This window comes from Panthera onca, chromosome A1, assembly GCF_046562875.1.
Source record: "Panthera onca isolate mPanOnc1 chromosome A1, mPanOnc1 haplotype 2, whole genome shotgun sequence".
In the NCBI taxonomy this organism is placed as follows: Eukaryota; Metazoa; Chordata; class Mammalia; order Carnivora; family Felidae; genus Panthera; species Panthera onca.
The window spans coordinates 156,801,635-157,089,992 of record NC_138339.1 but is presented as its reverse complement, the minus strand read 5'-3'; the positions used below and the strand labels follow the sequence as shown (position 1 = coordinate 157,089,992).

General features: G+C 42.0%; 5 protein-coding genes, 1 long non-coding RNA gene and 2 pseudogenes across 9 annotated transcripts in view; 3 read left to right on the top strand and 5 right to left on the bottom strand.

The window, feature by feature from the left end:
- Positions 1-17,132: 17,132 nt before the first annotated feature.
- On the bottom strand, positions 17,133-42,878 carry LOC132674218 (IQ motif and SEC7 domain-containing protein 1-like). The gene is given in 14 exon segments (XM_078435842.2): positions 17,133-18,372; positions 18,375-18,483; positions 19,766-19,815; positions 25,218-25,394; positions 26,230-26,391; positions 28,902-29,001; positions 30,222-30,347; positions 31,873-31,902; positions 32,393-32,532; positions 37,477-37,643; positions 38,786-38,855; positions 38,858-38,907; positions 41,700-41,861; positions 42,766-42,878. Coding segments are annotated over 14 exon segments (1,884 nt in total). The 3' UTR covers positions 17,133-17,944.
- A 7,981-nt stretch (positions 42,879-50,859) lies between these two features.
- LOC132675022 (uncharacterized) lies at positions 50,860-53,912 on the top strand. 2 transcript variants are annotated; one of them, XR_014135961.1, is made up of 3 exons: positions 50,860-51,240; positions 52,924-53,062; positions 53,504-53,912. It is a non-coding gene; the product is annotated as an uncharacterized LOC132675022 (long non-coding RNA). The 2 variants fall into 2 exon arrangements; XR_013557760.2 differs by having other exon boundaries at positions 51,238-51,341; positions 51,417-53,062.
- A 10,774-nt stretch (positions 53,913-64,686) lies between these two features.
- Positions 64,687-119,761, bottom strand: LOC132676182 (uncharacterized). 3 transcript variants are annotated; one of them, XR_013557748.2, is made up of 7 exons: positions 119,258-119,761; positions 118,559-118,631; positions 117,860-117,993; positions 85,397-85,509; positions 84,468-84,568; positions 70,470-70,506; positions 64,687-64,732 (listed from the first exon to the last, which is right to left on the bottom strand). XR_013557748.2 is itself a non-coding variant. In XM_081790882.1 (4 exons), exons 1-4 carry the CDS (start codon positions 119,384-119,386, stop codon positions 75,878-75,880), a joined length of 462 nt encoding a protein of 153 aa, XP_081647008.1. In that variant the 5' UTR covers positions 119,387-119,711; the 3' UTR covers positions 75,686-75,877. The 3 variants fall into 3 exon arrangements, 2 of the variants coding, with proteins under 2 accessions (XP_081647008.1, XP_078308740.1); XM_081790882.1 differs by lacking the exons at positions 64,687-64,732; positions 70,470-70,506; positions 84,468-84,568; positions 85,397-85,509 and adding an exon at positions 75,686-76,003 and having other exon boundaries at positions 119,258-119,711; XM_078452614.2 differs by lacking the exons at positions 64,687-64,732; positions 70,470-70,506; positions 84,468-84,568; positions 85,397-85,509 and adding an exon at positions 89,951-90,761.
- Positions 87,083-96,699, top strand: LOC144617348 (ankyrin repeat domain-containing protein 26-like). The gene is made up of 4 exons (XM_078452612.2): positions 87,083-87,296; positions 88,538-88,766; positions 95,066-95,111; positions 96,506-96,699. The coding sequence occupies exons 1-4, from the start codon at positions 87,148-87,150 to the stop codon at positions 96,523-96,525; spliced, it is 444 nt and encodes a 147-aa protein (XP_078308738.2). The 5' UTR covers positions 87,083-87,147; the 3' UTR covers positions 96,526-96,699.
- A 199-nt stretch (positions 119,762-119,960) lies between the features above and the next one.
- On the top strand, positions 119,961-260,396 carry LOC132676064 (ankyrin repeat domain-containing protein 26-like). Its single transcript, XM_081790863.1, has 33 exons — positions 119,961-120,226; positions 124,972-125,086; positions 125,248-125,421; positions 132,131-132,237; positions 136,242-136,312; positions 143,155-143,191; positions 146,934-147,006; positions 155,229-155,319; positions 159,202-159,238; positions 164,621-164,693; positions 167,625-167,685; positions 167,798-168,000; positions 181,935-182,101; positions 193,132-193,302; positions 195,404-195,437; positions 196,016-196,151; positions 215,229-215,442; positions 217,266-217,443; positions 217,671-217,808; positions 219,952-220,098; positions 224,048-224,118; positions 224,449-224,542; positions 228,670-228,740; positions 229,071-229,164; positions 233,288-233,340; positions 233,681-233,774; positions 236,025-236,077; positions 236,425-236,518; positions 250,113-250,403; positions 250,945-251,162; positions 252,408-252,636; positions 258,744-258,789; positions 260,155-260,396. The coding sequence occupies exons 1-33, from the start codon at positions 119,976-119,978 to the stop codon at positions 260,172-260,174; spliced, it is 3,906 nt and encodes a 1,301-aa protein (XP_081646989.1). The 5' UTR covers positions 119,961-119,975; the 3' UTR covers positions 260,175-260,396.
- On the bottom strand, positions 197,265-197,646 carry LOC132674883 (small ribosomal subunit protein uS8 pseudogene; annotated as a pseudogene).
- On the bottom strand, positions 208,204-211,087 carry LOC132675616 (endoplasmic reticulum disulfide reductase DNAJC10-like; annotated as a pseudogene).
- A 13,142-nt stretch (positions 260,397-273,538) lies between the features above and the next one.
- LOC145715479 (ankyrin repeat domain-containing protein 26-like) overlaps positions 273,539-288,358 on the bottom strand; it is an 89,115-nt gene continuing 74,295 nt past the window's right edge. The window contains exons 22-26 of the mRNA XM_081795673.1: positions 283,532-283,822; positions 282,773-282,990; positions 281,299-281,527; positions 275,146-275,191; positions 273,539-273,780 (exon numbers count right to left, since the gene is read on the bottom strand). Coding sequence (XP_081651799.1) covers positions 273,761-273,780; positions 275,146-275,191; positions 281,299-281,527; positions 282,773-282,990; positions 283,532-283,822 — 804 coding nt within the window. The 3' untranslated portion in view covers positions 273,539-273,760. The remainder of the gene's footprint in view (positions 273,781-275,145; positions 275,192-281,298; positions 281,528-282,772; positions 282,991-283,531; positions 283,823-288,358) is intronic.

Genomic DNA, 288,358 nt, shown 5'->3' with positions numbered 1-288,358 from the left:
TCCCAATTTGGCAACACAAGCCAAAAGGGACCGGTACGAAGGTTATTCAGATTCTTAGCGTTTTGCTACGTGACACCTAAAAAAGGGAATAAAATCATACCCCTTTGACCTTAATAAATATCATCAAATAACACCATTTGAAACCTACACTGAAGGAAGACAGGAAGCTGCACCGAAGGAAGCAGCTGAGCCACAGTCCATGTCTTTATTTTGTTCTTTCACTTTACCTGGGTTTTATTGTATTTGATTATTCTTTTTATCTGTTTATATTGGTTTAATCCATGCCCATTGTAGTTTACAAAGTGAAAAGACAAGTACCTTTGTATATAATATACAGACACAGCGTCACACAGTGGGGCCCAGGGGTGGGGCAGAGGAGACCACTTTCCCTGGGAACAGAAGTTCTAATGCCAGGAATGGATCTGGGTAGAAGGCTGGGCAGCCAGCCATGCCAGCCTCTGCTTAGGTCAATTCCCATTTCCTGGGTCTCCCCTCTCCCCCCAACTCCTAAAAAAGAGCCCCAGAGATAACACCAAGGACGGGATCCTGTCCCATTGGGCGAGTGCCCACGTCAAGAGAAGAAATATACACCCCTGAACACATAGCACGTGGGAAGGGATACCGTTTCAAAAAACTTAAATGAATATTTACTTAGAGAGGGACAGTGCGAGTGGGGGAGGGACAGAGGGAGAATCCCAAGTCTACTCTGTGCTATCAGCTCGGAGCCCGACGTGGGGCTCCAGCTCACAAAACTGAGATGGCGACCTGAGCAAGACCAAGAGTGGGACGCTTGAGCCACTGAGGCCCACCCAGGAGCCCCGTCCCTGCGTTTTAAGTGCAGGGAACGATGCTGAGCTCCAGGAAGCCCGGGGACATGGCACAGGAGATTGGCCAGGGCGACGGGTGGGACCAGATCCAGAACAGCTTCACAGGCTGGAGGAGTGTCGGTGGGATAGTGACCTGCTGGATGTGGAGTTGTAGGAAGCACAAGGTGGAGGGCCACACCATCATGGTGAGGCCCTTCCTTTTTGCTGACTCCATGAGCCACAGCCCTTCCCCAATCCAAGTTCCAGCCATCTGGGGTGGGGGGGGGGGGTTTCTGGGAGGCGCCAGGACAAATACCGAGCGGGGAATGCAACTATGTTCTAGTATTTGCGACCCTCAAATGAGAAAACCTTTGGAGGAAATTGATGAGCGTCCACCCAAGCAAGAGAGCAGAGTTCAAAGCCATTATGAAGGACCGATGGGAAAATATAGGGCAGGAGGAAGGACTCAGTCCTTATGTGGAGCCAGGCCATGACACCGAGGACCCCCCGGCTGCCTCAGGTAATGACAGAGCAGAAGGCAAAATGTCCAGGCAGTCTCCCTGCCAGCCCAGAGACCAGCCCTCTCCTGGAGCCTCATTCCAGCCTTCTGCAGCTCCAGCATATTCTCAAAGCAGAGCCTTTTGACTTCTGTAGGAACCAGCATCATGAGAACCATTAGCCCGGCCAGGTGTGACCCATTCACCACAGACTCAGACACGCACGGCGAACGCTGGGAGCCAGGGAGCACGTCCCTAGAGCCAGAAAACCGCTGTGTAGAAACTGCATACAGATTCAAAAAAAAGATTTTTCAAAACAATAAAATAAAACCCAAATGAGAGAGCCACGGCTCCATGCCTCCATTTTATTTTGTTTTGTTTTGTTTCATTTTCGAAGTTTAAAGCAACTTCAATAAATACTTGTTTTGAAAGAGAGGGACAGTGCGAGTGCTGGAGGGGCAGAGAGAGAACCCAAGCAGCCTCTGTGCTATCAGCTCAGAGCCCGATGTGGGGCTCCAACTCACAAAACTTTGAGATCACGACCTGAGCAAAACCACGTGTGGGATGCCGAGGGACTGAGGCCCACCCAGGTTCCCCGTCCCTGCATTTTAAGTGCAGCGAAAGATGCTGAGCTCCAGGAAGCCCCGGGACAGGTGCAGGACACTGGCCAGGAATTGGACCCAAACCCACGAGGATGTGTGTGATGCAACGTGGGTGCACCGTGTGGACACGGTGGCCCGGGCAAGCAGATACGGTCCCGTGGACAACGGGAATGTGCACACCCCTGAGTTCTCTGCAGTGGATTCCCATCAAGAGGGTATCTCGTGTCCGTGGCCTACAAGAGGAGAGGCCACCCTAGCTGCGGGTCTGTCCTTCTGTCCCCAGCTGGGTGAAGCTTTAGAGACTGGGCTGCTTTTCCTGAGGCATCTCTCTCCTCCCCTGCTCTTGTGTTTTTTTGGAGGAGGGAGGCCGTTATTCCAAATCTTGTAATGAAGTCGATGCCGCAGAAAGGTGTATCACAGATACTCTGTTTGCCTCCTCGCCGCACAGAATTGGGGCCGCGCATGTCCCAGTCGGAGGAGTGTGGAGTGATGTAGTCCTAGGGAATTCACCAGAACAACTAAATGGAAAAATCACCTAAGAGACTTGTGGGAGTATTGCAGGGCAGCAATGCAGACTGTGGAGGCGCCTGGGTGGCTCAGTCGGTGAGTGGCCGACTTCGGCTCAGGTCACGATCTTGCAGTTCCTGGGTCCGAGTTCCTCATCGGGCCCTGCGCTGACGGCTCGGAGCCCGGAGCCTGCTTCAGATCCTGTGTCTCCCTCTCTCTCTACCCCTCCCCAGCTCTCACTCTGTCTCTGTCTCTCTCAAAAATAAAGAAATGTTATAACAAATTTTTTTTTACAGAAATGTAGAGATTATGGGGAGCCTGGGTGGCTCAGTTGTTTAAGTGTCCCAATTTAGCTCAGGTCGTGACCTTGCAGTTTGTGGGTTCGAGCCACGCGTTGGGCTCTGTTCTGACAGCTCGGACCCTGGAGCCTGCTTCGGATTCTGACTCTCCCCCTCTCTCTGTCCCTCCCGTGCCCATGCTCTGTCTCTCTCTCTGTCTCTCAAAAATAAATAAACATTAAAAAAATTTTAAAAAAAAGAAAGCAATGTAGAGATTGTATCCTACCTTCCTACACTAACATTGCCCCACATTTTCAGAAAGGCCAAGGGGACCATTTAGGTCCTGTGGCCTGTGTTGCTTATGACCAAGAGTTCACAACAGGGTAACAAAGTCCCGAGAACCAGCCTGTGTGGGAGTGGAAATGGCGTGGGGGTTGGCCCCCAAAGTAGCTTAGGGGTCCCGAACGTTGCAGCTGAGTCTCCACTGTAATGCAGGAGTCGCAGGAGTCTAGCTTTTCTATGTCCCGCATGGGGAGGGATTCCCCCCCCCACCACAGGAACCAGGAGGGTTTTCACACCAAAGGAAGCTGTGCACATACAGGACAGAGGTGGGGGAGGCAGGCAGGGGTGGGCGTTTGGAGCAGCACCCCTTATTTCCAGGACCACGCCCACTAGTGCATTTTGCTCTGCATCCCCAAACTTGAATGTCCCCTAGCTCAGGGCCTGGGAAGCAGTCTGCTGGGAGCATGGGATGCTCCACCAATGAGACTTTCTCCTGTGAGCTCAGGGCCCCTGGCTGCCTCTGGTCTCCTTAGTCCAAGCGGGTTCTCGGGGACAGTCTTCATGTTCTAAAGAGTGGGGACCAACGTGACGACTTCCGCGACTCAAGACACCTTTGGCTGCAGGTGCACAGTGGGCTCTGGCTGGGGAGCTTCAGAGACAGTCATCACGTCCCTCAGCGATTTGACACCCCTGGTGGGTTCTCACCTGCTTCCTGAATTATGAAATTACTTCATGCAGCTTGTGTGATGAACAGTCTCTCGTAAAACATGAACTCAGGGTAGAGTGGTCAGTGCCGAGAAAGGACATTAAAGGGGATGTGGCAGACGTGTCCATGTGGCTCCCGGTGGCATTATCCACTACTCGGAGTAACCAGACACCGGACTTTGAACTGCGTGTGTGGCCGCCCAAGACCCTAGGGTTCCTGGCATCCTCTGCGGCAGGGCCGGTTGAGTGACCAGACTCTCCCCACTGGATGGGACGGGAAGCGATTTGTCCTTCTGGGGTGTCTCCTAGCAGAGAACCAGGCCCTTTCTGCTTCTCTCCCTGTCCTGCTGCTGGGAACGCAAACTCCCACCCTGGCCCCAGGGCGGCTCCTCTGGGATGACAGGGCTTTGGGGAGAGGAGCTTCCTGGGGCTGCCCTGCCAGGCCAGCCTTGGACCCTCTGCCTGTAGACCGAGCCGTAGAGAGATGCAAACTCATGCGGGGCACCTCCGTGACAGCAGCTGAACCTTGTCGTAACCAGGACAGCAGTCTTGGGGCAGACTTTTCCGTGTGCTTCCTTTGGGCCAGGCTGCTCCCAGAACCACAGTCCTCCGAAATTCTCAGCCCTTCCTTCCGTGGGGTGAACAGCCAAGCTCGGCTCTAGCCCTCCCCTCTCCAGGGGCTTCCCTGGAAATGCAAGAGGCTCCACGCTCCCAACATAAGGAGTCCACCTCATATCTTCAGGGACTTCATCTTTCCTCCCACACGGTGCATTCCCACCCTCCGCCAGAGAGGTAGCTGGCTTTGAAATAGGCTGTGCTGACTCTCGCCCCGCTAATAGCTGCGGATTCTAATTAAATAACTCCGGGAACAGGCCATCTCGCGCATGGTGTAACTTGATTATTGCTCGAAAGATGAGTTTGGAGCTGACAAGTTCCCTGCGAAGCTGACAAGCTTAAAAGCTGAATTTGACGAACCGACCAAACAGCAAGCACGGTAGGAAGGTGGAGCCCAGGACTTGGGGACGACTGGGACTGAGCTCTCAGTCTGGAGAGACAGATACCGAGGACTTCGCAGGTGCCTGGTCTGCTCAGGGTCATTTCCTATATGCCCTCCGCTCTTATGGAACCTGCCATTTTATGGGGGGGGGGAAGGACTTCTAATAACATTAACTTTGCTGAAGATGTCATGACAACGTATACAGTCCATTTGTTTGTTACTCTTAATTGTCTGCAAAGGGTCTGGTAGTGCTGCTTTAAAATAAAGTGTATCTAGAGAAAATCTGAGGTTCAGTAAGGCCTACAGATCAGGAGACGATGCCTTTGAGAAGAGTTTGTTACTCATGGTTCCCAGGAGGAAGGGGCACGCCACACCGTGCAGGGCCATGTGATGAAACCCCAGGAGGAGGGACAATTGTGACAGGCGCCTTACTTGTGGTTTCTGCAGGAGGAAACAAGCAAGGCAGGTGATACGCTTAGGATTGGCTAGTGTGGATAATTTCAGGACCCTGGGGCCTGGGTGGGGGCTGTCCCGAATGATCTGGTACCTGGCCCGGGGGTGATTACGCCAGGTAGACAGTGGCCTGGAGTCAGAGAGTCTGACAGCCTGAAAGGAGGTGGGGGGGTGTGGACTCTGTGTTGATCGTTTCTATTTGGCGAGTGGGCCCCTAGAAGGAGGATTCTTCCTGGGGGCGGGAGGGGGTGATGACAAGCCAGAGAGGTCAAGTCAAAGTGACTCAGCACGCGACCTGTCAGGCAGACAGACGCACGCACACCGGCCTCATCTTACGTGTCACCTTCTCGGAGGAACCATCCCTGCCTACCCAACCCCCAGTCACAGCGTCCCCCCCCCCCCCCAGTCTCCCTTGCCATTACCAACTTCATCCCTTCGGGGCATTCAGGGCTCCACCCCTGCTCAAGCACCCAGGCATGGCTCCCCCATCCGGAGGAAGAGTCTTCATGCACAAGGGCACCAGGTCCTGTACAATCTCTTCTCCCATGATTGCTCCCCCACGCCCCAGCCGTGGCTGGCCCCCAGCCTCCTCCAGCCCCACCCTGGCACTTCTGAGCCTCCTGACTCCTGCCTTTCCTCTGCTGTGCATGCCCCTTCTAACACAGTGTGCTCACTGTCTACCCTCCACAGTGTCTTTGCCTCAGGAGCAGGGCACAGAGGTATCTGGGGGTTGTTGTTTGTTTGTTTGTTTTGCCTCATTCATTGCTGTGTCTACTCCTAGGTCGGTGCCAGGCACACGTAGGGGGTCAATAAAGGGTGAATAAACAGCCCTCAGCACTACCCAGGACATTCTGGTTTGTGGTCTACAACATTCACTCATCCGGGGCACATTCACTGAGGCCCTCGCATGCCGGGCTGGTTCCAGACACCAGGGCACAGCGGTGGCTCAAGCCAGCAGGGGTCTCCATTCTCATGTAGCCAACGGTCTAGTGGGAGAGACAGAAAAAAAAGTGACGTGTACGCGAAGTCAGGTGGCAGCTTATAGAGTGGAGAAAAATAAAATCAGGAAGGATGTTGGACGCAGTTCCTAAAGGTGTTTTGGGAGCAAGTGATGCACTGGGCAGAGTTCCAGGTTGCGAGAAGAACAAGTGCAAAGGCCCTGAGGCTGCAGCGGGATGCCCGTGTCTTAATTATTAGTGTGGAATCTTAGCTTTGCCTCTAGTCTGTATTTTGTGCATTCGGTACTCCTTGGTTTCACCTTTCTAGCTAATTAACTTGAGTCTGCGTTATCAATCTGTTGAACTCAGCCATCCTGGGGGATGTTGCTAGGAATGATGAGCAGTGTCCCGGAGCAGAGGACAGAGCAGGGCTCCCATGCAGCCGGCTCAGCCTAGGTGTGGCAGTGAGAGGGCCATAAGGACAGGTGTGTGGCAGTTATCACACTACAGCCCTCCCACTCAGGGTGCCTCGCATTTCCACCCGGGCCTAGGCTGGCTGCTCCTCCTTGCTCTCTGTTGGATGGGCACCCATTTGTTCATTCATTCATTCATTCATTCATTCACTTACTCATTCATCATGTATTCCCATTGCTTCCCTGTGGCCAGATGATGGCTCATCCTGGGAGACCCTCCTCCCCGAAGCCCTTCTTGATTCCCACCGCCTTCCACAGCCCCCTCTGGCCTCACCAAGACCCCCTCTGGCGCAGGGCTGTGATCACCCTGGTTCCTCTCCAGTCCATGAGCTCTCTAAGGGCTCTGGGCCAGATGCAGAAATGGGCTGAGAAAAATGTGATGATAGATAGAATACTGAATAGACACAGGCCACCTGTGGGTCAAGCCCACCTCCTCCCTCTCTCTAGGACCAGAAGGGCTCCATCATTAATAGGAGCCGAGGGACCTTCTCTTACTCCCGTGCTCATTTACACCATTAACAGTCTGGATTTTTTTTCCAATTTTAATTTATTTTAAACTTTGAGGACATGTCAGGATGGTACCTCTCGGTAATGAAAAACTAATTATCACTTCAAGGGCGGGAATCTATCTGTTGTGTCTGAGCCAAGACAAGACAGTGTGGAAGCTCAAGACGCTGAGGAGACGGCTAGGGGGCCGGGCCTCGGGGCAGGAGACAGATGGAGATGTGGAGACAGGGCTACCAGGACATGGGTGGAGCCGGGAGGAGGGGGGAATCTGGGGGCTTCCACACGTGGGGGCGAGTGCACCCAGCGTCACCTTCTGTCCCACCCTGCTGCTCCTGCCTTAGCATGCGAGCCCTGTCACCCCCATTGCATCCCACCCCTGGGCCTTTGCACAAGCTGGGTCCTCAGCACCTAGCAAAGCCCCTCCCCCTTCAGGACTCTGCTCTTCCAACCCTGCCTGCTCACTGCCCACCCCCCACCCTGACACACTCACCCCAACTATACTCAAATCACCTGATTGTAACTGCCTGATGACCGGTCTCCTGGGGACATGGTCTGCTTTTTGAGGGGCAGCTTTATAGACTGGCAGACTGAGGTTCTAACCCTTATTAGTGTGCATGACCTCGGGCAAGCCCCTTGTCACCCTGCAAGTGGGCCTGGCCACAGCCACCTCACAGGATGCTGTGCTATACATGAGCACATGTGCCATACATGAGCTATACATGCCAGAACTGGAGCGTTGGGCCGGGTGTCTGCTGCTGTGTGCCCTCAGTGTTGACCTTGGGACCACAGACACCCGCTGGCTGGGGTCTGCAAATGCCTGATGGAGGGCCGTATGAGGGACTGTTAGGGTGGATCTTGGGAAGTCAGAAGCCATGGCATACCTTGGGGACACTTCCCAGAGCCCTTGTTCCAAACGCCTGGTCCACCTCCTCCCCTTCTCAGCTGCCTCTGCAGGGCCGGCCTTGAGGGCTATCTTCTCAGCCCATTGAGACCTCTGGCCAGGGACTGGGGCAGGCTGACATGGCTGTGGCTCATGCCCAGATGAGGAAGTGAAGCTCCATGAGGCAGTAGGGAGGACAGCAAACTCAGATGACTCCAGGGGCCGAGCCTGGAGAGGCAGGGGGAGCTTAGGGAGCAGTGGGGACTGTGGAGGTCTGGGGACACAAGCTCTGTCCACAGGATGGCTCCAGCTCAGCCCCAGAAGAGAGCAGCCCGGAGGGAACGTCCCCCAAGCGTCTGGATCTTCTTTTTTTGTTTCTACTTATTTTTTGGACTTTATATGCAAGTTAGTTAGCATATAGAGCAACAATATAGATTCCTTAATGCCCCTTACACATTTAGCCCATCCCCCCTCCCACAACCCTCCAGTAACCCTCTGTTTGTTCTCCAGGTGTAAGAGTCTCTTATGTTTTGTCTCTCTCCCTGTATTTATATTATTTTTGCTTCCCTTCCCTCTGTTTTGTATCTGAAAGTCCTCATAGGAGTGAAGTTATAGGAATTTGTCTTTCTCTGACTAACTTCACTTAGCATAATACCCTCTAGTTCCATCCACGTAGTTGCAAATGGCAAGGTTTCATTCTTTTTGATTGCTGAGTAATACTCCATTGTGTCTATATACCACATCTTTATCCATTCATCCAGAGATGGACATTTGGGCTCTTTCTGTACATTGATTATTGTCGACAGTGCTGCTGTAAACATTGGTGTGCATGTGTCCCTTCAGAGCAGCATACCTGTATCCCTTGGATAAATATCTAGTAGTGCAATGGCTGGGTCATAAGGTAGTTCTATTTTTAATTTTTTGAGGAACCTCCATACTGTTTTCCAGAGTGGCTGCACCCACTTGCATTGCCACCAACAATGCAAAAGAGATCCTCTTTCTCCGCATCCTCGCCAACATCTGTTGTTGCCTGAGTTGTTAAGGTTAGCCATTCTGACAGGTATGAGGTGTTCTCTCATTGTGGTTTTGATTTGTATTCCCCTGATGATGAGTGACGTTGAGCATTTTTTCATGTGTTGGTTGGCCATCTGGATGTCTTCTTTGGAGAAGTGTCTATTCATGTCTTTTGCCCATTTCTTCACTGGATTGTTTGATTTTGGGGTGTTGAGTTGGATAAGTTCTTTATAGGTTTTGGATCCTAACCCTTTATCTGATATGTCATTTGCAAATATCTTCTCCCATTCTGTTGGTTGCCTTTAAGTCTTGCTGATTGTTTCCTTCGCTGTGCAGAATTTTCCTTTTGGTGAGGCCCCAGTAGTTCATTTTTGCTTTTTGTTTCCTTGCCTCCAGAGACATGCTGAGTACGAAGTTGCTGTGGCCAAGATCAAAGAGATTTTTGCCTGCTTGCTCCTGGAGGATTTTGATGGCTTCCTGTCTTAAGTTTAGGTCTTTCATCCATTTTGAGTTTAGTTTTGTGTATGGTGTAAGAATGTGGGCCAGGTTCATTTTTCTGCATGTCACTGTCCAGTTTTCACAGCACCAATTGCTGAAGGGACCGTCTTTATTCCATTGGGTATTCTTTCCTGCTTTGTCAAAGATTAGTTGGCCATACATTTGTGGCTCCATTTCTGGGTTCTCTATTGTGTTCCATTGATCTGAGGGTCTGTTTTTGTGCCAGTACCATAATGTCTTGATGATTACAGCTTTGTAATAAAGTTTGAAGTCTGGGATTGTGATGCCTCCTGCTTTGGTTTTCTTTTTCAAGATTGCTTTGGCTCTTCGGGGTCTTTTGTGGTTCCATATAAATTTTAAGATTCTTTGTTCTAGCTCTAGGAAGAATGCTGGTGTTATTTTGATAGGGATTGCATTGAGTATGTAGATTGCTTTGGATAGCATTGACATTTTAGCAATATGTGTTCTTCCTATCCAGGACCATGGAATATTTTTCCATTTCTTTGTGTCTTCTTCAAATTATTTCATAAGCTTTCTATAGTTTTCAGTGTATAGATTTTTCACCTCTTTGGTTAGATTTATCCCTAGGTGTTTCATGGTTTTTGATGCAGTTGTAAATGGGATCGATTCCTTGATTTCTCTTTCTGTTGCTTCATTGTTGGTGTATAGGAATGCAACTGATTTCTGTGCATTCATTTTATATCCTGTGACTTTGCTGAACTCATGGGTCAGTTCTAGCAGTTTTTTGATGGAATCTTTTGGGTTTTCCATATAGAGTATCATGTCACCTGCAAAGAGTGAAAGTTTGACCTCCTGGCTGATTTGGATACCTTTTATTTCTTTGTGTGGTCTGATTGCTGAGTCTAAGACTCTCAATACTATGTTGAATAACAATGGTGAGAGTGCACATCCCTGCCGTGTTCCTGACCTTAGGGGGAAAGCTCTCAGTTTTTCCCCATTGAGGATGATATTAGCATTGGGTCTTTCATATATGGCTTTTATGATCTCAAGGTGTGATCCTTCTATCCCTACTCTCTTGACAGTTTTTATCAAGAAAGGATGCTGTCAAATGCTTTCTCTGCATCTATTGAGAGGATCATGTGGTTCTTGTCCTTTCTTTTATTGAGGTGATGAATCCTATCTATTGTTTGCAGATATTGAACCAGCCCTGCATCCCAGGTATAAATCCCACTTGATCGTGGCGAATAATTTTTTTAATGTATTGTTGGGTCCTGTTGGCTAATACCTTGTTGAGAACCTTTGCATCCATGTTCAGCAGGGAAATTGGTCTATAGTTCTCCTTTTTAGTGGGGTCTCTGTCTGATTTTGGAATCCAGGTAATGCTGGCCTCATAGAAAGGGTTTGGAAGTTTTCCTTCCACTCCTCTATTTTTTTGGAACAGCTTCAAGAGAATAAGTGTTAACTCTTCCTTAAATGTTTGGTAGAATTCCTCTGGAAAGCCATCTGGCCCTGGACTCTTGTTTTGGGGGAGATTTTTGATTACTATTTAGATTTCTTTACTGGTTATGGGTCTCTTCAAATTTTCTATTTCTTCATGTTTCAGATTTGGTATTTATATGTTTCTGGGAATTTGTCCGTTTCTTCGAGAGTGCCCATTTTATTGGCGTATAATTGTTCATAATTATCTCTTATTGTTTTTATTTCTGCTGTGTTGGTTGTGATCTCTCCTGTTTCATTCCTGATTTTATTTATTTGGGTCCTTTCCTTTTTCTTTTTGGTCAAACTGGCTAGTGGTTTATCAATTGTGTTAATGCTTTCAAAGAACCAGCTTCTGGTTTCATTGATCTGTTCTACAGGGTTTTTGTTTTGTTTTGTTTTGTTTTGTTTTGTTTTTTGGTTTCGATAGCATTGATTTCTGCTCTAATCTTTATTATTACCTGTCTTCTGCTGGTGTTGGGTTTTCCTTGCTGTCCTTTTTCCAGCTCTTCAAGGTGTAAGGCTAGGTTGTGTATCTGAGACCTTTCCTCCTTCTGTTAGAAGGCCTGGATTGCTATATCCTTCCCTCTTATGACCGCCTTTGCTGTGTCCCAGAGGTTTTGGGCTGTGGTGTTATTTTCATTGGCTTCCATGTACTTTTAAATTTCCTCTTCAACTTCTTGGTTAGCCCAATCATTCTTTAGTAGGATGTTCTTTAGTCTCCAAGTATTTGTTATCTTTCCACATTTTTTTCTTGTGGTTGATTTTGAGTTTCCCAGCATTGTGGTCTGAAACTATCCATGTTATGATCTCGATCTTTTTGTGTTTGTTGAGTATTTATTTGTTTCCCAGTACATGATCTATTCTGGAGCAAATTCTGAGCACACTGGAGACGAATGTATATTCCGTTGCTTTAGGATTTAAATTTTTTTTAACGTTTCTTTATTTTTGAGACAGAGAGAGACAGAGCATGAATGGGGGAGGATTAGAGAGAGAGGGAGACACAGAATCTGAAGCAGGCTCCAGGGTCTGAACTGTCAGCACAGAGCCCGACGTGGGGCTCGAACTCACGGACCACGAGATCATGACCTGAGCTGAAGTCGGACGCATAACTGACTGAGCCACCCAGGCACCCCATGTTGCTTTAGGATTTAATTTTCTGAATATATCTGTGAAGTCCATCTGGTCCAGTGTGTCATTCAAAGCCATTGTTTACTTCTTGATTTTCTGTTTAGATGATCTGTCCATTGTTGTAAGCGGGGTGTTGAAGGCCCCTGCTATGATGGTATTATTATCAATGAGTTTCTTTCTGTTTGTGATTAATTGACTTATATATTTGGGTCCTCCTACATTTGGAGCATAAATCTTTACAATTGTTAGGTCTTCTTGGTGGATAGACCCTTCATTATGATATAATGCTCTTCTTCATCTCTTGTTACCATCTTTTTTTTTTAATTTTTTTAACGCTTATTTATTTTTGAGACAGAGAGAGACAGAGCATGAACAGGGGAGGGGCAGAGAGAGAGGGAGACACAGAATCAGAAACAGGCTCCAGGCTCTGAGCTGTCAGCACAGAGCCCGACGCGGGGCTCGAACTCACGGACCATGAGATCATGACCTGAGCCGAAGTCGGACACTCAACCGACCGAGCCACCCAGGCGCCCCTCTTGTTACCATCTTTATTTTAAAGTCTAGATGGTCTGATATAAGTATGGCTACTCTGGCTTTCTTTTGTCAGCCATTAGCATGATAGATGGTACTCCATCCCCTTACTGTGAATCTGAAGATATCTTTAGTTCTAAAGTGGATCTCTTGTAAACAGCATATACATGGATCTTGTCTTCTTATCCATTCTGTTAACCTATGTCTTTTGGTTGGAGCATTTAGTCCATTGACATTTAGAGTGAGTACTGAAAGATATAAATTTATTGCCATTATGTTTCTTGTAGAGTTGGAGTTTCTGGTGGTGTTCTCTTGTCCTTTCTAGTCTTTGTTGCTTTTGGTCTCTCTCTCTCTCTCTCTCTCTCTCTCTCTCTCTTTCATCCTTTCTCCCCTCAGAGAGTCCCCCTTAAACTTCCTTGCAGGACTGGTTTAGCGGTCACAAACTCCTTTAATTTTTGTTTGTCTAAGAAACTTTTAATCTCTCCTTCTATTTTGAATGACAGCCTTGCTGGATAAAGAATTTGGGGCTGCATATTTTTCCAATTCAGCACATTGAATATATTCTGCCACTCCTTTCTGACCTGCCAAGTTTCTGGTGATAGGTCTGCTGAAAACCTGACCTGTCTTCCCTTATAGGTTAAGGACTTGTTTCCCTTGTTAAAAGTTTGTTGTTTGCCTAAGCTAGACAACTCGAGGTAAACTTTGTCACAGTAGCACAGGTATGGACAATCTTCTTGCTTGTTATTCTGCGGGAAAAATAACCCCATGGGTATATGATTTAAATGACTGGAAGATGGGATGGATTTAGCTATCAATAGACAAAGAGGCTAGTGGTTTATTAATCCTTCACTTGAGGCTGGGTTAATTCATAAATCTCTAAGCATGCAAACATGTCCCTCCTAAACCTGATCTGACAGTTACTAGAAACCTACCCCATAGAAACCCAAAAGACCTGGTTTATTCAAAGGATGGAAAGTCGAATACAACAGGGGATTTGACTCCAAAATAAAAGGGCTGCAGTCAAGTTACAGGGGCATTTTTCACGGGCTCCCGTATCTAAATGAAACCTGTACCCCCTTTCGCAGGAAATCCATGAGCACACGAATGTGCCTACTTCTTCCTGTGAACCTGTGGAACACTTGTTCACACCTCTTATGATGATGGCCACTTTCTTTTCCATTCTCTTTCCCCAAGTTCTACTAACAAGTCCTTCTTACAATGGGCCATTCAAAAGGACCACCACAGACATTTGAGGTACAAACCAGAAAGACCAACCTCATTCCTGCTGCCTCTTCCCACTCTCCTCTGAGGATGCTTCCCGCCCGACATCTAACATCTCACTGGCAGCACTGGGAAACACTAAGTTTGTAATTTGCTCTAACCAGTCCCCGCCATTTTTCTCGGTTCCAGAAGAGTACCTCTGATTAATTAGCTGGTTGCTTACTGAACCAAACAGAGTCTACAGGATGGCTGTACATACATCACTTGTTACACAGTTAAGGCCTTAAATGACTCTCAACATACCATTATAGTGTTAAATACGAACATAACTCGAATGCAGAAAACAGTTCTACAAAATAGAACGGCATATGTGCTAACTGCTGCACAAGGTGTAACTTATACTCTCATCAAAACAAAATGCTGTGTGTACATTCCAGATGACCACAGAAACATTTCTGTATTTCTCACTGACATGAGTACGACATGGGACGACAGTTCCCAAGAGGAGACGGGTCCTGTGTGGGACCTCGATGCGACCGCGGTTAGGCTAACGTGTGCCCCTTTGTGGGTAAGAAAGAGGCACACGCCCCTCCTCCCACCTGTCCCTTTCCACCACCCCCCACTTGGCACTGATCCGTCTCGAAATCTGTTTCCTGGATTATTGTTGTTATTGGAGATACTTTACAAAATTCCTCAGTTTTCAGGCAGGAAGAGTGATGGTATTTTACAACGAAACCGTAAGATGCATGCTTACCCGTAGAGACCCAGCTTTGCAGGGAGTGCTGAGTCAACACCTAGGGTCGTGTTTACATATCTGCTGTCTTTTCAGCTCATTTTAAAGACAAACAAGAGGCTTCTTCTGCATGCAGCGCGTAATGGAAACATCGCTGTACGCTGGGTGACTGAAGACATTTTTAAGCAAGATGTGCACATCATATTAGGATGAACTTTATTTTTACATTGTTGTACAATTCATTCGTAAACTTAAAAAAAAAATACAAACACATAATCTAATTGTTGTCCCAGAACAGATTTTTGTGGTGCTACCTGCCGCTTCCTCTACTCCTGCTCGTGTCGGAAATGACCGTTTCACTGGAACAATTTGCACGACTTGAGAGAAAGGTCCCAAGTGTGTCCTGACAGTGGGGAAGGAGGACACAAACGTCCTGCTCCGAGTCCTGCTGCCTATCCCCGGGGTGGGGGGTGGACGGCAGGCCCCCACAGCGCTGACCCTGTGGCAGGCTGGGGTCTAGAAAGAACAGTCCCACGAGAGCGCCACCCAGGGGGTGGGGGTGGGGCGCGGGAAAGCAATCTGTCAGCAGTTTTTGCTTCCCAAACGAGATTCCGGGCAGCGTGGCTCCAGCCTCCTTGGAAACACTCCCTGGAGACGCTTCCCACGGTAAGTGTGTAAATCAAACAAAGAATGATGAAGCCTCGCTGACCTGAGCCCAATACACTATACAAAGTTGGTTGGACACATGGGGAGAAAGGGAATTGGTTCGAGAAGCCCCCTTTCTCTAGATCCGGCCGTGTGGCCACCAGACCACGCTTCAGGACACACGGACGGCAGTTTGGGAAGTAAGGGTTCTGAGTGGCCTGTGGTGCATGAAGGACGGCGATGGAGACAGCACCCCCAACCCGACCCCATCGGCTTTGCTGTCCACCCTTTTTCATCAGTGGTCACCCCTTCAGAAAGGGCAACCTTGTACCAAACAGCCTGCATCTTCTCTGGAACAACCTCGAGTTTACAGGTAGACTCTACTATCGGTACAGAGGGTGAAGAAAGGCCGACATATTTAATATGTTATCACTTTACTTCAACTATTTGTCAACAGTAACACTGATATAGTTTGCAAATACACAATACATAGAGTGTGGCCTCACACGACTGACGCCAGATGGCATGCAGTACAATTCGACTTCTCCTGGTCAGAACAACAACCTTTAAACCACAAGACAGAGAACGCCTCGGGGAGCCTGATTCTGCAGGAAAACCAAGGAATCTAGGAGCCGGTGGAAGCGGGGAGCCTCCCACCAGCCTGGCCTGGAACATATGAGATGTACCCGTGCTTTGTACACGTTCCTCCTTCCGAGCAGGTGCCCGGGAGAGAAACACAACACGATGGGAAGATAAAGGTGGGCAGGTTAAAGTCACACTTCTTCCAAAAAAAAAAAAAAAAAGGCTAAACTCTAGATTGCTGTATTTGCTCTCTGTGGAGATTAACAAAGTGCTCGGTTTGCAGATTTGCTGGTATGGCGGCCTCGGTGATATGACAAAGGGGCGGGTGGGGAGGGAAACAGGCGGGCCCCCCCCCGGGCCGGCCCGCCAGGTGGGCTCCCCTCGGTCGTCCTGCCTTCTGGCCACGGCGCACCATGCCGTCCATGGCGTGCGGAGCCTGTGGCCCATGGAGTCCAGCACTAGCTTCTCCCTTTCTGAAAGGGCTCTCCGCCAGGGCAGGGGCCGCGGGGCAGTCCTCCGGTCCCACGGCTTAGGAGCACAGCACTGGCAGCTGCAGTGGCTCGAAAGGCTGAAACTACAAAGTATGGCCCGTGGGTGACTCAGTCACAGAACCGGATGCGTGCGGCGCCCGGCCCCGGGGGAGCTGATGGTGTCACCACAACACAGGAGCGACAAGAGCACAGCTGAGAGTCATGTGATGCCCTGGCAGCTAACTGGACCATGAGAAGGCAGCGGGGGCTTCTCTGGCGAGGGCCGGCACTCGTCGGCAGGGAGGTGGGGGTCAGAGGGGCCACGGGGAGGACACAGGGGTTGTGCTAGCACATGGCCACATGGAATCACGATGATCGCGGCTACCGGTCAGAAAACAAAATGGGAAACACACACACCGCCCTGGGTTGCTACATGCTAGAATCAGCCTTCTGGTTTGGAGCGGTTCCCGGCGGAAACTCACTGGGGTGGGGTGGGGGGTGGGGGTGGGGGTGGTGCCTGTGGCAGTTAGAGACAGGATGAGTTAGTTATGGTGTTGGAGAGGTGAGTATGGGAGCTGGCCGCCCTCATGTTGGAGATGAACACTTCTGCCGTGGATGGGTGCCCCCCTGAGAGGACTCTGAATGAGTGTGCATTAAATCATATGCATATAAAAGAAATATGGATTGTGGAAATTCACAGTTATCGCAGCCATTAAAGTGTCTAAGAATCTGTGGAACCAATATCCTCAGACAACCAGTTCCTAACCAGTTGTCCTGAGTTGCTACTGTAGAGTTTCCTGCATTTGTATCTATTTGCTTACCTGAAATATCAGAGCAGTTTATAATACTGATTACTTATGATAGTTTTCTGTTAATAAAATAAGGATTTATACAAAGCAATATTGGACTTTCTAAACAGTTAGATGCTATGTTACTTGGCACAGTTAGTAATGATTGTGTAAAGATTTTAGCCAGTCCCTGGAGGGACTTCTCCTCTTTTTTTATGAAACTATGGAAATATCTGAATTTGTTCCTAGCGTTTACGTTTTTGGTTTTCTCTCTCACATTCATGTAAGATACTGTCTTCCTAGCGGGTAAGTGGAGCTCCTTGGAAAGTCTATATTGCTAATTTTGTGGACCGAGACATTTCCTTTCACACACAAATACTACCTATACGGTATATATATATATATATATATATAGAGAGAGAGAGAGAGAGAGCGAGAGAGAGAGAGAGAGAGAGTTTACTTACGTATTTTCATCAACCATATCAGGTCTACTTAAATTTTTTGCCCATTGTCAATAAAAGAGCAATAAATGCAGCAAGTTTGGTTTGTTTTTGTTTTTGTTTTGTTTTGTTCTGTCTCTGGTTTTTGTGTCTCGTTTCTTCTTTTCCTAGGCTGGGTTTTCATATGCGTGTACAGTTGGGGAGCAGAGGTGAGGGCTGCTTTGGGGTGGGGAACAGCTCAACATCTACGTGGCCGGTGGCGCCGTTTTCAAGGCTGATGGTGGCCGAGGCCCACCCCTTGGGTCCAAGTGGATGGAACCCAGGACACCAACGCTAAGTGAGATCGTGAACTTTGTTCCCTGCAACACAAGCCCCGTGGGCTCAGAGGGCTGCATCCAGGCCGTTGGGAGCAGAGGGGAGAGGTGGAAACAGAGGTGCCCTGGGTCTGGTCTGAGGCCAGCCGCCCCCAGGCATGGCTCTGTGTGGTGTGCAGGTGTTCCGGAGAAGTCTGGGACCCCGCCCAGGCTGTCTACACAATTGTGCTGATGCCGCTGGGCGGTGGGGTGGGGGGCTGCCCATGGTGGTGCGCTGAGTGGCCGTGGCCCGTGTGGCCCGGGTGGCCGGCGTGGGCCGAGGGCAGCGGTGGGTGGCTGTGCACGTGGGCCCCATAGGGTGGGTGCCCCCCGTGGGGGCCGTGGTGGTACTGGTGTGCATGCTGGATGTGCTGGGGGGGGTGGTAGTGGTGGTGGTGGTGGTAGGGGGGCGGGTTCTGCTGCACGTGGCAGTACTGGGTGTGGTGCCCGTGCTCCTGGGCCTGGGGCGGGCCCTCAGCAGGCCCCTGGTGGTGGCTGTCCCCAGAGTGCTGCACGTGGGGCAGGCCCGGTGGGTGGGGGGGTGGCTGGGGAGGGGCTGAGGGCAGGTGGGCCTGGCAAGGGGGCTTCTCTCTCTTACTCCCAATAAGGAGCCCAGGAGGGAGGATGAGTTAGGCATAGTCTGGTGTGGGCGAGATGGACACTCTCGTGTTGATGTAGCTCTCCGGTGCATGTGAGGACTGCTAATGATGGACCCCTAAAAAGGAAATTCATAGAAATCAAAATTAAAAGACCTTACAGCACTTATGTCAGAATGATTTTTTTTTTTTTTTTGATGTAAAAAGTTCACCCACTGACTGCTAAGCCTTAGTTAACTCTCTGGCTGCAGAGGGCGGGGCTGGGTGAGGCTGGGTCAGTGCCACCTCCGCTCATGCTTCTGGGGGCCACAGGGACCCAGGGTGGCCTTCCACTGAGAGGAGTGGGGATGGGGTAGGGGATGAGGGACGCTCCTGTCTGGTCAAAGCAGCAGCAGCAGCAGCAGCACAAGTGTGACTTCTGCTCTTGTCCTGATACGGAAGGCGGCCTGAGCTTTCGGATCAGAATGACCGGTCCGGGGGTGCCTGTGAGCGCCATGTGCTGCGTGGAGTAGGCTGGGCTGATGTGCATGAAGAAGAACCCCGTTCCTGCTGAAACTGTGCCATCTGCTCTGCCTGTGTGGGCCCCGAGCTTTCTGGGAAGCTGGTGGTAGGGACCAGGCGGGGCTCAGGGAAACTTGTCCTTGTTGGAGGGGTGGGGGGGCTACCTAGGCATTTCACTGCAGCTACCTACTGCAAACCAAACAAGGAAAAAGAAGGAAACAAAAAGGTCTGCAAGCTGAGGTTACCATGTGAACAGTAATATAGAAATGGTTGGCAGATGAATGAAATCTCATGAAATCCACACGGAATTTTTACTTCCTCTCATGGCTTTCCTCCCACGAGCTAGCTAAGCAATTCCATGATGTCCTGACTGCAGACACACAGCAATCGGAACTCCAGGAAGGAAGCGATGGGGATGGCGGAGCATGGAAGTCAAGAGATGGACGAAACCCATCCTCCCGCCCCCGACAGTGTGGGTGGAGGGTGCACAGATGCCTGGCGGGCGGTGCTTCCTGCCCAGGAGCAGTGTCGGCAGGCAGGGGCCCCGGGGTGGGGGTGGGGGAGTGCCAGGAAGCCTGGATGTTAACCATGCTTGGGGGGCCACAGGGGACGGGGTTAAGCGGGAACTAAAACACGGAATCCAGAACCACCCCCACCTCCCATGGGTCCAGCCCAAACAAGCGGTGAGAGGCACGGGCGATTCTAGGAGGGGGGAAGCTGGCATGCACTGGGGCTGAGGCAGGCATGGGGGACGGGGCGTGTCTGCGCCTCTGTGCAGTAGGGGGAAGGAAGAGCAAAACGGAAAAAAGAACGAAAAAAAAAAAAAAGACAACAGATATAAACCAAGGATCAGGGAGGCAACACACGACAGCCAGCTGGACGTAGGCGCTTCCTACTTACTTCCACATTGCTCTCTAGCGATCCCGCACTGCTGCGATGCCCTCGCTTCCCTGCCCAGAACATGCAATACCAGAGGTTAGACAGGGACACGAGGCCTGGCCGCCGCCTGCCTGGCCCTGCGTCACCATTGCCGCAGGCCGGGGGGAGGGTCAGAGGACTGGCTCCGTAGGGAAGCCCGTGGGAGGGCAGTAATGAGTTTCAAAAGACAAAAAAAGGAGGGGGACTTCAAAGAAAAAAATTCATTTTCAACCAGCCCCAACTTGATACCCCTTCTCCTGGACTGGCAGTCTGTTGGTGGGGGGGTGGGGGGTTGGGGGGGATGCCTCCAAGTGGGCTGGGGCGCGTGCACAGCGGGGGCCAGATGCCCTGTGCTCCAGCCACCTGCCAACAGGGGATGGGACAGGGGCAGCTTCTCCAATGGCTCAAAACAAACAAGATGTGGTCCTGTGCGGCCCTGACTGCTTGGATTTCATATACATATGTATATGCATATTCACACATACATCTACATCTCCCCCCTTGCAGGCAGGGTGGGGTTGATGGTTAGGAGGAAACTAAACTTGGTGTCCTGTCTTTTCCTTCTGGGGAGCTCAAATGTGCTGGTGCCTCTGGAGCCAACTGTTTGGTTTGTGCAGTGCCCTGGCCAGGGGCAGGAGGCAGGGTCAGGGTCTGCTGGGAGAGCCCAGAGTCCTGCTTCCCTTCTGCGGGTACCGCCCTTCCGGATGCCACAAGTGCTCCCTCAGCTGTGAGCGCTGCCTGCCGATGGCTTTCTACTACACCCCGGCACATGGCATATAGTAGGCGCTCAATATATGTTGGCTGTGTTACAGGAAGGCTGTGTCTTCTTGGTTCTGGAGGCCTAAGGCTCAGCCTGGCCTCCAGGGTCCTTTTGGAGGCCCTCTCCATGGATTCCTGCAGGACACTGAGGCTGGCAAGAATGGTGGGTGCCCAAGCTTTGGGGTCCCATCTCTGTCCAGCCCTCAGGAAAGCAGATAGGAAGAGGGGACAGAGAAGGGGCTGCCCACTTGATGTTCTGGAGGCTTCCACCTGTGCAGCCCTGGCCACGAGCCGAAGACATTTGTTCTTGGTCAAGCCCCGCAGCAATGCAGTACAGGTGTGTCTTTGTGCCAAGGAGGAGGAGGAGGTGGAGGCTGAGGCTCATGGACCGACTGTCCAATTCCACAGTGAGCGAGCAGGACTCACACCCAGGTCTGCCTGTCCATCTCTGGGGCTGGGAAGCTTGGCCATGCTGCCTTCTGAGCAGAATGCAGGCTGAGTGAGCCCAGGAGCCTGAAAGATGGAAAGGCTGCCACGTGCCTCTCTGTGGCCAAGAAGCTGGCCCTGTGCGGGCTAGAGAGTGGGTCTGTGGGTCCTTCAGGCCTCACCGTGGCGTCTGAGTGTACTGGGACGGAGCCTTGATCTTGGGCATACAACAGTGGACTCGGGGGACATTCGGAACCTTTGCTTGGCCTGCCAACACCCAAACCTGAGTCCCAGCTGGGAACTTTGCTTGACTCTGGCATGTGTGAGAGGGCTTCAGAGCTCGCTCAGGACAGGGCCACACAGAAGATTAGGGCAAGAGTGTTTTCCACCAGTTGCTGAGGACCAGGGAGAACCACGTAGGACCTGGCCCTTATTCCCAGCTGGAAGAAAGATGAGGGTCGTCACATATCCTCATCTTTCAGCTCATATGAGAAGAGAGGCTGGCCATCTTCCTTTCCTGCTTTTTGTCCCAACACAGTGGTCCAGGGACATAGAGCAGAACGAGGCTCTTTGGCTGAAGAGGTAACCCCACCTGGCACTCCTTTGATTCTCTAGCACAGTTTCTGCATCTGTGAAATGGGTACGCGCCTTCCTCTGAGTAGGGTAGATGTGAGCATCAGATACTCGGGATCTTGTGGCACCATGCAGAAATGCTGAAGTCAGATCTCTGCTGTCTCTGCGGTTTTAAAATCAGCTCTCTGGCCCCTCGAAGCCTAGAGGGCTCCCCTAACTGAAAACCAGGGACACAGTAAGGCCAGCCCACCCCACCAGTGCCCAGCAATGTCTTCTGACTGATGTGCTTCTCTCAAGGGGACTTAGGCCAGGCCTGGAGCTAGGTTTGGGGGCTCTGTGTGGTATCTGACCTGAAGTACAACAAAACCCTCCTCCTCCTGCCCCCAAGTGGGCCAAGACTTAGGACAGCTTTAACTTGGATGTCTTTGAGTGATGCTAAGTTTCTCAGAATCCATCTTTTCAACTTCCCAAATAAGCATGAGATGTGAGGTATCCCTACCTCACTGCTGTCTGCAGTCCAGTCCCAGAGCCCCTAGTCATGGGCACACCCCACAGACACCTGCTCGCTATAGACCTGTGTCCGGGTGTGTGCACACAGGTGCACATCATGTGCTAATGGCGGTGAAGCATGCTGGGAAAGTGGCTCTCGCCCATGCACCCACACTATCCCTCACCTGCACTCTATCTCCTGCTACGCTCCCGCTCTCTTGGCGGGGGGGGGGGGGTCCTGCAACAGCCACAGGTGAGTCCTGCCCCGCCCAGTGCCTCTCCCAGAACCTGATCAGGCCCTGCCAGGCCAACCGTGGCCAGGATCAGTAACCACGTCTGGAAGGAGTTCCCAGCATGGCTCTTCACAGCCTTCTCCGGCTTCTTGGTATCAGCACAGAATGCAGCAAGGGCTCTCAACCCAGGGTCCTACCCTGTGGTCCTTAATAATGCTGGAGGCTGAGCAGGTGCTGCTTTGGACACTGGCCACCAGGAGCCACCAAATCTCCCCTGAGAGGGCTTCCTGGGTTCCCAGGGGCAGAACGTGGCAGGTCTCTGGCTAGGCCCCGGAGCAATGACAGGTGCAGGCAGGTCCCATGGCCTCTGGGAGACATCCTCTCTCTGGAGACTGATGTTGGGCACCTTGGCTGGGAGGGGCAGGAGGACTCTGGGGGCTTGGGTATAGTGTCCATCATGACTTGACTGATCTGGGCCAGGGGTTAAGGCTGCAGTCACACCTGTGTCCCCGGTCCACGCAGGCCCTTGATGGCAGGCCGACAGGGCTCTGGTGCCACTGAAATGAGCATGGATCCCAGACGAAGGAAGACCGTGTGGAGAGAATTGGTGGTGGGGGGTTGGGGGATCCACGTCTGAGGTGTGTCGTCACCCGGAATGACGTGTGATTGCAGGTCCAGGGCAGATGCCCCCAGAGCAGTGACGTGCCAACAACTGAGCGCTAGCTTTCCCGAAGGGAGATAGTATCCCTGAGGCCTTGCCTCTTCTCCAGCAGCCCTCTTAGTGAGGGCCATGGTGGGGAGAGTGACGTTGCCTCCGGAGAGCTTCACTCCGACCCAGTCCGGGGCACGTCTTCGGGTGCTGAGCCCAGCATCTTCCTGGATGGCTGCCGGCATTGGCCGGTCTACCTCTGGAGACTGCACGTGGAGGGTTCCCAGTCTGGGGCCTTGGCAGCTGCCAGGACTCAAACACACCCTCCAGGCTTCCTGGGGACAGGGGGCTGCCTTCCCGGGGGATTCTTCACATGGTCTCCTGGGAAGACTCAATCCCTAGAGTTTTTCTTAGTTCAGAATGTCCAAACGACAACGGCAATGGCGACGACAGAAGGAAAGCAGCTGAACCTCAGCGCTCTCTCCCTCACACAGGCCTGGGTGTGCAGCTCTATCTGACCCCCAGGAGCTGGAGTCCTAGGTGTGGCTGGCTACGCTGGGAGCCTCGGTTTCAACAGAGCCACTGTTACCTGAGGGACTGGACGGGACCCATCCGCCCTCCAGGTGCTGCATCAGGGAACAGAGAGGCCAGGCCTAACGCCACTGCACAAACCCAAACAGAGGTCCCGGCTACCAGCCTGCAGAGGCCCAGAGCTGTCTAATTACATTTAGCTGGGTTTAACAAGCCATAGGGAAAACCAGTGGTTCTCAACCCGTGGCACTTTGCCAACTAGGGGTGATTTTTGCCCCCCAGAGGACCCCTGGACGTTTCTGGAGACATTATTGTCTGTTATGACTGGGGGGGGATACTCTTGGCATCTCGTAAGTAGAGGCCCAGGATGCTGGTAAACATCCTGCAGTGCACAGGACAGCACCCTCCAACAGCACGGAATTATCTGGCACAAAACGTCAATGGTGCTGGGGTTGAGAAACCCTGGGTAAACCCTCATTCTGGCAATGGATTTCTGATTTTTACTATGAAAAAAAAAAATGACAGGACAAAATAAGGACAAAAAAATTCCAACTCAAAAAAAGAAAAAAAAAGAAAAAAAATTTCTGGGAAATGAGTAAGCTGGAGGGAGGCAGTGCGGCCGGTGGGGCAGGTGTGGGATGGAGTCATGAGCAGGCTCTTTTAGTAGCGGGGCCCAGGGCTGGCCACGAGGTAATGTCCGAGGCAGGGTGGGGCGGGTGAGGCCCCGAGAAGAGGAGGGGGCTGTCGGGCCCCTGGAGAGGAGGCGGCTCATGTTGGCCCGAGAGGGTCTTTTCCGACAACCCAGGGCCTGCAATCAGGCTCCTAGAGCCAGGACACCCGGAGCTGTGTGCCCTCTGTGGGACAACGTCCTGTAACCTCTGCTCCATTGTAGCAGGAGCCTCCTCCCAGAAGAAGCTGCTTGTTGAGACGTGACTGGGGGGCTTCAGGGGCTGTCCCTCCACAGCTTCTCTGATGGCACTGCAGGCAAAGCAGGCTAAACAACACTCACGGGCGGCTGGCCCAGGGGACCCGGCTGGGAGAGCTGCCCCCAAAAGCTCCCTGACGCTCTAGACACACCTCCTCCCCTGGGAAATCTGGGAGGCTCTAGGGGTGCTGCTTGCTTAGGGGTTAAGAGGCTGGCAGCAAATAAACACACACAGAAACAAAGAAACAGTAACAAAAACCACGGTTGTGCCAGGGCTCCCCCCCCTCCCCCCACCGCCCCGGCATCCAGGGGGCAGCTGTGGCCACTGCCTCTGGGCCGGATGGGGGCCCGGGTTTCCCAAGAAGGGAGACCTCCGTGAGGGAAATGAGACCAGGGACAGTGGGAGAGGGGGTTCTCCAAACACAGTTTCGAGGGCTTCACTCCATTTCATTCATCAGCATAAAACACAGGGACGCGGCAGCACAGAGGACAAGGGACACATCCATCAGTGGGGCCTGGCTCACTCTGTGTGAGAGCAGTTTCCGGAAAATAAATAAAAGAATAAATAAAACCCCTAGAAGAAGAAAGGGAGAATAGGGGTAACCTCCTGGCTGTTCTGCCTTGACAGCCGGATCCTGTTTCCTCTGGCCTTTTTGGGACACCCTCTCTGTGTGGTCAGATGCTACTAAGGTCTGGGGACAGTCACGGGAAACCCAACGGCACTCCGTCCGAGCCCTGCCGCCACCAGCCGCCACTGCGGTCCTTTCCCGGCATGCAACGCGTGCCCCAGTTGCCCGGTCTGAGTCCTGCGTGTGCTGGGCTAGGAAGGGGGTCCTGGCCCGCTCTTACCCGCTTCGGAGAGGTCCCGCAAGGAGCTGCTGAGGGCGCTGCGCTTGAGGCCCTCTCCACTGGCGTAGCTGTCATCCAGGCAGGCTCGGCTCAGCGTCCTGTTGCCGGACTCCTTTTTGAGGCTGGAGCACTGGGACATGCTGGGCCGCACGATGCCTTTCTGCTTCTAGAGCTCCACTGAAACAGGGGGCGAGGGACCAATGAGAAAACAAAGCCTTGAGGGGGAGGCCCTGGGCCCTCTGTGTAGGCTTGGCATCGCGCCCAGCTGCCATCTGTTTGGCCTGAGGAAAAGTCAGGGCCCACGGCTGTCTTGGGAAAGAAAGAGAAGGTGTGAACGCTGCCTTTGACAAAAGGGAGCCAGGAGGAAACTCTGAAAGGGAGGCTGGAGAGGCACGGGCCTTGGGGTCTGCAGGAAAGACCGACACTTTGCAGGCTTGAGGGCTGGCAAGGAGACTGGCTGGCCTGGGTCTGCGGATGAGCAAGGGGTAACCCGACCTTGCCGTGGGTGGGGCCCAAAGGTGGGGGTAGTTGTGTGTCTCCAGGGAGTGAGGCTTGGAGCCAGGAGAGAAAAGATGATAATCAGGTCCGATGAAACCCACAGGATGGGCTTGGTGGTGACTTCCCTGACATGGAAGACGAAAGAAGAATAAGCACACCAAGGTGCAACGAGATCAGCTCCGGATCTCCGGGAAATCTTGTCTCGTGGGGCGACGGGGGAACCAGGCTCTCTCAGGGCATGCCATGTGGTCCCACAGGCAGGATGGGCCTGGGCCGCGGAAGCCCTCACTCTCACGCGGAGGCCTCTGCTGCCCTCCCCACGCCACCTCCTCTGGCCCGGGTATGGGGGCTTCCCTGTCACAGGGCTGTGGGAAGGCCAGGTGAGACCAGGGCACCTCACTTTTGTGGGCCCCCAGAGTCCCTGGCACCAGATGGGAGCCAACGGCCGCGTCCAGCAAGTCCCATGAGATGCCGGGGCTGCTGGCTCTTCCTCTCCATGGGGCCTGGGACTTACACTCTATCCTGTGCTTCTCCATCTCCTGCACTTCCACGATGGACTCCCGCAGGTCGTCGGTGAACTTCTTCTGGTCTTGAGGATTGGGAGCGTTAAAGTTTATTAACACTTTGATGTCTGCTCCGGGGACAGCAGATGTGAGCCGGATGCCATTGGGGTAGTCTACAAAGGAGAAGGGGAGGAGAAGAACCCACGGATCCCTGGGTGCTCTCTGCACTCTTTCTGCTGGTCAAGAAAATGCTAAGTCTAAGGGTCCAGGCTCTCAGCAGACACGTCTAACCAGGGAGGAAAGGCATCCACAGGGCAGACCAGAGAGACTGCCAGGAAATCCCCATCTCCTGACTTGGGTCTGTGTTGTTCTATGCAGAAGTCTGGGGCAGATTTGGCCAATCTGAACAGAGGTCAGGGCCCCCATCCTTCCTCAACCTGAAGGTCGTGGAGCCTAGACCCTTCAAGTCAAGGTCCTTGGTCATTGCCTGAAGCTCGAGAATGGCCAGGGGTGGAGTCCGGGAGTCACAGTCAGTGTCCTGTGCTGGGGGGGAGTCTTATCTGGTCTCCCTGGGCAATTCTGAGTGCACACTGAGCTCTGTTCTCTCACAAATGGCCTCCAGACCCTCAGTTCCCTTGGGTGCTTCATGGGTGCCCCATACCCAATGCACTCTATGCTGAGTGCTTGGTCTTTCTGGCCTGTGACCTGCCTGGTGCCACCTCCAAGCTCACAGAGTCTCTGTGGCTTTGGTCCCCTGGTAGTGCCTCTCTCCTCAGCGGGAATCAAGCATCAGCTACTGGATGTTTGGAGGTTCTTGGTCCAAACACCAATCCCACTTTTGCTCAGACCTAAGTCAAGGCTGGGAACTCAAATGCCTAGTGTGTTCCCATAAATGTAGGAAGTAAACCACATGAGACTGAGCAACAGAGTGAGTGGGGGGCGGGGGGAGGGGCATGCAGCCCATGACAGCCACATGACGTGGGAATGTGGGCCTAGCAAAAACCTTCTCGGTTTTCAAGAAAACTCAAAAATATCTAAAATTTTTGTTATTTTATTTTTTAATTAAATTTTTTTTAATGTTTATTTTTGAGAGAGAGAGAGAGAGAGAGAGAGAGAGGCAGAGTGTGAGGGGGGAGGGGGCAAAGAGAGAGAGAGGGAGACAGAATCCAAAGCAGGTTCCAGGCTCTGAGCCATCACCACAGAGCCCGATGCAGGGCTCAAACTCACGAACTGTGAGATTATGACCAGAGATGAAGTTGGACGCTTAACAGACTGAGCCACCCAGGTGCCCCCGATTTTAGTAACTTTAGATATTAAGTATCAGGTCAACAAATTTTTTAAAATGTGTAAACCAAACACATAACTGGGCTGCGACTGACCCACAGCTACCACTTTGAGATCCCTGCTACGAAGGCATGTCCCACAGAAATGTCAGTGTTGACTCTTGGGCTTATGCCAGGACCTTGGGTTCAGGGCTGAGGGCTGAGCCCTGGGAATGTAAAAACGAGGAGGGCACAGCCTCTGCCTGCAGATTCAGTCTGGTCGGGCCCAATGCTGGGAGCATCGCAACCACCGCCACCCCTTCGGAGAGAGGGCCTTCTGGTCAGGACGATGTGGGTGGCACCATGCTCCCTGAGGCCACCTTCCACCCTGGTAGAAACCAAGGCAAGGCAGGGATGGCCCTGGCACAGGTCCCTGGTTCTTTTTCAACCTGCAGATTGAAAGCGGATCAGACGGTAGCTTGGCAACCTGTCTGAGAGGATGAGGGCTTCCCTGCTGCTGGAGATATCATGACACTCGACTGGAACGGTCCTCCCCTGGGGCCAGCACAAAATGGGCAGGGCAACAGGACCTCCCCCTCACTGCCCATCTCAGGAGGCCTGGCTCAGCCTACAGCTCAGGGACCTCCAACAGGGACGGGACAAAGAGGGAGAAAGGTAAAGGGAAGGGCTTGGGTATCAGAGAAAGACCAGGTCAACAGAAAAAAGTCAGTGGGGGTGTCAGCTCCTCCCCCAAGTCCTCAGGCCCCATGGCCCACTCATACCCAGAGAAGACTCCAATAACACCTAAGAATAAATCCTGCTCTAAGCACTTCGTGTATGGACTCACCTAAGTCCCTGAGGTAGGTGCTATCACCCCACTTTACAGACAAAGGGAATGCGGCCCGGGGACCGCTAGGTCCTGATGCATTTGCACCCAGGCTCTCCGCTCAGGACCGGGCTCCTGTCCTACAGCCCCCCAGGCCTTGCCTGCACCTGTTTGTTTGCCTGTGTTTGCACATCACCTGTGCCATTTACTTAGTGTCTTCTGGGCAACATTTTATTGGCATAAATCCACTCCACCCTGAATTAAAAAAACCTTAACCACACGGTAAGAAGACGTAGGAGCAAAAGCAAAGGCGATCACCACCATGTACAATGTTATCAAATTCTCCCCAGGTACTGTGGCTCGTCAGACCCCTGGCCTGCAACCTTCTCTCTGCTGGTGAAGCAGGAATACGGAACACACGTGGGAGAGCTGGGGGAGATCCCCAGGGGGAGATCCTTGGGGGCACAGCACTTCATGACTACAAGGTGGGAGTTGTGACACCGTTTCCACCACGTGGCACAAGGCCACGTGTGGACGAGTGCTCCAGCAAGCACACTCGCGGCCGGGCCGTGGCAGGCCCCCAGCACGGACTTACACTGGTTCTCGAAGAGCAGAACCTGCATGCCGTACAGGGAGAAGGACTGTCGGAAGCTGTACATCACCGAATTCTTCTTTTTCTGGAAGATCTTGGTCGCCTGGGGGCAGCCAGAGACAGAGGCTGAGTCGTATCGCCTGCACCGCTCAGGGGCAACTCTGGGCGCTCGGGATTCTGACCGAGACTAACGTCAAAACCCTCTTGGCAGTGCAGAGGTCGGGAGGCCTCTGGGGCAGGGCAGGCCTGTGTGTCTAGGCACATCCTGACATGGATGCTGGCTTCCGCTCCCTTGAATCCCAGATGTCGTCCTGGCTGGCGACCCTCAGCAGAGAGGTGGCAGGCGCCACACTGCACATGACCCCGAAGGCGCCAGGCTGGGCTTGGACACCCAGGACCCCACCTGAGCTCTGTGACTGCCTGAGAGATTTTGGAGGAGGAAACGGAGGCTCAGGAATTTGAAGTCACTTGCTTGAGGTCAGGGACTCTTGACAAAGACTTGAAACCCACAGGTCCAGATTCCAACCTCAGCAGTCAGAGAGAAGTGGCTGGTCCTCAGGCAGGTAGGGCCTCTAGCAAGGACAGGGACAAGGGCCTCTAGCAAGAAAGCCCAGGGCATGCAGGAGAGACAAAGAACCAAGGGACAGTTTCCCCCCGTTGTCTCCAGGGGCATCTTTATCCCCGGTGGCCAGCATCCAAGCCACCTTTTTTTTGGCAAGAGCTCCACAGTTTCCCTTTGGGGAACCCCCTCTCTGCCACCCGGCACTCCTGGGGGTGATCAGTGACCCGGGTTTAGCCAATGAGACAGCACTGCACCTGCCTGGCCCCTGTGAGCGGCTCAGGCATGGGCACGGGAACCAGTGAGACCTCTGCCCGGACTCTTCCCAAGAAAATCCCCCTGGTGGCCGGGGATGCAGGGAGGGGGCAGGATTAAGCCTGCAACTGCCAAGACTGACTTTCCCTTTGTGGACAGAGCTCCTGAGAAGGGAGCCCACGCAGCTGAGAGACAGAGAGCCTAATAAAGGAGTCCCGCTGACGCTGTGTAAGCTTCTAGAAATAGTTGGGGCTGAAGCCCCACACCCCCCTCCGGGCTTTAAATAAGCTGACGAAGTCCCGTTTTCGTCGGCTGCCCTGTGAGTTAGATTCTGCCTCTTGTAACCCGAGACCGTGGGGCTGACTCCATCCCCTTCACCTCCACCCCACGCACGTGGGTGCCTTTCCCCAAGCGCAGGCACACAAGGCCAGATGGGAGACCGGAGCTGCAGTTCAAGGCTGCCCCAAGCCACGGGTCCCAGCCATGACACGCTCTGGGGAACCACATACCACCAGGAGGTCATTAAACAGGAAGATTTCTCGCTGGTGCAGCCCGAGCTTCTGGGGCTTGTTTGGGTCTGGAACCTCGAAGAGCCGGCAGTAGCAGACCAGCCGCCGGTGGGGCAGAGAGAGCACCTGTATGGGGAGGAAGCGCTGCGTCAGCCCCCAGCCCCTCCGGTGCAGTCCCTGTGCGCTGGGAACCCAGCCTGTGGGCCTGGCCTTCGAAAACGCCTTCTCCCACCAACCGCACACAGCAGACGTGCCTGGACTCCTTGCAACTTTCCCTGCTCTTCCTCAGGAGCTCTCCTGAAGGGCCATGGAAAGTGTCCCTGCCTCTCGCGACACCTCCTTTCCTTTCCTTCAGGCAGGTCCCAGATGTCTTAGAGCATCACGTGTACACGGGAGCCCCCACAGTGAGGAATTCGTGATTTCTCAGTCCCCACAAAGTGCCCATCACACACATAAGCCTGTTAGTCCCGCAAAGATTTCTCCAGAGTGTCTACTTGAGATGAGGACACTGAGGCACAGAGAGGTTGAGCAACTTGCCTCAGCCACACAACTGGGAAGGTGCAGAGCCCAGAGAGGATTCCAGGCCCCTCCTAAAGAACCCCAACGCTTCTGATGGTTCCCTGCCCCAACTCCTGGGCCGGCAGCCACACCACCACGTGGGGCCTGGCCTGGGCCTCCACGCGGAGCACGCCTGCCATGGGTTCACGTGAGCCCCCACTCTGCTGAAGCCCGAGCCACTCTCAAGGCCAGGTACTACCTGTATGGTATCTAAGGGCTGCAGTGACAAGTCACTGGGGAGGCCCAGTGGTGGCTCTGAGAGCACCCAGGCTCACGCAGGAGACAGCAGGTTAGTAAAGGGATGTGTTGGCAGGGAGGGTTCACTCTGCAATGGGTGCCCTGGTGGTGGGAGGCCCGAGCTCAGCGCATCAGGAAGATGGGAGGAAGGGCTTGGCCCAGGCTGGTGTGCTCAGGGAGGGGCATCGTTTGGAATAAAAGCGTGAAGGGGAGAGGGTGGTGGGAGGCGGGGCCGGAGAGGTGGGTGAGGGCTGGCCACGGCAGCGTCTAGTGGTTTGTCTCTAGGCCAAGGTGGGAAGAGGGGGGAGCAGACCGGTTTGTGACACTGACTCTTGCAATGCAGGCTGCCCGGTGAAGGGTAAAGACGGACACATAAGGAAAGTGCCACGTGACTGCAAGGCTAGCCTTGCTGCTCCTGGGGTGAGCAGGCAGGCAGACCTGCTCAAGGTGGTGACAGTGGAGTGTGGGCGGCAGAGGGCGGGTTGGGTGAGCAGGCCTGCAATGGCCCATCAGCCTCATCTGTTTTGGGCACAGTGCCTCGGGTGGGAGGCAAGCCTTGGCCTCTGCGCTTAAACGGGCCTGGTGAGAGGGAGGGACACCATCTGCCCTGGCCTGACGGTACACAACCCTCCCCAGGTGGCTGCAGCCTGGGCCTGCAGAGGTTCGAGGCTGGGAGAATTATGAAAATCAAATTTCTTATCACTCTGGAAAGGAACTCAAGTAGCCAGAATTGTGGATCTGGGAACCAGGGGATGCAGGGAGGTGAACACAGAACATGGTGGACCTCCCTGCCCCCACCCCAACCCCAACCCGGGGCGGGATATCAGCCAGGATGTAAAAGCAGAGGGATACTCACACAGCCAAGCCTGTGATGCAGGGATCCAATCTATGTGGGAAACATTAAACAAACAAGAAAAGATATTAATGATCCAAAGCATGCACCTGGGACCCGAGAGAGCTAATGGGATGACATCCGAGTAGGTAAGCACCCCTCCAGAGGCACGTTCCCATAGCCTTTGTCCAGACATGCCACACACAGCTCAGGAGACCTCCTCGCTGCCAGAACTTGGAAAGGCCGATAAGGGCATTCCCAGGCCACCAAGGGACCACTGCGCAACTTGGGCTGGTTTCTTAAGAGCCTCAGGCTCTCTTTAAATATAACCCAGGGCCAATGGTTATTATTCCCCAATATCAGGCAGGAGCCACCCTAAAGCTAAAGGAACCGCCCCCCCCCCCCAACTATGCCCCGAAGAAGCCAGGTTCCAAATGGCATCAGGGCCCCTGTCCAAAGCTAATGCCAGTGGGGCAGGCCTGGGGTCGCATCAGGGAGGGGTGGGTGGGAGTGAGGGAGCCAGGGATGCAGGGCCACCACATACCGGCTTTTTCCCCACGATGAGCTTTTCCACCTTCTGCACCTGGGACACGTGGTCCTCGTTGGTTTTCAGTTCCCGCTTGCGAATGCGCTCCTAGATCCCAATTAGCATCTCCCGGGGAATGTCCTCACCATCGTCCACACCTGGGCAGGAGACAGTAGCCAGGCCTCAGGGCGGGCCAGGGTCTGGGTGGCTTTGGCACCGCTCAGCTTCAGGGCCCCAGGCTCACCCCTGATTTACCAAGTTTCTAAACCCAATCAGAATATCAATCCCTTTCATCAATCCTCAGCAGAACCAAAGACCTTCCAGACCCACAGCCACTGAACACCTTCAGTCAATTATGAAATGCCCTAGGATCCTTCCACCAGGACAAGACCAGCATAGCCACCCAGATCAGCACGCAGAGGGCTGTGCCAGCTTCCAGCCATGCTCCAAGGGCTTTATATAAACATCAGCTTGCTAATCCTGACCACGGCCCCGCTGGGTGGGTGTGACCGTCTCCATTCCGCAGCTGGGAAAGCAAGGCTCAGGGAAGGGCCCGGGGTTGGGGGTGGCTGTGAAGCTGGTGTTTGTGGCTTCAGGCTCCCACAGGCATGGGCCTAAGTTCTTGCTTTGCCCCTCACGAGCCGTGGGACCGAGTTTCTGCGCTGGGGGTCCTCTGTGAAGTGGGCCATCAAGCGCACGGGTGACTTCACGGAGGTCTCGTGAAGAAGACAGAGCAGCGGCGGTGCGTTCCCAGAAAGTGAGAACTCCGTGCACCTGAGCAGCGCCACCAGCTGTTGTCCCACGTCACGTGCGCAGAAGCTGGGGTCTGGCCTTGAAGCCAGGTTGTTCTGATGACAGGCATGCGCCCTTTCCACTATACCCTGAAAAGCTGCTGTGAGGAAAACTCGGCCCCACTCAAGAGGGAAACGCAACCCCACGCCAGTCCTCGGACCACAGACTGGCAGAGGTCCAGAGGTTTGGTAAACTGCGCAGTTGGCGAGGCTGTGGGAAGGGGCCTCCCAGCCACTGCTGGTGGGAGGGTCACAAATATACACTCAAAGCCCCTCTGGGCCACTGGTTGCATCCGGGGGAAATTTATCCCATGGGCCATGATGCACAGACCAGGGCACTCATGGCAGCATGGTTTCCAAAGAGCAGAAGACTGGGATTCACCCATTTACCCATTAATAGGGGACTGGTTAAGCCATCCCTGCACAGGTGCAATGGAATACCACACAGCTGCCAGGAAAATGAGGATGACCACAGGGAACCTACACGGAACTGTAAGGGGGAGGGTGTGGCCTTGGGCACACAGGTAGGGGTGGGAGGGGCTCTGCTACTGACCGTTCATACTTTTTTTTTTAATTTTACAGACAGAGTGTGAGAGTGGGGAGAGTGGCAGAGGGAAGAGGGGGGGACAGAGAGAGAGGGAGAGAATCCTAAGCAGAGCCCAACACAGGGCTCAATCCCATGACCCTGGGATGATGACCTGAGCTGAAATCAAGAGTTGGACGCTCAACTGACTGAGCCACCCAGGCACCCCACACATTTTTTAAAACCAGACTATTTTTTAGAACTGTGTTTTAGAGCAATTAAGTTCACAGCAAAATTCAGGGGAAAGCCCAGAGATTTCCCCGTAACACCGGCCCCCACCCACTACCAACTTCCCACACCAGAGTCATATATTTATTAGAACCAGTGAACCCACACTGACACACTATTATCACCCAAAATCCATAATTTACATTGGGATTCACTCTTGGTGTTGTGTGTTCGATAATAAACGTTTACCGACACGTCTCCACCACCACGGAGTCAGGTGGAATAGTGTCACTGCCCGAAAACTCCCCCGTGCTCTACCTCCTCCGCCCCTCCTCCCTCCAACCCCTGGTGACAACTGATCTCTTATGTCTCCATAGTTTTGCCTTTTCCAGAAGGTCATATGGCTGGCCTCCTATGGTATGCAACCATTTAAGACTGGCTTTCTTCACTTGGTGGTATGCATTTTTAAGGTTCCTCCCTGTTTTCTCATGGCTTCTTTTCTTTTTAGTGCTGAATAATATTCCATTGTCTGCATGGACTACCGTTTATGTATCCGTTCCCCCACCGAACGACATCTCTCGACTGCTGCCAAGTTTTGGCAACTATGAATAAAACTGCTATAAACATCCTGTGCAGGATTTTGTGTGGATGTACGGGGTTTTCAATTCCTTTGGGTAAATACCAAAGAATGTGATTGCTAGCTTGTCTTACTCTGTGTTTTTTTTTTTTTTTTTTGAAACTATGTGAGGATAATAGCCATTAAAAAGAAATCAATCTAGAAAACTTAAAAACAAACATCAATAAAAGAAAATCATTGCTCATCTGGCTGCCATGCTGGTGAGCGATTCCTCCCCCGCTTACCCTCCAACCCCCCAAAGGCACTCCTGCTGAGGGTCTCCCCGGGGGAACCAGAGTGAGGAATTCCAGAGAAAATGCGCCCAGTGTGTGCAGGGGGGGAAGGTCTCCTCTACAAACACCAAGCTGGACGTCTGCCTGGTGCGGAGCACCAGCCAGGCTGTGGGAGACCAGAGTCCTGCCCCCGTGGACGTGACCTTGGGCAGATCCCTTCCCTCTGCCTTGGCTACCCTTCTGAACACAAGGAAGACTGAACAGAACACTCCTGAGTTCCTGGCTTGAAAAGATGGGATTTGGAGGGAACGGTTCAGGCTTGGGAGACAGCCGACAGCTCGATCTCCTGAGAAGTGGGATGATAACTCCCCCAGACTGCTGGGATGGTCGGGTGCAAGGCCGGATACAAACGACAAAGCCACTGATGTGAGGGTGGCCGACTGGCAATCTGACTGAGCAACCCTTCCCTCCCCGAGCCTTCTCTCCTCTGGGCTAATCATTTCAGGCTGCTTCTGTTGTTCCCCATACAGGGGAGTCCCAATTATGTGGGTGAGGTCTAAAGGCAGGAAAAAAAAAAAAAAACCAGAGTCAAATCGCAAAGACCTTTAAACTGCAGCGCATGGGGTCACCAACAGCATGCAGCACACAGCCTGCTCTCTGGGCAGCGAGGGAGCACAGGCCTACATGCTAAGGGCACGGGGGACCCTGTGAAGACCAGAATCAGGCTCAGCCCTGTGAGGAGAGACAGCCCCTGTCCCATCAAAGCATCTGCTGGTTTCTCTCGCACGCTCTGGTGCTGAATTGCCATTAAGAAAATTCCCAGATTCCTTAGCTTCCTGGGAACTGTAGCTAAGACCTGAATTCCCTGGGGTCCACAGCACCCCTGAGATCTAGCAGAGGGCCACACACCATGAGTGCTCTGGGCAGGGGATGGCCATCTGGTTGGTCTGAACCAAGCCCTGCCCCTTGGCTTCCCTGACTGATCAGGTCCTGGAGCCCAGCTGGGAAAAGCGGGCAGCTTGGCACTCTTCTGGATGGGCACCCCATTAGCTGGCCTGTTGCAGGGTACCCACCACCAGGGGGCGCACCAGGACAGTTCAAACCCCGGTGCGGGGGGGGGGTGGGGGGGGGTGGGGGGTGGGGGGGGGGGTGGGAGGGGAGGGCCTTCCTGCCCCAGGAAAGGGGACGACAGAGCGGTGGTTTTATAGGAAATTTAAATGGCGCAACAAAGATCAAAAACTTAAAGTTTTGTCATCAGTTCAGAAGACTTAAAGAACTGGATAGGAAAAAAAAATAGCTCAACAAGCTGACAAAGTTGGACCTGATTCAGACCAACTTTTTTCCTTTTTTAAAAAAAATATGGCACCCTAAGGGGATCTCAGCCTGCTGCAGCTTGGTGTTTCCCAAGGAAAGGGACATAGTCCCTCCTCCTCCTTGCAGGGACTCCAGGTAAACGAGGACATGCTGTCAGCTAACATGGTGCCACTTGGGAGACAGCCGTCTCCTTTTCAATTCCTTTCCTCTGCAACAACACCAGGAAGGCCTTCCTTCCTGCTGCCCACTGTTAGCACCTGTCTAACATGGGCCACTCGCCCCGGCCTGGTGTTTTCGTCCACCAAATTCATTTTTACAATGGCTGCCCACGTGTGGCAAATGATACAGTCTTCCTGTTTACAGTGTGCTTATATAAGTTTCCTCTTAAAAATACACACAAGGGGTGCCTGGGTGGCTCAGTGGGTTAAGTGTCCGACTTCCGCTCAGGTCACGATCTCACGGTCCGTGAGTTCGAGCCCGGCGTCGGGCTCTGTGCTAACAGCTCAGAGCCTGGAGCCTGTTTCAGATTCTGTGTCTCCCTCTCTCTCTGACCCTCCCCCATTCATGCTCTGTCTCTCCCTGTCTCAAAAATAAATAAAAAACGTTAAAAAATTAAAAAAAAATACACACAAAAGGCAAGTCAGGGGATGCCTGGGTGGCTCAGTCAGTCATGTCCGACTTCGGCTCAGGTCATGATCTCACGTTTCGTGGGTTCGAGCCCCATGTCCGGCTCTGTGCTGACAGCTCGGGAGCCTGGAGCCTGCTTTAGATTCTCTGTGTGTGTGTGTGTGTGTCTCTCTCTCTCTCTCTCTCTCTCTGTCCCTCCCCCGCTCCCACTCTGTCTCTCTCTCAAAAATAAAATAAACATTAAAAAAAAGTCAAGTCAGTTTCATAAGGAACACGGAGTGTAGGAGAGGGCACAGCAGGGATGGTGGCACAGACACTCTGCCCGGCCCCTCCACTGCCTGGCTTCCCCCCTCCTGCCCTTTTCCCGACTGTGCTCCCTCACATCACCCCATCGGCCTCTGTGGACCATGTCTGGCCTGGCCCTCCCAAGCTGGGCTGAGCTTGCCCACCTGTCAAATCCCTGTGCATCTTTGCGAAACAAGCTAAAACCATCACAGCACAAGACCCGGGTATGGGTCACTCCGTCCATGCTCCCAGTGTGTGTCATGGAGCGTGACAGGAGTCTGCCCTCTTCAGGATGACTTGTGCCGTGTCTGTGGAGCCGGTACTCGCCCAAGGCCCCTGTGTGCGATGGCTGGGTGCGCTGGAGCCCAGCTCCCTTGCGCTGCCCTGAGCCCAGCGCACTCACGTCCTGGCCCCACGCCCAGCCGGGTGTGTGTGCAGAGTGTGGGACGGTTGTATGCCACAGTCCGGGTCCCGGGGCCGCTCACCTCGCAGATTCTTGACGAAGTCCTCCAGCTTCATCTTCCACTCAGGTTTGATGTTGGGGCTGTACATGTCTGTGTTGAGCAGGATGATGGCAAAGGCCAGGATGAAAATGGTGTCTGGGTTCCGGATCTGCCGAACCACCCCAGGGTTGCAGATGCAGTACCGCTGGCTGGGGGCTGGGAGAGGGAGCAGGGTCAGGACCACTTCAGTCAGGGCAGGGAGTGGGTCTAGCCCTCACGCATGGCAGCCACCCTCACTTGGGCCCTGGCGCCTAATGGCTGAGGCCGGGTGCTGCCTTACAAGCCTCAGTTTCTGCATCTGGTAAACGGGGGTAAATAACACCTGCCAGGCAGAGTGCCGCTCTCTCCACTCTCTCCTTCTCACACTGGTTACATCTCCTACCTGTATTTAGGCTGGCAATGCCTTCTTAGGACGAGGACTGCATGCCCCAGTCTCCCTCGGGATTGGATGCAGCCCAGAAGGTGATTAAGTTCTGGCCAATGGGATAAGAGCAGATGGGATGTGGGCATCTTCGAGGCTGTACCTTAAAAGGCAGAGCCCACTCCTCTCCCCTGTGGTGGTGGGTGTTGGCCCTGCTCCCTGGGACCCTGAGATGAAGGGAGCCCGGCTTGGGCCTCCTTCATGCCAGCTCAGAGGGAGATGCACTTCCATCTTGTTTCAGCCACGGCTGCTGGAGCATCTTTGTTACAGCAGCTGAAGCAACAGCCTCACTAATGTATTCTGCTTATTGTTCTCATTGCCTCAAATGTGCGCCCCTGCCCCAAACTCCAAGAGGCCCCCATCCACTGGGGACTTCAGGGGGAGCTGGGTGAGGGGGGCAGATCAGAGAAGAGGAACCATGGGGTGCCAGGACTAAGGCAGTGGCTATCACAGCTCAGATGACGTGGGCTTCAATCCTGCCTTTTCCATTAGTGCCGCCACCTCCAAGAAGCCCTCCTGGAAGGAAGTGCCTGAACAACCCCCCGCTCAGGGCCCCAGAGTTGTCCTCCTATTGTGTCCTCATTCCCCACCTTGGCCCCACCAGTGGTACTGAGCCTGGAAGGCTGGGTCAGTGGCTGACTCGTGTGTCCCATACCCAGCAAGGGCATAGAGAATCCCACCCAATCACTGTGCACACAGTCCCGGGATGAATGACTGTAGGGTCGTAGCTGCTCTTGACTGTGGGCTCTGTCATGCTAGGCATGGGCTAAGCGTGCCCACACGTCCAAAGGGGTTCAGTCCTTCCACTCTGGCCATGACCAGTAACCTTCCTCTTGCCCACACCCACCCACGCCTTGCCTCGCCCCCGACCTGAACGCCTCGATGAGCCACTCCACCTTCTGAGCCTCCCCTTGGGCCCGGATGTGTGCCTGGAACTTCGGAGAGCTTCGTCCAGCTCCATGGGGGAGAAATCCATCTCGTCTACCACGCAGCTGGAAAGAGACACCAAGGCCACGTCAGCACCTGCTGCCCGCAGGGCCTCTGCCGGCCTTCCTGCTGGGGGCAGAGCGCAAAGGGAGTCAGTGCAGGGGCAGGTGCTGAGCTGCCTGGAGCCGGGACGGCCGGCCGCCTCTTGCACAGGAGGGTCCTCCGCCCGGCTTCCTCCAATCAGCAAACACTTCAGATTATGTAGCCCAAAGACCCCCATGCTTCTGGGATGTCTACAGACCCCACTGAAACTATGGGAAGACATTAGTGCTTATATCTAGGTGTGTAATTTTTTCTTTTTTCTAAAAATTGTTTGAGAGAGACAGAGACAGTGTGAGTGGGGGAGGGGCAGAGAGCAACGGAGAGAGAGAATTGCAAGCAGGCTCCCTGCTGCCAGTGCAGAGCCCGACGTGGGGCTTGAACTCACACAACTGCAAGATCATGACCCGAGATGAAATCAAGGGTCAGACGCCACCCGGGCACCTCGTACGTGTGTGATTTTCTACAGAGGAGCCAGACAGAGCCTATGGCTGCTCCTGATAAAGGCCGCCGGGGCACAAACAATCGGCTCTCGGGGCGCGTGGTCCACAGGGCACAAAGCGAGACGTTACTGCTCCGGTCTGCTCGGGCTGTCCGCGAGGGATGCCAGGAGCACGCATCCATCTTCTCCAGGAGGAAGCGGAGGCCCAGGGTGCTAACTCGCCGGGCAGTGACTCTGCCCTGAGCCGGTCCTCCCACGTGGAGGGTTTGGGGCGAGGTGCCTGGGTTTTGCCGGGGATTTTCGAGAGGCATCTTGGAGAACCTCTGCCATCCTCATCTGCCAATCCGCCGAGTGGAGGCGGAGCTGATAGAAGGCGCTGGTAACCGGGTTTTGGTTCATTCCACTCATCCCAGCACTGCCCCCCAGCACAGCATGCTCCGTTTCCTGAACAGAGAAGGTGGGGTCTGCACCAGGGACCCACTCAGCAGGCTCTGGTGTCCAGTGTATCCATTTGCAACAAAGCCATGGCCACCTCGGGTGTGGCTGCAGAGGCCTCGGCCATGGGGGGCCTAGTCCTCGCTTCCAGGGCTGCCCTCCCTCTGTTGGGTGCCATGGGCTTGGGCATAAACTGTGCTGCCCCCAACTTCTCTGAGTGCTCACAGCTCTGGGGGCAGCATCCTTGGAGGCTGGGGCAGAGCAGGTGGGGGAGGGGGATGGGGCCACACGGAGTAATTTTGCTGACTAGCATCTGAGCTGGACACCTGGTGTGGGGGGTGGGGGGTGGGGGGTGGGGTTAGGATTGCTACTTCCTCAGGCTGCTGCTATTTTCTGATGGGGAAGAACAATGCCTGGATTTCCTACCACCGGCAGCCAGCTTGGGGTGTGTGGGGGGGAACGCAGGAACGGGGGCAGGGGATGGGGGGCTGGCCCAAGACAGCCTTAGGCCCAATTCTCTAAGGACCTCATCTGCTTTCCCCTGGATTGCTTCCTGTGGCTGGGTTAAAGGGAGAGAGGGGCACTAGCCACACTAACAATGCAGTAGGCTTTTCCTGATGGGGGAACACAAATGCCAAGCAGGGAGAAAGCAGCCCAGGTGGGCATGCCCGGTGCCAGGCACAGCCAGCTGCCACCAAAGGCCTGGCTCACTGCATCCTGTGTGCCTGCGCATCTACCTGTGTGTACAAGCGGGTGTCCGTGTGCCCAAATGAGGACAAACGTGTGTACGTGAGTCCGTGTGTGTGTGGGGGGAGCACCGAGGCCAGCCCCTCCCTGAGCCAAAAAAGAGGCCCCAGGCAGATGCCCGCCTCCTCCCAGGGAAGTGTAGAGATGGCGGGAACACGCATGGCCAGGCTCTTCCTTATTGCAGAGGCGTCTTGCCCCAGCAGGCCTGAGCCCGCCCCCCCTTGCTTTGTTCTTTCATCCCGTGGGGCAGAGCTGGACGGATGCAGGGCACTGCCCTTGTTACTAACAGTCCGCTCTTTACCCTGCTCTGATTTCTGCTCCTGGCCTACATCTCTGTGCAGCTGCCTGGTCAGGAAAATCCTCAATGGGCTGCAGGTGCTCCCCCAGGCCCTGAGCCACTCTGTGCCATGCTATTCTGCAGCTTTGGCTCCTCCTCTGAGAGAGGGAGTTAGCGAGACCCGGCATCCCCCGACCCCTGCGTGTGAGGGGAAGACACAGGGCTTGTGCACAGTAACTGCACTACAACAGACCCAAGGGTCCAAGCGCAGGGTGCCTGTCTACTCAGGGCAGTCTCAAGGAGGAATGGAGAGATTTGAGGTCCGAGCTTTTCAAACTGTCGGCAGTTTCCAGGGAGCTGGAAACCCAGCTTTCTGCAGAGTTCCAAGTAGCTGGGAGGGCTCTGGCCGTCAGCCATGGTTGGACTCTCACCCTGAGATCTCCCAGCCAGGAGAGGCAGGAAAGAGGCAGGGGAGGGAGGCACCGGGGGTCTCTCTGGGCTCCCCACCCCTCGCCTTGAGGGTGTGTTGGGACAGCTGGCAGCCAGGCTGGGGAAGGGAGCCCAGACCTCCAACCCCCCAGCCCTGCAGTGGCTCGGCTCTGCTGGTGAGGGATGGAGGTGCTGAGGGTGTGTGCCAGGGGGCCGGTGGGGTCCATGTGTGACATATGGTGCCCGAGGGTGCAAGCACGCACGTATGCGGCAGGGTGTGATGTATGAACCTGCGGGGGGCATCCGTTTGTGTCTCAGAGCAATAAAGAGATAAGGGGAGGATTGGATGTATGCTCCAGCAAGCAGGCGAATCTGACGCTGCGTGCGCCGCAGGTCCCTGCCCCCGCCCCCCCAGCCGGGGAACTCACTCCAGCACGTCTCGGTTGAACTGTTTCTGTCGGTTGCCCAGGAACTCGCCGATCATCTGCCTGCTGAGGCCCTTCTGCTGCAGCAGGAAGTGGGCCACCCCCACTGGCGTGTCAGGCACAAAGCCACGTTCGATGAGGTACTGGACGCCTTTCTCAGGCTTCCTGGGGATGGGACGAGAGAAAGGCTTAGCCCTGGCTGTCCCGGCCCCTCCTGGCTTGCCTCTCTCCTCCCTGGGTACCCTAAGTGCCCTATCCTGTTCCGCCCGGAGCCTGCAATATGGGGGAACCCGGGAGTGCCCAGACTGTGCACCGGGCGCGGGCTGGGACTGGGCCACTGGCAGGAGTGTGGGCACGGGTGCTGGAGCAGGGACCCTCCCCACCCCCCTACCACTCTGCACTGCCCTGTACTTCACAGCCAGGCAGACTGGAACCCCCTGCCCAGCATATGCTGGCCTGCCCTCCACCCACCGAGAGTAAACAGTCTCTAATAGGCGCTGAGCACTTACTCTGAGCACCAATGTCCAAGCACCTACACATATTAACTTACTTCTCACACTCCCCCTGCCGGTTGGTACTCTTGTAACCTGGGCTGTTTAGGAGCCTGACAGCCCCGTCACCTCACCAGGGGCCTCAACCACCCTTGTAAGGACTTCCTGAGTTTGAACAGAGTCAGGTGCCTGGAATGATCTGTGCGGTAAGCACCGTGGAAGGTTCTCGTGACTAGCTCCAACTTATGGGAGAGGAAGCAAAGGTGCAGCATTGACCCCTCCTGGGCAAAGGGAGTTTCCGGGAAGGGCTGGGCTGGCCCTGCAGGGCTGAGTGTGTCCACCTGCACTGGGAGCCATGGGGCCCTGGTGGGCTGTGGTGGAGGGAGCCCCCTCAGGGGCTGGGCAGGAGGCCCAGGACAGGCTTGGCTGACCTCACAGGGTAGTGTGACGGAGCCACATGTGTGACCCTAGGAAAGCAGGTGTCCTCTGACAACCCCCGAGCCTCAGACGGGCCCGAGGAGCTGTGGAACCGCTGTGGTGTACCTGCCACCGTGCAGGGGTGAGGTCAGCAGGGCTACCCTCTGACTGGGAGCCGCCCCCTCCCTTGCTCCAGCAGGTAGAGATCCATGTACTGCTGTCCCCCAGGAGCCTGGAAGGTGAGAGCCAGTGTCCACCTGTCCCCGTAAACCATGCAGCTCCTGGCTGACAGCAGCGTCCAGCAGGTACTGTATTTCCACCTGCCAGCGAAAGCAAACTTCCTGCTGCAAGGTGACCTTGCTATTTTTACCCCAGGATGACCACACACCCTAACATCACCTTCAGGAGTTTTGGCAGGGAGCAGCTGCTGGCCAGCTGGGCCCAGCACAGAAGTGGTGACAGAGTAGCATTGCTCCCCCACCCCTGGTGGGACCCCACCTCCACCCCCTGCCACATACCCCATTCCTCCCCATGACTCTGGTGTATCCAGCCTAGAACTGCTCCCGTCCCAGGCCTCCCCAGCCACTCAGCTGCTCATGCTGTGGTCAGGGCAGGCCATGCTCCCTCACAGCCCTGCTCCACGCCAGCCCCTACAGGACCCCAGCCCTGTGGCAAGGGGTCACCGCGGCAAGCCCACAGATGGGCTTTCTTTAGCTCATGCGATATTAGCGGAAAGAATTCTAGTTAGTCGCCAGCATTTAGAAATTGGGAGAGGTCAACACAGAATCCAGATTTCTGGCTTCTCTTGAAAAATCAGGCCGTCTGGCACTCTTGGGCCTGTGCTCCCGTGTGGCAATGACTGGAGATCTGGGCTGGACCTCCTCGCTCAGGCACCCTGCATCAGCCACCCATCCCGGAGCCTGCCTGGTCCCTCCCCTGAGTCCCCAATATGGGGCCCAGATCCAGGCCCAGCCTGCCAACATCACACAGCATATCAGACTTCCAAGATTTGAGGTCCTCTACCCGGGGAGGAGCAGAATGCAGAGGGAAAGTGGAATGCACTTTGGAAGGAGAGTCTTACAAGGGGCCAGGGGAATGCGGATTCTTCAAAGGTTAAGGACAGAGAGTCTACTTTTCACTAGGCCCAGCTCAGGATGATAGCAGTGAACAGGGCTGGTCATGAACGAATGCCTAGCACAAAGGCAGGCTCTAACCCTTGGTCTCAAGGACAAAGGGACAGAATGATGGCAGGAGGGTGTAGGGAAGGTCTCCTGTGGGTGAATCAGAGGACTTCTCTGAGCGGGTGACATTGGGCACCTAAGTTATTAAGGAGCTTCCTAGGTGGAGGCAATAGTGCATGCAAAGGCCCTGAGGCAGCCATGGGTTTTGCAGGATTGAGGACCAGGAAGCTGCTTGAGGGTGGCTGAGAGTGGGGGCGTGAGGGGAGGGGCAGAAGAGCAGCAGGGAGGGTGGGCCAGACCCCACAGCACTGTGGAGGCCACAGGGGGAATCTGGTTTTCTTCTGAGGGGGCCCTGAACCCAGAGTGGGCTTGATTTGTTGTTGGGTAAACCATGCATTAAATCCAAATGGATACGAGACTCAGGGCAGATGGAGCCTCAGGACAGAACTATGGTAGGGGGTGGGGAGTAAAGCCACAGCTCTGAAAGGCCCAGGACCACATATATGGGGCACATTTCAGACTCCGGGTTCCTCACACAGACATCAAGTAGGCACTGCCCATGGGCACCTACCAGCCCATGCTCCTTAGGGCAACAGGTGAGGTGTGGTGGTCACTGGTATCCTCGTGTCCCACTTTGGGCTCTGTGCCCAACCTTCAGCTTCTGCATCCTGATCGACTTCAGCCTTCTGTATGGACTGCTCTGCATAATGGCTCACTTAGGCCACTGGTTCAGGGGCAGAAGTGCTTGCCAGGTAGGTCACCCCCAGGGCACCCTGAACCTCTGTGTGGCTGGCCTTGGGGGATGCAGGAATTACTTCTGCCCAAAATTCTGCAGGAGCAGATGGTGACCATACAGGACACAACCTCTTTGCTTTGCAGGTGGATTTGGAGGCTGTAAGGGAAGTTCTTCCAGCCAGGATGGCTGTGAGAATACTGAAGACACAGCATGAGGTTGGAGAAGTCTCTGTCTCCAGACAAGACAGCCCAGGAGCAGGCATGTCCCCATGCCGCAGGCATTCAGCTTCCCTGAACACAAGCCACTGAGCATAAAAAGAGCTTGGGATAAAAGTGGGTGGAACGGTAGGTTAACTGGCTTCTCACCTTTTGAAATCAACAGGTACCTATTTTAACTACTCCAGTGCCTTTTTTTATACAAGTTGAATTTCCCCTCCCTGTCCCCATATCTGCTCCTACATCTCTTCAACCAAGTGATCATTTAAGAAATGTCTTGGATGCCCTGTGGGTCTGCAGCCTCAGTGGGGCTGAGACCAGGCAACTATGCAGCTGTAATTGAGGGGTTTCTGTGGCGGGGCAGCCTGCTCACATACTAAGATCTGCACTGTAGCCTCTGGCTCCTGCTGTCCTCTTCTAGAAGAAAGGGATTGTGGCAGCACTGAGCCAAAATAAGAGGCTCACATGCCTAGAACCAGGTTTGTCCTTTGCCCCTCATCACTACTCCACCTACAGCACCCCTTAATACACCCAGAACAGTCCTTGGGGAATTTACAGCACAGTCAGCATCAGCACCAGGACCTGGACTCCTTGCCCTCAGTGCAATCAGTGAAGGGGCCCAAGGAAATCTCAGGAAATAGGATTTGGAGATGGGGTATGGTGACAGCTCTCGACCTGTCCACCAGCATGGAGACTCCATTCTCAGGATGAAAGATATTTGGCTATGACCAGGGCTCCAGGGAACCCATGGCTTCCTCAGGGCTCTAACAGTTCTGAGATTTCAGAATCGTAATCCCACCACGGCCAAGCACACATGAGGAGAAGGATCATGGGGGAGCATTATGAATTTAGGACTTTAGCTTTAAGGCTTGTCTCTTCCTCACACTCAACCGTGCACTGCTGGCACAAGGCACAAGGTGTCCTCGGACTGAGGTCCCCAGAATTAACTGCTAAATGAAAACCCAGTCCCTTTCTCCTGACACCTTGAAGAGCAAACACGTCACCTGGGGTTATGGTGCAGGCACAGTGGGCAGAGGGAGCAGGTGGCTTGTTGCTGAGTCAGAATTAGCTTGATTTTTTCTTCCTGCTTTCCTTCCCCACTGTTGCCTCTGCAAATTACTGATTTTGTGTCTGTGGCTTCCATTGAGTTTTCCAGAAAAAAGGAGTTATTAATGTAAACAATCTTGGCCATAGCAACAGAATGTCCTGAAGTGTTGAATTGTCATTTTATCACCAGGGCCCAACCTTTGCTTTCAGTAAAAGAAAAGAAGATGCACTTTTTCTTGAGGAAAAAAGAAGTAATTGTATCCTAAAGTAACGTTGATTATTTAGTGAGAGAAAACTTAGGGTTGCCTGGGGCGCTCAGTCCATTGGGCATTGGACTTCACCTCAGATCATGATCTCATGGTTTATAGGTTTGAGCCTCGCATTGGGCTCTCTGCTGTCAGCACAGAGCCCACGTAGGGTCCTCTATCTTCCTCTCTCTCTGCCCCATCCCCACTGGTTCTCTCTCTCTCTCTCTCTCTCTTCATAATAAATAAAGAAAGTAAAAAAAGAAAGAAAGAAAGAAAAATGAGGAGGGAAAATTTAGGACAAGAGAGAACTCCAGACTCAAATTCTGTGACAGATCGTGACCCTGACATGACTAGAAGTCAACGTGATTAGAAGTGAACATGGCCAGAAGCTGACACAACTCAAGGACAGCAGAACTCTGCAGAATGACAAAAGATCTCTACAAAAAATGCATCAGACCTCAATCTTTCCCTGACGAGGGCAGAGAAAAGTGAAACTATATTAGGCTTTGCTGCCATGGGACTTTTGAGAGAATTTTTATGGGAGACTTCCTATCCCCAGAGTAGAAATAATAACATTCATATTTTACAATCTTTGGGATAGGTTCACCAATGTACTCAATCAGAAAGCACTCCTTAATTTATAAATGATTAACAAGCAACAATGCACTTGGTTCCCCAAACAAGGAACTTATGATCTGGATATCTGGGAACGAGTACAGAAAACATTAAAAGCTCAACATTCTGAGGGGGCTAATGCCCCCAACCCCGAGGTAATCCTCACTCAGTCCCTTGTCCATTCTGCCCTTGTCCCCTTGAGTTTAGACGATGTATATGAAGATGTAGAATTACCCAATGGAGAGGGGAAATAAACTAAGCTTTTATAGTCAGCCTGTGCCTTTGGTGCCTTTACAGCCAAAAGATACTCCTCCCCCGACCCAAAAGGGTTAGAAGATAGTGAGCGTCCAGAAACCTCACCGACTAGTTCTGATAAAGTCCTCACCCCAATGTAAAAGTACATTAAGGATGCCCATAAGGCAGGTGACTTCCAGCCATTTCACACTGTCAGGCAAAATGGGCAATATGTCCATGAAGTCCTGCTCTGCCAAATAGTAAAAGAATTGCAGAAGTCAGTTCAGTTGAATGGTCTCCACGGCCCTTTTGAAATCATCAGTTTAGAACCTATTTGTGGCACTTATTCCATGTCTGCCTGTGATGGGGGCTCTCTTATGAAAATGATTTTGACCCCAGCCGTCCATGCTGTGTATGCCCAAGAGTTTTAAAATGGTTGTGTGACTCATGCCATGCATAACTTTGATGCTGCTATCCTGGTGTCTTTTGAACAATTTTCTGGCCCAGGACACTATTGCCAACTAAGGCAGCTAGCCAGGCTTCGAATAATTGTCAAACAACAATGCACTAAAATAGTGTGTCATATTCTACACAGGCCATCCCTATTGAAGGGGACTCTAACTGTCTCTCCCCGTTTCTCCCAATATCTAACTTTATGTGGGAGCTTCTCTCTCGTTCATTTCCTGGGCCAATGACTATAATGAATAGAGCCAATTGTCTCTGATTAGTGTACCTCGGGATGGAGACTTTAAGGAATATTCCCTAGCAGCTGCTGAAACTCCTTTTGCTTTGGGGAATGTCCCTGTCTTCTCTGGCCTGACATGGACTGCCTAATCCACTAGTGCAAAACAAATAAAACAAAACAAAACAAAAATCTGTACCTGCTCATCTATCTGAGCTGACAGGCTTTGGGACCATGAAAACTCTTTCTCTACCCTCTGTGCCTTTGTCTGCCTCCAGGCTACTTGGTGGCACCTCACTTTTTCTGCCTTCCCTTCCCCCTCTTACAATTTCTGCACCACCTGGGGTGAGGTCTGCATATCTGGCTCTTCATTGTCTCAAGCAGCATTACCTACTACCTCCACATTGTCAAAGAGCAAAAAAATTCCCCCTTAGACTTTCACCACCCACTTCAGATTTCCTCACTGGTTCCACAGGAAAAAAAATGACAATGGTAAACTTGTAAGAGGACACAAATGAAATAAAATTAGGATAGACATGCATTTTATTTATTTTAATATAATTGATTGACAAATTGATTTGCAGACAACACCCAGGGCTCATTTCTTTTAAATGATCAGAATTGACTAATAAATATTCATTCATTCTACTAAGGTTTACTGAAGGTCAAATTAGCTCATGTCATCTGTGTTCCAATTTGTTAGCAAAAGGATAACTTAAAGCAATCGTTAACTTTGTCTATCTCTACTTTTCATGGGTAATTGTTTAAATGCCCTTCAGGGACTTTGGTATCCTTACACTTTAGTTTTTATTTAAATGATAAATTAAGTTAAATCCATTGGACATTGAGGTCTCTTCCACAACAAATAGAATGCTGAAGCATTGCTTAGTAAATATAGATTTGTGCTATGGGTTTCTATGGCAAAAAACAAACAAACAAACAAACAAACAAACAAAAACCAAAAACCTAAGGTTACTAAAATCTATTAAAAATATAACTTGTGCTTCATAAGTCTGCCACCTACAAAATTTCTGATATAGTAGAGTTCACAAATGTTACTACTAAGTTTTCACTAGAGACTAAGGTCTCTAAGCTTTAAAATTCTGCTAAATGTAATTAGGCTAATGTAAATAAAGAAAGTAATTCTGTGTATAAAAGAGTAAGAGATATGTAAAAGTAGATATGAAAATAAAAACATATTTTTGTTAAAGATATAAATAAATAAGTAAAAACACAATCTTAACAAATAGGGTTAAAAAAACAGAATAGCATGCCCTTTTGAGTTGTTTACTTAAGGCTTGGTCAGAATTATGCATTCCTTTTAATCTATAAGGCGAAGCAATTGTAAAATGAGCACATAATAAGCTCAAATATATGTCAAAAAGGGGGGGGGGGATACCTTGGCTGTCCGCATAACAACCTCAGCTCCTTTTTGTGCTGTGATTATTCTTCACTTCTAAAATCTTAATCCTCAAGGACTAACCACAGCTATGCCACATTCTTCAAAATCAGAGAAACCTTCTCATCCTATGGTGCTATACAAAACCCCTGGAGGGGGGCCCACACAGACTGGGCCCACTAAACTTCCACCTGGGTTGAGGATATGCTTGTGTTCTTTTAGGACTGTGTTCTTTCTTGGACTTCTGTGGGTTCCCTCTCAGTTGGTAAAGCTGTACCTTGGCATGGTGGAGACCACCATGATATCTTCCAAATGACCAGGACTTCCAGAGAATGAGTCTCGGAAGAATGGGAAACCACGCCCCCCTTTTTGGAAGAACCCTCTTCATTGACTCTTCACCCTGAAGCCACTTCGCAAATGCAAGTCTTTGTCCCTGATATAACATTGGGAAGCCTCAAATATCTGTCTAACCAGGCAAGCATCCTCTTACAACACAATGGTATTGCATATACTTCTGAAACGCATCTGATAGCCATGATCTCAATCACTGACAGGAATTCGATACAGGTAACCCTGATTCTTCTCCTTGCCTTCATTTGTCCAGGCCAAGCTCAATATTTAGATTATGCTCATCTACATAACACACCTATATGTGACAAGCTTAACACTCCCAGATGGGGATATACCTATTAGCAATAATGACATGGAGATCATGGGAGGAGCCAATCTTAACCCACCCTTCCAAGCTGAACAAGAGCATTGGCTTTATATGACCAGACCACAATGGTGGCTTACTTCAGAACCTCCTTAGGTGTTTTACTAAACTTAGTAACTTATGTGCTGGTCTCAAATGAGGAATCAACTGGTATTTACATGTACAGCCCAAAACCTCTACAAGGCCAGACAATTTAAAATTTTTCTCAGCCACAAATTTTGATATACCTCAAAAACAAACTTATCTCACACTCCTAATCTTCCAGCTTGTTCTAGTCTCAAGTATTCATACCACCGCTGGAATAATATTCGTTGGACAACCTGGTATGGAGAGACTGAGCATAATATTCGCTAGGTCACTTGGACTTTAATTGACTGGGTCCCAGAGGCCACCTTGAAACAAAATATTTGAATAAGACCATATCCTTTGACCAATCTAGTAAGAATAATATTTTTTTTTTGGAAAGACAGAGGTTGGTATGGCCCTATATTTCTACTCATAAAGGAAAATGTAAAATGGTTGTTAATTTTTGAGACCTAGGCCTTCCCTTCTTGACTCATAGTGTTAGCCATGATGGAATTTATATAAATAAACATATTAACAAAACATGGGACTCCCTGACCAATTTGCATGGCCTACTATTTCCATTCCTTCTCCTTACATTCTCTTTATTACCTCCACTTTACAAACCCAACCAATAGAAAATAAGTATAACATTTCTACCACCATGGGTGGGTTTATGTCCTGAGTAAATAAATATAACATCTACCAATTAAATTTCTCCTCTTTATTAGTTCTTAGTGTGTCTCAGCCTGGGTTCCTATTAATAGCTCTGAGCCCTATATGCATCCATCAGGATGAGGCTCACTTTCCAAGCTTGTTAAACACTGGTATTCAGCTGTAAGGCAAAATGATTTGTTGGCCGTTTAATCATGGGCACCTTAGCAGCAGTAAGCATTATACCCTCTGCCAGTGTCACTGGAATCGGCCTGCATCAAACAGCCCATGTCCTCGTTAATTTGTGGTCAATACTACCAAAAAATTAATAAACCAAATTTCTATCGATAGACAAGCTTTGGCCTGCCTTGAAGCTTTTGAAGCTGCAGTGGAATTTATTGGAAAAAGACCTTGTTCCTCCACTCTAAACTGCCCCGTGACCTTAACGACCAGCATATTTGCATAACTGCCATTCCTTATAGTCACTGCCAAGCCTGGGATGCTTTACAGACACACCTTTACAGTGTTTTTTTTTTTCCTTTCTATGCCTCTAACATTATAGGAAATTTGGTTGTGACATTGAGCCAACAGCTACAATATACAGAAGACCAAATTAGAAATGAATGGCCTGATTCGTGGGCAATGTGGCATGACTTAAATCTTTTCACTTACAGGCAGCACACATGTCAAATTCTGGATAACTCTGGGAAGCAGAATACTTATACCGTGTCTCTTTCTATATCTTTGCAGAGTCACCCGCCAAGCCACCCAAAAACAAAACAAGGACCAGGAACTTGTCATGACGGTCTGTGAACAAAAAACTAGAGAAAACCAAGAAAAAAAAAAGGTTGGGATCATGGGAATTCAGTATAGGAATCCCTGAGCTTGTACCAATGGGTTAACAAGGCTAAGGATGAAAGCATCCAAGTTTAGGTAAGCAGGGCAAAAGTGCCCTGGGCATGGAAAAAGAGGAATAGGAAGTCGCAGGATGAAAGCATCCAGAAGAGGTAAGCAGGGCGAAAGCACCCCCAGCATAGAACAAAGACACAGGAATAGGAAGACACAGAGTGAAAGCATCCAAGATTACGTAAACAGGGCGAAAGCACCCCCAGCATAGTACAAAAGCAGAAAGCTGCTTTCAGAAGATGGAAGCTCCAGAATAGGTATACAGGTAAAGAGGGATAAAGACAGCCTCAACAGGGTGAAATCACCTGGAGCAGAGCTAACCAGCAACAGAAACCTGCCTTCTTAACTCTGAGGTAGCATTCTCTGTCTTATCTGTAGGCAAATTAAGATAAACAGACAATGTGTCTCATGCCTGTCATGAACAGCCATCTGCTGGATGCCAGGATTTTTTTTTATATTGACCCAAACCCTAACACCACATAACATAAAAAGCTCCTTTCTCTCACACACATAGGTTAATAATCACCCTTTTATTCTTTCTATACATCCATCATGTTGGTAAGCCTTCTGATGCTAAAAATACAGAGCAAGGACCCTTACTCAGGGCTCTTTTCTCCTTCCTGACAGTAGCCACTCTTTTATTCAGTTCTGCATCCACTCTATTTCTAGACAAGAGAAACATTGAGAATCCAAGTCTGCACAAGGGCAGGATCTTCCATGTTCCTTGTTTATAATCTTATCACACAGAAGAAGGACCCCACCTTCCCAAGTCGGGACAGAACATGATCAAATGCAAAGAGAGCAGGCTGCAAGCAGGGAAACAGGATGGGGACTGTCACTTTGACAGCACAAGGGTGTATGGCAGGTGCTGTTAGGGTATTGGTCCTGGATTTGGGAAACTGAAGTTGGCAATGCACTAGGACAGCACTGCAGTCCTGCTGATGACACCTCATGCCCCCAGAGTCCACCTGCCCCTGCAGAAGAGTCACATCTGTGACCCTGAACTCTGCCAGAGGATTCGGTCCTTCACCACAGTCACAGGCACAGCCTCTCCTGGCAGCCTGGGAGCACAGATATCCTGAGGACCTTAAGCCCTGGGGACAGAGCTGGTCAGGGGGACACGGTCACACAGCAGACTTGAGCCTCGTCAAAGGAGGCAGAGCGTAGGAAGGCGCAGACTCTGCAAAGGAAGATGCCTCATGTGGTGACCCCTTGGGGTCATGCTCATGGATGGAGTCAGTGTGCTGGGCACATGGCAGGGACCAGAGATCACCTGTTGAATGAGGAAGAAGTGAGTGAATGAGGGAGTGAATGAGAGAGGGATTGAAGAAGTGAATGATGGAGGTCAAGTCCACACAGCAGGGGAATTTTTTTGGGCTGAGGTCAGAGGGTATAACAGCCTGGGTCCTAGAAGGTGGCACAGGGTGTGTCCCGCTCTCCTCCCATGGCTGGCCTTCCTTCGTGTAGCACCTGCTGACATCCGGGATCATCTCCATCTCCTCAGACAATGCTGAATGTTCCCAGGAGGTGGGAACCAGGCAGAGACCTGATCAGGGTCTTCCAGGAGTGCCCTGCCCTAGAGGATCATGTGGCAACCTGCCAGCTGGCTCTTTATGTCTTGTAGGCACCAGGCAATGATTCCACCTCATCTCTCAGAGAATCCAACAGACAACCCATCAAGAAGGCCAAGTTATGTCCTCCAGTCACAGATGTGGAAACTAAAGCTAACATCACAGCCTGGGTTCACTAGTAAAACAAGCTAGGTGAGCATCCCAGTACCCTTGAATTTTGATTGTCATAACGTCGGGCCTGTGTCTCAGCATTCTGGAACTCAGATCCCACCTCCTGGAGCACCCCACTCTCCTGCCATGAGGCCCCTCTGAACTCAGGGGAGCAGAGCTGAGCCATCAGCCTGGGACCAGACATGATGGCTGGGAAAGGGAGGACCCTGGGCTCTGTAGGCTTTCCCAGTACGGGACCACCAGGGCTCTGTGGTCTCTCTTGATACCAGATGAGTTGGGCTTCATGAACTCTCCTGGTACTGGACAGCTGCTCCCCTTCAGGTCAGGACTTTTCACTGTGAATCTCCTGGGGCTTGGTTTCCTTATGTTGTCAACGGACCTGCTGCTCCCCAGACCATAAACCACCATCTGAGGGTGATCAGCACTGCCCCATAGGGTTTAATTTGCCTGAATTCCTTCCAGGAACGTCCCACATCTCTGACAACTGCTCCCCATGGAGGTCGCCTCCCCTTGGACCTGCATGTGTTTGCTCTTCATCCAAGGAACACATGGACTTTGGAGTATTTTGGGAACAGAGGCTTGGGAAACGTTTCTCTGGAGTTGGGTTGTGAGTAACACTTTTCCCCTATGTGGTCCCACTGTCCAGCTTTTTGCATTTCCTTCTTTAAGTTTTCACCAAAGGGGCAACAACCATGTCTCCTCCGGCATCAGGCTATGGTGTCACAGAAGGAACAGGAGCCTCTGCCCCAAGGTTATGACAATTTTACCAAAGGGGTCTAATTTTTTTCACATCCAACTTTTAATCCTTTGGGGATTTCAATATAAAATGAGAAAAATTCTGTTTCAAATAAACACAAAATACAAAAATTAATCTGTCCCATCTTAGAATGTGTGGGCAGACACAAAGGCATCTATTGTGAGGTTCCAGTTATAGGAAAAGATACAAAGTAGCTGAGAACTTCCCTCATCTGGGGAAGGAAACAGGCATCCAAGTACTGGCAGCACAGAGAATTCCCTTCCAAATCAACAAAACCAGGTCAACACCACGACATGTCAAAACGAAACTGGAAAAATACAAAGATAAAGAGAGAATTCTGAAAGCAGCTAGGGACAAACAGGTCTTAATCGACAAGGGAAGACACAGAAGGGTAGCAGCAGCCCTATCCAATGAAACTTGGCAGGGCAGAAGGGAGGGGTAGGAAACACTCAATGTGATAAATGGGAACACATGCAGTGAAGAATCCTTTCCCCAGCAAGGCTGTCATTTAGAATAGAAAATGACAGAAAGGCTTTCCAAGACAAACAAAACCTAATGGAGTTCATGACCACGAAACCAGCCCTGCAGGAGACCCTAAGGGGAGACTCTGTGAGTGGAAAGCAGCAGAGACTACAAAGGACCAGAGGCCTCACCAAAAGCATGAAACCTTCAGATAATACAATGACACTAAATCCATATCTTTAACTCATCACTCTGAGTGTGAATAGACTCAATGCCCCAATCAAAAGACACAGGGAATCAGAATGGATAAAACACAAAACAAAACCAAAGAACAAGATCCATCTATATGCTGTCAACAAGACACTGATGTTAGACCCCAGGACACTTCCAGATTCAAAGTGAAGGTATGGGGAACCACCTATCATGCTACTAGAAGTCAAAAGAAAGCTGAAGTCGCCATACTTCCATCAGACAGACTAGATTTTAAACCAAAGACTGTAGTAACAGATTCAGAAGGGCATTGGATCATAATTAAGGGGTCTATCCATCAAGAGGAGCTAACAATTGCAAATGGTTATGTCCCCAAAGTGAAAGGCCCACATATATGAATCGATTAATCACAGACATGAATAAATGTATACATACAAATACCATGATTGTAGACGACTTTAAGACGCCACTCATGGCAATAGGCGCATCATCAAGGCAGAAAATCAGTAAGGAAACACAGATCCAATGTGTCATTGGACCAGATGTATTCAGATATACATAGATATATATTGGCCTTAATATATACATTTATATACATGGATATCAACACCGATATATTGAGATCTTTTCATCCAACAGCAGTAGAATGCACATTCTTCTTAAGTACACATAGAACATTCTCCAATATAGATCACATCCTGGGTCACAAAACAGCCCTCCACAAATATAAAAGGACTGAGATCATACCATGCATATTTTCAGATCACAACACTCAGACACTTGGAATCAACCACAAGAACAAAAATTGGAAAGCCTCCAAATGCATGGAGGTTACAGAACTTCCTACTCAAGAAAGAATGGGTCCACCAGGCGATTAAGGAAGAAATTAAAAACCATATGGAAGCAAATGAAAATGAAAACACGCAAACCAAACCCTTTGGGATGCAGCAAAGGCAGTCCTTAGAGGAAAATACATTGTAATCCAGGCCTATCTCCAGAAGCAAGGATGGTCCCAAATACAGAAACTAACTTCACTCCTAAACGAACTAGAAACACAGCAGCAAAGAAAGCCCTACGTCAGCAGAAGAAGGGAAACAAAAAAGAGTAGAGCAGAAATAAATCCTATAGAATCCAAAAACAAGGTTTCACACATCAGTGAATCTAAGAGATGTTTTTTTTTAAATAAACAAAATTGATAACACCCTTGCCACACTTCTCAAAAAGAAGAAAGAGAGGCCCAAAAAGATAAAATCACAAATGAAAGACGAGAGATCACAACCAACCCAACAGAAATACAATAAGAATCCGAGGATACTATGAAAAAGTATATGCCAACAACCTGGACAACCTGGAAGACATGGACAAATTCCTAGACACCCACACACTACCAAAAGCCAAACGGGAAGAAATAGAAAACGTGAAGAGACCCATAACCCATGAAGACATTCAATCAGTTATTAAAAATCTCCCAACAAATAAGAGTCCTGGGCAGGATGGCTTCCCAGGGTAATCCTACCAGACATTTAAAGCAGAGTTAATCCTTCTTCTTCTTCTCAACAAGATACTAGCAAACACAATGCAACGGTATATTAAGAGAATGATTCGCCAGGATCAAGTGTGATTCATTCCTGGGCGGCAGGGCTGGTTCAATATTCACAAATCAATGAACATGACACATCCCATGAAGAGAAGAAAGGATAAGAACCATATGATCCTGTCAATAGATGCAGAAAAAGCATTTGACAAAATACAGCACCCTTTCTTAATACAACCCTCAAGAAAGTCGGATAGAAGGAATAGACCTTCAAACCCTAAAAGCCACATATGAACGGCCCACAGCTAATAGCCTCCTCCATGGAGAAACACTGAGAGCTTTTCCCCTGAGATCAGGAACACGAAGGGATTTCTACTCTCACCACTGTTGTTTAATATGATGTTGGAGGTCCTAGCATTAGACATCACACAACAAAATGAAATAAAAGGCATCCAAGTTGGCAAAGAGGTCAAACTTTCACAGTTTACAGACGACACGATACTCTATGTGGACATCCTGAAAGCCTCCGCCAAAAACACTGCTAGAATGGATACATGCATTCAGCAAAGCTGCAGGATAAAAAATCAATGCACCCAAATCGTTTGCATGTCTATACACCAATCATGAAGCATTAGAAAGAGATATCAAGGAATCGATCCCATTTACCACTGCACCAAATCATAAAATACCTAGCATTAAACCTAACCAAAGAGGTAAAAGATCTGTACGCTGAAAACTATAGACAACTTATGAAAGAAACTGAAGAACACACAAAGAACCTGGAAAATATTCCATGCTCATGGGTTGTAAGAACAATCATTGTTAAAATGTCAATACTACCCAAAGCAATCTGTACATTCAATGCAATCCCAATCAAAATAACAGCAGCATTCTTCACAGAACTAGAACAAACAATCCTAAACTTTGAGAGAACCACAAAAGATCGAGAACAACCAAAGTAAGGTTGAAAAAGAAAACCAGAGTTGGGGAGGCATCACAATCCCGGACTTTAGCCTGTACTACAAAGCTGGACTCCTCAAACGCACGGTATTAGCTCCAAACAAGCACAGAGGCCAATCGAATAGAACAGAGAACCCAGAAATGGGCCCACAGATGTGTGGCCAACTAAGCTCCAACAAAGCAGGAAAGAGTAGCCAATGCAAAAAAGACAGTCTCTTTAGCTAATGGTGCTGGGAGAACTGGACAGCAACATGCACAAGAGTGAACCTGGACCATTTTCTTACACCTTACACAAACATAAACTCCAATGCATGAAAAAGCTAACCGTGAGACAGGAAACCATCAAAATCCTAGAGGAGAAAACAGGCAACCACCTCTCTGACCTCTGCTGCAGCAATTACTTACTTGAGCCAAAGGCTCAAATTACTTACTTACTTTCAGAGGCAAGGGAAATAAAAGCAAAAGTGAACTTTTGGGACCTCATCAAGATACTAAGCTGCCACACAGCAAAGGCAACAATCAACAAACCTTAAAGGCAACCGACGGAATGGGAGAAGATATGTATTTGCAAATGGCATATCACATAAAGGGTTAGGATAAAAAAGTCTATAAAGAACTTGCCAAACTCAACACCTGAAAACCAAGTAAGCGAAGAAAGGGGCAGAGGACGTGAATAGACACTTTTCCAAAGGAGACATCCAGATGACCAACGGACACATGCAAAGATGCTCAACATCACGCATCATCCAGAAAATACAAATCAAACCCCACTGGGATACCACCTCAATCGGTCAGAGTCTGGTGGTGACATTCACAACTCCGGAAATAACAGATGTTGGCGAGGATGTGGTGAAACGGGAACCCTCTTGCACTGTTGGTGGCAATGCAAACTGGTGCAGCCGCTCTGGAAAACAGTGTGGAGGTTCCTCAAAAAATTAAAAATAGAATTACCCTACAACCCAGCAACAGCACTATTAGGCATTTATCCAAAGGATACAGGAGTGCTGATTTGTAAGGGCACATGTACCCCAGAGTTGATAGCAGTTCTATCAACAATTGCCACATTATGGAAAGAGCCTAAATGTCCATCAACTCATGAATGGCTAAAGAAAAGGTGGTGGTCTATATACAATGGAATAATACGACTCAGCGATGAAAAAGAATGGAATCTTGCCATTTGCAACACTGTGGAAGCAACTGGAAGGTATGATGCTAAGTGAAATAAGTCGGTCAAGAGAAAGATATCGTATGTTTTCACTCATATGTGGAATTTGAAAACTTCACACAAGACCATAGGGGAAGGGAAAGAAAAAATAGTTACAAATACCTAGAGGGAGGCAAACCATATGACGCTGTTAAAAGAGAGAACAAGCTGAGGGTTGATGGGGATGGGGAGTTAAATGGGTGGAAAAAAGGGATGGTGGGCATTGAGAAGGGCACATGATGGAATGAGCCTTGGGGTTATCCAGAAGTGATGAATCACAGGAATCTACTCCCGAAGCCAAAACTACACTGTACACACTATATATTACATAACTGGACACTAAATTGTCAAATAATAAAAATAAAGAATAAATAAAGAATAATAATGAAAACAGGGGAGGGGTGCCTGGGTGGCTCAGTCAGTGAAGTCTCTGAATTTGGCTCACGTCATGAGCTCTTGGTTCATGAGTTCAAGCCCCCATTAGGCTCTCTGCTGTCAGCACAGAGCCTGCTTTGGATCCTCTGTCCCCCTCTCCCTACCCCTCCCCTTCTCCCTCACTTTCTCTCTCTCAAAAATAAACAAACACTAAAAACATTTTTAAAGAGTAAAAATAATACAATAACAAATGCAGGGGGAAAAAAACATGAGATTCAAGATTTCAACTCTATATTTCAACATTAGTTTTAAGGATGTAAAATATGCTTTTACTAATAGAGACAAATATTCATTTCTGTAATGAATGGCATTAAGAGTCATAAAATGTTTTAACTGTGAAACACTAATTCAGGATTTTATATGAATACTGCTTTTAAAAATTAATCTTGGGACACCTGGGTGTCTCAGTCAGTTGGGCGTCCAACTCTTAGTTTCAGCTCGAGTCATGATCCCAAGGCCGTGGGATCAACCCCTGCGTCAGGTCCACACGAAGCATGGAGTCGGCTTGCGATTCATATGCTCCCTCACTCTCTCTCAAGAATCAACATTAAAAAAAATAGTAAAACAAACAAAAATATTAATCTTAAGGCACAAGATTTAAAGTATAGAAGAGAAATACAGGATTACAGAATTTTGAGCCATTTTCCAGAACTACCATGAAGTCTAATAAAAATATAAAAACCGATTTAAAATTTCATATAGTTTTATTATTCCACTGGGAACAGCATATGAAGAGCTCTAATTTCCTATCTACACCATATTGGAAGGTAGTTAAGGACCCGAGAAGGAATCTAGCATAAGCAACTAATATGTTTATGATCATCCAATTTGAAGATTTTAAAGTCTTCAAATACATGTGTGATTATCAAGGAAGACTGAACATTCCCAGGAAGAAAGAAGAAAGGGACTAAAAAAAAAATCTACTCAGCAGTCTTTCTCAGTTTTAGACATGAAAGAATTTACATGCTAAATTGAAAAACTATGAATACTAAAGTTTCCCCTGAATAATATAAAATGTATCTTGCGGTGCCTGGGGGACTCAGTCAGCTAAGCATCTGACTTCAGCTCAGGTCTTGATCGCATGGTTCCTGAGCTCGAGCCCGCGTGTCAGGCTCTGTGCTGACAGCTCAGAGCCTGAAGCCTGCTTCAGATTCTGTGTCTCCCTCTCTATGTGCCCTTCCCCCGCTCATGCTCCATCTCTCTCAAAAATAAATAAATATTGTTTTAAAAATGTATCTATTGTCGGAAATCTTCAAAAAAGTAAAAATCATCTCCTACAAAGAATTTTGCATACTTTCTTGGAAACCTTTCCTGCCTTATGATTCTGTCATGACAAAGAGTTCATATTAGACAAAAATTTATACATGTTGAGTTCATTCATTTGGTATGTGTGCGTGTGTCTATTCTATGTAGATACTATTAAAAAAAGAGTGGCACCTGGGTGGCTCAGCTGGTTAAGCGTCCAACTTGATTTTGGCTCAGGTTATTCAAGCTCTGTGTCAGGTTTGACACTAGCAGCACAGAGCCTGCTTAGGATTCTCTCTCTCTCTCTCTCTCTCTCTCTCTGCCTCTGCTCACTCTCTCTCTCTGCCTCTGTCTCAATCTCTCTCTCTCTCTCTCAAAATAGATAAACAGTTGAAAACTTAAAATTAAAAAAAGATAATTCAGAATGCAGAAAACCTATTTTATATATATATTTTTTCAGAGTGTGTCAGCTTAAGTGGCACCTGGGTGGCTCAGGCAGTTAAGCATCTTGATTTGGGCTCAGGTCATCATCTCGCAAACCGGTTTGTGAGTCTGAGCTATGCGTCGAGCTCTGTGCTGACAATGAAGAGCCTGTTTGGGATTCTCTATGTCTCTACCCTCTCTTCCTGTCCCTACCCTGCTTGCTCTCTCTCTCAAAATAAATAAATAAGCTAAAAACAAACAAAAAAAAAACAAATTCAGTGTTGCAGCTTCAAATTTAGTTTTTCATTTCACGGATAAAGAACCTTATTTACATCACCAGAAATTTTACTTAATGAAAAGAATAAATGTTTATTTCCTCTCTTTCTACTCAAAAAGACCTAAAATATACCAAGATTATACCACACACTAAGTTACCTTAGAACCCCCAAAAAGACAATAGCCAAAAATTGAAAATTCACAATCAACCTGGTATGGCCTAAAACAGATTTCACTTTGCATTCCTTAGAAACACAGGTTTTGCTAAACTGAATCTAGGATATCACCTTTATTAAACTGAAACATAAGGGCAAAAATTTCTTCCAGTTCTTCACAGAAATCAGCTGTAAGTTATTCAGAACAGTCTAAGCATTTTTTTTTTTTTTGTTACCTGGCTTTTTTTTTTTCTTAATTTGCACTTAAAATATTTCCTCCCACATTTTATAATTTAAAGAGCATCTGCTCTGCCTTAATCCCACTATTGCTGCTGTGATTTTATGCTACTTTCTCTCAACTCTTCATACTTTAAGTTCCTCTCGCCCCTCTAAAATGAATTCTTCCCTTTCACCCCCCTCCCCATCTTCATATGCATTGAGCTATTCTTTCCAGCTGCCTTCTCCTTCTTTGCTTCCATAAAGGCATACCCGAGAATTGTCTACTCCCACCAAACTTTCTAAATGTCAATCCTGCACCTTCCTCTCTGTTGTCATTACACTGATTTCTATTATGATCTTGAGGACTTCCATTTATTCTTAAGATTCTTTTCATCATTATAAGGAGCAAGAGGATGGTATGGGGTGGGGGCAGTATAAAACAAAACAACTTACCTTTGCAAGACCAAGGACAGCTAACGTCTTGAAAGAAGGCTTCAGAAGAGATTTAGATGATGGTAAAACAGGAAGACGATCACCATAAACTCTGGCTGGTGTTTTGGAAAGAGTTTCAGCCATATCTTAATTTTCAGAATCAGGATTGTTGTCCACAGATAAAGTTCCACCTTCTGGTTTCACAGTGCCACGTTTTGCTCTCACTTAGTAGAAAACAAAGTAAAGAGGACATGAAAATATCTGTAACTTCAAATTAGTGAATAACACAAGAATGGACAAGAATTAGTGAATCATACAAGTCTTCCAATAGCTTACTGTTTTTAATGAATTGCCAAGAAGAATGCAGTAGCTTTGCTACACGTGGTTTCGGGACATTCTAGAATAGAATTAATAGCTTTAAGGATTATAAGAATCCAATTCAATAAAATCATTGTAATATTCACCATTACCAAATGAGCACCATTACACAAGGAACACAGGCTTTGGAATCATTCAAATGTAGATTCACATCTCAGTTATGCCATTTACTATTTATTACCAGTCTCCATTTTTTCATATGGTGAGGATTACAAGACATCTCATAGGTAGTCTCAAAATGTTACTCGCCGTACCTGTAACTGATTAATATCGGGTAAATGCTTTACCAAAGTAATCTCAGATAAACATTAAACCCTAGGTAATTGAAAGCATGTTGAAAAACTAACACTAAGAAATTTAAATATGTTATCTTGTGAAGTGTTTGCATGATTTAGACTGGTATGAAGTATCTCTTGTGAGAGTAAATATACAAACTTACTCTTCAGTGGTATCTTATGTTGGTAAGTTGGAACTGCAAACAGTTTAAGTGGCTTCTGTTTCTCAAAACACTAAAGAAAATATGACTGTTCAAATGTAGCTCCTTCTGGGATGCCTGGGTGGCTCAGTCAGTTAGGTGACCCACTTTTGATTTCAGCTGAGGTCATGAACTCACTGTTAGTTGGGTTCAAGCCACACAACAGACTCTGTGCTGACAGTGCAGTACCTGCTTGAGATTCCCTCCTTCCCTCTCTGCCCCTCCCTACTAGCACTTGCTCATTCTCTCTCTCTCTCCCTCCCTTTCCAGGAGAAAAACAAACATTACAAAAACATTTAGCTCAGCTCCTTCCAAGAAAGAGGAAAAAAGAGTAATAAACCTTGTGGGGCAATAAGTCATGGATGAAACCACACACAGACAGTAGAATTCCATAACCTATATGTCGACAACAGAGTTGACAGAAAGTGATGTACTAAAAGAACAGACACTAAAGAAATGTTTTCTGCAAGGAAATATTAGGGTAGGGGTAAACCATGAAAAAAAAAAAAGCATGGTGGGGGGAACACGTAGGTGGCTCAGTCAGTTCAGCGTCCAACTTCAGCTCATGAGTCATGATCTCACAGTTTGTGGGTTTGAGACCCATGTTGAGCTCTGTGTTGACAGCTGGGAGCCTGGAGCCTGCTTTGGATTCTGTGTCTCCCTCTGTCTCTGCCCCTAACCTGCTTGCACTCTGTCTCTCTCTCTCCCTCCAAAATAAATAAACTTTAAAAAACATCAAAAATAACTTAAAAACCATGGGGGGAGAAGAGGAAAAAGGAAAAAAAATAAAACATGAGCAATCAATCAAGCATGAGATTAACACAAGGGAGAAAAGGAGAAATGTGAGCAAAATAAGTTAAGTGGAAACAACATACACTTTTTAACGGGTACATAAGTAGGATTGGGAATATACTATGAACAATAGTCTTTTTTAAACCTTTTAAAGATATATATATATATATATATATATATATATATATATATATATATATACTATACATAAAACAGAGGCTTTGATTCACAGTATGTCTCTAATAATACTGACTTTTATCACTCTACAGTTATCTGCTTACAAATACTGTAATAAAGAATGTAAGTTTTTTCACTATAAAAAAATGTTCAATTCCTGGCATCTATCCCTTCCAAAAAGCTATGAATTATTACTAGACTAACAAAAGAACGGAAAAAGAAAGGTTCTTAACACATCAACTTTCACTATGGAAAAAGAATTGGGAATGAGAATTCTAGGAAGAAATGGGAACCTTCAAAGGATGTATGTAATGGGACACAGATGGGGTTACACAAACAAAGGCTGAGGATTTTTCTCTGCAATTCTAAGCTCACATTGGGAGGATACTAAGAATATACTGTAACCTTCTTCCGTATGTAACTCCTGATTTCCTCAATAGAATTCATTTGCGTTTTTACGTATTAAACACTAAAACGGAATATAAACTGAAGCCTGACTTTTTAAATTCACATATTTAATTGTGATATATCATGCGTATTTCATTGCTTTTCAAACTCCATTCTACGGAATTCCATTTCCCTACTCATTTATTCACATTCAAAAACTGACATTGCTTCTTCCAAGCAAGACTTTATTCTAGGAGCTCCAGAAGTCAAACAAGTATGTTCCTAACCTCCAGTAGCTTATAATGATTTAGGGGTTTTGAAATGAATATTTAAATAAATATCAGATGTCTGAAAGTTTAAATTTTAGAATCTGACACAAGAACTAGGAGGAGATATTTTTAAAAGCTAGAATAGGAAAGACTTCTGAAATTAGAAATTTGACAACTTGGCTATGAAGAGCCTCTGCTCATAGAGCTACTCTTTTCAGCAAAATACGTATCCTGCAGGGAGATGCACAATTTTAACTTACTCTTCGTGGAGTTATTTCAAAACTACAGGGAAACACCTTTGTGAGGTAAATGTTGAGAAATAATGTAAACATCTAACTTTCTACATTTTCTAATATTATTTTAGTCTAAATGTAGAACAAAGGATAGAGCCAAAGGAAAATCCTGTATCTCGCCAAAATAAAACTTGCCCGGGGTGGGGGCAACCTACAATAGATACTTGGACCCAATAAGATTTCATTTAGGCATGAGTATTATCAGTCATGTTACTATCACAGTAAGAATCCTTATCCTTAACCAAATGTCATATTTCCTCCATTATGGGAAAGCATTTCCCAATATAATTTGACGGTCATTATATATTTTCCAGCCCATTCTTTTATCAGCCTCCACCTGTAGGATTTACCAAGGTACAACAAAACAAAACAAAACATTCAACGCGTCATGTATCTGTAAAATGGTTTGTTCTTGCTAACTTTCCATGACACACATAAAATGATGATACACAGTCTCCTCTTAAATTTTCAGAGTAAATAAGGGAGAAAACTCAATTCAGAGCAGGAAAGTGAGTTTCACAGGAGGGTACTTTACCTTGGTACCAAAATCTAAGTCTTGGCTAGCTGATGTAGACCATGAATCATCAGGACCAGGTTTGTCTGAAAGCCTTTAGAGCAAAAATATACAGCAAAAACATGTTCATTTATTTAAAAACAAAATTTCAAAAATTAAGTGAAAGTTCAGCTATCTGTTTATTAAACAAAATTTCTTGGTATAATTAAAGGTGGCCTCTGGCTTTTTCATTAAGTTTTATTTTAATTCCAGTAATAGTAACATCCAGGGTTATTTTAGTTTATTAATATAGTGATTCACCAACTACATACTCACCCCGTGCTCATCATGACAAGTGAACTCCTTCATCCCCATCACCTCTTTCACCACTCCCACCACTCACCTCCTCTCTGGGAACCATCTGTTTGTTCTCTGCAGTTAAGAGCCTATTTCTTGGTTTGTCTCTCCCTTTTTTTTCTCCCTCTGATCAATTGTTGTTTCTTAAGTGCTACATGAGTAAAATCATATGGTATTTCTCTTTCCCTGAATTTGCTTACCATACTACTCTCGGGTTCCATCCAGGTGATTGCAAATGGCAAGATTTCATTGATTCATGGCTCAGGAATATTCCAGTGTGTGTGTGTGTGTGTGTGTGTGTGTGTGTGTGTATGGATTACGCATACACACACACATACATACATACAGGACAACTTTGTTCACTCATTTGTCAATGGACACTTGTGCTGGCTATTGGAAATAATGCTGCAGTAAACACAGGGGTGCGTGTGTCCCATGCAATTCGTGTTTTTGTATTCTTTTGGGTAGTATCCAGTAGTGCAATTACTGGATCATAGGAGAGTTCTGTTTTTAATTTTTTGAGGAACCTCCATACTGTTTTCCACAGGGGCTGCACGTATTTGCATTTCCACCAACAGTGCAAGAGGTTTCCTTTGTCTCCACATCCTCGCAAACACTTGCTTCTTGTGTCTTGGAGTGTAACCATTCTGACAGGTGTGACATGGTATCTCGTTGTAGTTTTGGGGAGCATCTTTTCATGTGTCTGTTGACCATCTGTATGTTGTCTTTGGAAAAATGTCTGGTTATGTCTTCTGCTCATTTTGAACTGGGCTTTTTTGGAGGGGGGGATGTTGACTTGTATCAATTTTTTATATATTGTGGATACTAACACTTTACTGGATTTGCAAAACATTTGCAAATATGTTCTCCTATCCCAGAGCTTGCCTTTTAATTTTGACGGTTTCCTTCACTGTGCAAAAGCTTTGTGGGTTCATGTAGTCCCCATAGTTTATTCTTGCTTTATTTTCCTTGGCTCAGGAGACATAACTAGTAAAAGTTATTGTTGCTACAGCCAAAGTCAGAGAAATGACGGCCTGTGCTCTCTTCAAGGATTTTTTATGGTTTCAGGTCTCACACTTAGGTATTTAATTCATTTTGAGTTTATTTGTGTGTATGGTACAGAAATTGGTCCAGGTTCATGCTTTGGCATGTGGCTTGTCCGGTTTTCCCAACACCATTTGGTGAAGAGACTGCCTTTTCCTCACTGGATAGTCTTTCCTGTTTGTGGTAGATGAGCTGACCATACAGTGGTGGATTTAATTCTGGCTTATTGGTTCTATTCCATTGAGCTATGTGGCTATTTTTTACACCAGTACCCACCATACTGTTTGGATTACTACAGCTTTGAAATAAAACTTGAAAGCTGAGATTGCGATACCTCCAGGTTTCCTCTTTTTCAAAATTCTTTGGCCATTCAAGGTCTTTTGTGGTTCTATACAACGTTTAGGATTGTTTGTCTACCTCTGTGGCAAATGCCGTTGTTATGTTGACAGGGCTTGCATGACACCTGTAGATAGCTTTGGGTAGTGTAGACACTTTAAAAATATGTATTTTTCCCATCTATGAGCATTGTATGTCTTTCTCTTTCCGTCACCTTCAATTTCTTTCATAAGTGTTTTATGGTTTTCAGAGTATAGGTCTTTAAACATTTGGACCCTGTTAAAGAAATTGTGCTTTATATACACAATGGAGTACTATGTGGAAATGAGAAAGAATGAAATATGGCCCTTTGTAGCAACATGGATGGAACTGGAGAGTGTTATGCTAAGTGAAATAACCATACAGAGAAAGACAGATAACATACGGTTTCACTCTTATGTGGATCCTGAGAAACTTAACAGAAACCCATGGGGAAGGGGAAGGAAAAAAAAAAGAGGTTAGAGTGGAAGATAGCCAACTCATAAGAGACTCTTAAAAACTGAGAACAAACTGAGCGTCGATGGGGGTGGAAGGGAAGGGAGGGTGGGTGGTGAGTATTGAGAAGTGTACCTTTTGGGATGAGCACTGCGTGTTGGATGGAAACCAATATGACAACAAACTTCATATATTGAAAAAAAAACTTTAACTTCTCTATTTTGCCTCCACCTCTCCTAACCTGTGAAATCTCCAGGAAAGACCCAGTCTGAGTTTCCATAACCAAGTGTGACAGGCAGGGAATTCTCTGAAATGGTTGAAAATTATATCTATAAACGTTACCAGAATGACTTCTCACCTCACATCTGTCACAATGGCTCTGTTTCAACACACAGGAAACAACAAGGGTTGCTCAGGATGTGGAAAAAAAAACCCATGTGCACCGGTCATGGGATGTAAATTGGTATCGCCACAATGAAAGCCAGTAAGGAAGGGCCTCAACAAATTAAAAATACAAATACCATAGGATCCAGTAATTCCAATACTGGGTATTTATTTACCCAAGGGAAATGGAAATACTAATTTGAAAAGATATATGCACCCCTATCTTTATTATAGCATTATTTACAATAGGCAAGATATGGAAGCAACCCAAGTGTCCACCAACACATGAACAGACCACACACACACACACACACACACACACACACACACACACAAACACACAATGGAATACTACGCCGCTATAAAACAGAATGAGATCGTGCCATCTGAAACATCATGGATATACCTAGACGGTAGGAGGCTAAGTGAAATAAGTCAGACAGAGAAAGACAAATCCTATATGGCTTCATTTCATGTATAATCTAAAAAGGGGAACAAACGAACTGAGCAAAAGCAGAAACAGACCCATAAATGCAGAGATTTGACTCTTGCCAGAAGGGAGGGGAGGTGGGGGGATGGACAAAATGGGTGAAGGGGAGAGGGAAGTTCATGGTTCGAGTTATAGAATGAATAAATCACAAGGCTCAAAGGTACAGCATAGGGAAGCTAGTCAGTGGTATCGTAATAGCATCATACATTAACAGATGGGAGCTACCCTTATGGCGAGCATGATGGAACATCCAGAGTTGTTGCATCACATATTACATTGTGTGTCAGGTAGACCTCCATTTAAGTAAATATATCCAAGTTAAGGTTTCTATGTTATGAGTGGTAGTACTAACTAGAGATTAAAAGATTAAAAGTTCCCAAGGACAACTTTGTTCCTACACTGGTCTTGCCTTATTTAGGTCCATAATAACTGGCAAGACCTTCCAAGCCTTCAGGGGCATTCAGCTACCCAAGGAGAGAGACTGCGATCCAAATGGTCCTGGTAGTTGTGCCTCTATTTCTTTATACGCTGCCTGAATATTTTCTTCCCTATGAGCTCCCACTCCTACATCACTCTTTGGCACGGTTCTGTGGCATTCCCCAACCTTTCAATCTTTAGTCTATGAAGGCACAGACTCCTACAACAAGGATGGGCTCAAATGACCGAGGGTAGGAGCCATGTCCTGCTCCTGGAGAACAAGATAATTGGGAGTGTCAGTCATCCACACAGTCACCTCAACATAGGCATGTTATCACCGATCCAGATGAAGCTCCCTTACTGATATGACAAGTCAGTCCTACCCCTGCCCAGCCCTACAGGTACATGGGAAGGGCATCATGGATTTAGGAAAAGAGGTGAGTGAGGAGAAAGCTTGCCTTGGGCCATAAATCTCTGTAGTTCAGAATCTCCACCCCCCACCCGCAATTCCTTCAGAGGATCTAAGCCATCCTCCCTCAGTTGGGGTGGAAGTAGGGGATATCATATTTCTATTTGCTGTAAACAGACTCTTCCCAGCAGCTTAAGTGATTTTTAATCTCTCTCATCAGAAAATCTGAGGTATACTCGCACCTTCAATGAAACCAACACACACAAAAGCAGAAACCTGGTGAGGACACTCTTGAACTCTCTATTTGAATATGCTATTCTAAACAACTCCCCTAATCCTAGGTCCTTCATTCCTGTCATTCACCTTTATCTCACTTGGCATAAACCCCCATATTCTGACATCTTTTCTAAAACTCTTAGTCCTATCCAACTCAGTGTTGTTCTTATTGAAACCCGGTCTCCTCTGCTAATTCGATTCTTACCCTCCGTCATTGTATTCATTAGACCCACTTCCCAGCTTTCTATTATTAAAACATTTGCCTGCAAGATGAAGACAAAAAACAAAGAAAGAAAGGAAGTAAAGAAAAAAAGAAAAGAACCCAAATTTAAATCTCATTTCTGTTCACTTATCATATCAAACTAGGTCACTTCAATCTCTTTTGAGTTTCAAATTCTCCATGGAAACAACCATTGGGCAAGGAGGTTAAACATATGTTGAAGTACCAGAGGGTATTGTGATGAATTAATCTCTGAGGTTCACTAAATCTTGAGATTCTAAGTGCTTTTGATTTGGCCTCTGGAAAAATAGAGAGTCCTTAGCTGGCACAATAGGAAAAATTAATGGAAAAAAATACCAAGAAAACCAGGGAAGAAAGTAAAAAGGCAAAAACACAGTATAGAAAAATCATGGGGGAAAAAATCTCCAAAAAAAGAAAAAGCTTCCTAGAACTGGTTAAGCGTACTAGCCCAAAGGGAAACCAGCCTGGGAACTTAGGCAACAGAGAATTATACAGCAATATCCTCGAAATAGAGGCTGAATTTAATTAACGTAACATGGTCTACAAGTAGATATCCTTCCCTTACAGAAAACTCATTTGTCTCAAGAAGAGGAGATATTACGACATCTAAGGATATGCCTGACTTGATCTTGCTTATTATGTAAAAGCCGTGACACCATGGCCATAGCTGACATCCACCCTAAAATCTCGGATGGTAAAAACAAGGGATTTGTTACCACTGCACTAATTACTTTTGTTAGCACTACTGGTCAAATATATAAGGCCAAATGCTTGGACTAACCTGGGTTCTTGAGAAAACCCTAAATTAGAGTTCCAACACCATTACCTTTGACATTCTGAGTTGATCTGCCCTAGGATCTGTATCTTCATCTCAGTGCTGCTGAGGAACCAGAGAATGGATGTGGAAGCTACACCAGCTGACGGGCAAACCCCTCAGTTACTCAGTAACTATGGAATCATGGGTTGAGTAATCAACCTCCCTGAACCACAGTTGCCAATGTAATAAAAAGTAGGCTACAATAACACAGATACTTTGCAAATCTATGCAATGACTGTATAACATAACAGATGTTATGCATAGGATATAGTGTGTAGTCCAGGGTAGAACACTCAACAACTGCTTTTTTTCTCTGCGTTCCCGTAGGAAACACGTAATTTTCAGTCCTTTCCTTTCCTTTCCTTTCCTTTCCTTTCCTTTCCTTTCCTTTCCTAATTTTCTGTTTCATTTCATTTCATTCCTTTATACTTTGAGAGTGAGTGCACACAGAAGGAGGGAATGATATCCCAAGTAGGCTGTCAGTGTAAAACCCGACGTGGGGCTTGAACTCACAAACCTGAGTTGAAATCAAGAGTCACACCCTTAACCGACTGAGCCCCCAGGTGCCCCAACAAATGTAATTTTTACAAATCCATAAAAATCCTACCTGGATATAGAGTCTTCCTCAGCATTCTTATCTGCTCCTAAAGAAGAAAGCAAAATACATGTTAAATCAACAATCGAAAAATAGAGGAAATTACAAGTGTACGGCTTATGATTTGTCAAAAAGTATTGCTTTGGGACCACACCTGGAAACCACACTACACTGAATGGTTATTTTACTATTGGTAGGCTTAAAGCACTAAGAAATCTTACTTTCTCCTGTATACTGACCAAAAGCAAGAATAAGTTTTATCGGAATTTGACACCTACAGGTGAACTGATGTTTACAATGACCATCACTGACCGACTCTATGACACTGGAGGCAAATGGTATCGTTAGGAGAATGATGATCATAAGCTGACAATGTCAAACTGACACTAGCATGATTTTTCTTGACCTCCACTATGAGAGGAGTTAAAAGAGAGTATGTTTACTTTGCAGTCACACGGCAAAACTTCCCCAGCGCTTCAGTAGAGACTGTTCAGATTTAGGATGAAACACCCCCTCACAAAGTGGGCTCTATAGAGCTAGAGCTCTATAGCTATTGTACCTTGCTGCATGGCAAAACCATAGCAAACAGACTCTCCCTGGCCTTATTTCCAATGGCAAGGTAAGTAAGAAGGATTTGGCATTCCAGTTTGATAAAGTTCTAACCTCTTGAGACTATCTCCTTCCATTTCTAGAGAGTCTAACTAGACCCACCGTACATCACAGAGGAGGATGATCCCAATGTAAGTGCTGTGTAGTGGTTCATGATGTCATTTTTCTCAACCCTCCCCATTAGGTGACACACATCTAGAGAAATCATGCTTTTTTCATGGAAAGCAGAGGTCATCAGATCCTCTACTGATCAACAACTAAACAAAACAAAGGGCAAAGAATATCTTGAATGCCTACATTCAATTACCGGGGAATTTTAATTTTCTAAACATTCAAAGATATCCGCTGTATGATTCTTACTATATGACACTCTGGAAAGAGCAAGACTATGGAGGTAAGGGTTGGGGTGAATGTAGGAATAAAGGGGCACAGCACAGAGGACTTTTAAGGCAGTGAAACTCTTTCACACGATACCACAAAGGTGGATTCACATCATTACACATTTGTGAAAACTCATAGAATGTATAACACCAAGGCTGAACACTAATGAAAATTAGAGACTTGGCCTGAAAATGATGAGTTAGTGTCATATAAAATGTATCACAGTTCGCAGGGTGCCTGGGTGGCTCAGTGGTTCAGCGTCCAAGTCTGGATGTGAGCTCAGGTGATGATGTCACAGTTCATTGGATCAAGTCCTGCATCAGGCTCTGTGCTGACAGCACAGGATTCTTTCTCCCTTCTCTCTCTGCCCCTTTGATGCTCACACACATGCATGCTCTCTCGCTCAAAATTAAACAAAGGAATGAAAAAATATACTACTAAAATGGACCACTGTCGTGCAAGATGTTGACAACAACAGGGGAGGATAGGCATGTACGGGAGCATGGTACGGTATATGGAGACTCTCTGTACTTTCTATTATATTTTGTTGTGAACTTAAAACTGCTGTGAAAAATAAGGCTTATTAAATGTATAAAACAACAACAACAACAACAAAACACGGTATCCATTGAAGCTACTCTTTGCATATATTAACACATGATACAGTCACCTTAAAAATTAAGGTAGAGATCAAAGTAACACAATATGGAGACTCTCTCCCATATGGAAGTATATGAAAATACATAAAGCAATACACAAAAATACAAAAGTTATTCATATACTTAGGCGAGAAAACAATTGGTGAATATGATCAAATATCTTATAACTATAAACAGGGATTGAGCACTATATGAATCAAACCTGGGTTTTCCATATAATTAAGAGATTTTATTCTAATTTTAAATCCAAAATCATTATGTTGATCGTATCTTAGAATCATAATGAAAACTTAATCACATGAAAAAAGATTATAACGACCTAATATTGCCTTAGTAATTTTTGTACAAATACCTACTTCATATGGATGATGAAACTGAAAGCAGTACCATGGTAACCATCATATTACTTGCTAGTAAAATAAAATTTGAAGACACCACCAAAAATGACGTCAGGGCTATAATTCCTATGCAGAACAGATTTCATCCAGCAGGCCAAAGATGGCTACCCTCAGAACATCCTACTTGAATGACTGGCCCTTGGTGGTTCCCTGGGATCTTGGATTTCAGGAGGGTTCCCACCATTCCCTAGCTGCTTAAGAGTGGCTCACTCTGCCTAAGTGCTGGTACAATCAATGTGCTTAAGGCCGTACACTTGATTTCCTTGGTGGAAACCTGGAATTTTGGGACATGCTAAGGAGAAGATGCCTATGTGATTAGCATTTGATGAAAACCTCAGGCACTGAGTATCCATAAGCCTCGTACTGGCAGACAATATTTTACTTGTGCTGTCCTAATTTGATGTTGGAGGAATTAAGCACATCCTGCTAACTCCATAGAGAAAGGATTCCTGGAAGCCTGTGCTTGGTCTCCTCTGGACTTCACCCCATGCACCTTTTCTCTGTGCTGAGTGGCCTTTCTAGCCTGTCCCCATACCAAACCACAGGCATGAGTACAACTATATGCTGAGGTCTGGGAGTTCTTCTGGTCAATAATCAAATCTGGGTGTCGTTGGGATGCCTCTAACACAACGGCGTTATATGAATCTTTTATTATTTGGGTTGATGTGTTACACATGGTTACAGTCAGAAGGCTATGTCACAGAATATCTTTCTTGGAAAATCTTTTTCTTGGTATTTGCCTTGAAAATTCCTACATTCCTTTATATCCATTTGAAGAAAGGTTTAAAAAGAATAGATGAAATCATGATGTCAGAATGTGTGAAACAAGCAACAATCCTATTTTACTCAGAAGGAAAAAAAAAAGAGAATCCTGGTGGTTGCCACTATGTTCTACCATATACAAGTTCCTCTCAAATATGAAAAATTAGTTAATTTTCTCCAACTAACTAGGACTTAGTTCACTTTTCTGGCAGACTGGAATCAAAAGAAGTAACAGGGACTGTTCTAGAAAAAACAGAACTATCAGACCCAGTATAAAAACATGCTACTGATTATAGTTTTTTGTTTGTTTCGTTTCCTTAATTTCTTAGAAAACAGAGACAGGCACAAGGTGGTATCGCAGTGTGGTTTTGATTTGTATGGCCATCTGGATGTCTTCTTTGGAGTAGTGTCTATTCATGTCTTTTGCCCATTACTTCACTGGATTACTTGTGTTCCGGGTGTTGAGTTTGAGAAGTTCTTTGTAGATTTTGGATACTAACCCTTTATCTGATATGTCATTTGCAAATACCTTCTCCCATTCTGTCGGTTGCCTTTTAGTTTTCCTGATTGTTTCCTTCGCTGTGTAGAAGCTTTTTATTTTGATGAGGTCCCCCTAGTTCATTTTTGCCTTTGTTTCCCTTGCCTCCGGAGACGTTTTGATTAAGAAGTTGCTGTAGGCAATATCAAAGAGGGTTTTGCCTGCTTTCTCCTCGAGGATTTTGATGGCTTCCTGTCTTCCATTGAGGTCTTTCATCCATTTTGAGGTTATTTTTTGTGTGATGAACACCTTTTTATGTGAACATGTTTTGATTTCTCTTGGGTATATACCTATAAATACAGTTGCTAGTTCATATGGTAACTCTGTTAAATAAACCTTTTTTGTTTGTTTGTTTTTGTTTTGTTTTTTCAACCTTTTGAGGAGGGGCAGGCACCTGGGTGGCTCAGCCGGTTAAGTGGCCGGCTCTTGATTTCAGCTCAGGTCATTATCTCAGGGTTGTGGAATCGAGCCCTACATTGGGCTCTGCTCTGAGCATGGAGCCTGCTTAGGATTCTCTCCCTCCCTCTCCTCTGTTCCTCTACCCCACTTGTGCACTCTCTCTCAAATAAGTTTAGAACAATTGTTTTTCTAGTTTAACCTTTTGAGGAACTGCCAGACTGTTTCCAAAGTGGCAGCAAAATTACATTTTCATCAGCAGTTTTTGAGAGTTCCCATTTTCCTGATTCTTGCCAATGTTTGTCATTATCTGTTGCTTTTATGATAGCAATTCTAGTGGCTATGAAATGGCATCTTGTGGTTTTTGGTTTGCATTTTCTTACAACTAATGATGTTGAACGTGTCTCTTTTACTTTTGAGAGAGACAGTGTGAGCAGGGGAGGGGCAGAGAGAGAGGGAGACACAGAATCTGAAACAGGCTAAAGGCTCCCAGCTGTCAGCACAGAGCTCGATGCGGGGCTCGAACCCACGAACCGTGAGATCGTAACCTGAGCCCAAGTCAGAAGCTTAACTGACTGAGGCACCCAGGCACCCCGAACATCTGCCTTTTAACGTGATTATTATCCATTTCTGTATCGTCTTTAAAGAACTAATCCATTCGTTTGCCCGTTTTTATACTGGATTGTCTTTTCATTATTGGAAGAGTTATTTAAATATCCTACATACAAATCCCTTAGCAGATACGGGATTTTCAGGTATTTTTCTCCTATTTAGTCACTTGCCTATTCAATTTCTTGATGGTGATATTTGAAGCATAGTAGTTTTTAATTTTGATGAAGTAAACTTAATCTGCTTTTGTCTTTTGGTGTCATGTCTAAGAAATCATTGTCAAATCCAGTCACAAACATATACACGTAAGCTTTTTTCTAAGAGTTTTATCATTTTAGCTCTTAGATTTTAAGTTAATTTTGTATATATGCTATGGGGTAGAGGTCTGATTTTATTACTTTGCATGTGGATATCCATTTGTCCCAGTACCGTTTGTTACAAGGACTAGTCTTATTCCATTTAATTGTCTGGCACCCTTGTAGAAAATCAGTTCACTATAATGTGAGAGTTTATGTTTAGATGCTCAATGTTAATACATTGATCTATATGTCTGTCCTTATGCCAGTACCATAACAAATTTTATGAAAACTTTTTCCTAGTTATCTTGCAAATTACCAGTCACTTATGTAATAATAAAAAGTCAATGTCGTAGAACTTAACTTTGCTCCTATAGAGATTTTTGTTTCTTGAAGGACCCTTTCGCCAGCCTATGCCTTGCTGACCCCATGACTCGATGTGAAGTCAGGCTCAAAAAGATAAAATGCTCTTTCTTTAGTGTGTTCAGACTTTTATTTATTTATTTATTTATTTATATTTATATATTTTTTAGTGCGTGCACAAGCAGGACGAGGGGGTGTGTAGGGAGAGATAGAGAGAGAGAGAGAGAGAGAGAGAGAGAGAGAGAGAGAAAGAGGAGAGAGGAGAGAGAATTTTTAGCAGGCTTCACAATTAGTGTGGAGGCTGACAGGGGTCTTGATCCCGTGACCCTGGGATCATGACCTGAGAGGTTGAGGCTCAACTGGCTGAGCCACCCAGGTTCCCTGCCTGTGCAAACTTTTAGTGTCTCAGTCAGTGCTGCCCACTTTCATTTCCATCAAATCTTGGCCATAGGATCTCTTGACTCAGTCTACCGTTTACTTCATTATGTTTTATTATCTCATTATAATGCATAGACTCATCCATAGTTTTCACCATCTAGGAAGGAAAAGATTAACTCTGGGCTATTCCTCTTTCCTCTTAAACAACCTTGCTAACCCATCATCTTGCAATTCACAATGAGATCCTCTTCTGACCTGGTTCTTGTGTGTAACACTAGTGTTAATCCTGTTCTTGGCACAGATCCTATATTCTTGGAAACCACAGTAGCCTGTTTCCCATTCTTTCACTTAAATAGAAAGATATGCATAGCTATATTTTATAGCTCAGCGTATAATTAATAGAATAAACATTACATCATTCAAAAGATACAGCTGTACAAAGTGAGGTAGTATTAAGTTGATTTATCAGAGACAAATACTAGATTGGTAATTTGAATGACAACAAACTTTTGAAGCCAACTTGTATGCTATGGAGAAGCATTGTGGGACAACACAAAGATGAAGTGATCTTACCTCCCCACACAAAGAAGGTTGGAGTAAGGTAAAGGAGAATGTGCAGTTAATTTAAGTAGTGCTAAAGGACAGTACATTTGTTTTGCTACTGAAAAGATGAAAAATGATTCCATGACATTCTCTTTATTTCCTCACTGAGGAAAGGAGAATGAAGATTGAGTATTCAATGGATTAAAAAATACTCAAAGCTGCCTATTTCCTTTAATTGAAATCAGACCAAAGGCCCAATTTTGGTTATCAAATTGACTCTTTCTAGTTTTTCAACTATCGTGCTTCAAATCGTATGTCTCTGTGCTTCCACCTTAACTTGAGGGGACATTCTAAAGAGGCATTCCTGCCTACTTGTAAGAATTGTTGGAATTGAAGGGAATCTTAGAAAAAGATCTTAGAGACAGGAAGAAGGCAGAGGAGTAGGAGGACTCTAGGCTTGCCTCATCCCACGAATACAACTAGATAACAATCAGCTAACCCTAAATACCCCAGAAATCGACCTGAAGACTGACAGAACAAACTCCACAACAAAAGGGAGAGAAGAGGCCACATCAAAGAAGGTCCTTGATGCAGAAATGTCGTCTAGAAGAGAAACAGATCCTGGCTTCTGCAGAGGGGAGGGAGTCGAGGATGTGGGTAAGGGTGAGAGAGAGGAACGCACAAGGGAACGCACAAACAGAACATTTCCCCATACCCACTGGCTTGGAAAACGAGGGGCTGCATTTCGTGAGTTCTTGCAACCAGTAGTGCATAAAGTCTGGAGTTTTAAAGGGCATCTGGTTTAGCTGGTTTAGAGCCGTGAGGTACTCCACTGCTCATGGACAGAGGGCAGGCAAACAACATGGGACCATATAGCATGGGTACAGTGGTCTAAAGAGTGCCTGGGGCACACAGTGGGGAGATTATTTGCTCTTCTCAGAGCACGTCCCTCAGAGGCAAAGTTCAGAAAGACCTGTCTGTAGGAACAAAGCTGCTGGCTGGCACCATCTCCTTCTCCTGCCCCTCACCACAAACATAAAGCCACCTGCAGGAAGCACTGCATTGCTAACACTGGTTACCTAATTTGCTTACACCAAACACCACCCCCTTGCACTCTGGTGGAACTACCTTTCTCAATCACTCTTGCTTGAGTTCCAGCACAGCAGACCCCTCCCCCAGAAGACCAGGACAAATGTCTGCCCACACCACATCTCCCAACCAGAGAGTTTCCCTTGGCCTCAGTTCCAGTAGAGGTGGTGACAGGTCTCATTTCATAAGCAGACCAGAGCACACCTAGTTAAAACTTGCTACGTTCAGGCCAGGGACCAAACACTCACCAGACCAGGCAAGGAGAGCCTCTGCAGACAACTGGCCTAAAGGATAGCATAGCCAGAACACAACAGCAGAACACATGCAGCACACACTGGTGACACTCCCTGAAGTGCTAGACCCTGGGCATTACATGACGTCTTTTTCCTAAGTCCATTACTTTCGGGAGCAGGTGACATAACTGGCTTCTCTAACACACAGAAGCTGGCAGATACTTAGACAAAATGAAAAGACAGAGTCATTTATCCCAAATGAAAGGACAGGATAAGGCCATGGCGAGAGACCTAAATGGGACAGATATAAATAACACGCCTAATGGAGAATTTAAAACCATGATCATAAGGATATTCACTATACTTGAGAAAAGAATGGAACATATCCGAGAGACCCTTACCACAGACATAAAAGAGTTCAAGAATCAGAGATGAAGAGTGAAGTAAAAATGAACAGCAAGCTGGAAGAAGCAGAGGAACAAATTAATGACCTAGAAGACAAAGTAATGGAAAGCAGTGAAGCTGAAGAAGACAAAGAAGAATTATCCAATGCAAGAATAGACTTAAGGCACTCGGTGACTCCGTCAAATGTAAAAACATTCATATGATAGGAGTCCCACAAGAAGAAGACAGAGAGAAGGGGACAGATAATTGATTTGAAGACACAATAACTGAAAAAATCTGTAATGTGGAGAAGGAAACAGACATCCAGATCCAGGAGGCACAGAGAACTTCCATCAAAATCAACACCCAAGACATGTTGTAATTAAATTTGCAAAATATACTGCTAACATCTTTTTTTTTTTAGTGTTTTGTCTTTTGCTTTTTTTTTTATTTCCGTGACAAAACGCAGACACAAGCAGGGGAGGGGCAGAGAGAGAGAGACAGAAAGAGAGAGAGAATGCCAAGCACTCTCTGTGCTGTCAGTGCAGAGCCCACTGGAGGGCTTAAACCCACGGACTTCGAGGTCACGACTTGAGCTAAGATCAAGTCATGCTTCACCGACGGAGCCACGCAGGCGCCCCACTGCTACAAATCCTAAAAGCAGCAAAACAAGTCACTTCCAAGGGAAAACCCACAAGGCTAGAAGGAGATTTTTCAACAGAAACTTTGCAAGGCAGAAGGAAATGGCATGATATATTCAAAGTGCTGAATGAGAAGAATCTGCAGCCAAATATACTCTATCCAGTAAGGCTATCATTCATAATAGAAGGAGAGATAAAGAATTGCTCAGACAAACAAAAATGGAAGGAGTTTGTGACCACTAAATCAGCCTGTAAGAAATATTATTGGGGACTCTGAGTGGAAAGGAGAGATCAAAAGTGACAGTATAAAGGCAGGAAATGTAAAAGCAGTAAAAATGTGTATTTCTGTAAAAAAATCGTCAAGGAATGCCCCAAAAAAGGATATACAATATAACAGCTTATCAAAACATGGGGAGGAGAAAAAAAAATGAGCTCTAACTTTAGTGACCATCAACTTAATATAGACTACTACACGCAGAAGAGGTGATATACAAATTAATGCTTATCATATACCAAAACCCACTAATAACCATGCAAAGAATAAAGAGAAAGAATTCCAAATATATCATTAAAGCAAATTAGAAAGACATCAAAGGGAGAAAAACAATAAAGGATTTGAGAAAATCTCCAGAAACAACCACAAAACAAGTAGTAAAATGACAATAAATACATACTTGTTAAAAATTACTTTGGATATTAATGGAATAAACACTCCAAGCAAAAGACCTAGGGTGACAGGATGGATTAACAAACAAGACCCATCTGTATGCTGCCTATAAAAACCTCATTTTAGACATAAAGACACCTGAACATTGAAAGTGAGGGGATGCTTGCACTGTTGGTGGTAATGCAAACTGGTGCAGCCCCTCTGGAAAACAGTGCGTACGTTCCTCAAAACAATTGAAAATCGAACTACCCTATGACCCCTCAATAACACTACTAGGAATATATGCAAAGGATACAGGAGTGCTGATTCATAGGGGCACATGCACTCCAATGTCTATAGCAGTGCTTTCAACAATAGCCAAATTGTGGAAAGAGCCTAAATGCTCATCAATGTATGAATGGATAAAGAGATGTGGTTTATATATACACTGGAATACTACCTGGCAAGGAGAAAGAGTGAAATCGTGCTATCTCTTGCAATGTGGATGGAACTGGAAGGTATTATGCTACATGAAATAAGTCACAGAAAGACAGATATCATATGTTTTTGCTCCTATGTGGAACGTGAGAAACTTAACAGAAGACCGTGGGGGAAGGGAAAGGGAAAAATAGTTACAAACAGAGAAGGCAAGGGGCAAACCATAGGAGATTCTTGAATGCAGAGAACAAATAGAGGGTTGATGGGGGGCGGTGGGTGAGAAGGGAAAGTGGGTGGTGGGCATTGAGGAGGGCACTTGTTGGGATGAGCCCTGGGTGTTGTCTACAAGTGATGAACCACGGGAATCTACTCCCAAAACCAAGAGCACACTATACACACTGTATGTTAGCCAAGTTGACAATAAATTCTATTAAAAAAATGAAAGCGAGGGGATGGAGAAAAATTTATCACGTTAAAAGAAAAAATAGCGATACTTTTGTTAGACAAAAGAGTCCTTAAAACAAAGACTGTGGGGCACCTGGGTGCCTCAGTCATTTGAGCGACCGACTAGGTCTTGGCTCAGGTCATGATCTTATGGCTGGTGGCTTTGAGCCCCATGTTGGGTTCCAGGCTGACAGCATGGAGGCTGCTTGAAATTTTCTCTCCCCCTTTCTATGTCCCTCCCCAACTCTGTCTCTCTCAAAATAAATAAACAACCAAAAATAAAGACTGTGGCAAGAGCCAAAGAATGCTACTATATCATAATAAAGGGTACAATCCAATAGGAAGATCTAACAACTGTAAATATTTATACACGCACCACGAGAGCACTCAAGTACATAAAACATTAACCAAATAAAGGAACTAATTGATAATAGACAGTAATAGGGTACTTTAACACCCCATTTACATCAATAGATTTAACAAAAAAATCACCAAAAAATACATCTTAACAGAAAATCACCAAAGAAACAGTGGCTTTGAGCCATACAGAGAAAGATATCATATGTGTTCACTCTTATGTGGATCCTGAGAAACTTAACAGGAATCCATGGGGGAGGGGAAGGAAAAAAAAAGAGGTTAGAGTGGGAGAGAGCCAAAGCATAAGACACTCTTAAAAACTGAGAACAAACTGAGGGCTGATGGGGGGTGGGAGGGAGTGGAGGATGGGTGATGGGTATTGAGGAGGGCACCTGTTGGGATGAGCACTGGGTGTTGTATGGAAACCAATTTGACAATAAATTTCATATATTTAATTAAAAAAAAGAAAAAGAAACAATGGCTTTGAATGACAGAGCGGACCAGATTGGACTTCAGAGATTTTTTTTTTTGAACGTCCCATCTTAAAACAGAATACACGTTGTTTTCAAGTGTACATGGAATATTGTCAAGAATGGATCACAAACAAAAAACAGGCCTTAATTATTAAAAACAATACATGCAGGTTAAATAACGTGCTACTGCACTGGAATGGGTTAAGCAAGAGATACAAGAAGAAACTTAAAAACGTGTATACAAATGGAAATGAAAAAAATAATGGTCTGAAACCTTTGAGATGCTGCAAAAGTGGTCCTAAGAGGGAAGTACACAGCAATATAAGCCTACTTCAAGAAGCAGGAAAAATTTCAAACAACCTAACCTTACACCTAAAGGAGCTAGAAAAAGAACAACAAATGAAGCCTGAAGCCAGCAGAAGAAAGCAAGTAATAATGATCAGAACAGGGGGCCCTTGGGTGGGTTAACTGGTTAAGTGTCTGACTCTTGATTTTGGCTCAGGTCATGATCTCACAGTTGTGAGATTGAGCCCCGTGTTAGGCTCTCTGATGGCAGCATGGAATCTGTCTGGGATTCTCTCTCTCTCTCTCTCTCTCTCTCTCTCTCTCTCTCTCTCTTTCTGCCCATCCCCCACTCATGTGTGGTCTCTTTCAAAATAAAATTTAAAAAAAAGAGATTAAAGCAGAAATTAATGATAGACAAACAAAAAACCGATAATACTAGAACAGATCAATGAAACCTAGAGCTGGTTCTTTGTAAAAATTAATAAAACTGATAAGGTGTTAGCCAGAGTAATCAACAAGAAAATAGAAAAGACCAAAATAAATAAAACCACAAATGTGAGAGTAGAAATAAGAACCAACACCACAGAAATACAATCATTTATGAGTGAATATTGTGAAAAAATGTATGCCAACAAGTTGTAGAACTTAGAAGAAATGAATAAATTCCTAGAAATATATAACTTTCCAAACTAAAACAAGAAGAAATAGAAAATTTGAAAAAAATCAATAACCAGCAAGGAAACTGAATCAGGAATCAAAAAACTCTCAACAAACACAAGTCTAGGACCAGATGACTTCAGACGTAAATTTTAACATGTAAAGAACAGGTAATACAAAAAAAAAAAAAAAAAAAGAAAGAAAGTTTAACCTGTCCTTTTCAAATTGTTCCAGAAAAACATAAAAGGAAGGGAAACTTCCAAATTCATTCTATGCCAGCTTTACCCTGATACCAAAACCAGATAAGACGCCACAAAGAGAATTATAGGCCAGCATCTCTGATGAACATGCAAAAATCTTCAACAAAATAAGCAAACTGAATCCAACAATACATTAAAAAATAATTCACGGGGGGCAAGGGCAGCTGGGTGGCTTAGCCGGGTAAGCATCCAACTTCAGCTCAGGTTATGATCTCATGGTCCGTCGGTTTGAGCCCAGTGTCAGGCTCTGTTGACAGCTTGAACCCTGGAGCCTATTTCAGATTCTGTGTTTCCGTCTCTCTCTGTCCCTCCCCTGCTTGTGTTCTTTTTCACATATAAATACACATTAAAAAAAATCATTCACTATAACCAAATGGGATTTATCCCTGGTTTGCAGGGGTAGTTCAATATTTGCAAATCAATGAATGTGATACCTCATATTAATTTTCAAAAAAAGAATAAAATCATATCATTGCAATAGACGCAGAAAAAGAATTTGACAAACTATAACATCCATTCATGATACAAACCTCAACAAAGTAGGCTTAGAGGAACCATACCTCAACATAATAAAGGCCATATATGGAAAATGAGCAGCTAATATGATCCTAACTGGGGAAAAACTGAGCGAAAAACTTCTTAGATCTTGCTTCTCGTTATCTGCTTCTTCTCATTAGCACCATTGGTTGTTAATAAATTAATCTTAACATTCATTACATCCTACTTTAATGGAGACCAATTTCTCCTATACAAGTTTATGTGTCTTATCTCTTTTTATTTTTCTTCCACTTTTCAATTTATCATTTTTGTTTTTTTCTTAACAAACTGCCCAAAGGTTAGATTTCTTTTGTTCACAAATCTGTTAGGAAAAGTGTGGCCAGGACAGCTAGTCTCTGCCCCGCTCAGCTTCAGGTGGGGCAACTGAAAGGTTTGGGGCTGGATTCACTTGAAGATTTGTTCACTAATGTCTGGTGGTTGATGCTGGCTGTTGCCTGGGACTTCAGTTCAGGAGGCAGCAGCAACACTTAAACTGACACACCTAGACCCTCTTTGTGGCCTAGGCTTCCTCACTAGATGGGGAGCTAGATTCCAAGTAAGCAGCCTGAGATACAGAGCAAGGAAGAAGCTGTATCGCCTTTTGTCACCTAGGCTTGGAATACACACAGGATCATAGTCACATATTCTGTTCATTAGGAGCACGTCACTAAGGTTGTTCCATGGCCTTTTTTTAAATGGAATTAATATTTAAAACCTATGTACACCTTTAAAAAGCAGTATACTTTACCCACTGGCCACAAATGTTTGTATTCCTCCCACCTGAAAAATACATTCACTCCCCTCCCCTTCCAATACCTCCTGCAAGTCTCAGTTATCATGCCATCAGGTTCAGGGCTTGCGTCCCAGATCTTACCATCTTAATCAGGTGCAGTGGGGATAAGTTGCCTGGGATATGGTATCTCAAGTATAGCCCTTTGAGTGCAAGGGTTCTCAATATGAGGACTTGAGAATGAAAGAGACAGTTATTTACCACTCACAAATGCAACATTCTAGTCAACTGCTGAAGACTCTCCCATTCAGAAAAAGAAGATGGGAACCACTCTAGTCCATAAGAGTTTTGAAATATAGCCTGATGCATGCTGTCAGTTCTTAAGTTGGGACTTAGTCCTAACCACGGGAACACTTTCTCCATGTCTCTTCCCTTTCTTACTCTTTGAGCTCTTGGTTCCTTCCTTTTCATAAGGAATGACATGTATTTGCAGCTGTTTTTTTCATCCTGCTTCCTCCCTGTGGGACTTCTAAGACCCAAAGACCTCTTTACATTTTGCACTATTTGGTCTCTTTTAGTCCAAGGTAGCAAATAGTATGTTTGCTACTATAAATCTCTTACCTTTTTTAGTTTTCTGTAAATATTACTGGATTTCATGCCGTGTTTTAGCAAAGCGACCCTCCCAAGTCCTTTTGAGATAAATTTTTCGCTTCAGGTTTCCTGTGAAGCTCTTATAGGAAAATGCCTTTAAAATTCGTCTACTCTTGGGGCTCCTGGCTGGCTCAGTTGGTAGAGCATGTGACACTCGATCTCTGGGTGCTGAGTTTAAGCCCCATGTCGGGTGTGGAACCTACTTTAAAAAAATCTTATACTCTTAAGATCCTTAAAGAAATTGGAGGCATACCTTAGATCTTTCTGTTTTCCTGGTAGCACCCTGGATTTTCTCTTAACCCAAAAGCCATTTCTTTATTTTAGCATTATTTGACAGTTCAACATGTAGAGAGGCTGTAAATGAGAAACAGATACTTGAACCCAGTAAGTCCTGGTTCCTTTCAGTTGCATAGTCTTTAGTTTCTCTTTCCTATCCGTTTTACTTTCAGGTGTTTTCTAGCATGACTTCCCTTTCCTCCAGTGTCATTTTCTTCACTTGCTTAGAAACCCTTGCTGTCACCCTCTTCACAGGCCATCAGGTTTCCACTAAGAGTCTTGTGGAGGCCCTTTTTGGGTCTCATTCTTACGCTTTTCTACATCTTTCCAGGTTCGACCTACCTCCTGGTTCAAAGGAAGTTTAGTTTTAGGTTTTTTTGAATAGCAGCACACCATTTTTAGTATCAGTATCTGTGGTAGTAATTTACTGCTGCATAATAAGCCACCTCAAAACCTAGTAGTTCAAAACAGCATTTCTCTTGTTCACCAATCTTTAGTTGCGGCAAAGCAGAGTAGGGCAACTCATTTCTTCTTCATTTGGCATCAGCTGGCATAACTGGAAGCTGGAGACTAGAATCATCTAAAGGCTTGTTCACGCACGTGTTTGGCTGTTGAGGCTGGCCTTTGGATAGGACGTTGGCTAGTCTCAGCTGGAGTATCTACATGAAGACTCACTAGGTAGCCTGGGATTCCTCACAACGTGGTGGCTGCGTTCTAAGGGTGAGCTTCCCTAGAGAAAGAAAGTCAGATGGAAGCTGTATCACATTTTCTAAGCTGGCCTTAAAAATCACAGCAGTTCTGCATATTCTGTTCACTAGAAACCAGTTACTGAAGCCAGCATATATTTAAGGGGAGGGATTTTCACAGAAGTATCAACGAATTTATAAAACCAGCACATCCACTCACCTTGTCTTACCAATCATATAGAATGGATGGAAGTCCTTCCCAACTCAGCATCACTGAAACTCCAGCCAGTTTTGTTGTTGTTGTTGTTTTTGTTTAATATGATCTCTTATTTTCTAGAAAGTAACAACGGATTACAAGATAACGGTATTGAATTAATTTTTTTTTTTAGCCTCAAAAAAGTATGTGGATCATCCAATTAAAGTTTTATACTGGGAGATGTGATTTCTTAACACATCCTGGAGAATCATTTCTCCTGGGAATGCACTTCAAATTAGCATAAAACATTTGCAGTTCAGAAACAGGCCGTGGCATTAGAAGCATTACTTATAGATTCATGAATTAGAGTCTTATTTCCAGAGTCTTACCTTGGGACGTATTTTTTGACATGGGCATACATAAGTCAATATGATATTGCTAAAACTTCTTTAAAAATTATGGAGTGTTAAGATGGGGGAAGGGCTAAAGACTTTCTCCTAAGAGGGGACTTATTTTATGAAAGAAAGATATGAAAAAATCATAGAAAAATAAAAGTATAGAATCAAGTGCAAATGTTGTGTAGTAAAGAGAATGATAGCAAAGATCTATTTCAGTAACACCTGATGGCTTTAACTTGGCCCTTGATTTTCTGAGTTGTTTAAGGTTCCACATTCTAAGACAGGTAACATTTCATTGCAAATGAGTTTATTTAAAAATTTGAGTGCCTGGCTGGCTCAGTTACTCTTGATCTTGAGATTGTGAGTTCAAGCCTCACACTGGGTGTAGAGATTACTTAAAATCTGAAAAAAAAAATTTTCATAGTAGTTTTGAGTTAGACTCTTTTCACTCCCTTCCAAACTATAGTGTTTTATTCATGCAGGCTGATGTCCTTACAACAGAACTGGAAACTACATCTTCAAAATGTCTACACCTGGATGCAAAAAATCAAGTTCTTCAACAAGAGTTATTATCAACGAAAGATTTCGAAGAAGAACGTGAAAAACTAGAGAGAAACAACAAGAAGTTACAGCAAGAAGTAGTAAAATTGAAACAATTTATGGAAATGAACATGGTAGAACACAGTCACGTGGAACAGTATAAACGGGAGATTGAAGAAAGAGCACGACTGGACATAGTAGAAAAATTACATGAAGTCAACCTGTTTTAACAGGTTAATTGATTGATCTGTAATGTGCTGTAATTCATTTCACTGCAAATTACATTTTGGATAGATGTATTGTAGGGGTTTCCTCTACTTGCTTTATGGTAATTTGTAGATTTCTGGAGGCATTTGTTCCTCCCTTTAAAGATTTCAGTTTTCATCACTATTCCTACAAAATCGAGAGGATAAGAAACAATGATGATTTAAACAACTAGTCTCACTATTAAGAGGAAAAGAAAAATTGTAATTTAAAAATTGCACTGTACTTGGATTATTCTTAAGTTTGTTGTTGACTTTTAAAATTTTCTCATTGATTCTATTATTTCAATTATCAGATTACGTGAATACTAATACAAGAATGATTGAACTTTAATTTTATAAATCATATTTAATTCAGTTGACGTTGGTGACAAATAGTTTACACTTGAGCTTTTTTTTCACTTAAAATTGCTCTCTGAAACATTGACTCAGAAGTAAAAGAAACAGGTATAATTAATTATTCAGGTTATACCTATTTTGAAACTATCCTGTTAATTTTCATTAGGCACAAGCAGCAGCTTGAGAAAACTTGGACCAGTTAAGAGAAAATGCTCATGCTTCAACGAGACGTCAAATGGAACTTAGAATTAAAGATCTGGAATCTCAGGTCTCTACAATGAAGACTTCTCAAGAAGATTCTACTAAAACAGAGTTGGAAACCTACAGGCAACTCTACCTAGAAGAATTAAAACTTAGAAAGTCCTTGAGAAATAAGCTGAACAGGTAAGTCAAAACAGAATCATAGACAAGAAATTTAGCTTATTAATTTGCCTCTAAAGCATAATTTCTGTGGAGCCAAGATCATGAGATGAGTAGGAAGTGAAAGCCAACTAAATCATGTCATTTTGGAAAATGAGGTTTCTAAGTGAACTTACTTTTGAAATGTTAGTCCAGGACAGTTTGCATCCCTCCTCTTTTTTTCGGGTTTACAGGACCTCTTCCCCCACCCCCTCCCCGCACCCCTCACCCTGTATATTTTCCATTGATTGGATCTGCTAGTCTTTAAGTGCATTGCTCAAAGCTTTCTCATTTAGAAGCTTATTATTATAAAATTGCTTGTCAGAATTACCCGAGATAGAAATGTCGATGAGTTTCTTTTTGGAAGATTACATCTTTAACCTAAAAGGTCAAGTACTACTACTACTCATCCTGGCAGCTTGGTACATTTATTCTCTTCATTGTGATCTTTGGTATGATTACTAGAGTGGGCCTTGAGGCAAACCATCCTTTATGCTTTTTCTACTTTACATAAAGGCATCCAGGTGAAATACAGAAAGACACAGGGCTGAAGGGTAGTATAATTCCCAAAGTGGCTAAAAAGAGCACCATGGTGGGAGGGAGGCATGTGGAAGACTGAAGACAGAAAGGGCAGATTCTGTCTCCAGTGCCTTGGTGACTGTTATAAGCTAATTGCCTCTGTAGCTGTTTTAGTTCTTTCTGATCACACCTCTGCCATCTACTATCTCCCCTAGAGATTGTTGGTCTCAATGATTCCTCAGTGTCAAATGCTCAGTTTCTTTGAGATAATAAGTGAAATGTACAAGAGTGGTGAAAGCAAACGCTTGAAAATGTCTTTGAGGGATGGTTTAGTTTTATATCTATAAACAGGTTTACTAAATATAAGTATGTATATATAATGGCATCCTGAAGCATCCTGTCAGTACAGCCATTCCAGAAGACAGCAAATATTATTTGTTAAGCCATGTACATCACTGATAGCCACTTCTCTCCCTTCCCTAATTTGAATTGTTAGTAAGGAATCCCCCTAGAAACATAAGTATTTCTTTAGAACAATTTTAAAAGTATAATTTTAGATAGTAGGTGTGCTCTGTCACATGTTCAGTGTTAAAACACTGTTCAATGGCAAATGCTATTTACTATTATAGAAATTTAAAAAAAATGTATGTCATTTAGGAATGATTTAGGGAAAAAGAAAATGTATTTGTGTTTTTTAATCTTCACAGTACTAATGAGAGACTGTCAGAGAGCAATACAAAACTTCTTGTGGAGAGACAGCAGCACCAAACTTTACTCAGGACCCTTACTATGAGCCCAGGCCTGGAACCACCTTATTGTGGACATTTTGAAAATAATTTAGTGCTCAATGGAAACCTTAATCCAAGAGGAAACTTAGTGATTCCTACCTTAAACCCACGGCCGTCATATGACGACAGGGAGACTTCCTTGTGGAAGGTTATTTACATTATCTGTTTTAGTTTGGGTTTCAGATATCTGATATAGTTGTTGCTTTTAATTTGGTGAAATTCTGAGTTGTTTAAGTAACTAACACATACGAAGTAAAAGTCAGCATTATATGTGCTAAGAAAGAACTGAGGTAAATTATATATATAATATATATATATATATATAATATAAATATATATATATATATAATATATTATGTATATAATATATATTATATATTATATATAATATTAATATAATTTTAATATAATACAATATAATATATAATATATTATAATATAACATAATATTTAATATAATATTAATATTAATATATATTAATATTAATTATATGACATTAAAATATTAATATTTATAATACACATTATATATATATTAGTCCCTTGATCTTTCGTTTCTAAGACATACTTATTTTTATTTTATTTTAGCGAGAGTATGAGTGAGTTCATGCAGGGGAGGGGCAAAAGGAGAGGGAGAAAGAGAATCCCAAGCAGGTTGCATGCTCAGCACAGAGCCGAATGTGGGGCTCAGTCTCAAAACCATGAGATCATGACCTGAGTCAAAATCAAGATTTGGACACTAAAAACAACTGAGCCACCCAGGTGTGCCACAAGAGACACCTAGCATTAACTGTATTCAGTAAATATAACTAAACTTACCCATGTTAAATTTCTTCAAAAGCTTTCATTTAAATTTGATTTTAGAAAGTAAATGTTATTGCCTGCTAACCACAGGTACACTTAGATGCTTGGACTTATTTTCAGTTGGCAGTGGTTCATAAAAATCTGAAAGTTTTGCTATAATCCAGTTTTTGCACCCCTGTATGTCAGTGAATGATCGTCCTCCAAACACTTAACGACATATGAATGTTTACTATTTGAAAGAATCCATGGGGGTGCCTGGGTGGCTCAGTCAGTTCAGCGTCTAACTCTTGATCTCAGCTCAGGTTTTGATCTCAGGGTCATGAATTCAAGTCCTGCATTGGGTTCTACGCTAAGCATGGAGGCTACTCTAACAAAAAAAAAAAAAAAAAAAAAAAAAAAGAATCCATGGTAAGTCCTTTTTATGAATTAAATCAACATGTAAAATTAAAAGGTTAATTTCTCTTTTAAGTTAAAAGTTTTGCTATTTTCTTACACGAGAATACATCTTTAATTGCTTTCTTATTTATGGCACTCTTTTTTCTTTTTCCTTTTTTTTTGACTTATACCACCTTTGTTTCTATTTTTATAAAATATCTTGATGAGTGATTGTAGAGCATTTTATAAATAGCTAAATCAAGCAAATATTTGAATTTTTTAAATGAAACTTTTATTTCTTCAAATGAGTTCTTTGCTCCTTTCTCTTCTCTTTTTCTGGAACCCCTTGAATGCAAGTATTATTACCCTGGATGTTGTCCCACAGGTCCCTTAACCTAGCCTCATTTTGAAAATTCTTTTTTCTTTTTGTTTTTCGGCTTGGATGATTTCTACTATCCTGTCTTGCAAATTGTTGATCTGTTCTTCTGCATCTTCTTATCTGCTGTTGATTCCCTCTAGTGTATTTGTCATTTCTGTTATTGTATCCTTCAGCTCTGATTGGTTCTTTTTTATATTTTCTATCTCTTTCTGATGTTATCACTGGATCCATTCATTCTTCTCCCAAGTTCACTGAGCATCTTTATGACCGTTACCTTGAACTCTTTATGAGGTACATTACTTATCTCTGTTTCACTTAGTTTTTTTTCTTAGGTTTTGTCATGTTCTTTCATTTGGAATGTACTCCTCTGTGTCCTCAGTTTGTCTGACTTTCTATGTTTGTTCCTAAAATGGTTCCTTTCAACTTTTTCTCTCTTTCGAGTGGGCGTTGCTTTTGAACAATGTACGTTAGTTATGAAGTCAAGGAAGAAGAGAATGTTTCTGTAAGTGTTGTCTAGTCATTTTTCTTGGTGGAGCCGTGACAGGTGACACTGGGTAGGCGGCAAGTAACCCTGCTCTTCTCTTTCTAAATTCAGAACACAGGAGACAGGGAGATGGAGAGAAACTTAGTAGCTTTATTACTAATACACACTAACAAATTGGAGGATATGATTTAGGTTATGTTAGCCACTTTGGGCTTCCTCCCAAATTGGGCACTTCTCCACACAGTTGTAAATCGAGGAAACAAATGCTTGACCCCCACCCCGGGGGCCGGGTGCTTACCACAGAGCTGAGAGCAGACCCAAATTCATGTTACTGTGGGCAGGCACATCTTTTCAAAGAGGAGATTCAGAAACGCATAAGCACTGCTTAGCTCCTTCTCCCAAATTCACCCGTTAGGTAAGTCTCCCTTCCTGTCGGGAGGGAGACAGAGATAAGTCCACATGTGAGAAGTGAAGGTTCACCTATAATTTCCGACTGGATTTAAATTATAAATAAAGTGAATTGTGTCTTTTGTACATACCAACGAATGATGAGAGGTTAGGCAGAAGCATGCTAGAAGGGAAAGAGAAATCTGTGTTGGGTTTTAAATTTTGCTATAAATAACCACACCATGGGTTCACTCATTTGTTGATTGATTTTGATAAAACAGATTTTCTTTGGAAGGAATAAATAATGCTTTCAGGAAGAATTTCCTCAGTTTCAGCTTGCTTGCTTCACCTAAAGATTTTCTCTTTCAAGTTCTCTGTCCTGTGGTTTACAAAAGTTGTGCTTGGGGTGCCTGGGTGGCTCAGTCGGTTAAGCGGCCGACTTCGGCTCAGGTCATGATCTCACGGTCCGTGAGCTTGAGCCCCGCATCGGGTTCTGTGCTGACAGCTGAGATCCTGGAGCGTGTTTCAGATTCTGTGTCTCCCTCTCTCTGACCCTCCCCCGTTCATGCTCTGTCTCTCTCTGTCTCAAAAATAAATAAACGTTAAAAAAAAGTTTTTTAAAAAAATAAAAAAGTTGTGCTTAAAAATTGACTGTTACCAAAAGGAGTTAACATAATTTCTGTTCCTTTATTTTCATTCATGACTTTAAAATTTGTAATTTAGTTAGAGAGTTACTATTGTGTGCCTCATACCTAAGCATTACTGAGCCACATGACAAAGTTTTATGTATTCATTTTCTCTGAGTTATATTTAAAATACCCGTATTTTTCCTGACTAGGAGGAAGTAACTGGCATAGAACTCTAGGCTTGGTAAGACCACAAGTGTAGTCCTGGTCTGCATCTAGTTGGATTCATGACCTCAGGCAAAGTACACTCTCTCTGAGCCCTTTCTTTCTATTATGCAAAATTCGGGATTTTGACTAAATTAGTGACTTTTATACCTTCAAAATATTTTTTTTCAAGAATAGAACGTAGTTTTTTTTTTTTTTTTTTTTGTATTAAACTGTATTGTGTAAAACAGAGAGAATTAGAGCTGTCTAACTAAAGGAGAGATGGAGACTACGGCTGTGACTTCCTTGTCCCTCAATCCTGCAGTGTCCCCAACCGAACCTTAGATTTCTATGGGCCATATTTGAATGCTAACAGTTAATGAGAAAATCCTTCTAATTAAAAATCCTTTAAAAATGTTCTTTGAATTAAAATTTGCTGATATATAGTTTATCTGTGTATAATTTTCTCACCCTCTTATATTTCTGATCAATGGAAAGGTATACACAAAAATACACATGTGTTCTTATTCATGGACTTGAAAGCTATTTTCACCATCGAAACACAGTTTTTACCTAGATATAAACATAAAAGTCACAGAGGTAAATATTTAGGAAAAGAGCTTTTGGGGAAAAGATGCAACATTACCTTGGTAGCTCCTTAAGTCATGTCATATAAAAAACATGGTTTATATTTTATATCGTATTTATTAATGGTAATATGAAATTGTTTGAATACAGCCTTCCCCCATCATCTGGTATTGAGTTATTAATTTTACAAGTCTGGTATAGTCATGTTGTCCCATTCATTTTATAAGGCCTGAATATAATGCTATTGTCAAAAAAGTGTTATGGTTCCTCAAAAACTTAAAAATAGATATTCATTAATTCCACTGCTGCGTATTTACCCAAAGAAAATGAAAACACTAATTTGAAAAGTTGTATGCATCCCTGTTTATGGAAACATTGTTTGCGATAACTAAAATAGGGAAGCAACCTAAGTGTCCATGGAGAGATGAATGGGTAAAGACAATGTGTAATATGTATACAATGAAATATAGCTCAGCTAACAAAAAGAATGAGATCTTGCCATTTGTGACAACATTGATAGACCTAGAGGGCATTATGCTAGGTGAAATAAGTCAGAGAAAGACAAATAAATACCATCTGATTTCACTTACATGTGGAATATAAAAAAACAAAACAAGTGAACAAACAGAATCATAACTACAGAAGACAAATTGGTGGTTGCTAGAGGGGAGGTGGGTAGAGAGGTATGGGCAAAATAGGTGAAGGGGAGTAAGAGGTACAAATTCCAGTTATAAAGTAAATAAGTCACAGGAATGAAGAATACAGCATATGGAATATCGTCAATAATATTGTATTAATGTTGTATGGTGACAGAGGGTAACTACACGTACGGTAGCAAGCATAGCATAGTGTACACAATTGTCCAATCTGAATTTGTATACTGAAAAACTAGTGTAACATTGTATGTCAACTATACTTCAATTAAAAAAAGGTATTAGGGAAAACAGTCTCTGAAAATATTGGGAAACATGTCAGCCAAAACATTTGTCCTCACACCCAAATTTGTAAAGACATTGGAATCCTTATCACCACAGTGTTGATTATGTCCTGTACACTATTTTGGAGCCCGTTTGGGGCATTCAGGGAGAGGCTACCTTGTCTAAGAAAGATCTAAATAAGAACATTCTAGACAGGAACAGTTGTAATATACAGTTGACCCTTGACCAACATGGTTTTGACCTGTGCGGGTCTACTTTACTTACACATGGATTAGTTTTGGATACTGTACAGTACTGTAAGTGTATTTCCTCTTCCTTCCGTTTTTCTCAATGTCATTTTTTGCCCTAGCTTATTCTACTGAATAAAACAAGTATGAATCGAATGTTTATGTTACCGGTAAGGCTTCCGGTCAACAGTAGGCTATTAGTAATAACTTTTGGGGGGATGAAAAATTATATACAGGTTTTTGACTGTACCCCACCCCTGTGTTATTCAAGGGTCACCTGTAGTTGGAAATATTTGTACACATTTCATAAGTGGATAACCATAACTTTAATAAATCAAGTGTTTCAAAACTTGGTCCTAATTTAGAGAAAGGAAACAAAGTTACAATTGAATATTGTATATTGTTTTCCTTATCTCTAATGGAGAAAGTTATAAATCAGAAGCTAAGTTTGAAAACTGTTGTAACCCTCTATTTTTCCTTTCTTCAAAGAGATTTTCTGAAATCTTTGTGTGCATATGAAAAGAAATAAGTGTTTTAGTCATAACACAGATAGCAAAATATTTTTACTCAATCAATTTTTTGCCAGTAGAATTTCCACATGACAGTAAGACAGTCCCACTTTCTTCATTTTATATGTATTTAAGAGTCGGTCCTGAAAAATTAATAGCAAAAAGCATTCCTTCAAATTTTGTTTTTCTAAGAGTGAAAAAATGGAAAGCCCATTTTAAGGAACAATTCATTAAGGTAAAAAACTGATTAAACTTTCACAAATGGCAGTTTTTCCTAATCATTTCCAAGTAATAATTCGGTATACAATATGATTCTTGTTTAAACTTTTTTGTACCAGTAAGATCAAACATCACGTTTCAGAGATTATACACATTCAATAAATCAATATTAATTGTGCTTTTTATCAGATTCACTTAAATAGCATTATATATTTAATATACACATATTTTTTTTTTTTGCAGTTTATTTATTTATTTATTTTTTATTTTATTTTATTTTTTAATATATGAAATTTACTGTCAAATTGGTTTCCATACAACACCCAGTGCTCATCCCAAAAGGTGCCCTCCTCATATTATATAAATATAATACACATAATATACTATATATATAATATACACATATTATATATACGTATACACACACACGTATATATGTATACATATACACGTGTTTGTGTGTGTGTGTGTGTGTGTGTGTGTGTGTGTGCGTGTATATATGTATCTGTTCTCCGTTATTTAAAACTAAAACTAAATAGGTAGGAATTTATTTTATTCATGTGATAGTTTTTCTGTTTAAGCTAACCCTATCTTTGGTTTAATCTCTACAAGTATTATTTCAAGACTACATGTCGTAAGCTATATATAATTCCTACCATGTCTTTTGTTTACCTTACACATTCTAAATAGTATTTGCCTTATTTCAGACGCAGCGGGAGTTAGAGAAAAGAATAACCAGAGCACTAGAAGAAGGTATGTTGCCAAAATGTATGAAGTTAGATATCATTGATATCTGAAATAAACTATAAATAGTAAATGGCATCCCTTTCCATTGTTTGGATAATAGATACTACATTCACATTTTTTGTACATATAGAATAAAAAATGTAAAAGCATGAGCATAATGAAGAACACACTTCTTCCTCACTTAGTCCTCAAGTTTCATAGCTCTTTTAAAATCTCCCACAAGTCTAGGGGCACGCAGGTGGCTCAGTAGGTTGGGCGACTGATTTCAGCTCAGGTGGGTTCAGGCCCCACAGAGGGCTCTGTGCTGAAAGCTCGGAGCCTGGAGCCTGCTTCAGATTCTGTGTCTCCCTCTCTCTGTGCCCCTGCCCGCTTGTGGTTTGTCTCTCTCTCAAAAATAGATAAACGTTAAAGAAGTTTTTTCAATCTCCCTAAGTCTATATATCTGTTATTATTTCTGGCGACAATCTTCCTTCACTGGTGCCATCCCTATGGAACTGTCAACCTGCACAAGTCTCAGAAAAGGTGTGCTTTATCAAATTGTTGTTTCTGCTAGTGATAGAAGACCCAAAAAGCCAAAGTCATCTTAGTAATGCTTGGTTAAGTAGAGGTCATATAACTGCCATTGACAGGTAAAGGGTTTCAATCTTCACTCATTGATTTTGTCATTGCTTTTGCCCTTGGGTAAAACTTCAACTTCCTTAGCATGGAATGAAAACACCCAAATCAGTTTGCTTCTTGCCAGATGATTCAGCCTTGTCTCTCACTCTTTGCCCTACTCTGCTGCTTTGCTCTAGCACCTTGTCAAACTAAACTACCCATAATTGCACAAGTGTTCTTCCTCACTTCTAGCTCTTTGTATGTGCTCCTTCCCTCTACCTAGCATACTTTTTCCTTGTCCTTCAGGTATCAGCTGACATATCACCTTCACCAAAGAGCAGACAATATTGACACAAAGCTGGGATGTCCCTTCCGTATGTTCCAGTAGTGCTGTGTTTTATACCTGTCACTTACATCTGTATACTTGGCTCTGTTTGGAAATGCCTGTTTGATTTTTCCGTTTATAGTTTATGATTGTTCAGGGTGGACTGTGTCCTCATCTTGTAATTTCACCTTGTAATGAAAAAACCAGAAACTGATATTTATCCACAATAGCAATTAATTTCAGTGTGCAACCCTGAGCAAAATATATTTAATACTAATCTTGGGTTTCATATTGCAGTTGTACGTAGGTATTTTTCATTTTTCTTAACACTCATAAAGGCCCCAACTTTCTTTTTTCTTTTCTTTTCTTTTCTTTTCTTTTCTTTTCTTTTCTTTTCTTTTCTTCTTCTTTTTTTTTTAATCACTTGTAGTGAAAAGTATTTTGGAGAAAGAAGATAATTCTTTCTTTTCCTTTTCAGCTGCTACCGAATTTGAATGAGGATCCTGTAGAACGCCTTTAGTATCTACTGATGATTCAATTCTAAATCAGGATCCAGTATGGAAAGTGTCACGAGAATATGTACAGATTTTGAACAAAAATTATATGATTTGAAAAATAAATAGAAAAAAATTACTGGATGCTCACAAAACATTTTCATTGTTTCCCAATTGAACACACTATATGGAAAAGTCTTGATTAAAGGAAAATGTTTTTGTATCATATGTGTGTAATGAAAATCTTTATAATATTTTAAACTATGCTTCTTGGCATCTCATTAACTTTTAAGCACATTTTGTATGTGGAAACCAGCACTAGAGGGTTTTACATACATCAGACTGCTCCACTACCGGCGGTTTGAACAGCACCCAAACAACCAAGTTGTCATTAACACTTCAGTAGTGTTCATGGATAGCTTTTTGTATTTTCCAATTTTTATGACTATATGTGGGCCTAAAGATTTAGACATTATTTTGATGTATTCCTGCTATGACTATTGCCAATGTTTGTACATATTACATTTTTTTTATAGTGCCATAAAACCTATCTACAATTTTAATTGTAAACACTGATTCGTAGCTCTTTCCACATGGAGAAATAAGATTTGCCTAAGGCTTTTCACCTTTTCTATTTATTTATTTATTTATTTATTTATTTATTTATTTATTTTGATTTGCCATTTAGAAACAAAGTTAGAAAAAAGAAAAATTAGAGAAAAAAAGAACCCCCCCCCCACCCCAGAGCCATTTGCAAGTAAATTGCTAATGGGATGCCTGATTCCTGTAGCATTTAAATCCTACAAGTCAGTACATTCCACATAACTACCATACAACATTCACAATCAGAACATTAACTCTAATACACTGGATGCTTGAACAATGGGGTTAAGGGCTCTGACCACGCCCTCCACAGTCAAAAGCCAGGAACAACTTTTGACCCCCAAAGACTTAACCACTACTACTACCAATAATCTTTTGTGTATGTATCATACTCTATTCTTAAAATAAAGTAAGCTACAGAGAAAAATACCATGAAGAAAATTATGAAAGAAAATACATTTCCAGTACTGAAAAAAAAAATCTGTGTGTAGTCAGTGCACCCATTAAAACTGTTTTGTTCAAGGTTTCAGTATAATTCTATCGTTTATTCCTCATAATTCTTTTTAAGTTTGGTCACTTATCTGTAGTATACGTTATACCAAGGAAGGTCCTGCTCAGAGCCATGTATTGAATTCAGTTGCATGTCTTAGTCTCTTTCACTCTAGAACAGTTCCTTTGTCTTTCCTTGACTTTCATGACTTTTAACCTTTTGACGAGTAAATTCCAGTAATGTGGAATGTCTTTCAACACGGATTTTTCTTAGGTTTCCTTATGGTAAAATTCAGATCATACATTTTTCGCAAAGGTATCACTACAACATACTCTTTTCATCCTATCATGTGACCTACAATTTTGATTTGTCCCCATACTGGTGATGTTAATGTTGGCCACTGGAGGTACTATCTGCCAGGTTTCCACTTTCCAATTATTTAGTATTTTATGGGGAAGTACTTTGAGACATGTAAATATCTCCTTTCTCAGACACCCTGTGCCAGGCCACCTCTTCTGCAGATGATTTGCCCCCCTGCAGGTTCTGTAAACCCCCGCAGGGCTATTCTTCCCCTGTGCAGATGCCTCCCTACCCTGTTCAGTCTGTGATACTTCATTATTCTATACCATTCACCTTTCAGGGATGCTCTCACTTGAGCTCCAACACTGTGCAGGGTGACTGTCCTACACGTAATGCCTTCACCATTCTAAGCTCCAACACCTCACTCTGGACCCCAACTCCATGCCTCTGTTTCTAGGACTGGGAACTAAAATGTTGGGGATGAGAAAGAAGAAAGGAAGGAAGGGCTCCACAGGTCTTTTATAATCAAATTGGCAAGCTCTCCAAAGCCGTTTCTCATTGGAATTGCATCGAATCGGCCAACAGTTTGTAAGGAAAGACATTTCTTATACTGATTTTTCCAAACAACTAGTCTTTTAATTGTCTAAGCTAATTCCCCACAATATATTGTTTCTTACTCGAGTGTTTTATCTGCAGATTCCTTTGCATTTGGTACATGCAGCGACATATAATATATAAATAGTGGCATTTTTGTTTCCAATTCCTAGAGCTTTCATTTTTTTTTCTTTCCTACTACAAGAATGACGTTGAGTAAATGTGAGGATAGTGAGTGTTCATGTCTTCTTGAAATTGCAACATGTAACAGTAGTTTTCTATAATTATGTAGATAGTGGGGTTTTAAAAAGTGTATGTCTTTTATCAGTCTCTTAGTTTGCTCTTGCCGTTTACATCAGATCACCATCAACACAGTGCCTTAAAGCCACACGCATTTATCTCACATTTTTATGGGCCAGAAGCTAAGCAATGGCTTAGCTGGGTCCTTTGTTCAGGTTCTCACAAGGCTGTAGCCAAGGTGTCCGCTGGAATGCGCTTCCCCATTTGGGTGCTTCAACAGGGAAGAATCTCCTTCCAAGCCCATTGAGTTTATTTTTAAGAGAATTTCCTTGTGACTGTATGACTGTACTCATTTCCACAGCTCTTTGCTAGTTGTCGGCTAGTTGGAGGCTTAGGTCCTAAGTGTTCCCAGACACTTGTCTTAGTCCTTGTGGGCTGCTCTTACAAAATACCATAGTCTTAAGAAAAAAAAAAGTTTTATTTTTCACAGCTCTGGAGGCTGGGAAGTCCAAAATGAAGGCACTGGCAGATTCAGTGTACAGCGACGGCCTGCTTCCTGGTTCATGGATGCTGGTCTTCCTGCTTGGTGCAGGGCCAAGGGAGCTCTCACAGCCCTCCTTTATAAGGGCATTAATCCCATTCATGAGGGCTCCACCTTCATGAATTCATCATTTCCCAAATCCCCCACTTCTAAATACTCTCACGTTGAACATTAAGAATTAACACATGAATTTGGGTGAGTGGGGACACAAATATTCAGCCTAGAGCAAGGCTGTTCCTTGTTCTTGGCCATGTAGACTTCCTCAATACAGCCGCTTAGTTTAGGAGGCCAGCAAGGAGAATGTCACTTCTGAGAAGGCTCAGTCCTCCTTGAAGGGTGTTCACGTGATTAGATCAAGTTTTCCTAGCATAATCCTCTTTTGACTGACTCTGAATTAACTGAATTATGTCTGCAACATTCCTTTACATTTGCCATATTGTAATAGCTAGAGTCACGTCACAGATCTTAAGAGAAAAGAATTATATAAAGAAAAGGTGACAACACTAAAGGGCAGATATTATGGGGTCACTTTGGGTCTTTCTGCTACAAGTATATTAAGGAAGTTCCCTTATAATACTAGTTTTCTAAGTTCTGTCATGAATGAATATTGAATGTTGAAAGATGTTTATTTCACATCTATTGAGATAATTTTTTTAACTGTTTATTTTTGAGAGAGACCAAGAAAGCCAGCAGGGGAGGGGCAGAGAGAGAGGGAGACAGGATCTGAAGCAAGCTCTGCGCTGACAGTGGTGAGCCCAATGCAAACCCCACGTGGGGCTTAAACTCACATACTGTGAGATCATGACCTGAGCCTAAGTTGGATGCTTAACCGACTGAGCTACCCAGGTACCCTGAGATAAGTTTTAAAAATATTTGTGAATGGGGGGAGGGGCCAAGATGGAGGAACAGCATGGAAGTTTTGTGTGTGTCTCCCATCCATGAAATACAGCCAGGCCAACACAAAACCATCCTACACACCTAGAACACTGATTGGAGGACTAACAGAACAATCTGCACAACCTGAACCACAGAATTCAGCAGGAATTTACCCCCAAAACAAAGCATGAAGAAACGACAGCCAGGGATTTAACCAACACAGATACAAGCAAGATGTCTCAACCAGAAGTTAAAATCATGATAATAACAATATTAGCTGGGGTCGAAAATAGATTAGAATCCCTTTCTGCAGAGATAAAAGAAGTAAAAAATAACCAGAATGAAATTAAACATACTGTAACTGAGCTGCAATCACGGATGGATGCAGGGGCGGCAAGGATGGACAAGGCAGAACAGAGAATCCACGATATAGAGGACAAACTTATAGAGAATAATGAAGGAGAAAAAAAGGAGGGAGATTAAGGCAAAAGAGCACGATTTAAGCATTAGAGAAACCAGTGACTCATTAAAAAGGAACAACATCAGAATCATAGGGGTCCCAGAAGTGGAAGAGAGAGAAACAGGGGTATTAGGGTTATGTGAGCAAATCATAGCGGAAAACATTTACGAAAACTGGGGAAAGACACAGACATCAAAATCCAGGAAGCACAGAGGACCCCCATTAGATTCAACAAAAACCGACCATCAACAAGGCATATCATAGTCAAATTCACAAAATATTCAGGCAAGGAGAGAATCATGAAAGCAGCAAGGGAAAAAAAAGTTCCCTGACCTAAAAGGGAAGACAGATCAGGTTTGCAGCAGACCTATCCACAGAAACTTGGCAGGCCATAAAGCAGTGGTGGGATATATGCAGGGTGCTGAATCAGAAAAATATGCAGGGGCGCCTGGGTGGCTCAGTCAGTTAGGCGTCCAATTTCAGCTCTGGTCATGATCTCACGGTCTGTGATTTCGAGCCCTGCGGCGGGCTCTGTGCTGACAGCTCAGAGCCTGGAGCCTGCTTCAGATTCTGTGTCTCCCTATCTCTCTGTTCCTCTTCTGCTCATGCTCTGTCTCTCTCTCTCTCTCTCTCTCTCTCTCAAAAATAAATAAACATTAAACAAATAAAATAAAAAAAAAATAAATGCAGCCAAGAATTCTTTATCCAGCAAGGCTGTCACTCAAAATAGGAGAGAGAAAAAGTTTCCCAGACAAACAAAAATTAAGGAATTTGTGACCACTAAACAAGCCCTGCAAGAAATTTTAAGGGGGACTTTCTGAGGGAAGAAAAGTTGAAAAAAAATATGTATCTACATACCTCCATATATATACACATATATATGCATATATATGTGTGTGTGTGTGTATATATACACACACACACACATATATATGCATATATATATCATATATATATATATATATATATATATATATATATATATATATCAATCAAAAGCAACAAAGATTAGAAAGGAGCAGAGAACACCACCAGAAACTCCAAGTGTATAAGCATCATAATGGCAATAAATTCATATCTTTCAGTACTCACTCTAAATGTCAGTGGCCTCAATGCTCCAATCAAAAGGCATAGGGTAACAGAATGGATAAGAAAACAAGGTCCATCTATATGCTGTTTACAGGAGACCTAGTTTAGACCTAAAGACACCTTCAGATTGAAAATAAGGGGATGGAGAACCATCTATCATGCTAATGGTCAATCAACGAAAGGTAGAGTAGTCATACTTATATCAGACAATCTAGACTTTAAAATAAAGACTGTATCAAGGGAGGCAGAAGGGCATTATGTCATAATCAAGGTGTCTATCCACCAAGAAGACCTAACAATTGTAAACATTTATGCGCCAAATGTGACAGCACCCAAATATGTAAAATCATTAATCACAAACATAAAGAAACTCATCGATAGTAATACCATAATAGTAGGAGACTTCAACACCCCACTCACAGCAGTGGACAGATCATCTAATCAAAAAAAAAAATCAACAAGGGAACGATGGCTTTGAATGACACACTGGACCAGATGGACTTAACAGATATATTCAGAATATTTCATCCTAAACCAGCAGAATATACTTTCTTCTCCAGTGCACATGGAACGTTCTCCAGAATAGACCATATACTGGGACATAAATCAGCCCTAAGTAAGTACAAAAAGATTGAGATCATACCGTGCATATTTTCAGACCACAACACTATGAAACTCGAAATCAACCACAAGAAAATATTGGGAAAGGTAACACATACTTGGAGACTGAAGAACATCCTACTAAAGAATGAATGGGCCAACCAAGCAGTTAAAGAGGAAATGGAAAATATATGGAAGTCAATGAAAGGGATAACACCACAACCCAAAACCACTGGGACACAACAAAAGTGGTTATAAGAGGAAAATATATAGCAATCCAGGCCTTCCTAAAGAAGGAAGAAAGATCTCAGATACACAACCTAACCTTACGCCTTAAGGAGCTGGAAAAAGAACAGCAAATATAACCCCAAACCAGCAGAAGACAGGAAATAATAAAGATTACAGCAGAAATTAATGCTATCGAAACAAACAAACAAACAAACAAACAAAAAAAAAACAGAAAAATACCAGTAGAACAGATCAATCAAGCCAGAATCTGGTGCCTTGAAAGAATTAACAAAATTGATAAACCACTAGCCAGTCTGGTCAAAAAAGAAAAAAGGAAAGGACCAAAATAAATAAAATCAAGAATGAAAGAGGAGAGATCACAACCAACACAGCAGAAATAAAAACAATAATAAGAGAATAGTATGAGCAATTATATGCCAATGAAATGGGTAATCTGGAAGAAATGGACAAATTCCTAGAAACATATACACTACCAACACTGAAACAGGAAGAAATAGAAAATTTGAACAGACCCATAACCAGTAAGGACATCGAATTAGTAATCAAAAATCTGCCAAAAAACAAGAATCCAGGGCCAGATGGCTTTCCAGGGGGGAATTCTACCAAACATATAAGGAAGAGTTAGCACCTATTCTCTTGAAACTGTTTCAAAACATAAAAATGGAAGGAAAACTTGCAAACTCTTTCTATGAAGCCAGCATTACCTTGATTCCAAAACCAGTCAGAGACCCCACTACAAAGGAGAACTATAGACAACTTTCCCTGAGGAACATGGATGCAAAAATTCTCAACAAGATTAGCCAACCGAATCCAACAATACATGAAAAGTATTACTCACCACGACCAGCGGGATTTATACCTGGGATGCGGGGCTGGTTCAATATCTGCAAAACAATTAACGTGATTCATCACATCAATAAAAGAAAGGGCAAGAACCATATAACCCTCTCAATAGATGCAGAGAAAGCATTTGACAAAATACAGCATCCTTTCTTGATAAAAACCCTCAAGAAAGTAGGGAGAGAAGGAGCATACCTCGAGATCGTAATGCTAATATCATCCTCAGTGGGGAAAAATGGGAGTTTCCCCTCTAAGGTCAGGAACAAGACAGGGATGTCCACTCTCACCACTGTTACTCAACATAGTATTGGGAGACTTAGCCTCTGCAATCAGACAACACAAGGAAATAAAAGGCATCCAAATCAGCCAGGAGGAGGTCAAACTCTCCCTCTTCGCAGATGACATGATGCTCTATATGGAAAACCCCAAAGATGCCACACAAAACTCCTAGAATGGATTCCTGAATTCAGCAAAGTTGCACGATATGAAATCAATGCACAGAAATCGGTTTCATTCCTATACACCAACAATGAAGCAACAGAAAGAGAAATCAAGGAATCGATCCCATTTACAGTTGCACAAAAAGCCACAAATTACCTAGGAATAAATCTAACCAAAGAGGTGAAAAATGTATATACTGAAAACCACAGAAAGCTTATGAAAGAAATTGAAGAAGACACAAAAAAATGGCAAAAAGATTCCATGCTCCTGGATAGGAAGACCAAATATTGTTAAAATGTCGATACTACCCAAAACAATCTACATATTCAATGCAATCCCTATCAAAGTAACACCAGCATTCTTCACAGAGCTAGAACATATAATCCTAAAATGTGTATGGACCCAGAAAAGGCCCCAAAGAGCCAAAGCAATCTTGAAAAAGAAAACCAAAGCAGCAGGCATCATAATCCGAGACTTCAACCTATACTACAAAGCTGTAATCATGAAGACAATATGGTACTGGCACTAGAACAGACACTCAGATCAATGGAACAGAATAGAGTACCCAGACATGGACCCACAAACATATGGCCGACTAATCTTTCACAGAGCAGGAAAGAATATCCAATGGCATAAAGACAGTCTCTTGAGCAAGCGGTGCTGGGAAACTGGACAGCGACATGCAGAAGAATGAACCTGGACCACTTTCTTACACCATACACAAAAATAAACTCAAAATGGATGGAAGACCTCAATGCAAGACAGGAAGCCATCAAAATCCTAAAGGAGAAAGCAGGCAAAAACCTCTTTGATCTTGGCCGCAGCAACTTCTTATTCAACACGTCTCCAGAGGCAAGGGAAACAAAAGCAAAAATGAACTAGTGGGACCTCATCAGACAAAAAAGACTTCTGCACAGAGAAGGAAACAATCAGCAAACCGAAAGGGCAACTGACAGAATGGGAGAAGGTATTTGCAAATGACATATCAGATAAAGGGTTAGTATCCAAAATCTACAAAGAACTTCTCAAACTCAACCACCCAAACAACAAATAATCCAGTGAAGAAATGGGCAAAAGACATGAATAGACACTTCTCCAAAGAAGACATCCAGATGGCCAACTGACACATGAAAAAATGCTCCACATCACTCATCATCAGGGAAATAAAAATCAAAACCAAACTGAGCTACCCCCTTCCGCCTGTCATAATGGCTCACGTGAACAACTCAGGCCACAACAGATGTTGGCGAGGATGTGAAGGAGAATCTCTTTTGCATTGTTGGTGGCAATGCAAGCTGGTGCAGCCACTCTGGAAAACAGTATGGAGTTTCCTCAAAAAAACGAAAAATAGAACTACCCTAAGACCCAGCAATTGCACTACTATGCATTTATCCACGAGATACAGGTGTGCTGTTTCGAAGGGACACATGCACCCCATGTCTATAGCAGCACTATCAACAATAGCCAAAGTATGCAAAGGAGCCCAAATGTCCATCGATGGATGAATGTATAAAGAAGATGTGGTATCTAGATACAATGGAATATTACTCGGCAATCAAAAAGAATGAAATCTTGCCATTTGCAACTACATGGATGGAACTGGAGGGTATTATGCTAAGTGAAATTAGTCAGTCAGAGAAAGACAAAAATCATATGACTTCACTCGTATGAGGACTGTAAGAGACAAAACAGATGAACATAAGGGAAGGGAAAATAACATAATATAAAAACAGGGAGGGGGACAAAACAGAAGAGACTCACAAATATGGAGAACAAACTGAGGGTTGCTGGAGGGATAGTGGGAGGGGGGATGGCTAAATGGGCAAGGGCACAAAGGAATCTACTCCTGAAATCTTGTTTCACTCTATGCTAACTAATTGGAATGTAAATTCTGAAAAATAAAAATTAAATTAAAAAAGTAAAAATAAAAAAATAAAATAAAGTATTTGTTAATGTGGGGAATTACATTATTTGCTCATGTTAAACCAACTTTGCATTTCTCAGATTAACTGAATATAGTTGTGATTTCATTCATTTTTTTTTTCTTTTCATGATTTTATTTTTTTTATGTTTATTTTTGAGAGAGAGAGAGACCGAGCGTGAGCAGGGGAGGGGCAGAGAGAGAGGGAAACACAGAATCTGAAGCAGGCTCCAGGCTCTGAGCTGTCAGCACAATATCATGACCTGAGCTGAAGTGGTCAACGAAGTGAGCCACCCAGGTGCCTCTATTTTAGTTTATTTGGGAGAGAAAGAGAGAGAGAGAGAGAGAGAGAGGGAGAGAGAGAGAGAGAGAGAGAGCACACAAGAGTGGGGGGGGGGGCAGAGGGAGAGAGAGAGAGAATCTTAAGCAAGCTCCAGGCTCGATGCGGAGTCAGACGCAGGGCTCAATCCCATAACCCTGGACTCCTGACCTGAGCAGAAATCAAGAGTCGTATGCTTAAACCACTGAGACACCCAGGCGTCCCTCGGGGCCTACATTTTCATTTGGCACTGGGCCCCACAAATTCTGTCGCTGCAAAGTCCCCACGAGGGCAAGTCCCCCCTCCCCCCACCCCACCCAACCTCCTCCCACAAGACCCTCCCCTGGACCCCACCGCACACTAGTCTCCCTCAGAATGAAATCCAAACTCCTCTCTGGGCCCACAGACCCCACCAATCTAGTCCTGGAATCTTTGCTGCCCTCGCCGCCCTCATCCACACGGCTCCAGTCACAGTCCCCACCTGTCCGTCTCAGGGTCCTCCCAATGGCTGCTCCTCGGCCTGGAATGTGTCTGCCTGCTCAGAGGGGCCCTCCTGGCCCTCCAGCTACAGCGGCTGTCCCCTGCCCAGGTCTTCTGCTCCCCAGCATTCACAGCGGAAGCTAGCCATCTCCTTGTTTACCTGTTCATGGTTTGTCTCCCCCACCCACACCCTGGCGCTCAGAATGTCAACAGGAGAGCAGGGTCATCTTAAGCCTGCAAGCCTCAGTCACCAGTCACCAGCCACAGTGGAGCCCCACCCCTTAGAACAAAGCCTGGCCTGGAGCAGACGCTCCCTAAACAACTGGTGCCTGAGGACACACCTTGCCTGAGAAGTGATGACAAGTACCATCTAGTGTGGGGAGGCAGGCCCGGGCAGTGCGAGCCCATACATGGCAGGGTGTTCTCCCCTGATCCCAGGCCCAGAGAACCCGCCGCCCACCCCCCCCCCCCCGCACTCCCCATCTGGATCCTCACTGCCGCTGAGATCAGCACAGGGTGTAGGGCAGTGCCAGACCCTCCCACCAGGCTCCCCCATCCTCCAGGGGGACAATGTACAAAGGGCCACTTCAGCACGGAGCTTCAGCTCCATCTCACAGGCCTGAGGTGGGGGAGGGGAGGGGAGGGTGTGCCCCAGCCCTCTTCTGTCCTCTTGGAGCCTGCTCTAGCACAGGGCAAGGAGGGTGACAGATTCAAGCTATAGTGCAGAGAGGCTTTGATACAGGAGCTGCGCCTTGAGGCCTGGGGGAGATGCCCTTGCACAGCGAGTGGATGAGACACATCAATGCACAGGGTCAGCGTGCCGGGGCAGAGAGTGGTCCCCGTTTACCCAGGTAGCAGGAGTGGAGTGGTGCTCCCCCATGTGTACAGGGCACAGTTGCGAGGTGCAGCCGTGCACTCAAGAGGCTAAAGTGCCTGTAGGGTGAAGGGAGAGAGACGAGCAGACCCGGCGGGGTCTGGGCCAAGCTGGAGGGCAGAGGCCTGGGCTCAGAGTCGGCTCCCATCCTGCCTGGGACCCTCTGCCGCAAAACCAGGCACAAAGAACTTGCTCCAATAGTGGTTCCCAAAACCTGAGCTGATAACCCAAGATGTGACCATCCACCCAGCCTCCTAGGCCAGGAGCCCGGCAGTCATCCTGAATCTGGCTTCTCGCTGACCTCGAGCTCCCCATCGCCAGGCACATCTCTTCGATGCCCAGGTACTTGTCGTCCCACGCTGCCTGCGCCACCATCCACGCTCACCTGGACAACAGCAGCAGCCTTGCCAGGGAAGGGGCTCCTGGCTTGTGCCCCACAAGCCAAGCAAAAGCCACATCTGATGTTGTCCCTCTCAGCTTGGAACACCTGCTCCCAGGATAAAGTCCAAATCCTCTAGGAGGCTCCGAGTTTCTGTGTAATCTTTCACTCCCTGCCCAGGTAGGCTCAGCTGAACTGCACTTCCCCCAGACTGAGGAAGGACTGAGCTGCCTCACCCCTGGCCTGCCCCGCAGGGCTTCTCACCCTACACTGGATGGTGCTGACCAACTCTCCTGGGGCCCCAGCACAGAGCCTGATGCAAAGGAGGTGCTGACGACAGCCCCCCCCCACCCCCCGCCCCCAAATCCACACACCTGCACCTGCAGTCAGTGCTGCTGGGCTCTCACAAATGGTCTGGGGTTGGAAAAAGTCTAGTCCTGCCTGGGCAAAGCACACCCCGATGAGGTGGCTCATGTACAGGAACTCGACGGGTCCCCCACAATGGGAGTGAAGTGGTGGAGAGCAGAGACACAGGGAAGGGCTCCAGCCTTCAAAGCCCTCTGAGCAGGATGGCTGATGGTCCGGAGGAGACCCGGCAAGGAAGGAGGGGAAACAGGAAGGGATCTCAGTTCACCCCTGGGTGCTCAGTTCACCCCTGGTTCACCCCATCAGTGCCTGGCACCATGCCCGGCTGCTGCTGGCTCAAAGGATGGGCTGGGACCCTGGCTCTGCCCCCTGCCCCCAACTCTGGAATCCTACTCTCTTGGAGGCAGAAAAGCGGGGGCTGGTAATGCCGCCTCACGGGGATCTGGGGAAGTGACCAGGCTGCTCCTGGCCCAGATCCTACAGCTCCGGCTCTCTGGGAGCCCGATCAAGGTATTCCACCTCCTTCAGGAGAGGTGGCCTGGAGCAGGTGCGCCTGGGGAGCCTCTGTGGAGCTGGAACAATGAGCCCTTTCTCTTTTCCCTTCCCAATCCACCTCTGCCCACCCCTGCCTTCGAGGGGCCGTGGTGCCCTCGGCTCAGGACCCGACTGTCTCCACCGGGGGACACTCAAGAAGCCCTCACCAAATGGCACAGGGCACCATGCAGGGCTGTAGGCACCAGGGCCTGCTCCTTCATATGGAGCTGCCAGTCTGTTCTTGCTCCTCTGATTAGTCTTTTCCCTCTGCTAGATCCCGAGAGCATTCCGGAAAAGGGCCGCAAGTGCCCAAATGTCCCACTGAGTGTGAGAAAGAAGAGAAAGGAACAGCAGTGACCAGACCATCACCACAATGGGACAGAGTCATTCAGGAGTCAAGTGGCCAGGGTCCAGGCCTTAGCAATGCCACTAAGTTTGCCGGGAGAGCCTGAGCACCAGGTGAAGTGCTCCATCTTGTCTCACCATCACGTGACCATTTCACAGAGAGGGAAACTGAGGTTTGGAGAGGGGACAGGACTCGCCCCAGGTCAGGCAGCAGCGAGCTGTGGAGAGGTCCTGGCTCAGCAGAGACCACGTGCGTGCCACTGCAGCTCGCCAATGCTTAAGACCTCCCCGTTCCTGCCGGACCTCAGTTTCCCCCACTGACCATCGGGGGCACAGACTGGATCTTCCAGCTTCCGGCTGACTTGAGTGTTCCAGGTTCTAGAAGGCCCACATTCTAGGTCTGCTGCTCCATCTTCCTCCTCTGAGTTCCGTGATCCCGCTTCTCTGGTCTGGATCACGGGGTTCTACTTTCCAGGTGCTGTGTTCTGGTGTCTGGTCCCCAAGTTCACCTCTCAGAAAGGTCTGCAGCCCAGGTAGGTTCTCCGGCCCACATGCTTCATTTTCATTCCCTGTATTCTCTCCCAGCCCCCAGCAGTCGGGGCTCACAGGTCACCACCTGGAGCTCCGGTTCCGTCGGCCCGCGGGGCTGCTTTAGGGCATGAAAATAGTTGGGGAGGCCTGTCTCAGGCCCCAGATCACTGGGCTGAACGGGATACTGGAGATCATACTCACAGCTGGGCAGGAACCCCCTTCCCCACTCTTCCCTGTGTCTCCAGGACCACGTTTCTGACCACCCCCAGCCCTTCTGGCTTCTGCCCCCACCAGTCCGCACGGCGACAGCCCCCAAGATGGCACTTCCCGAGGACAGAGACCTTGGGTCATTTTTCTTTGGGGTCAGAGCCTGACTTCCTTAGTGGGTGTCTGTTAAACACTTGCAGAATGAATTAACCAGGTGTGCCCGGAGTCCCGGTAGGATTACACACTGTCACAGCCTCAAAGACCAGAGTTCACATATGACAGAGATGCTCATGCTGTGTGTGCGTGCAGGTGATGTGCACAAAACACGTGCTCAAAAACACAGACACGTCACACCCTCAAGTCAGCAGAGCTGTGCCCCTGGCACCTAGCCTGGGCCCTGGCACTTGGCTGAATGACAGGTGACCAAATGAATGGGTGCTCTGTACTAGGTATATGGGGGAGACGGAGATCGAATCCTCACCCAGGATCAAGGCTCAGCTGTGATTCCAAAGACCATTTCCACAAGGTCGAACTTGACTACATTGTAGGTAGACCCCCTGGAAAGGCACTTCGGGGCCGGAGTCAGTAGGAAGACAGTCAACAGTGCTATGCACCCACCTGGGCACCCGGATGGAGGTGAAGCAAATAGCCCTAGGGCCACCTCTGGCTGGGAGGGGCAGAGGGCAGCCTGGGGTGGGGTGGGGTGGGGTGGCTTTCCAGGTGGAGGTGGGAAGGTGAGGGCCCTGAGGCCCATCCCACACGACAGGAAGGACAGCAGAGGTTTGAATGAAATTCTGGGTGTGCTACTTCCCAGTAACCCCAGGTCTCTCGCTGACCCAAATTCTGAGAAAGAGACACATAGGCTAAGCTGTCTGCCCCAGGCACGCCTGTTCTGGGGGATGGGCCCGGGGCCAGGGTCCCTCTGGAAGCCACTGACACTTGGTGACCCCAGAGTCTCATGAATGGGGAGCTGGCTGTTCTCAGGGCACCTTTTCTTAGACCTCTCTCCTTTACATGGTAACTTCATTTTTCTGGCTATAAAGGTTTCACCTACAACCTAGGAAATGTGAAAATCACAGCGAAAGAAGGGTAATATCACCCACCATCCCTGGCCTAACATTTGGGCCTAAGTTCTCACAGGCTTTTTTTCCCGTGCACCTTCTTGCTAGAATGAGCTATCGATGTGGATTTCCTGCCAGCTTTTGGACAGCAAGCATTTTCTCTAAGGAGCTTTGTCCTCCACATGGGAAGACCGAGTGCAGACCTGAGCCCTGGGGACTTTGCTCTCCTGGGCTTCTTCCCATCCCCCTCAGACCTGACCTGGATCCTGCAGACAAATGTTCCAGCTGGGGACCGGAGTGGGGGAGGGGTACGGCCACAAAGCCCTGGGCTCTCCTCTTACAAGACACAAAGGGACTACCAAACACTCCCCAGGGTGCTCTGGGTCAGTCCCAAGCACCTCGGGCCTTCAATGGTTCCTCTGTGAAATGGACGTGTTTGGCTAGCTCCCCAGCATGGTCTCCTCTCTGGGCTGCAGGGACAGTTGCCTGAACTGGGCTGCACCTTACAGCTGCTTTCCCTGTCCACTCCACTGGCATCTCAGATCAGGCCCTCAAGGTTCTCAGCATCTTGTGGAGCAGCCAGATGGAAATCCTGTCAGGGTGGGTCAGCCTGGCCCTTGGGGTGGGAGTCAGGCAGGGCTTCCTGGTGGGGTCTTAAAGGATGAGCCAGCACCTGCCAGGAGAGGAGGGGAAGGCCACTGCAGACAGAGGGATAGCATCTGCAAAGGCCCAGCGGCGGGGCGGGGCGGGGTGGGGGTGGGGGAGGTGTGTGTGGGGGAAGCCAGCACCTGGATTCTAGTCTGGGTGGGGTGCTGGTGCATTTTGCCCTCCCCACATGCCAGTGCCTGGAGGCAGACCACAGAGTCTGTTACATCCCCCACTGGTGGCTGTAGGACCACTGTCCCTACTCAGGTATGGCCCCGAACTTCCGTGACAGCAATAACACGCCAGGCCCCACAGCAGTCCTGGACACCCCTGAGAGGGGGTTTGCCTGGGGGCCCTTTGAGGCCAGGCTCTGTGGTTTAATGGCTCTGACAGAGGTCATCCCGCACACACAGAATGCCCCTGCCCCATTCCCTGGACCTCTCTGCCGTGGTGGAGGAGCCTCACACCCTCTGCTCTAGTCCTTATGGCAGGTATGACCTTGGACCCGTCACCCACACCCTGTGGGCCTTGGCTCAAAGACTGGAGACTGATCTGGGCTGTTCCAAGGTCCAGATGGGACCAGAGCTGGCTCTGCCTGAACTGACCACAGGGGTTCCCAAACACCTACTATGTGCCAGAGCCCTCAACACTGCCTCTTTGTTTCTCTCTCCCGCCAGGCCGGAGGCAGGATCTCTTCCCACCACCGCCCCTTACAGACACAGAAGGCCCCTGGATGCAGGTTTTTTGACCCTGGGATGTGGGCATAGGTGAAAATGTAGAGCCACACCTCCAAGCCACAGCTAGAACCAACTGAGATAATGTGTTACTGCCTCAGAAACTGTAGAGTGCAGACTCATTTATTTTTTTTTTCACACAATGGGCAAGGCCCCGTTCTGCAGGACCCCTCCCAGCTGTGTGACCCTACTAAGTCACCTGTCTAGGGCTCAGTTTCCATTGAACGAAATAAAGATTACATCAGCACCCCCTCCCAGGGCTCCTGAGATACTGAAATGAAATCAAGCAAGAAAGCACCAGCCCCTCACTCCCATCCGAGCCATAAATGAGTTCGGACCATTAATATTCACGGTCCTCAGAGATGGCCCGGAAGGCACCTTCTCCATCTTTTGCTTAAACCGGCCAATCTGCACTGCTTCCGGAAGTGGCCCTCACCTGTCACACGACCCATCACCATTCATTAAGCAGTTAAGAAACAGTCATCAAATGCCTTTTGCATGTTAGGCAAGGTGCCGGCCCCCAGAGAGTGCCTGTGTGCCCAGCCTAGAAGCCCTACCTGTCATGGGCAGCCCTCCCTTGTTCCGCCTTCCCCGGCCACCATCGCTCACCCACCATGATTCCCCCAGGCTGTGTTCCAGGCCCGGGCTAGCAAGAGCGGGGCCGCGATCGACCAGTCCAGAGTATTACACAAGCTCTGTGGGGTCTGTGGCCAGTTGGGACCTGTTTCCAGAAGGAAACAGCGGCAGCAGGTGCCTGGATAAAGGCAAATTGGGGCGTGGGGGGTCAGTGTGGTGTGGTGTGTGCAGAGCTGGGTTAGGGTAGCAGGGGGCAGAGGCTGAGAACACAAGCGGGGGCAGGGTCATAGAGATCTGGGTTAAGGGCAAGGGAGTCTCTTAAAGCAGCCTGAACTCCACTGGGCCGGGCAGCGGTTCTGGGAGTCTGCAAGCTCTGTATCCCCAGGACAACATTTTAAAATCTGGGTTTCCAGCCCCCTCTCCCGTAGTGGGACTCTGACTCAGCGGGGTGTGGCAGGGCCTAGGAAGTCTGTATTTTCCCCAAGCCGCCCAGGTGAGGCTACACGGGGCTTCCAGAGACAGAGCCCCAGGACTATGGGGAAGAAGGGAGTGGCAATCAGGGCCACAAGGAGGGTGGCCTGGAGGCCAGGATACCAGTGACGTGGTTATCTTGGGCGTCCAGGCTTCAGAGACCGTTCCCTTTTGAGTGACTGAGGGGTCTATCCAAGGGGCCCCATCGGGCTATGGGGGTCCTTCAGGCTGGATACAATCCCAGCCCCACCACTTCCCGGCCCTGTGCCCCGGGCCCCAGGCACCCTCAAAGTGCCAAAAGGGGAGAATAATAGTACCTGCTTCAAGGGAAGTTAGTAGGCATAGCTGAGATGATGCCGACAAAGTGCTTGGCCCAGCGCCCAGCACATAGTAAGTGCTCGATAAATAGCAGCAAATTATTATGACTCAGAGGTCGAGGTGGGGTAGAACAGCCTGGGAAGTCATCCATTCTGGGCCCCAGTCAACCAGAATCCTGGAGACTGCCTCTGGCCACCCTCCCTTGCTCAGACCCCAATCTGAGCTGCTGCTTCTGGGAAGTTCCCAGCCTGCTAGGAGAGGGCAACTGGAGGGCAGACCCCGAGGAGGCCCCAGCGTCAGAGCAGACTCTGGCCTCCTGCCTTGGCCCTCACCCTGCCCCTCCCAGGGGATTCCTCCTTCAGCAGGAGCCAAAGTCTAGAGCCAAACAGGCTCTAAATTCATAAAGCAATGGAGTAATTAGGGTGTGTGAATGATTGTTTCCATCTTTATTTTTCTAGATAAAACGAAAATAAGTGGGCCAACAGGGGAATTTCCACTTGGGGCGGTGCAAGAAAAAGTATTTTGAGACCCCGTTAACTTCCTGGGTTACAGGCAGTGCTGTGGGCCCATGTCAGCCCCACTCTAGACCACAGGTGGGTGGTCCACTACCCTTCCACCATGCCTGCTTTCAGCCCCGCCCAAAGCCTCACTTCCCTTTCCCTTCTGGCAGGTGTGGCTAAGCAGGGTCCCTGTGACCATCCCTCCATGGTGTGAGGATGCCCTCTGGAGGGTCAGTCTCCTCCCACAGGGATGGAAAGGGAGGAGGAATGGGTAAAAGAACAGGGATGCTCCCTGGGGCTGAAAGTCATTCACTCATTCATTCATTCTTTCATTCATTCAAGCTCCTATAGGATAGGGAACTCACGGCCTAGTGGAACACGCCACAGCAAACACACTGAAGAAAGAGAAGTGGTGCTCTGCCCAGCCCACAGCAAGGAGCCTCTCTGCACAACGAACGGATGCTCAAGCTGAGAGGCAAAGGATGGGTGGTCATTAACAAGACAGAGCCTCCATTCCCCCATCTGCAAAAGGGATTATCACAGTACCTCTATCACAGGTCGTTGTCCAGATGCAATGTTAGCTACTAATATTTTTATGGACAGGCAGGGTGCACACGAGAAGGGCTGCAAGGCCAGAGAAACAGCAGAAGGGGAGGAGGGTCTGTGGGATTTGGGGTGGAGGCTTTTGAAGGGTGACAGAGTTTCAGGGCACATAGGAAGAAGTGGGTGGAACAGACATTCAGGCAGAGGGAACAGCATAAGCAAGGGAATAGAATCTGACATTTGAGACCCGTCTGGACCCTTTCTCAGAGCTCTGTCAGGTTAACGCTTGGGATCCAGTTAGGTCATGCTGTGCAGACAGCCCAAACCAGGCCAAGGTCAAGAGGATCCAGAACAGAAGTGACGCAGGGTCAGAGGTGCAGAGGTTCCCAGGAAGGGAGGACACCAGTCCTCCTTCCCCTCTGCCCTCCATCTCACCATGGGTTACTTATTCAGAGTGGTCTCTTGTCCTGGCCTCAGCCTGTCGGATGCCTCCCTCTCTCAGCTACAGTATGGCCTGGCAGCTCTCCAAGTCTCTGGAGCCTTCTCTCCTTATTCAACCATCATTTATTAAGCACCTACTGAATGCCTGGGTGCTAAAGCTGGCATGGACCAGCTCCCACTGCGAGATGGTTAAGCTGTTGGTAGCCTCAAATGGGCCTTGCTGGAAGATTTACACCATGGAAACCTGCCAACGCTGTTTATCAGGTACCTTTTTCTCCCAGAGGGCCTGTTGCCAGCACACCATTGCCCCCTGCCCAAGCAACGGACACAGAAAGGCAGGCCCCCGCCTATAGGGACTCACACACAAGAGGAAGACGATAGCCTACTGGAGCAGGCTGTGTAGTCTTCCAGGACGCAGGGGTGAACTGGGAGACCCATTCTGGAAGAGGGGGCATAAATGCCCACTAGAAACTGAACCAAGCTGTTCAAATAGCACTAGTGTGCCTCGTTCCCATTTTACAGGCAAGGAAACAGAGGCACAGAGAGGCAGAGTCACCAGTCCACGTTCACACAGTAAGAAGTGGCAGAGTTGAGATTTGAACCTGGGCCACTGGATCTGGAGTCCTTGCTTTTAACTTCTGCCCTTGACTGTCCCATGGTGCAATTATTGCAACGCCCAGCCCCCCATCCCCCCAACCCCAGCCCCCCAAACACACCCCTAAGCAGCCAGCACAGTGCTACGCAAGACCATGGAGGCCCGACTGGTTTTGCTGCCCAACTAGATTCCATTCTCCTGGGGCTAAGGTCTGTGTCCTCTCCACCCGTCTGCCCATGACAGTGCCCCTCGCAGGAAGATATTGTGTTTGTTGGTCTCAGTGTCTGAAGAACCTTCTGGAAGGGAGCCCTGGTCCCCCATGTGCAGGGCTAGGGCTGACTAGGAGGAAGGGGTGCATCGTGCAGCATGGAGAACAAAGAGGCTTTGGCCTTGGGGAACACAGCAGGGTCCGTTGAATGCCATGGCTAAGGTGCCCATAGGGGCACAAGGAGGACCACCCCGCCCCGGCCGCCACCCACTGCTTCTCTCTTCTTCCAGAATAGCATGAGCACATGGACTTGCAGTGCCCCCAGCCCTGGCTTCCCTGGGTCACATCCAGCCCTCACAGGATCCTCATCGCCACAGGGTAAATTGAGACTGGCCCACCAGCTGACATCAATGCCCCCGTTTTCCAGGTAAACATACTGGCACAGCGGCCAAGGATTTCCCGAGGCCTTCTCAGGTGCTGGGCTCCCTACACTCATCACCTCATGCAGACCTCCCCACAACCCTGTGGAGGAGTCTCCCCGTTTGACAGATGTGGACACTGAGACTCAGAAAGCGGGCTTGCTTGGGGTGGTCCAGCCACCGGCAGATGTGAGCCAAGCAGCCCTGACCACAGCAGGGACCCTGGGCAGACTCCAGAGGGGCTGCTGAGCCAGATGGCAGCACTGCCGCCCCATCAGCTCCTCGCTGTCCTTGGGAGCTTGCTTGGGCCAGCTCGCTGGGATGGCCTGACACCTCACCTCCACCTGGCCCTCCTTCCCTTCGTTCACGTGGGTCACTCCCATACCTGACCAGCCCCCCCTTCCACAACTCTCCACCCCGACCAGGCGCTCACATCTCACAGCCTCTGCTCCAGCCATTCCCTCTACCTAGAGTGCCCTTCCCTTTAGTGCTGAGCAAGCCAACTCTTCCAGCAACTTCTCTCTCCTCCCTGGGCTGGCAGAACCTCTTCCAAACTTTCCCAAGACCCTGTGCCTATCTCCTCAGCACCCGGAGGCCTGGATCTTCAGTACCTGCCCTGCCCGGGGAGGTGACCCGCCAGTATCCACAGCTCCCCATCAAGGCAGGTCAGGACTGGTGTCCCAGGAGTGGCAAAGAGTGCTATGGGGATGGGGCAGTGCCAGTTCTGGGGAGCCATGGAGGGGTCTCTCTGGGGTAGTATTCCTGCCCACAGGCCTTCAAGGGAGTCTTCCAGAGCCAGGAGAGTCACATGACCTCCAGCTACTAGAGCTGGCTGAGACCCACCTCTGCTTCTCATGGCACTCCAGCTCAGGTGCCACCATTCTGACTTACATCCAAGCTCCCCTCCCCAACCCAGCTTCCAGAACTCACTATTTGCAGATATTGATAGAGCCCTCCTCCAGCCAGGTTCCCTTCCCCACCCTTCCCAGTGCAGTGAAAAGCAACTGAGCCTCGCCACGCCCCCCCCCCCCAACCCCAACTAAAGGACTAAGGGTGCTCTCCCCACGCCCCTCTGCCTGGTCCAGACAAGCAGCCACAGTCCCAGCCTCCGCTCCCGCCCTGTTCCAGGACCCCCAAGCTAGAGGCTTGGGGAGTGGGGGGGCAGAGCTCACAAAGAGCCTTTTGAGCCCCTCGCGTAGGGGATGCCCCTGCCCAGGCCTAAGGAGGGGATCTAAGGCATGAGGCTTTGCCCTCCAGGGCCTGGGAAAGGTCCTGGGGCCAGCCTGGATGGGGGAGGGGGCATCAGAGCCCAGTAGTCTCCCTGGAATCCCGCCCCCACATCCTTGTCTCTAAGCCCCCAAACCCTGTTCCTGGGGCTCCCACTCCCGCACCTAGGGTGACGCTCAGGGAGGGAGGGGGCTGTGGGAGCCCTGACGGCTTGGCGGGGTGGGGGTTGGGCCGGGAGCCCAGAGATGGAGGCGGAGGGTCAGGAGTGCGGCGATGGAGGGGCTGCGGCTAGGGTCACCCTGGACGCCAGGGTCAACTCACCCATCTCCAGCCTGGTCTCAGCAGCGCAGGCAACAGCGGCAGCGTCGGCGATGGCTGCGCGGCCCTCGAGGCCCCAGCGGGGAGATACTGGCGTCTGCTGCAGCCTCTCACCCCAACTCGAGCTCCTGCAGAGTCTGGGGCGAGCGCAGGGCATCATGGACCTTGAGGCCCCACGCCCGGCCCACATCCCCGCCTCACGCCCCCACCTCCACCCCTCCCGCCTTCCAGGCACCGCCGCCAGGCTGCACCCTGGGACGCGGCGCGGGGGAGGGGCCCCCCCGGGAAGGGTGTGTGGGGCGAGAGGGGTGCCAAGGGGAGGCCGGAGGGAGCTAGGCGAGAAGAGGTGCCGGCTCCCGCCAGGCTCCCCGGCTCCGGACCCCACCCCATTCCCCCACCGGAGCCCCCTGCCCTTTGTTCGCAGTTCCCCTGTAGGCGCGGGGCCCTACAGTCTCCCTGGAATCCAATAGTCTCCCTGGCATCCGGCCCTCACCTCTCTGTCTCCACGCCCCCAACACCCGGGCCCGGGGCTCCCACTCCTGCCCCAAGGGTCACGCTCAGGGAGGGAGTGGGCTGTGGGAGCCCTGACGCCGTGGGAGGGTGGTTGTGCCGGGAGCGCGGAGATGGAGGCGGAGGGCCAGGAGGAGGGCGTGGATGGAGGGGCTGCGGAGCGGGGTCCCTAGGATGCCAGGGTCAACTCACCCATCTCCAGCCTGGTCTCAGCAGCGCAGGCAACAGCGGCGGTGGCGGCGGCGGCGGCGATGGCTGCGCGGTCCTCGAGGCCCCGGCGGGGAGATGCTGGCGTCTGCTGCAGCCTCTGACCCCATCTCGGGCTCGGGCGGAGGCTGAGGCATGCGCCCGGCATCGCGGCCATCGCGGCCCCGCGCCCGGCCCATAGCCCCGCGTCCCGGCCCCACCTCCACCCCTTCCCGCGGTCCAGGCACGGCGGCCAGTCTGCACCCTGGGACGCGGCGCGGGGAAGGGGCCCCCCGGGAGTGGCGTGTGGGGCGAGAGGGGTGCCAAAGGCAGGCCTGAGCGCGGCGAGCAGAGGTGCGGGCTCCCGCCTGTCTTGGCAGCTCCGGACCCCGCCCCACCTCCCACCGGAGCCCCCTCCCCTCCGTTCACAGTGCCCCGCTGGGCCTGGGCGTGGGAGTGGGAGCCCAACAGTCTCCCAGGCATCCGGCCCCCACCTCCCTGTCTCCAAGCCCCCAACCCACGGCCCCTGGGTTCCGCTCCCGCCCCTAGGGTCATGCTCAGGGAGGGAGGGGGCTGTGGGAGCCCTGAAGGCGTGGGGGGGGGGGGGGGGTTGGGCCGGCAGCGCGGAGTTCAAGGCCGAGGGCTAGGAGTGCCTGGATGGAGGGGCTGTGGCGCGGGTCCCCCGGGACGCCAGTGTCAACTCACCCATCTCCAGCCTGGTCTCAGCAGCAGAGGCAACAGCGGCGGCGGTGGCGGCGGCGGCGGCGTTGGCTCCGCGGCCCCCGGGGCCCCAGGCTGGGAGATGCTGGCTTCCGCCGCAGTCTCTCGTCCCATCCCGGGATCCGGTGGCGGCTGCAGCGGGCTCCAGGCTTCGCGGGCGTCGCGGCCCCGGCCCGGCCCCTCTCCCCGCCTCACGCCCCGCCTCCAGCCCTTCCCACGGTCCAGGCACGGCCGCCTGGCTGCACCCTGGGCCCCGGCGCGGGGGCGGGGCCCCTCGGGAGGCGCGCGTGGGGCGAGAAGGGTGCCGAGGCGAGACCCGAGCGTGGCGAGCAGAGGTGCTGGCTCCCGCTCGGTTCCGCGGCTTGGGACCCCGCCCTACCCCCCACCGGAGCCCCCTCCCCTCTGTTCGCTGCGCCGCGCTGGGCCGGCGGACGGGGGCTTTGGAGCTGTGGGTACCGTTGACAGTTAGGCTTCTGTGCGCATGCGCAGTGGTTGCCTCTTCTGAAGTGCGCAAGCGCGCTTGTGTCTGGCGGTATTGCTTGTTGCCGGTTACTGAGAAGTGGCAGCTACCCAAACCCGGATCCTCACTGCTGGGGTGTTGTGGCCAGGCGGGTTTGGCCTGTCTCCGGCGCTAGTGTTGGGCTCCGGAGGTAGTGGAAAGGGAGGGCGGGGTGAAGTCTCTGTGGAGCCCGCAGGCTTCGCCATGAAGAGGATTTGGGGGTTCGGGAGGGAGAAGGGCATGTCGCCCTTGGGCTCCGCTTCTGGCTTGCAGAGGCAGGGCAGGGGCGTTGGGCAGAAGAACAATAGAATTGACAACTTGCTGCTGGGTTACCATGTCCAAGACAGAGATCTCAGAAAGATCCACAAGGCTGCCTGTGTGGGCAATGCAGCACAAGTGCAACAGATTCTGTTCTTGGGGGAAAATGGCGTGGATGATAGAGACAAGATGAACAGGTAATAGGGGCTTGGAGGCTGGCAGGGAGGAGGTGGGACGGACCTGGGAGAAGAGCACACCTGGCCTAGCTCTACCTGTGCATCCGAGCCCTCCCTCAGGGGGCTGGGTTCCTGAGGTCCCGCTGCCCCTCGGTCGTGGGAACCCTACGTGGTCTAGCACCAGGCCAACAGCGTGAGCGGCAAAAACAAAGTCTTCAGCTGCCCTGGCACCTACCCGGTAATTCCTGAGCAGACCACTTGACTCTCAAGTTTGACGTGATTTACCCAAATTTCAATAGTAATACACACGAAATTAAGTGTCGACAACATGTTGTTTTTAATGGACTCATTTTCATACCATAACGTCACAGAAAAGCGCATAATGGGAGAAATAATTCCTGTAATCAACTTCTGGGCTAGAAATTCTTGGGACAAAATCCAGTATCCAGTTTATGTCTGTGTACACTTAGGTATGTGTGCTATTTCCTGAGGAACCTTGGAAGGACATTTTGAAGTGGAAGATGGCTCTGAATAGGAGGACTCCTTTTTCTCAAAATGTGTACCCTTCCTGTATTTGTCAGTGTTAGGTAAAGCAAATGAAAGCATCCTGGTTTTAAGAATTTTGAGCTACACATGCTCTTCTTGTGATGTCATTAAGGAAATTTTTGGACTCACTATCTTGTACATCTGAAATTGATAGAACACTGTATGTTAACAAACTGGAATTAACCTAAGAACTTATGTTTTTATATAGGAGGTAGATTGCCCTTCCAGATATCAAAATGTACCTGAAATTTCCACAAATTATTCATTTACACACAGCTGAAAAGACAGATAAAGGAGTGGTGCAGAGTAGAACATGACCAACGCTCAAATATACATAAGACTTTAGAATTTCATACTGGTGACATTTCATATTAGTAGGAAAAGGTGAACTATTCGTAAGTAGTGGAGAAACAGCCGATTTGGAGAAAACTTGTTAGAATTTTATCTCCCTAAATTAAGTTCCAGATGGGGTATCAATTTAAAAATTTTAATAGGCAAAATAAGAAAAGTAACAGAAAAAAATCCTACAAATGCCTATTTACCCATCCTAAGAATGACTTGAAAAGCAAGACTTTTGGGGGGTGCCTGGGTGGCTCAGTCAGTTAAGCCTCTGACTCTTGATTTTGGCTCAGGTCATAATCTCAGGTGTTCATGGGTTCAAGCCCTTCGACGGGCTCCCTGTTGTCAATGTGGAGCATGCTTGGGATTCTGTGTTGCCTCTCTCTCTCTCTCTCTCTCTCTCTCTCTCTCTCTCTCTGTCTCTCTCTGTCTCTCTCTGTCTCTCTCTGTCTCTCTCTATTTCTCTCTCAAAAAAAAAAAAAATTGGGGCCCCTGGGTGGCTCAGTCAGTTAAGCGGTCTGACTTTGGGAGTCATGATCCCGTGCTTTGTGGGTTCGAGCCCCGCTTCAGGCTCTGTGCTGACAGCTCAGATTCTGTGTCTCCCTCTCTCTCTGCCCCTCCCTTGCTTGCACGCTGTGTCTCTGTCTCCCAAAAATACATAAATATTAAAAAATATTTTTTTAAATCAAGAATTCTGGAGATTGATTTAGCAACATAAAAAACTAAAAGCCTCTATCAGAAAATAATATTATTAAAATAAAAGACAATGCACTTGCAAATATTTACAACATATTTGTATCAGACAACAGAATCTATCTTCGTTTTACAGGGAAGTCTTTGAAATCAAAACGAACAAAAACCTGTAATTTGAAATCGTGCAAAGTATTTCTTTGCATATCTACAAGGGACCAGTGGACATAGGGAAATATAGTGTCCCTGGGAAAAAAGAAATTTAAGTGAAAAAGGGACTGAAATACAGTTTTCCATCTACAACCTTTGTGAAAATAGAGTGATGGTGCTTATACTGCCGCTAAAGTTTAAGTTGTTTTCGACTTTCCAATAGACAATTTGGTGTAAGTACCACATTTAAAAAATATGTATTCCTTTTACCCATCAATTTTATTTCTACTAAAATATCTTTAGGAAATCACTAGAGATAAATGACATACATTTTGCTTTTCTCAGCACTATTTAAAATAGCAATGTATTAAGAAGAACTCGTATAATGGCTTTTATAAGTAAATGTCATTACATCCATAAGATGGATATGTGATCATTGAAAGTGGCATAGATAATAGATATACACAGAGATGCAGAGCTGTGCTTTAGTTGATCACTAAGTGAGAACAAAAATCAGTGTGATCATAGGTACACACAAGCAGACTACGGTTTTATGTTAAGCCCAAAAATGCACAAAATGTGATGACATTTGTTATTTCTAAGCCTTTGTATTTACATGCATTTTTCTTTGCCTTCAAAGAAAATCTGTGCTTTCTACAGGAAAAGGTGTATAAAGGTCCTATTAAAAGTTTATTATCAACAGAAAGGGTTTATTGTCGTTGAAGTAATCCTGGAGAAGAGCAAGAATATTGATCTTATATACATAAAAATAATTTCTCACTTTGTGTTAAAAAATATTTTTGGATGTAAAATAAGAAAAGTGAGTTAATTAAAATGTTTTTTGAGGATTGGCATATTTGGACAACTTTTGGCCTCTTCAGAAGTAAAGGGAGTATTTTTATTTTCACTTGTAGATTTTATTATGCACATATTAAGCATATACATATGTTTTCTGTTATAGGTAGCTTTATTATGTGTAATAGGTAAATGGTTTATATTAATCATGAAAATAAAATATATTAGTTGTGTGCTTATGAAAAAAATAAGACTTAGCAAATATAAGTGTTTATTTACTGTTTCAGAAGTATGCTTTCCTTTATATACCTTTCTTTAAAAATATTGAACTCTCCAAATGTATTTATCCACTCTTTGCATCCATTTATTTATCACCTAGAACCTGCACATATATTATTTAGCGGACATACTCTACCCAAGATCCTTTTGTTCACAAAGACTTCATTTTGCACAGTATGAGCAAGATGAGGAATTTTATTTATTTATTTTCTAAAGATTTTATTTTTTTAAGTTTATTTATTTATTTTTTGAGAGGGATGGGGTGGGGTTGGGGGTGGGGGCAATGGAAGGACAGAGAGAGAGAATCCCAAGCAGGCGCCGTGCTGAAAGCAGGAACTTTTCCAATACACTTTTCAAAGAGTCCCAGCATGGGGCTTGAGCCAGTGAACATGAGATCGTGACTTGAGCCCGATCAAGAGCTCCACGCTTAACAGACTGAACCACCCAGGTGCCCCAGCTTTTATCTTGTTTACTTTATGTTTTAAGTGTTATTTATTGTTGAGGGTGAAAGCATGAGCAGGGGGAGAGGGAAAGGGAGAGGAGGGACAGAGCATCTAAAGCAGGCTCTGCACCAGATTTTATTTTTAAGTAATCTCTATACCCATTGTGGGGCTCAAATTTACAACCCTGAGATCAAGGTCCTATGCTGTACTGGCTGAGCCGGCAAGGCACCCCTAAGATGAGAAATTTTACATTGAAGTATTAGGACTTAATCTCAATGGGAAGTTTTCCTCCTTCCTTTCAAAGTTTCTGAAGATAGAAAATTGTAAAAGATAACCTTTACCTGCCCTTCTGAAATTTATGAGAGTAGTAGGTACTAATATTGATCACTGGAAATACTTGATTTTCGTACAATCTGTAGACCTCAATATTTAATAAAATGAGCTGTTCCTAGTCATTGGAATCCTGAGTTTCCTGTGGCTTAAACTTTCTTGAGAAGCAAAGTAAGAAGTCCTTAAAAAATGTTTTCCTTTTGTTAATTTAGTCCTCTTTTCCTATAATGCTTTTCAGAACTAAAATTTATTTAAGTGCCAATCATATGACTAGAACTGCAATAGACCTATTGTATATACCATCATTTCACATAATGGAAGACACCAAGATTCTATGATGTCCCACTATTTTATATGCCAATTATTTTTTTAAAGTCCTGCCATTTACAGTTGTAAGACATTTTGAGTTATAAATTGCGTTCCAATGTCAGAGATATTAAAATGTGACAAAATGAGCATCTTGGAATCATTGAAACGCAGTATTCTTGCTAATCCTTAAAACATATCTGCAACGTAGGTGTAATTGTATCAAGGTACCTAACTGAAGTGTTGTCTATGTAAAGCAGTAGTAATGGTAAAAATTATATTATCCAACAACTATTGAGATGTTATTTGTGCTAGGAGGTGTTCTAAATACTTGCATAGATCCTCATTTAAGCATCACAACGAGGTCTTGTGAGATAACTACTCAGTATTTTATTTCATTTCATTTCATTTCATTTCATTTCATTATTATCTTTTTTTTTTTTTTTTTTTTTTTTTTTTTTTTTTTTTTTTTTACTAATCTCTACACCTATGTGGGGCTTCAAACTCACGACCCTGAGATCAAGAGTTACATGCTCTTCAGACTGAGCTAGCCAGGTGACACAAGACAACTACTATTTTTATCCCCTTTTGTTGAGGACATTGAGGATAAGTCTAAGCAATAACTAGTGAGTGACAGAGTTAAACTAGGATTCAAACCCAGGTGGAGCTGAATCCCCAGGTCATGCTCTTTCTCTTCAAACAGGCTGCTCTTTTATTAGTGTGATGAGTAATCACTACTAAATATTGTACTTTCTCCAGAGGAAAACTGAATCTTTGTTTTGGAGGCATAGGAATAACATGCTACTTAATGTTTACAATTTCCTGAATTAACTGCAAGTTTTGAGAGAGTGCACTATCATTTCCTAAAAAGTCCTCTCACTTTTTTAGGACTGCTCTCCATTTGGCCTGTGCCAATGGCCATCCAGAAGTGGTGAGCCTCCTAGTAGAGAGGAAATGTCATCTTAACCTCTGTGATCATGAAAACAGGACAGCTCTCATGAAGGTATGTAGTACCAGCTATGTCTGCCTGAGATAGATTTGATGTCATTACTTAGAATGAAAATGAAATTATTGCCTTGAAACAAAACGAATTGGTGAAACCTGTGGCATGCTTACTTTAAATTCTCAGAATTTACACTCTGTTTCTTGGCATATCACTGACAGGCCGTACAGTGCCAGGAAGAGAAATGTGTAAACATACTATTGGAAAATGGTGCCGATCCAAATATTAGGGATGTGAGTGGCAACACTGCTCTCCACTATGCGGCCTTTGGTGATAATATATCCATAATAGAGAAGCTGCTGCTATACAATGCGAATACTGAAGCAAGAAATAAGGTAAAGAACGAATTTATACAGTATTTGAAATTTTATATATATACGTGAATATTTTAACCACAAAATGTTTTATTTCACACACACACACACGCACGCACGCACACACACACTCACTCACTGAATTCTATATATCAGGCCCTGTCATCATGGAAATAACTCCAATGCCAAGTCAGGGAGGGCTAGAAAAAAGTAGTGCCCACAGAAAGGGCAAAGTTGTATCTCCCAGCCACCCTTCCACCCCAGAAAGAAAATGTTTCCATTAGTGCCTACAAGTGGATGGTAGTCTCAGAGCCCATAAAGGACTAAAGGTCTAGAGGGGAGTGAGGTGACGATGGAGGCTGGGTGCTATGCAGGGGCTTAGGCAAGGGGTGCTGCTGGGGATAGGTGGGAGGAGGAAAGGACACCCAGACCCAGCAGGGAGAGCTTGGATGTGTGCAAGTGGGAGGAGAAAGCAGCAGGTTGTAGGTGCTGGGCACTGCAGGCCCCGGTGCTCTGAAGATGAGGGCATTGGGGTCAGGTCATGTCTTGACATCCACCAAAGGCATCTACTTGTGTTGGTAGCCACTCGACCAGCCATGTACCATGTTGGGGTGTCCCACTTCAGAGAGTAGCTCCTGCTCAACCTTGTGTAGCTCCTCAGCAGGGTTGTAGCTGTACATGGGGAGTAGATGATGGCCACGCTTGCTGGCCCACCTGCCTTTTCTTTGACATGCATTACCTCTCACTGCTGAAGCCCCTAGAGGAACACCCTTGGTTGACACGGGCAGGGTCAATTTTACGTATTCGGAAGTTCAAGGATTCCCTGAATGAGAATATTTGGCAATAACTTATTTATCTAAGATTTCTCCTTTCTTTCTTTCTTTCTTTCTTTCTTTCTTTCTTTCTTCCTTCCTATTATTTTTTATTTATTTTTGAGAGAGAGAGAGAGACAGAGACAGAACAAGAGGGGGAGAGGGGCAGAGAGAGAGAGGGAGACACAGAATCTGAAGCAGGCTCCAGGCTCCCAGCTGTCAGCACAGAGCCCAATGCAGGGCATGAACTCATGAGCCATGAGATTAAGACCTGAGCCGAAGTTGGATGCTCTACCAACTGAGCCACCTAGGCACCCCTAAGATTTCATTTTAAATAAGGATACTTCTAAAGAAACAGAGAATACTGCTTTATTTTATGTATTTATGACAAATATTTATGAAAACAATATATTTGTTAAAGGTAAAACTTATTTTGTTTTCAAATATTTTTCCCATCCAATTTTTTTTTTATTAGTGAAAAACAACACAGGAAAGCAAAATTTGCCCTAGGTTTTGTCTTAAAACTCAAAGAAAAGAAATGCATTTTACAATAAAAAATATTGCTGCTGTTGACAAGTTCCTATTTGATAAAAAAGTGATTTATAAAAATGGGATTTATCTTTTATTGGCCAAGGCTTAAGAGAAAAAAGGGGAAAGGAGGGAGCAGTCAGAACTAAGTGGGCCAATTTGGAAATTTGACAAGTGAGAGAAAATAACAAGAAGAGGTTGTTTGTTTTATTGTTTATTTTTTTCCCTTCAGTTTATATGTTTAGTCAAGGAGTCTTCAATTTTTGAGGGGAATAATTGTTACTTAGGGAAAGAGTGAGTTGTAAACCTGCCTAGAGACCAAGTGTAGGAGGACTCAGAGGAAATCAGATTGGCAGTGAACAGGTGGTTGATTAAGTGGGCAAGGAGAAGAAAGAACAAATAATTAACTGTCATATAATCCTATTCTGGCAGAAACAGCCACTTAGGTAAGAGTCTAAACTCTGCTCTGAAATCTAGAATATCTTGATGGGAAGTAAGAAGTTTAAAAGTAATGCAATCAAGTTGCATTTTGACTTTACATTTAGTCCCTGTTCTACCTCTGCTCAGGGAAATTAAATGCAGTTTTGATAAGTCATTCTTTTGGCTAAATCTTTAAATGATAGAGGGAGTTGGCCACATAGATGAGACTGATGTGATTGTCTGCTGCACCAGCTCTCAGCTAGAATTGTGGTGGTGAATCCCCGTGCCCTGGGGAAGTTTCAATTTTTTTTTTTTAACAAGCCTAAACTCTCCCCTGAAGAGTTTGAGTAAATCTAGTAACATGTATACATAGACATGGATATTTAGAAATATTTTTTTTGAGACTGTGCTACAACTCTTGGTTAAGAACTACTGGGGTGTGTGGGTGGCTCAGTCGGTTAAGCGTCTGACTTCAGGCTCCGGTCATCATCTCACAGTTCACAAGTTCTAGCCCCGTGTTGGGCTCTGTGCTGACAGCTTAGACAGAGCCTGGAGCCTGCTTCATATTCTGTAGTCTCCCTCTCTTTTTGCCCCTCCCCTGCTCGTGCTCTTTCTCTCTCTTCCACAAAAAGTGGACATTTAAAAAAAATTTAAAAAAGCTAACTACTGAATGCAGGGGTACCCAGGTTTTTCGGTTGATTAAGCATCTGACTTCCACTCAGGTTGTGATCTCATGGTTTGTGAGTTCGAGCCCCACATTGGGCTCTGCACTGATGGTGCAGAGACACATGAGAATCTCTCTCCCTGCCCCTCCCCCACTCGCTCACGCTTGCTCTCTCTCTCTCTCTCTCTCTCTCTCTCATATTCATAGCCATTTGGTTATCACAAGCAGTGTTTTCCTGATTGCAATAGGAGAAAATCTTCAATCTTCTTTATTAGTTGAAGCTATGTGACCGACTGTCTTATGATGTCTGTTAAATTCATATAGCCCTGGCATAATCCAAATGGTAGTTTTAAACATGGAAATGTAGTTAGTGACAATACAGTTGAGAATTGTTTTCATAATTTAGTTTCAGCATAGTTGTGAACTAATTTGTCTATTTGATTAACAGTCTGGGAGAATTAAACACAGATAGATTGCGGTTTTAAGAAGCATTGGAAAAATTCTTAAAGTGGGTGTTACGAGTCTTTTTGTTGTGATTCTTTTAGACAGAGAGAGTGTGAGTGGGGGAGAAGGGCAGAGGGAGAGAGGGAGAACCTCAAGCAGGCTCCAAGCTCAGTGCCAAGCTTGATGCAGGACTCAGTCCCACAACTCTGGGATCATGACCTGAGCTGAAGTCAAGCGTCAGATGCTCAACTGACTAAGCCACCCAGGCTCCCCTCTTATGAGTCTTTTTTTTTTCTTGTTTTTTTTCTTTTTTAATTTTTTTTTTAACATTTATTTATTTTTGAGACAGAGAGAGACAGAGCATGAACAGGGGAGGGGCAGAGAGAGAGGGAGACACAGAAGTGAAAGCAGGCTCCAGGCTCTGAGCCATCAGCCCAGAGCCTGACGCGGGGCTCGAAATCATGGACCGCAAGATCGTGACCTGAGCCAAAGTCGGACGCTCAACCGACTGAGCCACCCAGGCCCCCCTACCCTCTTATGAGTCTTAATAGCAATTTTTATTACATGTTGGGGCCTAAGTTTTTGCTAAAACGTGATACTGATACTTCAGGAAAGATTTACATACAAATATTTGCTTTATGCACAACCAAAATACCCGTGGGCTATTGACTAAATTTGGCCCCTGGATGTGTTTCGTTTCCTCCATAAATTGAGTCAACATTTAAAATTATGACACTCATGCAGAAATCTGGATTTCAGACACTTCTTATAGAATCATACCTGGAACTTTGAGCCCATACTACTGTTTGGTATGCATTTCAGCGGCTGACCTTTTTATATGAGGTATGTGTGTCTCCAGTTTGCTACTGTCCCCACTTAGGTTCTTCACTTACTCGAGTCACCTACTTTGCTTTCATAAGCAATGCGTTTACAATTACTGTTTTATTATATATATATATATATATATATATATATATATCATATATGTGTGTGTGTGTGTGTATATATATATATATAATATGTGTGTGTGTATATATATATATACACGTATATATCATATATTTGTGTGATATACACAAACACATACACACACACATATTTATACACACACATATATACATATATATGTATATATATATACATATATACATATATACATATATACATATGTATATACGTATATATGTATATTTATATAAATATACATATATACATATGTATATGTACATATGTACATATGTATATATGTATATATGTTTATATATATGTATATTTATATATATGTTTATATATATATATTAGACTGTGTTAATCAGATCTCTTTTGGACACACATATATACACATATATATGTATATATATATACATATATACATATATACGTATATACATATATACATATGTATATACGTATATATGTATATATATATAAATATACATATATACATATGTATATGTACATATGTACATATGTATATATGTATATATGTTTATATATATGTATATTTATATATATGTTTATATATATATATTAGACTGTGTTAATCAGATCTCTTTTGGACACAAAGAAACCTTGGTAATTTTTTTTAAAGTTAATTTTGAGAAAGAGAGAGAGAATCCCTAGGAGGCACTGGGTTTGAACTCATGAATCATGAGACCATGACTTGAGCCAGAGTCAAGAGTCAGATGCTTAACTGACTGAGCTACCCAGGCGCCTCTGTTTTATGGTCTATTTTGATAAAGATTTCAAGGTTTTCAAGGCAATCCATATTAATTTATAATATATATTTTGTATTTTATGTTAGTGTCTTCGGAATAGGATTGAATTTTCCAAGTTAGACTTTCTAAGTTGTTTTTGTATTCTATTCATTTTTTAATGTTTATTGATTTTTCAAGGAGAGAGAGCACGTGCATGAGTGGGGGAGGGGCAGAGAGAAAGGGAGACACAGAATCCCAAGCAGGCTCCAGGCTGAGCTGTCAGCATAGAGCCCAATGCAGGGCTTGAACTCACAAACCATGACATCATGACCTGAACCGAAGTCGGCCTTTTAACTGACTGAGCCACTCAGGTGCCCCATAAGTTAGTTTGAAAACAAGACACTTTTTCCTTCTGTGTACTATAAATAATCGTATTCCTGGGGCGCCTGGGTGGCTCAGTCGGTTGAGCGTCCGACTTCGGCTCAGGTCATGATCTCGCTGTCTGTGAGTTTGAGCCCCGTGTGGGGCTCTGTGCTGACAGCTCAGAGACTGTAGCCTGCTTCGGATTCTGTGTCTCCCTCTCTCTCTGCCCCTCGCCCGCTCATGCTCTGTCTCTCTCTGTCAAAAATAAATAAACATTAAAAGAAACAAAATTTGAATAATCGTATTCCTATTGGAATATTTGCAAACCGTATTAGATTAATCATGGTTACAGTTGAATAGGTTATGCCCATTGCAGACAATATTCTCTTTCTCCTCAGCATTGTTCCCTAAAAATGAAAATAATGTAGTCACTTTCATTATGCTAAAAATGATCTGTATAAATCAGTGTTTGAGTTTTTATTGATAAGCCATTATATTTTTATTTCCGATTTATAGTTTGCCTAAAATATAAAGTAAGTAGCTATTCCAGTGGAAACTGGAATACAACTAGAATACAAACAGATTTTTTTAGAAGTAGATACGTATTAGGGTCCCAGGATTATTATAATTGACAATAAAATTTCATATGGAGCTTCCCAACAGTTAAGATAAAAATTTAGCATTTTATAATAGGAGAAAGCCCATGGGCTATTTAATATTAAGTAATCAAAGTTCATTTGAAGCTTAACTCTTGGAGTTCTGAGCCCATGTCCTTAGTGACCCATTTGGAGCAGCGATGCCTTATGTTGACATCTCGGATGTCAGTGGATCCTGATACCGCTGACAGAAGACAAGCAAGTTTGTATAACTTGGGGAAAAGCTTCACCTTTATCGGAAAGCTCTCCAAACTATATCCCTGAAACTCTGATTCCTCAAATGTGAATGTTTGCCACAAAAAGGATTGTCAAATGGGGACTGAGCAGATTTAAATGGATTTCTGTAATGCCAGACATATAATGCAGTTTTATAATATTTCTCAAACATAGATGATCATGAAATCTTTCCAATGGGACATAGTACTTACCTTCTGGCAAAGTAGGTATTCTTTGGAAGGTAATTTAAGAAACACTAGTCCAGAGACCATCATTTAGGTTATTAATTCAGTAAAAGTACTTAAAGCATATACTGCTGTGTTTTGGAGTGTGGAGATATAGAGATAAGAAATAGCCCCTGCTCTCAAGAAGCTCTTGGTTTAGATAGGGAACAATAACTACAGTATACCATGATAAGTACTGTGATAGAAGCAACGATCTTGGAACCAGTGAGTGTTTGAAGTGAGTTTGGGAGAATGACTTCATATAATCTGTTGAAGGAGGTGGAGAAGGGCTATTTTATTAAAAACAATTTTTAATGTGTATTTCTTTTTGAGAGAGAGAGAGAGAGAGAGCGAGGGCAGAGAGAGAGAGAGAGAGAGAGAGAGAGAGAGAGAATCTGGAACAGGCTCCAGGCTGTGCGCTGCCAGCATAGAGCACAATGCAGGGATAGAACTCACAAACCCTGAGCTCATGACCTCAGCTGCAGTTGGTCACTTAACCAACTGAGCCACCCAGGTGCCCCCGTGGAGGAGGGCTATTTTAAAGAGAAGCAGCAGCAGGTGAAAGCACAGTGGTGGGAAGGAAGAGGCCATTTTTATTTACTTTTTGTATTATATGTTTCAGTTTAGAGGATCTTTTGTATGTTTTAAAATTCCATATGGAAAGGTGTAATTTTGTAAATTATCATTTGTTTTTGCTCTTTTACAGGATAACATCACACCACTTCTAGTTGCTGTAAATGAAAACAAACAGCAAATAGTGGAAGTTCTGGTAGAAAAGGCAGCAAATACACATGCAGAGGATAAATTAAAAAGGTGCAGTAGTTTTCTTTTAAACCTTAGTATGGTTCTAGAGTGGTAATAATTATTCAAGTCAGGAAGATTAACTTCAGAAGAAGAAGATTAATTTGTAATTATATAGTGAAAAATGTCAACACATCACCAGTTAGGTAGAAAGCAATTATTCTGACTGGGCAACATGAAGAACAGGGTATAGCAGAATTCATATTCCTTGATGATGTTGACTCATGTCATTTGCAGTGTTTATTTTTAAGTAGGTTCCATGTTCGGCGTGGAGTCCAACACTGGGCCTGAACTCATGACTCTGAGATCAAGACCCGAGCTGAGGTCAAGAGTCTGATGCTTAACCAACTGAGTCACCCAGTTGCTCCTGCAATGTTTTTTTGTTTGTTTGTTTGTTTGTTAGTTTGTTTTTCTGCCACGTGATTTTGTGTTAACTAAAGGGATTTCATTTTAGTTTTATAAAGGGTGGACTCTCAGCTCTTAATTTACTTAAGGGCACAATATTGGCCTTCTTAAACCTTTTATGGTATTTTTTAAACTTCTACTTCATAGAGGCACCTGTGTGGCTCAGTTGGTTAAGCATCCGACTTTGGCTCAGGTGATCATCTCATGGTTCGTGGGTTGAACCCCACATCAGGCTCTGTGCTGACAGTGCAGAGCCTGCTTCGGATTCTCAATCTCTCTCTCTCTCTCTGTCTCTCTCTCTCTCTCTGTCTGTCTCTCTCTCTCTCTGTCTCTGTCTCTCTCTCTCTCTCTGTCTCTGCCCCTTGCCCACACTCTCATGTGCACTCTCTCTCTTTCTTAAAATAAATCGTAAATAAACTAAAAAAAAAAAAATAGTTTCTACTTCATATACATTTTCCTTCAAAGATGTATATTGGGGTGCCTGGGTGTCTCAGTTGCTTAAGTCTATGACATTGGCTGTGGTCATGATGTCATGGTTCGTGGGTTCGAGCCCCACGCCGGGCTCTGTGCTGACAGCTCGGAGCCTGGAGCTGCTTTGGATTCTGTGTATCCCGCTCTCTCTCCCTCTCCCTTGCTTGAGCTCTGTCTCTCAAAAGCAAATAAATGTTAAAAAAAAAAAAAAGATGCATATTAAACATAAATAGGAGTTTTTGTGTCTTTTGGATGACACTTTTCTTTAAATTGCTTTTTTTTTCTTTTTTGAGTAATACTGATGTCGTTAGGTGATCTCTAATGATGATTAACTACTCTTACCAAGTCTCATCAGGTTTTATCCTTTTTCATGTCCAGTATATGTATTTTTTATTTTATTTTCAATTGGTAGGAGTAGAAAGATGAAAGATAACTTTAACTGTATAGACTTTTCCTTTAATGAGGATAAGTTATAGGTGGGTGATAAAGAAGGAAGAGATGTGCTTTAGATTCACACAAGACTAGGTTGATTCATAGCTTTCCTACTGGCTAGGTGTTGTGACCTTGGGAGTGTTACGTATCATCACTAAATATGTTTCCTGATATGAAAAGGAGGATAATAATATATCCTTCAAGGGTGGGTGTGCATAAATAATATTTTATATACATAGCATTTAATTTAGTGCCTACCATATGCTTATCAGCATCGTTAACTATAATTATGCCTATTTTGTTAGCATTCGCATTAAAATATTATCATTTTAAGCCTGCAGATAGTTTTTAATACTTACTTGACCTCTAGATGGCTTTGAAGTGCACTGTATCAGATTAAGGAAGACGTGGGGAATTAGTTTTTTTTAAATCTTTACCTATTCAGATAAGTGACCTAGCATAGTTTCTTGTTTATCAAACGACTTTAAATTAGCAACTCTATAATACATTACCCAAGTGGGACAAGAAGCTTCCTTTTTGTCCCTTCATTTTAGTCTTGGAGATCATTTACACAGATGAACACTGAAACATGTAAATGGTCGATTCTGAACAGATAGGCTAGATATTAACCTGATAAAGTATATCAAATTAGCTGTTTAAATAACTCTAAATTCCTAAGAGTGAAGTTATTCCTGTTATTTTAGAACAGCCTTCATGCTTTCTGTAAATTATGACTCAACAAATGTAGTCAGGCTTCTTCTTCAGCAAGGTATTGACCCCTTTCCTCAAGATGTATATGGATGGGCTGCAGATGAATATGTTTATATTAAGGGTTTTAATCTGTAAGTGTTTGTATTAAAATGCTAGTTATTACTAAACTGAGGTTTAAAATAATTTAACTGTTAACTTTGTATGTAACAGATGGGGTTTCGTAGTTTGGTCAGGCAGTTTTGGAATGGCAGTCGGTTAGTCCACAACATTAGCCAGAAATCAAGCAAAGGACTAGACTAGTTGGAAGTAGGAATGTGTGCAGAATTCTTTATCTCAGGACTTTTGAGACCTTTATCCTCCAGGATCCTAACCTTATCCATTTCATTTCAAGTATAACCCCTCTGCATGGGACACAAATAATGCTACATCTCTGTGTTTTCTAACTAGTAACTTGGGTCTTGAAATGTTCAGTTTTGTAGAAGACCCTCTACTTTCCTTTGAGGGCTATCTCCTGTACTCTGTCCCTTGAATTTTCCAAGAACCTAAGGAGCACCCTAAGACCAAAGAGACAGTCCTCTTTCACAAGTCATTTGGAGGGGAAAAAAAGGACATCCTGATCATTCTACAGTTTCCTTTGATTCTGTTGCTGCGGCATTGCTGTTGAAACTGGTGCTGCAGTCAGGTCGTGATTGACCTTTACTCCCAGGATTCCCTTGCTGATCCAGGGTTTTCAGTCTTCATGGTGTTCCACACTTAGATTTCAAAGCTATAAAGTTTCTTTGTTCACTGCACATGCACATATGCTCAGCAGCTATCCCAAAGCACCAGCACCCTGTTGGGGCAGCTGGGCCTCCTGGCTTTCGCCATACACCCCTGTCCCTCCACACTCAAAGACCTATGTGGAACCCATATCTTAGCCTAGACTTTCCTTATGGGTTACCCTTTGAGGATCTTGTTTGTCTTTTTTTTTTTTGTTTTGTTTTTTTGCCAGAAGATGTTAGCTGGGATCATTCTAAACTGTCAGAGAGGTTCAAATGATGCTGCAGGAAGAGATCGGACTTCCCTTTCTCCTTTGTTAGCAGATCTGTACCCCTGCCTTATTTTTAAGTAGGCTCCATGCCCAGCGTGGAGTCCAACATGGGGCTGGAACTCACGAGCCTGAGATCAAGACCCAAGCTGAGATCAAGAGTTGGATGCCCAACGGACTGAGCCACCCAGGTGCCCCTGGACCACCACTTTAAATCCTGTGGAGCATCTTTTCTGAAGTCATGGAAGGTCTCATCTTGCCCTTCCCAGAGTAATGAGCATCACCTAAGAGGCCATGGCCTGAGAGGCCATGTTTTGGGTATCATATCTCATTAAATCCTCTTATCAACCTTGTAAAATAAGGCAGTAATTTACCTTGTTTTATAGAGGGAGATTTTGAGCCAAAGAGAAGTGGCTTCTCCAAGAACAAATAGCTATAGGTTATAGAGCTGGGACTTCTGGGTTCCAAACACTTTCCATTCTGGCACGTGAATTCTAATTATTCTCATTTCTATTTGATGTGTATTTACTTTTGATAGAGGGAGACGGAGTACGAGCTGGGGTGGGGGGTGGTTGCAGAGAGAGAGGGAGACACAGAATCCGAAGCAGGCTCCAGGCTCTGCGCTATCAGCACAGAGCCTGACGTGGGGCTCAAAGCCATAAACCATGAGATCATGACCTGAGCTAAAGTTGGATGCTTAACTACCCAGGTGCCCCTGGCAAGCTAGTTCTAATTTACTAAGCTAGAATGCCCTCAATTCATGACTGGTTCATCTTCCTGTTTTTTTCTTAAGTACAGAGTTAATGAAAAGCTTCTAGAACGTACAAATTTGAAGTATATGGGGCAATTAAAGTTTTTATATTTGCTCTGATATTATTTGAAATACTCTAAGGATTTGATTTATTTGGTAAATGTTTTTCATATCAGCATTAAGATAGTAATATTATTTATCATCCTTTTTTAAACATAGCAATTACGAAATAATTTGCCGACATAAAGAAGAAATCATGCTTAAAAATTCTTTGCAAAACAGCAATCCTGGTAAGACTTTACATAGTGAATTGCTCTTGGTGGTCCTAACATAAGTAAAGTCAGAGTAAGGGTGTTTTGATAATGAAAGAACAATGAAGAAAAGAACACCAATGTGTAAATTGCATGTATATATTTTTTCTTTCTTAATTTCTTTCTTTATAGTCTAATGTTCAGAATTATTTATGAAGTTAACTGTAGGTAATTGAAAATATGAGGCAGTATTATCTGAAAAGAAATTCATTATTTTAGTCATGACCCCTAAAATACCATGTGACATCTTTGTGTAATAAATACGAAAATGCTTTGTTAACTGTTTATTTAATTTTGAGAGAGAGAGAGAGAGAGAGAGAGCGAGCGAGCAGGAGAGGGACAGAGGAAGGTAGACAGAGGATCCAAAGCAGGCTCCACCACTGACAGCAGAGAGCCCAATGTGGGGCTCAAACTCGTGAGCTGCGAGATCACGACCTGAGCCAAGGTCAGATGCTTCACCAACTGAGCCATCCAGGTGCCCAGAGGAAAAAAATATTGTTAAGTTAGTACGTTTTATGTTTCCTCCATAAACATATTATAACAAATTGCACTTGTTATAAAAATGGATCTTTTATAAAATGTTTACAAATGGATTATATTTAGTAAATATTGTTACCTAGTGATTTGTCTCATTAAAAAATGAACCAGCCCTAAAACTGGGAATTCTACAGTACTTTCCTGGTACCATAAACAAATGGCAAATAATAAGAACTGCAAATCTTAGCTAGTGTGCAGTACTGCCAATGAGATTGTTTTTTACAGATAGCTTCCAGGAGTACCGAAGAAAAGCAATGCCTTGTTGAGAGGCATAGGTTATTTCACATATTATATCAACAAGGTCTCACCATTATCAACTTCACTCCTCATAAATCAAGACAGAATGAGAGGGGCGCTTGGGTGGCTGCGTCAGTTAAGTGTCCAACTCTTGATTTCAGCTCAGGTCATCATCATCTCACAGTTGGTGAGTTGGAGTCCTGTGTCAGACTTCTCTGTCAGGCTGTTTGCTGACAGCTCAGAGCCTGTGTGGCATTTTCCCTTTTCCTTCTCTCTCTGCCCCTCCCCTGTACATGCATGCTCTGTATCTCTCAAAAAAATAAACATTTAAAAACAACAACAACAACAACAACAACAACAACAACAAATCCAGAATGAGATATGTTGACTTCATTAGAACAATGTTTTCTTCTGTTTGTTGGAGAATTGTCATGACACTGTAATTTTGTTAGAATAAGATACTCTGTTGCCATTAGTCAAAATTTTATCTTTATAAGTATTCAAATAGGGCAACTTGGGCTCCAGAAATTATAATAACAGCACAAAGATGTTTCACAATCACACACACACACACACACACAAATGCTACTGTTGCTCCCTAGTTGTGGCACCTAGTGCACTGTACAATCTGAAAAGTAGGAAGAAAGCTTTAACTTGGCAGACTGTTACCAAAGAACTTCTGTAGGTTAGTTTTGGAAGTTACAGGGAAGGCAAAGATAGAACAGACAGCGTTTTGATCATTAAGCTGCTCATAACAGAATAGAGTTGTCCCTGCGGTTTTTGAAACAGAAAAGTTTCTGTGGTTTTTAAAAATAATTTTCAAAGGAATCATTTTTATTCATGTCCATTTGTTCACTTCACAAGTAACTCTTAAGTGCCTGTTAGCTACTAAGTGTTATCCTATTGTTGTAGAATACAAACATGCAAAAACCAGTCTCTGCACCCCAGGAGTTGTTGTTACCACTGCCATTTGTATTATTTACTCTATTTAGTGCTTACTAGGTGCCAGAGTCTCATAGAGCTTATAATTATCATTGTTATTTTGTATTGGCATTTGTTCCAGTTACCGTAAGTTCCCAGTGAGGAATCCGAGTTTTCAAGGACTGGGTAGAATCTACGGTAAGCATGCAGAGTGAGGAGTTCAGTTTGCCAGGTAGAGAGGCAGAAGGACCAACATTTGTATGTTTGACAATGTTTGTAAACTATCATGATTACGTGTTTGGCGGAGTACACAGCAGTGCAGAGGCGAAGGTGTACGAGTGAACTTAGCAGGATTTATGAGCAGCTGGGTTTTGCGGGTAGAAAACGTGTGCTATGGCAATGGTTGGGAATGAGGTGAATATCTATGTAAGACAAGCTTATGGAAGTTTGTTAGTGCTATCGAAAGGAGTAGATCTTACCCGATAGGCCTTGGGAAATTTCTTTGGTAGGATGCTTTTAGCGGCAAATAATAGGTGACTTCTAACAGTGACTAAAACAGTAGGAACCAGAAATGTTTTGATGGTTCAGTGATGTCATCAGCATCCCAGTCGTCTTTTGTTCAGTTTTGGAGTTGGTGGTATTTTTATTTCTCCTTTCCGTGGTGGCTAATTAGCAACAGCTCCAGGTATCATATTCTCACATACAACATCCAGTGGGCGGGAAGGACTGCTTTTCTTTAGGTGTTTCTTTTCACTAGGAAGAGGCTTGCAGTAGACTTCCTCTAACATTTTAAAGACTAGGTTACATCACATACTCATTCCTAAACTGGTCCCTGGTAAATCAGGTACTGTGATTAGCTTAGAATAATCCTTTCTCTTTTTGAAGCCAGGGTGAGGCCACCTTCTCTGTGTATGGAGACAATAAATATCCAAATAAAGTTGTGATTCTCTAGCAAGAATGAAGAATATGGAATGGTTCTTAGGGAGGGAGCCAGCAGTATTTGATGCAGAGATTTTGGAGAATTTGAAGCAGAAGACTAATAAGATTAGATTTGAGTTATGACACTCTGGTTATGGCATAAAATACAGATCACCAAGCCTTTTTCCTAAAGAGCCAGTGAATATTTTAGGTGATGTGGTTTCTCAGCTCTGCCCTTGTAGTGTGAAAGCAGCTATAGCAATATGTAAGTGAAGACATGGGGCTATGCCCCAATAAAACATTATTTACAGAACCAGATGGCAGGTAGGATTTGGCCTGTGGCCGTAGCTTGCTGAACCCTCATATGGAGGATAGGTTATAGGAAACCACATAAAGAGACTGGGAGGCAAAGGAAGCTCTTGTTTTCTTAGCCTAGTATTAGTCCATTATGAAACTTTCAGCTGTGTAGATTGAAAACGTCAGGGGGTTCAATTTATTCCATTAATTTTTTTTTTCAGGGCCTTGTGTCTTTCTCATTTGTTTTGCTTATTTTTTTTATTCATTTAAGAAATAACAATAATATTTGGTGGCTTTTTTTTTCCCTGCGAAAATAATCAGTTAAGAACTCATGTTTGACCAGGGCACGGGCAGGGAAAAGATAAAGCAGAGACCGAAACAGTATAGTTAATACGAATTTGTGATTCCTGAATATGAAAAGTTAGGGGGTGAGAGAGAACTCTCAGAAGACTCAGAAATATCCAGGTTGTGTGCCAGCATTTAAATTGGACATGAAAAACGTGTAGGACTTTATCAGATGAACAGAGGAGAGCAGCAGGAATGAGGACACAGTAATTATGAATTTTTTATTATTTTTGCAATGACTGCCTTTAATAGGTGTACTATATTTTTAATTTTCTAAGAAATTAAGGAGAAGAAACAAACAAAAAACTATAATCAGTAGTATGTTTTTATACTGGGTCTGATAGTTCTGTTTTTTCTAGAACAATCCCTGTTACTTCTTTTGATTCCTATCTGCCAGAAATGAACTAAGTCCTAGTTAGTTGGAAAAATTAACTGATTTTTCATATTTGAGAGGAACTTGTATATGGTAGAACATAGCGGCAACCACCAGGATTCTCTCTCTCTCTCTTTTTTTTTTTTTTTTCTGAGTAAATTAGGATTGTTGCTTGTTTCACACTTTGTGACATCATGATTTAATCTATTCCTTTTAAACCTTTCTTCAAAAGGATATATAGGAATGTAGGAATTTTCCAGGCAAATACCAAGAAAAAGAGATTCCAGGAAAGGTATTCTGTGACATAACCTTCTGACTGTAACCACGTGTATGACATCAACCCAAATAATAAAAATTTCATATAATGCAGTTGTGATAGAGGCACCACAACGACACCCAGATTTGATTATCCACTGGAAGATCTCACAGGACTCAGCATATAGTTGTTGCCTATGGTTTGTTATGGGGACAGGCTAGAAAGGCCACTCAGCACAGAGAAAAGGTGCATGGGGTGAAGTCCAGAGTAAACCAAGCACAGGCTTCCAGTAATCCTATCTTTATGGAGTTAGCAGGATGTGCTTAATTCCTCCAGCATCAAATTAGGACAGCACAAGTGAAATGTTGTCTGCCAGTACGAGGCTTATGGATACTCAGTGCCCGAGGTCAAATGCTAATCACATAGGCATCTTCTCCTTAGCGTGTCCCAAAATTCCAGGTTTCCAAAAAGAAATCAAGTGTATGGCCTTACACACACTGATTTTACCAACACTTAGGCACAGTGAGCTTCTCTTACCAAGCTAGGGACTGGTGGAAACCTTCCTTAAATCCAAGATCCCAGGGAATAACCAAGGGCCAGTCATTCAGGTAGGATATTCTGTGGGTAGCCATCTTTGGCCTGCTGGATGAAACCTTTTCTGCATAGGAATTACAGCCCTCAATTCATTTTTGGTGGTGTCTTAAAATTTTATTTTAATAGCAAGTAATATGATGGTTAACATGGTACGGTTTCAGTTTCATCATCCATATGAAGTAGGTATTTGTACAAAAAAGACTAGGGCAATATTAGGTCATTATCATCTTTTTTTATGTGATTAAGCTTTCATTATGATTCTTAGATATGATCAGCATAATGATTTTTGATTTAAAATTAGAATAAAATCTCAATTATAAGGAAAACCCAGGTTTGATTCATATAGTGCTGAATCCCTGTTTATAGTTATATTTGGTCATATTCATCAATTGTTTTCTTGCCTAAGTACACAAATAACTTGTATTTTTGTATTTTGCTTTATGTATTTTCATATACTTCCATATGGGAGACATTACCCCTATTGTGTTACTTTGATCTCTATCTTAATGTTCAAGGTGACTGTATCATGGTTAATATATGCTAAGAGTAGCTTCAATGGATACCGTGTTTGGTTGTTGTACTTTGTTTTATTGTTTTTTACATTTAATGAGCCTTATTTTTTCAGCAGTTTTAAGTTCACAGCAAAATATAATAGAAAGCACAGAGAGTCTCCATATACCATACCATGCACCCGTACACGCCTAGCCTCCCCTGTTGTTAACATCTTGCACGACAGTGGTCCGTTTTTAGTAGTAATTTTTTTTCAGTTCTTTTGTTTAGTTTTGAGTGACAGAGCATGTATGCGTGTGAGCAGCCAAGGGGCAGAGGGAGAGGGGGGAAAGAATCCTGTGCTGTCAGCACAGAGCCTGATGCAGGACTTGATCCCATGAACTGTGAGATCATGACCTGAGCTCAGATCCAGACATGGACGCTGAACCAATTGAGCCACCCAGGCACCCTGACAAGAGTGGTGCATTTTATATGGACACTAACTCATCATGTTCAGGCAAAGTCTCTAATTTGCATTAGTGTTCAGCCTTGGTGTTATACGTTCTATGAGTTTTAACAAATGTGTAATGATGTGAATCCACCTTTGTCGTATCGTGTGAAAAGAGTTTCACTGCCTTAAAAGTCCTCTGTGCTTGGGCGCCTGGGTGGCTCAGTCGGTTAAGTGTCCGACTTCGGCTCAGGTCATGATCTCGTGGTTCACGAGTTCGAGACCCGCGTCAAGCTCTGGAATGACAGATCGGAGCCTGGAGCCTGCTTCCGATTATGTGTCTCCCTCTCTCTCTGACCCTCCCCCCATTCATGTTCTGTCTCTAAAATAAATAAATGTTAAAAAATTTTTTAAAAAATCGTCCTCTGGGCTGTGCCCCTTTTTCCCTACATTCACCCCAACCCTTACCTCCATAGTTTTGCTCTTTCCAGAGTGTCATATAGTAACAATCATACAGTGGATATCGTTGAATGTTTAGAAAATTAAAATTCCCCACTAATTGAATGTAGGCATTCAAGATATTCTTTGCCCTTTGTTTTGTTTTGTTGCTCATCAGTAGAGGATCTGATGACATATGCCTTCCATGAAAAAAAGCATGATTTCTCTAGATGTGTGTCACCTAATGGGGAGGGTTGAGGAAAATGACATCATGAGCCACTACATAGCACTAACATTGGGATCATCCTCTGTGATGTTCAGTGGGTCTAGATAGACTCTCTAGCAATGGAAGGAGACAGTCTCGAGAAGTTAGAACTTTATCAAATTGGAATGCCAAATTCTTCCTACTTACCTTGCCATTGGAAATAAGGCCAGGGAGAGTCTGTTTGTTGTGATTTGGCCATGCTGCAAGGTACAATAGCTATGGAGCACATTTGTGAGGTGTTGTTTCATCCTAAAACTGAACAGTCTCTCCTAAATGGCTGGGGGAAGTTCTGCTGTGTTACAGCAAAATAAAAAAAAACTCTCTTTTAACTTCTCTAGGAGTGGAAGTCCAGAAAAATCACGCTAGTTGCAGTTTGAAATTGTCAGCTTGTGATAATCATTCTCCTAACGATGCCAGTTTCCTCCATTGTCATAGAGTTGGTCAGTGATGGCCATTGTAAACATCAGTTCACCTGTAGGTGTCAAATTCCGATAAAACCCATTCTTGCTTTTGGTCAATATAGAGGAGAAAGTAAGATTTCTTAGTGCTTTAAGCCTACGAAGGGTATAATTACCATTCAGTGTAGTGTGGTTTCCAGGTGTGGTCCCAAAGCAATACTTTTTAACAAATCATAAGCCGTACACTTGTAATTTCCTCTATTTTTCGATTGTTGATTTAACATGTATTTTGCTTTCTTCTTTAGGATCAGATGAGAAGGCTGAGGAAGACTCTATAACCAGGTAGGGTTTTTATGGATTTGTAAAAATGACATTCGTCGGGGCACGTGGGTGGCTCAGTCGGTTAAGGGTGTGACTCTTGATTTCAACTCAGGTTTGTGAGTTCAAGCCCCACGTCGGGTTTTGCGCTGACAGCCTCCTTGGGATATCTTTCCCGATTTCTGTGTGCACTCACTCTCAATGTATAAAGGAACGAAATGAAATGAAATGGACAATGAAAGGAAAGGAAGTGAAATGAATGAACTGAAAATTATGTGTTTCCTAAGGGAACGCAGAGAACAAAAGCAGTTGTTGCGTGTTCTACCCTGGACAAGACATTATATCCTATGCATAACATCTCTTAAGTTATATAGGCATTGCATAGCTTTGCAAAATAGCTGTGTTGTTGTAGCCTACTTTTTATTAGTTTGGCAACTGTGGTTCAGGGAGGTTGATGACTCGACCCTGATTCCATAGTTAATGGGTAGCTGAGGGGCTTTGCCCATCAGCCCGTGAAGCTTCCACATCCATTCTCTGGTTCCTCAGCAGCACTGAGATGAAGATACAGATCCTAGGGCAGATCAACTCAGAATGTCAAAGCTAATCATGTCAGAACTCTAATTTAGTGTTTTCTTAAGAAACCAGGTTAGCGCAAGCATTTGCCCATATGTATTTGAGCACTAGTGCTAACAAAATAATTAGGCCGTGGTAACTAGTCCCTTGTTTTTACCATCCGAGATTTTAGGGTGGATGTCAGCTATGGCCATGGTGTCACAGCTTTTACATAATAAGCAAGATGTCGTCAGGCAGCTCCTTAGATGTGGTGATAGCTCCTCTTCTTGAGACAAATGAGTTTTCCGTAAGGGAAGGGTATCTAGTTGTAGACCATGTTACGTTAATTAAATTCAGTCTCTATCTCAAGGATATTGCTAGGATATTTCGAGGATTCTCTGTTGCCTAAGTTCCCAGTCTGGTTTCCCTTTGGGCTAGTACCCTTGACTAGTTCTAGGAAGCTTTTTCTTTTTTTGGGAGATTTTTTCCCCATGACGTTTCTGTACCGTGTTTTTGCCTTTTTACTTTCTTCTCTGGGTTTCTTGGTATTTCTTTTTTTTTCCATTAATATTTCCCCTTCTGCCAGCTAAGGACTCTCCATTTTTCCAGAGGCCAAATCAAAAGTACTTAGAGTCTCAAGATTTAGGGAACCTCAGAGATTAATTCATCAAAATACCCTCTGGTAATTCAAACTCTGTTTAACCTCCTTGCCGAATGGTTGCTTACATGGACAGTTTGAAACTGAAAAGAAATTGAAGTGACCTAGTTGGATATGATAAGTCACAGAAATGAGATTTAAATTCGGGTTCTTTTCCTTCTTTTTTCTTTCATTTCTTTCTTTGTTTTTTGTCTTCATCTTGCAGACAAATATTTTAATAATAGAAATCAAATACCCAGTACTGGAATCACCGGATCCTATGGGATTTGTGTTTTTAATTTGTTGAGGCCCCTCCATACTGGCTTTCACTGTGGCGATACCAATTTACATCCCATGACCGGTGCACAAGGGTTGTTTTTTCTCCACACCCTGAGCAACCCTTGTTGTTTCCTGTGTGTTGAAACTGAGCCATTCTGACAGATGTGAGGTGAGAAGTCATTGTGGTAACGTTTATACATTTAATTTTGAACCATTTCAGAGCATTCCCTGCCTGTCACATTTGGTTATGGAAACTCAGACTGGGTCTTTCCTGGAGATTTCACAGGTTAGGAGAGGTCGAGGCAAAATAGAGAACTGAAAGCTTTTTTAAAACAGGGTCCAAATTGTGAAAGACCTGTACTCTGGAAACCGTAAAACACTGATGAAAGAAATTGAAGGTGACGGAAAGAAAGAGAAAGACATCCGATGCTCACAGATGGGAAGAATACATATTTTTAAAGTGTCTACACTACCCAAAGCCATCTACAGATGTCATGCAATCCCTGTCAACATACCAACAGCATTTGTCACAGAGCTAGACAAACAATCCTAAACGTTGTATAGAACCACAAAAGACCTTGAATGGCCAAAGCAATATTGAAAACGAGGAAACCTGGAGGTATCGCAATCTCAGCTTTCAAGTTGTATTCCAAAGCTGTAGTAATCCAAACAGTATGGTGGGTACTGGCGTACAAAATAGCCTCCTAGCTCAGTGGACTAGAACCGCAAACCCAGACATAAATCCACCAGTGTATGGTCAGTTCATCTTCCACAAACAGGAAAGACTATCCAGTGCGGAAAAGGCAGTCTCTTCACCAAATGGTGTTGGGAAAACTGGACAAGTCACATGCCAAAGAATGAACCTGGACCAATTTCTGTACCGTACACACAAAGAAACTCAAAATGAATTAAAAACCTAAGTGTGAGTCCTGAAACCATAAAAAACAAAAAACAAACAAACAAACAAACAAAAAAGAATCCTTGAAGAGAGCACAGGCCCTCATTTCTCTGACTTTGGCTGTAGCAACATTTTACTAGTTATGCCTCTTGAGCCAAGGGAAATAAAACAAGAATAAAGTATGGGGACTATACCAACCTACGAAGCTTTTGCACAGGGAAGGAAACCGTCAAAACTGAAAGGCAACCTCTGGAAGGGAGAACAAATTTGGAAATGTTTTGCAAATCCAGTAAAGGGTTAGTATCCACAATGTCTAAAAAATTGATACATGTCAACATCACCCCCCTCCAAAAAAGCCCAGTTTACAAATGAGCAGTAGACATCACCAGACACTTTTCCAAAGACAACATACAGATGGTCAACAGACACATGAAAAGATGCTCCCCAAAGTACAACGAGATACCACGTCACACCTGTCAGAATGGCTACACTCCAAGACACAAGAAGCAAGTGTTTGCGAGGATGTGGAGACAAAGGAAACCTCTTGCACCGTTGGTGGAAATGCAAATGGGTGCGGCCCCTGTGGAAAACAGTATGGAGGTTCCTCAAAAAATTAAAAACAGAACTCTCCTATGATCCAGTAATTGCACTACTGGATACTACCCAAGAGAATACAAAAACACGAATTCCACGGGACACACGCACTCCTGTGTTTATTGCAGCATTATTTCCAACAGCCAGCGCAAGCGTCCATTGACAGATGAGTGAACGAAGAAGAAGCCCTATATGGATGTATGTGTGTGTGTGTGTATATGTATATCCATACACATACACACACACACACACACACACACACACACACACACACACACACACTGTAATATTACTCAATCATAAAACAATGAAATCTTGCCATTTGCAATCACCTGGATGGAGCCTGAGTGTAGTATGGTAAGCAAAGTCAGGGAAAGACAAATGCCATATGATTTTACTCATGTAGCACTTAAGAAACAACAAACGAGCAAAGGGAGGAAACAAAAGGGGAGACAAACCAAGAAATAGGCTCTTAACTGCAGAGAAGGAACGGATGGTTGCGGAGAGGAGGTGAGTGGTGGGAGGGATGAAAGAGATGATGGGGATGAAGGAGTGCCCTTGTCATGATGAGCACGGGGTGAGTATGGAGTTGGTGAATCACTATATTGTACAACTTAAACTAATATAACTCTGGATGTTGCTATTACTGGAATTAAAATAAAACTTAATGAGGAAACCAGAGGACAACTTTTAATGATACCAAGAAACTTCGTGGAATAAACAGATACTTGACCTTTCCCTTAACTTTTTAAAATTTTGTTTTTAAATGAATGAACATGTTTTTGTTGTATTTTTTTGCTCTAAAGGCTTTCCGACACACCTGTTCCTGATGATTCATGGTCTACATCAGCTAGCCAAGACTTAGATTTTGGTACCAAGGTAAAGTACCCTCCTGTGAAACTCACTTTCCTGCTCTGAATTGAGTTTTCTCCCTTATTTACTCTGAAAATTTAAGAGGAGCCTGTGTATCATCATTTTATGTGTGTCATGGAAAGTTAGCAAGAACAAACCACTTTACAGATACATGACGCATTGAATGTTTTCTTTTGTTTTCTTTTGTTGTACTTTGGTAAATCCTACAGGTGGAGGCTGATGAAAGAATGGGCTGGAAAATATATAATGACCGTCAAATTATATTGGGAAAAGCTTTTCCATAATGGAGGCAATATGACATTGCTTAAGGATAAGGATTCTTACTGTGATAGTAACATGACTGATAATACTCATGCCTAAATGAAACCTGAGTGGGTCCAAGTATCTATTGTAGGTTGCCCCCCCCCCCGCCCCGGGCAAGTTTAATTTTGGTGAGATACAGGATTTTCCTTTGGCTCTATCCTTTGTTCTACATTTAGACTAAAATCATATTAGAAAATGTAGAAATTTAGGTGTTTACATTATTTCTCAACATTTACGTTACAAAAGTGTTCCCCTGTAGTTTTGAAATAACTCCATGAAGAGTAAGGTAAAATGGTGCATCTCCCCGAAGAATACGTATTTTGCTGAAAAGAGTAGCTCTATGAGCAGAGGCTCTTCATAGCCAAGTTGTCAAATTTCTAATTTCAGAAATCTTTCCTATTCTAGCTTTGAAAACTATCTCCTCCTAGTCCTTGTGTCAGATTCTAAAATTTAAAGTTTCAGACATGTGATATTTATTTCAGTATTCATTTCAAAGCCCCTAAATCTTGATAAGCTCCTGGAGGTTAGGAAACACACTTGTTTGACTCCTGGAGCTGCTAGAATAAAGTCTTGCTTGGAAGAAACAATGTCATAGTTTTTGAATGTGAATAAATGAGTAGGGAAATGGAATTCCGTAGAATGGAGTTGGAAAAGTAACAAAATGCGCCTGATATATCACAATTAAATATGTGAATTTAAAAAGTCAGGCTTCAGTTTATATTCCGTTTTAGTGTTTAACATGTATACACGCAAATGAATTCTATTGAGGAAATCAGGAGTTACATAAGAAAGAAGGTTACAGTATATTTTTAGTATCCTCCCATTGTGAGCTTAGAATTGCAGAGAAAAAGTCCTCAGCCTTTGTTTGTTTAACCCCATCTGTGTCCCATTACATACATCCTTTGAAGGTTCCCATTTCTTCCTAGAATTCTCATTCCCAATTCTTTCTCCATAGTGAATGTTGACGTGTTAGGAACCTCTCTTTTTCTGTTCTTTTCTTAGTCTAGTAATAATTTCTAGCCCTTCGGAAGCGATAGATGCCAGGAATTGAACAATTTATTTATACTGAAAAAAATTAAATTCTTCTTTCCAGTATTTATAACCAGATAACTGTAGAGTGATAAGAGTCAGTATTATTAGAGATATACTGTGAATCAAAGCCTCTCTTTTACGTAAATATTGTATAGATAGATAGATAGATAGATAGATATAGATATAGATAGATATAGATAGAGATATATATAATATATGCATATATACACATATACATTTACACTTATACACACACACACACACACATATATATATATATATATACATACACACGCACACACACACACACACATATATATATATATGCACATATATAGAGACATATATCTTTAAAAGGTTTAAAAGAGACTATTGTTCATAGTATACTCCCAATCCTACTTATGTACCTGTTGAAAAATGTATGTTGTTTCCACTTACCTTCCTTTGCTCACATTTTTCCTTTTCTTTTTTGTCTTAAGCTCATGCTTGATTGATTGGTCACATGTTATTTTTTTTTTTTTTTCCTTTTTCCCTCTTCAACCCCCATGCTTTTTACGGTATTTTTAAAAAGTTTTTTAAAGTTTATTTATTTTTGAGACAGAGAGAGACACAGAGTGCAAGCGGGTTAGGGGCAGACACAGAATCCAAAGCAGGCTGCAGGCTCCGAGCTGTCAACACAGAGCTCAACGTGGGGCTGAAACCCACAAACCGTGAGATCATGACTCATGAGCTGAAGGTGGATGCTGAACTGACTGTGCCACATACGTGTTCCCCGCACCAGGCTCTTTTTTAATGGTTACCCTACCCTAATTTGTCCTTGTAGAAACTATTTCTTTAGTGTCTGTTCTTTTAGTACATCACTTTCTGTCAACTCCATTGTCAACATATTGGTTATGGAATTCTACTGTCTGTGTGTGGTTTCCATCCAGGACTCATTGCCCCACAAGGTTTATTATTCTTGTTTTTCTCTTTCTTGGAAGGAGCTGAGCTAAATGTTTTTGTAATGTTTGTATTTCTCTTGGGAAGGGAGGGAGAGAGAGAAAGAATGAGCAAGTGCTCGTTGCTGTGATCTGAAAATATGCAAGGTATGATCTCAGTCCTTTTGTATTTGTGGAGGGCTGTTTTGTGACCCAGGATGTCACTTGGAGACATTGGAGAATGTTCTATGTGCACTTAAGAAGAATGTGCATTCTACTGCTGTTGGATGAAAAGATCTTAATATATCGGTGTTGATATCCATGTATATAAATGTATATATTAGGCCAATATATATCTATGTATATCTGAATACATCTGGTCCAATGACACATTGGATCTGTGTTTCCTTACTGATTTTCTGCCTTGACGACCCGCCTGTTGCCATGAGTGGAGTCTTAAAGTCGTCTACAATCATGGTATTTGTATGTATACACTTAATCATGTTTGTGATTAATCGATTCATATGTGTGGGCGTTTCACTCTGGGGCCATAAACATTTGCAATTGTTAGCTCCTCTTGATGGATAGACCCCTTAATTATGATCCAATGCCCTTCTGAATCTGTTACTACAGTCTCTGGTTTAAAATCTAGTCTTTCTGGTGGAAGTGTGGCGACTCCAGCTTTCTTTTGACTTCTGGTAGCATGATAGGTGGTTCCCCATAGCTTCACTTTGAATCTGGAAGTGTCCTGGGGTTTAACATCAGTGTCTTGCTGACAACATATAGATGGATCTTGTTGTTTGGTTTTGTTTTGTGTTTTATCCATTCTGATTCCCGGTGTCTTTTGATTGGGGCATTGAGTCCATTCACACTCAGAGTGATTAGTTAAAGATATGGATTTAGTGTCATTGTGTTATCTGAAGGTTTCATGCTTTTGGTGAGGCCTCTGGTCCTTTGTAGTCTCTGCTGCTTTCCACTCACAGACTCGTCCCTTAGGATCTCCTGCAGGGCTGGTTTCGTGGTCATGAACTCCATTAGGTTTTGTTTGTCTGGGAAAGCTTTTCTCTCTCTTTCTATTCTAAATGACAGCCTTGCTGGGGAAGGGATTCTTCGCCGCATATGTTCCCATTCAGCACACTGACCGTTTGCTACCCCTCCCTTCTGCCCTGCCAAGTTTCTTTGGACAGGTCTGCTGCTACCCTTATGTGTCTTCCCTTGTCGAATAAGACCCGTTTGTCCCTAGCTGCTTTCAGAATCCTCTCCTTATCTTTGTAGTTTTCCAGTTTTGCTATGGCATGTCGTGGTGTTGACCTGGGTTTGTGGATTCGGAAAGGAATTCTCTGTGCCGCCAGGACTTGGATGACCGTTTCCTTCTCCAGATGAGGGAAGCTCCCAGCTATACATTGTTCAAACAAACCTTCTGCCCCTTTCTCTCACTCTTCTTCTTCTGGGACTCCTAGGATGTGGCTAATATTTCATCTCACCGAATCACGTAGGTCTCTAGTACCTGCCTCGTGATCTAGTCATTTCCTTCCTTTCCTTTCTCTGCTTCATCTTTGTCCACAATTGTATCTTCTGTTTCACCGATTCTGTCTGCTGCTTCTCCCATCCTTGCTGTCACTGCATCTAGTTTACTTTGTATCTCCTTTACACCATTTCATTTTCAGCGTTCATCGTGACGATTCCTTAGGTCCTTGATCTCTGAAGCAGTAGATTGTCTGCTGTCTTCTATGCGTGGTTTCAAGCGCAACTATGCGTCTTATGAGTGTCATTCCTAAAATGTGCTCACACATATTGTTTCTGTCTCTTTTGAGCACTTCACTGGCTGTCCTTTCTTCCCGGAATTTTTTTTGAGCGGAATTCTTCCATTTCGTCGTTTTGGCTAGATTCCTGCCCTTTATGTGTTTGAATAGCTTGTTCTCTGTCCCACACCTGCGAGTACTACTATATTAAAAAGAGCTCCTATACTGTCCAGGGCCTGGCAGTTGAACAAATGTGTTTTGGAGTGTGTTGTGTGCACTCTTTCGGTGCGTCTTTGGCTGCTGTTCTCGCTACTTGGAGTGGCGGTTTGGGCCCTCCACCTGATGGGCTTTGATTTGTTTGTTGAAGTAATCCTGGAAACAAGGAGAAGAAGGTGGTGAAGAATCCTTAGCCCAAACAAAAAGAGAAATGACTGGAATGGAAAAAAAGACCAAGCAGTGACTCTAAGGAGCTATAGGGCTTAATCCAGAAAGAGAGGGAGGAAAATGAAGAAGGTGATCTAGAAAACTATAGAGAAAATGCGCAATCAAACAAACAAAGAACCAGAACAGAAGAACAAAGTAAAAAATATATATCTGTATCTATATCTATATCTATATCTATATCTATATCTATATCTATATCTAGGTATATCTAAATATAGATATATAGGTATATATTAAGATAAATAGATATATGTAGATATATAATTTGCTTTGACCCACGTCAACTCGAGACTCCTAGGCTGTTTCCAAAGAGAGAAGAAGTAAGAGCAGAGTAGAAAGAGAAAAAAGGGAAAAGAGAAGAAAGGGAAAGCAAAGGAAAGAAAAGATGGGCGCCTGGGTGGCTCAGTAGCTGAAGCGTCCGACTCTTGAATTTGGCTCATGTCATGTTGTCGCTGTTGGTGGGTTCGAAACCCCCATCAGGTTCTGCAGTGAGAGCATGGATCCTGCTCGGATTCTCTCTCTCTCCCTCTCTCTGCATCTCTTCTGCTTGATCACTCACTCTCTCTCTCAAAATAGAGAAATAAACATTAAAAAAGAAAAGGAAAGACAAAAGAATAATAACTCAAATGAAAACAAACAAACAAACAAAGAAACTAAGATAGAAAACTGGAGGAGAGTTGTCTATTGGTGCCTGGGACTGGTGGCTGTGCTGGTCCAGAGGAGGGGCTGTGTGGTCCCATCAGTGTCAGTCTCACTCCTACAGAGAAGCAGTTACGAGGCACAGAGAGCCAGGGTTCGGTGTAATGGGCCTGCCTCCACGGAGGCTCACTGTCCATTCCCTGAAGCCCCACGATGTTGGTCATGGGGAGAGAAATGGCGACACCCCAATATCTCCTCCCCACACGAGGTGTCTCAAAACTCACTGTTTAGGCTGTCCTCACGGAATAGCCTGGGGAGCCGGCTTGCCTTGCTGCACAGTCCCCTGTGCCACCTGAGCACTGAGCTGGGATTCAAAACCCTGTAGGATCCCGCGTTGCTCGGACCTGGTAGTGGAGTTGCGCCACTCTGCCCAGTGGACAGAGGGCCTCTGGCTCGTGCCTGCACGGTCTTTTTCCCTTGGGCAGGCAATACCTCCCCTTTCCACCAAACTCAAGGTGTTCTCTCCCAGTGTAGCCCTGAGATTGCTACCAAGCCTAGGGGCGGCTCCCTCCCTACCAGGCATGGGAGGTGGTAGCTCTGGTCTAGAGAAAGTCTGGCAACCTTGAAAATCCTGTTTTTTAGCCTCTAAGGCTGTTTTGCAAAGTAGAAACTGGCCCTCTGGATCTCTCCTTGGTCTGTGGTCTGGACAGGCTTTCTCATATCCAAATGCACTTCCCACAGCCTCTCTCTCTACCTTCCTTTCGTTTCTCCACCAAAGGGCTTCCCCCACTCCATGCCTGTGCTGCCCATTTTATTTCTCCCAATTCGCATACACACCCTTCTGTCCCGCCAAGCTGTCACTTTGCACCTGTGGAGATTTTTCTGTCCCTCTGCCTCCTGTATTCCTGGTATTGCAAGTGTTGTGACCTCAATAGTGCTGTGTTTGAGGCACAAGGGAAATTCTGATCCCCTCCCCTGCCATCTTAACTCCTCCCTCCACCTTTTACTTTCCTTTTCGCAATTTCAAAGTTGGGTGCCTAATCGACTAAGTCACCCAGGCCCCCCAAGAATGCTTGTTTTCAATGGGAAGATGTTCGAAGGCCAATAAAATGGCCCTAGTGTCCAGAAAAGAATGGCAAAGTTAGAATGCGTTTTTGATTTTCTCATTTGGGGCTATAATAAGTTCCAGTAAACTCTTAGTGGAGACATCATATAGGTATACATTTGACCCTTGAACAAGATGGGTTTGGACTGTGGGAGTCCACATACATACAGATTTTTTTCAATAAATACACTACCATCCTGTAAACATATTTTCTCTTCCTTATGATTTTCTTTTTCGTCTTGTTTTTCTTTTTTTTAATTATTTATTTTGTGAGAGAGAGAGAAGACAGAGCACGTGAGTAGGGAAACGGGGGCAGAGAGAGAATCTTCATCAGGCTCCACACTGCCAGCGTTGAACTCAGGTCATGACCTGAGCCAAAGTCAAGAGCCTGACCCTGAACCGACAGTGCCACCCAGCACCCCTTTTTTACGATTTTCTTAGTAACCTTTTCTTTAGTTTATAGTGTAAGAATACAGTATGTAATACATATAACAGGGAAAACATGCATTAATCGACTGTGTCTATTGTTGGTAAGCTCAGCATTCCGTTATCCTAACCCTGACTTTCCATGCTCAGTTTACAGAGTCAATGGCCAAATGAGGCCGAAAAGGTAGATGAGACCTAGAGAGCATATACAAGCGCTTCTGCTTTAATGTTCTGGTTTTCAATACATATATACTTTTTTGATTTTTAAGTGTTATTGCTTTTAAAGTAGGAAATTCAGTAGTAATTTTGGGTTTTTTTGATTTGGTTTTGAGGTTTCAAAAGATATTTGTGGATTTTCGAGTGCATGGCCATCAGAGCCCGTAACCCTTGCTTTGTTCAAGGGTCAACAGTATAGTGATTTGGTACTTTTGAGATCTACTCAGTGAGATTAGTGTAAATGTTTTGACCTTAATTAATTTGTCCTTGTATACTGAGTACGTACCAAGCAGTTAGCTACTGAGTGTACAAGGGGAGGGTTTAGGTTGTTGTGGTCGGAGCAGAAAAGTAAGTCGACAGCAATCCATTATAAGTGACTATAAAGGCTTCATCGATAGGAAATGGACAATGTTAGTTGAGAGAACATTGGGGGCATTTGCAGTGAGGATGACGATGAGAGTGGGAGTGGGAATTTTGGTAGTCAGAAAAGATCTGAGGGTGGCAAAAGGTGCCAAGTGAAAGATGAGAAGGACCAGTCGTGTAGACCGTGGCGAGGGACATTCTGGACGGAGAGGACCACGGATCATCATTTTACTCCAATGTCTTAGAGTGACCAAGAAGTAGGAAGACCCACTCCACCATCATAATCATTATTATTGTTGTGTGTAAAAACGAAAAGGTGCATAGTGAAATGAGTGCTTGGCACATTTTAGGTGACTAAGACATAAATGTTCTTATACTTGCCGTTTGAATGCTTACTACACATTCTGAAGAGTTCCATACCTATATCTACATATTTTTTTGCTACTAGTTCACCATGATTTTAAGAAAAGTTTTTCTTACTACTTTGCCATTCGATCCAACCCTTCTTTCGTCCAGAAAAAGGTCAAGCCTTTGTTTACCTAAACGAAGCAGCAGCTACAACAGTGTTTTGTTGATACTCAACATGATATACTCCAAAGTTTCTGATCATGTGAGGTATGAATTGACACTGAAACAAATGTCTGCCATTTTATTAGAAGTAGTTTTCATTTATAGCAAGTACACTTTTAAAGAATTTGTTTCAAAACTTATTTCAAATGTCCTTTTATTTTGGTCAGGAATGCAAAGGAAGGTGTTTTGTTAGTTCCTTTTTGAAATCTGCATACAAGTCAGGCTTCTGCCTTTGAAGGTACTTATTCTGGCCTTCCGTGATCAGTTTAGAGAGTCCATAGCCAAATGAAGATTCAATGGTACGCTGAATCAAGAGAGCGTATATGAGGTTTGGTATTTAAAGGTTTTGGTGTTCAATACGTTTTTCTTATTTGTAAGTCTGATTGTTATTTAAGTCATAAATTCAGATATTTTCTTGGAAAAGGCTTATGCAGTCTTCACGCAACTCATTACTGATGCTACTTTTAACAGAGTATGTCTGAGAAGCCCAACAAATATGTTCCTCATTTCTCTGGAGCTGTGGATCAGAAAGGGCAAAGTATATTAAATGGACAAGTAGAAGGTAAGAACTGTATTTTATGCAAAGGTCATTTGACAGAATGTTGATTTAAAACAGGAATACTGATATATTCTAATATGTAAAGAAAACGTCCTGTTAAGTGCATAGGAAAGAGAAAGAGATGTGAAAAGGAGATAAGTTGCATATCGTATGTGGTGCCAGCAACAGATTAAATTGAGAGTGCCACCAAAGGAGCTAAATGACTAGTTCCCTTTCAAGATACTGGAAGGCCTAAGGAGCCTCAGGAAAGAAGAGAAGAGCCAAAGAGGGAATGATGTGAATGGCCGAGACTACAGGGAGTAAATGAAGGAAAGTAAGCCGGTGTGTATTGTGTTTCTACTGGAAGGTGGTAAAATACACTAGTACTTTAGAGGGAATAGCAGACGATTTGAAATGCAGCCAACACTATCAGGTGAGCTTCTCGTACCAGAATTTGTCAGAGTCGTATCCCCAAGTGTTCCCACTCTTACTGTTATCCTCACTGTTGGCAAGACATTAAGGACTGACCTAGCTGATGATGCAGAGATATGTCCTAACTACCATGGATGAACATAAGCATTTGTAGTCAGCGATAAATGTATATACGTTAATGCCATATAAAATGGGGGTACTTCATACGGTAGAATCAATTAGGGCAAAATAAGAGAATTGGAAGGAGGGTCAGATAGGGAGACATCAAGATAACTCATCTGACATTTTGGATGCCGTATTTGTGACTTTTGATTATTTTGGCAATAACTGCCTTTAATAGGTGAACTATATTTTTAATGTTCTAGGAAAATAAGGAAAAGAAACAAAAAAACACTATAATCAGTAGTATGCTTTCATATTCTGTCTGATAGTTCTGATTGTTGTAGAATGATCCCTGGTACTTCTTTGATTCCTATCTGCCAGAAAAATGGACTAAGTCCTAGTTAGTTGGAGAAAATTAACTGATTTTTCATATTTCAGAGAACTTTTATATGGTAGAACATAGGGGCAATCACCAGGGTTCGCTCTCTCTCTCTCTCTCTCTCTCTCTCTCTCTCTCTCTCTGTCTATTTTTTTTTTTTCGGAGTAAAATAAGATTGTTGCTTGTTTCACAATTTCTGACATCATGATTTCATCTATTCCTTTTAAACCTTTCTTCAAATGGATCTATAGGGATGTAGGAATTTTCAAGGCCAATACCAAGAAAAGAGATTCCAGGAAAGGTATTCTGTGACATGACCTTCTGACTGTAACCACGTGTAAGACATCAACCCAAATAATACAATTTCATATAATGCAGTTGTGTTAGAGGCATCCCAATGACACCCAGATTTGATTATTCACTAGAAGAGCTCACAGGACTCAGCATATAGTTGTAGCCATGCGTGTGGATTGGTATGGGGACAGGCAAGTAAGGCCAATCGGCACCGAGCAATGGTGCATGGGGTGAAGGCCAGAGGAAACCAAGCGCAGGCTTCCAGGAATCCTTTCTCTATGGAGTTAGCAGGATGTGCTAAATTCCTCCAGCATGAAATTAGGACAGCACAAGTGAAATGTTGCCTGCCAGTACGAGGCTTATGGATACTCAGTGCCCGAGGTTTTCATCAAATGCTAACCACATAGGCATCTTCTCCTTAGCATGTCCCAAAATTCCAGGTTTCCACCAAGGAAATCAAGTGTACAGCCTTAAGCACATTGATTGTACCAGCACTTAGGCACAGTGAACCACTCTTAAGCAGCTAGGGAATGGTGGGAACCCTCCTTAAATCCAAGATCCCAGGGAACCACCAAGGGCCAGTCATTCAAGTAGGATGTTCTGAGGGTAGCCATCTTTGGCCTGCTGGATGAAATCTGTTCTGCATAGGAATTATAGCCCTGACGTCATTTTTGGTGGTGTCTTCAAATTTTATTTTACTAGCAAGTAACATGATGGTTACCATGGTACTGCTTTCAGTTTCATCATCCATATGAAGTGGGTATTTGTACAAAAATTACTAGGGAGGGCCATATTAGGTCATTATAATCTTTTTTTATGGGATTAAGCTTTCATTATGATTCTTAGGTATGATCAACATGATGATTTTTGATTTAAAATGAGAATGAAAATCTCTTAATTATATGGAAAACCCAGGTGTGATTCCTATGGTGCTGAACCCCTGTTTATAGGTATAAGATTTTGGGTCATATTCATCAATTGTTTTCTTGCCTACGTATACAAATAACTGTTGTATTTTTGTGTTTTGTTTATGTATTTTCATATACTTCCAAATGGGAGACAGTACCCCTTTTGTGTTACTTTGATCTCTATTTTAATGTTCAAGAGGACTGTATCGTGAGTTAGTATATGCTAAGAGTAGCTACAATGGATACCATATTTTGTTGCTTTTGTTGTTTCATACATTTAATAAGCCTGATTTTTTCATCAGTTTTAAGTTCACAGCAAAATATAATAGGAAGTACAGAGAGTCTGCATATACCATACCATGCTCCCGTACACGCCTAGCCTCCCCTGTTGTTAACATCTTGCACGACAGTGGTCCGTTTTTAGTAGGATTATTTTTTTTCAGTTCCTTGGTTTAGTTTTGAGCGAGAGAGCATGCATGCGTGTGAGCAGCCAAGGGGCAGAGGGAGAGGGGGGAAAAATCCTGTGCTGTCAGCACAGAGCCTGATGCAGGACTTGATCCCATGAACGGTGAGATCATGACCTGAGCTCACATCCAGAGTTGGACGCTGAACCAACTGAGCCACCCAGGCACCCTGACAACAGTGGTGCATTTTCTATGGACACGGACTCTTCATTTTGAGACCAAGTCTCTAATTTGCATTAACGTTCAGCCTTGGTGTTATACATTCTATGAGTTTTAACAAATGTGTAATGATGTGAGTCCACCTTTGTGGTATCGTGTGAAAGAGTTCCACTGCCTTAAAAGTCCTCTGTGCTGTGCCCGTTTCTCCCTACATTGACCCCAACCCTTAGCTCCATAGCCTTGCTCTTTCCAGGTGTCATATAGTTAGAATCATAGAGTGGATGTCTTTGAATGTTTAGAAAGTGAAAATATCCTGGTAATTGAATGTAGGCGTTCAAGATATTCTTTGCCCTTTGTTTTGTTTAGTTGCTCATCAGTAGAGGATCTGATGACCTCTGCCTTCCATGAAAAAAAGTATGATTTCTCTAGATGTGTGTCACCTAATGGGGAGGGTTGAGAAAAATGACATCATGAACCACTACACAGCACTCACATTGGGATCCTCCTCCTCTGTGATGTGCGGTGGGTCTAGATAGACTCTCTAGCAATGGAAGGAGACAGTCTCCAGAGGTTAGAACTTTATCAAACTGGAATGCCAAATCTTTCCTTGTTACCTTGCCATTGGAAATAAGGCCACGGAGCGTCTGCTTGCTATGGTTTGGCCATGCTGCAAAGTACAGTAGCTATAGAGCACACTTTGTGAGGGGGTGTTTCCTCCTAAAACTGAAGAGTGTCTGCTGAAGAGCTGGGGAAGTTCTGCCGTGTTACAGCAAACTAAAGGTACTCTCTTTCAACTCCTCTAGTAGTGGAAGTCCAGAAAAATCATGCTAGTTTCAGTCTGACATTGTCAGCTCATGATAATCATTCTCCTAACGATACCAGTTTCCTCCAGTGCCATAGAGTCGGTCAGTGATGGCCATTGTAAACATCAGTTCACCTGTAGCTGTCAAATTCTGATAAAACCCATTCTTGCTTTTGGTCAATATAGAGGAGAAAGTAAGATTTCTTAGTGCTTTAAGCCTACGAATGGTATAATTACCATTCAGTGTAGTGTGGTTTCCAGCTGTGGTCCCAAAGCAATACTTTTTAACAAATCATAAGCCGTACACTTGTAATTTCCTCTATTTTTCGATTGTTGATTTAACATGTATTTTGCTTTCTTCTTTAGGATCAGATGAGAAGGCTGAGGGAGACTCTGTAACCAGGTAGGATTTTTATGGATTTGTAAAAATGACATTTGCTGGGGTACCCGGGTGGCTCAGTCGGTTAAGGGTGTGACTCTTGATTTCAACTCAGGTTTGTGAGTTCAAGCCCCATGTCGGGTTTTGCGCTGACAGCCTCCTTGGGATATCTTTCCCGATTTCTGTGTGCACTCACTCTCAAAGTATAAAGGAATGAAATGAAATGAAACGGATAATGAAAGGAAAGGAAAGGGAATGAATGAATTGAAAATTATGTGTCTCCTAAGGGAACGCAGAGAACAAAAGCAGTTGTTGCGTGTTCTACCCTGGACTAGACACTATATCCTATGGGTAACATCTGTTCAGTTATATAGTCATTGTATAGCTTTGCAAAGTAGCTGTGTTATTGTAGCCTACTTTTTATTACTTTCACAACTGTGGTTCAGGGAGGTTGAAGACTCGACCATGATTCCATAGTTAATGGGTAGCTGTTGGGCTTTGCCCATCAGCCCGTGAAGCTTCCACATCCATTCTCTGGTTCCTCAGCAGCACTGAGATGAAGATACAGATCCTAGGGCAGATCAACTCAGAATGTCAAAGGTAATGGTGTCGGAACCCGAATTTAGGGTTTTCTTAAGAACCCAGATTAGTCCAAGCATTGGGCCTCATATATTTGACCACTAGTGCTAACAAAAGTCATTAGTGCAGTGGTAACTAGTCCCTTGTTTTTACCGTCTGAGATTTTAGGGTGGATGCCAGCTATGGCCATGGTGTCAAGGCTTTTACATAATAAGCAAGATGTCGTCAGGCAGCTCCTTAGATGTAGTGGTATCCCCTCTTCTTGAGACAAATGAGTTTTCTGTAAGGGAAGGATATCTAGTTGTAGACCATGTTACATTAATTAAATTCAGCCTCTATTTCGAGGATATTGCTATATGATTCTCTGTTGCCTAAGTTCCCCGGCTGGTTTCCCTTTGGGCTAGTACCCTTGTCTAGTTCTAGGAAGCTTTTTGGTTTTTTTTGGAGGTTTTTTTCCCCCCATGACTTTTTTGTACTGTGTTTTTGCCTTTTGACTTTCTTCTCTGGTTTCCTTGGTATTTCTTTCTTTTTTTTTTTTTTTCCAATAATTTTCCCACTTCTGCCAGCTAAGGACTCTCCATTTTTCCAGAGGCCAAATCAAAAGCACTTAGAGTCTCAAGATTTAGGGAACCTCAGAGGTTAATTCCTCAAAACACCCTCTGGTACGTCAACCTATGTTTCACCTCCTTGCCCAATGGTTGTTTCCCTGGAGAATTTGAAACTCAAAAGAGATTGAAGTGACCTATTTGGATATGATAAGTGACAGAAATGAGATTTAAATTCTGGTTTTCTTTCTTTCTTTCCTTTCTTCCTTCTTTTTTGTCTTCATCTTGGAGGCAACTGTTTTAATAATAGAAAGCTGGGGAGTGGGTCTAATGAATACAATGAAGGAGGGTAAGAATCGAATTAGCAGAGGAGACCAGGTTTCAAGGAGAACAACACTGAGTTGGTTAGGAATCAGAGATTGAGAAAAGATGTCAGAATATGGGGGTTTATGCCAAGTGAGATAAAGGTGAATGACAGGAATGAAGGACCCAGGATTCGGGGAGTTGTTTAGAAAGGCATATTCAAATAGAGTGTTCAAGAGGGTCGTGACCAGGTTTCTGCTTTTGTGTGTGTTGGTTTCATTGAGGGTGCGAGCATACCTCAGATTTTCTGATGAGAGAGATTAAAAATCATTTGAGCTGCTGGGAAGAGTCTGTTTACAGCAAATAGAAATAAGATATCCCCTACTTCCACCCCAACTGAGGGAGGATGGCTTAGATCCTCTCAAGGAATTGGGGGTGGGTGGTGGAGATTCCGAACATCAGAGATGTATGGCCCAAGGCAAGCTGTCTCCTCACTCCACCTCTTTTCCTAAATCTGTGATGCCCTTCCCATGTACTTGTAGGGCTGGGCAGGGGTAGGACTGACTTGTCAAATCAGTAAGGGAGCTTCATCTGGATCGGTGATAACATGCCTATGTTGAGGTGACTGTGTGGATGACTGAGACTCCCAATTCGCTTGTTCTCCAGGAGCAGGACATGGCTCCTACCCTCGGTCACTTGAGCCCATCCTTGTTGTAGGAGTGTATGGCTTCATAGGCTAAAGATTGAAAGGGTGGGGAATGCCACAGAACCGTGCCGAAGAGTGATGTAGGAGTGATGTAGGGAGCTCATAGGGAAGAAAATATTCAGACAGTGTATAGAGAAATAGAGGCACAACGACCAGGACCATTTTGATCGCAGTCTCTCTCCTTGGGTAGCAGAATGCCCCTGAAGGCTTGGAATGTCTTGCTAGTTATTATGGACCTAAATAAGGCAAGACCAGTGTGGGAACAAAGTTGGCCTTGGGAACTCTGAATCTTTCAACCTCTAGTTAGTCCTACCACTCATAACATAGAAACCTAAACTTTGATATGTTTCCTTAAACGGAGATCTACCTGACACCCAAGGTAATATGTGATGCAACAACTCTAGATGTTTCACCCTGATCGCCATAAGCGTAGCTCCCATCTGTTAATGTATGATGCTATTACGATACCACTGACTAGATTCCCTATGCTGTACCTTTGAGCCTTGTGATTTATTCATTCTATAACTGGAACCCTGAACTTCCCTCTCCCCTTCACCCATTTTGTCCATCCCCCCACCTCCCCTCCCTTCTGGCAAGAGTCAAATCTCTGCATTTATGGGTCTGTTTCTGCTTTTGCTCTGTTTGTTCATTTATTCCCCCTTTTAGATTCTACACAGAAGTGAAATCATATAGGATTTGTCTTTTTCTGTCTGACTTATTTCACTTAGCCTCAAACCATCTAGGTATATCCATCATGTTGCTGATGGCAAGATCTCATTCTCTTTTATAGTGGCGTAATATTCCATTGTGTGTGTGTGTGTGTGTGTGTGTGTGTGTGTGTGTGTGTGTGTCTGTGTGTGTGTATGTGCTTGTGTGTGTGTGGTCTCTTCATGTATTGGTGGACACTTGGGTTGCTTCCATATCTTGTCTATTGTAAACAATGCTATAATAAAGATAGGGGTGCATATATCTTTTCAAATTAGTATTTCCTATTCCCTTGGGTAAATAAGTACCCAGTAGTGGAATCACTGGATCCTATGGTATCTGTGTTTTTAATTTGTTGAGGCCCCTCCATACTGGCTTTCACTGTGGCGATATCAATTTACATCCCATGACCGGTGCACATTGTTGTTTTTTCTCCACACCCTGAGCAACCCTTGTTGTTTCCTGTGTGTTGAAACTGAGCCATTCTGACAGATGTGAGGTGAGAAGTCATTGTGGTAACGTTTATACATTTAATTTTGAACCATTTCAGAGCATTCCCTGCCTGTCACATTTGGTTATGGAAACTCAGACTGGGTCTTTCCTGGAGATTTCACAGGTTAGGAGAGGTCGAGGCAAAATAGAGAACTGAAAGCTTTTTTAAAACAGGGTCCAAATTGTGAAAGACCTGTACTCTGGAAACCGTAAAACACTGATGAAAGAAATTGAAGGTGACGGAAAGAAAGAGAAAGACATCCGATGCTCACAGATGGGAAGAATACATATTTTTAAAGTGTCTACACTACCCAAAGCCATCTACAGATGTCATGCAATCCCTGTCAGCATACCAACAGCATTTGTCACAGAGCTAGACAAACAATCCTAAACGTTGTATAGAACCACAAAAGACCTTGAATGGCCAAAGCAGTATTGCAAAAGAGGAAAACTGGAGGTATTGCAATCTCAGCTTTCAAGTTGTATTCCAAAGCTGTAGTAATCCAAACAGTATGGTGGGTACTGGCGTACAAAATAGCCTCCTAGCTCAGTGGACTAGAACCGCAAACCCAGACATAAATCCACCAGTGTATGGTCAGTTCATCTTCCACAAACAGGAAAGACTATCCAGTGGGCAAAAGGCAGTCTCTTCACCAAATGGTGTTGGGTAAATCGGACAAGCCACATTCCAAAGAATGAACCTGGGCCAATTTCTGTACCATACACACAAATAACCTCAAAATGAATTACAGACCTACGTGTGAGACTTGAAACCATAAAAAAAAAAAAAAATCCTTGAAGAGAGCACAGGCCGTCATTTCTCTGACTTTGGCTGTAGCAACATTTTACTAGTTATTTCTCCTGAGCCAAGGGAAATAAAGCAAGAATAAACTATGGGGACTACATTAACCTACAAAGCTTTTGCAAAGTGAAGGAAACCATCAAAACTAAAAGGCATCTTCTGGGATGGGAGAACATATTTGCAAATGTTTTGCAAATCCAGTAAAGGGTTAGTATCCAGAAACGATAAAAAATTGATACGAGTAAGTATCCTCCCCTCCAAAAAAGCCCAGTTTAAAAATGAGCAGAAGACATAACCAGACATTTTTCCAAAGACAATATACATTTGGTCAACAGACACATGAAAAAATGCTCCCCAAAAGAACAACGAGATATCACATCACACCTGTCAGAATGACTACACTCCAAGACACAAGAAGCAAGTGTTGCGAGGATGTGGAGACAAAGGAAACCTCTCGCACTGTTGGTGAAAATGCAAATGCGGCCCCTGTGGAAAACAGTATGGAGGTTTCTCAAAAAATTAATAACAGAACTCTCCTATGATCCAGTAACTACTGGATACTACCCAAGATAATACAAAAACACGAATTCCATGGGACACATGCACCTCTGTGTTTATTGCAGCATTATTTCCAATAGCCAGTGCAAGCGTCCATGGACAAATGAGTGAACGAAGGAGAAGTCCTATATGTATGTATATGTGTGGATATGTATACACACACACACACACACACACACACACACACACACACACACAGTGGAATATTACTCAACCATGAAACAATGAAATCTTGCCATTTCAATGCCCTGGATGGAGACTGAGAGTAGTATGTTAAGGAAAATCAGGGAAAGACAAATACCATGTGATGCTAATCATGAGCACTTAAGAAACAAGAAATGAGCAAAGGGAGAAAAAAAAAGGGAGAGACAAATCAAGAAATAGGCTCTTAACTGCCGAGAACAAACAGATGGTTCCCAGAGAGGAGGTTAGTGGTGTAACGGCTGAAAGAGGTGATGGGGATGAAAGAGTGCCCTTGTCATGATGAGCACGGGGTGAGTATGGAGTTGGTGAATCACTATATTAATAAACTAATATAACACTTGATGCTATTATTACTGGAATTAAAATAAAACTTAATGAAAAAACCAGAGGCCAACTTTTAATGATACCAAGAATCGTGATTTAATACACAGATAGGTGACCTTTCACTTAACTTTTTAAATTTTCTTTTAAAATAAATGAACATGTTTTTGTTGTATATTTTTGCTCTAAAGGCTTTCTGACAAACCTGGTCCTGATGATTCATGGCCTACATCATCTAGCCAAGTCTTACATTTTGGTACCAAGGTAAAGTACTCTCCTGGGAAACTCACTTTCCTGCTCTGAATTGAGTTTTCTCCCTTATTTACTCTGACAATTTAAGAGGAGCCTGTGTATCATCATTTTATGTGTGTCATGGAAAGTTAGCAAGAAAAAAACCACTTTACAGATACCTGATGCGTTGAATGTTTTGCTGTGTTTTCTTTTCTTTTGTTGTACTTTGGTAAATCCTACAGGTGGAGGCTGATAAAAGAATGGGCTGGAAAATATATAATGACCATCAAATTATATTAGGAAAAGCTTTCCCATACTGGAGGAAATGTGACATTTGGTTAAGGATAAGGATTCTTACTGTGATAGTAACATGACTGATAATACTCATGCCTAAATGAAACCTGATTGGGTCCAAGTATCTATTGTAGGTTGCCCCCTGCCCCAGGGAAGTTTAATTTTGGTGAGATACAGGATTTTCCTTTGGCTCTATCCTTTGTTCTACATTTAGACTAAAATCATATTAGAAAATGTAGAAATTTAGGTGTTTACATTATTTCTCAACATTTACGTTACAAAAGTGTTCCCCTGTAGTTTTGAAATAACTCCATGAAGAGTAAGGTAAAATGGTGCATCTCCCCGAAGAATAGTATTTTGCTGAAAAGAGTAGCTCTATGAGCAGAGGCTCTTCATAGCCAAGTTGTCAAATTTCTAATTTCAGAAATCTTTCCTATTCTAGCTTTGAAAACTATCTCCTCCTAGTCCTTGTGTCAGATTCTAAAATTTAAAGTTTCAGACATCTGATACTTATTTAAATATTCATTTCAAAGCCCCTAAATCATAAGCTACTGCAGGTTAGGAAACACAGTTGTTTGACTCCTGGAGCTCCTAGAATAAAGTCTTGCTTGGAAGAAACAATGTCATAGTTTTTGAATGTGAATAAATGAGTAGGGAAATGGAATTCCGTAGAATGGAGTTGGAAAAGTAACAAAATGCGCCTGATATATCACAATTAAATATGTGAATTTAAAAGGTCAGGCTTCAGTTTATATTCCGTTTTAGTGTTTAACATGTATACACGCAAATGAATTCTATTGAGGAAATCAGGAGTTACATAAGAAAGAAGGTTACAGTATATTTTTAGTATCCTCCCATTGTGAGCTTAGAATTGCAGAGAAAAAGTCCTCAGCCTTTGTTTGTTTAACCCCATCTGTGTCCCATTACATACACCCTTTGAAGGTTCCCATTTCTTCCTAGAATTCTCATTCCCAATTCTTTCTCCATAGTGAAAGTTGATGTGTTAGGAACCTCTCTTTTTCTGTTCTTTTGTTAGTCTAGTAATAATTTATAGCTTTTAGGAAGTGATAGATGCCACTAATTGAACAATTTATTTTATACTGAAAAAAATTAAATTCTTTATTACAGTACTTATAACCAGATAACTGTAGTGTGGTAAAAGTCCGTATTATTAGGGATATACTGTGAATCAAAGCCTCTGTTTTACGTATAGGTTATATATATATATATATATATATATATATATATATATATATGTATATATATCTTTCAAAGGTTTAAAAGAGACTATTGTTCATACACTATTCCCAATCCTACTTATGTACCTGTTGAAAAATGTATGTTGTTTCCACTTATCTTATATTTCTTACATTTCTGCTTTTCTTCCTTGTCTTAAGCTCATGCTTCATTGGTTGGTCATGTCTCATTTTTTTTTTCCTTTTTTCCTCTTCTCCCCCCATGCTTTTAAAGATATTTTTGATGTTTTTAAGTTTATTTATTTTGGAGCGCACGAGAGAGACAGAGTGCAAGCGGGGTAGGGTCAGAGACAGAGGGAGACACAGAATCCAAAGCAGGCTCCAGGCTCCGAGCTGTCAACACAGAGCTCAATGTGGGGCTGAAACCCACAAACTGTGAGACCATGACTCATGAGCTGAAGTTGGACGCTGCACTGACTGAGCCACCTACGTGTTCCCACCACCATGCTCTTTTTTAATGGTTTACCCCTACCCTAATATTTCCTTGCAGAAAACATTTGTTTAGTGTCTGTTCTTTTAGTACATCACTTTCTGTCAACTCCATTGTCAACATATTGGTTATGGAATTCTACTGTCTGTGTGTGGTTTTCATCCATGAATCATTGCCCCACAAGGTTTATTATTCTTTTTTCTCTTTCTTGGAAGGAGCTGAGCAAAATATTTTTATAGTGTTTGTATTTCTCTTGGAAAGGGAGGGAGAGAGAGAGAGAATGAGCAAGCGCTAGTAGGGAGGGGCAGACAGAGAGGAAAGGAGGGAATTTCAAGCAGGTTCCTCGCTGTCAGCACAGAGCCCGATGTGTGGGTTGAACCCCACTAACCGTGAGTTCATGACCTGAGCTGACATGAAAAGTTGGTCACTTAACTGAGTGAGCCACCCAGGCGTCCCAGAAGGAACTACATTTAAATAGTCATATTTGTCTTTAGTGTTTTGAGAAACAGAAGCCACTTAAACTGTTTGCAATTCCAACTTACCGACATAAGATACTACTGAAGAGTACGTTTGTATATTTTCTCTTACAAGAGATAGTTCATGCCAGTCTAAATCATGCAAACACTTCACAAGATAACATATTTAAATTTCTTAGTGTTAGTTTTTTCAACATGCTTTCAATTACCTAGGGTTCATTGTTTATCTGAGGTTACTTTGGTAAAGTATTTACCCGATATTAATCAGTTACAGGTACGGCGAATAACATTTGGGACTACCTATGAGATCTCTTGTAATCCTCACCACATAAGGAAATGGAGACTGGTAATAAATAGTAAACGGCATAACTGAGATGTGAATCTACATTTGAATGATTCCAAAGCCTGTGTTCCTTGTGTAATGGTGCTCATTTGGTAATGGTGAATATTACAATGATTTTATCAAATTGGATTCTTGTAATCCTTAAAGCTATTAATTCTTTTCTAGAATGTCCCGAAATCACGCATAGCAAAGCTCCTGCATTCTTCTTGGCAATTCATTAAAAACAGTAAGCTATTGGAAGACTTGTATGATTCACTAATTCTTGTCCATTCTTGTGTTATTCACTAATTTGAAGTTACAGATATTTTCATGTCCTCTTTACTTTGTTTTCTACTAAGTGAGACCAAAACGTGGCACTATGAAACCAGAAGATGGAACCTTATCTGAGGACAACAATCCTGATTCTGAAAATAAAGATATGGCTGAAACTCTTTCCAAAACACCAGTCAGAGTTTATGGCGATCCTCTTCCTGTTTTACCATCATCTAAATCTCTTCTGAAACCTTCTCTCAAAACGGTAGATGTCCTTGGTCTTGCAAAGGTAAGTTGTTTTGTTTTATACTGCCCCACCCCGTACCATCCTCTTGCTCCTTATAATGATGAAAAGGATCTTAGGAAGAAATGGAAGTCCTCAAGATCATAATAGAAATCAGTGTAATGACAACAGAGAGGAAGGTACAGGATTGAAATTTAGAAAGTTTGGTGGGAGTAGACAATTCTCGGGTATGTCTTTACGGAAGCAAAGAAGGAGAAGGCAGCTGGAAAGAATAGCTAGATGCATATGAAGATGAGGAGGGGGGTGAAGTGGAAGAATTCATTTTAGAAGGGCGAGATGAACTTAAAGTATGAAGAGTTGAGAGAAAGTATCATAAAATCACAGCAGCAATAGTGGGATTAAGGCAGGGCAGATGCTCTTTAAATTATAAAATGTGGGAGGAAATATTTTAAGTGCAAATTAAGAAAAAAAAAGCCAGGTAACAACCAAAAAAATGCTTAGACTTTTCCGAATGACTTACAGCTGATTTCTGTGAAGAACCGAAAGAAATTTTTGCCCTTGCCTTTCAGTTTAATAAAGGTGATATCCTAGATTTAGTTTAGCAAAACCTGTGTTTCTAAGGAATGCAAAGTGAAATCTGTTTTAGTCCATACCAGGTTGATTGCGAGTTTTCACTTTTTGGCTATTGTCTTTCTTGGGGTTTCTAAGGTAACTTACCGTGTGGTATAATCTTGGTATATTTTAGGTGTTTTTGAGTAGAAAGAGAGGAAATAATCATTTATTCTTTTCATTAAATAAAATTTCTGGTGATGTAAATAAGGTTCTTTATCCGTGAAATGAAAAACTAAATTTGAAGCTGCAACACTGAATTTGTTTTTTGTTTTTTAGCTTATTTATTTATTTTGAGAGAGAGAGCAAGCAGGGTAGGGACAGGGAGAGAGGGGAGAGACAGAGAGAATCCCAAACAGGCTCTTCATTGTCAGCACAGAGCTCGACCCATAGCTCAGACTCACAAACCGGTTTGCGAGATGACGACCTGAGCCCAAATCAAGATGCTTAACTGCCTGAGCCACCCAGGTGCCACTTAATCTGCCACACTCTGAAAGAAAAAATATATGAAATATGTTTTCTGCATTTTGATTTATCTTTTTTTAATTTTAAGTTTTCAACTGTTTATGTATTTTGAGAGAGAGAGAGAGTAAGACAGAGGCAGAGAGAGAGAGAGAGAGAGAGAGAGAGAGAGAGAGAATCCTAAGCAGGCTCTGTGCTGCTAGTGTCAAACCCAACACAGAGCTTGAATAACGAGCCAAAATCAAGTTGGACGCTTAACCAGCTGAGCCACCCAGGTGCCACTCTTTTTTTAATAGTATCTGCATAGAATAGACACATACACACATACCAAATGAATGAGCTCAACATGTATAGATTTTTGTCTAATATGAACTCTTTGTCATGACAGAATCATAAGGCAGGAAAGGTTGCCAAGGGGGTATGCAAAATTCGTTGTAGGAGGTGATTTTTACTTTTTTGAAGAGTTCCGACTATAGATACATTTTTAAAACAATATTTATTTACTTTTGAGAGAGATGGAGCATGAGCGGGTGAAGAGCAGAGAGAGAGGGAGACATAGAATCTGAAGCAGGCTTCAGGCTCTGAGCTGTCAGCACAGAGCCTGACACGCGGGGCTCAAGCTCAGGAACCATGAGATCGTGACCTGAGCCGAAGTCGGATGCTTAGCCGAATGAGTCCCCCAGGCACCGCAAGATACATTTTATATTATTCAGGGGAAACTTTAGTATTCATAGTTGTTCAATTTAGCATGTAAATTCTTTCATGTCTAAAACTGAGAAAGACTGCTGAGTTGATTTTTTTTTTTTTTGGTCCCTATCTTCTTTCCTCCTGGGAATGTTCAGTCTTCCTTGATAATCAAACATGTATTGGAAGACTTTAAAATCTTCAAATTGGATGATCATAAATATATTAGTTGCTTAATGCTAGATTCCTTCTTGGGTCCTTAACCACCTTCCTATATGGTGTAGACAGGAAATTAGAGTTCTTCATATGCTGTTCCCAGTGGAATAATAAAACTATATGAAGTTTAAAATCGGTTTTTATATTTTTCTTAGAAATCGTGGTAGTCCTGGAAAATGGCTCAAAATTCTGTAATCCTGTATTTCTCTTCTATACTTTAAGTCTTGTCCCTTAAGATTAACTTTTTTATTAGTTTTACTATTTTTTTTAATGTTGATTCTTGAGAGAGAGTGAGGGAGCATATGAATCGCAAGCCGACTCCATGCTTCGTGTGGACCTGACGCAGGGCTTGATCCCACGGCCTTGGGATCATGACTTGAGCTGAAACTAAGAGTTGGATGTTCAACTGACTGAGCCACCCAGGCGTCCCAAGATTAATTTTTAAAAAGCAGTATTCTTATAAAATCCTGAATTAGTGTTTCACAGTTAAAACATTTTATGACTCTTAATGCCATTCATTACAGAAATGACTATTTGTGTATATTAGTAAAAACATATTTTACATCCTTAAAACTACTGTTGAAATAGGGAGTTGAAATCTTGAAACTCATGTTTTTTCCCCTGCTTTTGTGATTGTATTATTTTTACTCCTTAAGAATATTTTTAGTGTTTGTTTATTTTTGAGAGAGAGAAAGTGAAGGAGAAGGGGAGGGGTAGGGAGAGGGTACAGAGGGTCCAAAGCAGGCTCTGTGCTGACAGCAGAGAGACTGATGCGGAGTCGAACTCATGAACCAAGAGCTCATGACGTAAGGCAAAGTCGGAGACTTAACTGGCTGAGCCACCCAGGCGCCCCTCCCCTGTTTTCATTATTATTCTTTATTTATTCTTTATTTTTATTATTTTACAATTTAGTGTCCAGTTAGGGAATATATAGTGTGTACAGTGTAGTCTTGGCTTCGGGAGTAGATTCCTCGAATTCATCACTTCCAGATAACCCCAGGGCCCTCCTCAATGCCCACCATCCCTTTTTTCCACCCCCTTAACTCCCCACCCCCATCAACCCTCAGCTTGTTCTCTGTCTTTTAAGAGCGTCATATGGTTTGCCTCCCTCTAGGTATTTGTAACCATTTTTTTTTTCTTTCCCTTCCCCTATGGTCTTGTGTGAAGTTTTCAAATTCCACATATGAGTGAAAACATACGATATCTTTCTCTTGACCGACTTATTTCATTTAGCATCATACCTTCCAGTTGCTTCCACAGTGTTGCAAATGGCAAGATTCCATTCTTTTTCATGGCCAGGTCGTATTATTCCATTGTAGATAGATCACCACGTCTTCTTTAGCCATTCATCAGTTGATGGACATTTGGGCTCTTTCCATAATTTGGCGATTGTTGATAGAACTGCTATCAACTCTGGGGTACATGTGCCCTTACAAATCAGCACTCCTGTATCCTTTGGATAAATGCCTAATAGTGCTGTTGCTGGGTTGTAGGGTAATTCTATTTTTAATTTTTTGAGGAACCTCCACACTATTTTCCACAGTGGCTGCCCCCATTTGCATTGCTACCAACAGTGCAAGAGGGTTCCCGTTTCGCCACATCGTCGCCAACATCTGTTATTTCCAGAGTTGTGAATTTCACCACCACACTCTGACTGATTGAGGTGTTATCCCAGTGGGGTTTGATTTGTATTTCCTGGATGATGCGTGATGTTGAGCATCTTTGCATGTGTCCGTTGGCCATCTGGATGTCTCCTTTGGAAAAGTGTCTGTTCACGTCCTCTGCCCCTTTCTTCGCTCACTTGGTTTCCGGGTGTTGAGTTTGGCAAGTTCTTTATAGACTTTTTTATCCTAACCCTTTATGTGATATGCCATTTGCAAATACATATCTTCTCCCATTCCGTTGGTTGCCTTTAAAGTTGTTGATTGTTGCCTTTGCTGTGTGGCAGCTTTGTATCTTGATGAGGTCCCAAAAGTTCACTTTTGCTTTTATTTCCCTTGCCTTTGGAGACATGTCAAGTAAGTAATTGCTGCAGCCGAGGTCAGAGAGGTGGTTGCCTGTTTTCTCCTCTAGGATTTTGATGGTTTCCCGTCTCATGGTTAGCTTTTTTATGCATTGGAGTTTATGTTTGTGTAAGGTGTAAGAAAGTGGTCCAGGTTCACTCTTGTGCATGTTGCTGTCCAGTTCTCCCAGCACCATTAGCTAAAGAGACTGTCTTTTTTGCATTGGCTACTCTTTCCTGCTTTGTTGGAGCTTAGTTGGCCACACATCTGTGGGCCCATTTCTGGGTTCTCTATTCTATTCCATTGGCCTCTGTGCTTGTTTGGAGCTAATACTGTGCGTTTGAGGAGTCCAGCTTTGTAGTTCAGGCTAAAGTCCGGGATTGTGATGCCTCCCCCACTCTGGTTTTCTTTTTCAACCTTACTTTGGTTGTTCTCGGTCTTTTGTGGTTCTCTCCAAAGTTTAGGATTGTTTGTTCTAGTTCTGTGAAGAATGCTGCTGTTATTTTGATTGGGATTGCATTGAATGTACAGATTTCTTTGGGTAGTATTGACATTTTAACAATGTTTGTTCTTGCAACCCATGAGCATGGGATATTTTCCGGGTTCTTTGTGTGTTCTTCAGTTTCTTTCATAAGGTGTCTATAGTTTTCAGCATACAGATCTTTTACCTCTTTGGTTAGGTTTAATGCTAGGTATTTTATGGTTTGGTGCAGTGGTAAATGGATCGATTCCTTGATATCTCTTTCTAATGCTTCATGACTGGTGTATAGACATGCAACCGATTTGGGTGCATTGATTTTTATCCTGTAGCTTTGCTGAATGCATCTGTCCATTCTAGCAGTTTTTGGTGGAGGCTTTCAGGATGTCCACATAGAGTATCGTGTCATCTGCCAACTGTGAATGTTTGACCTCTTCTTTGCCAACTTGGATGCCTTTTATTTCATTTTGTTGTGTGATGTCTGAGTCTAGGACTTCCAACATTATGTTAAGCAACAGTGGTGAGAGTAGAAATCCTTTCATGTTCCTGATCTCAGGGGAAAAGCTCTCAGTGTTTCTCCATGGAGGAGGCTTTAGCTGTGGGCCGTTCATATGTGGCTTTTAGGGTTTGAAGGTCTATTCCTTCTATCTGATTTTCTTGACGGTTGTATTAAGAAAAGGTGCTGTATTTTGTCAAATGCATTCCCTGCATCTATTGACAGGATCGTATGGTTCTTATCCTTTCTTCTCTTCATGGGATGTGTCATGTTGATTGATTTGTGAATATCGAACCAGCCCTGCTGCCCAGGAATGAATCGCACTTGATCCAGGCGAATCATACTCTTAATATACCGTTGCATTACATTTGTTAGTATCTTGTTGAGAAGGTTTGCATCCATGTTCATCAGGGACATTGGCCTGTCATTCTGCTTTTTAGTGGGGTCTCTGTCTGCTTTGGAAATCAACGTAATGCTGGTTTCATAGAAGGAGTCCAGAAGCTTTCCTTCCATTTCTATTTTTTTAGAACAGCTTGAGAATAAGAAGGATTAACTCTGCTTTAAAGGTCTGGGAGAATTCCCCTGGGATGCCATCCTGCCCAGGACTCTTATTTGTTGGGAGATTTGTAATAACTGATTGAATGTCTTCACGGGTTATGGGTCTGTTCACGTGTTCTATTTCTTCCCATTTGGCTTTTGGTAATGTGTGGGTGTCTAGGAATTTGTCCATGTCTTCCAGGTTGTCCAGGTTGTTGACATATACTTTTTAATAGTATCCTCGGATCCTTGTTGTATTTCTGTGGTGTTGGTTGTGATTTCTCGTCTTTCATTTGTGATTTTATCTGTTTGGGCCTCTCTTTCTTCTTTTTGAGAAGTGTGGCTAGGGGGTTATCAATTTTGTTTATTTAAAAAAAAACACATCTCTTATATTGATTGATGTGTGCAACCTTGTTTTTGGATTCTATAGGATTTATTTCTGCTCTACTCTTTTTTGTTTCCCTTCTTCTGCTGACGTAGGGCTTTCTTTGCTGCTGTGTTTCTAGTTCATTTAGGAGTGAAGTTAGTTTCTGTATTTGGGACCATCATTGCTTCTGGAGATAGGCCTGGATTGCAATGTATTTTCCTCTAAGGACTGCCTTTGCTGCATCCTAAAGGGTTTGGATTGCGTGTTTTCATTTTCATTTGCTTCCATATGGTTTTTAATTTCTTCCTTAATCGCCTGGTGGACCCATTCTTTATTGAGTAGGAAGTTCTGTAACCTCCAAGCATTTTGAGGCTTTCCAGTTTTTGTTCTTGCTGTTGATTCCAAGTGTCTGAGCCTTGTGATCTGAAAATATGCATGGTATGATCTCAGTCCTTTTATATTTGTGGAGGGCTGTTTTGTGACCCAGGATGTGATCTATATTGGAGAAGCTTCTATGTGCACTTAAGAAGAATGTGCGTTCTACTGCTGTTGGATGAAAAGATCTTAATATATCGGTGTTGATATCCATGTATATAAATGCATATATTAGGCCAATATATATCTATGTATATCTGAATACATCTGGTCCAATGACACATTGGATCTGTGTTTCCTTACTGATTTTCTGCCTTGATGATCCACCTATTGCCATGAGTGGAATCTTAATGTCGTCTACAATCATGGTATTTGTATGTATACATTTAATCATGTTTGTGATTAATCGATTCATATGTGTGGGCGTTTCACTCTGGGGCCATAAACATTTGCAATTGTTAGCTCCTCTTGATGGATAGACCCCTTAATTATGATCCAATGCCCTTCTGAATCTGCTACTACAGTCTCTGGTTTAAAATCTAGTCTTTCTGGTGGAAGTGTGGCGACTCCAGCTTTCTTCTGACTTCTAGTAGCATGATAGGTGGTTCCCCATAGCTTCACTTTGAATCTGGAGGTGTCCTGGGGTATAACATCAGTGTCTTGTTGACAACATATAGATGGATCTTGTTGTTTGGTTTTGTTTTGTGTTTTATCCATTCTGATTCCCTGTGTCTTTTGATTGGGGCATTGAGTCCATTCACACTCAGAGTGATTAGTTAAAGATATGGATTTAGTGTCATTGTGTTATCTGAAGGTTTCATGCTTTTGGTGAGGCCTCTGGTCCTTTGTAGTCTCTGCTGCTTTCCACTCACAGAGTCTCCCCTTAGGGTCTCCTGCAGGGCTGGTTTCGTGGTCATGAACTCCATTAGGTTTTGTTTGTCTGGGAAAGCCTTTCTCTCTCTTTCTATTCTAAATGACAGCCTTGCTGGGGAAGGGATTCTTCGCCGCATATGTTCCCATTCAGCACACTGACCGTTTGCTACCCCTCCCTTCTGCCCTGCCAAGTTTCTTTGGACAGGTCTGCTGCTACCCTTATGTGTCTTCCCTTGTCGAATAAGACCCGTTTGTCCCTAGCTGCTTTCAGAGTCCTCTCCTTATCTTTGTAGTTTTCCAGTTTCGCTATGGCATGTCGTGGTGTTGACCTGGGTTTGTTGATTCGGAAAGGAATTCTCTGTGCCGCCAGGACTTGGATGACCGTTTCCTTCTCCAGATGAGGGAAGCTCCCAGCTATACGTTGTTCAAACAAACCTTCTGCCCCTTTCTCTCACTCTTCTTCTTCTGGGACTCCTAGGATGTGGCTAATATTTCATCTCACCGAATCACGTAGGTCTCTAGTACCTGCCTCGTGATCTAGTCATTTCCTTCCTTTCCTTTCTCTGCTTCATCTTTGTCCACAATTGTATCTTCTGTTTCACCGATTCTGTCTGCTGCTTCTCCCATCCTTGCTGTCACTGCATCTAGTTTACTTTGTATCTCCTTTACACCATTTCATTTTCAGCATTCATCGTGACGATTCCTTAGGTCCTTGATCTCTGAAGCAGTAGATTGTCTGCTGTCTTCTATGCGTGGTTTCAAGCGCAACTATGCGTCTTATGAGTGTCATTCCTAAAATGTGCTCACACATATTGTTTCTGTCTCTTTTGAGCACTTCACTGGCTGTCCTTTCTTCCCGGAATTTTTTTTGAGCGGAATTCTTCCATTTCGTCGTTTTGGCTAGATTCCTGCCCTTTATGTGTTTGAATAGCTTGTTCTCTGTCCCACACCTGCGAGTACTACTATATTAAAAAGAGCTCCTATACTGTCCAGGGCCTGGCAGTTGAACAAATGTGTTTTGGAGTGTGTTGTGTGCACTCTTTTGGTGCGTCTTTGGCTGCTGTTCTCGCTACTTAGAGTGGCAGTTTGGGCCCTCCACCTGATGGGCTTTGATTTGTTTGTTGAAGTAATCCTGGAAACAAGGAGAAGAAGGTGGTGAAGAATCCTTAGCCCAAACAAAAAGAGAAATGACTGGAGTGGAAAAAAAGACCAGGTAGTGACTCAAAGGAGCTATATGGCTTAATCCAGAAAGAGAGGGAGGAAAATGAAGAAGGAGATCTAGAAAATTATACAGAAAATGCGCAATCAAACAAACAAAGAACCAGAACAGAGGAACAAAGGAAAAAAAATATATAGATATATCTATATATACCTATATATATGTAGATATATAATTAGCTTTGACCCATGTCAACTCGAGACTACTAGGCTGTTTCCAAAGGGAGAAGAGGAAAGAGGAGAGTAGAAAGAGAAAAAAGGGAAAAGAGAAGAAAGGGAAAGCAAAGGAAAGAAAAGATGTGGGCCTGGGTGGCTCAGTAGGTGAAGCGTCCAACACTTGAATTTGGCTCAGGTCATGTTTTGCTGTACGTGGGTTCTTAACCCCCATCAGGCTCTGCGGTGAGAGCATGGATCTTGTTGAGAGTGGGGTGGGGGGACAGAAGATCCGAAGTAGGCTCTGCACTGAGAGCAAAGAGTCCAATGCAGGACTTGAACTCATGAACTGTGAGAACATGAGCTGAGCCAAAGTTGGGCGCCTAATCGACTAAGTCACCCAGACACCCCAAGAATATTTGTTTTAAATGTGAAGATGTCTGAAGGCCAATAAAATGGTCGTAGTGTCCAGAAAAGAATGGGAAAGTAGGAATGGGTTTTTGATTTTCTAATTTGACACTATGTTAAGTTCTGGTAATCTCTTAGAGGAGACATCATATAGGTATACAGTTGACCCTTGAACCATGTGGGTTTGTACTGTGGGAATCAACTTACACACAGATTTTTTTCAATAAATAGAGTACCATCATGTAAATGTATTTTCTGTTCCTTATGGTTTCTTTTTCTATTAATTCTTACTTTTGAGAGAGAGAGTGAGGACAGAGCACGTGGGTAGGTGAGGGCAGGGTGAGAGAGAGAATCTTAAGCCGATTCACACTGCCAGCATATTTCTTTCTCTTTGATATTGATTGATTTGGCTGCTAATAATTTAAAGTTTTCTAATTCTCTAGTTACTAATCTTTAAAAAGTACTCAAATACACTTTAGTGCTCATTATAAGGGATGGTAAGCTAAATAGTTTTTAAGGTTTGTAACATTAAAAATCATCTAACTTATTTTTTGGTCGATTTAACACGTAATGAATTGTTTAGTTCCAAAAACTGACAGGCTTAAGTTTATGAGTTCATATTTTTCTTCTGTCTTAGGCTAAGGCAAGTTAGTTTTCACTTCTTACAGGAAGTTACAATCCAGTGACTTGGGAACAGCTAAACATAGATGAAGAAAGTTAACAGTACAATTGTAATTATTTTCTCATTTTTCTTTGTCCGTACTTGATTACTTAAGGACAAGGTGTTTTTACAAACATGTATCCTGGCAGAAAAGACATGTGAAAATCAAAACAAGGAAATTAACCACCCGTTTTTGCAACTGCAAAAAATGGCTCAAGGACCAGCAATGAATAAGGAATGTGACAGGGAGCATGATATATCTCTATATTTAAGACATGCTTCTATGCAAAACTTTGAGGAAATGTGGATCAAATGAGGCAAATTAGACTGGAAAAATAGCTTAAAACTCATCACCAGTGAGTGAAAGCTGAAGTTTGGTGAAATTTGTTAACAATACAGCATTCTTACTCATCTTGAAGAAGAACCACCACGGGGTCACTCTAAGGAGGATCCAACTGAAAGGAAATACCTTCGAATTGGACAAATACTGTACTTGACTGTGAGGAAGAAGATGCATTTGGAGTGTCTGTCTCGGTAGTATTTCAGGCATTTCCTGAACAAAAAGAGCCTAGTCTTGAAAATGTCATTCTCTCTCATTCATACTCTGGGTCCCCAGAATATGCTTGCCAGTCATCTTCTAAGCTTTCTTTAAATGAAAGCAAATCATCCGGGACATATAAATCAAAACCACACTGAGATACCACCTCACACCAGTCAAGAGTGGCTAAATGATCAAATCAGGAGACTATGGATGCTGGGGAGGATGTGGAGAAACAAGAACCCTCTTGCACTGTTGGTGGGAATGCAAACTGGTGCAGCCACTCTGGAAAACAGTGTGGAGGTTCCTCAAAAAATGAAAAATAGACCTAACCTATGACCCAGCAGTAGCACTGCTAGGAATTTACCCAAGGGATACAGGAGTGCTGATGCGTAGGGGCACTTGTACCCCAATGTTTATAGCAGCACTTTCAACAATCACCAAATTTATGGAAAGAGTCTAAATGTCCATCACCCGACGAATGGATAAAGAAATTGTGCTTTATATACACAATGGAATACTTACTTGGCCGTGAGAAAGAATGAAATATGGCCTTTTGTAGCAACGTGGATGGAACTGGAGAGTGTGATGCTAAGTGAAATACGTCATACAGAGAAAGATAGATACCATATGTTTTCACTCTTTTGTGGATCCTGAGAAACTTAACAGAAGACCATGGGGGAGGGGAAGTGAGAAAAAAAAAACTACCTTAAAGAGGGAGAGAGCCAAACCATAAGAGACTCTTACAAACTGATAATAAATTGAGGATTGATGGGGGATGGGAGGGAGGGGAGGCTGGGTGATGGGCATTGAGGAGGGCACCTGTTGGGATGAACACTGGGTGTTGTATGGAAACCAATTTGACAATAAATTTCAAATTAAAGAAAGAAAGAAAGTAAATCAGACTATGAAAATGAGAACAAACCAGACATTGAGCACCTTTTTAACAACAATGAGGATTTTTAAAATGATATAGAAAATAAAAAAGCAAGGAACCCACTAGTTACATTTAAAGTGAAAGAAGGCCAAGAGAGTTTGACATGCTAATGGCAAAAAATATGGACCAAAATACCACCGATTGTATATGTGCTGCCGAAGCGAGCACGACCACCGATTTTAAATCAGACCTCAGTGTAGTGATTCAGAGAGACTTTTTGATTTGTGGCTTGCCTGCTGCGATGTGATGAAACACATGGTTCAAACAAAAAAGCATGATATTTCTGCTGTCACAAACACTTACGAGAAAACAAAACCAGTACAAGACTTTTTTCCAGAAGCCATTATATGCAGATAATGACAGTACTCATAACTATAAAAGTATTGATTCTGAATTAGAAATTGTGAGTTCTTCTTCAGCATCTAGTTTTCCAGCATCTAAAGTACATCTAAGTGAAGAATTACATCAAGATATGCAAAGGTTTAAGAATGAGATAGGCATGTCACAAGTAGAGTTCCTGACTTTGGAAAGAGAGAAAGATCAACCTCCAAAAGAGAAGGAGGTCCGCCTTGCTGTTACTCTTGTTTTTTTTTTTTTTTTTCTCTTTAGCAATTATCTGATCGATTCTGATTTTCCACTCAAGAGAACAAGAGTGTGCATACAATGGAATTGTCTAAATAAGTAATTGTGTCTGGAAATAGATTATTTCTGCTATCTAACAAATAGGAGTTCAGGGAAACATTCTTGTGATTTGTTTTCCTTAAAGATTCTGTGTCAGTCTTCCAAATAGTATATGAACTGGGAAACTAACTTAGCTATATAAGTACCATGTGACCTCACGAACCAGAATAACCATAAAGAAACTGCTTAAAAAACATAATTATCTCCAGGTTGTTTTTTTTTTTAATATATTGGCTTAAATATAAATTGCATTTCCATAAACAATAAAATGAGAAAGAAGCAGTAACTAAGAGAAGGAATATAAACACATATTCCCAGCTAAAGCAATCTATGTATTGCTTCAGTATGTGTCTGTAGACTCTGGGTCTAGGGTTCTTGCTTGTCTAGCAAGACAGCAGCGGGATGCAGGATTACAATGGGAGAGACAGCTAATGTCCCGGAGAACACATGAGCCCGGATTAAGGGTCCTTGCTCTGTTTTTAATAGGATCAGAAAGCTTCCAAACATGGTGATGGACATGCACAAAGAGACAATCAATCTGTGAACATGAACTCATGGGCATGAGGGAAAGGGGGTTTCAAGATATAGGGTGTTAGGTGTTAGGGTCAATATAAAACAAACTCCTGGTGCCTGGCAGATGGTTGTTAACAGCTGACCTGAGGCAGCTTCTCTGTTTATCTTAGCTAGTCTAGGGGAGAAGACAGATGCTACCTCAGGATCCACAAGGCACCTCTCTTTTGCTAATTAGCTCCCCTCTGGGCATCTTCACCCTGCAGCCTACAGCCTATAGCCCTATTTACCTGTTTACCTCATTTGGTCCTTCCTTCCTGTGAAAGCAGCTTTCTGCCATAGTACTAAATTGGGGAGTGTGTCCTCCTGAATATCTAATCTTGTTTACCTCTCACACCTTGGTCTTGGAGCCTTTGCCCCTCCCTCTCTATACCTAGATATCTAATATTGTTTACCCAAACTTGGGTGTGAGCATCCTATGGCTTTGTAATTTTCTATGCCTGGTTAACCCATCAGTTCAGGCTCAGGGAATTCCTAAGCTTATTGCCCACAAATATAGGCAGTCTTGTCTGCTTTACTCAAAATCTTGGAACTTAGCATTTCAACATGACTCCTTTGAGATAGGCTTAATAACAGCTATTTGTATGATCACCCCTTTTTTCACATTTTTTAGTCTCATTCTCAGATGTTTCTGTTGAGTCAAACCTTCACTTTATGTGCAATAGCGTATGATACCTTTTGGCCTGTATGATTTTTACCATGTAGGTAGCATAAACCTTCAGCAAACCTTCAGTATTTAACTCTAAGGGAGAAAACTGAGTTTTGAGATGTGTGGACTTTAGAAATAGACAAAACCTAGAGATACCCTCCTTTAAAAAGAATAAGTAGCTAATCTCCTCGTACCCTATCAAGGTATTAATTTACTGTGCCAAAGTCACACTTTTCATGCATCTGACTAATTTAATGAATTTGTGGTCATTTCTCTGATTCAGCATTCAAGAATTGTATCGTCTCTTTTGGTGCCATAAAATGCTAGCTAATGACACTTTAGGAACTTGGGACAAATAGTTTAACTTTTTTGAGTTTTACTCGCATTATCAGTAGCAAATGGGATTAAAGGTGATCATTACTTTTATACCCTCTCCCTATAAAGTTTTATGGTTATTGAATGTGAGATTTGGAGAGCATTACTAATTTCCCAGAATTCCACCCTAACGTCCATTTCACTTCGTTCCTTTTGTGTTGTGGCAAACTTTGGTTCATAAATTTAGGGGACATTGTCACTTTTTTTGAGAACCTTAAGTTCCAAAAGAAAAAGAATTGTAAAAGGCAGTCAGGGAAAGAATAGCTCCGTGCAGAAAGGGGAAAGCTTCCTGGTTTTGTTACAGGAGCACCTCCATGTCACATGTTTTAAATCTGGCTGTTGTGTTAAACCCAGGTGGTAAGGATAGAAAAGGATAAATTTTGTCTCTTTTTATTTCTTTGTATCTTTTGGTCAGATGGGGTGGGGATGGGTGGGGAATTCTCAGTAGCAACGTGTGGATATGAATAAGAGTACAAAATTAAGAAATCCCTTTTAGAAATTTTGGTAACTTCTGCTTTTTTTAAATTCCATCAGAAATGAAGCCGAGTTTATAAAAATTACAATTACTTGTAATGATAAAGTAAACACAAAATATTTTCCTCCATTGAATTTATGACAAACTAAGTGTCAACTGATAAAGTTAATGAAAAAAATTTCTTTTTATTGACTAAAGTAACAATTACCTTTAGTATCAAGTTCCATTAAAGGTTGAGGAAAAAAAGAAGCACAGAGGAAGTGACATGGAAGTATCAGAAAACATACATGATGCTGCGGCTGCTGGATTAATTCCACAAAGACAGAATGGAAAAACTGATAACCATCAATTGCCTATTACAGAAAATAAAGATTCTGATAGGTAAGCCTATAGCAATATTTAAATAGTAGGTAATTGTTATTTTCCTATGCAACAAACTTTTCTAGTTTGAGCTAATGTTCATGATGAAAAAATTTTGTATTTTTCGTGGAGATATTTCATCCTACGTGCTAATGAGAAAAATGTAAATACCAATGAGATACTGTTTTTTGCAGTCATAGTGATAAATATTTTATTTAAAAAAATAACCAAAGTTAGGAAATGTGAGGAAAATGACATTCTTAGACCCTGTGGCTGGATGAAATTGGTAACTCCTTTCTGAAAGGTGATTTAGCAGTGTATTTCAAAATTTCAAATATGTCGGGGCACCTGGGTGGCACTGATAGATAAGCATCCAACTTTGGCTCAGGTCATGATCTTGCACTTCACGAGCTTGAGCCTTGCATCACGCTCTGTGCTAACAGAGCAGAGCCTGGAGCCTGCTTCGGATTCTGTGTCTCCCTCTTTCTCTGCCCCTCCCCTGCTTGTGTTCTGTCTCTGTCACTGTCAGAAATAAATAATATAACATGAGAAAAATATTTCAGGCAGGTCATCCCTTTATTCTAATGGTTTCATAGCCAGGACTGGGTCCTTCTGAAATACGTGACTTCTATAAGCAAGCACATGCGCCTGCACGTGCAAACACACACACACACACACACACACACACACACACACACACACCACTATAAGGGCATTTATTATATATTATTACATATACAAAATAGGACAGATATATTAAGGTTACTTATACAAATATGTTACATGTATATGTGAAGGATATTTATTATAGCATTCCCATATCAAACATTTGGAGATTGTGTAAATGTTTATTGACTTATTTTGAGAGACAGACAGAGAATGTGCACACTCGGGAGCCCAAGCATCGAGGGGGAGCAGAGACAGAGAGGGAGAGAGAGAGAATCCCAAGCAGACTCCACGTTAACAGTGCAGAGGCCAACACAGGGCTCGATCTCACGACCACAAGATCATGACCTGAACCAACATCAACAGTCAGATGCTCACCAGACTGAGCCACCTAGGTGCCCCAGAGATAGGCTAAATATCCATTCATTAATAAGGAGGTAAAGTTTCACTTCTATAAAGTAATGGGGCATGTGACCATTTTAAAAGATGAATTTAGGTCTATGTGTACTGATGGTTTAACAAAGTATATTTAAAGCATTTGGTTTGGTTTGGTGTCATGTCTTATGCACATTTTGTTAGAATACTTTTAATATCTACTGAATTGCAAACAGAAGTTCCCTGCTACACTGGCAGTCTACCAACAAAATTGCTAATTATTAGATTTTTGGTTTTGTTTCCCAGTGCATGAGTGCTCCAATGTTGGACCCTCAACTTAATCTGAATATTGCCAAGAGGATTCACGTGGCAACATGTCTCATATTCTATATAAACATTTCATGGCCCCTGTGCTATAAACCAAGATGCTGGTAATGCAATGAATCGTTTTTATAAAGGTACCTTGCTTGCATGCCATTATCCTGCCTTTTTAGAGAATATATTTCAACATGAACCACACCAAATTTTTCAACAGTGCCTTCATGTTATACAATTTGTGACAATTCAGTTTACAAAGTAGGACTATTTTCTGCATTCCCAACCCCTTTTACTTCTGTGTATAAAATTTTAATATGACTAATTACTTTGGATAGTGTAAAATATCCTAGAGTTGGGTGACTTTTTAAAAATGTTTGTTTATTTTGAGAGAGAGAGAGAGAGAGAGAGAGAGAGAGAGCATGCACACATGAGTGGAGGAGGAGCAAAGAGAGAGGGAGAGAGAGAATCCTGTGGAGGCTCCGTGCTGTCAGTGCAGAGCTCGATGCTAGAGAACCTAGAGATCATGACGTGAGCCGAAATCAAGAGTTGGATGCTTCGTGGACTGGGCCACCCAGGTGCCTTTAGAGTTCAATAATTTTTATCAAGCACGAAATACTGCCCTTGAAACTTAGTTTTTCTGTGGTCTTTCTAAGCATGAGAAAAATGGTAATCAGCTTATATAATATTATATATCTAGAAAAATTTTAAGGAGTCTTCTCAGTGTATAATTTTTTGAGTTATTTAGTACTTTGGTCTGGCATTTTAAAAAGCAAAAAAAAAAAAAAAACAACACCTAGTGTTACATATATGCAATTTTTAAGACTTCCAAATATTACAAAAATACTACCTAATCATTATGTAACAATTGAAAACTACAGCAATAATAGAAAATTAGATCAACCATGACCATTCCACTTAGCTATGAAATCCTTCAAGAGCCTTCTTCACTCTTTGATCCTGATTTCCCTCCCTCCCATCCACTCTTGAATTCATTGTAGCAATTTTCCCTCTCCTCCAGAATTGTTTTTTCAAGGTTACCACCGATTTTCACTTTAATAAATCTAAACATAATTTCATACATCTCATTTTACTTAACCTTTCAGCAATATTTGACCCAATGGAAAACTCCTCCAAAATTCTGTCTCCATGGTGCTTGTAGGATATCACTCACTCACCTGATTTTCCCGCTGCCTTTCTAGTCTGTACACCTCAGCCTGATTTGCTTGTTTCTTCTCGTCCCCCACCTTTTAACCCATTGATGTCTTCCAGGAATTTGCCTTTGATTTTCCTTCTCTTGACTTTTACTATCTTGTATATTCTAATGATCCTCAAGTTTGTATCTCCAGCCCGGATCTCTCTCCATAATTCCAGGCCCGCATATCAAACTGCCTACTTGATATCTCTTTCTGGATAGCTATTGCAAACTTAACATGTCCCAAATTGAACTCCTGGTATTCTTTCTTAATATTTGCCTTTCATGTCTTTCCTGAGTTAATAACAGTTCTATGAGTTGCTCTGCTAAAAAACTTGGTGTCATCTTTGACTCCTGTCTTTTTTTCATTTCCTTTCACTTTTTCCTTCTATTTTCTTTTTCTTTTTCATACACATCACATCTCATCTGTCAGCAAGTCTTGTCATGTCTTCCTTCAAATATATCGAGAATCCAAACACATCTTCCATGACCAATAGACTGTCATCTGTTGTTTATATTGGTGTAATAGGTAACTAAATGGTCTTCTTGTTTGTTTGTTTCTTCCTTTTGTTTTTCCTGTTTCCGTTAATTCTAAACACATTGGATCTAGTAAGACATAAGTCGGATTGTGTCCTTCCTCTGCTCCAAGCCTAATTGCCTCCCATTTCACTCAGAGTACATGCCAAAACTCTTCCTAATGCCGACAAGGCCTGTATATGATCAGGTGTCTCCTTCTCTCTCTCTGATTTGAACTCTTTTCTACCCCTTTCATTCTGTCCAGCCATACTGATTTCTCACTACTCTTTAAGTACTTTGGACATACTTCTGTACTTCCTGTTGACTCTGTCTGGAATGCTTTCCCTCAGATACCTCATGGCTTGATTTTTCCTTTGTTGTTTGTTTTTCCTTTCAGGTTTTTGCTTAAAAGTCACTTTCTCAGCAAGGCCTTTCTTGGCCATCCTGACTAGTACTTCAACTACCCTTTTCCCTATAACACATCAAAATGTGATTTCTCTGCTTTAGCTTTTCTCCTCTAATACTGTATATTTTGCCTGTGTAGCTTATTGTTATTGTATGTTTACTTCACTCATGAGTAGGATTGTTATCTGTTCTTTGCCATGTCCTCAATGCCTAGAAAATGTTCTAGTCTATATAGTACTTATTCAATAATGTTTATTGAGTGAACGGAGTTTAACTTGTGTGTAATTTTTTTAACCTAATACTAGTCCCCACTTTGACAAAGTTTGGCGTGGGTTCATTCTGACAACTAAACCTGCCAGTTATATACAGTTTTTGGATTTTGGGGACCCAATATTATGTTTACTTGCTACTTATTCTTTTAGTTGTATTTATGTTAGTTTTCATTATGGTGAAATGTATCAAAGGAATAGCAAACTTCCTTTATATTTATTAAGGAAACTAAAATATGTGGCAAATTTTTATAGGACTTTAAAAATTCTTGCCAAAGGATTATGAGCCCTCAATATCTGAAATAAAAAGATGAAGTTGGAATTGATCACTTCCAAATAAGAGCGAGCTATGCTGGTTAGGTATAGTCTTTTCTAACAGAGCAGTCTGCTATTCTTATACAGGGTTTGGGGAAGAGTGGAGTTTAAGGATTGGGGGACTTTCAGAAAATTAAATGGTTTGTCATCATCTGAAGCACCATGCTTATTTGGGTGAGACTGTTGTGGATTGGTTGGCACACTGAAGCATGTGTATTGGAGTGATTTTTGTCCATTATTCGCTGTCTTTCAGAAGGAAGGAGCTGAAATGGATTGGTTGGTGAGTAGGGCTGGTGGGCATTGATTAACACATTTAAAACTGACTCTGGTGGCTTCTTCTTACCATGGCTACGTGTTAGGGTTTCTTTTTGTTTTGTTTTGTTTTGTTTTGTTTTGTTTTGTTTTGTTTTGTTTTTTCTAAGTTTGAGGTGGCTTTCACCAGATGTTTTCTACTTAAAATTTGCTTCTATTGTCTGGGTTCAAAATGAAAGCTATTTCAAATTCTATAATTACAGATTCATTTTTGAAGTTTGAGTCAAGAGGAATTGTTTGATAATTGCTTTCAGAAAGATTCTTCTTTTCTTGGATGTTATTTCCATGAGAAAAGTTATCTGTGTAACAGGTTTTTTTGAAAAAAAAAAAACCACAATTGTTAGTTTTGTTTTTGTTTTTGGTGCTCTTCGGGTCTCATGTTTAAGTCCTAAATAATCTGTGGGAAATTTCATTATTTTTTGGAAATGTACGTAGCTGTATGGTAATAATATTCTGTTGCATGCATTTAGTCCTTCAAAACAGAATTATAATTTTCTTTTTGGTGAATCCCCCATTTTTTTCTTTTAGGATTAGTTATTAGGCTAAAAGTATACAAAAGTTAACAAATCATTTTTTTAAATTTTTTTAAGGTTTATTCATTTGGAGAGAGACAAAGTGAGAGTTGGGGAGGGGCAGAGAGAGGGGGAGACAAAGACTCCGAAGCAGGCTCCAGACTCTGGGCTGTCAGCACACAGCCCGATGTGGGGCTCGAAGCCACAAACCCTTAGATCACAAACTGAGCCAAAGTCATACACTTAACGAACTGAGCCATCGAGGCACCGCAAACCATTTTTTTTTAAACAAAAGCATAACTAATCAGATGATTTTTATTTTTGAGCGATAGATAATGACATATGAGTACTTTTGAATTTTTGAAGTTTTTCCAGATTTATGAGATATAAGTAACACACATCTGTGGAACTGTAAGGTGTACCTGTATTAATTTGATACACTTTTATATTGTCAAATGATTACCACAATAGTGTTAATACTTCCATCATCTCACATAAATATCATTTCTTGTTTGTGATGACCTAGTCTTGTAGCAACTTTCAAATGATAGGATACAGTATTGTTCACTGTAATCACCATCCTGCACATTAAATCCCCAGAATTTATTAATCTTGTAACAGGTAGTTTGTACCCTTTGACCAATATCTACCCATTTCTCACAGCCTCCTCACCCTGGCAACCACCAGTCTGTTCTGTTTTTCGTGCAATTTTTTTTTAATTCCACATATAAGTCAGATCATACAGTGTTTGTCTTCTTGTGTCTGAGTTCTTTTCACTAAGCATAAAGCCCTCAAGTTTCACTCATGCTGCCACAAATGGCAGGATTTCCTTCTTGTTTGTGGCTGAAAATATTCCATTGTAAATGTATACCATATTTTTTAATCCATGGATCCACCGATGGATGCTTAGGTTGTTTCTTGACTATTGTAAATAATGCTGCAATAAACATAGGGCTGCAGATATCTCTCCAAGATAAAGATATCATGTCTTTAAGATATATACCCAGAAATGGGATTATTGGCTCATATGAAAGTTCTATTTTTAGTTTGTTGAGGAGCCACCATACTGTTTTACATAGTGGCTGTCCCAATTTACAGTCCTACAGGAGTACAAGGAATTCCTTTCCTGTACATCCTTGCCAACGATATCTCTTGTCTTTTTGACAATAGCCATTTTAATAGGTCAAAGTGATATCTATATACTGCAGTTTTGATTTGCATTTTCCTGATGAATAGTGGCATCGAGCACCTTCTTGTGCACCCTTGGCCATTTGAATATGTTTTGAGGAGAGACGTCTTTTAAGGTGCCTTGCCCAGTTTTTAATTATATTTATTTTTAGCTGTTGAATTGTACGAATTCCTTACACATTTTAGATATTGACGTTTTTCATATTTGTAGCTTGCGAATGTTTTCATCCTTTCCATAGGTTGCCTTTCCGTCATGTTGCTTGTTTCTTTTGCTGTGCAGAAACATTGTTGATTGCATTGGTTGGTTTTGCTTTTATTGCTTGTACTTTGGATGTCCTATCCTAAATCCTTGGTAAGATCTATGTCAAGGAGCTTTTATCCTATGTTTTCTTCTAGGAGTTTTATGATTTAAGATTTTATATAGAAGTCTTTATTTGCGTTTGGGTTGACTTTTGTGAGTGGTGTAAGGTAGAGGCACAGTTTTATTCTTTTGCTTGTTAATATCCAATTTTCTCACCATCATGTATTGAAGAGATTACCTTTTCTCTTTTGAGTATTCTTGGGTCTCTTAACAAAGAGACTTTATGCATGGGTTTTTAGTTGACTTTATGCATGGGTTTATTTCTGGGTTCTTGATTCTGTTTCATTCATCTTTGTGTTTGTTTTTGTGCAACTTCATACGGTTTTTATTACCATAACTTTGTAATAGTGTGACACCAGCAAGTGTGATGCTTCCAGCTTTGTTCTTCTTTCTTAGGATTGCTTTGGCTATTTGGGGTCTTTCTTGTTCCTTACACATTTGAGGAATGCTTTTCCTATTTCTGTGAAAAACATCATTGGAATTTTGACAAGGATTGCATTGACTCTGTAGGTGGTTTCAGGTAATGTGGATATTTAATGATACTATTTTTTCGAATCCATAAACAACGGGGTATCTTCCCATTTGTTTGTGTCTCTGCTGTTTCTTTTACCAATGTCTTGTAGTTTTTACTGTACCTATCTTTCATAAAGTCCTTGATTAAATTTATCCCAAAGTATTTTGTTCTTTTTGATGCTTTGGGGAAGGGGATTTTTTCCTTATATTTCTTTTTCAGCTATTTCATTGTTATTGCTTAGAAATGCAACTGATCTCTTTATGCTGATTTTGTAATTTTTTTTTACTAAATATAATCTATTGTCAAATTGGTTTCCATACAAAACCCAGTGCTCATCCCAACAGGTGACTTCTCAATACCCATCACCCACTTTCCCCTCTCCCCCACCTCCTATCAACCCTTAGGTTATGCTCAGTGTTTACGAGTCTCTTATTGTTTGCCTCCCTCCCTCTCTGTAACTTTTTTTCCCCCGTCCCCCCCCCCCACCCATGGTCTCCTGTCAAGTTTCTCAGGATCCACATATAAGTGAAATCATATGGTATCTGTCTTTCTCTGCCTGACTTATTTCACTTTGCATAATACCCTCCAGTTCCATCCACGTTGTTGCAAATGGCCAGATTTCACTCTTTCTCATTGCCAAATAGTATTCCACTGTATATATAAACCATATCTCCTTTCTCCATTAGTCAGGTGATGGTCATTTAGGCTCTTTCCATAATTTGGCGATTGTTGAAAGTGCTACTGTATACATTGGGGTACATGCACCCCTATGCATCAGCACTCCTGTATCCCTTGGGTAAATTCCCAGCAGTGCTATTGCTGGGTCATAGGGTTGTTCTATTTTTAATTAGTTGAGGAAGCTCCACGCTGTTTTCCAGAGTGGCTGCATCAGTTTGCATTCCCACCAACAGTGCAAGAGGGTTCCTGTTTCTCCACATCCTTGCCAGCATCTGTAGTCTCCTGATTTTTTCATTTTAGCCACTCTGACCAGCGTGAGGTGGTATCTCAGTGTGGTTTTGATTTGTATTTCCCTGATGAGGAGTGACGTTGAGCATCTTTCCATGTGTCTGTTGTCCATCTGGATGTCTTCTTTGGAAAAGTGTCTATTCATGTCTTCTGCCCATTTCTTCCCTGGATTATTTGTTTTGTGGGTGTGGAGTTTAGTGAGTTCTTTACAGGTTCTGGATATTAGCCCTTCCTTTATCTGATATGTCATTTGCAAATATCTTCTCCCATTCTGTCCGTTGCCTTTCGGTTTTGTTGATTGATTCCTTTGCAGTGCAGAAGCTTTTTATCTTGACGAGATCCCAATAGTTCATTTTTGCTTTCCATTCCCTTGCCTTTGGAGATGTGCCAAGTAAGAAATTCCTGCAGCGGAGGTCAAAGAGGTTTTTTCCTGCTTTCTCCTCTAGGGTTTTGATGGTTTCCTGTCTCACATTCAGGTCCTTCATCCATTTTGAGTTTATTTGTGTGTATGGTGTAAGAAAAGTCGTCTAGTTTCGTTCTTCTGCATGTTGCTGTCCAGTTCTCCCAGAAGAAAGAGACTGTCTTCTTTTTCCCATGGGATACTCTTTCCTGCTTTGTCAATGGTTAGATGGCCATACATTTGTGGGTTCACCTCTGGGGTTTCTATTCTATTCCATTGGTCTGTGTGTCTGTTTTTGTGCCAATACCATACTGTCTTGATGATCACAGCTTTGTAGTAGAGGCTAAAGAGACAGAGTGTTAACAGGGGAGGGGTAGAGAGAGAGAGACAGAGAGAGAGAGAGAGAGAGAGAGAATCCAAAGCAGGCTCCAGGCTCTGAACTGTCAGCACAGAGCCCAATAGGGCGCTTGAACCACAAACCACGAGATCATGAACTTAGCCGAAGTCAGGAGCTTAACTGACTGAGCCACCCAGGCACCCCTGCATCTTTATGTTGATTTTGTACCCTTCATCCTTGGAACAGCGTTTTGGTGGTATCTTCAGGATTTTCTATATATAAGAATATGTCATCTGCAAACAAAGACAGTTTTATTTCTTCTTTTCTGATTTGGATGCCTTTTGTTTCCTTTTCTTGCCTGACTGCTTTGGCTAGGACTTCCTCTATCCTGTTGAATAGGAGTGGTCAAGTGGGCAACTTTGCCTTGTTCTTGAACTTAGAGTAAAAGCTTTCAGTTTTTACCACTGCATATGATGTTGGCTATGGGCTTATCATATTGGGCTTCATTATGTCCAGATGTGACAATTCAGTACCCACTTTGTTCAGAGTTTTTATCCTGAAAAGATGTTGAATTTGGTCAAATGCTTTTTCCTCCCATGCTGGGATGATGATATGATTTTTTTTATTCTGTTAATGCGGTATATCAAATGTATTTATTCGATTTGATTTCTGAAGGATAATTTTGCTGAGTAAAGTACTCTTGATTGGTAGACTTTTTTCTCTTAGCACTTTGAATATATAATCCCACTGCCTCCTGGAATGTAAGGTTTCTGCTGAGAAACTGCTAATAGTCTTATGAGGGTTCACTTGTAGTCACATAGTCTTTCCTCACTCTTTTTCATTCTTTTGACTTTGTTCTCTGCTGACTGGATAATCTGAGAGTTCCTGTCTTTCAATTCACATTTTTTTTTGCTTGATCCATTTCCTGTCAGTGATCACTCTTGCTTTTTTCATCTCCTTCATTATACTCTTCAGCTCCAGGATTTTTGTTTAGTTAGCTTTTACTATTTCCAGCTCTTTGTTAAGCTTCTCATTTTATTCATAGAGTGTTTTTCTGACTTTATTGAATTGGCTTCTTGTGTTTTTCTTGTAACTCACTGAGTTTCCTTAAAACTGCTATTTTTGAATTCTCTTTTGAATAAATTACAGATCTCCCTGTGTTTCTGATTGATTACTGGAATATTATTGTGATCCTTTGATGGTATAATATTTCCTTGATATTTTATATTCTTTGCAGTTTTGCATTGCTGTCTTTGCATTTGAAGTAGCAGTCACCTCCTCCAGTCTTTAATGACTACCTCTTCAGTGTGTCCAAACCTGATTTTTTTGCTCCAGTGGGATGCTGGAAATTCTCTGCAGGACACCTGGTTTTCCAAAAAGGCTCTCTCATCCACGGGTGATTATCTTAGAGAGTGTTTTCTAGGGAGGGGCTCCCCGATGTGGCTGAGAGGGAGGGGCTGGAGGCACTTTATGGGCTATTGCTAGGTCCACAGATTAGACTGTAGTATGTCTGCCTGTTACCTGATGCACGGGTAGGCAATACTTTTCCTCAGTCCCTTGGAATATAGTGCTAGATTCCCACAGCTCCTGCAAAGGCAGTTTTGCCCGTGGGTGGATAAGATGCCAGTTTGGTGTAGGTGGGGAGACGCAACAACGTACATCTTGTTCAGCTATGATACTGATATCGCTCTGACATATGGGTATTTTAAAAGTAGTTTTTCCCCTAAGATATTTCCCTGATTTCTTCTTTCATGTTATATGGACCTCATGCTACTTTAAAACTTTGTTGAAATTAAGCATTCTTATATTTAAAAGCAAAGCCAAAAATAGAGCACACATCTAGTTATTACTCCCATGTCTAAGAGTCACTGCCTTTAGGCAATGAACTCTAACTTTTTAGTGTAACCTTCAAGGTTCTTCAGAATTTCTTTCCTGACTGATCTCTTACTACTTGCTTCCATGTATTTTATGTTTTTTTTCCAAGTTCCTACAAGCTTATACTTTCTCCTTTCAAGGCACCTAGATGCCATCTGTGTAATCTTTGTGCTCACATTCTAATCTCTAAGAAAATGGTTTTCTCCCGTTTCTTTCCCTGGTGACCTCTGCTGTTTATTTTCCCTCTTCACTAAAGCCTTTCTCATCCTCACTTACAGCTTTTCACATGTCAATTCTTACAAATCACATTGTATTCTAATTGTATATTTACCTGTGTTTGAAGCAACAGATGAGTATTTCCTTTTGTACGGTTGGTACTTCAGCACTGTTCTCTGAATTAATCAAATTAAGTCAGATGGGTAAAATTCAGAACTTGATGAAAATTGTCTTTTTATTCTTTATCAGTAAAATTATTAGAAAACATTGGCTTTTTTTATGGCTTTTTAATGGCTTTTTTTTTTTTTTTTAAGGAGGGAACCTGGTTTACATATGAAGAAGTTAAAGAAAGGTGAAAATGAAAAAGGGACATTAAAAGGATCTGTGATCACACCAGTGTTGCAGAAGGCAGATTCCCTAACTGGTGGTCCACTACAAAAGAAGGATGGCAGCCATTTCAGTGAAAAGGATCAGCATGAAAGCAGGTAAAATCTATAAATTCTTTATGTGCCTGTGAAGGAATTTTAGCAGTGATTACCTTTTGTGGAAATAAAATGCTGTAGTGTAGGTAGGCCCAAGCTAAAGCAAGAAATACTCAACATATCAAACACACTGCTTGAAAAGTTGTGATGAGGGTAAGTGACTTTGTCAAGGAGCAGTTTCAGTAGTCACCATGGAAGCATGGAAGATGAGTAAGTGTAAACAACTCCTTAGAGCATTTTAATTGGGAAAGGTAATAGAGAAATGGATGATAACTGAAAAAGAATGTGAATTGCAAAGGCATTTTCTTTCTCTTTTTATTTTAAGATGGGAGCTTTTAGAGTATGTATTCTGTTGGAAATGATCAATAGAGATAGACATGGTTAGTTAATTTAATTTTGTTTGCGTTTCCAAACATTAGGAAGTTTGTTGATTGTATTACATTATCTTTTAAAGATTATAGTAATTGTCTTTAGTACTCTTATTCATGTGATTTTGTGCAAGAAGTTGGTTTATTCTGAAATGGTTCCACAATGGGGTATTCTCATACAATTGAATGTGCAGATTTAAAAATATATATGTATGTATGCATATATGTATATATGGCAATTATACAGCCATATATATATATATATATATATATATATATATGGCTGTATAATTTCTTATATGTTTGTATATGTATATTTATTATATGTATATTATATGTATATTATATGTATAATATACATATTATATATATGTATATGTATATGCATAATATACAAATTATATGTATGATTTCTTATATATGTATACATAAGTATATGTGTATAAGTTCTATATGTATATATTTGTATACACACACACACACACACACACACACACTTATCATAAATGTATGCAAACACTGAGGCCATTCTGAATAAAACTAATCCTTCCTTGATGCTTTTAGATATCTAGTGCCTTTGATAATATCACAAATAGCTATGATTTTGTTAGGGACTTTAAAGTATCTGGTTCTATTAAGTTAGTATTATTTAGGTTCTGGGGAAAGGGGGAGATTTTGTTTATTTACAATTGGAAAAGAAACTAGTAATCCATAACAGATTATTCCTTTTGGACTAGAGAGCTCTAAATTACCAAAACCATGCTTCCTGTACCAACAGTGCCATTGACACAGATTGTATGCTCAATAAGTATGTGTTGAATGTGGGAATAAACAGTGGAATGAATGAATGAATGAATGAATGCCTGTTGAGGAACTTCTCTAGAAGAAGCAAATCTTTAGTTTATTGAAAGTAGATTTCCCATCTTGCCAAGTATATAGTCTCTTAAAAAATGTGTAAGATTCAGAAATTGTTATGTATCACTATAGCTAGAAATCGAATCATAATATAGATTCATTTGCTGTCATATTAGTTAGAAACACTGGAGTATTACTTTAACCACATAGTATAAAACACATGCTTTGAAGGCACATTCCTGGGTTTGAATTCAGGGTCTGTTCTTGGCCAGCGACGAGGGCTTCTTGGGCAAGTCACTTCGACTTTCTGTGCCTCATTTTCTTCCCGTGTAAAATACCTAATATAATAACCTACTTCATAGGATTGTTGTGGGGCTTCAAATACCTTGAAGACATGTAAAGTGCTCATAGTAATGCCTAGAGAGTAGCTGCATAGTGAGTCTTCAACACGTTAATATCATGATTGTTAAAAAGGGGTTCTTTCATATAGGGAGTTAACTTGCACTTTCCAAGTAGGTTTTAGTGCCAGTAAAAGCTTATTTTTAGTAAAATGACAACAACACAAACAATGGTATCATTCCTATCAAATAATGCAAGTAGCATTAGGATTTTCCTTTGCTTTTGTTAGTTTTTACCTGACGTTAGTACTTTGTTGTGCTTGCTTCAGCAGCACATATACTAGAACTGGATACACCTAATCCTTTGTTAATATTAGCAGTAGTATGTTTTCGATGTGGTTTAATGTTACTCTGTTGTTTAATCCCCTTTGTAGAAAATTAGTTTCAAATGCAGAGATTTTATATCAGAAACAATAGGTTTAGATATGCTTTGTATTTTAAGTATTTAATATTTGCCTGAAAAGAATTGTTGGGTTTTTTCAGACCTGCAAAGAAAATTTCTAAGAAAAAGAACAAGGTAAGCAAAAGAGACAATGTAATTTTATTTTATTTATTATTTATTTTATTTTTATTTTATTATACCTTTTGATACATATTTGTTAGGAATATTGTTCAGTGGCAAAAAATTACTTTATGAAAGATGTAGTGAAAAAATAGAAAATCTTCCTTTGTTGTAGAGACATTTGCTATGAAAAAGTTACTTAGAAATACTAGCTATGGATAACAGTGTCTTTTTGATGAAAATCCATTCGTTTAAAAAGTCTCTGTGGTTTCGCTTTTAAATGTTCATTCACTTATTTTTAAAATGTATTTTGAGAGAGAGCACGCACAAGTGGGGGAGGGGCCGAGGGAGAGGAGGAGAGAGAATCCCAAGCAGGCTCCATGCTGTCATTGTGGAGGTCAACGTGGGACTCAAACTCAGGAACCCTGAGGTCATGACCTGAGCCAAAATGGAGTCGGATGCTCAACCGACTGAGCCACTCAGGTGCCCCTGTTTTTGCTTTTATAAAAAGATGGCTATTTATCACTTCTCTACACCTAGTATATTTTATAAATATTTGGGGGACATTTTGAAATGGTATTATTCATTGGTAGGTCAAAAAGCAAATTACCTCTATGGATGACCTTGTCGACTTCATTCAGTCATCTGAAACAGCTTCAGAGCATTGTGAGTTGCCTTACTCTAAGAATTTCATGTTGCTGATTGAACAACTTGGCATGGATTGTAAAGGTAGGAAGCCTTTTTACGTATATTGCTGTAGTAATATGTGCAAACCTTGCCTACTACTGCACCATAGAGCACTGCTGTATTATAGAGCTGCTCATCTCAGAAATATGTTTTATATTAAAATAAAAGGAGCACTATTGTATCCTCTTGGCCAAAGAGTCATCATTTCTACTGTACCTTTCTTAGTGGGAATGGCACATCTAATGTGTTTGTTAACTCTGCTTCTCTTCTGTGCCTTCACCCAGGTCAGGTCATTATTTTTCTCCTAGATGACTGAAATAACGTCAGGACTGTTTTCCCTGCCGTTCTACCTCCCAGGACCTTGGTCTACACTGCAACCATAATTAGTATATGTTTTAAAAAATGTGTCTTTCATCATGGTACCCCGTTGCTTAAAGCATAGCTATTACTTCTCATTGCTATTAGGTTAAAGGCCACAGTCCTCTGGCTTCATCTTGTATGGTTTTACATCCTTCTTTCCATCTGTGTCTTATCCAATGTTTTAGACGTTCTTCCTGTGAAAGAGCTTTTTGTTTCCAACAGCTTTAGTTAGGTAAACTGCACATATATGAAGTGTGTCATTTGATAGTTTTGACATATGTTTACACGTATGAAACGATAACCATAATCCAGACAGTTAACATATTCATCACCCTTAAAAATCTCATGTCCCCTTATATTCCCTTATTATGAAGCTGCCAAATTGTTTTCTAAAGGAGTTGTATGGTTTTCCATTCCCACCAGCAGTCTGTGACAGCACCAATTCCTACATACATATTCATGAACACTTAGTATTGTCAGCTTTTTAAATCCTAGCCATTCGGATGGATATTTAGTATATATCTCATTATGGTTTCAATATACATTTCCCTAATAACGGATGATGGTGAGCATATTTTCATGTGCTTGTTTGCCATCTGTGTATCTTCCTTGAATTGTCCAAGTCTTTGGTTGTTTTAAAAATTTGTTTGTTTGTTTTCTTAGTTGTTGAGTTTTCAGAATTCTTTGTATAATCTAGACACAGTTCCTTCTTATTTTGTTTTCTTTTTTTTTATGGTTGTTGTTGTTGTTGTTGTTTCCACTGAGGCATTTTATTTGCACATATGTATTACATCCCTAGAAAAAGAATCCCAGGATTTCCCCTTCTGTGTGTTTTCATCTTGCTTCTTCATGGTCCATGACTGTAGCTGAGGTGGTCAGTATAATGAAACCAAACTGAGCAGATTATTCTGCCATTTTTCTAGATCTTTGCATTGTCCATCAATTCTGGGGCCAGTCACTCCATGCTTGCTTAACCTGCCTGTGAGTTTCACAACAATTTTCCCAACTCTGTGATCATCAATGATTTTAAATTCACCAGTGTAACCATGCTTCATCATCACAGTTAGAAAATGGACAATGTCTTTGGAGCATGGCCTAGTAAGAACCTGGAGTTTGCTTCTCTTTTCAGTATTGTTATGCTTTGGGGAGCATCTGCCACGACATTCACATGCATCATGATGGTGGCACAGAAAGATGGTGGAAAGAGCTAGATACAGTTCCTTTCTCACCTCTCTTTTTTTTGCAAGGTTTTTCTTCTCCCACTCTGTGACTTTTCCTTATCTCAACAGTGTTTTTGAAGAGCAGTTTTTCTTTTTGGTGAAGTCCAGTTTACACATTCATTTGTTCTTGTATGATTGTTGCTTTTGGTTTTCATATCTAAGAAATATTTGCATAGCACAAGGTCACAAAGCTTTTATCTCATGCTTTCTTTTAGAAGTTTTATAGTTTTAGGTCTTACATTTAGATCTATGACCCATTTTATATTATTTTTTATTTGCGATACAGAGTATGGATACAAGTTCATTCTTTTGCATATGGATATCTAGTTGTTCCAGCACCATTTATTGAAAAGGCTGTGTTTTCTCCGCTTTATGCCATTGTTCCTTTGTCATAATCAGTTGGCCACATATGTGAGGGTTTAAGTATGGGCTCTATTCTGTCTCATTGATCTCTTTGTCCATCTTTGTACCAATATTATGCTGTTTTAATCACTGCCAGTTTATAAGGATTTTTGAAATCAGGTAGTGTTTGTCGTCCTGCTCTGTTCTTTTCAGTGTTCTTCCGCTACTCTGGATCCTTTGCATTTCCACGTGAATTTTAGAATCAGTTTGTCTGTTTCTTAACAAAAACAAACAAACAAACAAACAAACAAACAAACACCAACTCTGGTGGTCTTCTGGAATTTAAGTTTAGATTATGTTGAATCTACAGATTTATTTGGGGAGAATTGACTTCTTGACAATATTGAATCTTTTAACCCCTGAACAGAGTATATATCTCTCCCTTGATATAGGCCTTTTAAAATTTTCTCAGTAATATTTTGTAGTGTTTAATGTATAGGTCTTTCTGTCTTTTATGATATTAGCTGTGATTGTTTTTTATTTTCAGTGCAGTTGTAAATAATATATCTTAAATTTAATTTTTTTTTAAATGTTTACTCTTGAGAGAGAGACAGAGCATGAGTTGGGGAGGGGCGGAGAGAGAGGTAGACAGAATCTGAAGTTGGCTCCAGGCTCCAAGCTATCAGTACAGAGCCCGACGTGGGGCTTGAACTCACCAACGGTGAGATCATGACCTGAGCCTGAGCCCAGTGCTTAACCAACTGAGCCACCCAGATACCCCGAAATTTTAATTTTTGATTCTTTATAGCTAATATGTAGAAATATAGTTGATTTTTGTGTAATGATTCTGTATCCTCCAACCTTGATCAATTTATATGTATAGATATATTTAATATTAGAGAGAGTACATGAGCAGGGGAGAGGGGCAGAGAGAGAGAGAGATCGAGAGAGAGTGAGAAAGAGACAGAGAGAGAGAGAGAGAGGGAGAGAGAGAGAGAGGGAGGGAGGGAGGGAGAGAGAGAGAGAGAGAGAGAGAGAGAGAGAGAGAGAGAGAATCTTAAGTAGTCTCCATGCTCAGTGCGAGCCTGTCATCAGGCTCCATCCCATGACTCTGGGATCGTAGACTGAGCTGAAATCAAGAGACAGACACTAAACCGACTGAGTCATGCATGTGCCATGATTAATTCATTTATTAACTCTAGTAGCATTTTTCTTAATGCTGTCAGATTTTCTACATAAGCAAAGGTCATAAAAATTCATTTTTAACTACTATTTTACTAGCAATGGTAAATACTGTAGACTTGTAGCCAATACATTCTCTGTCACAACTAATCAGCTTTTCCATTGTACTATAAGAGCAGCCAATAGATACTGCATAAATTAATGGACATGGCTGTATTTTGATAAAATTTAATTTACCAAAACAAGTAACGTGGCCCATAGGCTGGAGTTTGCCAACTTCTATTTTGTGACCATGTGATTGCGAATAGAGACAGTTTCACTTCATTTTCTATCTGGATGTCCTTTGTTGCTTTATCTTGTTTGATTGCATTGGCTAGAACTGCTAGTATAGTGCTGAACAAAAGAAGTCATTCAGTGAATGTCATTCCTGTCCTCTTCCTGATCTTATAGGAAATGCATTCAGTTTTTCACCATTATATATAACGTTAGCTGTAGAGTTATCATGACTTGTTTTGTTTTGTTTTGTTTTAAATCATATTGAAGTTCCCTTGTATTCCAGGATTGCCGAAAGTTTTTATCTGGAATGGATGTTGAATTTTGACAAGGAACATATTTTATCTACGGAGATAGATACGGTTTTTGAATCTTAAACCAACTCTGCATTTCTGGGATAAACCCCATTTGGTAACAACAAATTATCCCTTAGTGTATTGTTAGATTCCCCCCACACACACACACATGGCTGTAGTTTAATTAATTAATTAAATATAATTTATTGTCAAGTTGGCTAACATACAGTGTATATATCGTGCTCTTGGCTTTGGGAGTATATTCCCATGATTCATTACTTACATACCACACCCAGTGCTCATCCCAACAAGTGCCCTCCTCAATGCCCATCACCTACTCTCCCCTTTCCCCCACCCCTCCATGAACCTTCAGTTTGTTCTCTGTATTTAAGAGTTTCTTATGGTTTGCCTCCCTCTCTGTTTGAAACTATTTTCCCCCTTCTATTCCCCCATGTTCTTCTGTTAAGTTTCTCAAAATCCACATATGAGTGAAAACATATGATATCTGTTTTTCTCTGACTGACTTATTTCACTTCACATAGTACCCTCCAGTTCCATCCATGTTTTTGCAAATGGCACGATTTCATTCTTTCTCATTGCCAAGTAATATCCATTGTATATATAAACCACATCTTCTTTACCCATTCATCAGTTGATGGACATTTGGGTTCTTTCCATAATATGGTGATTGTTGATAGTATAAACGTTGGGGCACACGTGCCCCTATGAATCAGCACTCCTGTATCCCTCGGATATATGCCTAGTAGTGCAATTGCTGGGTTGTAAAGTAATTCTATTTTTAATTTTTTGAGGAACCTCCACACTGTTTTCCGGAGCAGCGGCACCAACCATGCATTCCCACAGACAGTGCAAGAGAATTCCCATTTCTGCACATCCTCACCAATGTCTGTTGTTTCCTGAGTTGTTAATTTTATCTACCCTGACCGGTGTGAGGTGGTATCTCAATGTGGTTTTGATTTGGATTTCCCTGATGATGAGCGATGTTGAACATCCTTTCATGTGCTTGTTGGCCATCTGGATGTTTTCTTTGGAAAAGTGTCTATTCATGTCTTCTGCCCATTTCTTCCCTGGATTATTTGTTTTTCGGGTGTTGAGTTTGGCCAATTCTTTCTAGAGTATGGGTACTAATCCTTTCTCTGATATGTCATGTGCAGATATCTTCTCCCATTCCGTTGGTGCCTTTTAATTTTGTGGATTGTTTCCTTTGAAGTGCAGAAGGTTTCTACCTTGATGAGGTCCCAAGGGTCCAGTTTTGCTTTTATGTCCCTTGCCTTCAGAGATGTGTTGAGAAGAAGTTGCTGTAGCCAAGGTCAAAGAGGTTGTGGCCTGTGTTCTCCTCCACGGTTTTGATGGTTTCCTCTCTCACATTGAGGTCTTTCATCCATTTTGAGTTTATGCACGGTGTAAGAAACTGGTCCTGTTTCATTCTTCCGCATGTTGCTGTCCAGCACTCCCAGCACCATTTGCTAAAGAGCCTATCTTTTTTCCATTGGATACTCTTTTCTGCTTTGCCAAGGTTTAGTTGGCCATACATTTGTGGGTCCATTTCTGGATTCTCTATTCTATGCCATTCGCCTTTGTGTCTCTTTTTGTGCCGATAGTATACTCCCTTGATGATCGCAGCTTTGTAGTAGAGGCTAACGTCTGGGATTGTGATGCCTCCAGCTTTGGTTTTCTTTTTCAACATTACTTTGGCTATCTGGGATCTTTTGTGGTTCCATACAAATTGTAGGATTGTTTGTTCTAGCTCTGAGAAGAATGCCGGTGCAACGTTGATTGGGATTGCACTGAATGTGTAGATTGCTTTGGGTCGTTATCGACATATTTACAATATTTCTTCTTCCAGTCCATGAGCATAGAATGTTTTTCCATTTCTTTGTGTCTTCTTTAATTTCTTTGATATGTTTTCTATAGTTTTCAGGATACAAATCTCTTATAGCTTTGGTTAGGTTGATTCCTAGGTATCTTATGGTTCTTGGTGTAATTGTAAATGAGCTCAGTTTCTTGATTTCTCTTTCTGTGGCTTCATTATTGGTATATAGAAGTGCAATCGATTTCTGTGTGTTGATTTTGTATCCTGTGACTTTGCTGAATTCATGTATCAGTTGGAGCAGCTTTTTGGTGGAGTCTTTTAGGTTTTCCATGTAGAGTATCATGCCATCTGCGAAAAGTGAAAGTTTAACTTCTTCTTTGCCAATTTGGATGTGTTTTATTTCATTTTGTTGTATGATTGCTGAGGCTAGGCCTTCCAACACTATGTTCAACAACACTGGTGAGAGTGGACGTCCCTTTTGTGTTCCTTATCTTCGGCGGGCAGGGTAGGGGGGAAGTTCTCTGTTTCTCCCCATTGAGGATATTCGCAGCAGGCTTCTCATATATGGCTTTTATGATGTTAAGGTATGTTCCTTGTATCCCAACTTTCTTGAGGGTTTCTTATTAACAAAGGATGCTGTATTCGGTCAAATGTTTTTCTGTATTTATTGACAGGATCATATGAATGATCGTATCCTTTCTTCTATTAAGGTGATGTATCATTTTGATTGATTTGCGAATATTGAACCAGCCCTGTAGCCCAGGAATGAATCCCACTTGATCATGGTGAAGAATTCTTTCATATACTGCCGAATTGGATTTGCTAGTATCTTGTTAAGAATTTGGCATCCATGTTCATCAGGAATATTGGCCTGTCACTCTCCTTTTTAGTGGGGTCTCTATCTGTGTTGGGAATCAAGGTAATGCTAGCTTCATAGAAAGAGTCCGGAAGCTTTTCTTCCATTTCTTTGTTCAACAGCTGGAAAAGAATCGGTATTAACTCTGCTTTAAATGTCTTGTAGAATTCCCCTGGGAAGACTTCTGGTCCAGGACTCCTATTTGTTGGGAGATTTTTGACAACTGATTGAATTTCTTTGCTGGTTATGGGTCTGTTCAAATTTTCTATTTCTTCCCATTTGAGTTTGGGTAATGTGTGGTTGTCTAGGTATGTGTCCATTTCTTCCAGGTTGTCCAGTTTGTTGGCATATACATTTTCGTAGTATTCTCTAATAGTTGTATTTCTGTGTGTTCATTGTGACCTCTCCTTTTTCATTCGTGATTTTATCTATTTGGATTCTCTTTTCTTTTTGAGAAAGCTGGCTAGGGGTCTATCAAGTTTATTTATTCTTTAAAAAAAAAACAGGTCTTAGATTCATTGATCTGTTCTACTATTTTTTTTTTGTTTGTTTTTACAGGTTTTTCTTTTGGATTCTATAGTGTTTGTATCTGCTCTAATCTTTATTATTTCTTCTAATCGTTGTAGGGTTTCTTTGCTATTCTTCTTCTAGTTTCTTTAGGTGTGAGGTTCGATTTTGTATTTCGGATTGTTCTTATTTCTTGAGAAAGGCCTGGATGGCGATGTGTTTTCCTTTTAGGGCCGCCTTTGCTGCATCCCAAAGGGGTTGGACTGTCATGTTTTCATTTTCATTTGCCCGTATATATATTTTTTAATTTTGCCTGTCATCGTCTGGTTGACCCATTCTTTCTCCAGTAGGATGTTCTTCAACCTCCATGCATTTAGAGGCTTCCCAAACTTTTTCTTTTGTTTGATTTCAAGTTTCATAGTGTTGTGGTCTGAAAATACGCATGGTGTGATCTCAGTTCTTTTATATTTATGGAGGGCTGTTTTGTGACCCACTGTGTGATCTGTTTTGGAGAAGGTTCCACGTGCACTCGAGAAGAATGTGTATTCTGCTGCTGTTGGATGAAAAGTTCTGAATAGATCTGTCAAATACATCTGGTCCAGCGTATCATTCAGGGCCTTTGTTTCTTTACCGATTTTGTGCCTAGGTGATCTGTCCATTGTTGTTAGGGAGTATTTAAGTCACCTACAATTTCCATATGATTATCAATAAGATTGCTTCGGTTTGTGATTAATCAATGTATGTATTTGGGGGCTCTCAAGTTGGGGGCACCAACATTTACAATTGTTAGCTCTTCTTGATGGATAGATCCCTTAATTATGATATAATCCCCTTCGCCATCTCTTGTTAGAGTCTTTGGTTTAAAATCTCATTTGTCTGACCTAAGTATGGCTACCCCAGCTTTCTTTTGACTTCCAGTAGCATAATACATGGTACTCTATCCCCTAACCTTCAATCTAATGGTGTCCTCCTGTCTCAAATAAGTCTCTTGTAGACAGCATATAGATGGATTTTCTTTGTTTTTTAACCCATTCAGATACCCTATGTGTTTTGATAAGGGCATTTAGTCCCTTCACATTCAGAGTGATTATTTAAAGATATGGATTTCATGTCATTGTGTTGTCTGGAGCTTTCATGCTTGTGGTGATGTTTCTGGTCCTTTGTAGCCTTGACAACATTCCACTCACAGAGTCTCCTTAGGATCTCCTGCAGGGCTGGTTTAGTGGTCATGAGCTCTTGTAGTTTTTGGTTTTCTGGGAAAGCCTATCTCTCCTTCTATTCTGAATGACATCCTTGCTGGAGAAAGGATTCTTAGCTGCATCTTTTCCTATTCAGCACATGGACTTTTTCCTACCATCGCCTCCTGGCCTGCCAAGTTTCAGCGGGCAGGTCTGCCACTACCCATTATGTGTCTACCCTTGTAGGTTAAGGCCCGTTTGTCCCTTGCTGCTTTCAGAATTCTCTTTTCTCTTTGTAACTTGCCAGTTTCACTATGATATGCTGTGGAGAAGACCTATTCTTGTTGAATCTGAAGAGAGTTGTCTGTGCCTTCTGGATTTGGATGTCTGCTTCCTTCTCCAGATTAGGGAAGTTCTCACCTATAATTTGTTCAAGTAAACCATCTGCCCTTTTCTCTCTCTCTCTCTCTTACGCTGGAACTCTTATGATCCGGATATTATAACATTTCATTGAATCACTTAGTTTTCTAATACTCCCCTCATGGTCTAATATTTTCTTATCACCCCTTTTCTTGTCTTCGTCATTTTCCATACTTTCATCTTCTATGTCACTTATTCTCCCCTCTGTTTCCTCCATCTTTGCAGTTACTGCATCTAGTTTATTTTGCATCTTATTTACAGTATTTCTTAATTGCTGTGACTATTTCTTAGTTCCTTGATCCCTGCAGCAATAGATTCTCTGCTGTCTTCTATGCTTTTTTGTAAGCTCAGCTGTTAATCTTACAACTATTGTTCTAACTTCTTGAACCGATATATTGTTTATATCTGTTTTGAGCAATTCTCTAGCTCTCATTTCTTCCTGGAGTTTCTTTTGAGGAGAATTCTTCCATTTCCTCAGTGTTCGGTACTTTATGTGTTTTCCTAGTTGTCATGTGTCCTGCACCTGTGAGCACTACTATTTTAAAAAGGGGTCATATACTATCCAGGGCCTGGCCCTTCAACAGGTATCTTTGGAGTGTGTTTCATGCTCTCTGTTTTTGTGACTCTGGTTGCTTTATTTCCCTACTCATATTGATGGGTTGGCCATTCCAGCAGGTGTGCTTAGATTTGTTCATAATGTAACCTTGGAAAAGAATTTAAACACTGGGGGGGGGGGTGGTGATGGAAGATGCCTTATCTCATACAAAGGGAGAAATGACAGGGGCAAAGGAAAAGCGAAGAAGACAAAAAAATTGACCAGGCAGAGAATCAGAGATACTATGCAACTTAATCCAGGCAGGGAAGAGAGAGAGAGAGAGAGAGAGAGAGAGAGAGAGAGAGAGAGAGAGAGAGAGAAAGGAAAATAAGAAGGAGATACAGAAGAGGTGCAGAAAGAATAGATTAAAAAATCTCCACGACCTGGCAAGTTGTCCCCATGGGCCCCTGGAGATGTTTGTGTCACTCTGTAGCCCGGATTCCTAGATTTCCACATCTTCTTGCCTCACTGCTGTGTTTGAGGGAGGTGGTCATTTCAGGTCCCCCTACTTCTCTGCTCTGTTGACACACCCCCCTCTTTAATGTAGTGTTAGACTTGATTTGTGGATGGTTTCTTCAGAAATTGGACTCCCATGCTTATGACAGAATTTTCTTTCTTATAGTATCTTTGTCTAGTTTTGGTCTCAGGTAATGCTAGCCTTATAGAATGAGGTGAGAAATATTTCTCCTCTCCATTTTGGGGGGAGACTTTGTGTAGAATAGATTACATTTCTTCCTAAAGTGTTGGATGAATTTACTAGTGTAGCCACTTGGCTCTGGAATTGATTTCTGTGGAAAGATCTTTATCTAAGACTTTAGTTTCTTTTATACATATAGAGTTAGTTAGTTTATCTGTTCTTTTTTTCATTTTATTTTATTTTTTTATTTTATTTCGTTTCACTTCATTTCATTTCACTTCATTTCATTTCACTTCATTTCATTTCATTTCATTTCATTTCATTTCATTTCAGTAATCTTTACACCCAACATGGGGCTTGAACTCACAATCCAGAGATCAAGAGTCACATGCTCTACCAACTGAGCCAGCCAGGCACTCTTCACTCTTGATTGAGCTTTGATAATTTCTGTCTTTCACGGGATTTACCCACTGCATCTGAGTTGTCAAATTAATTATATAAAGTTGATAATATTACTTTGTTATTTTTTTAGTATCTGTGAATCTCCAGTAATGTTAGTTACATTACTAATTTCTGATATATTGTTAATACTTCCCTTGTTTCTCGTCATTTTGGGATCAGTCTTGGTAGAAATTGATCCTTTTTTTCACCTCCTGAAAGCATTTGGTTTCATTGATTATTCTCTATCATTTTTCTGCTTTTTTTCATGTGATTTTTGTCTTTATTAGTTCCTTTCTTCTGTTTGGTTTGGGTTTAATTTGTTTTCGTTTTCTAGTTTCAAAAGGTGGAACCCAATGTCATAGATTTCAGACCTTTCTTCTTCCTCATCCTCTTCTTCCTCTTCTTCTTTTTCCTCTCCTTCTTCCTCCTCTCCTTCTTCCTTCTCCTCCCTCCTCCTCCTCCTCTCCTCCTCCTCCTCCTTCTTCTTCTTCTTCTTCTTCTTCTTCTTCTTCTTCTTCTTCTTCTTCTTCTCCCTTTCCCCCTCTGTCTCCCTCTCCCTCTCCTCCTTCTCTCCACTTCCCCTTCCTCTTTCCTCCTCCTCCTCCTCTTCTCTTCTTCTCCTTCTCCTTCCTCTTCTTCATCTTCTTCTTCTTCTCCCTTTCACTCTCCATCTCCCTGTCCTCCTTCCCACCTCTTACTCCTTCCTCTTCCTCCTCTGTCATCTTCCGCCTCCTCTTTCCTCCTCTTCCTCCTCCTCCACCTCTTCTTCTGCTCCTCCTCCTTCCCTCCTCGTTCTCCTTGTTGTTGTTGTTGTTGTTGTTGTTGTTGTTGTTGTTGTTCTTCTTCTTCTTCTTCTTCTTCTTCTTCTTCTTCTTCTTCTTCTTCTTCTTCTTCCTCTTCTCCCTTTTCCTCTCCATCTCCCTGTCCTCCTTCCCTCCTCTTCCTCCTTCCTCCTCCTCCTCTGTCTTCTTTGCCTCCTCTTTCCTCCTCCTCCTCCTCCTCCTCCTCTTCTGCTCCCCCTCCTTCCCCCTCCTCGTTCTTCTTCTTCTTCTTCTTCTTCTTCTTCTTCTTCTTCTTCTTCTCCTTCTCCTTCTCCCTCTCCCTCTCCCTCTCCTTCTCGTCCTTCCCTCCTTTTCCTCCTCCTTCCTCCTTCCTCCTCCTCTTCTTCTTCTTCTTCTTCTTCTTCTTCTTCTTCTTCTTCTTCTTGATACTGTAGAAATCTATTGGCAATATTTTACCAAAATTTTTCTCAATTGTGAAAAATTAAAATAAGTTCTTCAACCTATAAAGAAAAAAGAAGAAAATCTCTTTACTATAATACACCATGAAAATAGGCTATCTGCTTGCCACATTGTGTGTGTGTGTGTGTGTGTGTGTGTGTGTTTAATTACACGTGTGTGTGTGTGTGTGTGTGTGTGTGTGTGTGTTTAATTACACTATGGCCACAATCCATTTCACACAATTTTTAAGACAGGTAAATAAATACCAAATTATTTCCTTTCAGGCCAGCCACAAAACTTTAAGGAATAGACCCTAGACATGTATGTACTTGACAGTGCAGGCTCCTGGTTGAGCCAGGCAGTTTTAGTATCATTTCCAGGGGTCAGCAATCTATGGCCCGTGGACTGAATGTGGCTGGGCTTGTTTGTGTATGGCCCTGAGGTAAGAAAAGTTTTAGATTTTTTAAAGGGTTGTAAACAAAGCAAAAACAAAGTACTATGTGACAAAAGTACATGGTCTACAAAGGTTAAAATATTTACAGTTTGGCCTTTTACAGAAAAAGCTTGCAGACCCTCATTTATACCAATGTTGTACAGAATTCAGACGGTGCAATTACAATTCTGAGATAATGTTCCTTTATTCTGACCCAGAATGTAGCAACATCCTACAAAGATGATCCTCTGATGTCATGGGTTAGAATTCCTTTTCTCTTTTTTCTTCATCTTCACATCATTAAACTTCATCCTTATCTCTCTCTCCATGAGTGTGGAGATTTTTCAATTTTTCATTTAGTAAGGCAGCAATTGCTTTGGCATCTCTGGCATCTATTTGCTCTCCCCAAATGTTTCTCTTTGCTTTTTCATAGGGATAACATTTAACAGTCGGATAGGCTCTGATGCCAGCTTTCTGGCATGTTTGAGCCTAAGCCTGACAGTCTATTTTTCCAGCTTTCACTTTTCCTTTCATCATCTTAGCCAAGAGCTTAAACTCTGGAGCAAAATTTTGGCAAGGTCCACACCAAGGAGCATAGAATTCAATCACCCGGTGATTTTTCCCTTGTATAACTTTTTCATCGAAAGCTGAGTCATTAGATTTGTGGATGCTTGAGGTAGAAATCCCGTACCCCAAATCTCTCTTCTAGCCATTGTAACTGTGATACTGAAAAGCTTTATTTGGTTTTGGGGGAGGGGAATCTTATCTCAGGGTATCTCTGAACATTTTCTTGGGCACAAAAAGAATGATACTGTTGGCAGTCTATACTGCCCACAGTAACTCTCCAGTTAGTGTCCGGGCCATTCTTTTCGATTCTGGCATTAGGACTTGACATGGATGACACCATGGGAGTAGAAGTCAACCATCCAGACTTCATCATGGTTTCTTTGTTTAGCTAGTTCATTGAAAGTGGTGGGTGTCAGGGAGGTCACTGAAGGTTCCTAGGATCCTCTATGAATTCCAAGATCTGTTGTTCAACAGAGTGATGTCCTTCTTATTCATGAACCTCGGATTGGTTGAATACCACTGTTGTTGGATCCGCCTGAATGTTACACGTGTTACAGGGTCCCTCGTGAGCCGTACCATCTAGTGTACCAAACTAAAGCTCACCACGCAGATGCTTTGATGCTTTTTGTAACTCTGGCAATAAAGCTTGACATGGTGGACACCATGGCACAAACAAATCAACAAGCCACGGTTCCTGTCATTGCAGGAACATTTTGAGGTCCAAGTGTGGCAACATGAGAATTACCACTTTCTTTGGCAAAGGCTAGTATATCATATAGAATCTTCTTTCCATGATGAATTTCATATTCTTTGGTTCCTTATCCTTTAATTTTTTTTAACGTTTATTTATTTTTGAGACAGAGAGAGACAGAGCATGAATGGGGGAGGGTCAGAGAGAGGGAGACACAGAATCCGAAACAGGCTCCGGGCTCCAAGCTGTCAGCACAGGGGCCCGATGCGGGGCTCGAACTCACAGACCGCGAGATCGTGACCTGAGCCGAAGTCGGCTCCCAACCGACTGAGCCACCCAGGCACCCCTGGTTCCTTGTCCTTTAAATACTGCTAGACATGGCTGAAATACAGAGAGATTACTACAGATGTCTGGCGCAGAGGGACAGTCAGCCTCGCCAACTTGAATATGATCACTTTTGAGTAGAGTTTTTAGTTCCCTCAACTCAGGATCATTTGGATTTTCATGTTTTCCGAAACTAAACGATAAGAGCCACTGATGATGCACCAATCGATCCGTTAGTGTATTTGCCAAAAGTAGCTCAAAATCTGGAAGACTATGCATGATTTCCAAATATATTTCTCGAGCATCCAATGAATTAAGGAACAAAACACTGCTTTTCTCTCTGTTATTTAATGTGGCACCAGAGGAAAATAGGCAGTAGTACTTGTCATAATATCCAGACTTTTACAAAGTTTGTCCTGGGTGGCACAGTCCATCCATCCTACATTAACAAGACCATCCAACATGCCCCTGAGCCTGAGTCGTGTCTATGAAGTTAAACAATCTCCTCCTTTGCAACAAAAAGTGATCAGCTGGCCAATACCAGCAGCAAAAGCAGTTTCTATGGAGTGAACACAATTTCCTGTCCATAATTCCATCACTGTGTTTCTAACGCGCTGCATGGCGAAAGTCACCAAACTTTCCTTTGATCTGTCCCCGTGATATTTCACTGTGGCCGTTCCAGACCTAAAAAGGAAGAGGCTGGGAGATCCGTTGACTCCTTTCATTCAGCAAAACATTCTATCATCACCACAGTTAACAGCACCAATTTGAAGTAATCCATCTACTTCTTTAGCACAGTCTCTCCATGTGGGAGCTAATTCATGGCAGTGTGAACATCCTGGGGAGTAAAAGTTCACAAACCACAGTTCTCCAGAATGAACAGCAGCATCCAATTCTCTTCTAGTCAATGTCATGCTTTCAAGATCATCATCATAAATACCAAAATCATAACGATCATAATCCCAGCTTTCATACGGGCCACCTTCTGGATCATCTGCAAGTCCCTTTTCTCCGTATTTGTCATACTTTTCCCACAGATCTTCATCTTTGAGTACTTCATATGCTCTATTTATTTTTGAAAATCACTCTGTACGTTAGGATTATTCATTTGGTTGGTAGGTTGGTTGGTTGGTTGGTTGGTTGTTTATTTATTTATTTATTTATTTATTTATTTAGTGTTTATTTACTATTGGGAGAGACAGAGACGGAATGCAAGTGGCTTGGGGCAGAGAGAGTGGGAGACACAGAATCCAAAGCAGGCCCCTGGCTCCGAGCCATCAGCACAGAGCCCGACGTGGGGCTCTAACACACGACCTGTGAGATCATGACCCGAGCGAGCGGAAGTTGGACGCTCAACTGACTGAGCCACCCAGGCGCCCCGGGTTATTCGTTTTTGTTTTTTGTTTTTTATCAGGATGTAACTTCAATGCCAACTTCGTGAAAGCTTGCCTTATCTCTCTACTGTTTGCGGTCCTGGATACTCCAAGTAAACTGTAAAAATCCTGATCTGTGCCCACTAAAATGGCCATATACACTATTAGGAAACAGAATGACCCTTTTCAGGTCCCGGACGTAGTCATTTTTGTTGAAGCAGACTCCCATTCTTTCTCTGATACATGTTCTGATGAAAGTGAACATTCAGATATACAGCTGGTTCCAACTGAGAGAATATGCAGGTTTGAGAACTTGTGTTCACGTTACCCCAAGAGCAAATCAAGCATCGTGAAATTTTCCCAAAATGTCAATCTGTGTAGGCTCAGTAATCTCCACTTCCTCAGATCACAAAAGATATCAAAATACTTTCAGGAATCTAACCTTCTTAACATTCTGTTTCTCCTTTCTTCCTTTAATCCTAAATGTCTAAATCTTCTCCTTACCTGCGAATGGTCTCTGGCTCATTTCTAACTCCTTGTCATGCAACCAAAACATACGTTTGTAAAGTATAGAGGTGGAGGTAACAAATATTCAGACTAAAATAAGCAACCAGAGGAAAATTGAGAACATATTGTCCAATACCACCATGGGACAAGTGGTTCTCCTAGGGGTCGTTCTCAGCATGGGTGTGGTGGACTTGATCTGCGCCACGCTTCAGGGCCAGGTAGAAACTGCCGGTAAACGCAATAGGAAGGATTTCTGGCTGCCATCAACCCAGAATAGGATGTGGGGAGAGGGGAAGGATGGGGACATCCCATGAAAGAGACTGCTGGCATATGAAGTCTCCGGCAAGACTAGGGTGAAAAGAACCTGAGTAACTGAGGCTTAAGTGAGAGAAAGGGTCACAAGAAGGTGGGAAGCGAAGTTGGAAGAAGAGTGATGATGTAGGTGGTGAGAAAAAGATGGGGAGGTAGAACACAAAACCCATGGCAGGGGCGGAGAGGAAGGGAGGGGAGACAGGTGCACAGGCATTGGGCTCTCCCTTCCAGAAGGGCCATGCCTCTGCCACCGCCGCAGCCTCCCGCTCCAGCAGAGCCTGGGGCCCGGCCCATTCCCACCTCAGTCTAGGGGGGTCGCCTCCTACAGCTACTCCCCCGCCTTCAAATCCTGGCAGGTAGCGGACCCCGCCCCCACCCACCCAAGTCCTGCTGTGGGCGTGTGAACAAAGCACCTGCTCTCCAGCCACTGCCAGGGTGGGGTGGGGCAGGGCAGGGTGCCTTGGGAAGCCGGGCGAGGAGCCACAAAGGCAGCAAGGAGCACCGCACTTCCCTCTTCTTTTTTAATGTATACATTCAGTGCTATAAGTCTTCATGTGAGTGCTACTAAAGCAGGACTCTACAAATTCTACTATGTTTTCATTTTCATTCAGTTCAGAATCCTCTCTAATTTTTTTTTTCTTTTTTCATTACTTCTTTGACCCAGGGGATATTTCGATGTGTTCTGTAGTTCACAAATAGTTGAGTATTTTCCAGAGATATTTTTGTGCTTGATTTCTGATTTGATTGCTTAGTGGTCAGGGAACACACTATTATGACTTCAGGCCTCTTGACTTCTTCCTTTTATTAAGATTTATTTGGGGCGCCTGGGTGGCTCAGTCGGTTGAGCATCCAACTTCAGCTCAGGTCACGATCTCGTGGTCCGTGAGTTCGAGCCCCGCGTCGGGCTCTGGGCTGATGGCTCAGAGCCTGGAGCTTGCTTCCGATTCTGTGTCTCCCTCTCTCTCTGCCCCTCCCCCATTCATGCTGTGTTTCTCTCTGTCTCAAAAATAAATAAACGTTAAAAAAAAATTTAAGGTTTATTTTTGACCCAGAACATAGTCTTTTTTGGTAAGTGTTCCATAGATCCTTGAGAAGAATAGTGGCGGCCAAGTCTACTATGCCCTGGCTGATGTTGAGCCTATTGAAATATCAGACTATAATTGTGAATTTGCCTATTTCTCTTTTCAGTTCTATCAATTTTTGCTTCATGTACTTTGAAGCTATTAACAGATACATGAACATTTAAGATTGCTCTTAATTGACCCTTTTATGATTATACAATGACCTGTTGTTTATTGCTGGTAATAATTTTTTTTGCTTGAAACTGTTTTGTCTGCTATTCATATAGCCACTCTAGCTCAGCCTTCTTTGGTCAAGTGTTAGTGTGGTATATCATATTTCTGTCTTTCGAACAAATTTCTGTCTTGACATTTAAAGTGCATTTTGTATAGGTGGCATATAGTTGAGTCTTCCTTTTTTATCCATTCTGACAGTCTGCGTTTTAGTTGAGGCTTTTAGACCGTTTTCATTTACTGTGATTTTTTTTTCAATATATGAAATTTATTGTCAAATTGGTTTCCATACAACACCCAGTGCTCATCCCAAAAGGTGCCCTCCTCAATACCCATCACCCACCCTCCCCTCCCTCCCACCCCCCATCAACCCTCAGTTTGTTCTCAGTTTTTAAGAGTCTCTTATGCTTTGGCTCTCTCCCACTCTAACCTCTTTTTTTCTTTTTTCTTTCCCCTCCCCCATGGGTTTCTGTTAAGTTTCTCAGGATCCACATAAGACTGAAAACATATGGTATCTGTCTTTCTCTGTATGGCTTATTTCACTTAGCATCACACTCTCCAGTTCCATCCACGTTGCTACAAAGGGCCATTTACTGTGATTTTTGAGATAGTTGATTTGAATATGTCATCATGCTGTTTGATTTGCATTTGTCCTATCTGCTCCTTGTTCCCGTTCTCTTCTTTTTCTGCTTTCTTTTAATCGAGTAATTTTTATGATTCAGTTTTATCCATTTATTTATTTATTCATGTATTCATTTATTCATTTATTTATCTAGGCTTCCTAGCTAGAACTTTTCAGTTTTGCTGCTTTAGTGGTTGGTTTAGGGTTTATAGTCTATGGCTTCAGCATCACAGTCTCCCTTCCAGTAATGTTGTACCACATCATATAGAGTTTAGGCAAATCACAAGAGTTGACTTCCATTTCTTCTTTCCTAGATATATCCTTCCTGGGTCAGTGGGATTATAGTTTTCATTAGGTTTAGGAAGATTTGGGCCATTTTTTTTTCCTGTCCCTTTCCCTGCCTCTTTGGGCAATTGTATATTTCCCAGTTGAAGTTTTCTCCCAGGTTTCCTATGTTAAACTTCAGTCTTTTGTTTTGTGAGGTCTAATATGTGTTTATTCCTACCCATCGTATTGTTCATGGCTAACATAATTTACATCTCTGTAAGTGCTATTTGGTTTTTAAAACAATAGCTTCCATGCCTCTAGTTATCTTTTCATGCTTTGTTTGGAGATATAGTTAAGTTACTTACAAACAGTTGGATCCTTTAGTCTTGCTCTTACGAATTATTGGATGAATCCAGAGTGGTGATCAGCCTAAGGCAAATTATGAGTTTTTCTATCTTAGCTAATGTGAATAGATACCGTCCCTCGTGCTGTGGGAGCACCAGGCAGTGTTTCCTCTACTCTTTTCAGATTTTTTTCCCTTGATGACTTCCTTCCATGTATGCACTGGTTGTTACTCTGCTGAATAGCCAAAGGGGACCCTGTGCAGATGCCCAGGGTTCTTTCTGTGTCCTGCTTTCTCCTCTCTTGGATGCTGACCTGTCGTCTCTATCTGCCTTGACTTCACCAGACTCTCAGTTTTGCCACCTTGACTCAAGGAGTCTGGTGAAATCTACTTAAATAATTTATGTCTCCTGTGTTGTAGCCTGAAAATTCTCTCAAGGCAGTGAGCTTGGGCATACGTGTTAGGCTAACGTGTTTTGTTTTCAGGGATCATTGTCCTTCATTGTCTGAAGTTCTGTGTCTTGAAAATCATGTTAAAATTGTATTTTGTCTGTTTTGTTTTTGCTTGCTTCAGGTAGGAAGATCAATCAGTACGTGTTACCCCATCTTGGCCAGAAGCAGATTACAGTGGAACTTCGGCACATGCTCTAGACTGTCGAGTGTGCTTGTCTTCCTCCTTTGCTTAATTGTCTCCTGCTCATCCTTCATTCCTCAGTATATTTATCTCTTCCTCAGGGACATCTATCTTCCTTGGGCCCAATCTAGATCAAGTTATGATCACAGAACTCTGTCTTCTAATAGGAACTATCTGAATTTAGAATTACCATTTGAGTTGTCTTTCTCCTTCACTAGACTTTAAGCTAATCGAGAGCCAGGGGTCTTCTCTATTGTGTCTGTAGAGCTGAGTATAACATCTTCCATTGAAGGTATATATTTATTCAATGTGTGAATGAGTGAATTGAAGATGCACAGGCCTGTATATGCAAAAAGTACTCATCTATTTTATTTCTGTTTCTTCTCTGATGCAGATTATGCTGGCTTCTTGAAAATCCGAGATATACGTGTTTCTTATGAGAAATTAAGGAAACTTAACAAAAATCACTGTAAACTTCTTACGGGAAAAATGACAGAAATGGACAAAGTGGTTAGTGCACTACAAAACGAGCTACGAGAAGCCAAAGACATGATATCACGGTTAGAACATCAAAAAGTGGAATGGGAACGTGAATTCTGCAGTTTGAGGTACAGCATCTTGGCTTTAAGGAAATATTTCAACTGCTTCCTTTTATACTACAGATGTGTACGGGCAGTTTTGTAATTGCTGACTTACCTTATGGGATTTTCCTGGAAAGAATACTTGTTTAGTGTTGTGAGGTGTGCGATTCTTGGCAATAACACAGGAAGTTCTTCACAGTGAATACTTGTAATACTTTAATGTATATTCCAAATCACAATTTTAATGGCCCTATAAAAGTCCACCATAGTCCAAGAAATATCATTATTTAAGAGATTGAATTCTGCTTGTTTTTCATCTCTCTGTATTTTAATTAATGCTGTCAGGAATGTCTTTTATATAATCTGTTTCTACATGTCTGGTTACTTGCTTGGAGTCAATTCTTCAATATAATGTAATCTGGTTAAAGTATAAAAATTTTTAAAAAGGTCTTTGATCCATATTTTTAAGTTGTTCTCAGAAAGTTTATATTACTCTCTGTACCTACCAACAGAGTATAAAATGGCCATTTTTCTCAAGACAGTAAAATTCGCCCAAATTGATTCCGTTTGCTTCTTAACATGCAGGGGTTAAAAGGTAAAGTGGGGGTGCCTAGGTGGCTCAGCTGGTTAAGCTTCTGGCTTCGGCTCAGGTGATGATCTCGTGAGTTTGAGCCTTGCTTTGGGTGGGCTCGAGCCCTGCTTTGGGTGAGCACGAGCCCCGCTTCGGGTGAGCTCCTCTTCTCTCACTCTGTCTCTCCCTCTCTGTCTGCCCCTCGTGGGATTCTGTCTCTCTTTCCCTCTCCCCGCCCTCACTCACTTGCGTCATCTCTCTCTCAATAAAAAATTTAAACAAAGTAAAATGGGGGCGCCTGGGTGGCTCAGTCAGTCAAGCTTCCGACTTTGGCTCAGGTCATGATCTCAGGGTTCGTGAGTTCGAGCCCCACATCGAGCTGTGTGTTGTCAGTGCAGAGCCCACTTCGGATTTTCTGCCTCCCTCTCTCTCTCTCTGCCCCCCCTTTGTTTGCATGGGCTCTCCCTTTCTCTCTCAAAAATGAATAAACATTTAAAAAAAGTAATACGGAAAGTGGTTACTGAGAAGTTTTTTCAACATCTCTGTCATAGGTAGATAAAATTAATTCAAAAGTGTATGCTGAAAGGTCATATTACTCTTTATTGTTTACTTAATTAATACGGATCCTGTGTTGTTCTAGAAGGGATGTTTAAGTGATTCATAAAGTAGGTAATCATCAACAAGGTAAGTTGCAAGTGTTGTGGAAGAAGAAACAAAAAGCATAGGCAACAGATATTAGACTCGTCAGCGTAGTCTTAGATGACAGTAATCTGCACGTGTATGTTGTGTAAACAACATCCACAGATGCTCTCTTTCACTGCGCATCATTTTTGGAGGTACCTGTAAGGTTTCGTCAAGTGGAAATTTTATTTCCAGTGAATTGATAAACTTGCTTATAAACAGCAACTTCTCTTTTTAATGAGAAACTGAATTATCTGTCCTATGGAGGAATAATTATACCTGTGGGAAAGGGGGTAAGTTTCAACTCTAACTTTCCTGAATAATTTCAAACTTCCTTTCCTACAGCATCTACCAGAGTTATTACTGACTAAAACTAACGAAGTTGCATAATGCTTTCTCCTGGCTTCTTTTCAACTGTATATATGGTTTGGAAGAGATTGAAGTGACAAATTAAAAACATGAGCCCTACAAGGAAAACAATTGGAAAACATAGATATTTTTCATTTGGATAATAAGCCAACTTATGTGGAACCAGATCATAAAATGAACTTTTTATGTCTAACAAAACAAATTTTAAAAGAAGCACATGTAATTGCAGATGTACCTTAAAACAAGAAGAAGAAGAAGAAAGAAGAAATGCTGATATTTTATATGAAAATATTAGGGAAAAGTTACGAAGAAAAGAAGACGAATATAAGAAAGAAGTTGAAACAAAACAACAAGTTGAACTCGCTCTTAGAATGCTAAACACGGAATTGAAGGCCACAAAAAATCAGGTAAATCAGTTTTTGATAAAAACTGTATTTCCATCCATATTACATAGTGTAATATTATACATATATATTTTATAGTATCCCTTTGACTCAATATATATTATTTAGGTTTAAAATAAATTAAAACATGGGATTATGTTCTTTTGAACATTTTTTTAAAGTTCTCTTCAGCTTTTGACCTTCTTTTTTTAACGGTATGAGACCAGAATCATAATGAAATGTGTCTCCAGGTTGTAGAAGAGCGCAGTGACACTCAGTGGCAACTTTCTCCAGAACAGAAGGCCAGAGTCTTACAAGATGGAAGTCTAAACAATCACTTTTGCAAGCAAAAGGAGCTAGAAATGGCTCAGAAGAAAACTAATTCTAAGGTATCTTCTTTAGTTATTTTGAAGTACATGTGTGTATGTATTTGTATACATTCTATTTTTTAGTTATTATTACTTTTTTCTCCGTGTGTGTGTGTGTGCGTATATATATGTGTGTGTGTGTGTGTGTGTGTGTGTGTGTGTGTGTGTATGTGTATAAATATGTGTATATATATGTATGTATATATGAAACTGAACTCTGTTCATCATGGAAACTATAGAGGATTTTAAAAGCACATATATTTTGCAGAGGGTCATGGGGGACGGTGGCATTTTTGCTTCACTGGATAAAATAATATTCTTGATTAAATGCATTTGTCTGCAACAACTAGTGACATTCATAATGTCCTTGTCCAAAGGAGAGGCTTTTATTACTTTCTGTAGGAATTGATGAGCTTTCCCTAATCTCAATACTATTGCTACTAGCAACATGTGTTTTCGTTTTGAACAGTTACTTCACTGCCTTGATATATTAATAGGTTAGTTGAACACTTCCGCTAATGGACAGGAGGACGAGTGTAGCCAGTTCACTGATCATATTTTCGGTATCAAGTCTCCTACTTTTGAGAAAAGTAACAGTTTTGCTTCAAGTAGCATCCTATTTCATTACAAGGAACTTTTGATAACAATGGTATGCTGTGGTATATACTTAATGATAATTTATTGATAGGTATTTTATTCCTAATAAAATAGCTGAGTGTATTTCCCCTCTTTTATATTTATTACTGTTTTCAACATGAAGAGGAAATGCAAGTTATTGCAGCAGTAACAATCTCATGGTTTTCTAAGAGATGTATAAATTTCACCTTATTTCCTATGAGTATTTTGAAATACAAGACTTCTTTTGTACTTGTGTATTTACACTAGAGAAGTGGCAGTGATTGGTGCAAGAGCACTAGTTGTGGAGTGAGAAGACCTGGGGAGAGTCCTGCAGCTCACCGTTTTAATCTCTCCATTCTAGAATTGTGATAACCAAATGAGTTCATTGATGAATGTAGAAGTGTTTCTATTATAGTATAGTGCCTAGATTTTTCAGTTATCAATAGATCTAATTCTTATAACTGACTATAGAAATGGTAGCAAAGTACATATCTATGAAATATTCTCAGGAAAGAAGAATTTTAGGAAATTTAATCTGTCCGAGTATATGCAGAGCTAAGGATTGTACTGTGGGGTCGCTGTGTTCGATACCTACTGTAAACTCAATTTTTAAGTATAGTCAGATTTATTGATCTTTTATTTTAGGCCTTCTGGTTTGTTGTAAATCAGAGAAAGGCCTTTCCAATTCTGAGATTCTGAACAGTTTTCTCACAAATTCTTTTTTACTTTCATGCCTTCATTATCTTCAGTTAAAGTTCTGAACTTTTGGGAACTTATGCTTGTCTAAAATTTGAGATTTGGAGCCAACTTTATTTTTTTCCAGTTGGATATTCACTTACTGTAATCTTCCTTCCTTCCTTCCTTCCTTCCTTCCTTCCTTCCTTCTTTTCTTTCTTTCTTTCTTTCTTTCTTTCTTTCTTTCTTTTCATGTTTCTTTATTCATTAGAGAGAGATAGAGAGAGAGAGAGAGAGAATGCAAGAAGGGGAGGGGCAGGGAGAGGGAGAGCGGGAATCCTGAGCAGGATCCTGACTGTCAGCACAGAGCCTGATGCGGGGCTTGAACCCACAGAATGTGAGATAATTCCCTGAGCCAAAATCAAGAGTCAGACACTCAACCAACTGAACCACACTGGCACCCCCTGCAACCTTTTCATTGTTTAAACACAGATTATACTTTCATTTCAAAGAAAATCATGATACTTCCATTTTATTGAGTGCTATCTGAAAATGTGCTTGGTTTTACTTAGCTTTCTGATAATCATGAGAAAACACAAGATCGGTTGCATAAAAACCACATGTTGCAGGATGAAATTGTCGTGCTAAGACTGGAAAGAGACACCATAAAAAATCAGAACTAGGCAGGGAGATAACACCTTTTGTGTCTTTAACTGAATTCAGTGAACAGGAATGTGTATGTGTTACAAAAAGACGGTGAATTGATGTGTGTGTTGATATTTCTCAAAGTACGTATGTGAGAGTTGTCTATTATTAACATAATTTAATAATAAGATGATTTAGAAAATCAGTAACAGAAATGTCTTATTAGGTAGTTGCGAGACAACTTCAACAAGAACTGGCTGATACTCTGAAGAAACAGTCTATGTCAGAGGCTTCCCCAGAGGTTACGTCATATCTTCGTCTGGAAGGTGAAACACGGGATCTCAAGAAGAAATTAGCTCAAATCAGAAGTCAGGTATGTAGTAAATGTAACCTGTCAACAGCTAACTTATAGCTGGTTAAATAATATAAAGTGTTTTAGGATACCAATTTCCATGGACCGCTTTCTTTGGTATTTTCATTATAATTAATTTATTATGATTTTAGTATCTTTACAATGCATTTATTTTGTAAACTTCTGCCTTTCCTTCTCCTATTTGTGTTATACATTGTTTTCTTATAATACTTACTCTTAGGAAAGTTGAGGCTTTTGTATCCTTCCTCACAGAAATTGAGAGACTTTTTTCGTTCTTTCTTTAATTTAATTTTTTTTTTACATTTTATTTATTTATTTTGAGAGAAAAAGAGTGAGAGAGAGTGTGTGCGTGCGTGTTAACAGGGGAGGGGCAGAGAGAGGAGAGAGAGAGAATCCCAAGCAGTCTCCATGCTGTCAGTGTAGAGCCAGTGTGAGGCTCAGTCTCATGAACCATGAGATCATGACCTGAGCTGAAAGCAAGAATTGGACACTTAACTGACGTAGCCACCCAGGTGCCCCAAGAGACTTTTGTCCCCTACTAAACAATGTTTTTTAATGATATCTCTATTACCATGATGAGGCAAGCTGGATCAAATCAGAAGATAATGTTTAAGGGAATGTTTCAGATAATTGTCTTAGTTCTCATCTTCACTTTTGAGAAGAATGCATATTGATTTCAGGATGACTCGTACAGAAAGATCACTTAACAAACCACTTGAACTTCGGCATTTCCTTCATTTTCTTTGCCTTTTAGACATATTGTCAAAGCACGGAAATATTCAGATCATGTGTAGTATGGGCGCCCAAAAGCGAGAATTAAGAACATTCTCTGTGTTCTGCCATTGGGTTTTTTTTAAAGCTATTTTGAGGTACAATACACATACCATAAAAGTCACCCATTTGCCACGCACAGTTCACTGTCTCTGTGTACACTCGTGCAACCATCACTGCCATCAAGTAGAATGTTTTCCTCACCCTGAAGGGAAACCCTTACCCGTTGCCCCCAGCCTCAGGCAACCACCAGTCTACTACTTGGTCTCTCAATGGAGTTGCCTCTTGTGAATATTTCATATAAATGGAGTCACACAACGTGTGGTCCTTTGGGACTAGCTACCTTTACTTAATGTTTTCTGGGTTCATCTGTGTTGGTTACAGCTTATATCAGTGCTTCATTTCTTTTTATTGTCAACAGTACTCCATTGTGGGTTAAGGCCCTTGTTCATTCATCAGTTGATGGACCTTTGGGTTGTGTCCACTTCTTGCCTATTAATACTGCTGCTTATGAACATTTATGTAGTTCTTGTGTGGACATCCGTTTTTAATGTCTCTGCCATCAGATTTTATCCTCTGAGTTAATTGGGTTGATTTTACCATCTTTCAGCCGTTACTCATGCTGTCCTTACTGTCTTTTTAGTTTCTGTTCCTCTTGAGTAAACCTATGTTATTCAGACTTGGCTCACAGTCTCCTTTCCAATGAACTTTCTCTGACTGTTCTAACTCCCGTTAGCTTTAACTCTCTTGACACTTGTCATCTAGCCTGTGCAGAACAATTTAGTCCTTTATTTGACATTGTTTTTATTTTTTTCATGACAGGTAATTTCGTCTTCCTAAGTATAAATTTAAGGGATAGTAATATTTGATACGTGTGGTACTTATCCTTGTATAAATTGAAAATACTTTAACTTAACAGTTTTTCCGATAAAATTAAGTACTTTATACCGTATCAATAAATTCTTCTTGGAAACATTGGTATAGCAAAGCTTTTATTCTAAATGTATGCTAAGAAATGAAATACTAGATTGAGGGGTGCCTGGCTGGCTCCAGTCAGATCAGAGTCTGCCTTTGGCTCAGGTCATGATCTCCATGTTCTTGAGATGGAGCCCTGCATCGGGCTTTCTGCTGTCAGCAGAGCCTGCATTGGATCCGTTGTGTCCCTCACGTTCTGCGCCACTCAGACTCGTGCTCTGTATCAAAAAATAAACGTTAAAAAATGTGTGTATATCTCTATACACACACACACACACACACACACACACACTTATATAAGTAAAACTATTAATGAAAGCACTTAATCAAATAGAGGAGAAATGTTCAATCAAATGTTTAGTTTTTTTTTCCCCTCTCACTATGAAAAAGCATGCTAAATTTGTCTTTCTTTCTTACACAGCCAGAACTGTGATTTATAGATTTGTATCACTTTACCAATGCAAATATCTGGGGACAGCTTTTCTGATATGCTTTTACCACAAACCCTTAATCTCTTCATCAGAGTACATGCTAAAGCAGCCTAACGTAAAGAGTATGGACATGAAATGATTGAGGAACTTTAGTTTCTCAAGACTCGTTTATTTCCATGTCAGTGGCTTTCCCTTGCCTCTGATGGTCATGTAAAGGATCTACTACTCAGTCAAGGAGGTGCTATTTGTACCGTAGTCTGTGAGCATTGTCCACTCAGTGGTATAGAGAGGAATGAAGTTAAAATGATTATAAGTGGAAAAAAGTACTGTTGGCTAGTGGCATTGGCAAAGTTTTTTGAAGTACTGAGGAGATATTCTGGGCCTCATGCTCCCCATTTGCTACCACTTGTGGTGGAATGAAGAATAACTTCAGTATAATTTGTATAGGGGAAAACTTGTTTTGGCAGGCCACCTGCCTAAACTATCACATTGTATTGGAACACAAACTACAGCAACAGTAATCATGCTACATGCAGACACTTAGAGCTGACTATGTGCCACGTACCCTTCTAAGTTGTTCATCTATTATTTCCTAATGTAATCTTCCCAACATCCCAGTGGGGTAGATACTATTATTATTTATTTTGAGATCACTTTTTTAAAGTCCTTTGTTTTGAGAGAGAGAGAGACAGAGAGACAGAGAGATTTTGGGGAAGGGCATGTAGGGAGAGAGAGGAAGGGAGGAGGGAGAGAGAGAGAGAGAGAGAGAGAGAGAGAGAGAGAGAGAAAATCCCAAGCAGGCTCCTCACTGTCCATGCAGAGCTCGATGTGGGGGTCAATTACATGACCCTGAGATCATGTCCTGAGCTGAAATCAAGAGCCAGACACTGAACCGACTGAGCCACTCAGGTGCCCCAGTAGGTGCTATTATTACCTTCATTTTACAGATGCAGAGATTGAGACATGGAAGTTTTAGGTAGTGTGCTCAAGGTCATACAGCTCATAATGAGCAGAACTGGGAAATCAGACCCAGGCATTCTGGCCCCTACTAGGATATTGCTTCTCAAATTCTTCCATGAAATATCTTGTTGTCACTGAAAACAGCGTGTTCAGTTTCATAATCACGAGAATAGGAACGTAATTCACCTATGTGAATATGTAAAATCATAGTTGATGTGGTGCTTGGAATATGAAAATAGAAGTGTTTACCATAAGGTAAATTCCTATATTTCCTCCATTTGACCAATAGATACATTTGTACATTTATGTGATCATATATAATTTAAAAACATTAACAATGTTATGTTTTTGTAGGAGAGTAAGGTTGGTAAACTATTCTGTAAGAGTATTGAAACATTTCATCTTTGTAGGCCATAGTCTCTGTTGTAGAAGCTGAACTCTTTTGTTATGACCTCAAAGTAGCCATCAATCAGCATGTAGAGGAGAGGGTGGCTGGCTCCAAAAATATTTTACTTACAGTGGCGCTAGGGTGGGTTAGTTGGCTGAGGTCCTGACCCTTAATTTCCACTCAGGTCATGATCCCAAATCCCACATCATGAGACCAGTCATGAGACCGAGCCCCACATCAGGCTTCGCCCTGAGTTAGCAGCCTGCTTACCATTTTCTCTGTCTCTCCCTCTGTCTCTCTTCCCCACTTCTGCATGCTCTCTCTCTCTGTCTATCTCTCAAGTCAAAAAAAAATTAGTTAAAGAAACAGATGATGGTGTTCTACTAGATTTTCAGTGGTTAAAATTATTTTTTCTCTATTTTAGTTGCAAGAAGAACAGGAACGACATGGAGAGGCCATAAGATATGCTGAGGAGATGAAAGATCATGTGCAAAAGTATAATTTAAACCTCACAGAAAATAACTTGTTTATTTATAAAGCAGATAAACAGTGTAGTATGGGAAATGTATTAGTTATGCCAGTATATCATTGTTAAGCTGGATACAAATTCCAGCTTTGAGCTATTTTTAAATGCAGAATTGTGGCATATTATCTCTCAATTTTGCACCTTATCCACAAAACACAATGAGAAAAATGGCACAATTCCGAATTCTTCCTCTTGACAAAATTTTAAGGATTTCTGTAATACCCTCATTTGTTCAGAAAGTATGTGATGTTGTTTTAAATTTATGTGTGAGAATAATTATCTTAAGATCTGCATTTTAGACTACAGGTTAAAAATGCCACACAAGAAGCAACCATCAAGCATCAAGCGGCCCAGATTCAAGATCTTGAGAGCAACGTGATAAAGACAAGTTTGGTAAGTCGATCTCTTAATGTCTGTCCTACTGAAAAGGAATCCGTATTTCACTAGGAGTAGTACATAAGAATGTTTTGGATCCCATGGAAAATCTCACTGCTGCAAAGGTTTGGTTGATATTGTTCCTACTTGCTACTAGTGATGTAATTCTTCTATATAGAGAAGTTGATTGAACTCATAAAGTAATGATGTTTACAGTGAGATTTTCATAGAAAACAGTGTGAGAATCTAAAAAAAGCAACATTTTATATATACCACATTGAGCATTTGTTTTAGTCCACCTTTGGCTACTGTTAATAATGCTGCTGTGAACGTTGGCATACAAATGTGTGAGAGTCCCTGCTACTATTTTTCAGCGTGTTTCAAACGTCCCCAATCTTTGAGTGATCATTTGATCTTGAATTCTGACCTTCTCTTGTAATCTCATCCCTTCAGTGAGAGTTTGAGAACGGGTTATTTTAATGATGATTTGTTGTAATTTGTAATTACAAGTTTGCAATTTATTCTCTTCATTAACAATGACCGGCAGATCATTATGCAAACGTCCTTCTCATAGGAATGGACTTTTCTCCTTGTTGGATTTTGTAAAGGAAAAGAAATGCCAGTGAAAAAGGAGAAATGGCTTCTCTGTCAGAGCCTTACCTAGTAACATAGTGCTCCTACCATTGCAAGTTCAGACTCATTTTTTTTTTCCATTCACGTGAGTTAATCAGACTTTCAGAGATTTCACAATTCAATCTCAGAAAAGACTAATGTGCCATTCAGGATTCTCATTTATTGATATGTAGTGAAACCCCAACTGTTTTCCAAGCAGAACAGTTAATGTCATCCCACTCTCACCCTCCTTTGTAGGATTCTCATTGTAAATCCTAAGTGGGAGCAATGAGGTAGATACACTGACCAACTCGTTTCTGTCGGTCGCAAAAGCTATATAATATACATGCAAGTTTCATTAGGCAGCTATACCTGTCAGGGGAACTAGAACATTCTGTTGACTGGTCCTTTTTGTGGCTGAAGAGACATTGAAAATTACTTCCTTTTCTAGACATCTTATTAATGAGTCACATTGTATTAGGGAACTTTTCCTGCGAGTAACATGATACTCGGTTGATCAGTCTTCTATGAATGAGAGTGCTAGGCATTGTCCTGCTGTGTCCTAAAGAAATCATTAAGGTCTCAAAAACTAAAATCTGTAAGGATATCTGAAACTGATGAAGCTTATTAAAGAATAACGAGGGATTTTCTGTGTATCCCTATAGAAAGGAATTAGGGTTATGGCATGAAATTATCTGCCACTTTAAAGTGTTCCCTGTGAAACAAAAACTTAGATAGCTTTCAGCCAACTGAGTCCATAGGTCTGACTTCTCTAGAAGGTCCTTATCTCCTGAATCCCCAAACCAGGGGCTACCTGGGTGAAGACATTTGATGCACACAATTTTCAGGTGAAGAATCTGGATTGGGAAGAAGAGGTAGCTCTAGCCAACTTAACCTTCCTAACAATATAGTCAAGTATGGGTCTGAAAGGAACTTCAGAAGACTTCCGTAGGTTGAAATCTCTATGGACAAAGAAATTACTCAAAAGGAAACAAAGACAAACCAGTGATCATCCAGCCCTTGTGATAAATGTCATGTTATAAAGAAAAGCGAGTCAAAGTATGCTGGTCAGCATCCTAAGGGTAAGGGTGCTCCCAAAGACTAAATAAGAAAAACACACTCAAAGTAACACCGAAAAGAGTCCAAATAAAATGTACACGATTAGCTGTCTACAAAGGTACTCCATGTCAAGTAATGATTTTTGAGTGCGCGGTTGAGGATGTTGTCTATGAGCACCTAGACGGAAGAGTGAAAAGTACACATGGCCTAGGTAAAGCCGCAAACCTGGAAATGTGAATTAGAGAATCTGGTTTTGAAGCCTTAAGAGCAATTCAAAACACAGATAGCAAGGGGCAAGGACTTAATGTCAGGGGTTGCCGTCCTTCAGAAATAAGGTGTGGTAAAAAGAGCAGAGGGAGGGCATGGTCATTTTTCTCAGCTGCTGCTGAAAAGAGAAGCAGGCAGGATAGAGACCTTAATAAAATTAAAAAAAAAAAAAAAAAAAGAGGTTCTTGATGACCCTCAAAATGTCTTAGTGGAATGACTGGAGTGAAAGTTAGATTTTAGTGTAAAAGAAGGAAATAAGTGAAGAAAACTTGAATCTGTGGATGAGACGATACATTAAAGAATGTTCGAGTCCACTGCAAGGGGAGAAGCAGTGTGATAGATGGACAAAGCTTCAAAAGTTAAGCAAATGGTTAATAGAAAAGGAGAAATTGAAATCTTTCTTCCTTATGCAGCTGGTGCTGTGATTTACAGATGTGTAGCACTTTACCAACTGCAAAGCTCTGGGGCCAGCTTTTCTGATATGTTGTTACCACAAAGCCTTAATCTCCTCATCAGAGTACCTGCTAAAGCAGCCTAATGTAAACAGTGTGGGCATGAAATGATTGAGGAAATTTGGTTTAGTAAGACTCCATTATTTCCATGTCAGTGGCTTTCCCTTGCCTCTGATGGTCATGTAAAGCATCTATTACTCAATGTAAGAGGTGCTATTTGTACCGTAGTCCGTGAGTATTGTCCACTGAGTAGTATAGAGAGGATGTTAGTTGAAAGTATTATAAGAGGAAAAAAAAAGTACTGTTTGCTAGTGGCATTGGCGAAAGTTGTGTGAAGTACTGAGGAGAGATTCTGGGCCTCATGCTCCCCATTTGCTGCCACTTGCGGTGGTATGAAGAATGACTTCAGTATAATTTGTATAGGGGACCACTTGTATTGGCATGCCACCTGCCTTAACTATCTCATTGTATTGGAACGCAAAATACAGCAACAGTAATCATGCTAAATGCATACACTTAGAGCTGACTATGTGCCATGTACCCTTCTAAGTTGTTCACGTATTATTTCCTAATTTTATATTCCCAAGATCCCAGTGAGGTAGATCCTATTATTATTTATTTTTCAGATCCCTTTTATAAGATTCTTTATTTTGAGAGAGAGAGAGACAGAGAGAGAGACAGAGAGAGATTGTGGGAAGAGCAGGTAGGGAGAGAGAGAGAGAGAGGGAGAGAGAGAGAGAATGCCAAGCAGGCTCCTCGCTATCCACGCAGAGCTGGATGTGGGGCTCAATCACGTGACTCTGAGATCATGTCCTGAGCAGAAATCAAGAGCAACACGCTGAACCGACTGAGCCACTCAGGTACCCCAGTAGGTGCTGTTATTACTTTCATTTTACAGATTTAGAGACTGAGACACGGAAGTTTTAGGTAGTGTGCTTAAGGTCATACAGCTCATAACCAGCAGAATTGGGAATTCAGACCCAGGCTTTCTGGCTCCTACTAGGATACTGCTTGTCAAACTCTTCCATGAAATATCTCGTTGTCACTGAAAACAGCATGTTCAGTTTCATAATCACGAGAACAGCAATTGTCATTCACCTATGTGAATATGTAAAATCATAGTTGATGTGGTGCTTGGAATATGAAAACAGAAATGTTTACCATAAGGTAATTTCCTATATTTCCTCCATTTGACCAGTAGATACATTTGTATTTTTATCTGATCATATATAATTTAAAAACATTAACAACGTTATGTTTTTGTAGGAGAGTAAGATTGGTAAACTATTCTGTACCAGTATTGAAATGTTTTCGGCTTTGTAGGCCATAGTCTCTGTTGTAGAAGCTGAACTCTTTTGTTGTGACCTAAAAGTAGCCATCATTCAGCATGTAGAGGAGAGTGTGGCTGGGTCCAATAAGATTTTAGTTACAGGGGCGCTTAGGCGGCTTAGTTGGTTGAGCGTCCTGACTCTTAATTTCCACTCAGGTCATGATCCCAAACCCCACATCATGAGACTGGTCATGAGACCGAGCCCCACATCAGGCTTCACCCTGAGCTTGCAGCCTGCTTCCCTTTTTCTCTGTCTCTCCCTCTGACTCCCTTCCCACTTGTGTGTGCTCTCTCCCTCTCTGTCTCTCTTTCAAGTACCAAATAACAAAAAAAAAAAAACAACAAAAACATTTAGTTACAGAAACAGGTGATGGTGTTCAACTAGATTGACAGTATTTAAAAGTATTATTTTTTCTTTATTTTAGTTACAAGAAGCACAGGAACGACATGCAGAGGCCATAAGATACGATGAGAAGATTAAAGATCATATGCTAAAGTATAATTTAAACCTCACAGAAAATAACTTGTTTATTTATAAAGCAGATAAGGAGTGTACTATGAGAAATGTATTAGTTATGCGAGTATATCATTGTTAACCTGGATACAAATTCCAGCTTTGAGCTATTTTTAAATGCAAAATTTTGGCCTCTTATCTCTCAATTTTGCACCATTACCACAAAACACAACGAAAAAATTGGCACAATTGCCAAATCATCCTCTTGATACAATTTTAAGAATTTCTGTAATACCCTCACTTGTTCAGAAATAACACGATACAGTTTTAAAATTATGTGTGAGAATAATTATCTTAAGATCTGCATTTTAGGCTAAAGGTTAAAAATGCCAGGCAAGAAGCAACCATCAAACATCAAGCGGCCCAAATTCGAGATCTTCAGAGCAACTTGCTAAAGGCAAGTTTGGTAAGTCGATCTCTTAATGATTGTCCTGAAAAGGAATCCTTATGTCACGAGTAGTAGTACATAAGAATGTTTTGGATCATATGGAAAATTTCACTGATCAAATTATTTGGTTGATATTGTTTCTGCTTGCCACTAGTGATGTAATTCTTCTATATAGATGAAGTTGATTGAATTCATAAAGTAATGATGTTTGTAGTCAGATTTAAATAAAAATATTGTGAGAATCTAAGAAGAGCAACATTTTATATATACCACAGTGAGCATTTGGTTTCGTCCTCCTTTTGGCTATTGTATATAAAGGTGCTGTGAACATTGGCATACAGATGTGTGAGTCCCTGCTAATATTTTTCAGCGTGTTTCAAACGTCCCCAGTCTTTGAGAGATCATTTCATCTGGCATTCAGATTATCTGTTGTAAACCCAACCCTTTAGTGAGAGTTTCAGAAAGAGTTCTTTTAATGATGATATGTTGTAATTTATAATTACAAATTTGCAACTTATTCTCTTCATCAACAATGACTAGCAGGTCATTATGCAAACATCCTTCCCAAAGAATAGCCTTTTCTATTTGTTGGATTTTGTAAAGGAAAAGAAATGCCAGTGAAAAAGGAGAAATGGCTGCTCTGTCAGGGTCTTACCTAGTAACATAGTGCTCCTACCATTGAAAGATCAGAAACTCATTTTTTTTTTCCACTCACTTGAGTTAATCAGCCTTTCAGAGATTTCAGAATTCAATTTCAGAAAAGACTAATGTGCCATTCAAGATTCTAATTTATTGATATGTAGTGAAACCACAACTGTTTTCCAGGCAGAACAGTGAATGACATCCCACTCTCACCCTCTGTTGTAGGATTCTCATTGTAAATCCTAAGTGGGAGCAAGGAGGTAGATACACTGACCAACTCGTTTCTGTCAGTCGCAAAAGCTATATAATATACATGCAAGTTTCATTAGGCAGCTATACCCATCAGGAGAACTAGAACATTGTGTTGACTGGTCCTTTTTATGACTCAAGGGACATTGAAAATTACTTTCTTTTCTATACGTCTTATTAATGAGTCACATTGTAATAGGGAACTTTTCCTGCGAGTAATATGACACTCGGTTGATCAGTCTTCTATGAATGAGAGTGCTAGGCATTGTCCTGCTGTGTCCTAAAGAAATCATTAAGGTCTCAAAAACTAAAATCTGTAAGGATATCCGAAACTGATGAAGCTTATTAAAGAATAACGAGGGATTTTCTGTAGATCCCTATAGAAAGGAATTAGGGTTATGGCATGAAATTACCTGCCACTTTAAGGTCTTCTCTGCGAATCAAAAACTGAAGATTGCATTCGGCCAACTCAGTCCATAGGTCTGACTTCTCTAGAAGGTCCTTATCTCCTGAATCTCCAAACCAGGGGCTACCTGGGTGAAGACATTTGATGCACACAATTTTCAGGTGAAGAATCTGGATTGGGAAGAAGAGGTAGCTCTAGCCAACTTAACCTTCCTAACAATATAGTCAAGTATGGGTCTGAAAGGAACTTCAGAAGACTTCCGTAAGTTGAAATCTCTATGGACGAAGAAATTACTCAAAAGGAAACAAAGGCAAACCAGTGATCATCCAGCCCTTGTGATAAATGTCGTGTTATAAAAAAAAAGCGAGACAAAGTGTGCTCGTCAGCATCCTAAGGGTAAAGGTGCCCCGTAAGACTCAATAAGAAAGACACACTCAAAGTAACACCGAAAAGAGTCCAAATAAAATGTACACGATTAGCTGTCTACAAAGGTACTCCATGTCAAGTAATGATTTTTGAGTGCGCGGTTGAGGATGTTGTCTATGAGCACCTAGACGGAAGAGTGAAAAGTACACATGGCCTAGGTAAAGCCGCAAACCTGGAAATGTGAATTAGAGAATCTGGTTTTGAAGCCTTAAGAGCAATTCAAAACACAGATAGCAGGGGGCAAGGATTTAATGTCAGGGGTTGACGTCCTTCAGAAATAAGGTGGGGATAGAAGCGCAGAGGGAGGGCATGATCATTTTTCTCAGCTGCTGCTGAAAAGTGAAGCAGAATAAAGACTTTAATAAATTTTTTTTTAAAAAAAGGTCCTTTATGACCCTCAAATTTTCTTAGTGGAATGATTGGATTGAAAGTTAGATTTTAGTGTAAAAGAAGGAAATAAGTGAAGAAAACTTGAATCTGTAGATGAGATGATTCATTAAAGAATGTTCGAGTCCACTGCAAGGGGAGAAGCAGCGTGATAGATGGAGAAAGTTTCCAGCTTAAGCAAGTGGTTAATAGAAAAGGAGAAATTGAAATCTTTCTTCCTTATACAGCCGGTGCTGGGATTTACAGATTTGTAGCACTTTACCAACTGCAAAGCTCTGGGGCCAGCTTTTCTGATATGCTGTTACCACAAAGCCTTAATCTCTTCACCACAGTACCTGCTAAAGCAGCCTAATGTAAACAGTATGGGCATGAAATGATTGAGGAAATTTGGTTTAGCAAGACTCCATTATTTCCATATCAGTGGCTTTCCCTTGCCTCTGATGGTCATGTAAAGCATCTACTACTCAGTCTAGGCGGTGCTATTTGTACTTTACTCCGTGAGCATTGTCCACTGAGGGTATAGAGAGGATGTTAGTTGAAAGTATTATAAGAGGAAAAAAAAAGTACTGTTTGCTAGTGGCATTGGCGAAAGTTGTGTGAAGTACTGAGGAGAGATTCTGGGCCTCATCCTCCCCATTTGCTGCCACTTGCGGTGATATGAAGAATAACTTCAGTATAATTTGTATAGGGGACCACTTGTATTGGCATGCCACCTGCCTAAACTATCTCATTGTATTGGAACACAAAATACAGCGACAGTAATCATGCTAAATGCATACATTTAGAGCTGACTATGTGCCACGTACCCTTCTAAGTTGTTCATGTATTATTTCCTAAATTTACATTACCAAGATCCCAGTTAGGTAGATACTATTATTATTTATTTTGAGATCACTTTTTTAAGGTTCCTTATTTTGAGAGAGAGAGAGAGAGAGAGAGAGAGAGAGAGAGAGAGAGACAGATTGTGGGGAAGGGAAGGTAGGGAGAGTGAGAAAGAGGGAGAGAGACAGAGAGAGAGAGAGAGAGAGAGAGAGAGAGAGAGAGAGAGAGACAGAATTCCAAGCAGGCTCCTTGCTGTCCACGTAGAGCCCGATGTGGGGCTTAATCACGTGACCCTGAGATCATGTCCTGAGCAGAAATCAAAAGCAACACGCTGAACCGACTGAGCCACTCAGGTGCCCCAGTAGGTGCTGTCATTACCTTCATTTTACAGATGCAAAGACTGAGACATCGAAGTATTAGGGAGTGTGCTCAAGGTCATAGAACTCATATCCAGCAGAATTGGGAATTCAGACCCAGGCTTTCTGGCTCCTACTAGGATACTGCTTGTCAGACTCTTCCATGAAATATCTCGTTGTCACTGAAAATAGCATGTTCAGTTTCATAATCACGAGAATAGAAATGTCATTCACCTATGTGAATATTTAAAATCATAGTTGATGCAGTGCTTGTAATGTGAGAACAGAAATGTTTACCATAAGGTAATTCCCTATATTTCCTCCACTTGACCAGTAGATACATTTGTATGTTTATCTGATCATATATAATTTATAAACATTAACAACATTATGTTTTGGTAAGAGAGTAAGTTTGGTAAACTATTCTGGAAGAGTATTGAAACATTTTCGGCTTTGTAGGCCTATGACCTAAAAGTAGCCATCAATCAGCGTGTAGGGGAGAGTGTGGCTGGGTCCAATAAGATTTCAGTTACAGGGGCACTTGGGTGGCTTTGTTGGTTGAGCATCCTGACTCTTAATTTCTGCTCAGGTCATGATCCCAAACTCCACATCATGAGACTGGTCATGAGACCGAGACCCACATCAGGCTTCACCCTGAGCTTGGAGCCTGCTTACGAGTTTCTCTGTCTCTCCCTATGACTCCCTTCCCCATTTGGGCGTTCTCTCTCTCTCTCTCTCTCTCTCTCTCTGTGCCCCACTAAGTCAAAAAAAAAATAACATTTGGTTACAAAAACAGGTGATGGTGTTTTACTAGATTGTCAGTAGTTAAAATTATTTTTTTTCTTTATTCTAGTTGCAAGAAGCAAAGGATCGAGAGGCAAAGGACATAAGATATGCGGAGAAGACGTAAGATCATATGCAAAAGTATAATTTAAACCTCACAGAAAATACCTTATTTATACAGCAGATAAGCAGTGTAGTACGAGAAATATACTTGTTATGCCAGTATATTATTGTTAAGCTGGATACAAATTCCAGCTTTGAGCTATTTTGAAATGCAAAATTGGGGATATTATATCTCTGTTTTGCACCTTATCCACAAAACACGAGAAAAATGGCACAATTCCCAAATCTTCCTCTTGATACAATTTAAAGAATTTCTGTAAGACCCTCATTTGTTCAGATATTATATGGTATTGTTTTACAATGATGTGTGAGAATAATTATCTTAAGATCTGCATTTTAGGCTAGAAGTGCAAAATGCCAGACAGGAAGAAACCATCAAACAACAAGCGGCCCAAATTCAAGACCTTCAGAGCAACTTGTTAAAGAGAAGTTTGGTAAGTCGGTCTCTTAATGTCTGTCCTATTGAAAAGGAATCCGTATTTCACTAGGAGTAGTACATAAGAATGTTTGGGATCACATGGAAAGGCTCACTGATCCAAATATTTGGTTGATATTGTTGCTATTTGCTACTAGCGATGGAATTTTTCTATAGAGATAAAGTTGATTGAACTCATAATGATGTTTATAGTGAGATTTTCATAAAAACATTGTGAGAGTCTAAAAAAGCAACATTTTATATATACCACAGTGAGCGTTTGGTTTAGTCCACCTTTTGGCTACTGTTAATAATGCTGCTGTGAACGTTGGCATACAAATGTGTGAGAGTCCCTGCTAATATTTTTCAGCGTGTTTCAAACTTCCGCACAATTTGAGTGATCATGTCATCTTGAATTCTGACTTTCTCTTGTAGTCTCAACCCTTCAGTGAGAGTTTGAGAACGGGTTATTTTAATGATGATTTGTTGTAATTTGTAATTACAAGTTTGCAATTTATTCTCTTCATCAAGTATGACTAGCAGGTCGTTATGCAAACGTCCTTCTCAAAGGAATGGATTTTTCTCTTTGTTGGATTTTGTAAAGGAAAAGAAATGCCAATGATAAAGGAGAAATGGCTGCTCTGTCAGGGTCTTACCTAGTAACATAGTGCTCCTACCATTGCAAGTTCAGAAACTCATTTTCTTTTTCCACTCACTTGAGTTAATCAGCCTTTCAGAGATTTCACAATTCAATCTCAGAAAAGACTAATGTGCCACTCAGGATTCTCATTTATTGATATGTAGTGAAACCACAGCTGTTTTCCAAGCAGAACACTTAATGTCCTCGCACTCTCACCCTCCTTTGTAGGATTCTCATTGTAAATCCTAAGTGGGAGCAATGAGGTAGATACACTGACCAACTCGTTTCTGTCAGTCGCAAAAGCTATATAATATACATGCAAGTTTCATTAGACAGCTATACCCGTCAGGGGAATTAGAACATTCTGTTGACTGGTCCTTTTTGTGGCTGAAGAGACATTGAAAATTATTTTCTTTTCTAGACGTCTTATAAATGAGTCACATAGTAACAGGGAACTTTTCCTGCGAGTAACATGACTCTCTGTTGATTAGTCTTCTATGAATGAGAGTGCTAGGCGTTGTCCTGCTACTGTGTCCTAAAGAAATCATTAGGGTCTCAAAAACTAAAATTTGTAAGGATATCCAAAACTGATGAAGCTTATTAAAGAATAACGAGGGATTTTCTGTGTATCCCTATAGAAAGGGATTAAGGTTATGGCATGAAATCATCTGCCACTTTAAGGTGTTCCCTTGAAACAAAAACTTAGATAGCTTTCAGCCAACTCAGTCCATAGCTCTGACTTCTCTAGAAGGTCCTATCATCTCCTGAATCCCCAAACCAGGGGCTACCTGGGTGAAGACATTTGATGCACACAATTTTCAGGTGAAGAATCTGGATTGGGAAGAAGAGGTAGCTCTAGCCAACTTAACCTTCCTAACAATATAGTCAAGTATGGGTCTGAAAGGAACTTCAGAAGACTTCCGTAGGTTGAAATCTCTATGGACGAAGAAATTACTCAAAAGGAAACAAAGACAAACCAGTGATCATCCAGCCCTTGTGATAAATGTCGTGTTATAAAGAAAAGTGAGACAAAGTATGCTGGTCAACATCCTAAGGGTAAGGGTGCCCCTTAAGACTCAAAAAGAAAGACACACTCAAAGTAACACTGAAAAGAGTCCAAATAAAATGTACACGATTAGCTGTTTACAAAGGTACTCCATGTCAAGTAATGATTTTTGAGTGTGCGGTTGAGGATGTTGTCTATGAGCACCTAGATGGAAGAGGGAAAAGTACACATGGCCTAGGTAAAGGGGCCAAAGCTGGAAATGTGAATTAGAGAATCTGGTTTTGAAGCCTTAAGAGCAATTCAAAACACAGATAGCAAGGGGCAAGGACTTAATGTCAGAGGTTGCCGTCCTTTAGAATTACGGTGACCACTCAGGTCATGATCCTAAACCCCACATCATGACAGCGGTCATGAGACCAAGCCCCACATCAGGCTTCACCCTGAGCTTGGAGCCTGCCTACAATTTTCTCTGTCTCTACCTCTGCCTCTATTCCCCACTTGTGCATGTTTTCTCTCTCTCTCTCTCTCTAAAGTAAAAAAAAAAAACATTTAGTTACAGAAACAGGTGATGGTGGTCTACTAGATTGTCAGAAGTTAAAATTATATTTTCTTCCTTATTTCAGTTGCAAGAAGCAAAGGATCAACATGCAGAGGCCATAAGATATGCCGAGAAGATGTAAGATCATATGGAAAAGTATAATTTAATCCTCAAAGAAAATAGCTTGATTTTTATAAAGCAGATAAGCAATGTAGTATGATAAATGTATTAGTTATGCCAGTATATCCTTGTTAAACTGGATACAAATTCCAGCTTTGAGTTATTTGGAAATGCAGAATTGTGGCACATTTTATCTCAATTTTGCACCTTATCCACAAAAGACAACGAGAAAAATGGCTCAATTGCCAAATCTTCCTCTTGATACAATTTTAAGAATTTCTGTAAGACCCTCATTTGTTCAGAAATTGTATGGTACTTTTGTAAATTTATGTGTGATAATAATTACCTTAAGATCTGCATTTTAGGCTAGAAGTGCAAAATGCCAGGCCAGAAGAAACCATCAATCAGCAAGCGGCCCAAATTCACAATCTTCCGAGCAACTTGTTAAGGACAAGTTTAGTAAGTCAGTCTCTTGATGTCTGTCCTACTGAAAAGGAATCCTTATTTCAATAGGTGTAGTACATAAGAATGTTTTGGATCATATGGAAAATCTCACTGATCAAAATATTAGGTTGATATTGTTCCTACTGGCTACTAGCAATGGAATTTTTCTATAGAGATAAAGTTGATTGAACTCATAAAGTAATGACGTTTATAGTGAGATTTTCATAAAAACATTGTGAGAGTCTAAAAAAGCAACATTTTATATATACCACAGTGAGCGTTTGGTTTAGTCCACCTTTTGGCTACTGTTAATAATGCTGCTGTGAACGTTGGCATACAAATGTGTGAGAGTCCCTGCTAATATTTTTCAGCGTGTTTCAAACTTCCGCACAATTTGAGTGATCATGTCATCTTGAATTCTGACTTTCTCTTGTAGTCTCAACCCTTCAGTGAGAGTTTGAGAACGGGTTATTTTAATGATGATTTGTTGTAATTTGTAATTACAAGTTTGCAATTTATTCTCTTCATCAAGTATGACTAGCAGGTCGTTATGCAAACGTCCTTCTCAAAGGAATGGATTTTTCTCTTTGTTGGATTTTGTAAAGGAAAAGAAATGCCAATGATAAAGGAGAAATGGCTGCTCTGTCAGGGTCTTACCTAGTAACATAGTGCTCCTACCATTGCAAGTTCAGAAACTCATTTTCTTTTTCCACTCACTTGAGTTAATCAGCCTTTCAGAGATTTCACAATTCAATCTCAGAAAAGACTAATGTGCCACTCAGGATTCTCATTTATTGATATGTAGTGAAACCACAGCTGTTTTCCAAGCAGAACACTTAATGTCCTCGCACTCTCACCCTCCTTTGTAGGATTCTCATTGTAAATCCTAAGTGGGAGCAATGAGGTAGATACACTGACCAACTCGTTTCTGTCAGTCGCAAAAGCTATATAATATACATGCAAGTTTCATTAGACAGCTATACCCGTCAGGGGAATTAGAACATTCTGTTGACTGGTCCTTTTTGTGGCTGAAGAGACATTGAAAATTATTTTCTTTTCTAGACGTCTTATAAATGAGTCACATAGTAACAGGGAACTTTTCCTGCGAGTAACATGACTCTCTGTTGATCAGTCTTCTATGAATGAGAGTGCTAGGCGTTGTCCTGCTACTGTGTCCTAAAGAAATCATTAGGGTCTCAAAAACTAAAATTTGTAAGGATATCCAAAACTGATGAAGCTTATTAAAGAATAACGAGGGATTTTCTGTGTATCCCTATAGAAAGGGATTAAGGTTATGGCATGAAATCATCTGCCATGTTAAGGTGTTCCCTGTGAAACAAAAACTTAGATAGCTTTCAGCCAACTCAGTCCATACCTCTGACTTCTCTAGAAGGTCCTTATCTCCTGAGTCTCCAACCAGAGGCTTCCTGGGTTGAGAAAATTTTTGGTGGGGCGGGGGGGCGTTGCTCTTTTTGTTGTATCTTTAGTTTTATTGTTTTTAAATTTGCATCCCAATTAGTTAGCATTTAGTGAAGCAATGATTTCAGGAGTAGATTCCTTAATGCCCCTTGCCCATTTATCACATCCCCCCTCCCACAACCCCTCCAGCAACCCTCAGTTTGTTCTCCTTATTTATGAGTCTCCTGTGTTTGTCCTCCTCCCTGTTTTTGTATTATTTTTGTTTCCCTTTCCTTTTGTTCATCTGTTTTGTCTCTTAAAGTCCTCATACGAGGGCATCATATGATTTTTGTCTTTTTCCGACTAATTTCACTTAGCATAATACGCTACAGTTCCATCCACGTAGTTGCAAATGGCAAGATTCCTTTTTTTTGATAGATAGATAGATAGATAGATAGATATAGATAGATAGATAGATAGATAGATAGATATATCACATCTTTTTTTAATTTTTTTAACGTTTTACTCATTTTTGAGACAGGGGAGACAGAGCGTGAACAGGGGAGGGTCAGAGAGAGGGAGACACAGAATCTGAAACAGGCTCAAGGCTCCCAGCTGTCAGCACAGAGCCCGATGCGGGGCTCGAACCCACGAACCGTGAGATCATGATCTGAGCCCAAGTCAGAAGCTTAACTGACTGAGCCACCCAGGAACCCCAAACATCTCCCTTTTAACGTGATTATTATTCATTTCTGTATTGTCTTTAAAGAACTAATCCATTCTTTTGCCCGTTTTTATATTGGATTGTCTTTTCATTATTGGAAGAGTTATTTAAATGTCCTACATGCAAATCCCTTAGCAGATATGGGATTTTCAGGTATTTTCTCCTATTTAGTCACTTGCCTTTTCACTTTCTTGATGGTGATATTTGAAGCATAGTAGTTTTTAATTTTGATGAAGTAAACAATCTGCTTTTGTCTTTTGGTGTCATGTGTAAGAAATCATTGTCAAATCCAGTCACAAACATATACACATAAGCTTTTTTCTAAGAGTTTTTATCATTTTAGCTCTTAGATTTTAAGTTAATTTTGTATATATGCTATGGGGTAGAGGTCTCATTTTATTGCTTTGCATGTGGATATCCATTTGTCCCAGTACCGTTTGTTACAAAGACTAGTCTTATTCCATTTAATTGTCTGTCACCCTTGTGGAAAATCAGTTCACTATAATGTGAGAGTTTATGTTTAGATTCTCAATGTTAATACATTGATCTATATGTCTGTCCTTATGCCAGTACCATAACAAATTTTATGAAAACTTTTTCTGTGTTATCTTGCAAATTACCAGTCACTTATGTAATAATAAAAAGTCAACGTAGTAGAACTGAACTTTGCTCCTATAGAGATTTTTGTTTCTTGAAGGACCCTTTCGCCAGCCTTTGCCTTGCTGACCCCATGACTCGATGTGAAGTCAGGCTCAAAAAGATAAAATGCTCTTTCTTTAGTGTGTTCAGACTTTTATTTATTTATTTATTTATTTATTTATTTATTTATATTTATATATTTTTTAGAGCGGGCACAAGCATGACGAGGGGGTGTGTAGGGAAAGAAAGAGAGAGAGCGAGAGAGAGAGAGAGAGAGAGAGAGAGAGAGAGAGAGAGAGAGAGAGAGAGACACGAGAGAATTTTTAGCAGGCTTCACACTTAGTGTGGAGGCTGACAAGGGTCTTGATCCCATGACCCTGGGATCATGACCTGAGAGGTTGAGGCTCAACTGACTGAGCCACCCAGGTTCCCCGCCTGTGCAAACTTTTAGTGTCTCAATCAGTGCTGCCCACTTTCATTTCCATCAAATCTTGGCCATAGGATCTCTTGACTCAGTCTACTACAGTTTACTTCATTATATTTTATTATCTCATTATAATGCATAGACTCATCCATAGTTTTCACCACCTAGGAAGGAAAAGATTAACTCTAGGCTATTCCTCTTTCCTGTTAAGCAATCTTGCTAACCCATCATCTTTCAATTCACAATGAGATCCTCTTCTGACCTGGTTCTTGTGTGTAACACTGGTGTTAATCCTGTTCTTGGCACAGATCATACTTTCTTGGAAAACACAGTAGCCTGTTTCCCCTTCTTTCACTTGAATAGAAAGATATGCTTAGCTATATGTTTTAGCTCAGCGTATAACTAATGGAATAAACATTATATCATTCAAATAATACAGCTGTACAAATTGCGGTAGTATTAAGTTGATTTATCAGAGACAAATACTAGATTGGTAATTTGAATGACAAAAAAATTTTGAAGCCAACTTGTATGCTATGGAGAAGCATTGTGGGACAACACAAAGATGAAGTGATCTTACCTCCCCACACAAAGAAGGTTGGAGTAAGGTAAAGGAGAATGTGCAGTTAATTTAAGTAGTGCTAAAGGACAGTACATTTGTTTTGCTACTGAAAAGATGAAAAATGATTCCATAACATTCTCTTTATTTCCTCACTGAGGAAAGGAGAATGAAGATTGAGTATTCAATGGATTAAAAAATACTCAAAGCTGCCTATTTCCTTTAATTGAAATCAGACCAAAGGCCCAATTTTGGTTATCAAATTGACTCTTTCTAGTTTTTCAACTATCGTGCTTCAAATCGTATGTCTCTGTGCTTCCACCTTAACTTGAGGGGACATTCTAAAGAGGCATTCCTGCCTACTTGTAAGAATTGTTGGAATTGAAGGGAATCTTAGAAAAAGATCTTAGAGACAGGAAGAAGGCAGAGGAGTAGGAGGACTCTAGGCTTGCCTCATCCCACGAATACAACTAGATAACAATCAGCTAACCCTAAATACCCCAGAAATCGACCTGAAGACTGACAGAACAAACTCCACAACAAAAGGGAGAGAAGAGGGCACATCAAAGAAGTTCCTTGATGCAGAAATGTCATCTAGAAGAGAAACAGATCCTGGCTTCTGCAGAGGGGAGGGAGTCGAGGTTGTGGGTAAGGGTGAGAGAGAGAAACGAACAGGGGAACACACAAAGAGAACATTTCCCCATAGCCACTGGCTTGGAAAACAAGAGGGCCTGCATTTCGTGAGTTCTTGCAACCAGTAGTGCATAAAGTCTGGAGTTTTTAAGGGCATCCAATTTAGCTGGTTTAGAGCCCTGAGGTACTCCACTGCTCATGGACAGAGGGCAGGCAAACAACGTGGGAGCATATAGCATAGGTACAGTGGTCTGAAGAGTGCCTGGGGCACACAGTCAGGAGATTAGTTGCTCTTCTCAGAGCACGTCCCTCAGAGGCAAAGTCCAGAGAGACCTGTCTGTAGGAACAAAGCCGCTGGCTGGCACCATCTCCTTCTCCTGCCGCTCACCACAAACATAAAGCCACCTGCAGGAAGCAGTGCATTGCTAACACTGGTTACCTAACTTGCTTACACCAAACACCACCCCCTTGCACTCTGGTGGAACTATCTTTCTCAATCACTCTTGCTTGAGTCCCAGCACAGCAGACCCCTCCCCCAGAAGACCAGGACAAATGCCTGCCCACACCACATCTCCCAACCAGAGAGTTTCCCTTGGCCTCAGTTCCAGTAGAGGTGGTGACAGGTCTCATTTCATAAGCAGACCAGAGCACACCTAGTTAAAACCCGCTACCTTCAGGCCAGGGACCAAACACTCACCAGACCAGGCAAGGAGAGCCTCTGCAGACAACTGGCCTAAAGGATAGCATAGCCAGAACACAACAGCAGAACACATGCAGCACACACTGGTGACACTCCCTGAAGTGCTAGACCCTGGGCATTACATGACGTCTTTTTCCTAAGTCCATTACTTTCGGGAGCAGGTGACATAACCAGCTTCTCTAACACACAGAAGCTGGCAGATACTTAGACAAAATGAAAAGACAGAAGCATTTTTCCCAAATAAAAGGACAGGATAAGGCCATGGCCAGAGACCTAAATGGGACAGATATAAATAACACGCCTAAGGGAGAATTTAAAACCATGATCATAAGGATATTCACTGGACTTGAGAAAAGAATGGAAGACATCCGAGAGACCCTTACCACAGACATAAAAGAGTTGAAGAATCAGAGATGAAGAGTGCAGTAAAAATGAACAGCAACCTGGAAGAAGCAGAGGAACAAATTAATGACCTAGAAGACAAAGTAATGGAAAACAGTGAAGCTGAAGAAGACAAAGAAGAATTATCCAATGCAAGAATAGACTTAAGGCACTCGTTGACTCCATCAAATGAAAAAACATTCATATGATAGGAGTCCCAGAAGAAGACAGAGAGAAGGGGACAGATAATTGATTTGAAGACACAATAACTGAAAAAATCTGTAATGTGGAGAAGAAAACAGACATCCAGATCCAGGAGGCACAAAGAACTTCCATCAAAGTCAATACCCAAGACATGTGGTAATTAAATTTGCAAAATATACTGCTAACATCTTTTTTTTTTTTTAGTGTTTTGTTTTTTGGTTTTGTTTTTTTTTTTTTTTTATTTCTGTGACAGAACGCAGACACAAGCAGGGGAGGGGCAGAGAGAGAGAGAGAGAGAGAGAGAGAGAGAGAGAATCCCAAGCATTCTCTGTGCTGTCAGTGCAGAGCCCACTGGAGGGCTTAAACCCACGAACTGCGAGGTCACGACTTGAGCTAAGATCAAGTCATGCTTCACCGACGGAGCCACGCAGGCGCCCCACTGCTACAAATCTTAAAAGCAGCAAAACAAGTCATTCACTTCCAAGGGAAAACCCACAAGGCTAGCAGGAGATTTTTCAACAGAAACTTTTGAAGGCAGACGGAAATGGCATGATATATTCAAAGTGCTGAATGAGAAGAATCTGCAGCCAAATATACTCTATCCAGTAAGGCTATCATTCATAATAGAAGGAGAGATAAAGAATTTCTCAGACAAACAAAAATGGAAGGAGTTTTTTGACCACTAAATCAGCCTGTAAGAAATATTATCGGGGAATCTGAGTGGAAAGGAGAGATCAAAAGTGACAGTATAAAGGCAAGAAATGTAAAAGCAGTAAAAATGTATATTTCTGTAAAAAAAATCTTCAAGGAATGCCCCCAAAAAGGATATACAATATTAATAACTTATCAAAACATGGGGAGGAGAAAAAAATGAGCTCTATCTTAAGTGACCATCAATTTAATATAGACTGCTACATGCAGAAGAGGTGATATACAAATTAATGCTTATCATATACCAAAACCCACTAATAACCATGCAAAGAATAAAGAGAAAGAAATCCAAATATATCATTAAAGCAAATTAGAAAGACATCAAAGAGGGAAAAACAATAAAGGATTTGAGAAAATCTCCAGAAACAACCACAAAACAAGTAGTAAAATGACAATAAATAAATACCTGTCAATAATTACTTTGTATATTAATGGAATAAACACTCCAAACAAAAGACCTAGGGTGACGGGATGGATTAAAAATCAAGACCCATCTGTATGCTGCCTATAAAAACCTCATTTTAGACATAAAGACACCTGAAGATTGAAAGTGAGGGGATGCTTGCACTGTTGGTGGTAATGCAAACTGGTGCAGCCACTCTGGAAAACAGTGCGTAGGTTCCTCAAAACAATTGAAAATCGAACTACCCTACGACCCCTCAATAACACTACTGGGAATTTATGCAAAGGATACAGGAGTGCTGATTCATAGGGGCACATGTACTCCAATGTCTATAGCAGTGCTTTCAACAATAGCCAAATTGTGGAAAGAGCCTAAATGCCCATCAGCAGATGAATGGATAAAGAGATGTGGTTTATATATACACTGAAATACTACCTGGCAAGGAGAAAGAGTGAAATTGTGCTATCTCTGGCAATGTGGATGGAACTAGAAGGTATTATGCTATATGAAATAAGTCACAGAAAGACAGATATCATATGTTTTTGCTCCTATGTGGAACTTGAGAAACGTAACAGAAGACCGTGGGGGAAGGGAAGGGGAAAAATAGTTACAAACAGAGAAGGAGAGGGGCAAACCATAGGAGAATCTCAAATGCAGAGAAAAAATAGAGGGTTGATGGGGGGCAGTGGGTAAGAAGGGAAAGTGGGTGGTGGGCATTGAGGAGGGCACTTGTTGGGATGAGCCCTGGGTGTTGTCTATAAGTGATGAACCACGGGAATCTACTCCCAAAACCAAGAGCACACTATACACACTGTATGTTAGCCAAGTTGACAATAAATTCTATTAAAAAAAATGAAAGCGAGGGGATGGAGAAAAATTTATCACGTTAAAAGAAAAAATAGCGATACTTTTGTTAGACAAAAGAGTCCTTAAAACAAAGACTGTGGGGCACCTGGGTGCCTCAGTCATTTGAGCGACCGACTAGGTCTTGGCTCAGGTCATGATCTTATGGCTGGTGGCTTTGAGCCCATGTTGGGCTCCAGGCTGACAGCATGGAGGCTGCTTGAAATTTTCTCTCCCCCTTTCTATGTCCCTCCCCAACTCTGTCTCTCTCAAAATAAATAAACCAAAAACAAAGACTGTAGCAAGAGCCAAAGAATGCTACTGTATCATAATAAAGGGTACAATCCAATAGGAAGATCTAACAATTGTAAATATTTATGCACCCACCAAGAGAGCACTCAAGTACATAAAACAATAACCAACATAAAGGAACTAATTGATAATAAGACAGTAATAGGGTACTTTAACACCCCATTTACATCAACAGATCTTAAAAAAATCACCAAAAAATACATCTTAACAGAAAATCACCAAAGAAACAATGGCTTTGAGCCATACAGAGAAAGAGAGATATCATATGTGTTCACTCTTATGTGGATCCTGAGAAACTTAACAGGAATCCACTGGGGAGGGGAAGGAAAAAAAAAAGATGTTAGAGTGGAAGAGAGCCAAAGCATAAGACACTCTTAAAAACTGAGAACTGAGGGTTGATGGGGGGTGGGAGGGAGTGGAGGATGGGTGATGGGTATTGAGGAGGGCACCTGTTGAGATGAGCACTGGGTGTTGTATGGAAACCAATTTGACAATAAATTTCATATATTTAATTAAAAAAAAGAAAAAGAAACAATGGCTTTGAATGACAGAGCGGACCAGATTGGATTTAAGAGATTTTTTTCAGAACATTCCATCTTAAAACAGAATACACGTTGTTTTCAACTGTACATGGACTATTCTCAAGAATGGATCAAAAAAAAAAAAAAACAGGCCTTAATTATTAAAAACAATACATGCAGGTTAAATAACGTGCTACTACACTGGAATGGGTTAAGCAAGAGATACAAGAAGAAACTTAAAAAAAATACGTGTATACAAATGGAAATGAAAAAAAAAAAAAAAGAAAAACAATGGTCTGAAACCTTTGATATGCTGCAAAAGTGGTCCTAAGAGGGAAGTACATAGCAATATAAGCCTACTTCAAGAACCAAGAAAAATTTCAAACAACCTAACCTTACACCTAAGGGAGCTAGAAGAAGAACAACAAATGAAGCCTGAAGCCAGCAGAAGAAAGCAAGTAATAATGATCAGAGCAGGGGGCCCTTGGGTGGCTTAACCGGTTAAGTGTCTGACTCTCGATTTTGGCTCAGGTCATGATCTCACAGTTGTGAGATCGAGCCCCATGTTGGGCTCTCTGCTGGCAGCATGGAACCTGTCTGAGATTCTCTCTTTCCCTCTCTCTCTCTGCCCATCCCCCACTCATGTGTGGTCTCTCTCAAAATAAAATTTAAAAAAGAGATTAAAGCAGAAATGAATGATAGACAAACAAAAAACAGATAATACTAGAACAGATCAATGAAACCTAGAGCTGGTTCTTTGTAAAAATTAATAAAACTGATAAGGTGTTAGCCAGAGTAATCAACAAGAAAATAGAAAAGACCAAAATAAATAAAACCACAAATGTGAGAGTAGAAATAAGAACCAACACCACAGAAATACAAACATTTATGAGAGAATATTGTGAAAAAATGTATGCCAACAAGTTGGACAACTTAGAAGAACTGAATAAATTCCTGGAAATATATAACTTACCAAAGTAAAACAAGAAGAAATAGAAAATTTGAAAAAAAAATCAATAACCAGCAAGGAAACTGAATCAGGAATCAAAAAACTCTCAACAAACACAAGTCTAGGACCAGATGACTTCAGATGTAAATTTTAACATGTAAAGAAGAGCTAATACAAAAAAAAAAAAAAAGTTTAACCTGTCCTTTTCAAATTGTTCCAGAAAAACATAAAAGGAAGGGAAACTTCCAAATTTATTCTATGCCAGCTTTACCCTGATACCAAAACCAGATAAAGACACCACAGAGAGAATTACAGGCCAGCATCTCTGATGAACATGCAAAAATCTTCAACAAAATAAGCAAACTGAATACAACACTACATTAAAAAATCATTCACCGGGGGCAGAGGCAGCTGGGTGGCTTAGTGAGGCAAGCATCCAACTTCAGCTCAGGTTATGATCTCATGGTCCGTCGGTTTGAGCCCAGTGTCAGGCTCTGTTGGCAGCTTGGACCCTGGAGCCTATTTCAGATTCTGTGTTTCCCTCTCTCTCTGTCCCTCCCCTGCTTGCGCTCTTTCTCAAAAATAAATAAACATTAAAAAAATCATTCAATCATTCACTATAACCAAATGGGATTTATCCCTGGTTTGCAGGGGTGGTTCAATATTTGCAAATCAATGAATGTGATACCTCATATTAATTTTTAAAAAAGCATAAAGTCATATCATTGCAATAGATGCAGAAAAATAATTTGACAAACTATAACATCCATTCATGATACAAACTTCAACAAAGTAGGCTTAGAGGAACCATACCTCAACATAATAAAGGCCATATATAGAAAATGAGCAGCTAATATGATCCTAGCTGGGGAAAAACTGAGACAAAAACTTTAGATCTTGCTTCTCGTTATCTGCTTCTTCTCATTAGCACCATTGGTTGTTAGTAAATTAATCTTAACATTTATTACATCCTACTTTAATGGAGACCAATTTCTCCTATACAGGTTTATGTGTCTTATCTCTTTTTTTTTCATCCACTTTTCAATTTATCATTTTTGTTTTTTTTCTTAACAAACTGCCCAAAGGTTAGATTTCTTTTGTTCACAAATCTGTTAGGAAAAGTGTGGCCAGGACAGCTAGTCTCTGCCCCGCTCAGCTTCAGGTGGGGCAACTGAAAGGTTTGGGGTTGGATCCATTTGAAGATTTGTTCACTAACGTCTGGTGGTTGATGCTGGCTGTTGCCTGGGACTTCAGTTCAGGAGGCAGCAGCAACACTTAAACTGACACACCTAGACCCTCTTTGTGGCCTAGGCTTCCTCACTAGATGGGGAGCTAGATTCCAAGTAAGCAGCCTGAGATACAGAGCAAGGAAGAAGCTGTATCGCCTTTTGTCACCTAGGCTTGGAATACACACAGGATCATAGTCACATATTCTGTTCATTAGGAGCACGTCACTAAGGTTGTTCCATGGCCTTTTTTTAAATGGAATTAATATTTAAAACCTATGTACACCTTTAAAAAGCAGTATACTTTACCCACTGGCCACAAATGTTTGTATTCCTCCCACCTGAAAAGTACATTCACTCCCCTCCCCCTCCAATACCTCCTTGCAAGTCTCAGTTATCATGGCCTCAGGTTCAGGGCTTGAGTCCAAGATCTTACCATCTTAATCAGGTGCAGTGGGGATAAGCTGCCTGGGTTATGGTATCTCAAGTATAGCCCCTTGAGTGCAAGTGTTCTCAATATGAGGACTTGAGAATGAAAGAGACAGTTATTTACCACTCACAAATGCAACATTCTAGTCAACTGCTGAAGACTCACCCATTCAGAAAAAGAAGATGGGAAGCACCCTAGTCCATAAGAGTTTTGAAATATAGCCTGATGCATGCTGTCAGTTCTTAAGTTAGGACTTAATCCTAACCACGGGAATACTTTCTCCATGTCTCTTCCCTTTCTTTACTCCTTGAGCTCTTGGTTCCTTCCTTTTCATAAGGAATGACCTGTATTTGTAGCCGTTTTTTCATCCTGCTTCCTCCCTGTGGGACTTCTAAGACCCAAAGGCCTCATTTCATTTTGCACTATTTGGTCTCTTTTAGCCCAAGTTAGCAAATAGTATGCTTGCTACTATATATCTCTTACCTTTTTTAGTTTTCTGTAAATATTACTGGATTTCATGCCGTGTTTTAGCAAAGCGACCCTCCCAAGTCCTTTTGAGATAAGCTTTTCGCTTCAGGTTTCCTGCGAAGCTCTTATAGGACATTGCCTTTAAAATTCGTCTACTCTTGGGGCTCCTGGCTGGCTCAGTTGGTAGAGCATGTGACACTTGATCTCTGGGTACTGAGTTTAAGCCCCATGTCGGGTGTGGAACCCACTTTAAAAAAAATCTTATACTCTTAAGATCCTTAAAGAAATTGGAGGCATACCTTAGATCCCTCTGTTTTCCTGGTAGCACCCTGGAGTTTCTCTTAACCCAAAAGCCATTTCTTTATTTTAGCATTATTTGACAGTTCAACGTGTAGAGAGGCTGTAAATGAGAAACAGATGCTTGAACCCAGTAAGTCCTGGTTCCTTTCAGTTGCATAGTCTTTCTTTATTTTCTCTTTCCTATCCGTTTTACTTTCAGGTATTTTGTAGCATGACTTCCCTTTCCTCCAGTGTCATTTTCTTCACTTGCTTAGAAACCCTTGCTGTCAGCCTCTTCACAGGCCATCAGGTTTCCACTAAGAGTCTTGTGGAGGCCCTTTTTGGGTCTCATTCTTACGCTTTTCTACATCTTTCCAGGTTCGACCTACCTCCTGGTTCAAAGGAAGTTTAGTTTTAGGTTTTTTTTGAATAGCAGCACACCATTTTTAGTATCAGTATCTGTGTTAGTAATTTACTGCTGCATAATAAGCCACCTCAAAACCTAGTAGTTCAAAACAGCATTTCTCTTGTTCACCAATCTTTAGTTGCGGCAAAGCAGAGTAGGGCAACTCATTTCTTCTTCATTTGGCATCAGCTGGCATAACTGGAAGCTGGAGACTAGAATCATCTAAAGGCTTGTTCATGCACGTGTTTGGCTGTTGAGGCTGGCCTTTGGCTAGGACGTTGGCTAATCTCAGCTGGAGTATCTACATGAAGACTCACTAGGTAGCCTGGGATTCCTCACAACGTGGTGGCTGCGTTCTAAGGGTGAGCTTCCCTAGAGAAAGAAAGTCAGATGGAAGCTGTATCACATTTTCTAAGCGGGCCTTAAAAATCACAGCAGTTCTGCATATTCTGTTCACTAGAAACAAGTTACTGAAGCCAGCATATATTTAAGGGGAGGGATTTTCACAGAAGTATCAACGAATTTATAAAACCAGCACATCCACTCACCTTGTCTTACCAATCATATAGAATGGATGGAAGTCCTTCCCAACTCAGCATCACTGAAATTCCAGCCAGTTTTGTTGTTGTTTTTGTTTAATATGATCTCTTATTTTCTAGAAAGTAACAACGGATAACAAGATAACAGTATTGAATTAAATTTTTTTTTAGCCTCAAAAAAGTATGTGGATCATCCAATTAAAGTTTTATACTGGGAGATGTGATTTCTTAACACATCCTGGAGAATCATTTCTCCTGGGAATGCACTTCAAATTAGCATAAAACATTTGCAGTTCAGAAACAGGCCGTGGCATTAGAAGCATTACTTATAGATTCATGAATTAGAGTCTTATTTCCAGAGTCTTACGTTGGGACGTATTTTTTGACTTGGGCATACATAAGTCAATATGACATTGCTAAAAATTCTTTAAAAATTATAGAGTGTTAAGATGGGGGAAGGGCTAAGAGACTTTCTCCTAAGAGGGGACTTATTTTATGAAAGAAAGATATGAAAAAATCATAGAAAAATAAAAGTATAGAATCAAGTGCAAATGTTGTGTAGTAAAGAGAATGATAGCAAAGATCTATTTCAGTAACACCTGATGGCTTTAACTTGGCCCTTGATTTTCTGAGTTGTTTAAGGTTCCACATTCTAAGACAGGTAACATTTCATTGCAAATGAGTTTATTTAAAAATTTGAGTGCCTGGCTGGCTCAGTTACTCTTGATCTTGAGATTGTGAGTTCAAGCCTCACACTGGGCGTAGAGATTACTTAAAATCTGAAAAAAAAAAATTTTCATAGTAGTTTTGAGTTAGACTCTTTTCACTCCCTTCCAAACTATAGTGTTTTATTCATGCAGGCTGATGTCCTTACAACAGAACTGGAAACTACATCGTCAAAATGTCTACACCTGGATGCAAAAAATCAAGTTCTTCAACAAGAGTTATTATCAGTGGAAGCTTTCGAAGAAGAACGTGAAAAACTAGAGAGCAACAACAAGAAGTTACAGCAAGAAGTAGTAAAATTGAAACAATTTATGGAAATGAATATGGTAGAACGCAGTCAAGTGGAGCAGTATAAACGGGAGATTGAAGAAAGAGCACGACTGGACATAGTAGAAAAATTACACGAAGTCAACCTGTTTTTACAGGTTAATTGATTGATCTGCAATGTGCTTTAATTCATTTCACTGCAAATTACATTTTGGATAGATGTATTGTAGGGGTTTCCTCTACTTGCTTTATGGTAATTTGTAGATTTCTGGAGGCATTTGTTCCTCCCTTTAAAGATTTCAGTTTTCATCATTATTCCTACAAAATCGAGAGGATAAGAAACAATGATGATTTAAACAACTAGTCTCACTATTAAGAGGAAAAGAAAAATTATGATTTAAAAATTCCACTGTACTTGGATTATTCTTAAGTTTATTGTTGACTTTTAAAATTTTCTCATTGATTCTATTATTTGAATTATCAGATTGAGTGAATACTAATACAGGAATGATTGAACTTTAATTTTATAAATCATATTTAATTCAGTTGACATTGGTGATAAATATTTTACACTTGAGCTTTTTTGCATTTAAAATTTCTCTCTGAAACATTGACTCAGAACTAAAGGAAACAGGTATAATTAATTATTCAGATTATACCTATTTTGAAACTATCCTGTTAATTTTTGTTTTTCATTAGGCACAAGCAGCAGCTCAAGAAAACTTGGACCAGTTAAGAGAAAATGCTCATGCTTCAACGAGAAGTCAAATGGAACTTAGAATTAAAGATCTGGAATCTCAGCTCTCTACAATGAAGATGTCTCAAGAAGATTCTACTAAAACAGAGTTGGAAACCTACAGGCAACTCTACCTAGAAGAATTAAAACTTAGAAAGTCCTTGAGAAATAAGCTGAACAGGTAAGTCAAAACAGAATCATAGACAAGAAATTTAGCTTATTAATTTGCCTCTAAAGCATAATTTCTGTGGAGCCAAGATCATGAGATGAGTAGGAAGTGAAAGCCAACTAGATTGTGTCATTTTGGAAAATGAGGTTTCTAAGTGAACTTACCTTTGCAATGTTAGTCCAGGACAGTTTGCATCCCTCCTCTTTTTTTCGGTTTTACAGGACCTCTTCCCCCACCCCCCCCCTGCACCCCCCGCCCTGTATATTTTCCATTGATCGGATCTGCTAGTCTTTAAGTGCATTGTTCAAAGCTTTCTCATTTAGAAGCATATTATTATAAAATTGCTTGTCAGAATTACCCGAGATAGAAATGTCGATGAGTTTCTTTTTGGAAGATTACATCTTTAACCTAAAAGGTCAAGTACTACTACTACTCATCCTGGCAGCTTGGTACATTTATTCTCTTCATTGTGATCTTTGGTATGATTACTAGAGTGGGCCTTGAGGCAAACCATCCTTTATGCTTTTTCTACTTTACATAAAGGCATCCAGGTGAAATACAGAAAGACTCACACAGGGCTGAAGGGTAGTATAATTCCCAAAGTGGCTAAAAAGAGCACCATGGTGGGAGGGAGGCATGTGGAAGACTGAAGACAGAAAGGGCAGACTCTGCCTCCAGTGCCTTGGTAACTGTTATAAGCTAATTGCCTCTGTAGCTGTTTTAGTTCTTTCTGATCACATCTCTGTCATCTACTATCTCCCCTAGAGATTGTTGGTCTCAATGATTCCTCAGTGTCAAATGCTCAGTTTCTTTGAGATAATAAGTGAAATGTACAAGAGTGGTGAAAGCAAACGCTTGAAAATGTCTTTGAGGGGTGGTTTAGTTTTATATCTGTAAACAGGTTTACTAAATATAAGTATGTATATATAATGGCATCCTGAAGGATCCTGTCAGTACAGCCACTCCAGAAGACAGCAAGTATTATTTGTTAAGCCATGTACATCACTGATAGCCACTTCTCTCCCTTCCCTAATTTGAATTGTTAGTAAGGAATCCCCCTGGAAACATAAGTATTTCTTTAGAACAATTTTAAAAGTATAATTTTAGATAGTAGGTGTGCTCCGTCACATGTTCAGTATTAAAACACTATTCAATGGCAAATGCTATTTACTATTATGGAAACTTAAAAAAAATGTATGTTATTTAGGAATGATTTAGGGAAAAAGAAAATGTATTCGTGTTTTTTACTCTTCCCAGGACTAATGAGAGACTGTCAGAGAGCAATACAAAACTTCTTGTGGAGACACAGCAGCACCAAACTTTACTCAGGACCCTTACTATGAGCCCAGGCCTGGAACCACCTTATTGTGGACATTTTGAAAATAATTTAGTGCTCAATGGGAACCTTACTCCAAGAGGAAACTTAGTGATTCCTACCTTAAACCCACGGCCGTCATATGACGACAGGGAGACTTCCTTGTGGAAGGTTAGTTATATTATCTGTTTTAGTTTGGGTTTCAGATATCTGATATAGTTGTTGCTTTTAATTTGGCGAAATTCTGAGTTGTTTAAGTAACTAACACATACGAAGTAAAAGTCAGCATTATATGTGCTAAGAAAGAACTGAGGTAAATTATATATATATATATATATATATATATATATATATAAAAAATATATTGTATAATATATAATATTATATTTATATAATATTAATATAATTTCAATATAATAAAACATAATATGTATAATATATTATAATATAATATATATAATATTTAATATAATATTAATATATAATGTTAATTATATAATTATATAATATTAATATATAATATATATTATATATTATATATATATATATATATTAGTCCCTTGATCTTTAATTTCTAAGAGATACTTATTTTTATTTTATTTTAGCAAGAGAATGAATGAGTGCATGCAGGGGAGGGGCAAAAGGAGAGGGAGAAAGAGAATCCCAAGCAGGTTTCATGCTCAGCACAGAGCCGAATGTGGGGGTCGGTCTCAAAACCATGAGATCATGACCTAAGTCAAAATCAAGATTTGGACACTAAAAACAACTGAGCCACCCAGGTGTGCCAAAAGAGACAACTAGCATTAACTGTATTCAGTAAATATAACTAAACTTACCCATGTTAAATTTCTTGAAAAGCTTTCATTTAAATTTGATTTTAGAAAGTAAATGTTATTGCCTGGTAACCACAGGTACACTTAGATGCTTGGACTTATTTTCAGTTGGCAGTGGTTCATTAACATTTGAAAGTTTTGCTATAATCCAGTTTGTCCAACCCTGTATGTCAGTGAATGATCATCCTCCAAACACTTAACGACATATGAATGTTTACTATTTAAAAGAATCCAGGGGGGTGCCTGGGTGGCTCAGTCAGTTCAGCCTCTAACTCTTGATCTCAGCTCAGGTTTTGATCTCAGGGTCATGAGTTCAAGTCCTGCATTGGGCTCTACGCTAAGCATGGAGGCTACTCTAAAAAAAAAAAAAAAAGAATCCATGATAAGTCCTTTTTATGAATTAAATCAACTTGTAACACTAAAAAGGTAAATTTCTCTTTTAAGTTAAAAGTGTTGCTATTTTCTTACACGAGAATACATCTTTAATTGCTTTCTTATTTATGGCACTTTTTTTTTCTTTTTCCTTTTTTTTTGACTTATACCACCTTTGTTTCTATTTTTATAAAATATCTTGATGAGTGATTATAGAGCATTTTATAAATAGCTAAATCAAGCAAATATTTGAATTTTTTAAATGAAACTTTTATTTCTTCAAATGAGTTCTTTGCCCCTTTGTCTTTTCTTTTTCTGGAACCCCTGGAATGCAAGTATTATTACACTGCATGTTGTCCCACAGGTCCCTTAACCTAGCCTCATTTTGAAAATTCTTTTTTCTTTTTGTTTTTCGGCTTGGATGATTTCTACTATCCTGTCTTGCAAATTGTTGATCTGTTCTTCTGCATCTTCTTATCTGCTGTTGATTCCCTCTAGTGTATTTGTCATTTCTGTTATTGTATCCTTCAGCTCTGATTGGTTCTTTTTTATATTTTCTATCTCTTTCTGATGTTATCACTGGATCCATTCATTCTTCTCCCAAGTTCACTAAGCATCTTTATGACTGTTACCTTGAACTCTTTATGAGGTACATTACTTATCTCTGTTTCACTTAGTTTTTTTTTCTTAGGTTTTGTCATGTTCTTTCATTTGGAATGTATTCCTCTGTGTCCTCAGTTTGTCTGACTTTCTACGTTTGTTCCTAAAATGGTTCCTTTCAACTTTTTCTCTCTTTCGAGTGAGCGATGCTTTTGAACAATGTACGTTAGTTATGAAGTCAAGGAAGAAGAGAATGTTTCTGTCAGTGTTGTCTAGTCATTTTTCTCGGTGGAACTGTGACAGGTGACACTGGGTAGGCGGCAAGTAACCCTGCTCTTCTCTTTCTAAATTCAGAACACAGGAGACAGGGAGATGGAGAGAAACTTAGTAGCTTTATTACTAATACACACTAACAAGTTGGAGGATATGATTTAGGTTATGTTAGCCACTTTGGGCTTCCTCCCAAATTGGGCACTTCCCCACACAGTTGTAAATTGAGGAAACAAATGCTTGACCCCCACCCCGGGGGCCGGGTGCTTACCACAGAGCTGAGAGCAGACCCAAATTCATGTTACTGTGGGCAGGCACATCTTTTCAAAGAGGAGATTCAGAAACGCATAAGCACTGCTTAGCTCCTTCTCCCAATTTCACCCGTTAGGTAAGTCTCCCTTCCCGTCGGGAGGGAGACAGAGATAAGTCCACATGTGAGAAGTGAAGGTTCACCTATAATTTCCGACTGGATTTAAATTATAAATAAAGTGAATTGTGTCTTTTGTACATACCAACGAATGATGAAAGGTTAGGCAGAAGCATGCTAGAAGGGAAAGAGAAATCTGTGTTGGGTTTTAAATTTTGCTATAAATAACCACACCATGGGTTCACTCATTTGTTGATTGATTTTGATAAAACAAATTTTCTTTGGAAGGAATAAGTAATGCTTTCAGGAAGAATTTCCTCAGTTTCAGCTTGCTTGCTTCACCTAAAGATTTTCTCTTTAAAGTTCTCTGTCCTGTGGTTTAAGAAAGTTGTGCTTGTGGTGCCTGGGTGGCTCAGTCAGTTAAGCGGCCGACTTTGACTCAGGTCATGATCTTGCGGTCCGTGAGTTTGAGCCCCACATCGGGCTCGGTGCTGACAACTCAGAGCCTGGACCCTGGTTCAGATTCTGTGTCTCCCTCTCTCTGACCCTCCCCCGTTCATGCTCTGTCTCTCTCTGTCTCAAAAATAAATAAACGTTAAAAAAATGTTTTTTAAAAAAATAAAAAAGTTGTGCTTAAAAATTGACTGTTACCAAAAGGAGTTAACATAATTTCTGTTCCTTTATTTTCATTCATGACTTTAAAATTTGTAATTTAGTTAGAGAGCTACTATTGTGTGCCTCATACCTAAGCATTACTGAGCCACATGACAAAGTTTTATGTATTCATTTTCTCTGAGTTATACTTAAAATACACGTATTTTTCCTGACCATGAGGAAGTAACTGGCATAGAACTCTAGGCTTGGTAAGACCACAAGTGTAGTCCTGGTCTGCATCTAGTTGGATTCATGACCTCAGGCAAAGTACACTCTCTCTGAGCCCTTTTTGTCTATTACGCAAAATTCGGGACTTTGACTAAATTAGTGACTTTTATACCTTCGAAATAATTTTTTTCAAAGAATAGAATGTATTTTTTTGCATTAAACTGTATTGTGTAAAACAGAGAGAATTAGAGCTGTCTAACTAAAGGAGAGATGGAGACTACGGCTGTGACTTCCTTGTCCCTCACTCCTGCAGTGTCCCCAACCGAACCTTAGATTTCTATGGGCCATATTTGAATGCTAACAGTTAATGAGAAAATCCTTCTAATTAAAAATCCTTTAAAAATGTTCTTTGAATTAAAATTTGCTGATATATAGTTTTTCTGTGTATAATTTTCTCACCCTCTTATATTTCTGATCAATGGAAAGGTATACACAAAAGTACACATGTGTTCTTATTCATGGACTTGAAAGCTATTTTCACCATCGAAACACAGTTTTTACCTAGAAATAAACATAAAGGTCACAGAGGTAAATATTTAGGAAAAGAGCTTTTGGGGAAAAGATGCAACATTACCTTGGTAGCTCCTTAAGTCATGTCATATAAAAAACGTGGTTTATATTTTATATCGTATTTATTAATGGTAACATAAAATTGTTTGAATAAAGCCTTCCCCCATCATCTGGTATTGAGTTATTAATTTTATAAGTCTGGTATAGTCATGTTGTCCCATTCATTTTATAAGGCCTGAATATAATGCTATTGTCAAAAAAGTGTTATGGTTCCTCAAAAACTTAAAAATAGATATTCATTAATTCCACTACTGCGTATTTACCCAAAGAAAATGAAAACACTAATTTGAAAAGTTGTATGCATCCCTATGTTTATGGAAATATTGTTTGCGATAACCAAAATAGGGAAGCAACCTAAGTGTCCATGGAGAGATGAATGGATAAAGACAATGTGTAATATGTATACAACGAAATATAGCTCAGCTATCAAAAAGAATGAGATCTTGCCATTTGTGACAACATTGATAGACCTAGAGGGCATTATGCTAGGTGAAATAAATCAGAGAAAGACAAATAAATACCATGTGATTTCACTTACATGTGGAATATAAAAAAACAAAACAAGTGAACAAACAGAATCATAACTACAGAGGACAAATTGGTGGTTGCTAGAGGGGAGGTGGGTAGAGAGGTATGGGCAAAATAGGTGAAGGGGAGTAAGAGGTACAAATTCCAGTTATAAAGTAAATAAGTCACAGGAATGAAGAATACAGCATATGGAATATCGTCAATAATATTGTATTAATGTTGTATGGTGACAGAGGGTAACTACACGTACGGTAGCAAGCATAGCATAGTGTATACAATTGTCCAATCTGAATTTGTATACTGAAAAACTAGTGTAACATTGTATGTCAACTATACTTCAATTAAAAAAAGGTATTAGGGAAAACAGTCTCTGAAAATATTGGGAAACATGTCAGCCAAAACATTTGTCCTCACACCCAAATTTGTAGACATTGGAATCCTTATCACCACAGTGTTGATTATGTCCTGTACACTATTTTGGAGCCCGTTTGGGGCATTCAGGGAGAGGCTACCTTGTCTAAGAAAGATCTAAATAAGAACATTCTAGACAGGAACAGTTGTAATATACAGTTGACCCTTGACCAACATGGTTTTGACCTGTGCGGGTCTACTTTACTTACACATGGATTAGTTTTGGATACTGTACAGTACTGTAAGTGTATTTCCTCTTCCTTCCGTTTTTCTCAATGTCATTTTTTGCCCTAGCTTATTCTACTGTACAAAACATGTATGAATCCACTGTTTATGTTACCGGTAAGGCTTCCAGTCAACAGTAGGCTATTAGTAATTAAGTTTTGGGGGGATGAAAAATTATATACAGGTTTTTGACTGTACCCCACCCCTGTGTTATTGATGGGTCACCTGTAGTTGGAAATATTCGTACACATTTCATAAGTGGATTACCATAACTTTAATAAGTCAAGTGTTTCAAAACTTGGTCCTAATTTGGAGAAAGGAAACAAAGTTACAATTGAAAATTGTATATTGTTTTCCTTATCTCTAATGGAGAAAGTTATAAATCAGAAGCTAAGTTTTGAAACTGTTGTAACCCTCTATTTTTCCTTTCTTCAAAGAGATTTTCTGAAATCTTTGTGTGCCTATGAAAGGAAATAAGTGTTTTAGTCATAATACAGATAGCAAAACATTTTTACTCAATTTTTGCCAGTGGAATTTCCACATGACAGTAAGACAGTCCCACTTTCTTCATTTTATATGTATTTAAGAGTCAGTCCTGAAAAATTAACAGCAAAAAGCATTCCTTCAAATTTTGTTTTTCTACAAGTGAAAAAATGGAAAGCCCATTTTAAGGAACAATTCATTAAGGTAAAAAACTGATTAAACTTTCATAAATGGCAGTTTTTCTAATCATTTCCAAGTAATAATTCACTATACAATATGATTCTTGTTTAAACTTTTTTGTACCAGTAAGATCCAACATGTTTCAGAGATTATACATATTCAATAGATCAATATTAATTATGCTTTTTATCAGTCTCACTTAAATAGCATTATATATATATAATGTACACATATTATTATATATATTAATATAATACACATAATATATTATATATATAACATACACATATTATATATACGTATACACACACACATGTATATATGTATACATGTGTGTGTGCGTGTATGTATGTATCTGTTCTCCGTTATCTAAAACTAAAATAAAATAGGTAGGAATTTATTTTATTCATGTTATAGTTTTTCTGTTTAAGCAATCCCTAACTTTGGTTTAATCTCTGCAAGTATTATTTCAAGACCACATGTCCTAAGCTATATATAATTCCTAACATGTCTTTTGTTTACCCTACACATTCTAAATAATATTTGCCTTATTTCAGACGCAGCGGGAGTTGGAGAAAAGAATAACCAGAGCACTAGAAGAAGGTATGTTGCCAAAATGTATGAAGTTAGATATCATTGATATCTGAAATAAACTATAAATAGTAAATGGCATCCCTTTCCATTGTTTGGATAATAGATACTACATTCACATTTTTTTGTACATATAGAATAAAAAATGTAAAAGCATGAGCATAATGAAGAACACACTTCTTCCTCATTTAGTCCTCATGTGTCATAGCTCTTTTAAAATCTCCCACAAGTCTAGGGGCACCCAGGTGGCTCAGTCGGTTGGGCGACTGATTTCAGCTCAGGTGGGTTCAGGCCCCACAGAGGGCTCTGTGCTGAAAGCTCGGAGCCTGGAGCCTGCTTCAGATTCTGTGTCTCCCTCTCTCTGTGCCCCTGCCCGCTTGTGGTTTGTCTCTCTCTCAAAAATAAATAAACATTAAAGAAGTTTTTTCAATCTCCGTAAGTCTATATATCTGTTATTATTTCTGGCGACAATCTTCCTTCACTGGTGCCATCCCTATGGAACTGTCAACCTGCACAAGTCTCAGAAAAGGTGTGCTTTATCAAATTGTTGTTTCTGCTAGTGATAGAAGACCCAAAAAGCCAAAGTCATCTTAGTAATGCTTGGTTAAGTAATTAGAGGTCATATAGCTGTCATCGACAGGTAACGGGTTTCAATCTTCACTCATTGATTTTGTCATTGCTTTTGCCCTTGGGTAAAACTTCAACTTCCTTAGCATGGAATGAAAACACCCAAATCAGTTTGCTCTTGCCAGATGATTCAGCCTTGTCTCTCACTCTTTGCCCTACTCTGCTGCTTTGCTCTAGCACCTGTCAAACTAAACTACCCATAATTGCACAAGTGTTCTTCCTCACTTCTAGCTCTTTGTATGTGCTTCTTCCCTCTACCTAGCACACTTTTTCCTTGTCCTTCAGGTATCAGCTGACATATCACCTTCACCAAAGAGCAGACAATATTGACACAAAGCTGGGATGTCCCTTCCGTATGTTCCAGTAGTGCTGTGTTTTATACCTGTCACTTACATCTGTATACTTGGCTCTGTTTGGAAATGCCTGTTTGATTTTTCCGTTTATAGTTTATGATTGTTCAGGGTGGACTGTGTCCTCATCTTGTAATTTCACCTTGTAATGAAAAAACCAGAAACTCTGATATTTATCCACAATAGCAATTAATTCAGTGTGCAACCCTGAGCAAAACATATTTAATACTAATCTTGGGTTTCATATTGCAGTTGTACGTAGGTATTTTTCATTTTTCTTAACACTCATAAAGGCCCCAACTTTCTTTTTCTTTTCTTTTCTTTTCATCTTTTTTTTTTTAATCACTTGTAGTGAAAAATATTTTGGAGAAAGAAGATAATTCTTTCTTTTCCTTTTCAGCTGCTACCGAATTTGAATGAGGATCCTTTAGAACTCCTTTAGTATCTACTGATGATTCAATTCTAAATCAAGATCCAGTATGGAAAGCGTCACGAGAATATGTACAGATTTTGAACAAAAATTATATGATTTGAAAAATAAATAGAAAAAATTTACTGGATGCTTACAAAACATTTTCATTGTTTCCCAATTGAACACACTATATGGCAAAGTCTTGATTAAAGGAAAATGTTTTTGTATCATATGTGTGTAATGAAAATCTTTATAATATTTTAAACTATGTTTCTTGGCATCTCATTAACTTTTAAGCACATTTTGTACGTGGAAACCAGCACTAGAGGGTTTTACATACATCAGACTGCTCCACTACCAGCGGTTTGAACAGCACCCAAACAACCAAGTTGTCATTAATACTTCAGTAGTGTTCATGGATGGCTTTTTGTATTTTCCAATTTTTATGACTATATGTGGGTCTAAAGATTTAGACATTATTTTGATGTATTCCTGCTATGGCTATTGCCAATGTTTGTACATATTACAATTTTTTATAGTGCCGTAGAACCTATCTATAATTTTAATTGTAAACACTGATTCGTAGCTCTTTCCACACGGAGAAATAAGATTTGCCTAAGGCTTTTCGCCTTTTCTATTTATTTATTTATTTATTTATTTATTTTTTATTTGCTTTTTAGAAACAAAGTTAGAAAAAAGAAAAATTAGACAAAAAAAAAAAAAAAAAATCCCCCCCCACCCCCGCCCCAGAGCCATTTGCAAGTAAATTGCTAATGGGATGCCTGATTCCTGTAGCATTTAAATCCTACAGGTCAGTTCATTCCACATAACTACCATACAACCTTCACAATCAGAACATTAACTCTAATACACTCGACTCTTAAACAATGGGGTTAAGGGCTCTGACCCCGCCCCCCACAGTCAAAAAGCCATAACAACTTTTGACCCCCAAAGACTTAACCACTACTACTACCAATAATCTTTTGTATATGTATCATACTCTATTCTTAAAATAAAGCTACAGAAAAAAATACCATGAAGAAAATTATGAAAGAAAATACATTTCCAGTACTGAAAAAAAAAATCTGTGTGTAGTCAGTGCACCCATTAAAACTGTTTTGTTCAAGGTTTCAGTATAATTCTATCGTTTATTCCTCATAATTCTTTTTAAGTTTGGTCACTTATCTGTAGTATACGTTATACCAAGGAAGGTCCTGCTCAGAGCCATGTATTGAATTCAGTTGTATGTCTTAGTCTCTTTCACTCTAGAACAGTTCCTTTGTCTTTCCTTGACTTTCATGACTTTTAACCTTTTGACGAGTAAATTCCAGTAATGTGGAATGTCTTTCAACACGGATTTTTCTTAGGTTTCCTTATGGTAAAATTCAGATCATACATTTTTCGCAAAGGTATCACTACAACATACTCTTTTCATCCTATCATGTGACCTACAATTTTGATTTGTCCCCATACTGGTGATGTTAATGTTGGCCACTGGAGGTACTATCTGCCAGGTTTCCACTTTCCAATTATTTAGTATTTTATGGGGAAGTACTTTGAGACATGTAAATATCTCCTTTCTCAGACACCCTGTGCCAGGCCACCTCTTCTGCAGATGACTTGCCCCCCTGCAGATTCTGAAAACCCACGCTGGGCTATTCTTCCCCTGTGCAGATGCCTCCCTACCCTGTTCAGTCTGTGATACTTCATTATTCTATACCATTCACTTTCCAGGGATGCTCTCACTTGAGCTCCAACACTGTGCAGGGTGACTGTCCTACACGTAATGCCTTCCCCATTCTAAGCTCCAACACCTCACTCTGGACCCCCACAACTCCATGCCTCTGTTTCTAGGACTGGGAACTAAAATGTTGGGGATGAGAAAGAAGAAAGGAAGGAAGGGCTCCACAGGTCTTTTATAATCAACTTGGCAAGCTCTCCAAAGCCGGTTCTCATTGGAATTGCATCGAATCGGCCAACAGTTTGTAAGGAAAGACATTTCTTATACTGATTTTTCCAAACACCTAGTCTTTTAATTGTTTAAGCTTATTCCCCACAATATATTGTTTCTTACTCGAGTGTTTTGTCTGCAGATTCTTTTGGATTTGGTACATGCAGTGACATATAATCTATAAATAGTGGCATTTTTGTTTCCAATTCCTAGAGCTTTCATTTTTTTTCTTTCCTACTACAAGAATGACGTTGAGTAAATGTGAGGATAGTGAGTGTTCATGTCTTCTTGAAATTGCAAAATGTAAAAGTAGTTTTCTGTAACTATGTAGATAGTGGGGTTTTTAAAAGTGTATGTCTTTTATTAGTCTCTTAGTTTGCTCTTGCCGTTTACAACAGATCACCATCAACACAGTGTCTTAAAGCCCCACGCATTTATCTCACATTTTTATGGGTCAGAAGCTAAGCAATGGCTTAGCTGGGTCCTTTGTTCAGGTTCTCACAAGGCTGTAGCCAAGGTGTCTGCTAGACTGCGCTTCCCCATTTGGGTGCTTCAACGGGGAAGAATCTGCTTCCAAGTGCATTGAGTTTGTTTTTAAGAGAATTTCCTTGTGACTGTGTGACTGGACTCATTTCCACAGCTCTTTGCTAGTTGTTGGCTAGTTGGAGGCTTAGGTCTTAAGCGTTCCCAGACACTTGTCTTAGTCTTTTTGGGCTGCTCTAACAAAATACCATAGGCTTATGAAAAAAAAAAGTTTTATTTTTCACCCTTCTGGAGGCTGGGAAGTCCAAAATGAAGGCACTGGCAGATTTAGTGTACAGCGACGTCCTGCTTCCTGGTTCATGGATGCTGGTCTTCCTGCTTGGCGCAGGGCCAAGGGAGCTCTCACAGCCCTCCTTTATAAGGGCACTAATCCCATTCATGAGGCCTCCACCTTCGTGACTTCATCATTTCCCAAATCCCCCACTTCTAAATACTATCACGTTGAATATTAAGAGTTAACACATGAATTTGAGTGAGTGGGGACACAAATATTCAGCCTAGAGCAATGCTGTTCCTTGTTGGCCACGTAGACTTCCTCAATACGGCCGCTTAGTTTAGGAGGCCAGCAAGGAGAATGTCACTTCAGAGAAAGCTCAGTCCTCCTTGAAGGGTGTTCACGTGATTAGATCAGGTTTGCCTAGCATGATCCTCTTTTGATTGACTCTGATATACTGAATTATGTCTGCAACATTCCTTTACATTTGCCATATTCTAATAGCTAGAGTCAAGTCACAGATCTTAAGAGAAAATAATTATAAAGAAAAGTGACAATACTCAAGGGCAGATATTATGGGGTCACTTAGGGTCTTTCTGCTACAAGTATATTAAGGAAGTTCCCTTATAATACTAGTTTTCTAAGTTCTGTCATGAATGAATATTGAATGTTAAAAGATGTTTATTTCACATCTATTGAGATAATTTTTTTAACTGCTTATTTTTGAGAGAGACCAAGCAAGCCAGCAGGGGAGGGACAGAGAGAGAGGGAGACAGGATCTGAAGCAAGCTCTGCGCTGACAGTGGCGAGCCCAATGCGAACCCCACGTGGGGCTTAAACTCACATACTGTGAGATCATGACCTGAGCCTAAGTTTGATGTTTAACCGACCGAGCTACCCAGGTACCCTGAGATAAGTTTTTTAAAATATTTGTGAATGGGGGGAGGGGCCAAGATGGCCAAACAGCATGAAAGTTTTATGTGTCTCCCATCCATGAAATACAGCCAGGCCAACACGAAACCATCCTACACACCTAGAACACTGATTGGAGGACTAACACAACAATCGGAACAACCCGAGCCACAGAATTCAGCAGGAATTTACCCCAAAAGAAACAGCATGAAGAAACGACAGCCAGGGATTTAACCAACAAATATACAAGCAAGATGTCTGAACCAGAATTTAGAATCACGATAATAAGAATATTAGCTGGGGTCGAAAATAGATTAGAATCCCTTTCTGCAGAGGTAAAAGAAGTAAAAAATAGCCAGAATGAAATTAAAAATAATATAACTGAGCTGCAATCCGGATGGATGCAGTGGCAGCAAGGATGGACAAGGCAGAACAGAGAATCCGTGATATACAGGACAAACTTATAGAGAATAACGAAGCAGAAAAAAAAAGAGGGAGATTAAGGCAAAAGAGCACGATGTAAGCATTAGAGAAACCAGTGACTCACTAAAAAGGAACAACATCAGAATCATAGGGGTCCCAGAAGCTGAAGAGAAAGAAATAGGGGTATTAAGGTTATGTGAGCAAATGATAGCGGAAAACATTTACGAAACCTGGGGAAAGACACAGACATCAAAATCCAGGAAGCACAGAGGACCCCCATTAGATTCAACAAAAACCGACCATCAATAAGACATATCATAGTCAAATTCACAAAATACTCAGGCAAGGAGAGAATCATGAAAGCAGCAAGGGAAAAAAAAAAAAAAAAGTTCTCTGACCTAAAAGGGAAGACAGATCAGGTTTGCAGCAGACCTATCCACAGAAACTTGGCAGGCAAGAAAGCAGTGGCGGGATATAAGCAGGGTGCTGAATCAGAAAAATATGCAGGGGCGCCTGGGTGGCTCAGTTGGTTAGGCGTCCGATTTTGGCTCTGGTCATGATCTCGCAGTTTGTGAGTTCGAGCCCCCTGTCGGGCTCTGTGCTGACAGGTCAGAGCCTGGAGCCTGCTTCGGATTCTGTGTCTCCTTCTCTCTCTGCCCCTCCTCTGCTCATGCTCTCTCTCTCTCTCTCTCTCTGTCTCTCTGTCAAAAATAAATAAACATTAAACAAATAAAATAAAAAAATAAATGCAGCCAAGAATTCTTTATCCAGCAAGGCTGTCACTCAAAATAAGTGAGAGAAAAAGTTTCCCAGACAAACAAAAATTAAAGGAATTTGTGACCACTAAACCAGCCCTGCAAGAAATTTTAAGGGGGACTTTCTGAGGGAATAAAAGATGAAAAAAAATTATATATACATACATACATATATACATATACATATATATATATATATATATATATACTAAAAGCAACAAAGATTAGAAAGGAGCAGAGAACACCACCAGAAACTCCAAGTGTACAAGCGTCACAATGGCAATAAATTCATATCTTTCAGTACTCACTCTAAATGTCAGTGGCCTCAACGCTCCAATCAAAAGGCATAGGGTAACAGAATGGATAAGTAAACAAGGTCCATCTATATGCTGTTTACAGGAGACCCAGTTTAGACCTAAAGACACCTTCAGATTGAAAATAAGGGGATGGAGAACCATCTATCATGCTAATGGTCAACAAAAGAAAGGTAGAATAGCCATACTTATATCAGACAATCTAGTCTTTAAAATAAAGACTGTATCAAGAGATGCAGAAGGGCATTATGTCATAATCAAGGTGTCTATCCACCAAGAAGACCTAACAATTGTAAACATTTATGCGCCAAATGTGACAGCACCCAAATATGTAAATCCATTAATCACAAACATAAAGAAAGTCGTCGATAGTAATACCATAATAGTAGGAGACTTCAACACCCCACTCACAGCAATGGACAGATCATCTAATAAAAAAAAAAATCAACAAGGGAACAATGGCTTTGAATGACACACTGGACCAGATGGACTTAACAGATATATTCAGAACATTTCATCCTAAACCAGCAGAATATACTTTCTTCTCCAGTGCACATGGAACGTTCTCCAGAATAGACCATATACTGGGACATAAATCAGCCCTAAGTAAGTACAAAAAGATTGAGATCATACCGTGCATATTTTCAGACCACAACACTATGAAACGCGAAATCAACCACAAGAAAATATTGGGAAAGGTAACACATACTTGGAGACTGAAGAACATCCTACTAAAGAATGAATGGGCCAACCAAGCAGTTAAAGAGGAAATGGAAAAATATATGGATGTCAATGAAAGGGATAACACCACAACCCAAAACCACTGGGACACAACAAAGTCGGTTATAAGAGGAAAATATATAGCAATCCAGGCCTTCCTAAAGAAGGAAGAAAGATCTCAGATACACAACCTAACCTTACGCCTTAAGGAGCTGGAAAAAGAACAGCAAATATAACCCCAAACCAGCAGAAGACAGGAAATAATAAAGATTACAGCAGAAATTAATGCTATCGAAACAAACAAACAAACAAACAAAACAGAAAAATACCAGTAGAACAGATCAATCAAGCCAGAATCTGGTGTCTTGAAAGAATTAACAAAATTGATAAACCACCTCACCAATGCTCAAGACCTCCCCGTTCCTGCCGGACTTCAGTTTCCCCCACTGACCACCAGGGGCACAGACTGGATCTTCCATCTTCCGGCTTACTTAAGCTTACAGGCTTAAGATCACCCTGCTCTCCTGTTGACATTCTGAGCGCCATGGTGTGGGTGGAGGAGACATACCACGAACAGATATCGTGTCATCTGCGAAGAGGGAAAGTTTGAACTCCTCCTGGCCGATTTGGATGTCTTTTATTTCTTTGTGTTGTCAGATTGCAGAGGCTAAGACTCCCAATACTATGTTGAGTAACAGTGGCAAGAGTGGACATCCCTGTCTTGTTCCTGACCTTAGAGGGGAAACTCCCATTTTTCCCCACTGAGGATGATATTAGCATTATGATCTCCAGGTATGCTCCTTCTCTCCCTACTTTCTTGAGGCTTTTTATCAAGAAAGGATGCTGTATTTTGTCAAATGCTTTCTCTGCATCTATTGAGAGGGTTACATGGTTCTTGCCCTTTCTTTTATTGATGTGATGAATCACGTTAATTGTTTTGCAGATATGGAACCTGCCCCGCATCCCAGGTATAAATCCCGCTTGGTCGTGGTGAGTAATACTTTTCATGTATTGTTGGATCCGGTTGGCTAATATCTTGTTGAGAATTTTTGCATCCATGTTCCTCAGGGAAAGTTGTCTATAGTTCTCCTTTGTAGTGGGGTCTCTGACTGGTTTTGGAATCAAGGTAATGCTGGCTTCATAGAAAGAGTTTGCAAGTTTTCCTTCCATTTCTATGTTTTGGAACAGTTTCAAGAGAATAGGTGCCAACTCTTCCTTAAATGTTTGGTAGAATTCCCCCCTGGAAAGACATCTGGCCCTGGACTCTTGTTTTTTGGCAGATTTTTGATTACTAATTCGATGTCCTTACTGGTTATGGGTCTGTTCAAATTTTCTATTTCTTCCTGTTTCAGTGTTGGTAGTATATATGTTTCTAGGAATTTGTCCATTTCTTCCAGATTACCCATTTCATTGGCATATAATTGCTCATACTGTTCTCATTATTGTTTTTATTTCTGCTGTGTTGGTTGTGATCTCTCCTCTTTCATTCTTGATTTTATTTATTTCGGTCCTTTCTTTTTTTCTTTTTTTCACCAGACTGGCTAGTGGTTTATCAATTTTGTTAATTCTTTCAAGACACCAGATTCTGGCTTGATTGATCTGTTCTACTGGTATTTTTCTGGTTTGTTTGTTTGTTTGTTTGTTTCGATAGCATTAATTTCTGCTGTAATCTTTATTATTTCCTGTCTTCTGCTGGTTTGGGGTTATATTTGCTGTTCTTTTTCCAGCTCCTTAAGGCGTAAGGTTAGGTTGTGTATCTGAGATCTTTCTTCCTTCTTTAGGAAGGCCTGGATTGCTATATATTTTCCTCTTATAACCGACTTTGTTGTGTCCCAGTGGTTTTGGGTTGTGGTGTTATCCCTTTCATTGACATCCATATATTTTTCCATTTCCTCTTTAACTGCTTGGTTGGCCCATTCATTCTTTAGTAGGATGTTCTTCAGTCTCCAAGTATGTGTTACCTTTCCCAATATTTTCTTGTGGTTGATTTCGCGTTTCATAGTGTTGTGGTCTGAAAATATGCACGGTATGATCTCAATCTTTTTGTACTTACTTAGGGCTGATTTATGTCCCAGTATATGGTCTATTCTGGAGAACGTTCCATGTGCACTGGAGAAGAAAGTATATTCTGCTGGTTTAGGATGAAATGTTCTGAATATATCTGTTAAGTCCATCTGGTCCAGTGTGTCATTCAAAGCCATTGTTCCCTTGTTGATTTTTTTTTTTATTAGATGATCTGTCCATTGCTGTGAGTGGGGTGTTGAAGTCTCCTACTATTATGGTATTACTATCGACGACTTTCTTTATGTTTGTGATTAATGGATTTACATATTTGGGTGCTGTCACATTTGGCGCATAAATGTTTACAATTGTTAGGTCTTCTTGGTGGATAGACACCTTGATTATGACATAATGCCCTTCTGCATCTCTTGATACAGTCTTTATTTTAAAGACTAGATTGTCTGATATAAGTATGGCTATTCTACCTTTCTTTTGTTGACCATTAGCATGATAGATGGTTCTCCATCCCCTTATTTTCAATCTGAAGGTGTCTTTAGGTCTAAACTGGGTCTCCTGTAAACAGCATATAGATGGACCTTGTTTACTTATCCATTCTGTTACCCTATGCCTTTTGATTGGAGCGTTGAGGCCACTGACATTTAGAGTGAGTACTGAAAGATATGAATTTATTGCCATTGTGACGCTTGTACACTTGGAGTTTCTGGTGGTGTTCTCTGCTCCTTTCTAATCTTTGTTGCTTTTAGTATATATATATATATATATATATGTATATGTATATATGTATGTATGTATATATAATTTTTTTTCATCTTTTATTCCCTCAGAAAGTCCCCCTTAAAATTTCTTGCAGGGCTGGTTTAGTGGTCACAAATTCCTTTAATTTTTGTTTGTCTGGGAAACTTTTTCTCTCACTTATTTTGAGTGACAGCCTTGCTGGATAAAGAATTCTTGGCTGCATTTATTTTTTTATTTTATTTGTTTAATGTTTATTTATTTTTGACAGAGAGACAGAGAGAGAGAGAGAGAGAGAGCATGAGCAGAGGAGGGGCAGAGAGAGAAGGAGACACAGAATCCGAAGCAGGCTCCAGGCTCTGACCTGTCAGCACAGAGCCCGACAGGGGGCTCGAACTCACAAACTGCGAGATCATGACCAGAGCCAAAATCGGACGCCTAACCAACTGAGCCACCCAGGCGCCCCTGCATATTTTTCTGATTCAGCACCCTGCTTATATCCCGCCACTGCTTTCTTGCCTGCCAAGTTTCTGTGGATAGGTCTGCTGCAAACCTGATCTGTCTTCCCTTTTAGGTCAGAGAACTTTTTTTTTTTTTTTTCCCTTGCTGCTTTCATGATTCTCTCCTTGCCTGAGTATTTTGTGAATTTGACTATGATATGTCTTATTGATGGTCGGTTTTTGTTGAATCTAATGGGGGTCCTCTGTGCTTCCTGGATTTTGATGTCTGTGTCTTTCCCCAGGTTTCGTAAATGTTTTCCGCTATCATTTGCTCACATAACCTTAATACCCCTATTTCTTTCTCTTCAGCTTCTGGGACCCCTATGATTCTGATGTTGTTCCTTTTTAGTGAGTCACTGGTTTCTCTAATGCTTACATCGTGCTCTTTTGCCTTAATCTCCCTCTTTTTTTTTCTGCTTCGTTATTCTCTATAAGTTTGTCCTGTATATCACGGATTCTCTGTTCTGCCTTGTCCATCCTTGCTGCCACTGCATCCATCCGGATTGCAGCTCAGTTATATTATTTTTAATTTCATTCTGGCTATTTTTTACTTCTTTTACCTCTGCAGAAAGGGATTCTAATCTATTTTCGACCCCAGCTAATATTCTTATTATCGTGATTCTAAATTCTGGTTCAGACATCTTGCTTGTATATTTGTTGGTTAAATCCCTGGCTGTCGTTTCTTCATGCTGTTTCTTTTGGGGTAAATTCCTGCTGAATTCTGTGGCTCGGGTTGTTCCGATTGTTGTGTTAGTCCTCCAATCAGTGTTCTAGGTGTGTAGGATGGTTTCGTGTTGGCCTGGCTGTATTTCATGGATGGGAGACACATAAAACTTTCATGCTGTTTGGCCATCTTGGCCCCTCCCCCCATTCACAAATATTTTAAAAAACTTATCTCAGGGTACCTGGGTAGCTCGGTCGGTTAAACATCAAACTTAGGCTCAGGTCATGATCTCACAGTATGTGAGTTTAAGCCCCACGTGGGGTTCGCATTGGGCTCGCCACTGTCAGCGCAGAGCTTGCTTCAGATCCTGTCTCCCTCTCTCTCTGTCCCTCCCCTGCTGGCTTGCTTGGTCTCTCTCAAAAATAAGCAGTTAAAAAAATTATCTCAATAGATGTGAAATAAACATCTTTTAACATTCAATATTCATTCATGACAGAACTTAGAAAACTAGTATTATAAGGGAACTTCCTTAATATACTTGTAGCAGAAAGACCCTAAGTGACCCCATAATATCTGCCCTTGAGTATTGTCACTTTTCTTTATAATTATTTTCTCTTAAGATCTGTGACTTGACTCTAGCTATTAGAATATGGCAAATGTAAAGGAATGTTGCAGACATAATTCAGTATATCAGAGTCAATCAAAAGAGGATCATGCTAGGCAAACCTGATCTAATCACGTGAACACCCTTCAAGGAGGACTGAGCTTTCTCTGAAGTGACATTCTCCTTGCTGGCCTCCTAAACTAAGCGGCCGTATTGAGGAAGTCTACGTGGCCAACAAGGAACAGCATTGCTCTAGGCTGAATATTTGTGTCCCCACTCACTCAAATTCATGTGTTAACTCTTAATATTCAACGTGATAGTATTTAGAAGTGGGGGATTTGGGAAATGATGAAGTCACGAAGGTGGAGGCCTCATGAATGGGATTAGTGCCCTTATAAAGGAGGGCTGTGAGAGCTCCCTTGGCCCTGCGCCAAGCAGGAAGACCAGCATCCATGAACCAGGAAGCAGGACGTCGCTGTACACTAAATCTGCCAGTGCCTTCATTTTGGACTTCCCAGCCTCCAGAAGGGTGAAAAATAAAACTTTTTTTTTTCATAAGCCTATGGTATTTTGTTAGAGCAGCCCAAAAAGACTAAGACAAGTGTCTGGGAACGCTTAAGACCTAAGCCTCCAACTAGCCAACAACTAGCAAAGAGCTGTGGAAATGAGTCCAGTCACACAGTCACAAGGAAATTCTCTTAAAAACAAACTCAATGCACTTGGAAGCAGATTCTTCCCCGTTGAAGCACCCAAATGGGGAAGCGCAGTCTAGCAGACACCTTGGCTACAGCCTTGTGAGAACCTGAACAAAGGACCCAGCTAAGCCATTGCTTAGCTTCTGACCCATAAAAATGTGAGATAAATGCGTGGGGCTTTAAGACACTGTGTTGATGGTGATCTGTTGTAAACGGCAAGAGCAAACTAAGAGACTAATAAAAGACATACACTTTTAAAAACCCCACTATCTACATAGTTACAGAAAACTACTTTTACATTTTGCAATTTCAAGAAGACATGAACACTCACTATCCTCACATTTACTCAACGTCATTCTTGTAGTAGGAAAGAAAAAAAATGAAAGCTCTAGGAATTGGAAACAAAAATGCCACTATTTATAGATTATATGTCACTGCATGTACCAAATCCAAAAGAATCTGCAGACAAAACACTCGAGTAAGAAACAATATATTGTGGGGAATAAGCTTAAACAATTAAAAGACTAGGTGTTTGGAAAAATCAGTATAAGAAATGTCTTTCCTTACAAACTGTTGGCCGATTCGATGCAATTCCAATGAGAACCGGCTTTGGAGAGCTTGCCAAGTTGATTATAAAAGACCTGTGGAGCCCTTCCTTCCTTTCTTCTTTCTCATCCCCAACATTTTAGTTCCCAGTCCTAGAAACAGAGGCATGGAGTTGTGGGGGTCCAGAGTGAGGTGTTGGAGCTTAGAATGGGGAAGGCATTACGTGTAGGACAGTCACCCTGCACAGTGTTGGAGCTCAAGTGAGAGCATCCCTGGAAAGTGAATGGTATAGAATAATGAAGTATCACAGACTGAACAGGGTAGGGAGGCATCTGCACAGGGGAAGAATAGCCCAGCGTGGGTTTTCAGAATCTGCAGGGGGGCAAGTCATCTGCAGAAGAGGTGGCCTGGCACAGGGTGTCTGAGAAAGGAGATATTTACATGTCTCAAAGTACTTCCCCATAAAATACTAAATAATTGGAAAGTGGAAACCTGGCAGATAGTACCTCCAGTGGCCAACATTAACATCACCAGTATGGGGACAAATCAAAATTGTAGGTCACATGATAGGATGAAAAGAGTATGTTGTAGTGATACCTTTGCGAAAAATGTATGATCTGAATTTTACCATAAGGAAACCTAAGAAAAATCCGTGTTGAAAGACATTCCACATTACTGGAATTTACTCGTCAAAAGGTTAAAAGTCATGAAAGTCAAGGAAAGACAAAGGAACTGTTCTAGAGTGAAAGAGACTAAGACATACAACTGAATTCAATACATGGCTCTGAGCAGGACCTTCCTTGGTATAACGTATACTACAGATAAGTGACCAAACTTAAAAAGAATTATGAGGAATAAACGATAGAATTATACTGAAACCTTGAACAAAACAGTTTTAATGGGTGCACTGACTACACACAGATTTTTTTTTTCAGTACTGGAAATGTATTTTCTTTCATAATTTTCTTCATGGTATTTTTTTCTGTAGCTTTATTTTAAGAATAGAGTATGATACATATACAAAAGATTATTGGTAGTAGTAGTGGTTAAGTCTTTGGGGGTCAAAAGTTGTTATGGCTTTTTGACTGTGGGGGGCGGGGTCAGAGCCCTTAACCCCATTGTTTAAGAGTCGAGTGTATTAGAGTTAATGTTCTGATTGTGAAGGTTGTATGGTAGTTATGTGGAATGAACTGACCTGTAGGATTTAAATGCTACAGGAATCAGGCATCCCATTAGCAATTTACTTGCAAATGGCTCTGGGGCGGGGGTGGGGGGGGATTTTTTTTTTTTTTTTTTTGTCTAATTTTTCTTTTTTCTAACTTTGTTTCTAAAAAGCAAATAAAAAATAAATAAATAAATAAATAAATAAATAGAAAAGGCGAAAAGCCTTAGGCAAATCTTATTTCTCCGTGTGGAAAGAGCTACGAATCAGTGTTTACAATTAAAATTATAGATAGGTTCTACGGCACTATAAAAAATTGTAATATGTACAAACATTGGCAATAGCCATAGCAGGAATACATCAAAATAATGTCTAAATCTTTAGACCCACATATAGTCATAAAAATTGGAAAATACAAAAAGCCATCCATGAACACTACTGAAGTATTAATGACAACTTGGTTGTTTGGGTGCTGTTCAAACCGCTGGTAGTGGAGCAGTCTGATGTATGTAAAACCCTCTAGTGCTGGTTTCCACGTACAAAATGTGCTTAAAAGTTAATGAGATGCCAAGAAACATAGTTTAAAATATTATAAAGATTTTCATTACACACATATGATACAAAAACATTTTCCTTTAATCAAGACTTTGCCATATAGTGTGTTCAATTGGGAAACAATGAAAATGTTTTGTAAGCATCCAGTAAATTTTTTCTATTTATTTTTCAAATCATATAATTTTTGTTCAAAATCTGTACATATTCTCGTGACGCTTTCCATACTGGATCTTGATTTAGAATTGAATCATCAGTAGATACTAAAGGAGTTCTAAAGGATCCTCATTCAAATTCGGTAGCAGCTGAAAAGGAAAAGAAAGAATTATCTTCTTTCTCCAAAATATTTTTCACTACAAGTGATTAAAAAAAAAAAGATGAAAAGAAAAGAAAAGAAAAAGAAAGTTGGGGCCTTTATGAGTGTTAAGAAAAATGAAAAATACCTACGTACAACTGCAATATGAAACCCAAGATTAGTATTAAATATGTTTTGCTCAGGGTTGCACACTGAATTAATTGCTATTGTGGATAAATATCAGAGTTTCTGGTTTTTTCATTACAAGGTGAAATTACAAGATGAGGACACAGTCCACCCTGAACAATCATAAACTATAAACGGAAAAATCAAACAGGCATTTCCAAACAGAGCCAAGTATACAGATGTAAGTGACAGGTATAAAACACAGCACTACTGGAACATACGGAAGGGACATCCCAGCTTTGTGTCAATATTGTCTGCTCTTTGGTGAAGGTGATATGTCAGCTGATACCTGAAGGACAAGGAAAAAGTGTGCTAGGTAGAGGGAAGAAGCACATACAAAGAGCTAGAAGTGAGGAAGAACACTTGTGCAATTATGGGTAGTTTAGTTTGACAGGTGCTAGAGCAAAGCAGCAGAGTAGGGCAAAGAGTGAGAGACAAGGCTGAATCATCTGGCAAGAGCAAACTGATTTGGGTGTTTTCATTCCATGCTAAGGAAGTTGAAGTTTTACCCAAGGGCAAAAGCAATGACAAAATCAATGAGTGAAGATTGAAACCCGTTACCTGTCGATGACAGCTATATGACCTCTAATTACTTAACCAAGCATTACTAAGATGACTTTGGCTTTTTGGGTCTTCTATCACTAGCAGAAACAACAATTTGATAAAGCACACCTTTTCTGAGACTTGTGCAGGTTGACAGTTCCATAGGGATGGCACCAGTGAAGGAAGATTGTCGCCAGAAATAATAACAGATATATAGACTTACGGAGATTGAAAAAACTTCTTTAACGTTTATTTATTTTTGAGAGAGAGACAAACCACAAGCGGGCAGGGGCACAGAGAGAGGGAGACACAGAATCTGAAGCAGGCTCCAGGCTCCGAGCTTTCAGCACAGAGCCCTCTGTGGGGCCTGAACCCACCTGAGCTGAAATCAGTCGCCCAACCGACTGAGCCACCTGGGTGCCCCTAGACTTGTGGGAGATTTTAAAAGAGCTATGACACATGAGGACTAAATGAGGAAGAAGTGTGTTCTTCATTATGCTCATGCTTTTACATTTTTTATTCTATATGTACAAAAAAATGTGAATGTAGTATCTATTATCCAAACAATGGAAAGGGATGCCATTTACTATTTATAGTTTATTTCAGATATCAATGATATCTAACTTCATACATTTTGGCAACATACCTTCTTCTAGTGCTCTGGTTATTCTTTTCTCCAACTCCCGCTGCGTCTGAAATAAGGCAAATATTATTTAGAATGTGTAGGGTAAACAAAAGACATGTTAGGAATTATATATAGCTTAGGACATGTGGTCTTGAAATAATACTTGCAGAGATTAAACCAAAGTTAGGGATTGCTTAAACAGAAAAACTATAACATGAATAAAATAAATTCCTACCTATTTTATTTTAGTTTTAGATAACGGAGAACAGATACATACATACACGCACACACACATGTATACATATATACATGTGTGTGTGTATACGTATATATAATATGTGTATGTTATATATATAATATATTATGTGTATTATATTAATATATATAATAATATGTGTACATTATATATATATAATGCTATTTAAGTGAGACTGATAAAAAGCATAATTAATATTGATCTATTGAATATGTATAATCTCTGAAACATGTTGGATCTTACTGGTACAAAAAAGTTTAAACAAGAATCATATTGTATAGTGAATTATTACTTGGAAATGATTAGAAAAACTGCCATTTATGAAAGTTTAATCAGTTTTTTACCTTAATGAATTGTTCCTTAAAATGGGCTTTCCATTTTTTCACTTGTAGAAAAACAAAATTTGAAGGAATGCTTTTTGCTGTTAATTTTTCAGGACTGACTCTTAAATACATATAAAATGAAGAAAGTGGGACTGTCTTACTGTCATGTGGAAATTCCACTGGCAAAAATTGAGTAAAAATGTTTTGCTATCTGTATTATGACTAAAACACTTATTTCCTTTCATAGGCACACAAAGATTTCAGAAAATCTCTTTGAAGAAAGGAAAAATAGAGGGTTACAACAGTTTCAAAACTTAGCTTCTGATTTATAACTTTCTCCATTAGAGATAAGGAAAACAATATACAATTTTCAATTGTAACTTTGTTTCCTTTCTCCAAATTAGGACCAAGTTTTGAAACACTTGACTTATTAAAGTTATGGTAATCCACTTATGAAATGTGTACGAATATTTCCAACTACAGGTGACCCATCAATAACACAGGGGTGGGGTACAGTCAAAAACCTGTATATAATTTTTCATCCCCCCAAAACTTAATTACTAATAGCCTACTGTTGACTGGAAGCCTTACCGGTAACATAAACAGTGGATTCATACATGTTTTGTACAGTAGAATAAGCTAGGGCAAAAAATGACATTGAGAAAAACGGAAGGAAGAGGAAATACACTTACAGTACTGTACAGTATCCAAAACTAATCCATGTGTAAGTAAAGTAGACCCGCACAGGTCAAAACCATGTTGGTCAAGGGTCAACTGTATATTACAACTGTTCCTGTCTAGAATGTTCTTATTTAGATCTTTCTTAGACAAGGTAGCCTCTCCCTGAATGCCCCAAACGGGCTCCAAAATAGTGTACAGGACATAATCAACACTGTGGTGATAAGGATTCCAATGTCTACAAATTTGGGTGTGAGGACAAATGTTTTGGCTGACATGTTTCCCAATATTTTCAGAGACTGTTTTCCCTAATACCTTTTTTTAATTGAAGTATAGTTGACATACAATGTTACACTAGTTTTTCAGTATACAAATTCAGATTGGACAATTGTATACACTATGCTATGCTTGCTACCGTACGTGTAGTTACCCTCTGTCACCATACAACATTAATACAATATTATTGACGATATTCCATATGCTGTATTCTTCATTCCTGTGACTTATTTACTTTATAACTGGAATTTGTACCTCTTACTCCCCTTCACCTATTTTGCCCATACCTCTCTACCCACCTCCCCTCTAGCAACCACCAATTTGTCCTCTGTAGTTATGATTCTGTTTGTTCACTTGTTTTGTTTTTTTATATTCCACATGTAAGTGAAATCACATGGTATTTATTTGTCTTTCTCTGATTTATTTCACCTAGCATAATGCCCTCTAGGTCTATCAATGTTGTCACAAATGGCAAGATCTCATTCTTTTTGATAGCTGAGCTATATTTCGTTGTATACATATTACACATTGTCTTTATCCATTCATCTCTCCATGGACACTTAGGTTGCTTCCCTATTTTGGTTATCGCAAACAATATTTCCATAAACATAGGGATGCATACAACTTTTCAAATTAGTGTTTTCATTTTCTTTGGGTAAATACGCAGTAGTGGAATTAATGAATATCTATTTTTAAGTTTTTGAGGAACCATAACACTTTTTTGACAATAGCATTATATTCAGGCCTTATAAAATGAATGGGACAACATGACTATACCAGACTTATAAAATTAATAACTCAATACCAGATGATGGGGGAAGGCTTTATTCAAACAATTTTATGTTACCATTAATAAATACGATATAAAATATAAACCACGTTTTTTATATGACATGACTTAAGGAGCTACCAAGGTAATGTTGCATCTTTTCCCCAAAAGCTCTTTTCCTAAATATTTACCTCTGTGACCTTTATGTTTATTTCTAGGTAAAAACTGTGTTTCGATGGTGAAAATAGCTTTCAAGTCCATGAATAAGAACACATGTGTACTTTTGTGTATACCTTTCCATTGATCAGAAATATAAGAGGGTGAGAAAATTATACACAGAAAAACTATATATCAGCAAATTTTAATTCAAAGAACATTTTTAAAGGATTTTTAATTAGAAGGATTTTCTCATTAACTGTTAGCATTCAAATATGGCCCATAGAAATCTAAGGTTCGGTTGGGGACACTGCAGGAGTGAGGGACAAGGAAGTCACAGCCGTAGTCTCCATCTCTCCTTTAGTTAGACAGCTCTAATTCTCTCTGTTTTACACAATACAGTTTAATGCAAAAAAATACATTCTATTCTTTGAAAAAAATTATTTCGAAGGTATAAAAGTCACTAATTTAGTCAAAGTCCCGAATTTTGCGTAATAGACAAAAAGGGCTCAGAGAGAGTGTACTTTGCCTGAGGTCATGAATCCAACTAGATGCAGACCAGGACTACACTTGTGGTCTTACCAAGCCTAGAGTTCTATGCCAGTTACTTCCTCATGGTCAGGAAAAATACGTGTATTTTAAGTATAACTCAGAGAAAATGAATACATAAAACTTTGTCATGTGGCTCAGTAATGCTTAGGTATGAGGCACACAATAGTAGCTCTCTAACTAAATTACAAATTTTAAAGTCATGAATGAAAATAAAGGAACAGAAATTATGTTAACTCCTTTTGGTAACAGTCAATTTTTAAGCACAACTTTTTTATTTTTTTAAAAAACATTTTTTTAACGTTTATTTATTTTTGAGACAGAGAGAGACAGAGCATGAACGGGGGAGGGTCAGAGAGAGGGAGACACAGAATCTGAACCAGGGTCCAGGCTCTGAGTTGTCAGCACCGAGCCCGATGTGGGGCTCAAACTCACGGACCGCAAGATCATGACCTGAGTCAAAGTCGGCCGCTTAACTGACTGAGCCACCCAGGCACCACAAGCACAACTTTCTTAAACCACAGGACAGAGAACTTTAAAGAGAAAATCTTTAGGTGAAGCAAGCAAGCTGAAACTGAGGAAATTCTTCCTGAAAGCATTACTTATTCCTTCCAAAGAAAATTTGTTTTATCAAAATCAATCAACAAATGAGTGAACCCATGGTGTGGTTATTTATAGCAAAATTTAAAACCCAACACAGATTTCTCTTTCCCTTCTAGCATGCTTCTGCCTAACCTTTCATCATTCGTTGGTATGTACAAAAGACACAATTCACTTTATTTATAATTTAAATCCAGTCGGAAATTATAGGTGAACCTTCACTTCTCACATGTGGACTTATCTCTGTCTCCCTCCCGACGGGAAGGGAGACTTACCTAACGGGTGAAATTGGGAGAAGGAGCTAAGCAGTGCTTATGCGTTTCTGAATCTCCTCTTTGAAAAGATGTGCCTGCCCACAGTAACATGAATTTGGGTCTGCTCTCAGCTCTGTGGTAAGCACCCGGCCCCCGGGGTGGGGGTCAAGCATTTGTTTCCTCAATTTACAACTGTGTGGGGAAGTGCCCAATTTGGGAGGAAGCCCAAAGTGGCTAACATAACCTAAATCATATCCTCCAACTTGTTAGTGTGTATTAGTAATAAAGCTACTAAGTTTCTCTCCATCTCCCTGTCTCCTGTGTTCTGAATTTAGAAAGAGAAGAGCAGGGTTACTTGCCGCCTACCCAGTGTCACCTGTCACAGTTCCACCGAGAAAAATGACTAGACAACACTGACAGAAACATTCTCTTCTTCCTTGACTTCATAACTAACGTACATTGTTCAAAAGCATCGCTCACTCGAAAGAGAGAAAAAGTTGAAAGGAACCATTTTAGGAACAAACGTAGAAAGTCAGACAAACTGAGGACACAGAGGAATACATTCCAAATGAAAGAACATGACAAAACCTAAGAAAAAAAAACTAAGTGAAACAGAGATAAGTAATGTACCTCATAAAGAGTTCAAGGTAACAGTCATAAAGATGCTTAGTGAACTTGGGAGAAGAATGAATGGATCCAGTGATAACATCAGAAAGAGATAGAAAATATAAAAAAGAACCAATCAGAGCTGAAGGATACAATAACAGAAATGACAAATACACTAGAGGGAATCAACAGCAGATAAGAAGATGCAGAAGAACAGATCAACAATTTGCAAGACAGGATAGTAGAAATCATCCAAGCCGAAAAACAAAAAGAAAAAAGAATTTTCAAAATGAGGCTAGGTTAAGGGACCTGTGGGACAACATGCAGTGTAATAATACTTGCATTCCAGGGGTTCCAGAAAAAGAAAAGACAAAGGGGCAAAGAACTCATTTGAAGAAATAAAAGTTTCATTTAAAAAATTCAAATATTTGCTTGATTTAGCTATTTATAAAATGCTCTATAATCACTCATCAAGATATTTTATAAAAATAGAAACAAAGGTGGTATAAGTCAAAAAAAAAGGAAAAAGAAAAAAAAAGTGCCATAAATAAGAAAGCAATTAAAGATGTATTCTCGTGTAAGAAAATAGCAACACTTTTAACTTAAAAGAGAAATTTACCTTTTTAGTGTTACAAGTTGATTTAATTCATAAAAAGGACTTATCATGGATTCTTTTTTTTTTTTTTTTAGAGTAGCCTCCATGCTTAGCGTAGAGCCCAATGCAGGACTTGAACTCATGACCCTGAGATCAAAACCTGAGCTGAGATCAAGAGTTAGAGGCTGAACTGACTGAGCCACCCAGGCACCCCCCTGGATTCTTTTAAATAGTAAACATTCATATGTCGTTAAGTGTTTGGAGGATGATCATTCACTGACATACAGGGTTGGACAAACTGGATTATAGCAAAACTTTCAAATGTTAATGAACCACTGCCAACTGAAAATAAGTCCAAGCATCTAAGTGTACCTGTGGTTACCAGGCAATAACATTTACTTTCTAAAATCAAATTTAAATGAAAGCTTTTCAAGAAATTTAACATGGGTAAGTTTAGTTATATTTACTGAATACAGTTAATGCTAGTTGTCTCTTTTGGCACACCTGGGTGGCTCAGTTGTTTTTAGTGTCCAAATCTTGATTTTGACTTAGGTCATGATCTCATGGTTTTGAGACCGACCCCCACATTCGGCTCTGTGCTGAGCATGAAACCTGCTTGGGATTCTCTTTCTCCCTCTCCTTTTGCCCCTCCCCTGCATGCACTCATTCATTCTCTTGCTAAAATAAAATAAAAATAAGTATCTCTTAGAAATTAAAGATCAAGGGACTAATATATATATATATATATATAATATATAATATATATTATATATTAATATTATATAATTATATAATTAACATTATATATTAATATTATATTAAATATTATATATATTATATTATAATATATTATACATATTATGTTTTATTATATTGAAATTATATTAATATTATATAAATATAATATTATATATTATACAATATATTTTTTATATATATATATATATATATATATATATATATAATTTACCTCAGTTCTTTCTTAGCACATATAATGCTGACTTTTACTTCGTATGTGTTAGTTACTTAAACAACTCAGAATTTCGCCAAATTAAAAGCAACAACTATATCAGATATCTGAAACCCAAACTAAAACAGATAATATAACTAACCTTCCACAAGGAAGTCTCCCTGTCGTCATATGACGGCCGTGGGTTTAAGGTAGGAATCACTAAGTTTCCTCTTGGAGTAAGGTTCCCATTGAGCACTAAATTATTTTCAAAATGTCCACAATAAGGTGGTTCCAGGCCTGGGCTCATAGTAAGGGTCCTGAGTAAAGTTTGGTGCTGCTGTGTCTCCACAAGAAGTTTTGTATTGCTCTCTGACAGTCTCTCATTAGTCCTGGGAAGAGTAAAAAACACGAATACATTTTCTTTTTCCCTAAATCATTCCTAAATAACATACATTTTTTTTAAGTTTCCATAATAGTAAATAGCATTTGCCATTGAATAGTGTTTTAACACTGAACATGTGACGGAGCACACCTACTATCTAAAATTATACTTTTAAAATTGTTCTAAAGAAATACTTATGTTTCCAGGGGGATTCCTTACTAACAATTCAAATTAGGGAAGGGAGAGAAGTGGCTATCAGTGATGTACATGGCTTAACAAATAATACTTGCTGTCTTCTGGAGTGGCTGTACTGACAGGATCCTTCAGGATGCCATTATATATACATACTTATATTTAGTAAACCTGTTTACAGATATAAAACTAAACCACCCCTCAAAGACATTTTCAAGCGTTTGCTTTCACCACTCTTGTACATTTCACTTATTATCTCAAAGAAACTGAGCATTTGACACTGAGGAATCATTGAGACCAACAATCTCTAGGGGAGATAGTAGATGACAGAGATGTGATCAGAAAGAACTAAAACAGCTACAGAGGCAATTAGCTTATAACAGTTACCAAGGCACTGGAGGCAGAGTCTGCCCTTTCTGTCTTCAGTCTTCCACATGCCTCCCTCCCACCATGGTGCTCTTTTTAGCCACTTTGGGAATTATACTACCCTTCAGCCCTGTGTGAGTCTTTCTGTATTTCACCTGGATGCCTTTATGTAAAGTAGAAAAAGCATAAAGGATGGTTTGCCTCAAGGCCCACTCTAGTAATCATACCAAAGATCACAATGAAGAGAATAAATGTACCAAGCTGCCAGGATGAGTAGTAGTAGTACTTGACCTTTTAGGTTAAAGATGTAATCTTCCAAAAAGAAACTCATCGACATTTCTATCTCGGGTAATTCTGACAAGCAATTTTATAATAATATGCTTCTAAATGAGAAAGCTTTGAACAATGCACTTAAAGACTAGCAGATCCGATCAATGGAAAATATACAGGGCGGGGGGTGCAGGGGGGGGGTGGGGGAAGAGGTCCTGTAAAACCGAAAAAAAGAGGAGGGATGCAAACTGTCCTGGACTAACATTGCAAAGGTAAGTTCACTTAGAAACCTCATTTTCCAAAATGACACAATCTAGTTGGCTTTCACTTCCTACTCATCTCATGATCTTGGCTCCACAGAAATTATGCTTTAGAGGCAAATTAATAAGCTAAATTTCTTGTCTATGATTCTGTTTTGACTTACCTGTTCAGCTTATTTCTCAAGGACTTTCTAAGTTTTAATTCTTCTAGGTAGAGTTGCCTGTAGGTTTCCAACTCTGTTTTAGTAGAATCTTCTTGAGACATCTTCATTGTAGAGAGCTGAGATTCCAGATCTTTAATTCTAAGTTCCATTTGACTTCTCGTTGAAGCATGAGCATTTTCTCTTAACTGGTCCAAGTTTTCTTGAGCTGCTGCTTGTGCCTAATGAAAAACAAAAATTAACAGGATAGTTTCAAAATAGGTATAATCTGAATAATTAATTATACCTGTTTCCTTTAGTTCTGAGTCAATGTTTCAGAGAGAAATTTTAAATGCAAAAAAGCTCAAGTGTAAAATATTTATCACCAATGTCAACTGAATTAAATATGATTTATAAAATTAAAGTTCAATCATTCCTGTATTAGTATTCACTCAATCTGATAATTCAAATAATAGAATCAATGAGAAAATTTTAAAAGTCAACAATAAACTTAAGAATAATCCAAGTACAGTGGAATTTTTAAATCATAATTTTTCTTTTCCTCTTAATAGTGAGACTAGTTGTTTAAATCATCATTGTTTCTTATCCTCTCGATTTTGTAGGAATAATGATGAAAACTGAAATCTTTAAAGGGAGGAACAAATGCCTCCAGAAATCTACAAATTACCATAAAGCAAGTAGAGGAAACCCCTACAATACATCTATCCAAAATGTAATTTGCAGTGAAATGAATTAAAGCACATTGCAGATCAATCAATTAACCTGTAAAAACAGGTTGACTTCGTGTAATTTTTCTACTATGTCCAGTCGTGCTCTTTCTTCAATCTCCCGTTTATACTGCTCCACTTGACTGCGTTCTACCATATTCATTTCCATAAATTGTTTCAATTTTACTACTTCTTGCTGTAACTTCTTGTTGTTGCTCTCTAGTTTTTCACGTTCTTCTTCGAAAGCTTCCACTGATAATAACTCTTGTTGAAGAACTTGATTTTTTGCATCCAGGTGTAGACATTTTGACGATGTAGTTTCCAGTTCTGTTGTAAGGACATCAGCCTGCATGAATAAAACACTATAGTTTGGAAGGGAGTGAAAAGAGTCTAACTCAAAACTACTATGAAAATTTTTTTTTTCAGATTTTAAGTAATCTCTACGCCCAGTGTGAGGCTTGAACTCACAATCTCAAGATCAAGAGTAACTGAGCCAGCCAGGCACTCAAATTTTTAAATAAACTCATTTGCAATGAAATGTTACCTGTCTTAGAATGTGGAACCTTAAACAACTCAGAAAATCAAGGGCCAAGTTAAAGCCATCAGGTGTTACTGAAATAGATCTTTGCTATCATTCTCTTTACTACACAACATTTGCACTTGATTCTATACTTTTATTTTTCTATGATTTTTTCATATCTTTCTTTCATAAAATAAGTCCCCTCTTAGGAGAAAGTCTCTTAGCCCTTCCCCCATCTTAACACTCTATAATTTTTAAAGAATTTTTAGCAATGTCATATTGACTTATGTATGCCCAAGTCAAAAAATACGTCCCAACGTAAGACTCTGGAAATAAGACTCTAATTCATGAATCTATAAGTAATGCTTCTAATGCCACGGCCTGTTTCTGAACTGCAAATGTTTTATGCTAATTTGAAGTGCATTCCCAGGAGAAATGATTCTCCAGGATGTGTTAAGAAATCACATCTCCCAGTATAAAACTTTAATTGGATGATCCACATACTTTTTTGAGGCTAAAAAAAAATTTAATTCAATACTGTTATCTTGTTATCCGTTGTTACTTTCTAGAAAATAAGAGATCATATTAAACAAAAACAACAACAAAACTGGCTGGAATTTCAGTGATGCTGAGTTGGGAAGGACTTCCATCCATTCTATATGATTGGTAAGACAAGGTGAGTGGATGTGCTGGTTTTATAAATTCGTTGATACTTCTGTGAAAATCCCTCCCCTTAAATATATGCTGGCTTCAGTAACTTGTTTCTAGTGAACAGAATATGCAGAACTGCTGTGATTTTTAAGGCCCGCTTAGAAAATGTGATACAGCTTCCATCTGACTTTCTTTCTCTAGGGAAGCTCACCCTTAGAACGCAGCCACCACGTTGTGAGGAATCCCAGGCTACCTAGTGAGTCTTCATGTAGATACTCCAGCTGAGATTAGCCAACGTCCTAGCCAAAGGCCAGCCTCAACAGCCAAACACGTGCATGAACAAGCCTTTAGATGATTCTAGTCTCCAGCTTCCAGTTATGCCAGCTGATGCCAAATGAAGAAGAAATGAGTTGCCCTACTCTGCTTTGCCGCAACTAAAGATTGGTGAACAAGAGAAATGCTGTTTTGAACTACTAGGTTTTGAGGTGGCTTATTATGCAGCAGTAAATTACTAACACAGATACTGATACTAAAAATGGTGTGCTGCTATTCAAAAAAAACCTAAAACTAAACTTCCTTTGAACCAGGAGGTAGGTCGAACCTGGAAAGATGTAGAAAAGCGTAAGAATGAGACCCAAAAAGGGCCTCCACAAGACTCTTAGTGGAAACCTGATGGCCTGTGAAGAGGCTGACAGCAAGGGTTTCTAAGCAAGTGAAGAAAATGACACTGGAGGAAAGGGAAGTCATGCTACAAAATACCTGAAAGTAAAACGGATAGGAAAGAGAAAATAAAGAAAGACTATGCAACTGAAAGGAACCAGGACTTACTGGGTTCAAGCATCTGTTTCTCATTTACAGCCTCTCTACACGTTGAACTGTCAAATAATGCTAAAATAAAGAAATGGCTTTTGGGTTAAGAGAAACTCCAGGGTGCTACCAGGAAAACAGAGGGATCTAAGGTATGCCTCCAATTTCTTTAAGGATCTTAAGAGTATAAGATTTTTTTTAAAGTGGGTTCCACACCCGACATGGGGCTTAAACTCAGTACCCAGAGATCAAGTGTCACATGCTCTACCAACTGAGCCAGCCAGGAGCCCCAAGAGTAGACGAATTTTAAAGGCAATGTCCTATAAGAGCTTCGCAGGAAACCTGAAGCGAAAAGCTTATCTCAAAAGGACTTGGGAGGGTCGCTTTGCTAAAACACGGCATGAAATCCAGTAATATTTACAGAAAACTAAAAAAGGTAAGAGATATATAGTAGCAAGCATACTATTTGCTAACTTGGGCTAAAAGAGACCAAATAGTGCAAAATGAAATGAGGCCTTTGGGTCTTAGAAGTCCCACAGGGAGGAAGCAGGATGAAAAAACGGCTACAAATACAGGTCATTCCTTATGAAAAGGAAGGAACCAAGAGCTCAAGGAGTAAAGAAAGGGAAGAGACATGGAGAAAGTATTCCCGTGGTTAGGATTAAGTCCTAACTTAAGAACTGACAGCATGCATCAGGCTATATTTCAAAACTCTTATGGACTAGGGTGCTTCCCATCTTCTTTTTCTGAATGGGTGAGTCTTCAGCAGTTGACTAGAATGTTGCATTTGTGAGTGGTAAATAACTGTCTCTTTCATTCTCAAGTCCTCATATTGAGAACACTTGCACTCAAGGGGCTATACTTGAGATACCATAACCCAGGCAGCTTATCCCCACTGCACCTGATTAAGATGGTAAGATCTTGGACTCAAGCCCTGAACCTGAGGCCATGATAACTGAGACTTGCAAGGAGGTATTGGAGGGGGAGGGGAGTGAATGTACTTTTCAGGTGGGAGGAATACAAACATTTGTGGCCAGTGGGTAAAGTATACTGCTTTTTAAAGGTGTACATAGGTTTTAAATATTAATTCCATTTAAAAAAAGGCCATGGAACAACCTTAGTGACGTGCTCCTAATGAACAGAATATGTGACTATGATCCTGTGTGTATTCCAAGCCTAGGTGACAAAAGGCGATACAGCTTCTTCCTTGCTCTGTATCTCAGGCTGCTTACTTGGAATCTAGCTCCCCATCTAGTGAGGAAGCCTAGGCCACAAAGAGGGTCTAGGTGTGTCAGTTTAAGTGTTGCTGCTGCCTCCTGAACTGAAGTCCCAGGCAACAGCCAGCATCAACCACCAGACGTTAGTGAACAAATCTTCAAATGGATCCAACCCCAAACCTTTCAGTTGCCCCACCTGAAGCTGAGCGGGGCAGAGACTAGCTGTCCTGGCCACACTTTTCCTAACAGATTTGTGAACAAAAGAAATCTAACCTTTGGGCAGTTTGTTAAGAAAAAAAACAAAAATGATAAATTGAAAAGTGGATGAAAAAAAAAGAGATAAGACACATAAACCTGTATAGGAGAAATTGGTCTCCATTAAAGTAGGATGTAATAAATGTTAAGATTAATTTACTAACAACCAATGGTGCTAATGAGAAGAAGCAGATAACGAGAAGCAAGATCTAAAGTTTTTGTCTCAGTTTTTCCCCAGCTAGGATCATATTAGCTGCTCATTTTCTATATATGGCCTTTATTATGTTGAGGTATGGTTCCTCTAAGCCTACTTTGTTGAAGTTTGTATCATGAATGGATGTTATAGTTTGTCAAATTATTTTTCTGCATCTATTGCAATGATATGACTTTATGCTTTTTTAAAAATTAATATGAGGTATCACATTCATTGATTTGCAAATATTGAACCACCCCTGCAAACCAGGGATAAATCCCATTTGGTTATAGTGAATGATTGAATGATTTTTTTAATGTTTATTTATTTTTGAGAAAGAGCGCAAGCAGGGGAGGGACAGAGAGAGAGGGAAACACAGAATCTGAAATAGGCTCCAGGGTCCAAGCTGCCAACAGAGCCTGACACTGGGCTCAAACCGACGGACCATGAGATCATAACCTGAGCTGAAGTTGGATGCTTGCCTCACTAAGCCACCCAGCTGCCTCTGCCCCCGGTGAATGATTTTTTAATGTAGTGTTGTATTCAGTTTGCTTATTTTGTTGAAGATTTTTGCATGTTCATCAGAGATGCTGGCCTGTAATTCTCTCTGTGGTGTCTTTATCTGGTTTTGGTATCAGGGTAAAGCTGGCATAGAATAAATTTGGAAGTTTCCCTTCCTTTTATGTTTTTCTGGAACAATTTGAAAAGGACAGGTTAAACTTTTTTTTTTTTTTTGTATTAGCTCTTCTTTACATGTTAAAATTTACATCTGAAGTCATCTGGTCCTAGACTTGTGTTTGTTGAGAGTTTTTTGATTCCTGATTCAGTTTCCTTGCTGGTTATTGATTTTTTTTTCAAATTTTCTATTTCTTCTTGTTTTACTTTGGTAAGTTATATATTTCCAGGAATTTATTCAGTTCTTCTAAGTTGTCCAACTTGTTGGCATACATTTTTTCACAATATTCTCTCATAAATGTTTGTATTTCTGTGGTGTTGGTTCTTATTTCTACTCTCACATTTGTGGTTTTATTTATTTTGGTCTTTTCTATTTTCTTGTTGATTACTCTGGCTAACACCTTATCAGTTTTATTAATTTTTACAAAGAACCAGCTCTAGGTTTCATTGATCTGTTCTAGTATTATCTGTTTTTTGTTTGTCTATCATTCATTTCTGCTTTAATCTCTTTTTTAAATTTTATTTTGAGAGAGACCACACATGAGTGGGGGATGGGCAGAGAGA

What these genes read in the sequence shown, in the direction of transcription:
- LOC132676182 (XM_081790882.1), bottom strand. Translation starts at nt 119,386, where the DNA reads ATGGGACGAGAGACTGCGGCGGAAGCCAGCATCTCCCAGCCTGGGGCC. An exon ending in TGAGACCAGGCTGGAGATGG is followed by an intron (nt 118,632 to 119,257) that starts GTGAGTTGACAC and finishes CGGGGCCTCGAG; the next exon opens with GACCGCGCAGCCATCGCCGC. An exon ending in TGAGACCAGGCTGGAGATGG is followed by an intron (nt 117,994 to 118,558) that starts GTGAGTTGACCC and finishes CGCTCGCCCCAG; the next exon opens with ACTCTGCAGGAGCTCGAGTT.
- LOC144617348 (XM_078452612.2), top strand. Translation starts at nt 87,148, where the DNA reads ATGGAACTTAGAATTAAAGATCTGGAATCTCAGGTCTCTACAATGAAG. An exon ending in TTGAGAAATAAGCTGAACAG is followed by an intron (nt 87,297 to 88,537) that starts GTAAGTCAAAAC and finishes TAATCTTCACAG; the next exon opens with TACTAATGAGAGACTGTCAG. An exon ending in GGGAGACTTCCTTGTGGAAG is followed by an intron (nt 88,767 to 95,065) that starts GTTATTTACATT and finishes GCCTTATTTCAG; the next exon opens with ACGCAGCGGGAGTTAGAGAA.
- LOC132676064 (XM_081790863.1), top strand. Translation starts at nt 119,976, where the DNA reads ATGAAGAGGATTTGGGGGTTCGGGAGGGAGAAGGGCATGTCGCCCTTG. An exon ending in GAAAATAAAGATTCTGATAG is followed by an intron (nt 182,102 to 193,131) that starts GTAAGCCTATAG and finishes TTTTTTTTTAAG; the next exon opens with GAGGGAACCTGGTTTACATA. An exon ending in AACCAGAGCACTAGAAGAAG is followed by an intron (nt 258,790 to 260,154) that starts GTATGTTGCCAA and finishes TTTCCTTTTCAG; the next exon opens with CTGCTACCGAATTTGAATGA.